This window comes from Asterias rubens, chromosome 18, assembly GCF_902459465.1.
Source record: "Asterias rubens chromosome 18, eAstRub1.3, whole genome shotgun sequence".
In the NCBI taxonomy this organism is placed as follows: Eukaryota; Metazoa; Echinodermata; class Asteroidea; order Forcipulatida; family Asteriidae; genus Asterias; species Asterias rubens.
The window spans coordinates 5,301,444-5,539,160 of record NC_047079.1 but is presented as its reverse complement, the minus strand read 5'-3'; the positions used below and the strand labels follow the sequence as shown (position 1 = coordinate 5,539,160).

General features: G+C 39.2%; 16 protein-coding genes and 1 long non-coding RNA gene across 22 annotated transcripts; 6 read left to right on the top strand and 11 right to left on the bottom strand.

The window, feature by feature from the left end:
* Positions 1-9,540: 9,540 nt before the first annotated feature.
* On the bottom strand, positions 9,541-22,170 carry LOC117302152 (retinal rod rhodopsin-sensitive cGMP 3',5'-cyclic phosphodiesterase subunit delta-like). The gene is made up of 5 exons (XM_033785956.1): positions 21,971-22,170; positions 15,561-15,623; positions 13,103-13,254; positions 12,299-12,404; positions 9,541-10,392 (listed from the first exon to the last, which is right to left on the bottom strand). Exons 1-5 carry the CDS (start codon positions 22,009-22,011, stop codon positions 10,311-10,313), a joined length of 444 nt encoding a protein of 147 aa, XP_033641847.1. The 5' UTR covers positions 22,012-22,170; the 3' UTR covers positions 9,541-10,310.
* A 1,883-nt stretch (positions 22,171-24,053) lies between these two features.
* LOC117302149 (peroxisomal targeting signal 1 receptor-like) lies at positions 24,054-39,233 on the top strand. 2 transcript variants are annotated; one of them, XM_033785953.1, is made up of 15 exons: positions 24,054-24,211; positions 25,042-25,347; positions 26,015-26,141; positions 26,920-27,060; positions 27,393-27,471; positions 27,881-27,916; positions 28,160-28,256; positions 29,269-29,397; positions 30,170-30,331; positions 30,885-31,028; positions 32,044-32,114; positions 32,395-32,595; positions 34,820-34,985; positions 37,828-37,985; positions 38,534-39,233. In XM_033785953.1, the coding sequence occupies exons 2-15, from the start codon at positions 25,171-25,173 to the stop codon at positions 38,742-38,744; spliced, it is 1,899 nt and encodes a 632-aa protein (XP_033641844.1). In that variant the 5' UTR covers positions 24,054-24,211; positions 25,042-25,170; the 3' UTR covers positions 38,745-39,233. The 2 variants fall into 2 exon arrangements, with proteins under 2 accessions (XP_033641844.1, XP_033641845.1); XM_033785954.1 differs by lacking the exon at positions 29,269-29,397.
* Positions 38,782-44,693, bottom strand: LOC117302150 (39S ribosomal protein L47, mitochondrial-like). Its single transcript, XM_033785955.1, has 6 exons — positions 44,519-44,693; positions 43,733-43,902; positions 42,854-42,914; positions 42,310-42,406; positions 41,483-41,659; positions 38,782-40,838 (listed from the first exon to the last, which is right to left on the bottom strand). The coding sequence occupies exons 1-6, from the start codon at positions 44,686-44,688 to the stop codon at positions 40,674-40,676; spliced, it is 840 nt and encodes a 279-aa protein (XP_033641846.1). The 5' UTR covers positions 44,689-44,693; the 3' UTR covers positions 38,782-40,673.
* Positions 44,694-45,385: 692 nt separating this feature from the next.
* On the bottom strand, positions 45,386-46,462 carry LOC117302612 (cannabinoid receptor 1-like). The gene has a single exon (XM_033786589.1). The coding sequence runs from the start codon at positions 46,460-46,462 to the stop codon at positions 45,386-45,388; it is 1,077 nt and encodes a 358-aa protein (XP_033642480.1).
* Positions 46,463-49,134: 2,672 nt separating this feature from the next.
* LOC117302092 (polyhomeotic-like protein 2) lies at positions 49,135-58,836 on the bottom strand. 2 transcript variants are annotated; one of them, XM_033785887.1, is made up of 8 exons: positions 58,772-58,836; positions 57,688-57,862; positions 56,455-56,590; positions 54,613-55,949; positions 53,525-53,569; positions 51,860-51,986; positions 51,000-51,280; positions 49,135-50,318 (listed from the first exon to the last, which is right to left on the bottom strand). In XM_033785887.1, exons 2-8 carry the CDS (start codon positions 57,811-57,813, stop codon positions 49,821-49,823), a joined length of 2,550 nt encoding a protein of 849 aa, XP_033641778.1. In that variant the 5' UTR covers positions 57,814-57,862; positions 58,772-58,836; the 3' UTR covers positions 49,135-49,820. The 2 variants fall into 2 exon arrangements, with proteins under 2 accessions (XP_033641778.1, XP_033641779.1); XM_033785888.1 differs by lacking the exon at positions 53,525-53,569.
* Positions 58,837-58,914: 78 nt separating this feature from the next.
* LOC117302091 (ribosome biogenesis protein BMS1 homolog) lies at positions 58,915-76,539 on the top strand. Of its 2 annotated transcripts, none has more exons than XM_033785886.1 (25): positions 58,915-59,040; positions 59,854-60,038; positions 60,355-60,545; positions 61,060-61,139; positions 61,304-61,492; positions 62,029-62,171; positions 62,603-62,724; positions 63,359-63,558; positions 63,847-64,098; positions 64,781-64,906; positions 65,341-65,926; positions 66,327-66,428; positions 66,747-66,919; positions 67,521-67,602; positions 68,266-68,558; positions 69,278-69,364; positions 69,843-69,944; positions 70,393-70,573; positions 71,079-71,137; positions 71,863-71,985; positions 73,112-73,259; positions 73,868-74,043; positions 74,429-74,596; positions 74,974-75,072; positions 76,319-76,539. In XM_033785886.1, the coding sequence occupies exons 2-25, from the start codon at positions 59,869-59,871 to the stop codon at positions 76,430-76,432; spliced, it is 3,966 nt and encodes a 1,321-aa protein (XP_033641777.1). In that variant the 5' UTR covers positions 58,915-59,040; positions 59,854-59,868; the 3' UTR covers positions 76,433-76,539. The 2 variants fall into 2 exon arrangements, with proteins under 2 accessions (XP_033641777.1, XP_033641776.1); XM_033785885.1 differs by having other exon boundaries at positions 59,851-60,038.
* A 10,827-nt stretch (positions 76,540-87,366) lies between these two features.
* Positions 87,367-89,584, bottom strand: LOC117302090. The gene is made up of 3 exons (XR_004520379.1): positions 89,139-89,584; positions 88,498-88,655; positions 87,367-88,083 (listed from the first exon to the last, which is right to left on the bottom strand). It is a non-coding gene; the product is annotated as an uncharacterized LOC117302090 (long non-coding RNA).
* Positions 89,585-99,912: 10,328 nt separating this feature from the next.
* On the bottom strand, positions 99,913-108,141 carry LOC117302563 (zinc finger protein 665-like). The gene is made up of 4 exons (XM_033786539.1): positions 108,045-108,141; positions 106,571-106,884; positions 104,348-104,585; positions 99,913-103,488 (listed from the first exon to the last, which is right to left on the bottom strand). The coding sequence occupies exons 2-4, from the start codon at positions 106,844-106,846 to the stop codon at positions 100,673-100,675; spliced, it is 3,330 nt and encodes a 1,109-aa protein (XP_033642430.1). The 5' UTR covers positions 106,847-106,884; positions 108,045-108,141; the 3' UTR covers positions 99,913-100,672.
* Positions 108,142-112,360: 4,219 nt separating this feature from the next.
* On the bottom strand, positions 112,361-118,243 carry LOC117302357 (cation-dependent mannose-6-phosphate receptor-like). The gene is made up of 6 exons (XM_033786277.1): positions 118,045-118,243; positions 117,063-117,235; positions 116,198-116,307; positions 114,861-115,003; positions 113,942-114,068; positions 112,361-113,336 (listed from the first exon to the last, which is right to left on the bottom strand). Exons 1-6 carry the CDS (start codon positions 118,161-118,163, stop codon positions 113,211-113,213), a joined length of 798 nt encoding a protein of 265 aa, XP_033642168.1. The 5' UTR covers positions 118,164-118,243; the 3' UTR covers positions 112,361-113,210.
* Positions 118,244-118,433: 190 nt separating this feature from the next.
* LOC117302344 (tRNA pseudouridine(38/39) synthase-like) lies at positions 118,434-126,712 on the top strand. Its single transcript, XM_033786259.1, has 13 exons — positions 118,434-118,783; positions 119,332-119,489; positions 120,317-120,410; positions 120,955-121,147; positions 121,861-121,966; positions 122,256-122,316; positions 122,638-122,697; positions 122,899-122,972; positions 123,615-123,732; positions 124,300-124,423; positions 125,009-125,066; positions 125,743-125,945; positions 126,633-126,712. The coding sequence occupies exons 1-13, from the start codon at positions 118,721-118,723 to the stop codon at positions 126,701-126,703; spliced, it is 1,383 nt and encodes a 460-aa protein (XP_033642150.1). The 5' UTR covers positions 118,434-118,720; the 3' UTR covers positions 126,704-126,712.
* An 876-nt stretch (positions 126,713-127,588) lies between these two features.
* On the top strand, positions 127,589-131,366 carry LOC117302556 (caltractin-like). The gene is made up of 5 exons (XM_033786531.1): positions 127,589-127,805; positions 128,614-128,762; positions 129,764-129,871; positions 130,455-130,558; positions 130,917-131,366. Exons 1-5 carry the CDS (start codon positions 127,692-127,694, stop codon positions 131,087-131,089), a joined length of 648 nt encoding a protein of 215 aa, XP_033642422.1. The 5' UTR covers positions 127,589-127,691; the 3' UTR covers positions 131,090-131,366.
* Positions 131,367-133,460: 2,094 nt separating this feature from the next.
* Positions 133,461-138,500, bottom strand: LOC117302134 (zinc finger protein 761-like). The gene is made up of 2 exons (XM_033785939.1): positions 138,331-138,500; positions 133,461-135,794 (listed from the first exon to the last, which is right to left on the bottom strand). The coding sequence occupies exon 2, from the start codon at positions 135,719-135,721 to the stop codon at positions 133,685-133,687; it is 2,037 nt and encodes a 678-aa protein (XP_033641830.1). The 5' UTR covers positions 135,722-135,794; positions 138,331-138,500; the 3' UTR covers positions 133,461-133,684.
* Positions 138,501-141,298: 2,798 nt separating this feature from the next.
* LOC117302713 (zinc finger protein 184-like) lies at positions 141,299-145,883 on the bottom strand. Its single transcript, XM_033786714.1, has 2 exons — positions 145,715-145,883; positions 141,299-143,725 (listed from the first exon to the last, which is right to left on the bottom strand). The coding sequence occupies exon 2, from the start codon at positions 143,646-143,648 to the stop codon at positions 141,834-141,836; it is 1,815 nt and encodes a 604-aa protein (XP_033642605.1). The 5' UTR covers positions 143,649-143,725; positions 145,715-145,883; the 3' UTR covers positions 141,299-141,833.
* Positions 145,884-149,913: 4,030 nt separating this feature from the next.
* Positions 149,914-176,474, bottom strand: LOC117302611 (deleted in malignant brain tumors 1 protein-like). The gene is made up of 31 exons (XM_033786588.1): positions 176,166-176,474; positions 170,263-170,598; positions 169,001-169,357; positions 168,292-168,648; positions 167,505-167,861; positions 166,809-167,165; positions 166,096-166,452; positions 165,309-165,665; positions 164,596-164,952; positions 163,883-164,239; positions 163,096-163,452; positions 162,383-162,739; positions 161,749-162,105; positions 161,124-161,495; positions 160,497-160,868; positions 159,873-160,229; positions 159,325-159,675; positions 158,748-159,098; positions 158,171-158,521; positions 157,464-157,814; positions 156,899-157,249; positions 156,331-156,681; positions 155,738-156,088; positions 155,172-155,522; positions 154,657-154,998; positions 154,050-154,382; positions 153,594-153,808; positions 152,661-152,784; positions 151,908-152,087; positions 151,407-151,574; positions 149,914-150,834 (listed from the first exon to the last, which is right to left on the bottom strand). Exons 1-31 carry the CDS (start codon positions 176,248-176,250, stop codon positions 150,500-150,502), a joined length of 9,954 nt encoding a protein of 3,317 aa, XP_033642479.1. The 5' UTR covers positions 176,251-176,474; the 3' UTR covers positions 149,914-150,499.
* A 4,107-nt stretch (positions 176,475-180,581) lies between these two features.
* On the top strand, positions 180,582-186,490 carry LOC117302487. Of its 2 annotated transcripts, XM_033786444.1 has the most exons (5): positions 180,583-180,851; positions 181,834-181,962; positions 182,795-182,923; positions 184,815-184,907; positions 185,778-186,490. In XM_033786444.1, the coding sequence occupies exons 1-5, from the start codon at positions 180,777-180,779 to the stop codon at positions 186,474-186,476; spliced, it is 1,125 nt and encodes a 374-aa protein (XP_033642335.1). In that variant the 5' UTR covers positions 180,583-180,776; the 3' UTR covers positions 186,477-186,490. The 2 variants fall into 2 exon arrangements, with proteins under 2 accessions (XP_033642336.1, XP_033642335.1); XM_033786445.1 differs by lacking the exon at positions 181,834-181,962 and having other exon boundaries at positions 180,582-180,851.
* A 918-nt stretch (positions 186,491-187,408) lies between these two features.
* Positions 187,409-201,178, bottom strand: LOC117302415 (TAF5-like RNA polymerase II p300/CBP-associated factor-associated factor 65 kDa subunit 5L). Its single transcript, XM_033786353.1, has 15 exons — positions 200,958-201,178; positions 200,105-200,229; positions 199,709-199,787; positions 198,788-198,866; positions 197,322-197,469; positions 195,689-195,807; positions 194,446-194,662; positions 193,887-194,063; positions 193,056-193,162; positions 192,031-192,224; positions 191,449-191,562; positions 190,776-190,830; positions 190,398-190,520; positions 188,739-188,796; positions 187,409-187,906 (listed from the first exon to the last, which is right to left on the bottom strand). Exons 1-15 carry the CDS (start codon positions 201,024-201,026, stop codon positions 187,783-187,785), a joined length of 1,788 nt encoding a protein of 595 aa, XP_033642244.1. The 5' UTR covers positions 201,027-201,178; the 3' UTR covers positions 187,409-187,782.
* A 158-nt stretch (positions 201,179-201,336) lies between these two features.
* On the top strand, positions 201,337-214,976 carry LOC117302408 (ATP-binding cassette sub-family F member 3-like). Of its 2 annotated transcripts, XR_004520421.1 has the most exons (20): positions 201,337-201,415; positions 202,604-202,745; positions 203,162-203,241; positions 204,017-204,075; positions 204,256-204,353; positions 205,038-205,160; positions 205,374-205,478; positions 205,985-206,146; positions 206,245-206,334; positions 206,855-206,914; positions 207,217-207,352; positions 208,230-208,430; positions 209,662-209,738; positions 210,682-210,726; positions 210,920-211,052; positions 211,387-211,567; positions 211,920-212,052; positions 212,461-212,548; positions 212,851-213,447; positions 213,511-214,976. XR_004520421.1 is itself a non-coding variant. In XM_033786344.1 (19 exons), the coding sequence occupies exons 1-19, from the start codon at positions 201,343-201,345 to the stop codon at positions 213,001-213,003; spliced, it is 2,139 nt and encodes a 712-aa protein (XP_033642235.1). In that variant the 5' UTR covers positions 201,337-201,342; the 3' UTR covers positions 213,004-214,976. The 2 variants fall into 2 exon arrangements, 1 of the variants encoding a protein (XP_033642235.1); XM_033786344.1 differs by having other exon boundaries at positions 212,851-214,976.
* Positions 214,977-237,717: the final 22,741 nt, after the last annotated feature.

The following is a 237,717-nucleotide window of genomic DNA, read 5'->3' as shown; positions in this document are numbered from 1 at the left end:
AAAATTTGCTTAGCATGAAATGTTTTCCTTGATAAAAACAGGATAACCAGCCAAATTTCCACGTGATTTTCAGGATAAGCAACCAACATCTGAGTACATGTACCAGTAACAAGCAATGGAAATTTGGTTGGTAATCCTGTTTTTTATCAAGGAAGAAATTTCATGCTTAGCAAATTATTTTGCTTAGCAGCTCTATAAAATTGGGCCCTGCTGGTTGTTAACATTTTATTTGCGATTGTGTTGGATTTTCACCATTTGAATCTGTGAGAATTCATTTGCATTTTTGTGTTGTCACTTTGAACTCTGTCCGCTCAATAAGTCAATATTTATCTAATAATATTCACAGATGTGCCTCGTTAAGAGAAATATTTAGTTTGACGGCGTTCGAGACTTGAGGCACTGTGAAGTACAATGCAATGTGTTTGCATTCCCCTGTCTGTCTGTCTGGTTCATATATGCATAATTCATGATTTATAAACACAAAACGGTTGCTATGCAACACGGTTTTGTGTGTACACAGGTGAAGTCTGTGTGTGGGATGTTCGGCAAGCGACAGGATTTGACAGTTATTTTTGCACTGTTGACTGGTTTTGAGACGAAGATTGATGACTAATCGGATATGACATAATGTTGGAAATATAATAGAAATTTTAATATCTATTTTGGAAATGAATAAATAAACCCTCGATTTCAACATCCTGTCGAACTCGCACTATACCCGTGAAGGGCGTGCATATCACAGGATTTCTTTAATGGTGGAATTCTTTTAACTTAGCACGGTTGACTGGATTTGAGATGAAGATTGATGTCCCATCGGATATAAAATAATGTCTGGAGCGAGATTCGAACCAACGGCCTCCCGAATAATCTACCGGCACTCTACCTCCTGAGCTATTTTGGCAGTCTCCCTTTTAGCCAATTCAGATTCTGCTTTTGTTTTAAGTTTGTTTAATGTACAGGCATTTCTCAAGAAGACGATCAGAGCATAATGATGGAAACGTCTAGTTGAAACCAATGGTTCTTTTCAGAACCACCCCAACTCATTAGAGATAGTCATTACATGGTGTTACTGCAAACCTTTCAAAATCGTACAGGCATTTGGCTGGAATACAGCTTGTTAACCTTCCCAAGAACTATACACTGTTAGTGTTTTGCATGTATTTTTCTGTTGAATGTTTTTTATATTGTTGCCACATTCTAGGATGTAAACAAACCAATACCAAATACCAGTTCTGAAAAACCATTGATTTATCACATCCAAACAGATTTACACCAGCATTTTTCTGAACTAGGGTAACGCCGCCGTTGCATTACTGGGTGCATTTGCGTGTTAGATTTTAATATTGGTACAATGACGGGCTTGGTCACAAGTCACCACTTAAGTTTGAGTCCCTCGGACTAGTGACCGTTTCGGCTCTCCACTAAGCCCCGCCCACCGCACACGTGAGCAAGAAACGTGTACGAACACTCCCAATGAAATTCTGCACGATTCCGCCGCGCATGCCAAATATACGCGCACGCATGACCGAGTTTGTCCGACCACAATCATTGCTGTGATTGGTCAAATGGGTGAACGCGCACAGTTTGATTGATAGGCCAGATCGGTCCATTATAGAGACAGTTGCTGTCACATGATTTGGGGCAAGCTTTTGCGTAGTTACATAAGAGAAGGTGAACACCCATACACAATTCTGAATGGATGTGTATGACACAATGGTACCAGGGTCTGCTCATCTAGAGGCTGCTATACAAAAGCTTGCCCCAAATCATGTGCAGTCATTGTACCAGACATTATCTATAGGATAATGCAAAATAATGGAGCGATTTAACAATAGCATGACGTCACAGTTAATCAAATCTAACTCGCAAATGGCTTGGGTGAAAATTTAGGAGAGTGAATAAGGTGTGGGGGTATAGCCCACCTTGTTGGACCAGTATGGCTGTCTTATAACAATAGTATGGTCATTGTCGCCATTACTATGATAAGACCGATGATAAAAGAGAGCCGTCCGCTCAAAAGGTTGGCTAGGGGGATGGGGAAAATAGTGTGACAGGTCATTTACATATAGCCCTTGCGCAGCGCCCTCGCTTGATCTCAAGACTCTCTCACTTATCATTGTCTATTGTTTAGCTTATCTGTTCCAAGAAGTAGTGAGTCATTCATACCACAGCACATGTACAGCCAACATTGTTATCTGTTCTGTGGCAAAAGATCCATTTATTTCACACATTTTTAATGGATTTTCATGGTACAAATTAGAAAGGAGAAGTTTGGAGGATCACCTTATGATGATCTATAGTGACTAGGCTGGGGTAAGTCTATTTTACATTGTATTTTAAAGTTGATTTGTTACTGCTTTTCTAGTCTCTAAATGTTGGGAAAGTTACTTTGATTTGGAACTTGGTTTAACTTCTTTAGATATTTCTTAGTGTTTCCTCTATTAAGTTTACTTTATTATTACTTCTATTAGTTGTATTGTTCATTTATAGCTTTAGTTTCATTTGTATTTGATTTAGTTTGAAAGCACTCTTCTGGGTGTTGTGATCAAACTTTTCCTTATTTTGTCATTGACTTAGACTAGAAGTATTCATACAGAGGTGTGTGGTTTTCCTTACTGTACCACCATTGGCATTGTGCAATGTCAGTTGCCTCTTTGTGTGAGAGTAGAAATGCACTGGGGCGTATGCTGGGTGATGTTTGTGGTTAGGAAGTGAGCATATCGATAGTCAGTATTGCTGCGCAGCATAGCTTATCGATATAGCATCCTTTAGTGTACACTGCCACATAAGGTTCAGTCAAGCAATTGATATGTGATCACTGGTGTGTTGCCTGCATGTTCTAGTCTTACACTTGGTTCTTTGTTTATTGTTAACCTTGATAAGAGTACACTGGGGAGAAGTAGGCTACTATTCTCTACTGTAAACTCATTATGTATTCGGTCTAAAACAAGTGCTGCCAGAGCTTATGTTCGTTATACAAGTCTTTGGAATGCCTAGCTGCAATGTTATTGTGCTGCTATTGGGTTTATTAATTCTAAGGTTTATTGTAGAACAAGTCTATGCACTTTGACTAAGTTTTGTGATTTAATTAATTAAGAGTCTCAAGTCAAAGCAATCACTTGCCTTGTACATTCTTGATTATTCTTTGATCAGTATTAACTTAAGGGTTGTGGTTCAAGTTCTTTATTAGTTCTTTATTCATAAGGATGTGATTGGACTAAGTTGAGTTCAAGGTTTATTGAGCAGAAATAGAGAAAGAGGTTATTTCCACATTTGCTTTAGTTATTTCCTATTTTGTCTCTGCAAGTTAAAGCATTTACATGCCTTGTATTAATTCATTTTGGAATTTAACTTGACTTTACTGTTAGAGGCAAACTGTGTTATTGAGTTCGATTTATCTCTTTTGATTGCATTGGATTATCTGAGGATTATCATTGTTCTTTTCATAATTTACTTTGCCAGATTGGTATTTCCTAAAGCATTGTATTTATATGGAAATTCTATTTTGTATCATTTCAGGGTTTATGCTAACGCCATAATAAAAGAACAAGACAGAGTTAATGTACATCGTCCGCATCTGGTCACATTTTCTCGGTGTCACAATAGCAAGAATAGAAAGTGATAGGAGGGGGGTTACCCCATGCCTCCATCCCAACCCCACCGTTTTACAGTATCACTGCTGTCATGAATCCATTACCTCAAACCTCTTTTTTTTAAAGTTTTTGTTATAGTTTTTTTTCAAAAACTAAATTTTAGGACATCACCTCCAGCTTTATTATAATCGGGTGTTACATAATAACTGAAACAGTGATGTAGAAATTGTTTGGGTGGCTGAGTTGGACATAGTCAACACTAGGCGACATTAATAGCACATACCCAGTTAATGTGACATTTTAACAAACAAGAAAACTATTTTGTAATAATTGAAAAGACAAAGAATGACAACAGGGAAAACACAACGAAAATTTCACTACGTATATATTTCGAATACTTTCTGTATACAGAAATTCATCCTTGACAATTTTTTTTCCTAAGATTTGTAGGAAAACGCAATGATTGGTAAAATAGGAAAATAATGCATACAGTTATTCAACAACTAATAATATTAAATCCAAAACATGTATACACAAATGAATGAACCACTTGCATTGAACACCATTGCCAAACAATTAGCCTTTTTGAGGTATGGAGGACGCTATAGGATTGCACGGTTTGGTTTGAGTGTCTACAGACTATTTTTACCCAAACCTACTAGTGTCATATGGCTGTGGCACCTCAAAATGGCTTATGGAAATGTGTACGTTCCGCGCACAGCACTCGGCCAATGATGGGTCTTCATTGACCTCAGTGAGGGCGCTGTTCTGGCATCATACGCAAAGGGTCTGGTTCCAAAGCTGCAATTGCCTGTGTGACAACCTGGGCCCGTTTTACAGACAGTTTATTCTTCAGACATGCAATTTTCTAGGCAAATGGCTAATCATACTTGTACATTTTTGTAAAAAGTTTGCTATGGCACTGTTTTGAAAATGAAAAGAGGAAATCAGCGTAAAAGCTCCATGCCTGATTCTTCTAACTTAAAAATAGACAACTTAATTAGCTGGGCACCATTCATAAACCATGCATACATAATACACACCGTGACATTTTTGTGGTTCGTAAAAATGTGCAGTGTTTCAAGGATCTCTGAAATTGGCCCTTGGCCGCTTCAATGCTAAAATGTATTTCTAGAACTCTAATTAGTATTGGGTGAACAGATGACAAATTATCCATATTTTTGTTGACTAAATTGTTTCCATTTGTTTATATGACTGTGCTACACTGCTAAAAAATGTGTATTGTTGAAATAAGAAAACAAATTGTTTCAAGAAAGTATGTCTTGTGTCAATCCCCAAAAATCTTGATAGAAACATTTTTCCTCGACAGAAGATGTTTTCAAATTTTCAAGAATACCATTTTTAGCAGTTCTAAACATAACATTGGCCTACATACTGAATACAGATATAAAGTACATGGTATTCTTATTTAAAATGTTGCACAAAAAAACTAAAAGTTAAGGTTTCACAAAAAAAATTCTCTTCATATTCAAACGATCGGAACAATTAAGAACCAACCAAGTGTTGGTGCCTTCATTTGTTGTGGATTGTTAAATTTTACAGAAGGAATTTTCCCTGATATTTTGCTGGCACGGTTATAGCTACACACACTGAACATTGTGTCAAAGCACCTTGTAATCTAAGCCGGAGCCAAAGCCGCCAAGCCTGGAATTACATGGAAGCCATTGCCTCTGTTGCCCCTGGTTTTGGCCTTGGTGCCCCATCAAAAGTTTCCCATAGACAAAAAGTTTCCCATAGACATTAACATTTTCCAATGTGCCCTTTGAAAAATGGAAATGGCCTTACCCTCAAAATCAAGCTGTGATTTTGAAAAGGCCGCCCATCATGAAAGTAAAATGGCCTTTGAGATGCCCGTTAGGCATAGACAAAGTGCTGTTTAAGAACTGCATAATACTATATATATTTGTTTGTGGGGGGGTTAAAGCTCCTTATATCCGACTTAACAGTCTATATCTAAATGGATCACAATTGTTCGGCTTTTTTCAACAGGCACTTATATACTTATAACAAGTGAACCAATTTCTTGAATTGGTATAGTTTCACTTTAGTGCGTATACAGTATACACAATTTAGTTTAATGTAATAAATATACAAATCAAGCACATCACACAAGTACAAATAATTAGCTGTTACATTCAACTCTACACCTTCCTATATTCATAATGTAAAAGTTGCTTTCTACGGTTACAAAATGTTTGTAAAAAAAAAAAAAAAAAAAAAAAAACATTGTGAAGCCCCTTCAAAACAAATGGTTCTCAAAGAAAAAAAATGGTGTATCATTGTTACCATGGAAACTCATTTCACAGACCCATTCTTTAGCAGTATTTATGAGTATTTCTCAAGACTAAATAAATCATGTTCCTATATCAAACAGGGACAAGCAAGTCGGAAGAGGGGGGTCTCAAGCCTTTCCAAGGGCACTGACATGAACCGAAATGGGGAATTTTGAGCTCACAAATTCGAAATCAATAAACGTCAAGTCGCCTTTTCTGGGCTTTCAGTCCATAGAAATATGTGCTTTGCAGTTACCGTAAGCAAAGAATTTCACGGTAAGCAAAGCCATGAAATCGGACCCAGCTATGGCTGTGACAACAGTCCCCCTTTATTTCCTTCTTTGAAGATGACACTAATTGTCCCTCAAGATTGTGAATAATATCCAAGACTAAGGTTTCTACTAATACCTAAAATAACCCCAAGACTTAAATATCTTTAGTCAAGGGGGCACCGTCCTCTAATCTTTCTCCCCACCCCACCTTCCTGTATGCCACGCACCCCAGCTACGTCGTTTCATCTGCATGTCCCAGGAGATTTTACTCATAAACCCCTGGGCTGGATTTCACAAAACACCAAGATTCATCTTAAGATGCGTTGACGAGTGTCACCATAGTGATTTGTATTGCGACCTCACAATTTAGATTGATTGATCGCACTTAAGATCAATCTTAGCTCTTTGTGAAATACAGCCCTGGACATCTAAACCTCTGGACTATTTGTACAGCATGATTACATGTAGGTATCGCTTTTGGCTTGGGAAATAAATTTACTAAGCAGTGTTTTCTACTAAACACCTTTATGAAATTTTACCCAGGGCCCAATTTCATAAAGCCGGTAAAAAGCATAAGAATTTGCTAAGCACAGAAAAATCTTGCTTAACAGAAATTTGGTTACCAGCCAAAATTCCTTAAGTTGGTACCCTACTCAATTTTTTGCTTAGCAAAGAAATTTACGAAGCAACATTTTCTGCTTAACAGCTTTGTGAAATTGGGCCCACACAGATCCAAGCCTGCAGTGGAAGCTGTCGTCATCATGCATCTTTAAAAATTAACACAATGATAAAAATACCCCCATCTACGCGTCTTCCATCAGGCCAACCTATTCCTTCCACTTTCCTCATCCAAAAATGGAGCCATTCCGTAATTCACAAAGATCTTCACACTAGATCTCACCAACCATCAGGAGCTATTGTGAACCATGATCCAGAATAGATGTGTTAAATCAAATTAGTGGTTTTCGCCATGGACGTGCCTCTTTTCCCGTAGCACTACAGCTCTGAGTCTATTTGTGTAGAGATGATCTAAGACCTTGATTTTGTACACACTGGTCATTGACATAAAGAATGCCAGTAATGAATAGAGAGATAATCACAGCAATGCTTCTTCGATTTTAAGGGAAGCGAATGATTCAGGTTCTAAATCGATGGAATTTGGCCGACCAGTGATGCACATCTCGACATCAGAATATCGATTCAAATTTGTCTAAAATTTGCAAAAGTTGAGAATTGTTTAATGCTACTCACTGACCATTCACTACCATCCACTAGTTTTGAATGATCAATGCACTATGCAAGTCCGCCATATGATATTATGTGGTGAATGTATCTACAAGTACACAGTCAACCCTCCTACTGTCTGACCATTCAATATCATGCACTGTTGTTTTGAATGATCAGTGCACTTATGCAAGCCTGCAATATTGCATACACTTGTTTTGAACGCAATATACTAGGCTGCATTACAGTATCAACCTTCATATAGTTTGACCATACTGTGGTTTTAAATTATATATAAACTACATAGCCTACAATATCATAGTAAATGCATCTGTACAATTTGCCACTGCAATTGGCACATCATGCAAACCTATGCAGTCATATGGTTTCAAATGATTGGTCAACTCACTTAAAATGGAACCAATAGTGAGAGGGTTTACTATGCATCTCAAGAGTTTAACATTATTTTTAGTGGAGTAAATCTTCAGTCATGTCAAAACTCACTCAAATTTTACTGTGACTTTATAAACCTGAAATTATCTTTAGGGGGCATGTGTCTCATTGTGAAAATGCATTGGGTTGTTTTAAAATCTGCCATCTTGAAAAACAGAGCTGGTCACATGGGCAAAATATACAAATACATAGCTATTTATAAATATATCAGACGGCGGGGACTTCAGTGTTTTGCATCTGTCAGTGGCATGAGTTTCCAGGAATGGTCAGTGGAGGGGGGTGGGGGGCTACTAATTGGATGAATACATTTGTGAGATCTGATTGTCTTCAAATAGAAAAATCAGGCGAAGTAAATTACCACCAAGTGATTACCACAAAGTGATTAACACAAAGTGATTACCACAAATCGATTACCACAAAGTGATTACCACAAAGTGATTGATTAGCATAAAGTGACTACCACAGGCCTCCTGAGCACTTTTTATAAATGAGGAATTTTCATGTGGATTGGTATTTGGAACAGTCTGGCATTGTAACCACTAACGCCCCCCCCCCCCAAAAAAAAACAAAAAAAAATGTTGCCATGCAGCATACATGTAGCAAGTAAAACATGGTTTAAAGGTAAGGTCATACTTTGGGTTTTGTCAATGTAATGCTGAACTATATAGGGCAAATGATCAAGAAAGAAACAATGAAAGTCACCTGTGAGAGTCAACAAACTGAGCTATCCTAGCCCTATGTTGGCGATATCTTTGTTTGGGAGGTGTGATCCCTGGCAACACGGCAGTTTATGGTTACATAGCTTCAAACTAGCATCCCAGATATTAAAAAAATTGCTTCAAAATTAAAAAAGGTGATCATCCAATCAAGAAGAAAAAACCTGTTTGATGGACTTTGAGTAGTTTTTTTTGTCTGTTTTCAAATAAGACAGCCTATACATGTAATAGAACTGCTTGTCTCGGACCCACACACTAAGACAGATACAATCTTCGTTCTTTCGACAAATTTAATCACCATTTCTTTTCCACTATGCACACAGCCTCAGGACATTTTTATCAGAATCATAATTTATTTTACAACATCTTTTTCTTCCTCTCACTACGTTTTCAAATGTACAACGTCTCCAACGCACAAGCCTGGAACATTGATATGCGTCCGCATAGTTTACCATTAGCATCTTAGAAGTTTCACACTAAAAAGAAATTTACAGAGTTTAACACAAAGATAACAAACAAAAGAAAAGCTTTTTCTTTGAATACTGGTTTCTGACAATGCATTAGACTTTAGGACTAATATGTTAATAGGATAAAATTACAAAAAAGGAATAGAATACAGTTAACTGGGTGATGATTCCATTTGTTTTTTCTCGCCTTCTTCAAATGATTAATTATTTACAAATACATGCTCATTTCTAGTTTATCAGGACGGTATTTTATCATGCATCTAAAAAGTGGGCTTCCCTTTTCGTATTACACATTTTGGCTTGGAGTAATGGAATGTAAAAAGTACATTTCTGACAATATTTCTTTTTAGTCTTACACAGTAGCACTAAAATGGTTTATTTCATACTTCAGTGCGTCCTACACAGTCTGTCCAGAAAAGGCTATTTTAGGCAGGTTTCGTTTTCGACGATGGATGGTTCTGCGACGGTTAATAGTTTTCAGCCAAATGTTGTCGTTTTCAGCACAACGCAGATACACCCCCAGTACTGTCGTAGAAATTGAGGGACTACCTTCCTCAAAGCCGACGCATGCGCAGATGACGCCAAATGTCATCATTACCTTCGCGGAATCATCTGTCGTCCAAAACTAAAACTCCCTATTTTTACCTAAATGCGGTCAAATCAAAATATCACACCCGTAACTCAACTCTGCATTGGAAGCTGGAAGTTCAGGACCTTGGCAATGACTGCCATGAGCCAGTGTGAAAAAATATTCACTGGACAACCTTATGCTATAAACCTGTACTGCAGAGAAATATGCCCTAGCTGAGTTATCTCCATGCAAACCACTGCGACAAATGAACTTAAGCTTAACCGGCTTATTCCTGGTTGAACTGTGGGGGACGCACTGTGTTATATTCAAACGCCCATATTGTAACCACCAAATATTTACCCCATGCCTCAAAGATCGAACCAATTTTTTTAAATGTAAATGACACCAATTAACTGTACTTGTAAAACTTAAAATTAGCTTTCTAAAGAGCGCAAGTTTTTTTTTCTACCTCTGCCACCCCGCTCACGAGGTCAAAGGTCACATTAGGGTCATTTACTCTACAAGGTCAAGATTGCATTCTATTGATAACGTCAGATATATATAAAAAAAAGTTTTCCACAAACACGAAGGCCTGGCCAAAAGGTTTCACCAGTGTGGAGGTTTTTTTGTTTTCGTTTTATAAGAAAAATACTAATAAAAACCTGATGATGGTGTGTCTCGGTGCTCCATTAGTTTAAGTCTAATTGAACCCGACAGCTCTCAGACGTAGTAGAGGCGGGCTTTGGATGTACTTACAAGAAGGTCGTCATCGAAGAATTTGGTTTCTATGACAACACTCCCACTGTTAGTTAGACAAAAAAACCATGAGAGAATTACATTAGGCTTCGCGATCTCAACTGAAACAAATCCTGAGTGTTCAACTCACTCGTCTGCAGTCAGCAAACTGAGTGTTCAACTCACTCGTCTGCAGTCAGCAAACTTAACAAGTTTTAAAGACACAAATTATTTCATTCCACAAAATAAGCAGCGATCTCATTTGTTACACGAGTGCCAGCTTTTCCTGTACTGTTTAAAAACAAGCCAACACACATTAAAAACGAATGCACAGTTTCCCCTTTATTCGTTCGCCACAGATCCGAAGGTCTCCCTGGCAAACAAAGGGCTTAATTCACTGTATGTACACAAAAAATGCTGATGAAAAGGAAGATTTACCAGCGCACCCACTAAATGACGACTTTGGGTGCGCAAATGAACAGTTCACATTTACACTTAAATGGATCCCTCACTACGGTGATCCGTGGCTTTTTTCATTTCATACAAATAGAAGCCTTTTATGTTTGTATTTTGTCTACGGCCTCTGATCTGTACAGATGTGGTCCCAGTGTCAACTGTCGTCATAGAGCCGCTTAAGAAGAAACATTGCCTAACATGTTTCTGTTCAGCAGAAATAAACAGGATACAGTCACACATGGCACTTGTGACTTGGTATTTTAGCTGGTAAACTTAATATGTATACAGGATTTGAGGCATTGCATGGTGAGGTATCAATATATATTTGGTTTGCGGTAGCACCATGTTTGTGTCTACTTGCCTGGTAGGTTTTGTTCTGTCTTGCTATATATTCTATACAGCTGAGTAGATTTAACTTAATATTGTGAGCATAATTTTGTTGTGCTTAGCTACTTTCTGGGCCCAATTTCATAGAGCTGCTTAAGCACAAAATTGTGCTTAAGCAAAAAAAACTTTGCTTGGTAAAATCAGATGGTGTGGACCGACCTTAGTAAAATCAGATTACCAGCTAAGACTCCACTCAATTGTTATGCTAAGTAAACAACAGCTAAATACAAGTCACAAGCCATGTTTGTGGCATGACATTTTTGCCAGTAACATGTGTAAAATAAGCAAGCTATTTTCGTGCTTTAAAAGCGATTTTTTTGCTTAAGCAAATTGAAATTGGCCCATGTACTTGAAGCGCACTGATCACGGTAGGCCTGCAGCTGTACAATATATATGTAATTATGTCTAACCATGTGATGCCTAGCCTAGAATGCTCAATACACAGTAATAAATGAATGATGACTTCCCAACACAGCACCAAGAACTATGGTGTGGACCGACCTCTGGTGATTTGGGTTAATAAATGGACACGTGTTTTTATGTATTTTGTCTATTATTAGCCTCTTTGCTTTAGAATATGTGAGCCTAGGTGTCGCCCTTTCTGAATGGTGAAATCCTTTACACTATGGATGTCTTTGTCTGGAGTAGGGATGGGGGTGGGGGGTGTGAGGAGGGAGTTTAAAGGCACTGGACACTATTGGTAATTACTAAAAAATAATTGCTAGCATAAAAACTTACTTGCTTGTTAAGCAATAGAGAGATGTTGATAGTATTAAACATTGTGAGAAACTGCTCCCTCTGAAGTAACGTAGTTTTTGAGAAAGAAGTAATTTCTCACTCAAATATTTGAGGTCTCAAATTCAAGGCATCTGAAAGCACACAACTTGTGCGACAAGGGTGTTTTTTCTTCCATTATTCTCTCTCGCAACTTCGACAACCAATTGAGCTCAAATTTTCACAGGTTGGTTATTTTATGCATTATGTTGGGATACACCAAGTGAGAAGACTGGTCTTTGACAATTACCAAAGGTGTCCAGTGCCTTGAAGGGTGTCTTTGTAGGAGTGGGTAGAAAGGAGGAGTAGGTAGAAAGGAGGAGGAGTGGGTAGAAAGGAGGAGGAGGAGACCTTACCTGAGTACATTTGCAGGCATCATTTGGTTTTCAGGAGCTGCTTCTATCAGAGACTGCCATGTGTTGGTTGAGTTGGGTATTACAAAGCCAAAGTCAAAGTACCATTCTATTGAAGCAATCAGTAACATATTTTAATATTTTATGTGTTAGATACAGCACACACAGATTCTGGGCGAATTTCATAAAGCCTGTGAGCATAAAAACTTGCTAACTACAGAAAGATATTGCTTAACGGAAACTGGTTACATGCCAACATTTATTAAGGTTAATATAGTTGCAACTGATGCCCCACTCATTTTTCGCTAAGCAAATAAATTTGCTTAGCAGTATTTTCTGCTTAACAGCTTTACAAAAGCAGGGAATTCCCATTGAACATTTATAATCTCAATACTTTGACCCATGTTGTGCTTACACTTTAATCTCATATTATTCCCAACCGAATATACCCTAAAATACATCAGTAGACCCCTAACAATCATTTGCAACCCCCCCACCTCCTCGTAAAAGGTTGGTATCATTTTGTGCCTCATAATTGAGCATGGATGCAAGCTGCAAAACAGCTGACATTTGTGATGTAGCTAACTGAGCATAGACTACGCCTCGTTTCATATGCCGCATAAATTACCGATAACAGCCAAATTTGTTACTATCTGTATAGCACTTCTCGCTCAAGCATGGCAGACACTGCCAGTTCCCACCAATACCGAGAAAGGTGTCCAATATAGTGCTGGGAACCAAGATTCATTTGAAAGGGAGGGAGAGTGACAGGTTGATTGATTAGTCTACACCGAGAGGCTGTCGTACCTTCCAGACATTTTCCTTTGAAGAGGACTCGCTGTTCTAGCCTAAACTTCTCCATCTTTTCCAGCGAGGAGAAATTGATTTCCCGCGACACGGCTTTGCATTTGAGTATTTTCTTTGGTACCCGGGCTTCGTGTTCCGTCTCGGGTTGTGATCTGTAAAGGAATGAGAGAGAGAGAGAGACAAAGTTGACGGACGAGACTTGAGAATAATTAGAGTTCATGTAAGCTGAGTAACATCTCTCCAGTCTTTAGAAAACGAGTTTGTATTTATAAGTCGGAGGGCAAATGAATCAACATGTTTTAAATCAATTGAAAATTTATCAATCGGTCGACAAATCATTCAACTAACTGGTTATCAATCAATAAAAAAAAATGCAGTAGTATTTTAAGTGGTAAGAGGTGACTGTTAAAGGGTTGATTTTGTGCTTACTCTTTGATTGTCACTTCAAAGAGTTGCTAACTGTAAACACAGAAAGGCATGCTAACCTTCCCTCACTTACTGCTAGCCCTTCATGTAATATGCTTGCCCTTTAGCAAAGTTCTCTGCTACAGTTAGCAAATTTGGTTGCTTACAGTTGAAATTGGCCACTGGGTCCAATTTGATGGAGCTGCTTTAGCAAAAGAAAAACGAGCAGGGTACATGTCACAAATGGGTGGCATGGTATTTTTGCAGGAAGTCTTATTCTGATAGTGCACTTTAATAGCTACTTTTTGCGCTTAAATAAACATTTCTTTGATATTGGCGCCTGGTCTAGCGCATACAATGAACAAGAGCGATCGAATACTCAGAATTATTACAGTGTTGCCCTGAAACCAAAATCGTATGAACAGTGTAAGTCACTCTGCCACAATACATGTACATGTATTACTAACTGAATATTGTGATCCTATTCTTCAACACAGACAGTCAAAGTCCAATAAGGCCAACATTAAGGGGTCAATTAGTCGTCAAATCGTTTAGCAATCTACAATGATCTAGCACAATTGACTTGAGCTCTGGTGTTTACTGATCAACAGAGTGTGTGTTGGTTTGAGTCCTGGGCCCAATTTCATTGAGCTGCTAAGCACAAACATTTGCTTAGCATGAAATTTCTTCCTGGTTAAAAACAAGGATTACCAATCAAATTTCCACGTGATTTTCAGGATTTAAGCAAACAATAGCTGAATACCAGGCCAGTAACAAGAAGTATGCAACAAGTGGAAATTGTGTTGGTAATCCTGTTTTTATCAAGGAAGAAATTTCATGCTAAGCAAATTTTTGTTCTTAGCAGCTCTATGAAATTGGGCCCTGGTCTTGACACTTGTGTCCTTCAGCAAGACACTCGACCATTATCAGATAGGAATAAACTACATGTATAGAACCCCTGCGTTGTGTATAAATGCATGTAAAAGAGCCCAGGGCAAAATTTCATAAAGCCTGTAAGCACAGAAAAGTATTGCAAGAAATTACTGGGGTACCAGTCGCAGCAATGGTAACTATATGGTATTCTGGCTGGTAAGCTTGATTTGCTAAGCAAGATTATTTTGTGCTTAGCAAATTTCTGTGCTTACAGACTTCAACTACTGGAGGGATAGCATTTGAGCAGCATGGACACGAGCATGGAAGAGCCTTGTAAACCCTCTTATAAAATTCAAGTACTTAGCACACCCATCTTAATAAGCGCTTTGTGCTCAGCACCCTAGACTGATTATTATTCTTAATATAAAACATGTGAAGCATTGCCATCACAAACTGGTTTAAATAGCTGAATTAGTAATTGCACTCATGTTGCCTGCATCGTCAACAGCAGTCATGGTTACGACATTATAAAAGCAATTTTTAAAGGGACCTAGGGTGGATTTCACAAAGTGTTAAAGACTCTGGACACTATTGGTAATTGTCAAAGACCAGTCTTCTCACTTGGTGTATCGCCTTATAAAAAAATGCATATTAAAATAACAAACCTGTGAAAATTTGAGCTTGATTGGTCGTCAAAGTTGCGAGATAATAATGAAAGAAAAAAACACCCTTGTCACACAAAGTTGTGTGCTTTTAGATGGTTGATTTCGAGACCTCAAATTCGAAATCTGAGGTCTTGAAATCAAATTCGTTGAAAATTACTTATTTCTCGAAAACAATGTCACTTCACTATGTTTTATACTACCAAACACTTTAAAGGCAGTGGACACTATTGGTAATTACTCAGATAATTATCAGCATAAAACCTCACTTGGTAACAAGTAATGGGGAGAGGTTGATAGTATAAAACATTGTGAGAAACGGCTCCCTCTGAAGTGATTTCGAGACCTCAGATTTAGAATTTGAGGTCTGGAAATCAAGCATCTGAAAGCACACAACTTCGTGTGACAAGGGTGTTTTTTTCTTTTATAGTTATCTCGCAACTTCGACGACCAATGGAGCTCAAATTTTCACAAGTTTGTTATTGCATATACACCAAGTGTTTTAGGTGAATACTTACAAATCTTCGCTTCCCTGCCACAGTATCTTCCCTGACTCTGCATCTCGTAAATTCATCCAATTTCTGAAAGTTTTGCTTTGGGTCAAGGAAATTAACTACCTGATTCCTCAAAATGGAGAAAGAGATGTTAAATTTGCATCCGGGATAAAGAATATTAACTTTGGTTTTTACCCATATACACCGATGTGTGTTAACACAGTATACTCAGTACTTTCCAGAGTCCTGCGAAAAAAATATCACAGGCATGTTACTCGGGTGGGATTCGAGCCCATGACCCTTGCAATTCTAGAGCAGTGTCTTACCAACTAGACTACCGAGGTTGCCCGGTAGCTACATGTAGAGGCAGTTCGAATCCTATGTTTTGGCAGCGGGGAATTAAATATCATCACATGAATTTACTCATTGAAAGCACTGGTCAGATTTCCAGAGTTTTGTTAAAAAAAAAAAAAAAAAATCCACGGGTACATGTGAATCACTCGGGTGCGATTCATTCAGGTGGTTTATAGGCATGAATTTGTTCTTCAACGTAAAGATAATGAAGCCGTTCAATGTTTTGAAAACGGAAATTCAGGTTGATTGAATGGGTGGGTGAGTGGAAGCAATTTTGAGAGAATTAGAAAAACACAAAACATTGCCTATTCTGAATGGCCCATCGTGTACATTCTGATCTTGGTGATAAATTTGCAATATGTGTTGTCATGTATGACCCGATAGGCTTAAATAAATATATAGATCTACCCTGTACCTGTTATGACATTTCATGCTTGTCAACTGTAAATAAAGTCTCCTTTGACATCAAAGCGTATTGTGGACTCAATACAAGCAACAAATTACATTATGTATTGATTTTACAACAGATGTCTCTGTGTGACCTCATAATCAATGGACAAGGGTAGTAACATGAGTAATATAATACGACTGTAATCATGAAAACCCATGCCTTTTAAATATTTCACGCAGCCACTGTAAATTTCATAAAGGACAGTATGTTTTGGGAAAAACTAGATCTTAATATTATTTTTAATTTTTGATTACTGACTGAGCAAAAGATAATCGATGACAGCAAAAAGTGTACAAGAAGGGAACAATTTAAACGGTAAACATTACAAACATGTAGGCCAGTGTCGGATTAGGTGGCTAGAGCTGTCTGTGGCTGCAGCTATGTCTGTGGCAGCGGCTGTTACTAAGTGTGTTGCTATAGACCAGGAAAGTTTTGTGGGTATTGGAACATTTCGGGGACCACTTTAGTCCCACATACATCATTGCTTTAGAAAGCGCATTACAGGCATAAAAAATTAGTCCTGTGGCTTGAGCCAGAATGCCCAGAGCGGCCGTAATATTTGTCCAACTTTTGCTCAGACAAAGGTAGCCAACAGGATTGACCTTTTTCAATGATTCCGGTGTAAACATAGAATCGACAACTCCAAAACGAAACTGTGTATTTCTGTTTCTTATTTATTTTCCTGACATTTTTCTGACAAGATTGTCTGGGCTTATGTTGATGATAACATACAGAAATGAGTTACGTGTACAAGCAATGGAGAGCTGTTGATAGTATAAAACATTGTGAGAAATGGCCCCCTCTGAAGTTACAGAGTTTTTAAAATATTAGAATTGAAACTGAGGTCTCAAATTCAAGGCATCTGGAAGCACACAACTTGTGCGACAACAAGGTTTTTTTTTTCTCTCGCAACTTCGACCACCAGTTTGGTTCAATTGTTCACAGGTTTGTTAAGTTATGCATATTGAGATACACCAGTGTCTTTTAGCAGCTCTATGAAATTGGGCTCAGCAGACCTCGAAGCTGTACAATTAATGTTTCCCCATTGATCCTAACCTTGATGACAAAATCATTCAAATGTCGTGACAGTTTCACCCCTGTGATCAAATTAAGTAATCCCCTTCAATCGTGACATTTCGCAAAGTGACAAAACAGACAGTGCAAGATAGAACAGACTGATAATAAATGTATGTAATTGCAATGCGTGACTTTGTACAAGCATTCAGACAACCCCCCCTCCAAATGATTCCACCAGGGAATCAAATGTCACCGCAGCAAATTGGTAATGTGTTAAAAATGCCAGGAAATTGTTTCATCATCTGCTAATACAATGCAGACCTTTATCACATGGCTTGGGATTTAAATCACAGAGCATTCCAAACTATATGACCGTTATTTATGCTTCATTTGATCCCTTTAATGTTTGTATTTCACAGTTGTTTAAAAAAAAAAAAGGGGGGGGGGGATACTTTTTCAACTTTCCGGGGCTAATTTGATATGACATACATGTATGGACGCTAGTGAAAAGAATCTGTTAGACTTATAAAACGAAAAGCTAACTGGGTCTCAATGCCACTAAGGGCAATTTTCTAACGTAGTCATCAGAACATGGCTAAAACTACCTTATTTTCAAGACATTTTCAGCAGGATCATGGCAATTAAGCAGCTCTGGCAGGATTTCTATTACATCAGAAGAAAACAACATCTATTTATTCATCGACCAGATTATATATAAAAAAGGCTGAACCTGGATGAAAATCTGAAATTTCTCATCCCTGCTTATACAACCCAAGAACAGCCGATATTTAATCAGGCCTGAAAGCGACAGAGATTTAGCGCTTTTAAGTACTCAACGAAGAACAAATCCCTTGCGGAGGTCAAAAGAATTGATACACATTGTGGCCATGTCAAATGGAGCACTTAAGACGAACAAGTGCAATTTCTCTGGAACAAAATCCGTTGTCAAGTGAGATATAATGAAAGGCCTTTAGCAACACATTATCATTATCATCAATGACAGCTATAGATGTATTATGCGCTGAGTTTTAATGGCATTTTCATAAATTTATACAAACAAATTCTTATAAAAGAGCGTGAGCTCAGCCTGCCTGTCTGTGACATCATCATCCATCCGTGGCAGTGTGTAGATTCATGTAACAATAATAGTGAGATGAGTACACAGGGATGTGATAGGCTGTTGAGAAAAAAAATGAACTCAAAGGGTGAAAGCATGCGAGCTCGAAAGCTTTGCGCGCGTCATGCCCAATAGCGATATTATATGGTTATAGATTTTTTTTTATTTTTTTTTTTTTGGGGGGGGTCCCCGGAGACTAGAAACTGGTGTATGTATCCCGACTCTAAATGTGGAGTCCAAATGAGGCAAGGTTAATGTGAACAGGTGAAAATGCTGAGCCTTAGACCTATTAAAACATTCATGCCGCAACCCACCCGCCTTTGTATTGATCCATCCATCAAGGTAAAATAACAAGGCGGTCAATTTCTCAAATCTGCTAAAGTATAAGACAGAAAATTGGTTGCAATATTAACTGCTTTAAAAGCAGCTCTATGAAATTCGGTCCTGGGCCCAAAGAACTGGGCCCAATTTCAAAAAGCTGTTTTAAAGCAGAAAGTACTGCTTGAAAATTGTCTATTGCTAAGCAAAAATTTATTGGGGCACCAGTAACAACAATGTAAATGTAATGTATTTTGGGTTGGTAACCTATTTCTGTGAAGCAAAACTTTTCTGTGCTTAACAAGTTTTTTGTGCTTACAGGCTATATGAAATTTGACCCTGGTTGGTCGAGATGGAGCCTTTTGGCGACTAGGGGAAGTCTCTAGCACCTGCTCCTAGCCAAATTGGAATTTCCTTCTTCACCCAACCAGACTAGACGGCCATTGTTTGGAAATTACGATCAAAGTTTGTCAGGAAAGCGTTATGATTTGACTCCATTCAGGTGCATGGAATTTTCAGAACCTCGTTCCATTATTCCACAAGCCTCGACAGTGGAAAGGGGGAGGGGGGGGGGTGTAAGGGTAGAGTGGGAGGGAGTATTTCCAGAAATTAGATTGAAGGAACTATGAGGATTGGTAGGATGGGATCCTTTATAGTCCACACTCAATGGGAAAGGGCACCAAGGCGCTTTCTTCATCGTAAAAAGGCACCTCTATGATGAGGAAAACGTGACCTTCTATTGGGGCATTTGAAGGGACACCAAGGTAATCAGCATGGGCAACGGAGTGAAAAATGATCCTACTAAATTACTCATACATGGCCTGAGGTTAATGTTTTCAAGGTTTGACACTTAAAAGTGTCGGGCCGTTAACTCTTGTGGATTGCCTTTTAAGCTTAATTGTAAATAAATAAGTTGTTGCAAAACCAAACAGGCAAGGTTCCGACCATTGCTCAACCGGTCAAGTTATAATCTCAAAAAAAAAAAAAATACTGCCACAAGTGCCACCATGGTTAAAGAATCTGTTTAAAATTATATCTAGAGACACATAAATTCTGGAAAAAATGTGAAGTCGATTTGGAAAACGCGGCCTTTAAGTGGTACATGAAATGTACAGTTAAATTCCAAATGCAAATTAAAAATAACAACCCAAAACAAGATCACTTTCCATGATACTTGTTAAGTCCCAGATTTCAAATTAGTTTTCATGACAACCAACAGAGCAAAGCAGTAGTAATGCCCATTTGCTTCAATTGACGTTCAATGAGACTTCACTGACATGTGAACATTTTGTTCGATTATGCAAATGAAACCAGCAAGATGAGTTTTGTATAAAAAGATTTAAATGCAGCGGTCAAAACGGATTTGTTTTGGCCACTTTCAGGAATTCTACACGTGTAGATATATGAATTCCCAGCTGATTCTGTATACATTTTCTATCTGTTTTTATGAATACTTTTATAACAATTCCCAATCCTGCGTCGGGGCTTTGTTGAATTGGAAATCAAATTACAGTTTCAGAGTGTTCTGAATCAAAATCGCCGATGAACAACACTTGAAGCTGGCTTTATAACTTGATTAGCCATTCTTGCGATCTTGGTCAAGGCTTAAAACAATGATGAGCAGTTTCTCTCACTTGTTTTGTCTTGGTCAGTTCAAGGGTACTTGAAACACGGCTTGGGGGAAAATTTAATACTACAACAGAATGAAACTAAACCATAACTGTACATTTTTTAACGATTTCAATTTTTTTTTACAATAATTTTATGTCATAATTTGAATGTATTTTTTTAGAAGTTTTTAAATCTGATAAACAATTAATTGATAAACAATTATGATGTTCATTTGAATTCAACACCTATAGAACAACCGCTGAATAATAAACAGGTGAAGTTACTGATACTGATGATTTAAAGGCAGTGGACACTATTGGTAATTGTCAAAGAGTAGTCTTCTCACTTGCTGTATCTCAACATATGCATAAAATAACAAACCTGTGAAAATTTGAGCTCAATTGGTCATCGAACTTGCGATATAATAATGAAAGAAGAAAACACCCTACGCACACGAAGTTGTGTGCTTTCGTTCAGATGCTTGATTTCGAGACCTCAAGTTCCAAATCTGAGGTCTTGAAATCAAATTCGTGGAAAATTACTTCAGAGGGAGCTGTTTCTCACAATGTTTTATACTATCAACCTCTCCCCATTACTCGTAATCAAGAAAGGTTTTATGCTTATAATTATTTTGAGTAATTACCAATAGTGTCCACTGCCTTTAAACAATGTGTTCCTGGTTTGATTGGCTACATATTGCACCATGCAGCACCTTGTCAAACCAAGACCTTGTGCTCTACAGAAATAGGTCTCATACTTCAAAAAGTAGCTCTGCATAGCTTGCAGGAAGAATGCTGAAGTGCATGAGCGTCACTTTTTAGTGACGGATAAAAGGAGCCACAGTTATTAATAATAATATTGTTAAACAACTGCCATGTATGATCAGTACTATGAATGACAGGCAAACACTTTTTGCCCCCGAGCTGGGTCAGTGGGTTTTAATGAAATCACTAAAAGAGTATGATTTATTGATTATGATTTATTGATTATGATTAAGCATTATTTTACAATACAAGTCAGGCACAATTGGAAAGATTGTCATAATCCTGACAGTCACTTTTTCACTACATTTTACCAAAAGGAATATCTCATTTGCGTAAATTAAATACTATTTCATAAAAAAAAATAAAAAAAGTGGTTGCATGATATGGACATGATTTCTTCTGCACAATCTGAATCTGTTTTATTAAAATAATAACACCAGCACCAGGCATCGTGACCCAGGTCCAGGCATCATCATAGCTTCTTCTTCCTTTAAATTAAGTGCTGCTTGAGAAAATTTGAAGATTACCGCACTGATGCTCAAACTTAAAACTAGGCTTTACATTGGACGATATATGTATGTTTACATTGGACGATATCTACAGCCTCAACCCCAAAACACTAACCATAGAACAAGGACTTGCTCTATGCACCAACTCCTAACTAACAGTTAATACAGTTATATAAGACCTAAAATACACTCCCATTTTTAATTCAATTTTAACACATGATGAGTTACAATGTATTTACAGTATTGTAAACACGCGCACAGCGCGGGATGATCTTGCAGAAAAAAAAGGATACAATTTGAACCCCTTCATGATGTCGTCTGCTCTGTTCGGCATGTTGCCTCTTCTACCCTAACGGTCCCTCGACACAACTCCAGAGCAGAACGTCTACGATCCAAGTATGAAATGTCAGCTTTTTGGTGGGAAAAAGGTCATCAAAATCCAAGAAACGGCCCGGTAGTTATACACAGATACATTATACGATGGCGACTGCGGGAATGGCCCTGCAACTAGGGAAGCTTGTCAAGGCGAATTATTTTTCCAACGTGTAGTTGGTGCAAATGTCTCACTTTAATTTCTCGAATGTTTTCCCTCTGTATTTTCGACCAAATTTTTCTGAATTTAAGCTAAATGTAATGTGAAGTTAGGTTTTTGCAGCGGTAGTACAATTTTTTACTTAAAACAATTCCATTCACAAAAGCACTAAATGCTCGTTAGAAAGTTTGATGGAGCGATAAGGAATTTAGTCTGGTACCACAAGATCTTGTTAATTTTATCCTTCAATTTGACATGTGTAAATCTGGATGAGCGACCAAAACGGAACTTGGTATTCCTCCGCAGGAGAACCGTCCAAACAGTTTGAAGGTTGCAGACGACACACTAAGTACTTTTCGAAAAAGTGAAAAAGCAACATTATCATAAAATATTATATTATTTACTTACCATAACATAATGTATGTATTTATTGCTGATATGTTGTCTTTTTTTGCAATAATATGCCATTACTTTGTACATATAAAGGGTGAATTTAACCAGGCCTTGTACCGTTTATTGCTGAGTTGGCCGGTGTCAGATGCAATCGTGTCCGCCATGCAATACTGTCCGCTCCAGACACTTTTGCATATGCAATCGTGTCCGGGGCTAAGCAAAATCCATCCGCTGGAAGTACACGACTGATGTATGCGCGCACGTACACGAGCGTGCATGCACTGAACCTACCTATATATGCAGCATGAATATTCACGTATTTTATGATTGCAGCGAATACCCAACGGCCGAACATTTCCCATGTCATTCATGACATGCACTTATAGCTTGCTAAGTAAAAAAAATGGCGAACATTTTCCGTAAAGGTCGGGCAATGACGTTTAATTTACTGCAAGGACGGTTTTGCACAGGGGCGGACACAACTGCATATGCAAATGTGTCCGAGCGGACAAAATTGCATTATTAATAATGATTTTAAACAAAAAAATAAATCCGGGCGGACACGATTGCATATGCAAAACTGTCCGGCGGACATTATTGCATATGCAATACTGTCCTCCGGATAGTATTGCATACAGGACATAATTGCATGCGACACCGGACCTGGCTAGATGTTATGGCTACTGTCAAATATGACATATAATTGTCTTTGGTCTGAGGGTTGATGAGTTTCGTGCAAAAAGTAATTTAAAGAGAAATATTTACGGAGTTTAATGATCCGTACCACTTTCAGGCTTTTGTGCTCTCCCTTCCGCCGTCAAATCTGCACTGTTGTCCGTCACTGATCACTGCGTCATAAGTTGTGTGTGTCATGTGTGCGGGCTTTACCTCCAGATGCGGGTGGAGGTCTAAAAATGTGTGCGTGCGTTACAGGCAGAGATTTTCTTTTTTAGTTGGGACAATCAATCAATCAACCAATCAATCAACCAAACAGTCAATCAATCATCAATTCAATCTATATCACGATTTTTTGTTTTAAAACAAACAATTCAAATAGACTGAAATTCTTTGTCCAGCCGAACTCCATGGTCCAGCGCAGTGAAGACCCTTGACTTCATTATAAACCTATATAAGCATCAAACGATTGGATTCGTACAGTTTTTGTCATGACACCGGATGGGGCCGTTCCCATTTTGAACCACTAGTCGCATTGAGCGCTGTGACAAAAGACAAACAGAAAAGACAAACAGAATAGCTGGGCCATCCATAACTTTTATAATGTAGCATGACCTTTGATCGTCGAATGCTCAAACATTTTATAACACATGTCCATCCCCTTCAGGACTATGTTATTGTGCGTATTAAATATGGGTTATAAAACATGATATAGGGCCGTTGGGGGCGTGAGTTAAAAAAGGGCCACCCAGAGGATCGTGAGGACACGACGAGAGAGTTAGAGTTGAGTGTGTGAGAGACAGCTGCATTACTTCGTGACAAGTGTTGTCGTCTAAACATCTTATTTTTTATGAACATGAATTCCATTGGTTAGAATGCAACATCTAACAGATAAATGACGGGTTACAGTACATGTAGGTGATACACAATTTAGGTAGGTACAAATGAGAGGAATAATAGTGGAGTTCGTTGTCTAGATACCTAGACTAGATAGTTAGGTTGTTGCTGGTCTGGTGTAAAAAAAAGGTGAGACAACAACACCATGAATGATCATTCATTGTCTTTTTTTGCATAATCCATTTTCTACTTCATCCACCATGCCATAGATAGAATAGGAGTTGGTATCGTTGAAATGGAATATAATCGTTATACTTGTGTTCTTTCGCAGAGAAACAGGAAAGAGTGAAGAATCCAGTTTGTAAATAAAAAAATTGTTTTTATAGGCCTACTCTATTTTTTATATTTTTAATAAAGAAAATATTTAATCCTGCCTTTACTTTTTATCGCTGCTGAACCATGCGAAGACAGAGAGAGTGGTGTCACAAAAATACAAGTCGCAGAAGGCAGTCGGACACATGCACATGAACCCAAATGACTTACTCCTAGCTAGAACTATGACATTCCTTCCGATATCATCTCCATGAACAGAGACGATAGCGGAACGAACGTCATAGTTCTAGTGGGGAGCACAGCAAGAGAGGGTGTTTGATTTATTCAGAGGGAGAAAAACCCTTTTGTTGCAGGAGAGAACCAACTCAAAACTCTATTTGACACCTGTTCACAACACTAGAGTCACTTAGCTGGGAATCGAACCAGGGCCTGAGCGGTGAGAGGCGAGTGCTTAACACACCACTAGCCAACATGCCACTTAGCGATTGGGGTTTTCTTATTTATAACGAAATCAAAACTTATAATAATCATCTTCTCTTCACAGGTTTCGTGACCCAGAAAGATTCAAAAGATTTCCACTTGTCTCTTTTTCAGATTTTTCTCCAGGATCTTCAAATACTACAAAAGAAATGGTTTCAAAGTCATCAAGACCATAATCCAGTCCAGATTCCAGACCAGGATTCCAAGTGAGCAGAATCTGAGACCACGACCCAGCGATACAAGATGGCGATGCGAGATTTGGTCGATGGGGAGTGTGGGACAGCCAACCCCTTGATGAGGCTGACCCAACATTACGCCCAGGATAAGTCCTTGAGACAAGAGGGACTGCGAGGGGCAGGAAGTCGACCCTTTGATCATGCCGTAGCAACAAGAGGCTTTCTTGAAACACCTCAACCTGATGTAAGGAATTAAGGAGGAGGAGTGGGGCTCGCAGAATGGGACCACTGGTAGGCCTGGGCGACTAATGCGACTAATGTCTATTGGTTGCTTAGTTGAGTTGAGGCTAGCATTTTTCGACTACTCAATTAATCATGCCGCCAGGACTATAGTCGGGACTACTTAAAAACTATTCATGACAACATAATTTACTTACAAAACAGAATCAGACATATTGCGCTTGTGGCACACATGCCACATTGCATCTTGAGAAGTAAAAATTAGGAGCGACTAGTGTCGTATAGTCGAGTAGTAATTTTCGGTAGTCGCCTAGACCTAACCACTGGTCAGAACTGATATACCATTCCTGCACAGTATTCCCATACTTGAACACACTATTTTCATCTTTTACAGAAATACTGCGCCTTATTTTATCCCCCCTAAAATCATCTAGAAAGAAGTCCAAGTCCTTGGATCATCGCAAGACAAATTTTCAGTATATTGATTTGTGTTGTGACATCACACTTTACTTAGCAACTATGTTGATTTGCAGTTAAGATCAACCTTAGCCCTTAGTGAAATCGGCTCCAGGGCACTAATATGAAGCGCATTGATCCTGAATGACCCATTATTGTAAAATGCGCTGTATACAAACTAGGTATTATTATTATTGATTGTTTCTTTTGATCAGCTCGTGAATGAGTTCCTAGTGGATCAACAGCGTCATGTGGGACCTCCGCAAACGTTTCACATGGATGCTCTCTTGCAAGAAATGAGAGCTATTGAAGAATCCAAGCTCGGACATCCACCGATTCAAGGTTGGTATGGACAAGATGATGCTCAAGATTTCCTTTTCTTTTTTCATTTAATTTATTTTCAATTCTTTCATTTCATTTTATATTATTAGCATCACATTTTGTGGGCCACAGGCCAAACATAAGACATAAGACATAAGAATAAATTGCATTGCTTACACAAGTTTAAAAAAACACCCCAAATATAAAAACAGGCAGATACAAAAATAGCACAAGATGCAACGCACAATCAGTAATTAGCAATAAATAGTAAAAATATTAAGAATATATGGTTGCGAAGCCAAGGACTCTCAGAAAAGCAAACTTAATCACTGCACTAGCTACAAACCCAATGGAGAGAAGACAATGAAGAAAGTTTCAGTTTAAGATGTAGGAGGAAAAAACCCTTAGAGAATGATTCCAGGTGAAACCCATACCATCAGGTAGGGACTGAAAACCCAATCCACATAGTGCCCCCGGTGGGATTTTAACCAAAGTCAAAGAGTAGAGGTGGAAGGCGAGTGAAGATAGCCACTACGCAACCTATTATTTCATTGAGTTTTTAACTTATCATTATTAGAAATTTTTTTTAATTGAGGATTCCTTATAAAGCAGTTTTTGTTTCTTTGGCACTGACCACCCCACTTTTAAGAATTGCCCATACACTTCATCAACTAAAAATAAAATAAAAAAAAAGTAAAACAAATCTGAATAAACAATTGATGTCTCGATATAATCAATTTATCACTAAAATATATGGTGCACGAAAGGGTTACAGGAAATGATCTTGTTTTCCTAAAAGCTCCAGCCGTTGCTGATCTAGCATCCCATGCTGAATGGGCCAACGAATTCTTAGTGTCCGAGCAGCGAAGGGCGGAGGAGATCGTCGATGATAGAGACGCTGATTGGACGAGAGACTTCCTGGGGGGTCAACCTGGTACAGGTAACTTTTAGAAACACGCAAATGTCACCAATTCATTGTATTTTGTTATTATTTTTTTCCCGTGGTTGTCTGTTCTAAAGGGAAAGTACAAAAGCAGTTCTTATCTGCTTCACTTTTTTCCTACCATGCTGGCTTCATTTTCATCTGCTCTGTTACTAAGTTTGTATAATTCCAATTTATTGTTCAACTAGTTACATGTAATCATCGACATGTATCATTACCCTGAGTTAGTGTGAAATAAATGTTGTTGTATAACACATCTTAATAATATAAACCCACAAAGATTGTAACATTGTCTGGGGCACGATTGACATTATTTTGTTGTCTTCTAGTTGGTGCCGATGTTATTCCGTCTTCCTCTGAGGCCAAGTGGGCTGAGGAGTATCTCGAGCAATCTGAAGATAAATTGTGGTAAGAAGAACGAAAACGTGATTATTGATTAAAATTACAAACTGTAAATGATATCCAAAATGAGTTATCTTGACAGAGTTTTGATGCAGTTCATTAATAAATCAATCAATCAATTGATTTGTTTCCAATCTGAAAATTATATATTACATAATACAAGCAATAGGTATGGAGGCAGTATCTCAATAAACAAAGCGTCTTCGTGCAGTGCCTTGAAAAATGACCAAAAAAGAAACAAAGTTAAACGAATAATAAATGACAAATAATAGAAAAATAAAAGAACACAACAACATTTCAAAGAAAGGAATGGCTGCAATTTTTTTTTAGCTGCAATATTTTTGTTTGTCTATCCCGAAAAGTATCAATTGAACAATCCAATTTAACTATTTTCTTTTATTTTTGTTCTATTTAGGACGGAAGAGTTCACAAAACCAGAGGATGAGAAATGGTAAGATTGTAAAAAAAAAAAAAAAAAACTTGAAATGCTCAACTTTGGAAAACATTTATCTAGCGTTGCATAAGTATTAGCAATTTGATGTTCCACATCTCTGGCCTCTCTAGTTATTAATTTTCCTTGTGATTCAGGAGTGCTTCCCGTAGATTTTGAGGGTCGTTTCGCTGTTCCAAAAAGTAATGTGTACTTGTTATTATTTCATTGGGAGCAATTGTTTATTTATTTATTTTTTTGTAGGGCCGCTGAGTTCCAGCAAGATGCTGGCTCTGATCTTGCCAAGACAGCCAGTCAACTCTTGGGTACCTTTGACGATCCAAAGTTCGCAAACACAGAGGTGAGGCAATGTTCATGATAAGATATTAAAAGTCAACTCTTCTTTACATTCATCCGAGCTTCTTCCGACGGGTATTTTCAAAACCACTACCAGTACCGTCATTGCAGACCAAAGCTTTTAATCAGGTCAATCTGAGTGAAACCAACACGCCTCCAAGGCAAGCCTGGAATTTCATCGTAGAGAGGGCAAGGCTATTTTCATTTTGCAAAGGCCACTTCCTTCCTTTGGAAAGTCATTAAAAAGAGTTGAAAACACTAGAAGGGCACCAAGGCTAGACCAGGGCAACAGAGGGCATGTCCTCCGTGGCTGCTGTGTAACTCCTGGCCTGTATTGTTATAAATAGTAGAACGGTTATGAATGAATGGTCTGGAAAGGTGGTTTTGAAATGACCCTTTGCGTTTTCGTGTAGCAAACCATCCTACCCATTAAGCCAATTAACATTCATGCCATTGAATTCGCCGTTCTTTCTTCCGTCTTTTTTTTATTTAATTTTTTAATTGCACGCTTTACAATAACATATCTGGGTGTCCAAGTCTGAGTCATCATGACTCGAGTCCGAGACATAACAAAAGTGACTTGATTGACAATCGAGTTCAAAGCCCCCTTGCATTGACTGTCTGGGCAAATCTCTTAGCCAATGATAGGTTAGACTGGGCCCCTGTCTTTATCTGCAAGGATAAAGACAGGTCGCTGCCGCTAGATTCAGTGATTCCCATTGGATACAATGCTACGTGCAGTGAAATAATCACTGCTCTCAAGTCCGCAATGGAATTTGACTGCGTATCTATTATGTGAAACGACAGAGGTCAGAGGTCAAACTACACGCCGGTTTTTGGCCGTTCAGGCTAATGATAGGCCTTCATTGATATCAATGGGGGCGCTGTTTGGGGCATGTGACTTCATAATGCAAGGGGTCCATTGGGACTTGAGTCCAAGTCAATGCAGCGCTTGTTAAAAAACACAATACTGTTGAAGACGATCATAAACCCTTGGCTCCTTTTTTCACCCGCAGTTTGTGAAATTTGTGAAGAAACTTGGGGAGGGGGAGGTGACAATTGATGGTAATGAGGTGAAGACAAAAGAGGGCGCTCCGTTTGACCCGCTGGCCCAAGAATGGACGTCAGATTTCCTTAAAGAGCAGGTAGTTGCAAACCCATACAGTGCTGTCTTGTTGCTATGTGTATCTGCTTGGTCCTTGCTTCTTAATTTTCAACTCATTCTCGACTTCATTTTTTTTTTTTTTTTATCCTAAGGGATAAAGACATCATTTTTGCTTGCCCTCTGGCTTGTTATTATGTGATGCTTATCATAGAACTTTTCCAGTTTTATTTTTGATATTTTCCATGTAGTTTTGTTAACGGTACTTAATTTTTTGTAAAGCGCCTTAGAGCTTGTTTTTCACTAATGTTGTCACTATATACTCTGTCTGTCATCAGGGCCCAATTTCATAGAGCTGCTTTAGTAGAAAATATTGCTTAACATATTACTGCTTAGCAAAAATGAGCTGGATACCAGCCACAAATTATTCATGTGACATGGTATTTTGGCTGGTAACATGGTATTTTGGCTGGTAACCTTATTTTGGTAGGCATAACTTGGATGTGCAAAGCTACTTTTTGTGCTTAAGCGGCTCTATGAAATTTGGCCCAGGAGTTTACTGGAGTATACAGTCCGAAACGTTAAACCCTCCCAGTCTTATCAGAACCACCATCACTCAAAACAGGTTTATCTACATGGTGTCACTGCAAATTTTCTGGTTTCTATTATCCTTCCACTATGCAAACCTTCAAGTCTTCAAGACACTAGGGTTCAGTTCAGTGTTTGCAAAACTTCAAAAGAAGGTTGCGTCGAGACTTTTAGCTTTGATCCGAGCCAACATTTGATGTCCGTCATCTCTTTTTTTTTGCTTTCAGGAACTTCTGACCGATAACTGGGCCAAAGAGTTCACGTCCGAGAACACGATGCCGTCGGATGCAGACTTCTGGAATAAATTACAGAAGGAGTGGGAGGACATGGGTCCAACGGAGGACCACCCTTGGCTAACGGAGTTCAACGGGGGCCAGGTCAAAGACCCGGTAAGAGGTTCATTTGAAATTGCAAGAATTTTATAATTTTTTGTCTTATGTGTTTAAGAAAAGACACCTTGTGTTGGGTGCCATCGGTGAGGTAAAAACAATGGAAACAGGCGCGCCACACAAAACTCTTAGCCCAAATAGGTCTTCACTGACCTCAGTGAGTGGGCTGTCCTAAGTAACACTTCTGGGGAATAGTTTCACAGGGAAAATATTGAGTGTACAATGTTTTACACACATCTATGTATTGGTAGAACCAAATAATATTCTTTATCCTTGATGCAAATTTCACATCAAAGAAGAGAAAATCCAAAATAATTTACCATAATAATAATAATAATAATTTGGGAGGCTAATCATCGCAGCTAAGAGCTGAATTGTGAAGGACGTGTCTACAATGTGTTCGAGAAGCAGGCATGCAAGGCCAGCCAGCCACATCAACCCATTATTACCATGGAGCACAGCCAGAGATTGAAAGTGTTTAATTTTTCCCTTTTGACTATTTTGTTACAGTCGATGAATTGAATTTTCTTTATGTCTTTTCTTTCATTGGCAGGTTTATGAATTTGAAGAAGAAAATCCTCTTGCAGATCATCCTAATCCATTTGAGGAAGGCCTTAATCGGCTTAAGGATGGGGATTTAGCAAATGCAATATTGCTGTTTGAAGCTGAGGTGAAGAAGAACCCAGAACATATGGAGGTGAGAGAAAGTCAGAATCTTCTACATTTTAAACGGTTTGATAGTTAGTTGACTGAGAATGTCAGAATCTCCTACATTTTAAACGGTTTGATAGTTAGTTGACTGAGAATGTCCAAATCTTCTACACTTTAAACGGTTTGATAGTTAGTTGACTAAGAATGTCAGAATCTTCTACATTTTAAACGGTTTGATAGTTAGTTGACTGAGAATGTCAGAATCTTCTACATTTTAAACGGTTCGATAGTTAGCCAACAAAGAATGTCAGAATCTTCTACATTTTAAACGGTTTGATAGTTACATGTAGTTGACTGAGAATGTCAAAATCTCCTACATTTAAAACAGTTTGATAGTTAGTTTACTTGACTGATCCTAGGTGTGGCTTGCCGTGGCTGGGCGTTTCAGAACATCGGACTTAAGCTCTGGTGTTTATGAATAGCAGAGTGTGGATTCAAATCCAAGTCGTGACACCTGTTTAAAAAAAAACGGTTCGATAGTTAGTTGACTGATCTTATGCTTGGTGGTCGTGGTTGAGCGTTGAAGAGCATCTCAGAGTGTGAGTTCGAATCCCCAGTCTTGACACCTGTGTCCTTAGGCAAGACACTTAACCATGATGTTTCATCCTTCAGATGGGATCTAAAGCCAATGGTCCCTGTGTGTTGTGTAATGCCTTGTACACCATTACATGGTAAATGGAGTAGATCTCTTAATTCAAACGTAGTCCCACATACCTTGCAGGAAAATACTTAATGTGTGTTAGAAACAACACTATTAAGCGTGTAAACATTTTTATTTTTTAAAAACATTAATAGTTTGGTGAACAAACCACCCAAAATGTTGTGTATTATTATTAAAAGCACTTATAGTTTACTGCAGTGAATGAACCACCCCTTCTTTTCAGAGCCACTAAACTGACGAAGGAACTTGTTTTCATACTGCACACTCCCTGCTCATTTCACTTTCACCTTGCGAATCTACAAGTCGTTCCTAAGACTAATTCTTGTTCTTTTCTTTGCAGGCTTGGCAGTACCTCGGAACAACTCAAGCTGAAAACGAACAAGAACAAGCAGCGATAGCAGCTCTCAGAAAGTAAGTAATATTGTTGATTGACCCTCCATTATTCTGCAAGATGTTTCAATCTCGCTTTGTTCTATTTGTGGGCAGTTTAATTTCATAGAGAGAAAACAAAATTGGCTGCGATAAAAACAAATTCTTCAAAATATTTTGCACTTGTATCCTTGTTTTGCACTTGTATCCTAGCAGTTCTGTCCTGCTTTTTAACTTCTACCTGGGCGGAAGGTAGAAAATCGGCTGGGACTACTACTTTAGCTTACAGAGGATCATTATTAATGATCTCTGTTTCTTCTAGGTGTCTTGAATTGAAGTCTGATAACCTCACAGCGCTCATGAGTCTTGCTGTGAGTTACACAAATGAGTCGCTTCAGAACCAAGCGCTTGAGACGCTGTTGGATTGGCTAGCGGCAAACCCAAAGTACAAACATCTCGTCAAGGATGACGCTCAAGGAGCTGAGAGTCGGATCGACTCTAGGACTTCTTCGTTTCTATCCAGGTAAGATTTTGAAGATTAGCATTAAGATTTTGATTTAGATTTTGATTAAGGCTAAGACTAAGATTTTGATTAGGATTAAGATTTTGATTACAATTAAGATTAAGATTAAGATTAAGATTATGATTTAAAGATTAAGATTTTCAAGATTAAGTTTTGAAGATTAGCTGTTTGGTTGCGGTACAAGGGTCTTACAATTTTACATTTGGAATCAGAATTTTAATTAATCCATTGTTTGTGGCTGATTTCTTTCTTTTTTTCATTAGTCCAGTCATCTTGGATCCATCACCTCTGCATCAATTTGCAATTCATTAAATTAATTTTTTAGTTTTGCCAAGCTATGATTTGGGCCCAATTTTATGGCTCTGCTTACCGTAAGCAAAGAATTGCTGATTACAGAAGCAGGGAAGACTGCTTACTGTGCGTCATACGTATATGTTGGGTTAGCAGGCAATTTTTGCTTGTTAGCATGCAAACAGGCCTAGGCATACTCCGCTTACACAGCTAGCGCGAAAATTCAGTGCTTGCACAGTCAGTAGAGAAGGCTGACTATATGCGCAGAATTTGGCAGTAAGCAGAACCATGAAATCTGGAAAGTAATGAAGGTCTTTATTGACTTGATTTTGGTAATATATTTTTGGATTGAACAAAGAAAACTTGAGTAGAGCAGGTTTTGAACCTTCAAGCTGCAACAGGAGAGGGATTCCTAGGGGATGTGACTTTTTATTTCAAATATCAAGTAATAAACCACAGGGAAGGGAAACTGACAATAAAATTTAATTAATTTTGGGTTGAACTTTGAAAAAATTACTACAGTGGCAATAATTGCATCCCCTTAGGGTGATCCCTCTCCTGCCGCTTTCCAGGTTGTATTGTAAACTTAGCTGTGATCCCTGGCTACACCGCAGTTACAGGCTGAATGGCTTCTGACAGGCACTGAAAATGATAATTGGCAAAATAGGGAGATTGCAAACATCAGGACCCAATTTCATAGAGCTGCTAAGCACAAAAATTTGCTTAGCATGAAATTTCTTCCTTGATAAAAACAAGTTTACCAACCAACTTTCCATGTGATTTTCAGGATAAGCAAACAATTAAGCTGAATACCAGTAACAAGCACTATGCAACAAATGGAAATTTGGCTGGTAATCCTGTTTTTACCTGGGTAGAAATTTCATGCTTAGCAAAATTTTGTGCTTAGCAGCTCTATGAAATTGGGCCCAGGGCTAAATAGCTCAGTTGGTAGAATGCTGGCCTGTTAATTCGGAGCCCACAGGTTCAAATCCCGCTCTTGTCAATCTGCTTTGTTCTCAAATTGAACTTTACCCTGTCAGTTTCCCATGTGGTTTTATTACTTGATTTATTGATTTATGTTTCAGATCGATGTCTGAATTTGTTCGAAACAAAAGAAGGTGAATGAAGGGTGGTTGAGATTTGTTTTTTTGTCATTGCCCCGAAGTGATTGACATTATTTGTATCATGTCCAAAATATCCACATCAGTAGTAGTCACATTTCTTGTTGTCCTGTTGTGAAGCATCTTCATCATTGTCATCAAGTTCTCAAGACGTGAAAGTCTGAAAATGAGACCAGGGCTCAATTTCATAGAGCTGCTTGAACACAAAAAGGAGCTAAATACAATAAAACAATGCTTACCGGATAATTGTCACCAGCCAAACTACCATGTCACATCTACAAGGCGCTCGGTCACGACACGCCACATGACGTCATCGTCATTGTCACCACCTTCAGGACCATCCTCATCATCTTCTCAAGTGTCAATCATCATTTAGCTCCCCCCAACCCTCGTCATCTCCTAAGACTAATATGTAAGCCTAGGCGACTTGTGAAATTTACTACTCGACTATTTGCGACCTCGACACTAGTCGCGACTAATTTTTAATTCCAAAGATGCATTGGGGCATAATGTTTGCCGCAAGCACAACATATTAAAATTCACGCTGAAAGGGTTGAAGGATCGTGTCACCGATGTCTGATTGTGTTTGGGAAGTAAATTACGTTGTCGTGAATAGTGGTGAGCGAAACAATTGGTTCACCAAGCAGGAAGTCGTGACTATTTTTGAAATAGTCGTGATGGAATGATTAACCGAGTAGTTAAACAATTTTAGTCGAGACTTCGACACTAGTGGCACTAGTCTCCCAGGTTACTAGCATGTGTGATCACTGAATGCACTGATAAATATTTTTGTATTCATAATTCTTCCGCAGTGCTCTACACAGTCACGCTAAAGACTTATTCATCCAAACAGCTCAGACCTCCCCGACTGACGTCGACGCCGACGTGCAGTGCGGTCTCGGAGTTCTCTTTAATTTATCTCAAGAGTACGACAAGGCCGTAGATTGCTTCAAGACAGCTCTGTCTGTTCGACCACAGGTGAGTTGAGTACATCGTTTGTTTGCTTTTTGTTTTTTTAAATTTTATTTATGAAAGTTCGCCCCAAACAATGCTAGAAGCCACTCTTTGTATTGGTCTACAAGAAAAAGAACTCGGGGGGGGGGGGGGGAAGCTGAATAGAAAACAGTCTAGATTGTAGGATGGAGGGAAACCTGTACAAGGCAAGGAGTTCCAAAGAGATGCAGTATGGGGAATAAAGCTGTTGGAATGGCTCCTTGTTCTACATCTAATAAGCATGTTTGGCGTGTTTGACTGTCTTGCACTACTGTGGACCATGGTTCGAATCCCACTGGACCCTTACAAAAAAGTTCTATAGAACTCTATACACTGCCCTATAGAACTCTATACATATCTATATACATTTCTATTAAACATTCTATAGAGGTTGCTATAGATGTCTATAGAAATTGTATAGAAAAGTGGCCAAATTTTCTAATGAAACTCTATAGGTTGTATAGAATTTCTTTAGAAATTGTATAGAAATTGTATAGATTTTGTATAGATATGTGTATAGATATTGTATATATTCTGTATAGAAATTTTATAGAAATTATTTACAAGGGTTCTATACCCTTTTCTATAGAAATTTGTATAGAATTTCTATAGTTTTTTTTTTATAGAATTCTATAGAGTTTTTTTGTAAGGGGAGCCTCCGTATGTGGGTTGGGTTTTTAGTCTCCCTGATTACTTTGAGTCATCAGAGTGTGGGTTTGAATCCTGTTCACGACATGTGTGTCCTTGAGCAAGATACCTTACTACAATTGCTTCTCTTCACCTAGTGGTATAAATGGGTACCTGCGTGGGTAGAGTTTGATATTGTGTTTGAAAAAGCCTTGCGGCTCAGGGTTGTATACTCCGAAGGGAGCAGAGAAAGATTTAAGGAATGTTACTGGCCCAATGACCAGGGCACTAATATACAAATATTGACTGCTTCGAGTGCTATGGTTAAAACTATGACTCCCGAGGTGATCCCCGGAGCGTTCTATTTTCCCGAGGCGAAGACTCCCGAGGTGATCCCCGGAGCGTTCTATTTTCCCGAGGCGAAGCTACGGGGATCACCAAGGGAGTCATAGTTTTAACCATTGCACGAGTCAAAGCAGTCAATATTTGTTTTATAACACCCCAAACATTTCTAAATATTGTACTACTATTATTAAGTTACAGACCTGAATGCTACAATCCACGGACGACGCGAATACAAAAACTTTTACTGTGCTGCATGTAGTGTCGTGCAATCCGAAATGGTTACAGACTATTAATTTATCATCCTCGTACACGCAACGGACGTCTGGGTACTGCACGCTGTGTGCTAGTCTTCGGACTAGCGCACGGCAAACCGACGCACTATCACACGGCCGACGTCTAGCGAAACTAAGACATGTCATGTGACGCGGTCTAAACCAATGCGCAGGCAGAATACTTGCAAGGGGTGTTTTAATAACGTAAAGCGCATTGAGACAATATCGTGAAATGTGCTATAAAAGAACTAGTCATTCATATATTATAGTTATTTTTACTTGTGATTCTCATATTTGGGGTTTTCCTCTCATGCGCAATGCTAAGGACCTTGAATTTTATCTTCATGCGGGCAAGGCCATTTTCATTTTGTGTAAGGGCGTTGCCTTTGGAAATAGTAAATATCACCATTTTATGAAGTAATGTATTCTTTGTTTCAATTGTTTTTGATGTTAATTTTACTGCCTTATTGTTGTTTCGCCTTGATCCAGTTACCCCTGCCTGATAAACAAATTTATATAACTGTTGTTGTTTAATTACTGTTGTCATGCATTTTTTACAGTTTCATGTAGACTTTGTACACACAATTTCGTTGTTGAGCACCCCAGTTTTCCCTTTTTTTCCCTCTTTTTTTTTTTTTTTTTCATTTTCATTTTCTCAAATGTTTTAAATGATAATTTTATTGTGTTATTTTTTTTGGTCTTTGATCCGGTAGCTCCTGCCTGATAAACAAATTTACCTCACATATTTGTTGTTTAAATAGATGTTAAATTTGCATCGGGATAAAGAATATTAATTTTTTGGTTTTTACCCATATACACCGATGTGTGTAGCACTGTATACTCAGTACTTTCCCCGAGTCCTGTGAAAAAAATCACAGGCATTTTACTCGGGTGGGATTCGAACCCACGACCCTTGCAATTTTTTGTTGTTGAATTACTGTTGCCATCCATATTTATACAGTATACACTTAACAGTTTCCAATAGACTTTGTACACACATTTCCTTGTTGGGCAACCCAGTCTTTAGAATTTCCCAAAGAAGACCCTTGGTGTTCCCTTTTTTGTTTTGTCATTGGTCTCCATAAATGACAGCATGCAGGGTCAAAGTTATACCTGGCAGATAATTGCCAGAATCTATAAAGGCCGATATCTGGCGTTAGTCGCGAGCCTCTTAGTGTGATGTCAAATGTACAGGTAACCATAGGCGTAGTCCTATTTTTAAATTTCATTTTGTTTGATTTTAATGTTAGTTAAGTGTTGAGTTGGAAAGGAAGACATAAACAAAAAATTTATACAAATTTTTTTAAGTAGCCTATCATGTACTGTAAGATTTAAAATATAGTGAATTTTTCTTGTTATGGAAAAAAACAACAACTAGCATTTAAATTAGTTATTTAGTTATCGGCCTGTATTTTTAGGTCTAAGAATTAATTATACAACTGCTTTTAAAATTTCTTCTGACGCTTATAGCTAATGGCCTGTATTTTTAGTTCTAAGAATTATACGACTGCTTTTAAAATTTCTTCATTTTAAAAAATATTTTGTTGGTTCAATTTCTCCCCTCTTCTTACTCGACATTGTAGGACGCCCTCCTGTGGAACAAGCTCGGAGCAACATTGGCCAACGGCAGCCGTAGCGAGGAGGCTGTAGACGCTTACCATCATGCATTGCAAATCTCCCCGGGGTTCATCCGATCTCGCTATAACCTAGGAATAAGCTGCATCAATCTTGGAGCACACAAGTAAGCATCTTGATAATGTGAAGTTGGCAGGGCCGTAAATTCAGGGACCTTGTCAAAATTAGTTCAGGGCCCCGATTTCATTGAGCCGCTTAACAGATGATGTTGTGCTTAAGCGAAAGTTATTAGAGCAGTTTTGTGCATACATTTTATTAACAAAAAGAACAAGTTTAACATTTTGACTGCAAATAATCCATTTTACTTTGTAATGATACGGGCCATAATTTGAATATTAATGTTTACTTTTTCTAACCTCAGCTACATTTTTATTCAATTAAGTTAATTATTGGTTTGGTTTTATAGTTTTTTAATTCTTTTATGTGATGTTTTTTTGTCATTTTTTGATGTAGTTCAGTTTAAGCCCCCTATAGCGAATCCAACTCGTTTACCTAAAATGATTCAGTTTATACCGAATCCAACCCATTTATGGTTGCTAATAAAATGATCTTTACCTTACATAAAGAGAAGCTGTTCTCTAATCGGAAGCCAATGAAGTTCAAGGAATTGGTTTCTTGTGCGGAGACTAAACTTCTATTTTGTACTCGGTACAGGGAGGCAGTTGAACACTTCCTAGCGGCACTGAATATGCAACAGAGAGGGATCGGTCCACAAGGTGAGAGGTCGACCATGTCGCAGAACATCTGGAGTACGCTCCGAATGACCATCTCGCTTCTTGGAAGAATGGACCTCTACAAAGCCACCGACGACCACGATCTCAGTAAACTCAACGATGAGTTCGGGGTGACCCCAGTCGTAACGTGACTGCGGCAGCATTCCGCTTCACAGGGGAGGTTTTGCGTGAAGTGCCGAAAGGCGATCTGCGTTAAAATCCCTGGAATGCCGCTATGGTGGTAGGACTAATCGACAAGATTCATCAACAGGGCCCAATTTCATGGCTCTGCCCTTAACCCCGAATTCTGCGCTTACGACCACCATTCGCTGCAAGCGCAAAATTCTGGAATCAATACGTAGAGAGCTCAGCCTCAGCACAAAAAGGAGCTAAGCACAGTAAAAATATGGTCACCAGCCAAACTACCATGTCGCATGTACAATTTGTGAATGGTGTTCGGCTCATTTCTGCTTACATGTAGCAGAAAATTGTTAAGCAATATTGTCTCCTTAAGCAGCTCTATGAAATTGGGCCCAGGGCTGGCTGTGTAAGTGAAGACTGCCTTGTATGGTGGAGTAAGCAAAATTTTTTAATTGGGATCAGAATGAAAAGAATTGTTTTTTTTTTGGTTTTTTTTTTAAATCATGAAGAAAGTAAAAATTCTCTACTTCTAATGGCAATAAATGAATTCTGATAGTGCGGCCTGTTTAGTGAGACTAAATAAATTATTTAATTTTGCCTGAATTTTTTCAACAAATTGTTATTTTGCTAACCATTCATTTTTTTAAAGCACACAAGCCAAAATTTGGAGTGTAGGGTTTGTATACAAATAATTCCGACTACACATGAAACTTTTTAATTAAGTTGAAAAATTCATCAGACTTAATTTGAAAGCTAAATTTATATGAGGTGTTTTTAATTAATTTTAAGACTAACTTTCCCACCATAGGTCTGTGGCCAGCATAGAAATAGAACCCGGCGAACGCTGAGCTCGACTGCCCTCTGTGTTGTCTGTGGATGCGGCGCATCAATACCGCGCGATACACGTGTATGGCAAAATGGGCATCACGCGTGTCTGGGAAAATGGCACGATGGCATCACACATCATAGACCGTTTCCATCGGTCAATGTGACGTTTACCGTACGGCAAAATGTTTTGCCATACACAGCATATGGCGTATATGTGTCCATAAAAATGGTCTCACAACGAAAACGCATGCACAATAACACACTCGGCTATCTCTGGGTTCTATTAGACTTGCTATGGAAGTGCCCATTGGAAATGGCCTTGCCCTTTTACAGAAAAAAATCCATGCCAGGCTTTCAAATTCCACTTACTGCATCTCTTTGGAACTCCTTGCCTGGTGCATGTTTCCCTCCATCCTACAATCTAGACTGTTTTAAGGGGAATATCAATTTATATCTTCATCTCCCCTGAGTTATATGGATCTTAACTGTTTTCTTTTTGTAGCTCTTTACAAATAGTGGCTTTTAACCTTGATTTGGGCGACCTTGCATTCAAAGAATCTATTAATTGTAAAATTATAAATATAATAATATAAACGATCAAACAGATTTTGTTTAATATGAGGATGTTTTATTTACCACAAAAATTATGAGAACAAATGTAAGGATTGTAAATAAATATATACATGTGATAATTTTCGTAATTTAAAGATGCTGTGTGACACTTGTCATTTTTAAACTTGTCTCTTCTACCTGGTTATTTTGGTGCTGTGTCTAAAACTTTACGACGTAAAATATGAGCAAGCAAAAATTCAAGATTTTTAGTAACCGCATTTCGGTCATATAAATGTCTTGGTGCAACCGACGTAAACCTGATTTTCAACTTTGTTCATCAGAACATGGAAAGATTGGTCTATTTTCAGGGAACTTTGCTGCAGAAATGGTGAGAGTAAGCAGCTCTGTAAATCCGTTGCTTTTCACTCTTTACAAACTAAAAGAGAGAAGCGCTAAAAGAGACCGTAAATATCAGCTGGCAACAATGCATGACAAAGGGTAACCACATAGAATTAGCAAAACAAAAAGGGGTAAGAAACTATCAATCAGCGATACCGACATCAATCGTTTTGCCACACATCCGCGTTCGGGAATCTCTTCTTGAGTTTCCTTTCTGTATTATGACGTCGCCTATTCTCCTTCTTCCTGTTATCTTGCTCCTGTTCCATCCATTTTCCCATGATTTTCCGCACGTACGGCGCGTAGACGTAACGCTTCCGCTGGTACTGGGTAAAAGAAAATTACATAGACACACTTAAAGACCTACTTGAACGAAAACAACAAAAACGTAATCCTTGCTGAAATTCACTTAAACAAGGAAATTGAATTCATTTTGAAGAGAAGATTTTCAGAAAGATTTGCGAAAAGCCCTATTATGTCGTCACTCAGATTATGTTGTCAATTTGTAAAGCGGCTTTGTTGCAATATAACTACATCTACGGGGGCTTTCATCAAAGCCTGCTTAACAAAGCAATACTGTAACATATTATTTTCCTCTCGCAAAGAACTTGCCCCCCCCCCCCTGAGATTCCCAGAACAGAATGAGACGCAAAAGAAGAGGGGGGTGGGGCAGCCATTCCCAGAACACGATGAATACGTATTTTTGTATTTGTATTTTTTTTTGGGGGGGGGGGGGTTACACCATGCCACATATCGAGCACCCAAAACGTAAAGTTTTAAATGAATGTGCAATGTTTTTCTGCGTAAATTTTTATATATTTTATCTTAAGTTCACTTCTGTAGATTGTTATTAGCTGGGATCCATGGGAGATCAGTGAGTTTTTCTTACTGAATGGATTTCCCAGGATAAACAAGAAATAAATAAATAAATAAATAAATAAATAAATAAAGTGGGGGTAAAATTACTCACATGTTTGTTGAAATACGACGGAACGTAGTGCTCCCTTGGTTTCAGGTAACGCCTATATCCGAACGGTGTGTACACCATCTTGCCGGGGTGTTCGTCTTTGTGTCCCGTCTTCAGCTCAGTCAGTGCCTCGTTCCTTTCTCTGATCACCTGCTGTATGTTACTCATGGACTTTTCCACCTTTGCCAAAAAACATAAACAAAAGTAAAAAATGTCCGTCAAATTGAATTGAATGAATTTGTTGGTTTCAACCATACACCAATGTGTGATAAGTTCTGTATAAGTGTTGTTTGAAGCTTTGCATGGTGTAGATAAATAGGAAGAAACCATAAATAAATGGGCGTGTTCAACCATGTGTAAATCTCTTTTGTGGGAGTGAAGGCCCTGAAAAGAGTCCGAGCCAACACTCCCACAGAAGAGATTAACACATGGTTGTACCCGCAAGTTTACTATCTATTTAAAATTTCTTCCTAAGTACTGTATACTCAGAGTCCAAAGAGCCATGCAGAAACAAATTCCACAGGCACACTACTTGGGTGGGATTCGAACCCATGACCTCTGCAATCTAGAGCAGATATCTTAAAAGAAGAGTCTTAGATTAGTTTTTGTCATCGTAATGCTGATATTTAAGTAAAACCATCAAGAAAGATACAGTAAACGTCACTTGTTTAAGTTGAATAGTGTCCTCACTGTATTTTCATTAAGAACATGGAATATCAACAACAACAACAACAGTGGCCTAACCTTTTCTAATCTTTCTTCCCCTGGCATGAACCAGTGGCTTAACCTTTTCTAATCTTTTTTCCCCTGGCATGAACCAGTGGCCTAACCTTTTCTAATCTTTCTTCCCCTGGCATGAACCGGTCTTGCCTCAAAGCCTCAGCCTCCAGCGTCAGTAACATATTTTTTTCCTTTAACAGCACGTACCTGTAAAAGAAATAACACAAAAATCAAATAATGAACTAACAGACGTATAAAAAAAGGCACACTAATAAACACCTCAGAGGAGGGCTGGTCAAAGTGAAGGGGGGGGGGACCAACAAGTGATATAAAATCAACTCGGTGAACTAGTGAAACAAGCACAATGTAAAAAATGTTTTAATAGGTGCTTTCTTTCAAATTTACTGTTTCCTTTGTGTGTATTATTATTTTTTGTTGTGGCAAGGACAAATGGCGAGGCGTGTATGCGCATACCGCGCAGAGGCCTGAAGACATTGTATCAATATAAGGTACATGTAGCTGGGACTTGCATGAAACCATGTGCATAAGAGGCCTGATTTTGATCTTTAAAATCTCACTAAAGTTAAGTTTAGGGCTAAAACACAAATGATATTGTTTATCCCCTATGCAAATTCAACATCTTTAAAACCTTACCAAAGCTTATGCAGCGTTGCGTTGTCTTTAAGTCGGATGTCATCAACTTCCCAATGTCTCCCTGAAAAACACAATTCACGCAAAAAACTCTGTGATTTCTTATCAACACCCATGCCATAAACAAATTGGTTAACAAAAAATGTAAAGTGCAGTTCTCCTAGTCAACCTTGTCTGGCCGTTATTGCTCTCTTTTATCATTGGTCTTATTATAAGACTATGGTAAGATGTTAGACCAATGATAATACAGAGTCATAACAGGCCAACAATGTGGGCCAACCCTTTAAGGTGCTTCATAATTGGTTCTCAGAATTCATAACTTTCAATAACCTCTCTTTCTGTACACTAAGCGCCTTGAGTACCTTGTTGGTAGATTGTGCACTATATAAGACTTCAATATTATTATTATGGGTCGACTTGGGGAAGCAAATGAAATGCACTCTAGAAATTTGTTGTTGAAAGTGCCCTCATGTCTTTAAAAAGTACATAAAAAGTACAGTCAATCTTATGGGCTTAGACTTTTGCTTTTGGGAGGCAGTGGGGGCTGTAGTAGGTCCACACAGGGTGCGTTCGATTAGCTTCCCCGGGTCGACCCCAGTCTGCCCCCGGTACATTCGAATAGCATTGACGTCATTCCAGGGGCTCACTCGGGTCAGCCCCAAGTGCCCTGCTTGTGGAACGGGTCACTTGGGGCTGGCCCAAGGTGCATGACGTCACCACCAGAGGGTGAGTGATCGTTCGATTAGCTCTTGTCAGGGGCTCACTCGAATGAGCACCGTGGGGTCGACACAGGAAAGCTAATCGAACGCACCCACTATTAGGTCTAGGATTAGTCTGTGTCCCTGACACCCATAATGACGTTTTTTTCTTCTGTTGGCTCACCTGCTTTCACGTCAGGCTCTCCATAATTTTTTGGATCGTCAAAGAATTCCTCAAGGCCTTGGTATAATGGGCTCCTATGAAATTGTCTCTGTTGGCTGCTGGCGACTGGTAGAGTGTTTAAGAGCTGCTGATGATGTGATGTGAGCCCTCGATGCCTTACATGTGCCGCACTGCAAAAACAAAAAAAACTAGTTTAATCATAATAATGTGGCTTGTATGGTGATCAAATATGTAATGTACTGCAATGGCCGTGGCACTGACCTCCGACCATTCCAGGGCTAGTTGTGTCTAATAAACAAATCCGATAGTGTGATAAAAGTGCTGGCAGACCCTCAACTCGACCTACCAAGTGACATGAGGATAAATATGTTTCTAAGAACCATCCTCCAGTGTTTCAAAAAGTTTGTCATGATCATGCTTATTATCATAATCAAGTCAAGCATCTTCAGTGATGATCGTGAGGCTATAAAAGGTTACGCTACGAATAACATTAAACAATCAATGTATTACAATTTGTAAATGTAATTATGCCCCCCCCCCCCCCCCCAAAAAAAAAAGTCTCAAGAGTTTATTCAATGAATTATTAGAGTTAGTTAGACTGAGCTTGGATGAAGGAACTCATGATTTTATAGCCATTGCATTACAATGAGTTACACATTGAATAAAAACATAAAAAAACACTTGTTAGTTAGTAGTGACCTAGTAACCCTAGTTAGTAGAATTAAAAATGTAGAACTTAGAATTAGATTTTTCTTATTTAATACTTAGAATACCGTAATACGTTACCATTTTGTAAGCGAACATCTGATTTTTGGACCACTGTTGACAGCATCTGTTGAGATTGAGGTAACTGTTCCCGGCAGATGGCATTTTGTTGAGATTGCACGAAAATAAGAAAACTTGTCCATTACCTTTGCCAGAGAGAACATCGTGCGACCTGCCATGGGGGCAGACATCTTGAAACTAGCGAACATTGTCAACAGAGGGCGCTGTAGCTCTTTTGCGGCGTTCTTTGCTCTGCGGTTCCACTGTCCGCGTGCGAACCAATAAAACTCATTGTCTCTTGGCACACAGGCGGTTCAATTTCTTTAATGATGAATTTGACTGGTTGGTTGTCCATCATGCCTGTTGCATAAATCGATTTTAACGACCTCGTGTGAATGATGATCTTATTTTAACTGTCCCTAGCTACCGGGCAATCTCGGTAGAAGTCTAGTTGGCGAGACACTGCTCTCCGGAATTGCAACGGTCGTGGGTTCGAACCTCGTGATTTTTTTCACAGAACACGAATGGCGTACCGAGTATACAGTGCTAACACACAGGGTAAGGGTTCAATCAAATGACCTTATTTTGACCAGTGCTATAGCTAAAAACTGCCCTCCGCTTCTGACGTAGATAGGCTGCAAAAAGGCAGCATTCAATTCACTTTCAAACGAAATTTAATAAAAAGCCAGGTGCTAAATTTAATGCGTTTTTTGTTGAAATTGAGCGGGAAAAGTTGAAAAGTAAATAATAGGCAAGCTTTTTCATATCAAAACAGGTTGACTGAGCTACAACCCGAAAGCACAAAATGCAATACTAATTACTATAGTGATACAGACCTCAGCAGGGATTACAACTATATTTATGCTTCAAACGGGAATACAACTGATCCTAAAAGCATTTGAATTTCGCCCGAAAAGAGCGCAGAATCTCACCAAGAACTTTTCTGTGTTCAGACTGCGAGTATGTCAAAAACATCGTCCCAAAAAATACTTGAGTTAGTGGAGCCAAAGACTGGCCACTAATCTGAGTAAAGAATGTTTCAACAGAGACGTCAGTGCGGCCAAATGCACCGATGTTGTTCAGTGCAATAAACGAGAACCAACACAATACGAAGAGAGTCACATACGTCACGAAATAGTTTGTCTCTTTGTTTGCGTTTTGACATGGCTTAAGTTTCGGACCCGCGGTATCTTTCTGCTGCGTTTTGGGTGACGAGTTGCTGGTCGAGGGTTCACATTCTCTGATGCGACTGCAGACGACTGCCAGGGCCAGTTGTTCATCCCGGATTCTCCTCTTATGGGCTCTGGCGATTCGCACCAAGCCAACGCATAAACACGTCTTTATAACCAAGCAAGGGATAGCCACGACGTCAATGAAAATCATCAAGGACCTGTAATTCAGGGCCACCTCGGTTTTCAATTCATCATCTGAGGGAAACTGGAATCCCACCGTGGCAAATGCCCCGACTTGCCACACGAGAAGAAGAATGATGAGAACACTCCACAACCCGATAATGATGTACACACTAAGTTTATTTGTGACAAATTGCATATAACGCATTGGTCTGGAGATTTTATAAAACCTGTCGGCACCAACGACTACGGAGCTGAAGCAAAAGCCACCAATCGTCAGCTGAAACACACCAGTCAGCCCGGTGATTGTCAGGGGTGCAATGTCCTCCGAAGAGGAGCGAGAAAACAAGCAGAAGATGAGGACAGCAATATTGAAGAGGAGCCCAGCAACTTGAAGGTTTGCAAGAAAAAAGTTTGATGCGTCGTGGAGGCAACGGTGCTTCAAAATGAGGATCAACGCCGAGATGTATGCTATACATATAGGCAAATTACAGGACAGGCCGATGTAGTAAAATACGTAGCTCACATCGTCCCTTAATAAGCTTGTTGTGTTGGTGCAGTTCGTGCAGTTTCTCAAAGGTGAGTTGGCCCCGAAAGCTGGTAGCAGATCCATGTTCGTTAAAGAACTGGGGGGGAAGGGTGCTCTATGTCCGCTTTGTTTCAAAATAATTTTGTAAAGAATTTGAAAATGTTGGTGTGTTGTCAACACGATATCGCCATTTTGTGAGTTACCAAACTAGCTGGGCTCGGCACTTGGCGTACGTCTCTGCATCATTCTATGGCAGTGCCTTTTTATCGGCACTCGGCCGGCTTTCTGATTGGTTCCATTGCGTCTCATTGACAAGGTTCTCTAAAGTAATCGAAATTGCTGACAATTTTAATTGTGTTTGCCTTGCGTTTGGCCCCGCTCTTCAGTTCTATCCCATCACTTTGTAAGGCACTGGAACCCTATTGATAAGCAACGGAGAGCTGTATAGCTGTCACTGTTCTTTACCGCACACCTCAATTTGCAATCTCGTCAATTAGGGGAAAGTCCATTAATATTAATTTTATGTAAAACAAAAAAATAAAAAAAATCTTTCAGAGCTAAGATAATTTACTAAAAATGTAAAAAAAATCTTTCAGAGCTAAGATAATTTACTTGTTTTTAATAACTGCCTCCGCAGTGTTTACGTGTCTCATTAAGTTATATGCTTTATCAATAAAATGAGCTCACATCAATCAGAGAGGATGATCACAGAATGCATAAATTAACCTGAATTTATATCAGCTCAATTCACTGTGTGTGGCATACGCTTTTTGTTTTGAGTATAGGCCATAACAAATCGCATGCTTTTATTCTTGGTGGCCAATAAAGAAAATAATAACTACTATCGCCATTTTCAAAACAACGGTTTCGGTCAAGTAAATACAATTTAAAACCATGTATTTTCCGTTACGCGTGGCTTGTTGAAACGAGAAGAAGGAGCCCAAGCCTAGGGCCAAATAGCCTTGGTTTCGAAAAGGGCGTGGAGTAAAATAAACAAGGGGGGGTTCAGAATTGAGTGAACGACTCTCCCTGGTACATTGGGCGCGGGTTGTGGCAGTTGGGGGGGGGGGGGTATTATTGAGCATGGTATGGTAATCATAGTAACGAGAAACCATTGTAGTTCACATGGTGGCACAGACAGTAATAATACTAAGTTCCATAATTTTTGTTTGATTACAGCCACATGCATGATAATGATGCATTTTTTTTTATTAACAACAAAAGTCTAAATTCTTCAAAGAATTAGTGAACTTGGCAAGCTTTGCGTGTTAAAAACAAACCTCAAACAAACGAACAGACAAACAAACAAACAACACATTATTAGATACCCTTTTCATGCTGCTAATCAACAAACTACCGAGCCAGGCACCAGACTAATGTGACCATCAAGCCTCCCTTTGATTGTACTGATTCCAATGGGGGAAAATATCTGCACTAGAAGGGTCTGGCACCAACACCTATTTACTAGTCTGCTTTTGCATTTACAATCCATGATGAAATTATAAGTTAACTTTCTACAAAACAAACATCGTTGTTCAGCTAAAGATAAAGTACAAGTTATATAATATTGAAAAATAATATATGACTTTGAATTATAGAACTCACTGATAACAAAACTAATACCAGAACGAATGAATTAGAGAACTTGCCGATAATAAAGCTTATACCGGAACCAATGTATTGGAGAACTCACTGCGCTGGTAATAAAGCTTATACCGGAACCAATGTATTGGAGAACTCGCTGATAATAAAGCTTATACCGGAACCAATGTATTGGAGAACTCACTGCGCTGGTAATAAAGCTTATACCAGAACCAATGTATTGGAGAACTCGCTGACAATAAAGCTTATACCAGAACCAATGTATTGGAGAACTCGCTGACAATAAAGCTTATACCGGAACCAATGTATTGGAGAACTCGCTGATAATAAAGCTTATACCGGAACCAATGTATTGGAGAACTCACTGCGCTGGTAATAAAGCTTATACCAGAACCAATGTATTGGAGAACTCGCTGACAATAAAGCTTATACCAGAACCAATGTATTGGAGAACTCACTGCGCTGGTAATAAAGCTTATACCAGAACCAATGTATTGGAGAACTCACTGCGCTGGTAATAAAGCTTATACCAGAACCAATGTATTGGAGAACTCACTGCGCTGGTAATAAAGCTTATACCAGAACCAAAGAACCCAATGATAATAAAGCTCTCAAACATGCCGACATAAAAAGAAGTAACTAAAAGAGATTATACCAGTACTGGGTAAACACAAAATCACAACTAAAAAAAAAAACATACTAAAACAAACATAAATGCAATTATAGCATAGTATAACCAGGTACAAACACGTATTCAAAAAGATGATTACAATAATGTACATTTCTTGAATGTAAACAGACTGTCAATGATTATAATCTCAAAAGTTCAACTCTACAGTACAAATCATTTCACCAATTGCTAAATCTAAATAAAAAATTCCTTAAAGACATTAGACACTATTGGTAATTGTTAAAGACCAGTCTTCTCACTTGGTGTATCTCAACATACATGTATGCATAAAATAACAAACCTGTGAACACGAAGTTGTGTGCTTTCAGATGCTTGATTTCGAGACCTCAAGTTCTAAATCTGAGGTCTCGAAATCAAATTCGTGGAAAATTACTTCTTTCTTGAAAACTACGTTACTTCAGAGGGAGCCGTTTCTCAAAATGTTTTATACTACCAACCTCTCCCCATTGCTTGTTACCAAGTAAGTTTTGATGCTAATTATTAGTTTTAGTAATTACCAATAGTGTCCACTGCCTTTAAGTTTTGTTAAATGTTTTAACTCCATAAACACAAAATAGACAATCCGTCCCACACAGTTCACATGCAGAACATCACTACTATACCAAAACACGATTTCAAATTCTTTTTTTGAACATGCTAAACCTCATGAAAATTGTTTCCGTAGACTTTTTCATTTTTCAATGGAAGTGCCTCTTTTTAGAAAAGATCTAATTTTTTTTACCAACAAGAACAACACTATTCCATGCTAGATACACATCGTAAACAATTCTCACAAGTTCACAAGACATTTAACATGACCTATTTTATATTAATATTTAAATACTTAAATAAATGTATTAAAAAGGTACTAATTACAGTTGACACTGCTTCTCTGGTCCTACGGCTGGAATAACACAGAGAACACCTGGCTTGAAATTTCATAAGAGTCACATCGCCCAGGATCTTGGCTTCCACGTCTTTTTAAAAAATGGTCCCACTCAGAAATCACTTTCTGCAGTACTGCAAAGATATTAGGTTCTACAGTCGGAATAAAACAGACCACCAGGCCTGAAATTACATGGGGGCCACAGAGGTCATGACCTCAACCACCTTGGACCTTAGCTTCTAAGATCACTTTCCGCAGTACTGCAAAGAAAAATTGGTTCTCGGTTATATTTTCTCTTTCAGCGAGTAAATTCGGCTGATAATTTTTAGAGCTGGACCGAGTTTCATGTTCATTGCTGTCATCAAGTGGTCCTCCTTGAGAAGCATCAAGGCCTGACCATCGATCTCCTGCCTCAAGAACTCGTCGGCGTAATCCGAGCAGCCTGGTAGTGTGTGGATGAAATCGTAGACGTCTTGGACCGACCACTTGGCCGGATCTCCTTCAGGACCGGCCGGATCATCGAAGGCATCGTCCGAAACCGGTGGAGTCTCGTCCACTTCGCTGTTGGGAGACGGGGAGAAAGTCATGGACGACTCCAGGGATGAGGATTCCTCTGACGGTCCAGCGCTGCTGCTGTTGCTTTCCCTATCTTGGTTGGTGGCAGCGGTGGGATTGGACATGGCAGCAGATGTAGTGGACATCGAGGAGCTTCCCTGCTGCTGCTGGTCTTGACTGTACATCCTTTCCCCTTGTGGAAAGTGGCCGAATGACTGACCAGTACACTGCAAGAAAAATAATCGTTGTCAAACAATACATCTGAACTAGATATGCTCCAAAAATAGTTAATTGCCCGACGTATCGCCCCCAGCAGAGGCTTTCACTATTGCATTTATACCAATGTCTGTTTGGTTGGTAGGCAGTAGCAACAGCTAATTCTATTTTCTTATTAGATATGCTCCAACGGTTCATATCGGTTTATACTGGTTTGTATCTGTTAGTACCAACTGATACTGGTTCATACCGGTTCTTACCGGTTCATACTGCTTCTTACTGGTTTGTATCTGTTAGTACCAATTGATACTGGCGCATACTAGTTTTCACTTGAAGCTTTGTCACAAAATTATGGGTTTGAGTTTCACACTTTCATGTTTATAAATTTCTTTGCTAAGCAAACATTGAATAGGGCACCAGTCACAACAATGTAAACCTAATGTTATTTTGGCTGGTAACCTGTTTCTGGCAAGCAATACTTTTCTGTGCTTAGCACGTTTTTGTGCTAGCAGGCTTTGTGAAACGGGGTCCTGAGGCAGATTTCACAAAGAGCTAAGATTGTTCGATACTGCAAATCAATCGTAGTTGCTTAGTAAAGCAAATCACTATGGTGATACTGACAATTTGTCTTACGATGATTTTTTATTTCTTTGTGAAATCAAGCTCTGGTCTACTGTCTCTAGAAGTCTTACCCACGGTCTGTCGACATTGAAGCTGAGACGTCCGTGCTTCCCTCTGGAGCCTTTGAGTGGTTTTGCCTTCACTTGTAGTTTCATCTTATGCTTAATCCTCTCGTGGTTCTCCCGTTGCGGTGCGAACAGCCCGAGTCTCTTGCTGCAGCCCACGTTGTAGCGCTTGCTGCAAGCCAGCGAGCAGAACCTCTTGGAGCGTTTGAACTTGTGAGGGCGGTCTACTTTGCCACAGAACTCGCAGCGGAGCGGCATGCCATCGGACATCTCTTGGTTATCAGGCGCTATGATGACAAAAATCATTATCGGGGGAAAATTATTAGCATGTGAGGCTTTGAACAATGGAGGTAAACATATTTTTGTCAGTTATCGAGTATCGTCGACAAGTGGTCGAGTACTGGACTCAAGCTCTGATGTTCAGTGTCAGAGAGTTGGTTCGTGTCCAGGCCATAACGCTTGCCTCCTCTTTAATAATCATTATTGCTTTGTCCTCCGGATGGGTCACAAAGCTGTTATATTTTAGTGACAACTTGAACTTTTACCAAGGCCATTTGAAGGGTCATGTGGTGTGCTCGGCAAATAATCAAGTTTTTGACTCCCATAAATGGTCGACCGTGTTATTTTGCAAGTAAAAGGAAAACCACGCAATTTCGAGGCAAACTTGTGTGGATCATTGTATTCTACTTTTAAAACATCTTTCTAACCATATGCATTTTATAACAAACGGTTACAAACGCATTTTGATAGACCAACTCGTCCGATCCAAGGCAACGTGTTCCTTTAACCAATCCAACAAGAAAATCCCCACTTTTTTTTAATTTTGAGATGCCCCTTCGAGTTATGGGTACTTTGTGTTTGAGTACCTGAACGTTTAAGCGACTGCATTCCATCTTGTTGTCGTCCATCGTCTCTCCTTGCGCTCATCTGAGACTGCTGTAACCTTGGGTCTAGTTGAGGGTACTCATCGGACCACAGAGAGGACGGGCCGATCTGTAATTAAACACACATCATTCTTTTAGGCTTAAGATGAGCAGAGTATACTGTTTGAAACGTCGAGACCACACCGGCTCTTTTCAGAGCCAACGCTCCCTCAAATAAGAGATCTTATTCATGGTTGTACCCCACAAAGTTTACTGTTTAGTATTTATAGGTACTTCTTTTAGGATTAGTTAAAAAAAATCAGATTCTCATCCAATTTTGGTAAAAGAAGAAGCCCCCCTCCCTGTTTTCTTTTTTAGAAATCCAAGAAGAGGGATTTTGTTTTCACTAAAGATAAGAGCCATGGATTGGAACAGGTTGACTTACTACAAGTTGTAACTATGTCATTCATTAACGACTGCATACAATGACTATGATTACGATGGAAATGATCAAACAAGAGAGGCTCTGAAAATATCTTCCAGGATACTAATTTTTGATACCAGGAAAAGAATTATCTTCTTGCTGTGCCAATATTTTCCCCCCACTGTTTAGCCCTATTGGGAGCCCCCCCCCCCCCCGGGTTACGCGGCTATTATGTACCGACTTACTCGTAATAGTTACTTCTAGTTCTTATCATCCACAACAGGCAAAGCTTAAAATATCACCGACTTCATAATCAGTGAGCTTTTCATTTGAGACTGAAAATGTCTGTTCTGAATGTAACCAATGTTGTGCTTTATGAAGTGAAGATTTGCTATATAAAGAAACTACTTTTCTCTCCGGGCTTTCTCTGTTCAGATTTAAAAACAAACATGATCAAAAGTCTTAGCGAATTCCTTATCAAACAATTAAGACAACCTCACGACGAGCTTCAAACTACGTTTTGAAAGTACACGTAAATAAATAAGCGATACTTCTTCAATCATACAGGCATGCGAGACCAAAAGAAAATGCAGTGTGCAAAAAGAAGAAGAAAAACATACAGAAATAAAATGCAACCACAAATAAAGAAAACACATACTAGGCATTCCAAGATAGTTCAAAACTCCAAGCTCAGAGAGACACTCTAGAGGTGCCAAAGAGAACACTTTTGGTTTAAACTGTTGGATATACCGACTAGTGTCTCTGCCATGCAAAGGTTTACCCGATTGGGGATCATTACTACCTCCATTGGGATAATCAGGTTCCAAATGAGTATGTACCCCAATTGGGCTAGTTGCCACCTCAAGATCTTGAACTTCAAACAAATCTCCACTGGACGGACCAAAAATAATTTTGCAAAACCTTTAAAACATTTTTTTGTTATATTTTGTTTAAATGTATGTCTTGAATTGAAACTCTAGAAAACTCTAGTATGTGTTTGGAAAACTTTAGACGGCAGGATTCGTTTAGTTTGTTTTGTGTTACTAGCCCAGTGCTTAAATGACTGGACTCTGGCCAGCGTCCTAGCAGGTACTTTTGAGTTCTAATCTCAAAAGTCTACTAACTGACATTCATAAATTGGAACCATAGAGCAAGGCAGGCAGGGATGGAAGCAAAATTAAAACATACATCATTCTACGAAAAAATAAAAAGTTTAAAAACGAATGATTGAAAGATCGTCTCACTCTTGAAGCAGGCAGGTTGGCGCAAGCTCCTGTCTGTTTCCAGTTCTGATTGTAAATTAATAAACAGATCGACTATTCAATTAGACACAAAATGGTTTCATAGCAAAATTGCCGTATCCGACTGACACTCAACTCCCTCAATGAAGGTTTAAAGGCAAAGCATACCTTTGGTTTTTTGGAATCTTTCGATTGTTGTTGTCCACATAAATGTAGAAAAATGGGAATGAGGTCCAACATTCATGTACATTTTTAAAAGAAAATTGTCAACCATTGGAAGTGTAGATCGGATACAGCATTTCATGAAGAGCTGCGGAGCGGGATAAAAACGCAGGACAAAATTTATCTGCTTTTATAATAGCGATGCAGTGGAGGGGATCATGGTTTGTTGAACATGTACTTGCTCTTAATTTGTTTGTTACCAATGAAGACAAATTGTGAGTGTTGCTGCAAGTTACTTTGAAGAGTTTTTGTTTTCAGCAAATGAAAGATACGAGGTGATGGCGGCGACTCAAGGAGTGCGCCCCAATTATAATTTCAGGATGAGGCGGCCACGGACACAAGTCTATGCCAAATGCTGATGTGATATATTTCTAGGGCCATATAAACAAGACCCTGTAAAGACACTTTTTATGCGATTCGTCGTTTAGACATTTACAAACTCGCGTGAAACGTAAATGCTATTGAAAAGATACAATGTTTTTGCACTGACATGATGATATTCTGTGTTGAAATGGGGTTAGTTTTAGTTGTTTGCAAATTCAATTTACATGAAAACGTTGTAGGTTTTCTGAGGGCAGTATCTCTTGTAAAAGAAAAGGAGAAAATCTGAGCAATAAAAATGTACTTTTATCAAGAAACTCACCGAGAACGGTTTACAAACTCGCGTGAAACAGAGATACAATGTTTTTGCACTGACTTCATGATATTGTGTGTTGAAATGAGGTTAGTTTTATATTATATAGGTTGTAATTGAACGCCTACTCAACATAATTGTAAATGGTATAGGTGTTCTGAGGGCAGGATCTCTAAAAAAAAAAAAAAGGGGAAAAATCTCAGCAATTTTGTTTTACTTTTATCAAGAAACTCACCGAGAACGGTTCTTTAGACTCTTCAATGATGAAACCGTCAATGACATGGGTCAGCACCTGAGGTTTGACCACAGCCTTAGGGATTTGTCTCTCCACTCTGGCCACCCCCTCGGTCACCCCGACGACCTCTGCCCTCGGCTGAAGAGTGACCAGCTCCGACTGGCCAGCTGGTGCTTTCGTCTGTTGTTGTGGTTCTACCGTAGACGTCACGTCAGGTCTAACGGGTGCGGTGGGAACCACAAGGGGTGGGACAGCTACCGGGATCAAGGGTGATTTCTTCTCCCGTTGCACGGGTTTCACCATCTTGACCTCTGACCGTTGACCTTGCTGCTGGACTGGCTTGATCGGTTTAACTTGTGAGCCTGGTTTGGTGGCAGGCGAGGGATTCTTCATTTTGGAAATGTTGTGTTTCATGGCGTATGAGGCACCGGGCGACAGTGGATGATGGGATATGGGACTCCCGGCCCCGGTTGGGTAAGGTGGGGGTCGTTTAGGTTGCAACGGGACGTGGGATATTGGGGCTTTAGCAGGGGCGATGTGTCTCATTTGAGGATGGAGCGTAACATTGGCGTGGGGGATTGACTTGGATGGATGCATGGTGAAGGATGTGCATTTTCCTTGGGGTTGGACCTGTGCCACCAAGCTAAGAGGCCCGTGTGGGGAGGGAGGGAGATGGATTCTAGGTGGTGATCCATCACTGAAACCAGTCAGGGCAGAGTGAAGCTTTGACTGGGGGACGTTGTATGGGTTAATCAGGGTGGGGTTGTTCACCATTGTTGAGGTGACGCCGCGTATCAGGGGTACATCGGCGGTGGTGATTAACCCCAAACCGCCCATCATACGGGGTTGGATGATGAGAGGGCGTGGCTGGGCGTTGTGAATAGCCTGCTGCATTGACGGGGTCACGCGCACCAGGGTGGACATCGGGGATGTGCCCGGGAGGTTCACCATGGTTGTGGTGGTCTGTGAGTGGTGAGATCGGTTAAATATCGGGGTCTGAGTGGTGATGATGACCGCCTGGTCTGATTTGCCTCCCACTGAGGTCTTGAGCACTGGACGGAGGTGTCTTATGCCGACTGGTACCCCACTGACCATAGCTGTTGATGGAGGGCTCTTTGGGGAATGCTGGACGAGGTAGTGGCCGGAGGTGCTGGCGGGGCGCTGTAGGGCGTTCACAGAGGCGGTTAGAGCACTGAGACACCCACCATGCTTGCCTATCGGACTGGTTACAGTCATGGGTATTGGAGACGCTGATACAGGGGAGGATCCGCTGGGAAACACGGCCGAGGGAGAGTGGTGAGGATGATGGGACGGGCTTAGGGTTGGTGGTCCCAAACCTAAAGAGAATAATTTGCTCATTAAATACTGTGTACAATGGCAATTTTTTAATACAAATTGTCATCATACTTGAAGGTCCTTGGTAAAAAAGTAGGGCCAATGCTTAGAGTGCAAGGGCTGATGTACATGTACACGTGCTGTGGTTGACAGGTCTTTTTCTTCAGCTGCGCCTCGCACCTGAAAGGACTTATTTTGTTGTGTCTGTTTTCTTTTGTTTTGTTTTTGGCTTGACTGCGGCCTGAACAGCCAGCAGGATGGATATGTGCGCATTACAAGCCTGTATGCTTTGTTTTTGAAAGGGCCAAGGGCACCAAGGTATTTTCTCCTTGGTAAAGGGCACCCTATGAGGAAATTGTAAACTTCTACCGGATAATTTTAAAGGGCACCAAGGCAATGAGCGAGAGGCATGGAGGAAATTGCCTTTTATTGCATGGGTGAAGTATCAGGCCTGGCATTACTTTTTAAAATAATTATTATTGTTATTATTATTATTATTTGTCTCACCACTGTTTGGAGACAGATTCGCTGATGTGAGTGCACTAGTCAGCTGTGGTAAGGAGAGACGTTGATGAGCTGGAGGCGGGACAACAGGAGGGAGGATGACTGGAGACGACGCTGAAGGAGACGGTGACATCATCAGCTGTAAAAACAAAAAATGTTACATTATCTGATAACGTCGTTAATAGACAGATACATGTAGTTCATGTATTATTTATGCCTACAGAAGAATGTCCTCAAATCTATCTAAATCCTTTAGCATTGTATTCAAATCGTAACATTGTCAGTAAAGTGACAGACAAGTAGGATTTGCATGGTTAAAGTATTCATAAGAGAGGTTTGCGGTAGTACCATGTGAATATCTCTTTATGAGTAGTAGTGATTCTGAAAAAGCCTGGGTGGCTAACGACTCAATGTTACGATAATAATAATAATAATAATAGCCAGTTTTTATATAGCGCTTTTCACACCCGGAGGGTGGCCCAAAGCGCTTCACATTATTACCTCTGGTCACTGGGCCTTAATTCACTACTTAAACCATCTCAGCTCCCTGGTGGGGAGTATGCAGCCTGTGCAACATTAATATGTGCTACTCGGCTAAATCAATCACAAGAACCATCTCTGCCCTAACAGGTACCCATTTACCCCTGGGTGGAGAGAAGCAATTATAGTTAAGTGTCTTGCTCAGGGACACAAGTGTCACGACCGGAATTCGAACCCACACTCTGCTGAACAGAAGCACCAGAGCTTGAGTTCAGTGTTCTTATCCACTCGGCCACGACACCCTACTGTCAAGATGCTCTGATTGTCTTCAGAAGAATGCTGGACGCTGTATGCTGCTTATATAGCCTTGTACGAGATAAGCTATCAATATATAATATTCTGTCCAAATCCTATTATATTGTATTTGTATACTTCAGACTGCTTGTCTATTTCCAGCATCTTGTTAGACATTGCATGATTTTGATGGACCCAGTTCAGTACCGCTTCAGGCTCGGTATTCCAAAATATTTGACGTGCCTTTGTGAGGTAGTAATTTTCAGATTTCTTTTTAAGATTTTGAATAAAGAGTTTTCCTTGTAAAATATTGTTTTCACAATAAAACCCTGACTTGACAAAGGAAAAACAACAAAGGTTCTCAAAAATTGAGTATGCGTTCATCATGTATCGCAGAACATTGATTGTAAGCCACAAACGACCATCTGCCGATAACTTTCATCTTGATTTTTTTAAGTTTACATTTTTAGGCTGCTCTACTAGTATTGGTGGGTTCAAGTTAGCCGGGGACAGCGTTGCTGTTGAAGGTGAAGTGGTCGCCATGGAAACAGCCTGAGGTCTCGGACTGGACTGCTGACTGTTCATCATGACAAGCGCTCTGTATGGTCACAGGATGGACAAGTGTCACGGTTCTACCCTGTAAACAAGAATGGATTTTTTTAAATATTGTTATTAACTTTAATAATAATAATAATAAGACTTGTAATGCGCACATATCCACCCTGCTGGGTGTTTCAAGGCGTAGTAAAAAACAAAAAACAAAACAAAAACAAAACAAATAAAAGCAGTCACAACAAAATTATTCCTGTGACATAAGATACGTTTTGAGAAGAGATTTGAATTTTGTGGTACAAAGACAAGATCTAAGATTAAGTGGTAGAGAGTTCCAGATGCGTGGCGCAGCTGAAGAAACAGGGACTTGGAATGTGTAGGGGTGATGAATAACGAGGAATCTAAAAAGGCATTGTATTGTACACTATTGGTAATTACTCCAAATAATAGTTAGCATACAAACTTACTTGGTAACAAGCAATGGAGAGCTTTGTGAGAAACTGCTCCCTCTGAAGTAATGCAGTTTTTGAGCAAGAAGTATTAATTTCTCAGTAAAATAAACGATGGCGGTAATTTACATGTCCATCAACATCATGAGATGAGCAAAAATAAACAAACCAACTGAACAAAACATAAACAAAACACTTCTGTTCAGTTACTGCAAAATTATACGACACTACTTTCTGAGGCTTCCAATTCCCCTTAGAAAAAGCTAAAGAGCTTATTACGAATGCCACCCCCCCCCCTCCCAATTTGTTTTTCCTTTTGTTTAAAGACACAAATCGACAGTTACCAAACAGCCTAATTTATTTTTGATAATCTCTTGTTCTTCCTGATGATCCTTCCTTGCCGACGGTCGGAAAAACTGGTTACAGATTGTGTCACGAAAATGACATTTCCATCAAAATCATAAAGTAATTTCTATATGCAACTGTTTAATAATAACCACAAAATCAATAAGTCACTGAAATCACATTTTTAAACAATGTTTTACCTCAGAAAAGGTAGATTTCTGATGATTTATGTTGATGATCGTCAAACACTTTCTATCTTTTGCTTGTCAGGTCAATTAACAATAGTGTCAAGAGCGCCCTCAACGACATTTGGAAAATGACCAGAATGCACCATTTAAAAATGGCGGCGCCCATGAGGCCGAATGTGTGCTACGGAGCACGTGTATTTTAGAAGCAAAGTACCGTACAATCTGTTGTTGTGCTTTTCTTGTGAACTGAATCTTGAACACAACTTTCGATATAAAGTTAGGTAAGTACTGGAAAAGATGCCGATATCAATCGTTAAAAAACTGTTAATAAATTAGTTTTGATTTTACTTATATTTATATTAATATTTTATACATAAGTTTAAAAATTTAATTTAACTTTATTTTTTAAACTTAATTAAAAGTCAAATCAAAACTCACGAACTTATTTGATATGAAATAATACATTATCTAATTTACCTCAATGAGATATCCCTTATTGTAAAAATGAGTGAAAAAGTGGTGGCGCCATACGGAAAGTTATCCAAAATAGGCCTAATTATTGTGATTCCCGCCTCGCCTGTGTGGTTTGCGGAATTGCCAAAAAGCCCAATTAAAGGGCACTGTGGGACTGAAAGGAGAAGGCTTAAACGAAGTCCCTTTTTTCCCCTACAAATGCCTTTTGTTAGGCCATTCAGCAAAGTCAGCCAGGGCCAGGTGGATTGGCGATAAGGTCTTTTGCGTCAACACGGTTTTTACATCAGTGCTGTTTCTAAACTCATCAAAAGTGTAGTTAAGGTGGGGACACCGGACGGAATTTCAGCTTAAAAATGTGCAAAAAACTGTTGTCTAAATTAAATTGTTTGCATTGAGAGAAGCTTTGTACCTCAGGACGTCAGTGCGATGGCAGTGCTAAGTTGCAATAAAGTAACCCTCCTCTCGAGGGTGTTGCATGTATCTGGAGGAGGTTTACGTGATCCCAACTAGGCTAACATAATGCATTCTATGTACCCTCAAATGTGTCTCATCAACCATGGAGGAAGAAATAGCATGCATCAACCATATCAACATATCACTGCCTTTTTTTTTTCTAGAAGTGCTATAAACCGACCATGGATTCGGAACAGTCAGATCACAAAACTCACCGTAAGACACAAGCTGGGCCTAAGGCAAAGAAGAAGAAAGACAAGACGCCGCATGAACAAGAGCAGACTGCTAGAGAGAGAAACCCTAAAGCATTTGCCATCAACTCGTTCAACAAGAGGGCAAGAAGTGTGCGCAGGTACCAACAATTTGTTTTTTAAGACACTTCTGAATTAAGTTGATTTTGGGGTTGAACAAAGAAAAGTTTACTAGAGTGGGACTCGAACCAACGACCTCCAGATTAACGTGCTGGCGCTTCACCAACTGAGCTAAAAAAAAGAACGAATACAAATCTCACTGAGCGATAAACTCCATACGGGAAATAAGTTTTGTTTATTTCTCTTAAGTTTTATGTAAATCTGTGATCTTAGACGATTTTTTTTCTTCTTACCAACTCTGTAATGTTCCTTTAAAACAAAGTACTTAATATCTTTTATTTTTTGTTTCCGTTTCAGGACGTTAGATATAAAGACAAAGAAGCACCATATTCCTGTGGTTGATCGAACACCTCTTGAGCCCCCGCCCATTGTCATCGCTGTTGTGGGTCCCCCGAAGGTCGGCAAAAGCACTCTCATCCGTTGCCTGGTGAGGAACTTCACCAAACACAAGCTCACAACTATCCAGGGACCGATCACTGTCGTGTCAGGTGCGTACAAATAAAGATGCAGTTGTTAAATCTTAACCCACTGAAATGGGCAAGAGTAGGTTTAGAATGTTAACCAAAGTCCAAGTCCCACTTAAGTCAATTCTTTTTTTGTTCAACTCGAAATTAAATATTATGGCTTATTACTTGATACTTAGTTAAAAAGTTGCAACCAGTAAAGGTGATCCCTCTGCTGCCACTTCCCATGTTGTACCGTAAACTTGGGTGTGATCCCTGGTTATAAATGGCAGCTAAAGGTTGTATGGATTCTGACTGCCACCATCGAACAAAGATACTGACAAAATATGGAGATTGCAACATAGTGGCTAGAAATCTCAGTTGGGTAGAGCGCCAGCTCGTTAATCGCAAGGTCGCATGTTCAAGTCCTACTCTAGTCCATGTTTCTTTGTTCAACTCAAAATATTAACCAACCAGCCAGGAACTTGGCATACAAATTGTAACTGCTGAATGACTTTGGACCCCAGATTGTAAAACAATTTTGTTTGTTCTGGTGCAGGAAAGAAGAGGAGGTTGACCTTCATCGAGTGTAACAATGACATCAACTGCATGATTGACCTGGCAAAGGTCGCTGACCTGGTGAGTAATGACCTTGAGGCCCTCAGGTCATTGACATTGATCTCTAGCCTATTGAACCCTTGCAGAATGCACCGTCACAAATCCTACAAGACATTTCTATAAAAAAACTGCTGCCAACATTCTCAGATTATATTCTCCACACAATCCGGTTTTTCTTTGTACAGGTTCTGCTCCTCGTCGATGCCAGTTTCGGTTTCGAGATGGAGACCTTCGAGTTCCTGAACATTGTTCAGGTGCACGGGTTCCCCAAGATCATGGGTGTCTTAACCCATCTGGATCTGATGAAGAACAACAAGGCCCTGCAGAAGACCAAGAAACGTCTCAAGAACAGATTCTGGACTGAGATTTACCAGGTAAGGTGTCTCCCATTCTTCTTCTACCTTTCTAGTGCAGCCTTCATAATTGAAGATAGTCGCACTGCCAGACACACCGGGGCGAACCCCTTCTCTTTGCGATAAGGGTGTGCTGGGATCTTTTACAAAATTACGCAAACTAATTTGTTTATTAGTCCCTGTGTATTTTGTGTAAAGTTATTACTTTGACATGAATGTGAAGTGCTCTTCACTGTTATTTGAAATTTTTAATGAAGAAAATAGCTCCCACCCACCATCCTTCAATTTTTGAAATAGTGTTTTTTTCCTGCTGTTGGCGGCGCCCAGCATAGTCCCAAGCGAAGACCAATTAAAATGAAAAGTGAAAAACCAGTGCCTCAGAAAACCAGTGTAAAACCAATCCATGTGGTTGCATAAAATACGAATACACAGTCAGCTGGTCAGAAACACCAGAGCTTGAGTCAAGTACGCTTGACCATGCTCTGCCACGACACGCCACAGCATTTTGCCTCTGCACAATTAAACTTCATCAATAAGTGTCACTGTTTTTTTTTTAGGGAGCCAAACTGTTCTACCTTTCCGGTATGGTTTACGGCGACTACCAGAACAGAGAGATACTCAACCTGGGCCGGTTCATATCCGTCATGAAGTTCCGTCCGTTAGTCTGGCGTACAACTCATCCATACGTCCTTGCAGACAGGTCTGGTGCCCTGTCTTTTTTTTTGTAATAACTTTCACACTGCGTTTGAGACAGCAAACTTTATTGTAATCTTTGGCCATTTCCAAATTAGCGGCGGTGGCAGGATAACTATGTTTACATGTGTTGAAGAAGTCTTTGTTCCAATACACTTCAGTACAACGACATCGTAAAAATTTCACAAAGTCATAGACAATGTAATTAAAAGCAATGTCATCAGAAGTGAACAGCCCCCCCAATCATATGATGGGGACAGATCACTATGTAAGGCCATCTCCCCTACAAGTTTTATGTACAATGTATATATGTGTAATAGTTTGACATTTTTATTTTCCCTTTTGTGTTAACAGTGTGGGCAAGGGGAATTAAACAAGAAGGTTGTCTGAATGATTTGTTTTAAACGTTGCTTGTTTTTCTTTACTCATTTTGTCTAGAATGGAAGATCTGACGGACCCAGAGCTATGTCGACAGAATTCAAAATGTGACCGTACTGTGAGTCTGTATGGTTACATGCGAGGGACTCCCATGAAGAGAGGCTGTAACATTCATATCCCTGGTGAGTTACAAAAATAGTTGGAGAGGCTGTTTACAAACCGGAATGGAACTTACGAGGCAAGGGTCTAAAAAAGGGTGTTTCTTCTTTCATAATTATGTCGCAACTTTGATGACCGATTGAGCTCAAATTTTCACAGGTTTGTTATTTTGTGCATATGTTGAGATACACCGAGAAGAAAACTGGTCTTTGACAATTACCAATAGTGTCCAGTGTCTTTAAGCATTAAAGTATTGAAATATTCCTGCGTGTGCACAAAGTCTGTTTTCAAGAAAATTAATGATTTTAGCAGGCCTGGAATTTCATCTTTGTAAGGGCACTTTTGTGGAAAATCTTAAAGTCAATTTGGGAGACTTTTGAAGGGGCACCAAGGCCAAGACCAGGGGCAACGGAGGCCGTGGTCTCCTCTGTGGGCTGTGTGTGATTACAGGCCTGATGTAGGTGGTACTGGACAAATTTCAGAAACCCTGGCCTGGACCGGACAAGTCCACACATTTGGATGTTGTTTTTGAGCCATAGAGTGGAGTATGTTTTATTTTTTTGGAGGGTCTGTAGCTGACATACTCTATTAGAATAGTAGACCAATTTCAGTAGTCGTCTATATTCAAATTAAATTTTTTGTTCCGCTACTTTCCAGGCTGTGGTGACTTTCCAACCAAAGACATCTCCTTCCTCCCTGACCCTTGCCCCCTCCCCAACAAGGAGAAGAAGAGGGCGCTAAACGAGAAGGAACGTCTGATTTACGCACCGTTGTCTGGAGTCGGCGGAATCATCTACGATAAAGACGTCGTGTACATTGATCTGGGAACCAATCAACCCCACAGCGAAACCACACAGGTATAATTCATTTTATCAAGTTAACGATGACATTCGGTAAAGGGGGTAACCCTGTAAAGGGGGTTACCCTGTTTCAGCCCTAGGAGTAGGTAGCAACGGCCTCTGGAAAAAATTAAGTGTAGCACACACCTTGAAATGGCCTTCAGGCCTTGTGTGTCTGGCGACTTGCAAAGAAAATAAATACACAAAAAATACTCGGCATATGCTCCTTTTTCCCCTATGGCTTTACACAGTTGCGTGTAATTGCATAATAATTTTAGTTGTCCTGTTGAATATTGATATCACCAGGAAGAGGAACAGCCAGCCAATGAGCTCGTCTCTAGTCTCATTACCACCCAGCATACCTTGGATACCAAGATGGCCGCCAGTAAGCTCTCTCTCTTCCATGATTCCATACCCATGACGTCCGAGGAGGTGTCCAGTAATAGCGTCCGACTTGGGTCCATGCTGACGGAGGAAGCTGTGGAAGATGCGGATGGCCGCGTCAGGAGGCGGGCTGTTTTTGGGGAGGAGGATGAAGAAGAAGAAAGCGACGAAGAGGTAACTTTTGCATTTTGAAAAGTTGTCAAAAGTGGTTGTTTGAAGGCACTGGACACTATTAGTAATAACTGGAAATAATTGTTAGCATATAAAAAAATACTTGGTGATTCTGTACTTACAATCACATTTCACCGCTTATGTGCAGCGCCAAATTTCTACATTAGCTGTGTAAGGGTAGTGTGCCTATACGCTTGGAGTATGTACGCACACAAGCAAAAACCTGTAACCTCTAAATATCTGACGGAATGGCAGATTCCCTGCTTCCGTAAGAACTGATTATTTGGTAGCAGTAAGCAGAGCCTACTTCGTGGCCCAGGCCAGTGCAGAAACCAGAGTCCAGTTGTTCGGTGATGTTTGGCCATGTACTCAAACTAATTTTGTCTTTGTTTGACCCCAAAATCATTAAAAATTTACCCAGTCAATCTCCCTTGTGGTTTATTATTTGATATTTTAAATAAAATGTTCCATCCCCTTGAAGTGAACCCCTGGCTGCCGCTTCCCAGCAAGTATCATAAACTTGGGTGTGATTCTTGGCACCTCTGAACAAAGAAATTGACAAAATAGGGAAGACTGCCACCATAGGGCTGGCTAGCTGAGTTGGTAGAGTGCTGGAATTTTTCAAATCCCGCTCTAGTGAATTTGTTTTTGTTCAACCCCAAAATCAAACTAATTTTCTTCACAGGACGAGGATGATTCGGAGGAAGAAGATGAAGAAGAAGATGATGAAGAAGAAGAAGAAGAAGAAGTCCGACTGCCGATTAAGTCTAAGATGTCTGATGAGGCACCGCTCAGGAAAAAAATCAAACAAGTATGTCTTAATAGATGTTAAATTTGCATCGGGGATAACGAATATTCATTTTGTTTTTTTTACCCTTATACATCAATGTGTGTTAGCACTGTATACTCAGTACTTACCCTACACAGGATTTGGGAAAGTACTAAGTATACAGTGCTGTGTGTATGGGTAAAAACCAAATTGAATATTAAGTTTGTCTTACAAAGGATGTTTATTAATTTTTAATGTTGACTTACCACATAAAAAAAAGGTATTTGTGACTACGTTTGAATTATGAGACCTATTCCTTTTACATAGCACCATGTAATGGTTCACAAGGCACTGTGGTGCAATATGCTGCCAATCAAACCAAATATCGAATGATCAGACAGTAGGGGGGTTAAGTCAGAAATAATGTCAACGTTTTGTTACGGTGTAGTGTTATTTTTTGCAATCCGTCCTTGTAGGACTTGGATGTTGTTGCCTTCGCCGACAGCGACGACGAGTTAGAATTTGCTCAATCATCCCCGAGGAAGAAATCGTCATCCAGCAGCAAAACAGACAAGAGCATCTCATCACAAAAGAAGATGACAAGCAAGCAGAAGATACGAAGCATGAGTGAGGAGGAAAGTGAAGAGGACGAGGATGAGGATAGTGATGTATCCATGGAGGATGGAGACAGCGATGCCATTCAAGACGATGAAGGTGAAACAGACAACGACAAAGATTTAGACTCGGACCTCGAAGTAACTTTTAGAACTAGCGGCGTGAGCAATGTTAAAAATGGTATTGAATCCAGCAAGAAGGGAGAGAGGACTAAAAAGAAACGGAATGAGAATCTTCTCGGAGATCAAGATGCTGAGACATTCGATCAGCCGAAGCTGAAGGAAGACGATTTTGGAGGGGAGTTCAGTGAGCAAGAAGAGGAGGAAGATGATAGTGATGCAGGAGACGAAGAAGATGAAGATGAAGATGAAGATGAAGAGGAGGAGGCAGATTTAGATGATGATGAAGATGGTGAAAACTTTGGTGACGACTCAACCTTTGGTTCAGGTAAATTTATGTACCTTTTGTGGATCCAATGTTGTAGAGCTGCTTTTAAAGGCTTAATAATTTTTCTGCTAAGCAGAGCTGCTTAAGCATGGACAGTTTAAATTTTTCACAATTTTCACTTTCTTGAGTAATGTGACTTGATTTTTATAAGGCAAATTATCTTCCTATTTTAACATGATTTCAGAATCCTTTTGGCTGTATAAATGTTACTAAATGGTCTTTAAAAAGGGCTGTCAAATTCTCTTCATGTACCATGTGCGTGTACGGAGGTTAGCACTTGTACTTAATATAATAAATATTTTCCAACTTATACAGAAGTCATCCCTTATACTTAATAAAAAATTGTTGTAATTTTCACCATGGGCTGAATATCATGTATATTTTTATTGACTTTGTGTAGGTCACTTAAAGTGGAAGGACAACCTGTTACAGAAAGCGTCCCTATCCTTTCTGAAGCAGCAGAACAGCACACCCAACCTCCGGAAACTCGTCTACGGCAGTGGTAGGTTTGCCAACCTTTAACCATTTAACAACCTTTTATAACCTCGTCTCTGTTTAATGTGATTCTCTCAACTACTGAAACTAGCACTGGGTAATGGGTACTGGGTACTGGGTAATGGGTGATGGGTAATGGGTAATGGGTAATGGGTTATGGGTTATGGTTAGCAGCACTATGAAATGGAAATTGCACAGTAAGCACAAAATCGGCCACTAAGCAGCTCTATAAAAATGCAGCTCAATACAGCTCAATACAGAAGCAGCTCAATACAGACAGAATTAACTCCACTTAATTTTGTCCCCTTTTTTTTTCTTCCTTAAGGAGCAAGCCAATATGACGCTGAGGAGGAAGAAGATGAAAATGAAGACGTAGGAGGTCTCTTTAAGATCACCAAACCTGAGAAGGAATCAAAGAGCACGAGGAGACGAGAGATGAACAGCCGAGATTGTACCAGCTTCCCAGTGGAGCAAGTCCGAGACTGGACCTTAGACGAGGTTTGAATCTTGAGGAATACGTCTTCTTTTCTTAAACTTTTTTTTTAAATTTACAAATTTTCTTAAACAGAGTGTACTGTCCCCTGATGATAACTAGAGGGATCTAGTCGAAATGTTGAGACCAATTAAGAACTCACTCTGCGATAGTGGAGTTAATAACAAGAAGTCTCTTCGATCCACTAAAGCAAAAGTCTGGCTGATTTTTTACCTTTCGCCCAGGTAGTAGTTCAAAAGCAGGATAGTTCTTTTCGGAACTGAGAAGTTTTCCAAAGTTCTGAAAATCTACTCTGCGGTAGGAGAATATGAAGCAAGCCAGTTCTAAATAGAACATTATCTACCCAGCAAGTAGATACACACATGGTGTTCCGCAAACCAAATATATAGGGGGTGCACACCTTTGGTAATTTACACCCAAAATTAATTTCCATAAAGGCTTACTTGGTAAAGAGCACTGGAAGCGACACCCCCTTTGAAGGAATCTAGTTTTAGAGAAAGAGTCAACTTTCCACCAAAAGATTTGTTGAATCTAATAAAGGTTTCAGGCATTTGCATATTGGATGAATCAATTAATATTTCTATCCCTGTTTGGTATTATTATCAGGTCAAACAATTGATTAGTGACTGCTTTGTGACCGGCAATTGGGAGCGCAAAGACGACGCTAAGATGTTACTGGATCAGGATGGTAAGAGACGAAGAGTCTTTCTATTTTAGAACAAAAAAGCGGGATCATATCAGGTTCAAGATCCTGCAATTTTAAACCACCATTTGAGGAGGGTTGAACCCTGCAATGATGGATCAGATCCAGCAAACACGATTCCAGTAGCAAGGTGGTTCAGACACGGCAATCCAATGTGGTCATTTCCGGTTTGTTAGGATCAAATGACGGGTTTTTGCTTCTGTTTTTGTGTGACTGCTGTGATCAAGCACAGGGCCCAATTTCATAGAGCTGCTAAGCACAAAAGTTTGCTTAGCATGAAATTTCTTCCTTGATAAAAACAGAACTACCAACCAAATTTCCATGTGATTTTAAGGATAAGCAAACAACAGCTGAATACAAGTAACAAGCAAAATGCAACAAATGGAAATTTGGTTGGTGGTCCTGTTTTTATCAGCGAAGAAATTTCATGCTAAGCAAATTTTTGTGCTAAGCAGCTCTATGGAATTGGACCCTTGTGTAACTGCGACACAAGACCTTGATCTGTGGCCGTGATTAAAATGCCGGATCTCAATTCACCTTTCTGGATTTATAATTACTATTCTGATAAAAACTGATAGGAGTCAGAGTGCAACCGGGGAGTACAAGTCAGAGTTTTTGGTTCATGGGAATTTGATTTTATTGCATTAGATGATCTGTACGGCGACTTTGAAGACCTTGAGACGGGGGAAGTTCACCATGGCAACAAACCCAAAACAGAAGATGACTCAGAAGATAGCAACGATGACAAAGACAACGATGACGAAGAAAACGACCAAGATGAAGATCAGTCCCAACCCAAGGAGGAGCGGGAGAAGACGGACAAACAGAAACGTCTCGAGCAGAAGAGGAAACTGAAGCAAGCGTTCGACTTGGATTACGACGGGAAAGGAGACGGTGATTACTTCGACGATATGAAGACGCAGATGGCTGAACAAGCACAGGTTAGAAGTGATGTTTGAAGCTTTGCGCGGTGTGAATAATAAGGATTAAATGATTATCATAGAATTGGTCTTTGCTAACAAAACATTTGTTGGCAGTGTAAGCACTTTATGTAATCCACCATATACGTACATAAAATGACAAACCTGTAGAAGTTTGAGATCGACGGCCACCTGGGTTCACAGTTTGTATGACATCGATTCAAACAAAACCTAATGAAACGCTCACTGAGCGATAAACTCGAAACGGGAAAATTAGTTTGAGTTATTTTTCATCAAATATGACATTTCAGGCAGAAATATTTTAAGGGATATTTTCTACTATCATCAACATTAGACCGTGTAATAATCTTTGATCGTCACGATATTTTCCTACCAATTCTGTAATGTACCTTTAACTATAAATAAATAGTAAACTTGTGGGTACAACCACGTATTAATTCTCTGTTGAAGAAGTGAAAAGAGCAGGTCTGGTCTCAATGTTTCGAACAGTTTACTCTACTTGGCTTCAGGAGAAAGCACAGGTCTAAGATCAAGCAAGACAAGTTCTCAAAGAATAAAATCACACAGCAAAGTAGATATCAGCTAATTTATTTTCACTATGCTCTCAAAAATGTTAAAACATTTTACTCAATTTTATACTAAATCTAGTCAATTGGTGTTTTTTTTTTTCAACCCAGAATTATACAAAAGCCTAATTTAATTATCTTTTTTCTTGGCAGCTGAATCGTGCTGAATTTGAAGATCTAGATGATGAGTTGAGAACACAGTATGAAGGCTTCCGGCCTGGACTGTACGTCAGAGTAGAGGTGAGTATAAATCAGGGATGAGAATTTTTGGACCTTCATCGAAATTGATTTTTTATTTCTTTTCTGGGTGGTGGAAGAAGTAGTAGCTGTTATTTTGTTCCTGCTTGTTGATCTTCCTTTCCTGAGTGCTTTGTTATGGCAGGGATGTGATTCCTCAGTTTTAAAACGGAATTCCGTTTTTGTTCCCCCCCCCCACCCCCCAGAAAAAAAATTATAAATTAAGATCAACTCTTTAAAGAAATGGAGATATAACGATATAATAACGCCCCAGATTGCAGAGTAGTGGTTTTAAAACCAAAGATAAATGTTAATATTGGGCTTCATGCTCGAAAGTTTTCGAGCTCGCATGCTTTCGCGCTTTGCGCTCAGACTTCATTTTCTTTCTCAACAGCCTATGACATCCCTGTTATGGTCATTAATTTTGTTAGAGTTTTTAACAATCTATGACCCAACCTTTTATGTCTTATTCATGTTGTAGGTGGCCGGCGTACCGTGTGAGTTTGTCAACAATTTTAATCCCACATATCCTGTCATACTTGGTGGATTGTTGAGCAGCGAAGACAATATCGGCTACGTACAGGTAAGAAGTATAGGATAATGCCATAGGTGCGCGCCATTCGAGGGTAGGAATGGCCCAAGGGTGAAGTCGACGGCCAATCGTATCCGCTAATAGCGTACACCGAGAGCAATATATCTGTTGTTAACCTCAAACCCCCAACAGCAAATGTCTGATCATTAGATTGCTGAGATTTGTTGAGCAGAGTGAGGATTCGAGTCCTGGTTGTGACACTTGTTTCCCTGAGCAAGACACTTAACTATAATTGCTTCTCTCCACCCAGGGGTAAATTGGTACCTGTGATGGCAGAGATTGTTCTTGTGATTGATTTAGCTATACTCCCCAGGAAGCTGAGATGGTTTAAGGAATGAATTAAATGGCCCAGTGACCAGGAAGCGCTTTGAGACGCAAAGCGCTGTATAAAAACTTATAATCATTTATATTGGTCATCCAACTTGTTCTCTCTCCCTAGATGAGACTTAAGAAGCACAGATGGCACAGCCGCATCCTCAAGACGAGGGATCCTCTCATCTTCTCCGTGGGGTGGCGCCGTTTCCAGACCATCCCTCTGTATTGTATGCAAGATCATAACATGAGGACCAGACTACTCAAGTACACCCCTGAGCATCTGCATTGCACGGCCTGCATTTGGGGTAAAGCGTCTTTTACATTACTAATTTATTTACAGATTGTCAAAACTTTAGAAACAATTTTTTGTGTATGTTAAAGACCCTGGACAATATTGGTAATTGTCAAAGACCAGTCTTCTCACTTAGTGTATCTCAGCATATTAAATTACAAACCTGTGAAAATTTGAGCTCAATTGGTCGTCGAAGTTGCGAGATAATAATGAAAGAAAAAAACACCTTGTCACTTGAAGTTGTGTGCTTTCAGATGCTTGATTTCGAGACCTCAAATTCTAAATCTGAGGTCTCAAAACCAAATTCGCGGAAAATTACTTCTTTCTTGAAAACTACGTCCCTTCAGAGGTAGCCGTTTCTCATAATGTTTTATACTATTAACCTATCCCTATTACTCAATACCAAGTAAGGTTTTATGCGAATAATTATTTTGAGTAATTACCAATAGTGTCCACTGCCTTTAAGGTAAAAGAATACAAATAATCTAACTCTCTTTTTTATTTGTTTACACCCTCAGGGCCGATTACACCACAAGGCACAGGAGTGTTGGCTGTGCAGTCAGTGGCCGGGAGAAATGTAAGGATTTTGATTCCTGTTTAAAACTACTTTTGGAGAGACTTTACCGTAAAAGTTTTAAGATTTTGATGCCTGAAATTTCTGCATCAATCAGTATTAGAAACAAAAACTAAAACACTTAAAAGAAATCTTTATTATATATATTTACTCTTGGCAATAATTTCTAGTTAAAGTTTAAACCCTTCAACTGCACAGTTTGAGCCGTTTGCACAATTGATGAAATTGTACCCATGATCATGCCATTCGATTTAACAAAAGCAAGGGCACCAAGGCATTTCCCTCGGTAAATGGCACCCTTTGAGGAAATTATAAATATACATGTATACTGTAGCATTTCAAGGGCACCAAGGCAATGACCAGTGCCCAATTTCATAGAGTTGCTTAGCACAAAAATTTGCTAAGCATGAATTTTCTTCCTTGATAAAAACAGGATTACCAACCAAATTTCCATTTGTTGCATATTGCTTGTTACAGGTACATTGTATTCAGCTGATGTTTGCTTATCCTAAAAATCATGTGGAGATTTGGTTGGTAATCCTGTTTTTATCTAGGCAAAGATTTCATGCTCAGCAAATTTTTTTGCTTAGCAGCTCTATGAAATTGGGCCCAGGGGGCATGGAGCCAATCGCCTTCAATGCCTCTGTGGAGTATCACGCCTGACCCAGATAGTTTGACTCTTTGTATATCACTTTTCTGTATTTGATTATTTATTATTATTTGTCTAGCCGGGATTTCGAATCGCGGCGACGGGAGTCATTCTGGATCTGGACAAATCACTGAACGTCGTCAAGAAGTTGAAACTCACAGGGACTCCACTAAAGATCCATAAAAACACAGCTTTCATAAGTGTTAGTATTCATTAATACCTCTCTAGTCAATTTTTGTTCAACCCCAAATAATTTAAAGGCAGTGGACACTATTGGTAATTACTCAAAATAATTATTAGCATAAAACCTTACTTGGTAACGAGTAAAGTGGAGAGGTTGACGGTATAAAACATTGTGAGAAATGGCTCCCTCTGTAGTGCCATAGTTTTCGAGAAAGAAGTAATTTTCCACGAATTTGATTTCGAGACCTCAAGTTTAGAACTTGAGGTCTTGAATACAACTATCTAAATGCACACAACTTCGTGTGACAAGGGTATTTTTTCTTTCATTATTATCTCGCAAGTTCGATGACCGATTGAGCTCAAATTTTCACAGGTTTGTTATTTTATGCATATGTTGAGATACACAAACTGTGAAGGCTAGTCTTTGACAATTACCAATAGTGTCCAGTGTCTTTAAAGGGATACGTTGCCTTTGATCGGGTGAGTTGGTCGTTGAAAAGTGTTTGAAACCATTTGTTATGATATCGATATGGTTAGAAAGATGTTTTAAAAGTAGAAAATAATGATCCACACAAACATGCCTCGAAATTGCACGGTTTTCCATTTTGTGGAGTCAAGTTTTTGACTCAATAAAATGGCCGACCGTGAATAGGAAACGGAAAATGGAAACCGTGCACTTACGAGGCATGTTTTAACTCTGAAGAAGAACAAAATAAGTAAAACATTCAGCACTGTGTATTAAAGGAACACGTTGCCTTGGACCGGTCGAGTTGGTCTTTGAAAATATAACTATTTGTTATAAAATGCATATGGTTGGAAAGATGTTTTAAAAGTAGAATACAATGATCCACACAAATATGCTTTGAAATTGCATGGTTTTCCTTTTACCTCGTCGACTAACACGGTCGGCCATTTATGGGAGTCAAATTTGACTGTGTTAGTTCGCAAAGCAAAAGGAAAACCACGCATTTTCGAGGCAAATTTGTGTGGATCATTGTATTCTACTCTTAAAACATCTTTCCAACCATATGCATTTTATAACAAACGGTTACAAGTGCTTTTTATAGACCAACTCGTCCTATCCAAGGCAGCGTGTTTCTTTAAAGGGAATTAAGTCACGCTTGTTTTTTCTTGTGTAACTGCAGGGTATGTTCAACACACCGTTGGAAGTAGCAAGGTTTGAGGGTGCTTCGGTACGCAGTGTCAGCGGCATACGAGGCCAGATCAAGAAAGCGTTACGGAAACCAGAGGGTGCTTTCAGAGCGTCCTTTGAGGACAAATTGCTGATGAGTGGTAAGACAGTGGTGAATTTTAAATAATTGTTTATTTATTTTTAATTTTTTTAATTTTATTTGTTTAGTTTGCTTGTTCTGGAGATCCACTCCATTGTGGTTCAGTTTACATTAATTGTGATAAGATTAAGCAAATGAGTAATTTCTCGGAATTATCAGTATGAAGAAACAAGCCAAAACAGACTGAAGCCTGATTCATATGTACTTCCTGCCAATGCGAATGCGAATTTGACATGAATTTGACGTCACAACTCTGCTTTTGCAGCGAAAGTTGAGCACAGTTCAACTGCTGCGAATAATTCATTGCGACTATGTGATGTCAACATTCGTATCGCATTCGCAGGAAGTATGAACTGGGCTTGTCAGGGGTTAAATTTTCAACGTTATTTTTTTTTTCTGTACAATTAAATGCCCCCAAATTTATTTCATTTTATATTGGCAACTTCCTGTCTGATAAATAACCTAAATGATGGTTTAAAATTGTTTTTGAAATAAAATGTACTGATGTATTTACAACTAGCAACTTAAGCAACTTGACTGTAAACCTCCCTTTCTCATTTTTGTTCTCTTGCATTTCTTGGTGTTTTTGACGTCATCGTTTCTTTGTAGATATCATCTTTATGAGAACATGGGTACCCGTGGAGATTCCAAAGTTCTACAATCCGGTGACGACGTTACTTCTGCCGAAAGACGAGAAGGACACTTGGACGGGGATGAGGACTGTCGGCCAGATCAGGAAAGATAAGAACATCAAGCTGGTGGCCAATCAGGATTCACTCTACAAGGTGCAAAAGACCTCCATCTTGGCCATGTTCCTAGTATCGAATAAAATTAATGAATGCTAATAATCATTTTGCAAATAGGAACCAGACTATTTTGTTCTTCCAGCCTCGGTTTTGTACTGTTGATACCTACGGGAGAAATTCAAGATGGCTGCACCATGATAAAGGTCTTCAATAATTTAAATAGGGAAACATCTAGACGAAATAGCGATGAATGTGAGGATGTATCTGTTGCAGACGGCAGGGCTTTTGGGAATAGGGAGGATTTTGAGAAAAACCCTCAAGGACAAAGCTCAACTCGAGGATTTTGTTTTAAAGGATAGGTCTTTAATTTTTAAATTGGTATGTTTTATCAGAATATTTTGAATTTTTTTTTTTTTTTTCGTAGCCTACAGAGAGAAAGATTCATCACTTCAGTGCGTTGCGTATTCCTCGAGCCCTACAAAGGGCACTACCCTTTAAAGATAAACCCAAGAAAGTGGGAAAGAAAGCAAAACAGAGAGGTGGTGGAGGCAAGAATTACAGAGGTGTCGTGCTGGAGCCGGAAGAGAAGAAGGTACGAGAATTGAAGAGTCTTTTATATACAGGGATGTTTTTTCTTCTTTTTTAACTGGAAATCCTTTTTTTTTTTACATTTATTTTATAATTTAGATCAAACTCAGAAGAAAATTAAGATAAAGCCACATGGAACACTCATAGTTAATTTTTTTTTTCAACAACCTATCACATCCCTGTATATGAGGCTTGCCCAAAGTATGAGATTTGGGTTCGAAAGGATAAAACATTTTTTGGCTGACAATCATATTGTTTTTTTGTAACAGGAAAGGAAATAAAATAATAAAATGTATAGATTTATTGAGGACCTGACTTTACAATAAACTCAGTGTAAAACCCCAGTGGTGAAATGATCTTGAACTCTGATACTGTTCCCAGGTTGCATCCCTAATGAGTCAACTCAGTACACTGTACAAGGAAAGACAGCGGAACGAAAAGCAGGCCATGGTGAAAAGAGTCAAGATCCACAGAAAGAAGGTAAGCAGCCGAATTCACGAAACTTTACGCAACTGCGCAAGTCCACTTGCGCAACGTTTATGGCTCAACTCTATGCAATAAACATTGTACAAGTGGACTCTTAACTGCTCGGCCACGACACCCAAAAATGTTTAGAGTCCTGCAGACAATTTCACAAAACTTTACGCAACTGCGTATCCGGGCCAAATCTCATGGCTCTGCTTATTGCTGTATTCTGCGCTTACGATCACAATTCCCCGCTTACCTGCAAGAACCAGATTTCTGCGCTAGCCTTATAACGTCGAATGCCCAGTAGCATGGAGTACGTACGCGCTTGTCGTAAGTACAGAATTCCCTGCTTCCGTAAGCGCCTATTCTGTTCTTCGGTAAGCAGAGCCATGAAATTGGGCCCTTAGCAGCAGCGTGTGGGTTTTAGTGTGGGTCGTGACACTGGGACCTTCAAGACACTGAACACAATTGGTAATTGTCAAAGACCAGTGTTCTCACTTTGTGTACCTCAACAAATGCATAAAATAACAAACCTGTGAAAATTTCAGCTCAACCGGTCGTCGAAGATGGGAGATAATCATGAAAGAAAAAACACCCTTGTCACACAAAGTTGTGTGCTTTCAGATGCTTTATTTCAAAACCTCAAATTCTAAATCTGAGGTCTCGAAACCAAATTCGTGGAAAAATACTTCTTTCTCAAAAACTACTTCACTTCAGAGGGAGCCATTTCTCACAATGTTTTATCAACCTCTCCCCATTACTCAGTACCAAGTAAGTTTTTATGCTAATAATTATTTTGACCCCAGTACACACATATCGCAAAGAGAAGGGGTTTGCCCCGGTGTGTCTGCAGTGCGTTTATCTTTGATCATGAAGGCTGCGTTCAAAACGGAAAAAGAAGAAGGTACCCGTGACTAGGCCCGTGACACTTGTGTCCTTGAGCAAGACACTTTCTACCCAGGGGTAAAAAGGGTACCTGTGAGGGCAGAGATGGTTTATTTTAATGATTAACTTGGAGTGCAGTAACTCGCAGCACCGGCTGTTTACTCCGCAGGGAGCTGAGATGGTTTAAGGAATGATTGAAGGCCCAGTGACCTTGGGGAATAATGTTGGAAGCGCTTTGAGCACCCTTCGGGCTGTGATAAAGCATATTGTTATTATTATTATTATTATTATTATTATTATTATTATTATTATGGCCTTACAAAATCTTCATGTGTCCTGATCGGTCTGTTTTGGGGTTTTCTTTTTTTCACAGGTCAATGAAATCGAACAGCAAAGGGACACACGACAGAAGCAGGCAAAGCAAGAATTATACCGAGCCCTCGGCAAAATGCAAAAGAGGAAAGAGAGAGGGAAAAATCGAGACTAAGGAGCTCCTGAAACAAAATCTTGGGTTTGATACCTTAAAGACACTGGACACTATTGTTAATTGTCAAAAACCAGTCTTCTCACTTGGTGTATCTCAACATAAATGCATAAAAAAAAACGTGAAAATTTGAACACCCTTGTCACACGAAGTTGTGTAACTTCAGATGCTTGATTTCGGGACATCAATATCTAATTCTGAGGTCTCGAGGTTACTTCAGAGGGAGCCATTTCTCATAATTTGTGTTACTATCAACAACTCTCAGTTGCTTGTTACCAAGTAAATCCTGATAATTTTAGTTTAAGGGTGTTCCTGTGAGTGTTGGTAAACATAAACATGAATTGTGTAAGGAAAATAACTATCTATGGTACTATTAATTTTGGGCCATGTCAAACGAGGCTATTTTCAGTCAACCAGTTTCATAGAAGAAAATGGATTCACATTTAAAGACAGTAGACACTATTGGTAGTTGTCAAAGACCAGTCTTCTCACTTGGTGTATCTCCACATATGCATAACATAACAAACCTGTGGAAATTTGAGCTCGATTGGTCGTCGGAGTTGCGAGATAACTATGAAAGAAAAAACACCCTTGTCACACAAAGTTGTGTGCTTTTAGATGCTTGATTTCGAGACATCAAGTTCTAAACTTGAGGTCTCAAAATCAAATTCGTGGAAAATTACTTCTTTCTCAAAAACTACGTCACTTCAGAGGGAGCTGTTTCTCACAATGTTTTATACTGTCAACCTCTCCCCATTACTGGTAATCAAGAAAGGTTTTATGATGATAATTATTTTGAGTAATTACCAATAGTGTCCACTGCCTTTAAAGAGCAACTATAAACATAAATATTAATAGCAAACTTGCAGGTACAACCATGGGTAAAAACACATTTGATTGTTCACACATTTTTTTGTTGGGAATCGTAAATGATTGTCTTAAAGATTACTTTTGTGCTACCGAAGACTTTCGATAGCATGCACTGCAGTTGGTTGCCTCCAAATTGCCTGCAAAAGTTGCCACGCTGATGTCAGGGACCCCCGTCTCAGCTAGGAATGTTCATATTGAATTACAATGGACGTTTATGAAAAGCTTGTAGACCATGTGAACTTTGTTTACAATAAGTGTAACCTTGTACATTCTTTGGGTATTCTGGCAGGCAAGATACTACACTGGTCATATAGGAAAATTGACATTTTGTGTAAAGATTTCCACATAAACCCAAGAGATATGAAAGTAAAAAAAATTGAAAGGTTTGAGATGTGCCCCCTATCATCATATCAAAGTTGACAAAAATTGGATAGTGCAATCTCCATAAAATATAAGATTTGATGTTTTCTTCCATTGGGGCTGTGTACAAATCGTGCATGCAGGGTGTCCATGCTCTGTGGCCCTTTTGTAAACATTTGATGTCACAGGTCACATCGTACATAACTTAATATTTTGCAAAAACTTAATCAAAACAATTTGGTTTTGTTGTTCTAAAGAGGGTCTAATAATAACAATACATGTAATAATAATAAACGAGACTTATAAAGCGCATTTTACAAAATTCAATGCGCTGGAAGAGTGATACCATTAAATTCAATGTAAACTAAAATTTTTATGGATCTACTTTGAGAAATAAAAATCGTGAGGGAAAGCCTTGCATTCCTATCAAATTTGCCTACTGACTCACATTTTTGATCGCCAAAAATCAAAAATAAACTACAAGGGGAAAGTTTAGCAGTTTTATAAATTTTAGGCCGATATTTTAAAAACTCACAAGGGGTTAGTCCAGCAGTTTTACCAATTTTAGTCCAAAAATAAAAAAAAATCACGAGGGGTAAGTCTAGCAATTTATCAATTTAAGACCAAAAGTTGAAAAAATCACAAGGGTAAGTCCAGCAGTTTTATCAAATTTAGACAAAAGTCACTAGGGGTAAGTCCCGCAGTGTTATTAATTTAAGGCCCCAAAATGGGAAAAGTCACAAGGGTGACCTTGCAGTCCAGCAGTTTTATTAATTTAAGGCCCAAAAATTGAAAAGTCACAAGGGGTAAGTCCAGCAGTTTGATCAAATTTAGGCCAAATGTTGAAAAAATCACAAATCACGCAGTTTTATCAAATTTAGGTGGAAATTAAAAAATAACAAGGGTCAAGCTGAGTTTTATCAATTTTAGGCTGAGAATTGAAAATATCACAAGGCCAAAATGTTGTACTTCAAATATTGTATTGCTACTTCCGGGGACACCTGTGCTCAATTTGGAACTGTCGGCGGTCTGGCCAGGGCATTTGTTTTATAGCCTCGTCATAGCCTTAGGCCTACAGTTGACAACGATTTATCAGTAATACATTTTTCTAAATGTGTTTTAATTCTAATAAACAATTGTATTTAATAACCCCATCTTTATAGCGGCGTGTTAAACTATGTCTGTTTTAAACGTATTTCACTATAAATGTTCCTCTTATAATAGCAGGTAGTGTTGTAGCTAGACTCAATACGCATTGGACCGGGAGCTGGTAGACCCGGGTTCGAATCCCATGTGTGTTTTTTTCCTATTTTGCTTGGACGCATGGAATGAATTATTTAAGTAGTATTAAAATCATCACCAAACACCAACGGGCACTGTGGCGACACGGTGCACTGGATAGTTCCAATGCGTGCAATCCAGAGCTGGGACACCGGTTCGAATCCTACCCGTACCAAGAGGGACATGACTTTTACTGCTTGCACCAGTAATGGATTGGGGTCCGTCATGTCTATCCCCAAATTAGGTGTGGATGAATTTACCGTGTGGGAGAGTAAAGGAGGGACCGGGACGGCAAGTCCTATAAGGGTTCTAATGGGTGATCACCACGCTGGTTTCGGCCAGACTTTGAGTCCCCTGAACGCCTGGTCGTCACTCTGACTAACTCTTTGCACATATTTACTCTAATTTTAGTTCATTTGAACCATCTATATACACACCAAAGTATTTGGTATTTTATCTGGTTTTATTTGTTTATACAAACAAACAGTTTTATAAATTTTAGCCTTGTAACTTTTTTGAGAAAAATTCACAAGGCATTGCAAATTTATTTTGAGAAAAATTCACAAGGCTTGTAACTTTTTTTGAGAAAAATTCACAAGGCTATTATAGCCTTGTAACTTTTTTTGAGATAGCCTTGTAACTTTTTTAAAGACAAATTCACAAGGCATATAGCCTTGTGACTTTTTTGAGAAAAATTTACAAAGCTAAAGCCTTGTGACTTTTTTTGAGAAATATTCACAAAGCTAAAGGCTTGTGACTTTTTTTGAGAAATATTCACAAGGCTATAGCCTTGTAACTTTTTTGGAGAAAAATTCACAAGGCTATAGCCTTGTGAGGCTATAGACTTTTTTGGAGAAATATTCACAAGGCTATAGCCTTGTGACTTTTTTGGAGAAATATTCACAAGGAAAAAGAAAAGTTCACAAGGTTATAGCCTTGTAACTTTTTTTGAGAAAAATTCACAAGGCCTTGTAACTTTTTTGAGAAAAATTCACAAGGCTGTTATAGCCTTGTAACCTTTTTTGAGAAAAATTCACAAGGCTATAGCCTTGTAACTTTTTTTGAGAAAAATTCACAAAGCTAAAGCCTTGTAACTTTTTTTGAGAAATATTCACAAAGCTAAAGCCTTGTGACTTTTTTTGAGAAATATTCACAAGGCTATAGCCTTGTGACTTTTTTTGAGAAATATTCACAATGCTATAGCCTTGTGACTTTTTTTGAGAAATATTCACAAGGCTATAGCCTTGTAACTTTTTTTGAGAAAAATTTACAAAGCTATAGCCTTGTAACTTTTTTTGAGAAATATTCACAAAGCTGAAGGCTTGTGACTTGTTTTGAGAAATATTCACAAGGCTATAGCCTTGTAACTTTTTTAAAGAAAAGTTCACAAGGCTATAGCCTTGTAACTTTTTTTGAGAAAAATTCACAAGGCCTTGTAACTTTTTTGAGAAAAATTCACAAGGCTGTTATAGCCTTGTAACTTTTTTGAGAAAAATTCACAAGGCTATAGCCTTGTAAGTTTTTTTGAGAAAAATTCACAAAGCCTTGTGACTTTTTTTGAGAAATATTCACAAGGCTATATATAGCCTTGTAACTTTTTTAAAGAAAAATTCACAAGGCCTTGTAACTTTTTTGAGAAAAATTCACAAGGCTGTTATAGCCTTGTAACTTTTTTTGAGAAAAATTCACAAAGCTAAAGCCTTGTGACTTTTTTTGAGAAATATTCACAAGGCTATAGCCTTGTGATTTTTTTGAGAAATATTCACAAGGCTATAGCCTTGTGACTTTTTTTGAGAAATATTCACAAGGCCTTGTGACTTTTTTGGAGAAATATTCACAAGGCTATAACCTTGTAACTTTTTTTGAGAAAAATTTACAAAGCTAAAGCCTTGTGACTTTTTTTGAGAAATATTCACAAGGCCTTGTGACTTTTTTTGAGAAATATTCACAAGGCTATAGCCTTGTAACTTTTTTTGAGAAAAATTTACAAAGCTAAAGCCTTGTGACTTTTTTTGAGAAATATTCACAAAGCTAAAGGCTTGTGACTTTTTTTGAGAAATATTCACAAGGCTATAACTTTTTTTAAGAAAAATTCACAAAGCTAAAGCCTTGTGACTTTTTTGAGAAATATTCACAAGGCTATGGCCTTGTAACTTTTTTTGAGAAAAATTCACAAGGCTAAAGCCTTGTGACTTTTTTTGAGAAATATTCACAAAGCTAAAGGCTTGTGACTTTTTTGAGAAATATTCACAAGGCTATAGCCTTGTGACTTTTTTGAGAAAAATTCACAAAGCTAAAGCCTTGTGACTTTTTTTGAGAAATATTCACAAGGCCTTGTAACTTTTTTGAGAAAAATTCACAAGGCTGTTATAGCCTTGTAACTTTTTTTAGAAAAATTCACAAGGCTATAGCCTTGTAACTTTTTTTGAGAAAAATTCACAAAGCTATAGCCTTGTGACTTTTTTTGAGAAATATTCACAAGGCTATATATAGCCTTGTAACTTTTTTAAAGAAAAATTCACAAGGCTATAGCCTTGTGACTTTTTTTGAGAAATATTCACAAGGCTATAGCCTTGTAACTTTTTTTGAGAAAAATTCACAAGGCCTTGTGACTTTTTTGGAGAAATATTCACAAGGCTATAGCCTTGTGACTTTTTTGGAGAAATATTCACAAGGCTATAGCCTTGTAACTTTTTTAAAGAAAAGTTCACAAGGCTATAGCCTTGTAACTTTTTTTGAGAAAAATTCACAAGGCCTTGTAACTTTTTTGAGAAAAATTCACAAGGCTGTTATAGCCTTGTAACTTTTTTTGAGAAAAATTCACAAAGCTAAAGCCTTGTGACTGTTTTTGAGAAATATTCACTTGTAACTTTTTTTGAGAAAAATTTACAAAGCTATAGCCTTGTTACTTTTTTAAAGAAAAGTTCACAAGGCTATAGCCTTGTAACTTTTTTAACGAAAAGTTCACAAGGCTATAGCCTTGTACCTTTTTTTGAGAAAAATTCACAAAGCTAAAGCCTTGTAACTTTTTTTGAGAAATATTCACAAAGCTAAAGCCTTGTGACTTTTTTTGAGAAATATTCACTTGTAACTTTTTTTGAGAAAAATTTACAAAGCTATAGCCTTGTAACTTTTTTTGAGAAATATTCACAAAGCTAAAGGCTTGTGACTTGTTTTGAGAAATATTCACAAGGCTATAGCCTTGTAACTTTTTTAAAGAAAAATTCACAAGGCTATAGCCTTGTGACTTTTTTTGAGAAATATTCACAAGGCTATAGCCTTGTAACTTTTTTTGAGAAAAATTCACAAGGCCTTGTGACTTTTTTGGAGAAATATTCACAAGGCTATAGCCTTGTGACTTTTTCTGAGAAATATTCACAAGGCTATAGCCTTGTAACTTTTTTTGAGAAAAATTCACAAGGCTATAGCCTTGTGACTTTTTTGGAGAAATATTCACAAGGCTATAGCCTTGTTACTTTTTTTGAGAAAAATTCACAAGGCTATAGCCTTATTACTTTTTTTTAGCCTTGTAACTTTTTTGGAGAATTATTTACAAGGCCTTATAACTTTTTTTGAGAAAAATTCACAAGGCCTTGTAACTTTTTTGAGGAAAATTCACAAAGCTATAGCCTTGTAACTTTTGTTGAGAAAAATTCACAAGGCTTGTAACTTTTGTTGAGAAAAATTCACAAGGCTTGTAACTTTTTTTGAGGAAAATTCACAAGGCCTTGTGACTTTTTTGGAGAAATATTCACAAGGCTATAGCCTTGTGACTTTTTTGGAGAAATATTCACAAGGCTATAGCCTTGTAACTTTTTTAAAGAAAAGTTCACAAGGCTATAGCCTTGTAACTTTTTTTGAGAAAAATTCACAAGGCCTTGTAACTTTTTTGAGAAAAATTCACAAGGCTGTTATAGCCTTGTAACTTTTTTTGAGAAAAATTCACAAAGCTAAAGCCTTGTGACTTTTTTTGAGAAATATTCACAAGGCTATAGCCTTGTGACTTTTTTTGAGAAATATTCACTTGTAACTTTTTTTGAGAAAAATTTACAAAGCTATAGCCTTGTTACTTTTTTAAAGAAAAGTTCACAAGGCTATAGCCTTGTAACTTTTTTAACGAAAAGTTCACAAGGCTATAGCCTTGTACCTTTTTTTGAGAAAAATTCACAAAGCTAAAGCCTTGTAACTTTTTTCGAGAAATATTCACAAAGCTAAAGCCTTGTGACTTTTTTTGAGAAATATTCACTTGTAACTTTGTTTGAGAAAAATTTACAAAGCTATAGCCTTGTAACTTTTTTTGAGAAATATTCACAAAGCTAAAGGCTTGTGACTTGTTTTGAGAAATATTCACAAGGCTATAGCCTTGTAACTTTTTTGAAAAAAATTCACAAGGCTGTTATAGCCTTGTTACTTTTTTGAGAAAAATTCACAAGGCTATAGCCTTGTAAGTTTTTTTGAGAAAAATTCACAAAGCTATAGCCTTGTGACTTTTTTTGGGAAATATTCACAAGGCTATATATAGCCTTGTAACTTTTTTAAAGAAAAATTCACAAATTCACAATAGCCTTGTGACTTTTTCTGAGAAATATTCACAAGGCTATAGCCTTGTAACTTTTTTTGAGAAAAATTCACAAGGCTATAGCCTTGTGACTTTTTTGGAGAAATATTCACAAGGCTATAGCCTTGTTACTTTTTTTGAGAAAAATTCACAAGGCTATAGCCTTATTACTTTTTTTTAGCCTTGTAACTTTTTTGGAGAATTATTCACAAGGCCTTATAACTTTTTTTGAGAAAAATTCACAAGTCCTTGTAACTTTTTTGAGGAAAATTCACAAAGCTATAGCCTTGTACCTTTTGTTGAGAAAAATTCACAAGGCTTGTAACTTTTGTTGAGAAAAATTCACAAGGCTTGTAACTTTTTTTGAGGAAAATTCACAAGGCTTGTAACTTTTTTTGAGGAAAATTGTAACTTTATTTTAGCCTTGTAACTTTTTTTGAGAATAATATACAAGGCTATAATTTTTTTGAGAAAAATTCACAAGGCCTTGTAACTTTTTTTGAGAAAAATTCACAAGGCTTGTAACGTTTTAACTTTTTTTAACAAGGCCTTGTAACTTTTTTGGAGAAAAATTCACACGGCTTGTAACTTTTTTTGAAAAAAATTCACAAGGCCTTGTTGGTTCAAATGAACTTAAATGAACTAAAATTAGAGTAAATATGTGCAAAGAGTTAGTCAGAGTGACGACCAGGCGTTCAGGGGACTCAAAGTCTGGCCGAAACCAGCGTGGTGATCACCCATTAGAACCCTTATAGGACTTGCCGTCCCGGTCCCTCCTTTACTCTCTCACACGGTAAATTCATCCACACCTAATTTGGGGATAGACATGACGGACCCCAATCCATTACTGGTGCAAGCAGTAAAAGTTATGTCCCTCTTGGTACGGGTAGGATTCGAACCGGTGTCCCAGCTCTGGATTGCACGCACAATGGAACTATCCAGTACACTGTGTCGCCACAGTGCCCGCTGGTGTTTGGAGATGATTTTAATACTACTTAAATAATACATTCCATGCGTCCAAGCAAAATAGAAAAAGACACTCATGGGTTTCGAACCCGGGTCTCGTAGCTCCCAGTCCATTGCGTATCGGTGTGGCTACGGAGCTACTTGCTATTAATCAATAACAATATAGTGAAATACAAGTAAAACAAACAAAGTTTAACACGCCGCTATAAAGATGGAATTGTTGAACATCTCCTGGACTTGGGGCAACCCGTTGGATTGTTTTCAATTTTTGGCCTAAAATTGATAAAATTACAAGGGGGCAAGTCCAGCTGAGTTTTATCACTTCTAGCCTAAAAAGATGAAAATATCACAATGGGCAAGGCCAGCAGTTTTATCAATTTTAGGCCAACAATTTTGAAAAAAATCACAAGGGGGTAAGTCCAGCAGTTCACTCCACCACGGCCCGAATGAAAAATCTTATGAGACTTTTGCATCATTATCTGTTGTGATGTGTCCAGTTTTTGTTGACCTATTTTTAACTAATCAATGCTGGGCCAACAGTAATCTACTTGCAAGGGCATGTCACTTAATACAGAAAACATGCCCGTAGTATGTAAGTGATATCAGAACACGTTGCCTGGGATCGGTCGAGTTGGTTTTTAGAAAAACGTTTGTAACCGTTTGTTATAAAATGCATATGGTTAGATGGATAATTTAAAAGTAAAATATAATGATCTACACAAAAATGCCGAAAATTAAAAACTGCGTGGTTTTCCTTTTACGTCGCGAAAAAACCCGGTCGGCCTTTTTGTGGAGTCAAAATTTTGACCCCAAAAATGGCCGACCGTGTTAGTTAGCGATAAGAGAAAAACAGTGCAATTTTAAGGCATTGTGTGGATCATTATTATTCTACTTTTAAACAATCTATCAAACCATAAACATTTCATAACAAACGGTTTCAAACACTTGTCAAAGACCAACTCGCCCGATCCAAGGCAAAGTGTTCCTTTAACTAAAACAAATTGTCCAAATAAGTTGGGGAAAATAAATGGGGGTAAAACTCTACACATTAATGGTTTTCTATTTTTATTTTTGAATTCTTCATTTTATTTCATTTCTGCACACAAATTACAAGACTTTCAACTGTAGCAACTACCATTTAGGCCTTACTAATCTTGAACATTCATTCAAAAAGTCATATACTGTGTAAAATTAAGTTCAGTTAGTTATTAATGCAGATTCATACAATAAATCTAACGTGTGAAAAATTCATTTCAAACTGCAATTTATTTTTTAATATCGTCGAAAAACGGGAGCGAATAATCTCAATGCAGGAATAGGAACAGGAATATTCAGTCTGAGAAGCGTTACTGCAGTACACTTCTCAGATTCAAATTTGGGAATACGAAAACTAATTTATTTGTAGTTTACTTACACTAGGGGGGGGCCTACACATCACTTCGAAATGAAATGTTTCTTTAACGAATGCCTTGTAATCGAAAGATGATGTTTAGGCTATAGGCTTCTAACCATTTTTTTGTTTGGAGGAGTGTGAGGGTGAAATTATAAATCAGTGGTATCACAATAACTACAGCAATAATAAGGTTAAGCTTGTTTCATTTAATAATAATAACAGACCTACATGTATCAAATCAATTTTTACAAAGCGCACCATACGAGAACACAATATCATAAGCCTACAGAGTTAAAATTATTAAGCCCAGTAAAGCTGCTTTGCACCTTGTAACGAAAGAGATTTTCTACAACAATATATTTAGGAGTATTTTTAAGGTTTACACTCAATATAAGAGTGAAGAAATCTCAATTTTTTAAAAAGCAACATTAATATTCGCTGTACAATGTGAAAATGTCCAATATCCAATATCAAACAAGCTTTAGTGACATATTGCATCAATAGGCAGTGGACACAGTTGGTAATTACTCAAAATAATTATTAGCATAAAACCTCACTTGGTAACGAGTATTATGGGGAGAGGTTGATAGTATAAAACAAGACTAGTCCTTACTCTTTGTGAATTCCACCCCAGGCAGGGTTGCCAATTTTATCAAACCAACTACTTGTACAATATACCTTTATCACGCTGTGCCCATCTTGATTTTACTCCATTCCAACTCATTGTAACCAAACTGAGGCTGGATGGTGCCATGTTGGCGCAATGAATGTTAGCATGCATTACTGATATGGACATGACCAAGATGATGACGGCGTGATAAAGGTCTATACTGCATTGGAGTTTGATGGATTCAAGAAAAAAATATAATTTTTGTTTGAAGTATGGCAGACACAATAATGGCAGTGTGCTGTGGTTTGGTTTGTATACAGACAGATTTACCCAAGCCACGTATAGTGCAATTTAATTGTGTCCACCATATCTCAAAATGGTCTATTGAGTAACCAACTATCTATAAAAAAAGAAGGCTGTATCTGAATTAGTGGCTGTGGATACGGCTTAATCGTCACATGAGCATTTGTTAAAGTATGATACGAGGCCCAAAGCAGCAACTGCAGCCATAGCCACAGCCAGAAATTCAGATATGGTCCTCCCCTTGAGTGTCGTAGAGTAGGGCGCCATCAGTTGATGGGGAATCATCATCTGGGCCCAATTTCATAGAGCTGCTTCAGCAGAAAAAAAGTAGCTAAGCAGAACAAAAATATGCTTACCAGAATGGTTTGACTGGAATCCTGCTCATTTCTGCTTAGCAGACAATTGTTTATCAATATTTGTTGCTTAATAAAGCAGCTCTATGAAGTTGGGCCCAGATTTTGACAAAGTCTTTCTTCATTTTATGACAGTCCAAAAAAGCGTTAGTGTAAAATATCACTGCGTCATTTGTGACAGTTAAAACTTGTAGTGGAGAGTCATAGCTGGACTTGACAAGTCCTCAGTCCTCTGGTGGCTCACAAGTCCAAAAAGCAGCGGTGATCAAAATCACGTCACCTGAAATGGCGCAGTTCTTTAGGTGTTAGTCCATACAAACACGGTGGTTATTCTCAACAACAACCACGTCACTTTGTAAAAGTTAAAACTTGTAGTGAAGAGTCAACTACCTAGACTTGACAAGTCCTTCTACTGGTGGCTCACAAGTCCAAAACACAGCGGTGATCAAATTCATAATGTCACCCGAACGATGACGCAGTTCTCCAGGTGTTAGTCCATAAAATGGTGGTTATTCTCAAAAACAACCACGTCACTTTGTAAAAGTTAAAACTTATAGTGAAGAGTCATCTAGCTAGACTTGACAAGTGCTTCTTCTGGTGGTTCTTGAAGTCCAAAAAGCAGCGGTGATCAAAATCATTATGTTACCCGAACGATGACGCAGTTCTCCAGGTGTTAGTCCATAAAATGGTTGGTATCCTCAACAACCATGTCACTTTGTAAAAATGTTAAAACTTGTAGTGTGAAGAGTAATCTAGCTAGACTTGGCCCAGTTCTTTCTTTGGATGATCATCACAGTCCAAGATCGTTGGTAACCTCCACATCCTATCAGTCACTTGAACGGTTGAACTTGAAGCGGAGAGTTGTCTGGCTAGACTTGCCACAGTTCTCCTTCAGCTTGGGTGGGACTCGGTCCAAAAAGTGTTGATGAGCCTCAAGAGGTCAAAGGTCGTTGTCTCACTCTGAGGTAGAAATTAAACAAATGTCAAAGATGAGTTTTGAGAAATTATTTTCATTACAAGTAGCAGTTGTTTTGGGGGATCAATCTACATGCTAGAATGTGTGCAAGAAATTCTTCTCCATCTCAAGACTCAACATTCCAGGTTTAGTTGAACTTGTTGTGCTTTTTAAATTCTTCACTGACTATTAATTTGACTTTTTGTTTTAATAAAGTTTTCCACCAGCTGTTGTTCGGTGTGTTTATGCATGGAGGTAGCTACATCCATGGTTTATGCAAGCTAAAGGATGGGTGGGATGAATGTATTCTTTCAAATCGATGACTTGAAACCTCCAAATGTGCTAATTTGAAACGAGAACTCCTTTGCCAAATTTGTAGGATGAACCTTCTCTTCAGAGAGAAGTTGTCTAAAACTTACCAAGTGGTCTGCGGTTGACTCTTTGCACCAAGTCCAAAAGTGGTAGTTATAGCCTCAACATCACGGCATTTGAACGGTTGGACTTGTAGTGGAGAGAGTCATCTGACCAACGTCTTGCCAAAGTTCTTCTTCAGCTGGAGGCGCCCGCTCGTCTCAACCTATGATAGAAATTAAACAATGTTTTCAAAGATGAGTTTTGATGAGTTATTTGCATTACAAGTATCACTTGCCGACATGTGTGCAAGAAAATCCTCCGCCAGCTCCAATCAGTTCGAACCCCACCGAGTATTATGTACGACAGTGTCTGTGATTTGTTCACATTTCAGGAAAATACTGATGTATACGGTGCTGTTCACACATCGGTGAATATGGGTAAAGCCAAAATTAATATTCAAAGTTTTGTAAAAATCATCTGCCAAACTTGACCTCGTATTTACTGAAGTTTTCCACCATGTTATTTGGTTAATATAGAGTACTTATTGCAGACTCAATGATTGAAACTCAATGATTGAAATGTCTTTCAAATCACAGTCTGAAACCTGCAAAGGTGCTCATTCTGAATCATTATCCCCCTTTGGTTTTTTTTGATGATCGACCTTATCTTCAAGGAAAAGTTGTGGAATTAGTTTTTTCAAGCTTACCAATGAAGCAGTCCGTGATTGACCTGCTGCATCTGCAGCGATGGTCATCCAAATAGGTCCCAGTTGTAGGCAATCCTCCGGCGATGCTCAGGTCCAGTTGTAGTCGAAGAGACATCGCACTACTGAGAGAAATTAAGAAGGGACAGACGAATTTATCATGTTTTTTTAAATTTGCATCAAGATTGATTTTGGTTTTACCTTTACACCGATATGTGCTATAAAACTGACAGTGCACATATCGGTGAAAGGGTAAAATCTAAATTAGTATTTAAAAAATCATTATGATAAATCACAAGAGCTTATCTTAGTGTTTCAAATGAGGGTTTAAGTTTGGGTCTGCAGTAACTGTTGTTTGGCCTTGTTCATTGGCGCTGGTCAGTTATGCTTGTTGTATTTTATTCTCAAATGATATTTCGACTGCTGATTATGAGACATTAAAAAGTTAAATTTGTCCTTCAAAGATTATCATCGAATCATTGTAGATTAGTGTTCATGATCCTCCACATTTCTCGAGCGATTTGTTGTATAGTACAAACACAAGGTCAAAGTTGTTTCCCGTGGTTATATGGCTAATCATTCAGACACTCTTCTGTTATTAGAATCTCAACTTGGTAACAACCACTGAGAGATTCACAATCTGTTTTTGTTTTTTGCAAAACAAAATTCATCTGAAAATATATCAATTAAATGTTGTAGGTTTGTTTGTGATCCTCCACATTTCTTGAGCGAGTTGTCACATGTAGTAGTTTCTCAACCAGTACTCTCTAATAAATGCAAAAGAGTGGAAGAACACTCTTTGAAGAGCCATATGAGGGACAACTCTTTTTCGGGTGGTCTTCCATTCTTTTACATTGAAGTTTGCATCTTTTTGAGTGATTTTTGTTCACTCTGTCCTGGAGTCAGTGAATTGAAACCTCTCTAAAAGAGTGAAATAACCACCACTCTTTTTAAGGAGCCATTTGAGGGACAACTCGAAATGTATAAAGATTGTTTTTTTTTCACTCTCTTACATTAGAGAGTAACTTGTAACTTTATAACCTGATACAATACCAATCTTTGCATGACTTCGGTCCCTGCTGGTTTAGGCAGAATCTCAGCGAAGACTTCAGCACAAAAGCTAATCATCATCTTGAAGAAGTCTTGAAGAAGAAAACCTGATCTGCTTTTTGGAAAAAAAAGTTGTCCAGAAGTTTAGCATTTTTGGAGTCACATTTATATTAGCCAAGGTCAGTTTGGTTTATTTGAGATAACCACAATACTTTACCAAGTCGATGTCATCATACAGCTGCCAACTGTGCAAATTGGCTCGCCACAACATCCTCTTTAGCAACAGACTGCGGGAAAACAAAAACAATGTAATTAGCCTTTGAAAACAATAAACGTTAACTGCCAAATCTGTGGAGATAAAAGGGTTAGGCTGTGGAGTAAACTTTGGTTATTTTTTATTTCCCACTTAAACCCCTGAGCAAGACACTTAATTATAATTAAGGGCAGAGATGGTTCTTGTGATTGGTTTAGCCGAGTAGCGCATAATAATTATTGTTGCACAGGCTGTATATACGACCCAGGGAGCTGAGATGGTTTAAGGAATGATTGAAGGCCCAGTGACCAGGGGTAATAATATTGGAAGCCTTTGAGAAACCCTCGGGTGTGAAAAGCGCTATATTATATAAAAACTGGTTATTATTATTATTACACAATACTTTTACCAGATACTTTGCCTCAACCTTTGCTCCAAACTGCTGACATCCAGCTGACCTCCAGTCACTCAGGGACTCACTCGAGTCTTCATCTTCTAGTCAAGTTCTTTGCTTCTACTGTTGACAGCGTGGTGCTTAGTTTTGGTTCAAGACGGTATAATGTCATTTTATATATATTTATAGGGACTTGTTTTGGTACTGTCTGTAGGTGAAACTGCATGTTTCGAGTCACCGCATAGGAAATGAGAACGAGCATCTTGAATCAAGACTAAGTACTACGCCAGTCACAGGTTATATACTTTACCTCCTGCTGAGAAAGTATGGAGTTAGTCTTATCTCTAGGCCTTTCTGTTTTACCATCATATTTACCTAACGGCATCCATGATGTCTTCCCCCATTCATGGACGATCTCGTCTAGTCCTCATCATTTTTTTCCTTTCACCAACTTTTTTTCATCATTTCTTTCCTGGCACCAACTTTTTTTTTCCTTATTTTTTGTTTGTTTTTTTTCCTTCACATTTTGCCCGGCTTTGTTCGCAGCATTTTTTTTGCATTTCGGTGGGACTAGCTAAGAGCTTGTGTTTTCTATAAGTTAGTATCCTTATTCGTTTGTTTGAACTTTGATCTAATTGAGCAAGTTTTACAGCAAATTGTTGTCTTTTTATTTGTTTAGTTGTACTAGAATATAAGGAGTGATATAATGCTGATATTAGGAATATGTAAATAAGCCATTTACCTGATGTAAATAACATTTTTTACTCTACTCCCAAATCAAACATTAATCATCCATTGACTTGTTAAAAAAAATATTATAATTTTTGTTTTCAAAAACATTACTATTTCTTTCCTCCAAACCTTTCTTCTCTCTCATCGTCCATCGTCCTCGGGTTTCTTATTATTGCGTTCACTTTTTTTTAAATTTTTTTTTTACGGAATTTACTTCTTTCTTTCAATATTTTTCGCACCTCTCCAGGAGTAAATAGTTTAGAATGGGTATCTGCAATTAGCCCTGTGGGCTTATAAACTGAGAGATTTGCAATTCGGGACTTAAGCTTTTAAAAAGCTCGTTTTCTCTTAAATACCCCCCCCCAACACCCACCCACCTCTTGAAATAACACTTTTATCTTTTTGGGCATGTGGTAAAGCGTAGTTGCTTATACATTATGTTATTTTATGTTCAAACACCTAATTCCTAGTTGACAAATTCTTCATTCAGATTTGATGCAATGCTGATATTAGGAATTTTTTATGTAAATATTTATTTTAGCTTGTCTAAAATTATCTATTTACATTAATATTCCTAAATCGAACATTAACCATCAAATCAGCTTAGGCCCTATGTTGTTTAAAAAATTATTGTATTATTTTGTAATTTTGTTAAGGGCTAAATTAGTTGACAAATTTCTACATATTAGGAATATTTAAATATTAATTTAAATATGTAAATTATAATTTACATAAAATAAATTATTTATTTAATACTCCTAAGTCAAGCATAGGCTAAATAATCAAAATGAATGACGAGTGGACACAGGAAAATTTAACAGCATAATTACTCAAAGTACAGATAAAAGTGCAGAATCTATTTTTGTTTTGTATATTTTTGTATTGTTTTTAGTTTTTACTTCAATTAAGAAAGAAATACTCATCATTTAAACAAAATATATTATTGGTTGGATTTTGTACGCCTTTGTAAACATTACTCTTAATTGAAATAAAAAATGTTAATAACATAATTTAATAAACATGACAACTGACGAATTGAAGTAAACAACCACGACAGAAATTTTCCAGTAAGACTAGTCTCCTAATTAAAAAGCATCATTGGCTTCGACCAATATGCCAATCAAGAAATACCAAGACAGTATGAAGTCACCATGAAAGCTCTACAAGTAAGGACAACATCAACAAGATCGAAGAGCATCTTGGGGGGAAGGGGCGGTACGAGGGGTGGGACTCTGCAAGAGAACGGGTTAGATCTTCTCTTACACTTCGAAGTCTTCGTCTTGATCTTGATCTTGAAAGGTCAACTTGCGTTATCCGACCTCCACAGTATTGGGTCTATATCAATAATCTAAGTGTTGCTTCATCTTATCTTTTTTGTGTGAAAGGTCAACAATTTTGAAAGGTCAACAATTAAGGTCAACGGTCTCTCAAAATCATCACCATTTTTGTGTGAAAGGTCGACAATTTTGAAAGGTTAACAATTAAGGTCAACTGTCTTTCAAAATCATCACCATAATGCCTAATTCCGAGAGTTTTATGTGTCAATGAATTCAAGAGAGAACATTTGTTTGTCAAAACGAATGTCCCATCAGGGATTGAGTTGAACTAAAAAGGCCTACCGTTTGTTTCCGTATTGTGCATCCATAAAAGAATTGTTTAAAATAGTTTTTGAAAAAGAACTTGCGTTTCCATAAACCTTACTCAGATTCCATTTACTTCCATTTCCAAATTTGTATTTTATTTTACAATCAATTCGAAAAAGTCCAGTGTCTTTTTTTCAAAAGGGGTGAATCGCAAAAAAGCGAAATTTAAAAGTGGAGGTCGGATACACGACAAAGTTCTCCTTACCTTGTCCTTTGGTGAACCTCCAATTAGTACGTCCACAAACCACAAATCCATAGATCTTCAACACCCATCTGATGGTCAGTGTCTAAAATAAATAAATCAATAAATAAATATTAAAGGAAATTACAGAATTGGTAAGAACAAAATCATAAAGAGCACAGATTTACATAAAACTCACACGGTCTAATGATGATGATAGTAGACAAATATCCCTTGAAATATTTCTGTCTGAAATGTCATATTTGATGAGAAATAAATTAAACTTATTTTCCAATATTTAGGTACTTTTTGTAAAGGGTGGGCTGGGCTGGAAGATACTTGCTTGAGAAGTTTATTACTTTAGGGTCAAGAAAATGCAGATGATTAAATTGAATGGTAGGTAACATTAACAGCAAAGAAATGTACATGAAAGAAACGTTCTGTATCCTGCCTGCCACTACTTGTTCATTGGATATAAAAAAAAAAAAAAAGTATTTACTGGAATGGGATACTCTTTTTTTTATATAAAATTAAGCAAAAAAGCGGTGGCAAGATACGGAAAGTTTCAAAGAAGGGGGACTTAGATACAATACTTGCGTTTAAACTACTCTTACTTAAAGTTTATTGAGTTATACCCAGTGTGTGGTGGACCGTAGAGAAACCTACGCTGTTTTTAGTGGAGGGCCAAAATCCCGGGAAAAGCCTTACCTCGACCGTCAACAAGAAGCCATTGGCTCATCGATGTGTTCGGCCTTCCTTGGTCGTGGAGTTTTCACCGCAGCAGCAATTCACCGGATCGGAGCTTCCCCCAACCCCCTAGCCCCTCTCCACTCGAAGCCACTTTCAGCTCAACACCGATGTTGAAATTTATACTAAAAGTCGAACCTATAGAACTTTGTGGCCTTGAAAAGTACGGAATGGCTCAACATTGAATTTTGTGTCGAGTAGGCCTATATGCCTACTGCAGTTTTTTAGTGAAAACTGTCCCCAGTGGCCAGTGACAAAATGCACACGGTTCTTATATTGTTTAGTTGTAGGCCTACTTCAAAACTTGGCCAAGCTTTTAGTAGAATATCACAACATAAACGTGCTATATATACAGCTATTGCAGAAATATTTCTGAATGCTCTACTGTCCTTGGTTGCGAATATCGTAAAATTTACAAAGAAAGTTCTTCAGAACACGCGACGTCCAAAATGAATGCCGAGAGATACGGCAATGGCTGTCCTGCCTCCAGCGCGACCCGTCCAGCAATGCCCAGCTAGCAGCCAGCGCGCCCAGCAGCCAATGCCATGTGGTATGTATTGACAACAAAGGCTGCTTCGTTCGAAAACGGTGCGCAGATCTTCTTATTTGCATGTAAACAGAACATTCATGAGGGCGACATTCCACAGTCACCACCTGTTTTCAGTTTCTTTCTCTTTTCTGTTTCATTTTGAGGGTTCCTATACAGATATCTTGGCCACAACGGCTGCTTCGTAAACGGTGCGCAGATCTCCTTATTTGCATTTTAACAATGAAGACTTTTAATGACATTCCAAAGTCGCCCCATGTTTTCATTTTCTTTCTCTTTTCTTGTTGTACCGTGGGTCACTTTGGAAGCTTTAGAGAGTCCATTTTACCCGAGGGTGGTTTGATGGTTTAAATTAAAAAGCACTACTCTGCAATTTTTGGTATTCTTTCTAGGGCCTATATGGTTTTAATCACCTTAGGATTTGATCTTTAAAAAAAAGAAGTTTTGTTTGGGTGTTTTTCAGGGTGGGATAAAACAAATCGGTTAAAAACGAAGAAATCTCATCAAAATGTTGTAAATTCACCAAATCTCTAAAAGGCACTGGACAGTTTTGGTAATTGTCAAAGACCAGTATTCTCATATGGTATATCCCACCATATGCCTAATCTGTGAAACAAATCTGTGAAAATTACGACTCAATTGGTAATCGAATAATTAAAGAGAAAAACGCCCCTGCACAATTAATTTGTGTGCTTTTAGCAGGTGCTATATGAAAAAAGGCGTCAGGCCTGAAGCCTTTTAATATTCGAGTGAGAAAGTATCTCTTTCTCAAAAAAACTGTGTTACTTCAGAGGGAGCCGTTTCTCATCATTTTGTACTATCAACAGCTCTCCATTGCTCATTACCAAGTAACGAGCTTAAGTTTGAATAATTACCAATAGTGTCCAATGCCTTTGGTTACACAAGGTGGTTTGATGTTTCTTTGAGGATGCTTTGAAGACTATATAGTTCAGATACCTGGCCATAATGTAGACTTGATGACAAGTCGTTAGGCGCTGCCTAGTTACAAACACCCCCTGTAGCCACACTGCGCTTAACAGTTACCGACTTGATTACAAGACTAGGCCTTATGTGGATTAGGGCGGTTTATCTTGTCAATGAAATCACGGTCTCTAAAAACATAACCACAATTGATTAACTGGATATAATTTGGTTTATTTGGCATTAATACTCACATAATTCTAGATTATTGTGGTCTAAAAATGTTTGCCATTATTTGCAAGAGATTCAAGTGAGATGACTGTATTATACTTAACATCTACAAAACATTGACGGAAGAATGTTCCACTCTAACAACACGATTATTTATAAGGATATAGACATTGAACATGCTGCCACTACCTTCAGCTAGTACCCAATATACAACAGCAGTCATGAATACTGTTTCTCCTTGTACCGAATGGTGTCCTGACTACAGTCAACCCTTGAGCACCGCTATAGACCTTTCTTTTGCAACGTCACAGCCCGAGTTTTTGCCAACCCAGATGGGAAAACTATGGAAAGCCGTAAGTGCAAATTAAGAAAAGATCGCTATTTTTTGTAACAATGTAACAAAATTTGTTGATTTTGTTAAAAACAAAACAAATAATTATGAGAGGTATTTTATTTAATTGAAAGTTTGCAGAAAATGCTGAATTTGGTTAAAACATCTGTTTTTAAGATTTAGTGTTTTGCTAACATTCGGCCGACCATGCCAACCAAGGCGGTTTGTTTATCAACAAAAGAAAGGTCTATAAAGAGGTTGAGCTTAGTCTTGTATTTCTGATTTGTGTTTCTTTCTTTTGTTGTCCTCTTATAACAACATTCCTGATATAAAGTAGACACTCGTTATAAAATTACGTTTCTGCTTATCAAGCATTCATTCTGGAAGTCCCAAATCTCATTTCTGCTTTGTGTTTCTTTGTTTTGCTGTCCTCTTTTAAAGACACTGGACACTATATTGGTAATTGTCAGAGATCAGTCTTCTCACTTGGTGTATCTCAACATATGCATAAAATAACAAACTTGTGAAAATTTGGTTGGTTGTCGAAGTTGCGAGACAATAATGAAAGAAACAACACCATTGTCACACGAAGTTGTGTGCTCTCAGATGCTTGATTTCGAGACCTCAAATTCTAAATCTGAGGTCTCAAAATCAAATTCGTAAAAAATTACTTCTCTCTCGAAAACTAGGTTAACTCAGAGGTAGCCATTTCTCACAATGTTTTAAACTATCAACAGCTCCCATTACTCGTCACCAAGAAAGGTTTTATGCTAATAATTATTTTGAGCAATTACCAATAGTGTCCACTGCCTTTAACATGAACTGAATCCCAAATTTAACAACGCTCCCGTAATGTAGACCCGGCCCTTGTTTAAAGCGAAAATTTAAATACAAAATGTCCATTGATTTGATTAAAAACCTGACAATCCCATACCCTTAAAGGAACACGTTGCCCTGGATCAGACGAGTTGGTCTATAAAAAGCGATTGTAACAATTTTTTTAATAAAATGCATATGGTTGGAAAGATGTTTTAAAGGTATACAATGATCCACACACATTTGCCTCGAAATTGCGTGGTTTTCCTTTTACTGTGCGAACTAACACGGTCGGCCATTTATGGGAGTCCAAAAATTTGACTCCCGTAAAATAATGGCCGAACGTGTTAGTCGACGAGGACAAAGGAAAACCGTGCAATTTCGATGCCTGTTTGTGTGGACCAATGTATTCTACTTTTACAATATCTTTCTAATCATATGCATTTTATAACAAACGGTTATAAACGCTTTTTAAAGACCAACTCGACCGATCCAAGGCAACAACGGGTGCCTTTAAAAAGTGTTTTGAAAATTATCACATTTTTAGATGATCCCTCAGAAGAGTTTGAAAAAATGTATATCTTTTCATTTTACAAGCTTATGTTTCCAGTTATCTCAAATTATTATTAATATATAGGATTTAAAGGCAGTGGACACTATTGGTAATTACTCCAAATAATTATTAGCATAAAACCTTACTTGGCGATGATTAATGGGGAGAGGTTGGTGGTATAAAACATTGTGAGAATTGGCTCCCTCTGAAGTGACGCAGTTTTCGAGAAAGAAGTAATTTTCCACGAATTTGATTTCGAGACCTCAGATTTAGAATTTGAGGTCTCGAAATCAACCATCTAAACGCACACAACTTTGTGTGACAAGGGTGTTTTTTCTTTCATTATTATCTCACAACTTCGACGACCATTGAGCTCAAATTTTCACAGATTTGTTATTTTATGCATATGTTGAGATACACCAAGTGAGAACACTGGCCTTTGACAATTACCAATAGTGTCCACTGCCTTTAAGGCATTATTATTATTACCAGGTTAAGTTAATAAAACCATTTCTACAAAAGAAAAAACCCCAAGACATTATCCTTTTATTTTAACTCAATTTGAGTCGATAGTTAATACAAGCAGCTTGAAAACCACACTGGACCACTGGTCCGTTTCATACTTGTATGACATTGTTTTACTGATTACTCAAAAACTACAGCACCTCAGAAAGTAATATTTAAAAGGTCAGATTTTTACCATCATTTTCTTCAAACCGTGTAAGTTTAATGTAAATCTATGGACATTGTGTTTTGTGTTACAAAAAGTACTTGAGTTACATGAGCTGTGATCTAGCAGACAATTTTCTTGAGTTTCTAGCCCCTTGGACTCACAGTTACATAGTCATTGTTAAAAAATGTTAATTAATAGCTATTTATTTGAAACTTAATAACAGATACAGGCCCTAAATCTAAAACGTTATACCTGAATTATATTAAACTCTACATCTACTTACATCTGTACAGTTATGCTTTGCATCAGTTTACCATAAAAAGTCCATACAAGTTCAACATTAACACGACAAAAACATAATAACTTCTTCTAAAAGTGCCTTATAAAAATTAGTTATAAATTGTTACATATGATTAAGTAGTTTCACATGTCGTTTTGACCCAAGGATAACAGCAAAAAGCACTCTATAAATTCCGTGTCAAAGGTGGTTTAAATATGGTTTATGTTAATATTAGTATCAGTAAATTAAAGGCAGTGGACACTATTGGTAATTACTCAAAATAATTATGACCAAAAAACCTTTCTTGGTAACGAGTAATGGGGAGCGGTTAATAGTATAAAGCATTGTGAGAAACGGCTCCCTCTGAAGTGACATAGTTTTTCGAGAAAGTAATTTTTCACGAATCGAGCTCAAATTTTCACTGGTTTGTTATTTTATGCATAAGTTGAGATACAGCAAGTGAGAAGACTGGTCTTTGACAATTACCAACAGTGTCCAGTGTCTTTAAACACAAAGTCCACAGATTGACATTAAACTTACACGGTTTGAAGATAATGTCGGTAGAAAGCTTTCCTTAAAATAATACTTGCTGAGGTGCTGTTGTTTTTGTCAAATGAGTAAAACCATGTCACGATATTATAACTGGTAAACACGTTTTACATGCTAAGATAATTTTCGTCCGACCGAGACAAAAACTAGTTTTGTGACTTGTTTTAATCAATTGTTACAAACTATAGCACGTCAGCAAGTCACATTTTAAGGGAAGCTTTCTACCACCATTATCACCAAACACTGAAGTTTGATGTAAATCTGTGTACACTATTTTTTTTTTACAAAAGTACCCAATCCCTTTAAAGCCAAAGAAGAATCTTGTTTTTAGAACCGTTCAATCGTTTTAATCCCATAAACAAATGTAGACATGTACAGTACAATCAAACCTGTTTAAGGTTATTTGAAAAGCTGGTAGCATATATGTAGATATCACTGAATATCTGGAGCAGTTATGTCCACGAAAGAAGAACAATACAAAATTGAAAAAAAAAACATTCTGCGAAAATGTTTCATACTGAAATGTTTCTCAGATTGAAACGTTTTGGAATCCCTCTCTCTTAAACCACATTCCTTATAGACAGTGGATACTATTTGTAATTTTCAAAGATCAGTCTTCTCACTTGGTGTATCCCAACATCAACAAAAAATAACAAACCTGTGAAAATTTGAGCTAAATTAGTCATCGAAGTTGCGAGAAAATTGTGAGAGAAAAAAAACCCTTGTCACACGAAGTTGTGTGTTTTCAGATAGGAATAAAAGACTTCTGGCTAGAAGTCTTTTTTTATTTTAGTGAGAAATTACCTCTCTCAAAATCTATGCTACTTCAGAGTGAGCCGTTTGTCACAATGTTTTATATTATCAACAGCTCTCCAATGCTTGTTACCAAGTCAGTTTTTAAGTTAATATTTGTTTTGAGTAATTACCAAACGTATACCTTCCCTTTAAAATGGAATAATTTCTCAGCATGTTATACCTTATCAACAGCTACAATGCTTCTTATATCAAGTAAGTTTTGATGGATAATAGTTGTTATAAGTAATTACCAAAAGTATAACCTCCCTTTGTACATGTATACGTATATTAATTTACTGTTAATCTACTATTTTACATTATTCAACTTGAAAAATTTTTAATAAATAAACAAAAAAAATGGCAATCTTGAGTTATAAACGTGATCCACTCATTTCCGAGTGAAGAAAACCAAGTGAAACTCTGAATCTCATTTTTTACTTTAAGTTTCTATGTTTTGCTGCCTCCAATGTTAATACCTTTCAGCTATAAAGACTGCGCATAAGCCAGAAGCGTAGCCAAACATATGATTATACTTTATCATTCAAAATTACAAGTAGGTACCAATGAATGGTCAGCCAGTAGGAGGGTTAAATGTGTACCATTTCATATAACCGGTAGGTACATGAACATGTATAGTGTTTCTATCATTTAAGACTGCAGCGAATGATATTGAATGGTCAGACAGTAGGAGGGTCGACTGTTTGCTACAATGTACTGTACATGCATTCACCATACGATTGCAAACTGGCATTATAGTTTGTCTACCATTCCAAACAGAGGATGACATTTCAATGATAATTATGTAGGTCTGGAAATGTATTACTGTCCACCAACAGATGATCTATTCATCCTCTGTGCAGATTTCTATTTTGATTTTTTTTAGGGGATCAAACGAGACATCATCTTGACTACTTTGGGCAGTATCCACATCTGCGTCTTTGTCTTCGTTCTCATCAACTATCGTGCTCTGATCCGACTCAGTTATATTTGGCTCGTCGGGGTACATCCCAAGACTTGTTGGGTACATCTTCATACCCGAATTTGAAAAGTCCATTGGCTGGTGGGTGAAATGGTTGCCGTACATAATCGGGTTCTCTCCTCCGACACCGCCAAGGAGAGCCTGAGATGTAGCGAGTGGGTTCTCGAAACCTGTACTTGATTCCGTTTCGGAGGGTAATGCGCCGCAGATGTCAGCGATGGTTGAAGACACTTCCAGTGGAAGCACGTCTTTCTCCAAATGAACCATCACATGTTTCTTCAAGGAGCGTAGAAACTTGAAGGTCTTACCGCAGGCAGGACACGGGTAGGCGGGGTCATCAGAATGGACGCGTTGATGTCTGCGGAGGGCGCTTCGATTCTTGAAACACTTCTGGCAGCGCGGGCATGCAAACGGCCTCTCCTGGCTGTGTGTTTTCATATGAGTCTCCAGCTGATCTTTGAAGTTAAACTTCTTGCTGCAGACTTCGCACTCAAAATCCCTCAGGTTCTCATGGTCCTTCATGTGGCGCTTCAACCGGCACGCTTCAGTGTAACTCTTATCGCACTGGTTGCATTTGTGAGGGCGCTCTGCCAGATGAATACTTTGATGGATCCTCAAGCGGTAGCGATCGACGAAATCCCGACCGCAGATATCGCAGATGTGAGGTCGTAGTCCCAAATGCCAGCGCTCGTGTTTCCGCAGTGCCGACAATTGCTTGAAGGCTTTCTCACACTGCAGACATTTGTATGCGCGTTCGTCACTGTGTGAGCGGCGGTGCTTTTTCAGGGCGTCGCTCACCCTGAAAGTTTTGTCACACTGCTCACATTTGAAAGGTCGCACTCCTGTATGGATTCGCATGTGACACTTCAGTGTGTTCCTTTCCTTAAAGCTCTTCCCGCACACCGTACAAGGGTAAGGTCGCTCGTCAGAGTGTGTTCTCATATGACTTTCTAATCCTTTCTTGCTGGAGTACGCCTTGTCGCACTCGTCACATTTGAAGGGAAGCTCTCCAGTATGCACCCGCTCGTGAATTTTCCGCTTGACATTCCGCGGGAACACCCTGTCACAATATCGGCAAGGAAATGGCTTCTCAACCCTCTTGAAGACAGGTTTGATCCCCGTGTGTTCAGTTTCGTGTCTCCCGAGTGCCTGCGTTGTCCTGAATTTCAGAGGGCAATACTGGCAGCCGAAGTTACCGACAAAATGCTTCTGAACGTGGGTCGTCAGAGTGGACTTCTGTTTGTAGCTCTTCTTGCAGTATTGACACTGGAAGGGTCGCTCGTCTGTATGGGTCTTCATATGTCTGAGTAAATCGCGACGCAGAGAATACATTTTGTCGCAACCTGGACAGGGAAGATTCTTTTCGGTGGTATGTTTCTTCATGTGGGTGGTCATAGCATTGCGAACTTTGAACCTCTTGTTACAGTGCTCACATTTGAACGGGCGCTCCGTGTTATGACACTGCTGCTTATGCCGGGTTCGCATGTAGCTCGTCGTGAAGCCTTTGGAGCACACGTCGCACTGGAAGGGACGCTCACCGGTGTGGCCACGCTCGTGGACGACACGTGCAGAGCTGGAGCCTAATACCTTACCGCAGTAGTGGCAAGTATGATTTAAATGAGATCGTTCGTGCGTTCTCATCGTGTGGATTTCCTTGAAGGTCCTGCTGCATACGGAGCAGGCGTGCCCTTTGGTCGACCTCTGGTCTGCTGGGAAGCCGCCCTCTTTGTAATCTTCGACTTTAATCACCGCAGTGTTCCTCTTTGGCTGATGATATCGCTTAGCGTGAACTCTCTTATGTCTGATGAAGTGATGTAGCTCCTTCAGTCTCCATCCACAATAAATGCAGAAAAACCGCCGGTGCGGAAAGCGCTTCTGCAGCCTCCGTTTTAACACTTTACACTTCTTCTTCTTGGCAGTTGATTCTAGGAATTTCCTACCGCGTGAAGGTTTTCCATTTAGATCTTGAACGCCGGAAATGTCAGACACGTCTGAGGTAAAGGCAGCTTGATGTCTATTTAGCTCTGAGCCTTCACTAGTTTCTGTCTTCAAAGAAGTAAAATAAAGACTTGACGAGGCATCTGAAAGCGAGGATGGCTGTTTGTCGTAATGATTACCTGGCTGGTAAAAACTTTGACCTCTTCCAGAAGTTTGAGCTGACTCAATTGTATTACGAGCTGCCATCAACAACCCGCGCGCTATGCCTGAGTGCAGATTAAAGTTGCTGACTGCAGTCATGGCAGTGTCGTCGGGCTTCCGTGGGAACATCTGTAAATGTCCGGAGCTGTGTCCAGAAAAGTTTGGGTCACTGTCGGACTGAGTTTGAAGGTCTGTGTAGAAATCATCCTTATGCTGCTGGACTTTTCCACTTTTCCTTCGTTTGGACTGGTTATTGTCCTTTCTGGAATCACTGGATGATGTTTGGTCTTGTGTCGCACCAAAATTCAACATGTTGGCAATGTTGGAGATCTGGCTGGACTCTCCTTTAACCCTCTTCCTCAGCAGTTCGATCTTGCTGTTGAGGGCCTGTCGCTTTGTGGCGGCAGTGTTGGGAGAGATGGCTGTCTTCTGGCGAGGAGCTGGTTTCTGTAGAGTTGTTGGTTTGTGGATGTGGCTCACAGCTGGAAGGGTGTGGCTGAGCTGTTGGAGTCCGCAAACACCGCAGCTACTGGGTTGACCTGAAAGGATATGAAAGATAATGAGTTCCAGAGCACCAAGGGGTGTTGAGCCAGAGTGGTTTAGTGTACCGGGTTCACACTCTGGTGTTGTCAGACTGTGGGTTCTGGTCCACGTCTTGGCACTTGTGTCTTTTGAACCAATAATATAAATGAGATCATCTTTTCTTAGTAACTTGGAGCATGTTTACCTTTGATTTGGTTTTACATTCTGAAATAATGGTCTAATAAAAACATTTTTGGGGCAGTGACATTTTGAGCTACAAGTGCTGCAAACCTGCAGTTTTTTGCTAAAAATCTTAGCCCTTCCGTTACGGTCTTTAATCAGTGACTGTATTTTCTTAAGCATGTTCGCCTAAAACAAGGCTACAAGCCACCATGGACCTTTATCACGGTGTGGTCATCTCGACTTTACTCCATTCCAACTCATAGTAACCAAACTGAGGCTGGATGAAATATTAGTCTGGCGCCATGCGCAATGAATGTTACCATTCATTACTGTTATTGGAAACAGGGAACATGACCAAGATGGTGACAGCGTGATAAAGGTCTATTGGTAAGGGGCTAAAAGAAGATTGTGAAGATAAGAACAAGCAGTAGGTCTGGGCCCAATTTCATGTAAGCAAAGAAGTAAGGGCTTGTGGAAGCAGGGAATTCAGCGCTCACCTCTATTGCGTATTTCATGGGTTAGCGGGGAATTTTGACTTGTGCGCGTGCATATTCCACATTTCTATGCATTCTGTGCTTACACAGCTAGCGCAGAAACTCAACGCTTGCCGTGCAAGCGGAGAACGGTGATCGTAAGCGCAGAATTTGGCGGTAAGCAGAGCCATAAACTTAGGCCCTGGTTTCATGTACTTACTCTGTAGTCCGTCCACGTCCAGGCTGTGCTCGAGCTTGACATGTTTCAGGCAGACTGTGAGCTGTTGGCCAGGATCGATCGGAAGGAAGCTCTGGTAAAAGATACAGCCGTGACGTTCATAGGCCAGAAGATTCACGCCGGGTCCAGGGTCCTGAGAGGTCTTGACGTGAGTCATCCAGTTTGAGACGTCGCTGTCGCTACCGTCAATGTAATGGCAAGGTTTACCATAACAGTGGATCTGTGGGAAAGTAAAGATATTGAAATGATTAAGTTTATTTACCTAAAACCCTTAACACTCTATGACACTCGGAGGTAAGTTTACCAAACACATCAACTTAATGTCGCTACCATCAATGTAAATGGCAAGGTTAACCCCATAACAGTGGATCTGTGGGAAAGTAAAGATACTGAAATTATCAATATTATTTCCCTTTACCCAACACTTTTCCCTTAAACCTTAAAGGTTTACATTGATACCCTTAACTTCCCATAACATTTAGATGCAAGTTTACCAGACAATTCAACTAATTGGGATGAATCTTTGAACAATTTTGTTCAGAACTTTCCAAGTAACAAACTATGTATGCATTTATCACATAACCTCCAATAGCAGGCTAGCATAGTTTGTCTTTAAGACACATCCAAAATCACAGTGGAAGGTATTGAATGGTCAAACAGTAGGAGGGTTGACTGTGAACTGTTTAGATGCATCCACTTCAATATGTCATACAAAGGTTAGTTATAAAGAGTTCTTATATGCCTCTCTTAATATTTATGCATGAGGTACGTCACAATGCTAACTCAAGATGAGGCGATGGGCGCAGCCACTGCAAGTGATGGGGGAAGTGCGCCCATAGCCTCATTTTGGGTAAGAATTATGTCGACATGCATAAGTATTAAGAGAGGCGTATAAAGCGCACATATCCTAGACATCAGACAACACATGATGAAAACGCTAAAAGAAGAATTACAAACAAAAAAATGAGCCCTGAACAGTTCAGTCTTCAACATTGAGACTTTTGTTGGATGCGCTGCAGTGTTATTATGATTACTATTCAACAGTTTCTTGACTTTCATGAGTGAGTCAATCTGACAGACTTCTGGAGGCAGTTTGTTCTAGTGCTGGGCGAATAGTGAAATTTTGATATTCGGATACCGCTGGCCAACTATCCGAAATTAACCGGATATTCAAATAGTTTTTTTTGCCCCTAAAGGGCGCTATTAAAAAAACAAAAAAAACAGTGCCACTCGGTTCATTCATAAAACTAACCGGATCTAATTTAAAGATGGCGATTTGCCTTTTCTTTTGATCGTGATTGACTCTACGTGAAGGAAAACTTTCGTAATCTTTGAACAAATTACCTCAGAAATGTCATTGTTTTAACTCTTCACGGAGGTGAGCATAGTTAAATACTTAATTTATGCTGTTTTATGCTGTCTTAATAGAAGTTTCATAAGGATTCAGAAAAAACATTCCTATCAGTTGTCGCCCGACGACCGCGGATATTCGGATATTAAAAGAATATCCGGTTACTTAGTTGTAATTACAGAACTATCCGGTTTATAAATAGGTATTCGCGCCCTATGCAGATATCCGGTTAAGAAAAAAAAGTCATTCGCGGTTACGGATAGAAAAACCTATTCGCCATTAACCGTATATTCGAATAATTCGCCCAGGCCTAGTTTGTTCCAGGTTGGCATAGTTTATGTATGATTCAGAACCACAGTGGATGATATTGAACAGTAAGACAGTAGGAGGGTTAAATGTGTATTGTGTACCGTATCGATGCATTCACCACATGCCGTGTTAAGTGTAGTTTTATCTATGATTCAAAACCACTGGATGATTTTGCGTGGTCAAACAGTAGGAGGGTTGACTTAATTTGCCAGGCCCCGGAAAAAGTTGAGTGATCAATGTGGTACACTAAAATGGACACAAAATATCCTTTAAAATCTTTCAAAAGTCAACAAATCATCCACTATGCAGTAGCCTGTACATTTTTTTTTCACAAGACGCAAAAAAAGCACCAAGTAGAAAGTGCTTCTCACACATTGTCACAGATCAGTGTATAAAAAGTGTTAAAAAAAATAAAATAGTAGACTTTATCCCAAATGCAACACATCAATTAAATCACCCACTTGTCATTAGCGCAATGAGCGTCAAAACTTGACAGATATACCGGTATGTTACAAAAGTTCTTATTATTGTTAGGAATTCATTACCTCCCACATCTCGCTACTCTTAACTCCGCCCTCAGACGGGAGAACAACAGTCCCCTCGTAGGGACCAAACCACACCCCCGACTGGAACCTCTTGGTAGCAAAGACGCCTTTCTTCATTGCAGCCTTTGGCTGCCCCGCCTCACTCTCCATCCACACCGAGAACCTCAGACCGCCTGGAAGTGTCTGAAGGGTGCGGTCCTTCATCGGTTTTGGGGTGGGGTTGTCTGGGATGAGTAGACCACACCCGTCTTGAGGATGAGCTGGGGTAGAGTCCATTTTGGATGCAGGGTCTCAACACAGACGTGATCTAGAAACTGTTCAAAATCAAAAGAAGGAAAACAACACTGACTAAACTAACACTGATTTGTACTTGTAGGCACAGAAATTTAATGTAGCACAGAAACCATTTTGCAGAAACCTTTGGAGAGAGTAATAGCTGTCTCACTGGACCACAAGATTTGAGTCTGTTTGACCTTAGTTTGACCATCTTCCACTCAACCCATCAAATACATACATCATTATACTGTTCTGCAACAGAGCAATTATAAATTGCCTTTTCTTTTTGACAAGATCAAAGCGCTGTATTGACCCATTTCACCTGACGTCATCAGCAAAAAAACCTTGAATGCGCCATACATGTACATGTACTTGTGGACATTTCACTGTGCGTTTTTATATTAACCCTATGCTGCACGCTATACAGTGGAAGTGTGCATTTGAGGCGACGCGGCGTTACTACACGTAAACCTAACTGCCCACCAACATGGTGAGCGTGGCATTGGTCGCCACGTGTGATACGCATGCAAGGGGTCAATACAGTAATTTGAGTAAACCAGATGGCAGATGGGGCAGTTTGCTATGCGGTGTATGTTGTCATGCACGACTCGTGCACGCATCGCCTATATCTTCGTGTGGGCTCAACAGCGCCCTCTCTTGATATTTTGCTATTCGCGATGATAAATCTTATGGAACAATGGTCATGTTCCCCATTGGTTTAATACCTTTTTCGTTTAAATTATCTTTCTTGTAGAAATAGAACACACTCTAGTCTCTAGTCGGTCACAACTCGGTCACTTTGTTGTGACCGCTGTGAGTGTGACAATACAATTGTGAGATGATGAGGTTGGCCCTCCAAAAAATAAAAATCATCCCCCTTATTTGCCAGTTGCCTATTCAAGTTGTAAAAAGGGTCACCAGCCGGCAGCCCGGACACCAACCCCGGTACATTCATTCAGACAGACCGGTCTCCGATGAGGGGTCAGTGCTGAGCATGCTGAATGCTTTCCTGATCCTCCGCTAGGCGTAGTGTGTGTGAAAAGAAATGGAAGAATACTGACCGAAGACTAACCCGAAGACCTGGCCCTGGGGGCATGACGCTACGAGTAGTTTTATCGGGCCAATTTCCAGCCTAAACCTTGATTTTTACGATGCCAACAAACTATACAATAATGCATTATTACTCTAAACAACTTACCTACAAGTAGTCTTACGATTTTGACGGCGTTTAATATGTCAAATCTTCGTGTCTAGTCGACCGCCAGCGTCCAGCCACACCGGGTCATTAGACAAAATACATGGGACAACGTCAACAAAAGACGCACTTTACGCCTTTATGATGATACAGAAACAGAGGGTCACATTTAGTCGGTTGCACTGCCGACTCAAGAGTGTGGCAGGTTTAGTTCGTATAAGTCTAGGTACCATTGGGAAAGGCTACAAAAAAAACATATACTTTTTTTCTTATGATGGCTAAGGGTAATTTGTTAACATGTATTTTAATGTTCAAACGCCCTCTGTTGTTGCAAGTGTGTAGTTAGTTATCTCTCGACCGGATAGATTTATTTGCGCCTGATAAGAAGGCCCGGTATTTAGAGAGTCAATTGTAATCAGTTCAATTCTGATTTTAACCAATAATTGCTAAGTTGGGTTTCAAACTTTTTAACCTCTGCTGACCAATCAGTGTCCACAGTAGAGAACTGTGTTTATTCAGTGCTCAGTTGTGTTTGGCCAATCACTGTTCACTTTTTTTTTTACATTGTCCACATTTTAGTTCTGTTAGACCAATCTAAAATATAGTTTTCTTTGACCAATCGGTGTCCAGAGTGTACTTCTGTTTGACCAATCAGTGTTCAGTTGGGTTGTTTGACCAAATAAAGAGTCCTCATTATAAATTTTTGGGTTTGCTTTTGACCACTAAGTGTTCAGTAGGATTCTATATGGCCAATCAGTGTTCAGTTGGGATGGTTAAAATCAGCAGAACACGCTAAAAAGCTTTTAAGAAAAAAACACACACTGGGTGCAGAACTCTGTAAAATTCATGCTTTAAAGCATGATTTAATGAACAATACAAATTTGAAAAGACAATTAAACTAGATTTAATGTACAAGTACTACAAACATGCACATCTCCCAAGATGTAAACATATCAACAATTAACAAAACTAAATGAAAGGGCTTTTTAAACCAAGTGTAAAATAGACCATGTAACCTCCTTGCTCGAAATACAAATAAGAGTGAGCGCTGGTACATTGCACTCGGGTCAATGGAAAAATTTCACGCTCTGCAATAATTTCCACATAAATTACATTGAGTTCTTAAAGTAATAGCTGTACGAACAAGTTTAGAGATGTCAGGTGCCTCCCTTCTTCATATCAAAAGTAAACAAAAACCAGACAGTGCAACATCCATGAAAAATAATGAGTTTGTTTGCATCCATTGAGGTGTGTACACAAGCAGTGCCAGCAAGAATTCCAAGCCCGTGGCTCTGTTTTAAACATCTGAAGTCGAATGTTACATGGTCTCTTTTTGGTCCAATTATTCTTGTATACTTAAAGAGTACTGTATTAACTTCATGTACAGTATATTTTGTGGACTAAAGGCACTGGACACTTTCGGCAAGCAATGGAGAGCTGTTGATAGTATAAAACATTGTGAGAAACGGCTCCCTCTGAAGTAAGTAGTTCTTGAGAAAGAAGTAATTTCTCACTAAAATATTTGAATTGAATTCGAGATCTCAGCTGAGGTCTCGAATTCAAGCATCTGAAGCACACACTTTGTGCGACAAAAGTGTTCCCCCTCCCCCATTATTATCTCGCAACTTTGATGACCAATTGAGTTCAAATTTTCACAGGTTTCTTATTTTATGCATATGTTGAGATACACCAAATGAGAAGACTGGTCTTTGACAATTACCAAAGGTGTTCAGTGCCTTTAAGAAACAAGTAAATTTTGTCTTATCGTATCTATATAGTTAAATAAATGATTAAAGCATCCAACACCAATCAATATCCAATTCAAAAATCTGATTTTGAAGAAGGGCCTAAGTATTAATTGTTCTCTAAAGCCATTGGACACTTTCGGAACAGAAAACAAATTAAAAGTTCCAAATTTACAAATAGTTTACAGAAGGTTTTACAGAAAACTTTAACTTTCACAAATCTAAATATCTCTAAAAATGTATTTAAAGCATCCATCATTATACTGCTTTGATAGAGCAGTTTCACTCCAATCTGTTTCTGTACAGAAAAAAACCCTCAAAATATAACCGAACAATCATTTGAAATTTAAATTAGAATCTTAAACAATATGAGTACTTGCAAATGTATGTACAATAGAAGGCAATATCTCTTTATACAAACACATGTGCGGGTAACATTTCATTTTTAAAATCTGAACAATCTCGTCAAATTTTAATCCTAAAAACACCCCCCAAAAAACAACAATTTCCAATCACCCTAAGGACGGTTTCTGCTTAGTGCAAAAGCGATTAGCAAATGAAACTCAACATCAACCTTCGCCTAATTTCAAAATGATGCTTACCGTACAACTATAAGCGTTTCAGCCCTACAGAGCACATGCTTTTATAGAGCGCCATCGTAACTACCCAAATTCAGAGATAAGCATTAGCATGAAATTGGGCTATGGAATTTCATCTTTAAGCCTAAGGAACATTTTTAAAAGGGCACCAAGGCTAAGATCAGGGTCCAATTTCATAGAGTCAAACTTAAGCAGAAAATATTGCTAAAAATTTTCTGCTAAGCAGAAATGAGCAGGATGCCAGTCACAAATTTTACATGTGACATGGTAGTTTGGCTGGTAACCCAACTCTGGTAGGCATGATTTTGTTGTGCTTAGCTTTTTGTTTTGTTTAAGCAGCTCTATGAAATTGGGCCGTGGGGCAAACAGAGTCCACGGTCTGTGTATACTTCCAGGTCTGTTTTCAATGAGGCACGAGTGCCCTCATGGCTAAAAAATTGACCCCACCAAAATGTGGCCAAGCTCATGAATTCCGCACTTCCCGAAGGTGTTTTTCTTCATGCCGGGGCCAAATTTCATAGAGCTGCTTACAGTAAGCAATTTTGCGTGTTTACTGTAGGAGAAAAATTTGCTAAAGCCTTCGCGTATTTCACAGGTTAGCAGACAAATTGGGTGGCCATATTGCTAGTTAACCGTGGATTTGCATTGTGACGTCATTCATGCTGTAAGCACCGGAAGGTTAGCACGCCTTTTTGTGTGCTTAATTAGCAGCTCGCTATGAATTAGAAATTGCACAGTAAGCACAAAATCGGCCGCTAAGCAGCGCTATGAGATTTGGCCCAGATGTTCGGAGTGCGTCTAGTGAAGGTTTTCCCTTGTATAACATCAAAATACTACACAAAATAAATCAGCTGCTACTCAAAAATTACCATTTGCCCTTCAATACTAGCATTCAGAGTCTTTAAATGTTTTAGTCTAAAACGTTCAGTCAAAATAATTTTGCTATCAAAATTCCCTGATGAAATTGTTCTCTGGCCTGGCATTTCTGGGCCAGGTTTCATAGAGCCACTTTAAGCTAACAAACACCAGTACAAGGCTTCCATAAAAAAAACGTTGTGTAAAACGTACAATCTGTGAACCAGTTCCTGTTTAAATTTGCTCAGTGGAAATTGTTTAAGCAATATTTTTCGCTTAAAGGGAAGGTACACATTTGGTAATTGTCAAAGACCAGTGTCCTCACTTGGTGTATCCCATCATAAGCGTAAAATAACAAGCCTGTGAAAATTTGAGCTCAATTGGTCATCGGAGTTGCGAGAAAATGATGAAAGAAAAACCACCATTGTTGGACGAATTTGTGTGCTTTCAGAGAGGAATAAAAGACTTCTAGCTAGAAGTCTTTTATTTTTTGAGTGAGAAATTTCCTCTTTCTCAAAATTTACGTTACTTCAGAGGGAGTCGTTTCCCACAGTCGTTTCCCACAATGTTTTATACTATCATTATCAACAGCTCTCCAATGCTAGTTACCAAGTCAGTTTTTAAGTTAATATTTTTTAAGTTAATAGTCGTTTCCCACAATGTTTTGTACTATCATTATCAACAGCTCTCCAATGCTAGTTACCAAGTCAGTTTTTAAGTTAATATTTGTTTTGAGTAATTACCAAACGTGTACCTTCCCTTTAAGTTAATATTTGTTATGAGTAATTACCAAACGTGTACCTTCCCTTTAAGTTAATATTTGTTTTGAGTAATTACCAAACGTGTACCTTCCCTTTAAGTTAATATTTGTTTTGAGTAATTACCAAACGTGTACCTTCCCTTTAAGTTAATATTTGTTTTGAGTAATTACCAAACGTGTACCTTCCCTTTAAGTTAATATTTGTTTTGAGTAATTACCAAACGTGTACCTTCCCTTTAAGTTAATATTTGTTTTGAGTAATTACCAAACGTGTACCTTCCCTTTAAGTTGATATTTGTTTTGAGTAATTACCAAACGTGTACCTTCCCTTTAAGTTGATATTTGTTATGAGTAATTACCAAACGTGTACCTTCCCTTTAAGTTAATATTTGTTTTGAGTAATTACCAAACGTGTACCTTCCCTTTAAAGGAGCTCTATGGAATTAGGCCAAGGACTAGAGTCTAAGCTGTATGCATTCACAAAATAAGAATGTATACAAGCAATCTTTTACAGTGTGTAACTAATTCTTGTGGAATTTTGTGAACTAATTACTTTGTGAATTTATATAACAATTTCTTTTTTATTGTTCATCTATCATCCTTGCTTATCGACACCTTTTTTGATATTTAATATCTATTTTAAATCCACAAAACACCCCAAATTATAACCTAAAAGATTGCACAAGAAACTGACATTCAAATAATAGGATCAATTATGAACGCTGGAATATTACTGCAAAACATGTGGGAGCCTCATTTTAAAATTAGAGGAACAATCACCAGGACTTGAACTAACTCCTGAGCGCCGATCTCACATTTGAAGAGTTATATCTCAACTGTGTTTCACAATTAACTTCTAAGCAAAGGTTAGGCGAAAGCCACGGTGGATGATTATTCAATGGTAGAACTGTAGGAAGTCTTATAAATATAAGAGTATACGAGTAGAATTTAGATTAAAAATACAGCTTGGGCCAAAACCATCATGTATATTCCTTTCGTATAATAAACCACTAAAATAAAAATAAAAATAGCTACATAATTAACGTAAATAAAAAAATCCTTGAAAAGTACTTTTTTTGTTAGCTCAAACCAACTAGATAAAAAAAAAAAAAGTTCATACCCCTCATGACAAGATCCATACGGACAACAAAAAGTGAACAGCTCTCTTACCAGATTTAAAGAAAAAACACACAACAAACCAATCAGCTTGCTACATCGGTAACATGTGATCATCCCTCTCTTCATCTTCATCGAATCCTAGTTGGTCGTCGCCGAGGCCTTTGTAACTCCGTGATTCCCGGGGAGGACTTGTCCGAAACACCAAGTTACATCCATCCTGAGGTTTAATTAAAAATAATAATAACATCAACCAGTTTTTATAAAGTGCTTTTCACACCCGAAGGGCGTCGCAAAGCGCTTCTGACATTATTACCCCTGGTCACTGCAGTGACCTGGGCCATTTAATTAACTCCTTAAACCTTAAACCATTTCAGCACAATCTGTCAAAAAAGGTGTTTTTTGATTTGGTGAAATTTTTTTGTCTTGTTTTTATGTGCAATGAGCATCATGTTTAGTGTATATTTACTAATGACAAATTGATAGTTTTTGCGCATACACCGATGTGCATAAGGCACTGAATACTTAGAACTGTAACTTTCCAGATTCCTGTAAAAATCTCCACACGCATAATAACCATGTGGGATTTGAACCCATCACCCTTGCCTTTTATAAAAAGCAGGTGTTTTCGCTAGTCCACTGAGATAGCCCTGTAGCTATGTAGAGCACAGATCAAAGCACCGAGTACCTCAACTATCAATTTATTATTACTATTAAAGATGCTATGTCAGATTTTTGGCCCCAATTGAATTTTAAATCAAAATTTTTGGGTCAAATCGGCCGAAAATCTGACATAGCATCTTTAACATTTTTGACAATACTCACGGCTACAAGGTTTCCGAAATCCCTCCAGAAAGATATATTTGGGAATTGCTCGATACCCTTCGCACCTATAAGAAAGCGTTGATACAAGAAACCTAGGAGGAGGTAGGCTACGATAACACTCAAAGTTCTGCGGATGAAAAAAACAAAATAGAATCGTAAAAAGTGTGAAGAATTTGGACCAAGTAAAAGGAAAGCTTCAGGCTTAGAATTATATCTTAGAGAGGGCAAGGCCATTTCCTTTTTTTTTCAAAAGGCACTTCCATTGTGGAATCTTTAAGTCTACGGGAAACCTTGAAGGGGCACAAAGGCGAAGACCTAGCCAGTCAGACCACTTGGAGAGGATTGATTTTGACTCGGGCCTTGAACTTTGCTCTTGAAGGGGTGCAGCAATTTTCCTCTGGTGAGGGGCAAATCTATGAGGAAAATGCAAGTTTGTATTGGAACCTTGCAGAGGGCACCACATCAATGGGAGACTTTGGAACGCTAGGTGGCAGCAGACTTACCAGGTAAATTTCCATTGTATACGTAATTCTGAGCATGCGCAAGAACAATGGATTTTACCTGGTAAGTCTGCTGCCACCTTGCATCCCACTGTAGGTGCTAAGGAACCATTCGAAGCCTGTTGGCTTGTCCACACGTGTTTTAAGTGGAAATTCGCCAGTGGACCACTATTGGTAAAAAAATCAGAATTATTGTTAGCATAAAAACTTATTGGTATCGAGCAATGGAGAGCCATCGATAGTATAAAACATTGTAGAAAAATGGCTCCCTCTGAAGTCACGTAGTTTTTAAGTGTTTTTCGTGCATGTTTGTATACGAATTTGACACCCAAAATGACACCCAGGATCGGCACACAAGAGTAGGCCTACGCTGCGCGTATTGCAAGGGGTCTATTAAAACAAATAACCCTCCCACTTACATAATGACTAGTACAGATCCGACACTCAGACCTTCTATGGGTGAAACAGTGGATACCGTACATGCCGCTGAAGTACTGATCTCAAATATATAGGAGCAATCCTTTTGCTTGTCTCTGTTCTCCTCAATAACAGCTGAATTACCCTGTAAAGACAAACAGGGCTTGAATTTTTGGGGACAAAAATCCACAATTTTCACCTGACCAGACTTTGTCTTAAAGGAACGTTACAGAAATGGTAAGAAAACAAAATCGTGAAGGTCACAAATTTACATCAAACTTACACACACGGTCTAATGATGATGATAGTAGAAAACATCCCTTGAAATATTTCTGAGATATAAATAATCAAATTTCACGTTCAGTGAGCGTTTTATTCATTTTTTTGTTTGCATCAATGTCATGCAAAATGTGTAATCGTTTTTTTCACTATTTTCTCGTGACCCAGATAGCCGATCGATCTCAAACTTCTACAGGTTTGTCAGTTTATGTATATGGCTGATTACATAAAGTGGTTACACTGACAGCAACTGTTTTGTTAGCAAAACCAATTCTGTAATGTTCTTTTAAAGGGTCTGAGTACTTTTTCCTAACACAAAACACAATGTCCACAGATTTACATAAAACTTACACAGTTTGGAGATAATGATAGTAGAAAGCTTCCCTTGAAATTTTACTTACTGAGGTGCTGTACTTTTTGAGAAATGAGTAAAACAAATAATTTTCGTCTCAGTTGTAGCATGAAACCCGTTTTAAACCAGTTATGCTATGGCTTTTGGTATAATATCATAACTGGTTAATGGGATTTTACATGCTAAAATAATTTTGGTCTTCCTGCGACAAAAATGATTATGTGACTACGTAACCTCAGTTAGTAATATTTTGAAGGGAAGCTTTCCACTATCAATATCTTCTAAACCATGTATGTGTTATGTAAATCTGTGGACATTTTGAAAAAGTACTTGCATCCTTTAAGACCAGAATCAAAATGAGTTGAAAAAGCACTCTCAGAAAAGATTTATTTTATTTGTGTTTATAATATTAATGATAAGAATAAATAATATTTATATTGCTGAACAGAATTTCAATCTAAATACATAAACTCATACTCATGAAAGAGGGTTTTTCACATTCGCAATCAACATTTTTCCACAAAGATATTACACAAATGAGGTATACTGTTTTATTAAATAATTCTTCTTCAGTCACAGGCCTCGGGCATGTGGTCCAGAGTTGATTTAAAGCCCTGACAAACCCAGAAGGCTTTAAAAGACACCGCGCAGCATTCCCATAAGATACATTTGTAAGTCTCAAAACACAAGATACATTATCAAACTCACCACAAGAGTCTTAGTGTTGCAGAGGAGCATAATGTGAGCTTGCCTTGCCTCACCCCCACAGTGCCCTCCGTAAGTGTCACCATTTTTATAGGTAAGTAGGATCCAATCATCTGCAAAATTCAACGATAACACCATTTCATTTACACACATTATTTTTATAATATTGCTGCCCTACATGCCTAGGGAAATTGACTACTCAACTAGTAGTAGCCGCACCTCAAATAGTCGCGACTATAACACCCTTTACAAAAATTATGCTTTTTCATTGGTATAGAGCGCATCACATGACACTAGTCGCCTGGGCCTAGAAGCAAAGTTACCAGTAGTGTTGTAGCTAGATTTTAGTGGTGGGCTCTAAATCCAATTTAGTCCACCGAGGGTGGGCAGTTGTTCAAAAACTCATTCATTGGGCCATCACTACTGAAGTGCAATCCGGGGGAAATCTGTGCTTGGCAGCACATTTCAGTGTATTTTGCTCAGAGGGTTGGGCTAAATTTGTTAGTCCTGGGCAGGTCTGCCCGGTACCACCCACTGTGGATACAACATTGGTTACCACCAGTGCAGGTTTTTCACAGGTTTGTTATTTTATGTACATGTTGAGATACACCAAGTGAGAAGACTGGTCTTTGAACAATTACCAACAGTGTCCACTGTCTTTAAGCAGCTCTATGAAATTGGCCCCTTGGGGAAAGGCAGGTCGTTATTCCCCAGGGGCAGTCCCAGGGAATAGAGTAGTGTGAAAAAGGCTTAAAGTTATCTTGGCATAAATGTACATGTAGGGCCAGTAGAACTATGAGGTTCGTTCCGCTATCGTCTGGAGACGATAGCGGAACGAACCTCATAGCTCTAGTTCTTTGTCACTTACTTCCTTTTTTAATATCCACGAAAGATATTTTTCCAACCACATGTGTTTCATTGCTTTTGCTTTTGTTTAGAGAAGTTTGAAGAACGCCAACATCTTGAGTCTTTTGACCTTCCACCCCTTCACAGAACTTGATGGTGTACTGCCAGTCTTTAGGTTGGTCTTTAACGGTTACTCTGGAATAATAAAAATTTGATAAAAAATAGTTCGAATAAAATTATTCACAAAAAATAAATACTTATAATCAGACCCAGTAACTTGGGCGCTGTACTCCTTTCTTTCGAAATTTGTCATAATACCGGTCATCTGACAAAGTTCGAAAAAAGGAGTAGGCGCCCAAATTACTGACTGGGTCTTACCATAGAGTCCCTCTATGGTCTTACTATATAGTAAATTATACTTACTATAAATAGTATTTTAGTGTAACTCAAACAAATTATGGATAACTTTCCGTATGGCGCCATCCACCACCTTTTCACTCATTTTTAAAAGAGGGATATCTCATTGAGGTAATTAGATCTACTATATTATTTCATATCGAATTAAAAAGTGGTGGAGCCATTCGGAAGCTTTTCCCAAATTATCATATTATAATCTCAGTTAAATATTATTTTGGGGGCGAGCAGGCCCCCCCCCCTAATAAAAATATAATTTAATTTTTAAATAAATTAATGAAAAACACAGTGAATGAACTTCAATACAATACAACTAAGTGCAGTTGCCTTAATCCCCGCCCCCCCCCCCCATTACTCCAGCATCTTTCCCACTGATTCTTACATAAAAAACAATTTCAAATTGATTAACAAAAGTACAACAAATTACAAAAACAAAATGATATTTGTTGATCTGTCCATCAAAGGCCACGCCCCCCGCCCCTCCCCCTATACAAAAACACGATTTGTGTTTCTATAAAAAATGTTTACAAATTTTTTTTTTTTAATAATACCTGAATAGGCCTACTGTCTGTTTAAAATTGTGTACTTACGTTTGTCCTATCAACGGGTCCAACAGTACCTTGTATTTTTCCTCTGATTTACTGTCTACTGTGCAACTCGCTTGGACAACCGACAATATGCAACACAAGATCACCCAAAACAGCTCCATATTTTCTTAAAAGAAGGAAGCGAAACACAAAGTATGCTTTCTTGTTTGCCGGTCTAGTCCTAATGCACTGCTGCTGCTCTACGTTGCATTACACGTGTAGTCTGGTCATAGACCGTTCTCAATCATCATATATTTTGTGCGAGGAGGCGTTTGCTAGACTTTACTCTGCCACCGAGTCACGTGCTAATGATCGCCAGCTTACGTTTGGGGTCATACCATTTTCAAAGTACAGGGGTTTTCAAGCCAGATCAAAACTTTTTTATATTTTGTATTTGAAAAGTGTAGTAATAACGTTTAGTAAATCAATTAAACATTTTGGGATACTGAATAACTTTCAAATAGTATGGGTTTTTGTTCTGTAAAAAGGAACTTCATTCATCTTTTTAACATTGCGCTAAGTTAAGTCCCCCGTGTTCAAGTACTGTGTGCTCTTGAGAAGTAATCCAAGATGGCAGCCCCCCTGGCATGATGACCGAACTTGTTTACCAAATGGGCACACACTCACACAGCACTGTGGAATCGTCTGCATAAATATTATTTATTATACAACATTGAACATGGCATCACATGAAAGCATAAGTCAGGAAGACAGAGAAACATTCAGTGGAAAGTCAAGAGAGGTATTCTATACTATTTCTTTATCAATAATTGAATGAAAAACTGAAATTGATTTTTTTTTTTGATAACGACAGTTTGTTTGATTTTGAAATTGATCTTCTTCAACAATGAAGTGAACTCGATCGTCCCGACATGCCCGACGTCTGTGTTGACTGTAATATTCCTCTCTCTAGTTACCATGAGAATGATTTGAATGTTTGTATTGATTGTTACTAATATACTAATTTAGACCCATTAACTGGGGCGCTGTATTCCTTTTTCGAAATTTTGACATTATCCCTGTTTTTCAAAATTTCGAAAATGATTAGCGGCCCAGTTACTGGGTCTACTTTTAATTAAAGTTTTTTATAAAACTTAGTTTTGTGACCAGGGAGAGCCCAATGTCATAACATGATGATGAAGCTGGATGAAGCTGTTTACCATAGCAGAACTACTGCTTAACAAGTTTATCTGGCCCCCAGAAGGATATTTGGCCGTACGATCAATGGCAATTCAAATGTTAAATCATTCAGTGAATTATTATCAAGACATCTTTTCCAACCCTTTGCAGGAGCTACTCGTTATGATTCAGCAATTAAAGACGGAAGTTTCATCATTGCGGCAATCTCAGCAGCTTGAGGAGGAGAAAAATGCAGATGGTGGAAGCACCAAGGAGTCTCTCGGAAAATACAAAAAGAAAAGAACACAGAGGCCTTTCGACTTCTCCAAGTAAATTGGCCTTTATCAATCTGATCCCTCTTAATCCATCTCAATCCGAATGTAGGATTTGAAACTTGCAGTAAAACCATGTAGTTTTGTAAATGAACATTGTAGTTAGACCCAGTAACTGGGGCGTTGTTCTCTTTTTTTTCAAAATTTTGACATTATCGGGTCGCCCGATAGTACAAAAAAGGAGTACAGCGCCCCAGTTACTGGGTCTACAGTTTAGTAAGGTTTGCAATGTTTGAGTTGACCCAGTATCTGGGATGCTGTCCTCCTCTTTTGTTGTTTAAATTTTGACATCTGCAGTCGTCATAGGTAAAAAAAACAGAGTTACTGGGTCTAGTACATGAGTACGATTTGATACTTTGTATGGTGGAGATACATGTACACTCTTGCTCTGATCAACCAGGGGCAGTTACCTCCATGTCCCTGGTTAGTGCCTTGGTGCCCCTCATATCCTTAAGCAATTTACAATTGCTTTGTCCATGGAATGATAGTAAATGTACTTATACTGTCTTATTAACTCAGCTTTGAAGTTGCCATATAATCAAAACCCTTGATCCTCACAACAGTTTATAGAAGAACAAGGTTTACAATTATGGCAACTATGGCTTACACGTGTGCAACTGTTCCACTGGGCAGCTGATTTCCTCTTCTCTTTTTTCAAAACAGTGCCATAGAGAACTGAAAACACGATACAAAAGTAAAGTATGATCGGCCATTTCCTCTCTTTTTTTTCAATTAGAAAGTTGCATGTCTGAGCGTTAAGGAGAACTTCTATAGTATCACGACTTAATGTTACAATTAAGCTTATCTTTATGGATCATTTTCAGGTACAACAAACGTCACGTTGCTTTGAGAATTGCCTACCTTGGGTGGGACTATCAAGGATTTGCAAGCCAAGAAAACACGGAGAACACAGTTGAGGTAATAAGTTGTAAGGCATGCCTTGTATTTTTCAAGTTGATAATCAAGCTGATAACAATCAGAGGAAAGAACCCCCCCCCCCCCTCCCCCCTGGAGCGCAGGCCTGAATAGGAGACTTTCCAACGCTAGGTGGCAGCAGACATACCGGGTAAATTTCCATTGTTTACGTAGTTCTGAACATGCGCATAATTCTGAGAACAATGGATTTACCCGGTAAGTCTGCTGCCCTCTATCGTCCCAGAAAGTCTCCCATTACACTGAAGCCACAGCCTATGGTGCCCCTTCAAAAGTTTCCAAATGTCCATGGAAATGTCCAATGGAAGTGCCCTTTTCAAAATGAAAATAGCATTGCTACTCTTAAAAGAGCTGGCCTTATCCTCAGGAACAAAAATGTTGTCTTTGAAAGTTGTCTTTTAAAGAATTCTTTTATAAAGTTTTCTTTTTACAAGTTTCACCTGACATCACAGTAATCGTGGAAAGTAGGAAGGTTGACAAAAATGATTCCTTAAATTGATAAATTAAAATGTTTGCTTTCCCTAATCAGGCAGAAATATTTCAAGCCCTGACGAAGACTCGCCTGATTAAGAACCGGGAGACAGCAAACTATTCTCGCTGTGGACGCACAGACAAAGGTGTGAGTGCCTTCGGTCAGGTCATTTCTATTGACCTCAGGTCAAATCTACTGGAGGGGTCAGGGGTCATTCAGACCATCGATGGCACAGCACAAGAGAGATCAGGTGAGGTGGTTGTATGTGAAGTTATTATTATTTTATTTTTTTCCAGTTTCTAAAGTCTTAGACTTCCTTCCCTGTGTCGTCGGGATCAAAGCAGGCCTGAGGCTAGACCCAGTGACTGGGGCGCTAGGTTTTTTTTAACGAAATTTTGACATCGGTCCCCTAGATGACCGATAATGTCAAAATTTGCGCCCCAGTCACTGGGTCTAGCCTGAGGCTGTACATGAAATTATGAACTCTTTCCAGATATTTTGTGCACATACCTTCTCCCATACTCATCCGCAGTTTGCCGTGTTTCATAAAATAGAAATTCGCAGTTACGGAAAAACACCTGTGGAAAGAATCACGCTGAATGAAAAACAAAAATCCATGTTGGATGGACAAACAAATCCTGTTGCACGAAGCATTGCTTATAAATTGAAAAGAATTAAAATTCTCCTTGTACAGAATAGTATACTCTTTATTGCACATTCTGGATCCATAGTGTTTTTATTGCTTTTTGTACATGTTGATTCACTCCATCGTGAAGTAGTGTAAGTTTTTGTTTATTTCAAGTTACATTTGAGAGATTTACAAACAAAGTCATCCATTTCTGGCCACTGAGAATTTTAGAGTTAAAAATAAAATCATGAGCTGTAACATTTTTATCAAGACAATTTTAAGGTTTTTTTTTCTTTTGAAATAATAACGACTGACCCTCGCTGATATATTTTCAGGGAACAAGGAAGTTGAGATTGAATACACACACATTCTAAACAGGGTTCTACCAGAGACCATCAGATGCATAGCCTGGACGCCAGTCGACCCAAAATTTGATGCTAGGTACGGAGAAAAAAAATTAGGCATTAGTATACATAAACACGTACAGGCCTGATATTTCATGGAGGCATCGAAGGCAATTGCTTGCATGCCCCCTGGTCATTGCCTTGGTGTCCTTGAAATGCTCTTACAACTTCCTTATGAGGTGCCCTTTACAAAGGAAGAAATGCCTTGATGCCCTTACCGATTCAAAAAGGAAGCATGCAGACGTGTGCATAAATGTTCCAGTATAATGTTTTGAGTGTTTAATTCCGCCTTTTACTGAATTCTTGAATGTATTTTTTTGATTCAGGTTTAGTGCACTATACAGAACCTACAAGTATTTCATTCCAAGAGGGGATTCAGACATTGAAGTAAGTACACCAATAAAATAAAGTATATTAACTAGAAAAAAAGATGTGACAATTGCATTTTGGATAAAGAAGAATTTTTTAAGCAGCGATGGTATAAGTTTGGTAATCACTTTTAAAATGTATGGCAATTAAAACAAGATTAGGTTTTTTAAGCCCCTAAATTTGAATCTGAGAAATGTTACTGTCAGATACGTGTCTTGAGTGTTTTCCAATTACAGATTATTCTTCCTGCGTGGACATAACCGTTCAATCTTTATCCACAGGACTGGCTCGTCCATCTCATAAACTCAATTGGGTTTTCATCTGTTCATTTCTTTGCAGCTGATGAGAAATTCCGCACAAAAGTATGTCGGCGATCATGACTTTCGTAATTTCTGCAAGGTAAGAACCCCCCCAAAAATGGCCTTTGCTAAAACTCCCCTTTTCAAACTTAAAAATGTGAAATATTTATGAAAGTTAAATTGATGTGCATGTGTCTTATTTGCTGAGCTATTGAAACAGATCGAGTGAAATGAGAGGATTTGCAATAATGCCCATAATACTAAAACAGAATCAGAAGTTTTGCATTTTTTGGGGTTTCAGATGGATGTTGGAAATGGTGTTGTTAACTTTTGGCGTACGATCCTCTCTATCGACATTCAAGAATTAGATAGCCGGTAAGTCTGCAGCAATCTTCTCCTATTATTGTGACGTTTCATGGCCGAGCGGTCTAGTTCACCGGACCCAAGCTCTGGTGCTATCAGCAGCAGAGTCCGGGTACGAATCCCAGTCAGGACACTTGTGCTCTTGAGCAAGGCACTTAACCATAATTGGTTCAAAAAAGTGTGGATGCTAAAGCGTACTGCTCTACCAGACAGGCTTTTGGTGGATGATACCCTTGCCTAAATCCTGAAGGATTTCAGCCCCTGGAGTAGGTGGCAATGTTCCTGTGGTGGCAGTTGGTCTGGGTCGGTAGCCCAAGTCAGTCAAATGTATGGGCTCAATTTCGTAGAGCTGCTTAAGCAGAAACAAATTTGCAGATAAAGAATTTTCCACTTAGCAGAAATGAGCATGTGATATGGTAGTTTGCCTGATAACCTTATTCTGGTAAGCATAATTTTGCTGTGCTAAGCTACTCTTTGTGCTTGAGCAGCTCTTTGAAATCCGGCCCAGAACTTGAATCTGGAAAACTCGCTTGGCTGCAACACTATGTCATTTGAGATACAAAAGAAACCAGATATTCTTAGCAGGCTGTTGTACTTTATCTGTCTGTTTGTCTGTTTTATTTTATCTTCCTGTCTATCTGTTTACTCATTCAGTGATGATGGGTATCAGATGTACGAGCTAACAGTGACCGGCCAAGCCTTCCTGTACCACCAAGTCAGATGTATGGTTGCCATCTTGCTCCTGATTGGACAACACAAGGAGCAACCCGAGGTAGGGTACCTGACTTTATCTTCACAGCAGATTGTGAAAAAAAGTAAAAACCAGATTTAAGAAGAAAACTTATTTTACCATTTTAAAAATGTTGTCCCTTTTTTAAAATTGGTATTGAATCCCTTCAGACGGTTATTTTCTTTTTTTCCTGATTTTATTTAATTTGTCTAGTACACTTGTATTGTGGGGGCTAATGAATATCAACATAAGGAAATCCCCCACCTTTTCATAATTAGTTTTGTAAGACCCCAAATAATATTATGGTTCATAATGTTGTTTTGCATATTTTGAAGGAGAAAATAACAGGAAAACCCACCCTTGTTTCTCCACGTTTCGCCGTGTCATGACATGTGTTGAAATAAATCCGTAATTCTCGATATCGAGAATTGATATTGTTTTAATGTTTTCTCAAAAAGTAAAGCATTTTATGGAATAATATTTCAAGAGAAGTCTTTCACCATTACCTTCTGTAAACCCTGTAAGTTATTTGTAAATCTGTGAACTTTGTTTTTTGTCCGTACCGAAAGTGTCCAATGGCTTTAAACCACCTGTTGTTTCTTTATTTAGATAATTGATAGACTGCTAGACGTGAAGACCCAGCCCTGTAAACCTCAATATTCAATGGCGTCCGAGTATCCGCTCGTCCTTTATGATTGCGCCTACCGGGGAATTCACTGGATTTACGAGCAAGGTATTATCATTCGGATTGGGTGTAACCAGTGAATTATTATTATGTGGGATTTCCTTTAATGACACTGCAGCCGGTTTCCTGAAACGCTAGGATTATTCCTATCCGAGTTGGGATGGGTTCAATGCGACCTAACGTCTATGGATACGGAACTTAACTCGTCCTAAGTCATAAGATTGATCCTAAGCTAGGAAGAGTTTGGTGAAATCGATGGCTGGACACCTTTGGTAATTGTCAAAGACCAGTATTCTCACTTGGTGTATCCCAAAATAATATGTATAAAATAATACAAACCTGTGAACAATTTTGGCTCAATTGGTCTTAAGTGGCAAGAAAATAATGAAAGGAAAAAAAAACTTGTGGCACACAGTTGTGTGCTTTTAGATGTTTAAAAAATGCTTCTGGCTCGAAGTCTTTTAATATTTGAGTGAGAAATTACCTTTTTCTCAAAAACTACTACTTTTTCGATTTTGTCTCACAAATACCTCCCAGTTGAGTCATGGCATCAAAGATTTCTTTAATCGATTCTCGCTTCGGTCATCAAGTGAGTGCTTTGTTAATTTAGTAATTATTATATAACTTTTTCAGGGGACCAGAAGCACAATATTTCTCGACTTCAAAGCATGTGGGCTCATAATGTTGTAAGGTAATACTTGTCTCTTAAAATTTGTTTGTTTTTTTGCAAATTTTTGGCTAAAACATAGGCCAGTGTTGCAAGTGTCAAGACAGGGACTCAAACCCACAAATCGCTGATCAGAACATCTTAACTTGAGTCCGATGCTCAAGACTCTTTGTCTCACGATACACCACATAAGGAATCGAACTGGCCTTAGCTACTTGTCGAGAAGGCTCTGTAGTCAACTGGTTCAGACACCCAGGCCAAATTTCATAAAGCTGTTAAGCAAAAAACACTGCTTAAATAATGTCTTTGCTAAGCAACAATGCGTCGGGCAGCAGCAACAACAATGCAAATTTCGCGTAACTTAAGGTAGTAACTTGTTTCTGCTAAGCAATACTCTTCTGTGCTTAGCAAGTTTTTGTGCTTACAGGCTTCATGAAACTGGCCCAGCCTAATTTCACAAAACTGCTTAAGTATAAAAAGTAGCAAAGACCACAGAACCTCAGGAGGTTCACACACTGTGTACAACACAAGGACATAATGCGGACTGCTTCTTACTTCCTTTCAAAGGGAGAAGAAAAAAGTGACCTGTTGGGTTTTGACGATTTCTTTACACTCTTTCAAGGAAATTTGAAGGATCGAGGAGATTTTTGAGAAAATCCTGAAAAATCACAAGCCTAATCACTGTGAATTTCTTACCCAGGACGGCTACTCTTAAGAGAATGCTGGATGGACTCCAGAGTGCCCCTGTTCAAACACTGAAGACAGAGAGCTCCGGACAGGACCAAACCAATCAGAGAGAGGAGGATGCATCGCTGAGACCAATAATAACAAATCAAACTGCTTTCCTTCTGCTTGGTACTAAGTCTAAATCGTACAAACCACTCCTGCAGAGGCCAGTGTGTGGTGAGTGAATGAAACAGTGGTGTATAGTTGATCACACAATAACAGAATCATAATAATAAGCAGGATTTATAGAGCGCCCAACATCAAATAGTGTTTGAGTGCATTCTCCTTTTTATATTATATAATTTCCTTTTTTGCTGGCAGAGTGGCAGGGGTCTTGATTAACACATCTCAAGATGACAGTTTTGATACTTTTGTATAACCTTGACAGCCCCTGTCCAACTTGTTATTATTGTGTATGTCTAAAGATTTAAAATAAATAACATAAATTAGTAACTGAGCGCTTTACAATACTAAAAAGCAAATGTACTAATCCCAAAATACAGCAAACAGGGAGCTCAACCATCAGTGTTTAAAAAGAACCCACAAATTTTGAAAAAAAACCGCCTGTTATTATTGTGTCAATAATAAAAAGTCGCAGAAACGTGGTAAAGTTTCATTCAAGAAAATTTGTACATAATATCATTGCTAAAAAGATAGGTCCTTAGGCGATGCTTGAAGACATTGACAGCAGAGACAGTTCTAATATCTAAAGGCAGATTGTTCCCAATGAGCGGTAGTTTATTGTACACCACAAAACATGAACACTGTCAACGACCATCTTGTCAGCTAAACCAATACTGTTTAGTATCTTTAAAAGTTATCTGTTGTAATTATTTGTGTTTCATTTTTGGTTTCCTTTGACAGAGAGCCTTGAGGACCGCATCCGACACTTCACCAAAAAGAGACGGATAGAGACCATAGATACTAGTGAATAAGGCCCCCCCCCAAAAAAAAATGTTTAGCGTTCTGACTTTTTGAAAAAAGGGAAAGAGGAGGGCTTTTTTTTTATTTTTTTTTATTTTATATAAATGACCGGCCAAAACATTTAGACTTTTTAAACCTTTTCTCAAAAATAGGTCAGAATATTTGAGGCAAAAAATACCTCTTTCTCAAAAACTACGTTACGTAAGCCAGTTCTCACAATGTTTTATAATATCAACAGCTTTCCATTGCTCGTTTATGCTAACAATTATTTTGAGTAATTACCAATAGGGTCCATGTGCCTTTTATAAAAAAAAATATTAGGTAAGGTTTTCAAAACCACCACTTTGGCTTGGGATCTGTCTGCCTGTTTGAAGCCCCATATAGCAAGCACACTGTTCAAAATTTGATTGAGCCTAGCTAAGCTGTAGCCTTAGCTTAGCCTAGCGCAAGCCGGAGCCAAAGCTAAACTTGACCAGGCGCCCCTGGGACTAAGTGTCTGGAACAGACTAGAAAGTTTTATCTCAAGAATTTGCAGCATTTTTTTTTTTACAGAAGTTTGCATTCTACCTTTTCGCCAACTTCTAAAACCTTTTTATATTAGTTCTAGTGGTAAAAACATAATTTAAATAAAACATTGATACCATAAAATAACTGTGTCATCTCTTTTATTTATGCTCTGTTTTACTCTTTTAACCGTGTAAAAATCGAACTGAGAATTTCAGCCAGGGAAGGTTGGATGGGTGTACCACACTAAAACGGTCAAAATCTCTTACTTTGAATAAGACCTTTTTGGGGGTCATGCAACTAATAGGCCGATAAGTTTGTGAAAGATAGAGAACGCCCTCCACGGCCGGTCGGTCAAATGTATATTTACTGGAGGTAGTAAACTGCAACAAACGCCTTATCTCTGGTCACCGTGGTTTTGTATACACAACGTTCACGCGATTGATTGATTTTGCAGAAAGTTTAAAAGTTTGTATCAAAAATCAAGTTGTTATCATGTCGTCAGATTCGAATAAAGTTAAGAAGAAACGCAGCAAATCTAAGACAGCTGTAGGGGATAATTCGAAAGCTGGACAGAGTACTTCAACAGGCGCCTCGTACCAGGAGAAGGTAAAATTTACCGTAAATTATGATGTTTTGTTGTTGTTCATATCTATTGTAATTTGTATTGACTGTCAGTGTCGGTGAACAAAAAACTATTTTGCGTGCTTTTAATAAAGAACGGTAATTTGTTTGTGCATTGTTATGATTGTTGTTGTACCTGGCACCACGATTCGGGAGTGTTTGTCATGTTTTTTTTTGCTTGGAACCAGCTCATCGTGTGTCAATAACAAAAAATAGAAAAAAAACACAATTGCGTCATGCAACTTTCATACATACTGTTTTTATATAGGCCTAGAACTTATTTACTAAAAATAGAGGGGTCCTACTACTTGCCGTCAACTCGCTGTTAACTCCTCCAATACATTTAAAATCCAAAAGATGCACAGAACTGTAAAGTATCAGCTCAAAGAGAATTCACGTAAGTTTTAGGTCATATTTCGGAATAAAATTTTAGTTTTTTTCTCGTGAAAAAATTATCTCGAAGCAGCAAAACTGTCGGCCGCCATCTTGCTTTTTCACATTGATTAGTCTTGGCCCAAGATGTCAATGATTGGAACCTTTTTTTTATCAACACAAAGTCGTTTTTGTGAATGAATTCGTTAACGAGAATTTATATTGTTTTGCTGTTTTCTCAAAAAGTAAAGCATTTCATGGAATAATATTTCAAGAGAAGTCTTTCACCATTGCCTTCTGTAAACCCTGTAAGTTATTTGTAAATCTGTGATTTTTTTTTTTTTTTCTGAACCGAAAGGGTCCAATGGCTTTCATACATTAACAAATTAATTGCCATTGTTTACACTTTCTTGTTTTGCAGTTAAAATCTGTTTTGACTGGAGAAAAGGTGGACCTGAACACCAAAGAGTTCCTTGGGGCAAAGATTTCAGCCAAAGCGTTCCAGCAGTTAACACCTCACGAGATCCGAGATTTAAAAACAGTGTTTGATGCTTTTGCAGATAGCGATGGGTAAATTTTGCAAGTTCCTCCAATCCTTTCCATGTGTTGAAATGGTTTATTTCAAAACAAATTCGATGAAAAAACGTGTGATAAAAATTGTAACAAGTTCATAAAATAAGCCACTTTTGATCAAAAAAATACATTTTAGCGAGAATATAGAAAAACGAGTTGATAATAAGCATTAACCAGCACAACATTAACAACGAAAACACTAGGAACTCATTTTAAAAAGTGACAAGGCCAATTTTTGGTGGGAGAACATATGGAAGCTAATTTTCTTTCAGTGGGGCGGAGGTCGAAAAAAAATAGTTAGCTGGCTTGCTTGCAAAGACAAAATTGGTTATGTGTCGTGACTATGAGCAGTATGTTTCACCATACCCAAGCTCTGGTGCTGTCAGCAGCAGAGTGTGGGTTTGAATTCCAGTGAGGACTCGGAGCAAGACACTAAAACCATAATTGTTTTGAAATGTTGTTGAAGGTAGTGGATTATTCTATACCAGCCAGGCTCCTAGTGAATGATGCCCTTGCCTACATCCTTGTTGGTTGTGAAGGGAGGGGGCGTAGCCCTGTTTGAGCCCCAGCAGTAGGTGGCAATTGACGACAGTTGAACTGGTTCAATAGCCTAAATCAGTTAAGTTTAGCCATGGAGATAGAAATGAGAGTTTGGCAGTATCTCATAACATCGATATATTTTCCACTTTTTTATTTACTTCCAAGTGTCCTGGTACACATCAATACAAGGCAAAAACCCTTTGTTTGAAGTATTTTTGGTTGAAGAAACTACTAAAAAGTTAGTCTGAATGCCCTTCTTATCACTTGATTTGGTGCTTTTGGCCAACCGAGGCTCAAATGCCAACTTAGAAAAATAGGGGGGGGGGGGTAGTTTTATTGTATAACAAGAATAAAGGATTAAAACAAACATGGAGGTAGAATCAAACAGCTTAAAAACAAAACAAATAAAAGGTATTCTTTGCCTCTAAGATGTCAAAAACTTAATTTTGTTGTCACAGTATGATCAAAGCTGACGCGGTTAGGAACACTATGAGAGCTCTTGGGTTCAAGCTGACGAAGCAACAGGCACGTGCAATGGTAGCAGATATGGACCTGGATAGATCAGGGTAAGACTATACATGTGCATATACTTAGTTGAAATTTGTTGTCTAAAATTCTCTTTTTTTTATGTATAGACCCAATGAACACTGCGCATACACGCGCGTCTCCTGTCCGCCATGTTGGGGGTCAAAATGTACACAAAAGGATGGTACACGTGTTTACGCACCAATGCGCGTGTAAGCACATGTTTACCCCCAACATGGCGGACGGTTGTGTTTCGTTGTACTGTCCTCTAATAGGACAATAGCAACATTTGCATTACAATAAAGGTAGTTTGGCCAGTCCCAGCGATCTTGTTGTAACCAGTCGACTGTAGTTGGAGTTGTGGGAGTAAACAGTTGTAAACGTTGATTTTGTTTGGAATCGTGAAGTGAAAATTCTGAGATAAGTTTAAAAAAAAGTATCTGCCTTGATGGTGCACAGAAGCCTCAAAGGAAGTACTTTCTACATAATTTGGGAAATACTGGCATTTTTGAACGGCTAAACACATTATACAGGAATCAATGGGGCTCAGAAATTGGGTGCATATCAGAAAGGGCAAACGGTAGATTGAGTCTTCTATTCTTTAATTTTTTTAATAATTTGCAGGACCATCGACTTCAGTGAATTCCTAGAGTTTATTATTGATAGACAGGGAACGGCGAGAGACGTATTTGCCGAAATACAGCAAGGCTTTCGAATGTTTGATTATGGTGAGTATGGTAACAATAGAATATACCACTAGGCATCGGTTTGAATTGTGCAAGTTCAAAGAAAAATGCGCTTGTTGCACAAATGTTTGTTCTTTCAGATGCCAAAAAAAAAAAAAGAGACTTCAGGCCTGATATTTAGGTGAAGAAATACCCCTTTCTCAAAAACTTTGTTACTTCAGAGGGAGCCGTTTCTCACAATGTTTTATACTATCAACAGCTCTCCACTGCTCGTTACCAAATAAGTTTTTATGCTTACAGCTATTTTGAGTAATAACCAAGTGTCCAGTGCCTTAAAAAAACAACACTTAAGTTTTACTGATGTACCCTCTCTCTTTTCTCTTGGCTTGGTATAATCCAGAAGGAACAGGGAGGATCACCTTGGATAACTTAAAGAAAGCTTGCAAGGAGGCGGGGGTCAAATTCACCGAGCAGGAATTACGAGACATGATCGAAGAAGCAGATCGGAACGGGGACAACGAGGTAGACCTCCAGGAGTTTACAAACGTCATGCTGAAAACCAATCTGTTTTAACTCGGTCTGGTGTATAAGGATGATGGTAATGTCATGGTGGCCGAGCAGTCAGGTCCACTGGACTCAATTCTGGTTCAAAGAGAGCTGCTCAAGCACAAAAAAATACCAGAATAAGGTTACCAGCCATACTAGCTTGTTTACATGTGCAATTCTTGACTGATATCCTGCTAATATCTGCTATTAAGCAGAAAACTGTCTGGGTCCACTTTCAAAGAGCTGCTGAAGCACAAAAAGTAGCTAAGCACAACAAATCTATGCTTACCAGGATAAGTTTACCAGCCATGCTAGCTTGTCACATGTACAATTTTCGACTGGTGACCTGCTAATTTCTGCTAAACAGAAAACTGTTAAGCATTATTTTACACTTAAGCAGCTTTATGAAACTGGGCCCTGGGACTCAAGTTCTGAGTCCACTCTCAAAGAGCTGCTGAAGCACAAGGTAGCTAAGCACAACAAAATTATGCTTACCAGAAAAAGGTTACCAACCAAACTACCACATCACATGTACAATATGTGCCTGGTATCCTGCTAATTTCTGCTTAGCTGACAATTGTTAAGCAATATTTTCTGCTTAAGCAGTTCTATAAAATTGGGCACTGGTATTTTTTTGAGAGTTTGGGTTCAACTTGTTTTTAGCTGATTACCAATCCTGCAGCTGATTTCACGAAACGGATAGGATTAATCCTATCTCGAGTTAGGACAAGTAACCCCCTGCCTAACTTAGGATGGGTTCAATGCGTCCTACGTCTTTGAATACGGAACTTAACTCCTCGCAAGTCCTTAGATTAATCCTAAGTTAGGAAGAGTTTGGTGAGATCGACAGCTGAATCCTTTGCCTTCAAACTTTAGGGCAGTTAATTTAAATACTAAAACTTGCCAATAATGCTCTTAAACCAAGGTAGAGGTGCAATGAGAAAAAAATAGGAAATGAAAGTGACTGCTTGTTAGAGTACACATTTTCAAATAAACTTTACTTAAATTGAAGATACAGACACTTTGCTCAAGTATGTATAAAAAAAATTAAAAATGCAAACCATGACAAATAATAAATAAATGATGTACATACATACATACATGTAGTACAAATTCTACATCAGTAGAAATATTGATTAACAGGGTTTCTTTGACCATAGAGAAAGGAAACTGTTTGACGTATCCAAGCTGGAATTACAGTGTAAAAGAATGTTCACATGAATTTGTATGTTGTCCGTTCATTTACTTTGTTCTGCCAACTCCAATACATCCTCACTTATCAACAAGATCAAGTTAGTGGGGCTCAAAATTGTTGAACCTGGACCACCGGCCGGAGGCCAGTGATTCTAGTAAACAGGACAAATCCGGTGGTATAACTTTCTGTTTTTCAATTCAGCCGTCTAATGTCGAGTTGGAATCAGGTATCACCCATAAAACAAAACAAGAAATATAAATCTACTCTTTAGTGTGTGTTGATACAAAAACAAAATTGAGATGACAAAACTTTGTTCTCAATTTGATTTTGGTCTTGCAAAAAAACCCAATGAAGATTCTTAGCTTCAAGTACAAGTCCTCCTGTCTTGTAGATACCCCCCCCCCCAATTTGAGCCTAGGTTTACATGTAGTGTTCACTTGAACTGTGACGATATGTACACACAAAGTGAAATTGTCTTTGTTAAAAGTTACTAGTCAGCATTACCACAGCTTAACAGTTTGTTTGTATAAAGAAGGTTGATGTCAACAGTCACTTTCTGCCAAATTGATCAAAATACTTTTACATTTAAATTTGTGTTTTTTTTTTAAATATCATCTATGCACAGGCGATTTTGACGATATGAAGGCAATTTAATCCTCATTTCAATACAAAACTAATTTTCAAGTATACTGAACATAATTTAACTTATATTTTGGTATTTTAAGCTTAACTTTTTACAGCATTTGTTTTTACATGTTTATGTTTTTAAGTGTAAACTACTATTTTTTTAAGTATGAATAATGATATTAAAATGTACAGGTTATTAAACCGAGTTGTTTTTTGTTAAATTCATCCGCATTACTTTTACCCCAAACGTTTGGAAGATATTATTTGCCCTGGTATACTCACGGCTTCATGTGTCGCTAATTGGAGGGTGGGGGGAGACAGGCACTGGACACTATTGGTTATTACTCAAAATAATTGTTAGCATAAACATACTTGGTAACGAACAATGGAGAGCTGTTGATAGTACAAAACATTGTGAGAAACGGCTCCCTCTGAAGTCTTTGAGAAAGAAGTAATTTTCAACGAATTTGATTTTGAGAACTCAGAAACTCTTGAAATCAAGCTTAGAAAGCACACAACTTCGTGTGACAAGGGTCTGACGACCAATTGGGCTCAAATTTACACAAGTTTGTTATTTTATGCATATGTTGAGATACACCAAGTGGGAAGTGACTGGTCTTTGATTATTACCAATAGTGTCCAGTGCTTGACCAGTGTCTTTGAAGCAGAAACAACTGCTTACTTGAAAGTTGCATTTGCTTTGTAACAATTAAGTGGGGGACTAGTCACAACAATGTATAATTTAAAAGGCTTTATAAAATTGGGCCAAGCTAGCCTCTCCCAAAAATGTTCCCGTTAGTTCAAAACACACGTTCCAGCTTTACTGGAATGGGCACAGGTAGATTTAAACCCTCTGGTAGTATTCTAATCGCTGCTCTTGACGTGTTTTCGTCTGGAAGGGAAAACGTTAGTGGCCCATTGGTCACTTGTTCAGACGAGTACTCAATCAGGTAAACCTGATCCGTGGGTTTGGCGAAGGCACCTGAACATGGAGGCTCTGCAGAGTTGCTGTTTGTGAACTGATGGTGAACTTCTGTGCTTCCTGGTCTCCTCACGGACACGGGTTTTGTAAAATTTAATCTCTGTATCTGAACAGACTGCATCTCAAGACTTGCTGGTGGGAATGGGGGTGGGGATGGGGAGGGACATGAAGATGTTGACGAGTTATGTATAACATCTTCATCATATTCTTCAGTTGCTCGGACTGTTTCGTTAGTTTCTCCATGTATCGCCTTGCTGGTGGCAACAGTGGATAGACAATTTTTGGAGTGCCGCTTAAGGGCCGCTCTCAACATAAACTGGCGCTCACATCCATTGCACTTGAATGGTGCCTGTGAACTGTGATTTTTCTCGTGCTCGGTTAAGCTTATTTTCTGATCGAAAGTTTTACAGCACTGGTTACATTCCCATTTGTTCTCCTCATTTTGCAAATTGCTGCCGAGACCATCCAAATCGGTGGAGCTAGCTATTTCGGACCAGTGTTCAGATTGCACATGGTCAATTAGCTTTGATCTAATTTTGATTTTTATGGAACAAAAAGTGCACTGATAAAAGACGCCATTGGAGGAGGGGTTCGTATTCTGATGCATATTAAAGTGGTGCCAGTTCAGTTCAGGCCGTGTAGGAAAATTTTGAAAGCAATGCCCACACAAGTATGAAGCTTCTGTCTCCTTGGTTATATGTACAAATTTTTCATGATAGGCGAGTTTATCCTTGGTTCCAAAGAACTTACCGCAATATGAGCAAGCAATTGTCTTGATTTGCCGAATACAAGCCTTGATGTGTACTTTGTGTTTAAATCCCGTCTCGAGAAGTAAATCACAAAGGTCACACATAAAGGGTTTGCTGCCAAGATGGTCCACCTCATGATTCTTTAAGCCGTCTTTGTTTGAGAATGCTCGATTGCAAGCTTCGTATCTGCACAAGTATAAAACCTGATTCCCTGATGTCGACTCATTCAGATATTTGGCGTTTAGAGTGTCAACATTGTGCAGCCTGTAGTGGTAAGCGAAGCTTCTCTGTGCTAGGAGCTTACCACATATGGAGCAAGCCCCAACCTCGGTCCTCGAACCTTCCTGGAAATCGGCTGGAGTCCTGCTGTGTTTCTCTTTTTTTTTAAAGGCAAGCTTGACCGCTGCTCTTGTAGCCATAGGACCCCTAGAAGCAGTGGCTTCACTGGCTTTGTTGACGACTCTTCTAACCGAGTATTGTATATTTCTCTTCATTTCAGCTCTGGATGGCTTGGCCTTCTTTTTGTAGTGTACAAGTCTTCTGTGCTCTTCGAGTGATTGCATCAACCTGAATGTACTCGGACACCTGTTACAACGAAATGAAGTATTACTCTTGCTTTTCTTGAGCTGTTTTTCCTGTTTTTCCCGTTGACTTTTAGTGTTCTTACACTTTCTTGCCTTAACTCTGTTGATGAAAATTTGGCAGTACATCTGGTGTTGTATAAAACGCCCTCTGCGTCTGAACCCCAAGCTGCAATCACAGAGAAATTTGTGGTAAGCAGCAGCATCAATTCCGCCAGCTGATTTGGATTTGAATCGATGTTTGGCTTTGTCATATCTGGCTATCTTCCCCGAATCTGGCCCATCATCTACATGGACTAACACCTTGAAATACTGTTGTAGGCCGATTTGATCACTTTTCATTTCATGCTTATGGAAATCCAGGACATGTTTGTTCGCCATATGGCTTTCTTCAAAACTCTCATCACAGAATAGACATATGTATGGTCTATCCTTGTGGTATTCCACATGGCGAGTACGTTTCCAACGTTGGTCAAAAGTTTTATCGCAGAACTTGCATTTATGTTTCCTTTGCTTAGTCTCCATTTCACTGAACTTGTGAAGCAAGTCACAGACTCATTGAATGGCGTTCCTATCTTTGGCAGAGTTCCTCTTAGAACTGTTGAAAGAAAAAAAAAGGGACAAACGCACGTTTAATTATTGTGAAAGTTCTCACAAAAAGGTATAGGTCCTACTTGAACTTGGAGCTCTTAAAACAAGAACCATGTTTTCTTAGCCATATCCTTTTGATGATAATTTCATGAGAAAGCCTCTGCTGATGTCAACATGTCAGGCCACTTTCACAAAAAATTATGTTATTTTCTAAACTGAACTCAGCACAAGTAGGCCTAGGCTCTATAAACACAAATAGGGGATGTAAGACATTTTGTACCTTTGCCACCTCGTACCCTGGACACTTCTAAAATGTACCTTCGGGACACTTTGTACCGTTAACCAAATTTTATAAGTTATATGCAATTGCGATGTTTTTTATCTTTAATTCTAATAGTCACAACAGGTCATTAATTAATTATAAGTTATGGCAGTGTGACCCACTAGAATCGATGCGGAAATCAAGAAGTGGCAATAATCAAAGAAGGTGCATTAGTGTTTTGTAAGAAGGTACGAAGTATCTTGAAGATGTGGCAACGGTCTGAAGTGTCCTGTCAACGGACAAAAATAGTGTGCAATTTTGTTTCTTGTAGTAAGCTTTAAAGCTACATGCACTATTTTTATTTTTATTTTTTATATTTTGTTAATTTGAATTTTCTTGCCCGATTGATGGCAATAGACTGTGCAAGTCTCGCGCGCACCGGAGCGAGAAAACATTACAAACGAAAAACTTGTTTTTTTATCAAATCAAATCTTTGCTTCAAATTATTCTAAATACCGAATTTAAACAAAAATACTCATTAGAGCTTATTTAAATCAGTTTTATCTTTTTAAACATTTATGCAATTAAATCGGTTATAGTTTACACATGTATGTATAGACAAAAGGAAAATTCTGGGACAAGGATGATTATTTGATCTTACATTTTTTGAAACCCCTGTTGCAAATCTACGCCCGATTGTGAAATTATCAAAACCTGGGTTTTACGCGGACGCACAATGTTCGCGAGGGCGTTAGATTAATGCTCGACGCAGTTTAAACAGGAAGCCGACGCTTAAATGACCAATGAAAAGGCTGTTCACCCCGCGCGAACAAAACAAGCGTCTGCATAAGTTCCGTGATCGGAGATGGGCAAAAAATCTTAATTTTTTTTTCAAGTAACTTGAAGTTTTTATATTCTAAATTATTACTATTTTAGTTTGGCAACTACAGAGCAACTTGGTTTAATTTATTTATGTCAAAACCTAAACCAAAACATGTATACATGTATGTAATAAGGCAAACAAAACATGCAAACATTAAGCCTTCAGTTTTTGTTAGGGTGCACAAAAAAAGAAGTGAAACCCATCAATCATGGAGTAAAACCCGGTGAAATTAAAAATTAAATGGGAATCATGGTTACACCGATCTAGTCTCGAGTCTGCACGTTTAAAGACCATTGGCGACGGTTTGTTTGCGTGTGTTTAGACAACTCCTCTATTGGACATCTAAACCGTTCGGACAACTAGCTCGACGGTTCAGACAGTTCGATCATTTTGACAACTCGACGGATGTTTTTTCCAACTGTCAGACAACTCGATGGATGGGGCCGTGACAGAGGGGCCTAAGCACAGGGCCAAGAAAGGGGGGGGGGGGTTATGGCTTAGAGTAATACATGTATTAGGGTTAGGGTTGGGGTTAGGATTTACAGGAAATTTGTGTAAACATGTCAGTATCACTCACAGTGTTCAACTGCGTCTTGGCCAACCTTCGAGGTGTCTCAGTTGTCCCAACCTTTGAGTCGTCCGAATGGTCAAATTATCTTAGCCGTCGAGTTGTCTGAACCGTGGAGTTGTCCGACAGACGAGTTGTCTAACATTTTCATCGGGACAAGAAATACAGTGAGGATATAGAGACAACTCGGTCAGTTGGTTTCCTTGCAAACTTTCTATCAATTCCTAATCCTAAAAAAAACCTGTCAGGTAGTCACTGTCGTCAGTGACGACACCACAAACCACATTTTCATTCGTTGTGAAAATGGTCTGAACGCTCGGCCATAAAATCTATTTTTTTCTGTTTAAGTTTCAGACTTTTCGTGAGGTTTTGCCATAACATTTCTGTTTTTATAAAGCAAACGTATTTCTAATAATAAGCCTTCGTTTTTTAGGGGTACATTAAAATTGTTTTCGGCATGTTGTCCGCATCGCAGTCTGGACTTGTTGTCGGACCCCTTCTTCATAACTTATATTATAAGGTTTATTGCGAATAGCAAAATATCAAGAGATGGCGCTGTTGAACCCACACAAAGGTATAGGCATTGCGTGCGCAAGTCGTAGAAACTGCATAAAAACCGTCCCATATTCCTTCCCACAATGCGTTATTGCATTTCTGAATCGCGATAAACCTTATTGACACATGATTGACTGAAATTTGTATAATTATTATAAACATTTTATGAACAAATTAAATGTAAATAAAGAACAACTTGACTCCAATCCAACCCAAGCAAGAGACACAGACTACAGAGAGAACCGCTTTTTCAGGTTGCCTACTCACTCACTCACCTGCTCACAACATCAGCACAGCAAAATGCAGTTGACTTTCTGCCCTAAATGTGTGTTCCGATAGTAGGAGACCATAGGAGACGGATCAGTGTAATTCTTCAAGAACAGAACATCATGGCGATCTTGCTCCAGATTGCAATGTGTTGTGCGTGAGTGTCACGTCAAGACATCATACCCTTTTCGAAACGACGACTTCAGGTTTTGGATTTGGCTTCAGGCTCCGTTCTATACGTGTGTGTGTGCACCCAGCGATTCGTAGACTTGATTCAAGTCGGGTCTTGTGCTAAAATCAAGTCAAGAGTATGTGTGTGAGGGCGCACAACTAAGAGCTTGCTGAGAGCGAGGAGCTCGCCTGCAAGAACTCGACGAAAGTCCGACTTGAGTCAAACCTGGGCGATTAACAGTGCGCACGCGCGCGCGGCCCGCCGGCCGGCGGCTGCACACACACTTAATAGATTGGCCTAAACTATGGAGCGCAAAATGTATCAAAGTTACCGTGCGACGTTGATTTATGACGTTTACATTTGTGTACAGCTGCTTTTGTTAATGCATTTTGAGGTTGTGTGTACTGGGGATTGAGAAAAAAAAGGTAATTGTTACCCCTCAAGTTTGAATTCTCGGATATTACGGATTAATCTTATTGCGTGTTCATTATAATTATTTACTCTGGATTTCCGTCGATATCTCAAAAATGTGATCACCACTTTTGAAAATAAACACCAGAAACAACATTTTTACATCTGATGTTGAAATAATGTCATTTCCTACTGTTTAGAAATATCTTTTTAGGGAACTTCTTTGTCAAAAGTCTCAAATTTAACAAAAAGAAGCAGATCAAAGGACATGATTTCTTTTGTTATCATCTCATCAAACTACTTTTTTTGCCAGGGAAACATGACGATATTTGCGTCTGATTTAAGATAATGGTCTGAAATGTCTCAACCCTGTGGAACAAAGGGGGGTGTCCAACCATCAACACACCTCGGGTACCCATTGGCGAGGAACCAGCTTGAATCCTGCAAATATGGCGATGCGGCACCAGACTCAAGCTATGGTGTTTCTGATCAGCGGATTCGGGTTTGAATGATAGAGTTATATATAAAAACAAAAGGGTGCTCTGGCCTATATACGCGGACCAGAATGCACGCATGCGGCCATTTTCTAAGTGGGCAACACAGCATGGCACAGCGTGTGTTTACGCAGCCCGGTGTCAGTCATTTTGTAAGTTGACAAAACAGCATCGCTTAGCGTTCAATAAACACAAACTCCAACGTGTACTTCATATTCCGCGCGCGCGTCTCCTTGCGGTCCCCCCTGTCGTGTTTGTACAAGCTCCAGCACTAGTGCGCCCTCAAATTCTTATGTACATGTATACCTCTATGGTTTAAATCCCGGTACATGTGTCAGTGGGCAATATACTTTACCAAAAATGGTATGCGACAGCACGCGCAGCCTTAGAAGATTCGGTGTACTTTTGACTGCTGGTGAACACATTCAAGAATACCAATGTGTAGGTGCCAGTCCTGGTTTAGCACTTGTGTCCTTGAGCAGGATGCTTTACCGTATTATGTTTTGTCCTTCCGATTGGACATGAAAAGAACCTTGAACACTTATCGACGATAACTTCCTTGTTTCTGGTTCACTCGCGACAATGCTGGGAGAAGTGAAATGACAGGCCAGCAGGTCCTGCTGACTATAGTCCCTGAAAACGTTTAGGTCGAACCATGTGACACACGCTACAACTACAATGTATACTGTATACTTTAGTACTGCGCAAACCATATCTCCCAAGCCCGCGCCCTTGCTATCTGAGTGAACTACATGTGGTATTGAACAGCTTCGCCTTAAAGGCAGGGGACACTATTGGTAATTACTCAAAATAATTATTAGCATAAAACCTTTCTTGGTGACAAGTAATGGGGAGAGGTTGGTGGTATAAAACATTGTGAGAAACAGCTCCCTCTACTGAAGTGCCATAGTTTTGGAGAAAGAAGTAATTTTCCACGAATTTGATTTCAAAACCTCAAGTTTAGAACCTGAGGTCTCGAAATCAACCATCTAAACGCACACAACTTCATGTGACAAGGGTGTTTTCTTCTTTCATTATTATCTCGCAACTTTAATGACCGATTGGGCTCAAATTTTCACAGGTTTATTATTTTATGCATATGTTGAGATACACCAACTGTGAAGGCTAGCCTTTGACAATTACCAATAGTGTCCACTGCCTTTAACCCGTCTTTCAGAAGCAACGACAACTACATACAGAGTAGATCAAGAAGTTAAATCGAACTTAACACATTCTTTATTTGTATCTTTAAATAACTTAATTATTGCCTATAGCTACATCTTAAACTTTCCCATGATTCCAGGTATAATCCCCTGGGCAAGTTTTACAGGAAAGGTCAGCAAATTCTTTTCAAACAAAACATTTGAGTTATATACATGCCAAACAAAGTTTCATTATCTGCGTAATATTATTGTGATGATTCTATATTAAAATTGGGACCCTGCCATGAAATATAATGGAAGACATTGGCACACTACAGTGGCAGCAGATACAGACCTAGTAGGTATCGTTTCAAACTTTGTTTTTTTTTGCTTGGTCCTAGCCTTATGTCGAGGCCTTGGTGGCGTAAACGGCAGAGCGACTGGAACGAGAGAACACGCTTACAAGTCGAGTGGCAATCGAACTGCCGAAAGCCACTTGCGTATGTGGTATGCCGTTCAAGTCACTTGGGATTCCAGTTCTCCATGCCACGAAGGCCTTGAAAAAAGGCTAGCTTGGTCCCGGCAGCTCATCCCATTGTGCTGGGATGGGTTGATACCAAATAGACCCTTCTTTGATCCAATATTTCTATCTTCTAGGACTAGTCCTAACTTATGACTAGTCCTAGGAGATATATAAAATGTATGGAAGTCCTAAGTTAGGATGAGTAACTCGTCCTAACTCGAGATAACACTAGTCTTAACTCTTTGTGAAATCCACCCATTTGCCTTTAAAAAGAGAAGAGTGATAATTACATGTATTTGTTTACATAAGAACATGAAGCCTTCATGTCGTATTTATCAGAACTTGTGTGTACATAACGTGATTGTGTGGCATTGCCCTTTGTACAACTGGTCCAATTATTCATCACTACGCCTTAAACAAGAACATGTACCGGAGCTGTGAATTGAACGAGTTGCAACAACTTGCGATCAGAAGCCATTTTGATCTACCATTATAGGCTTGTGTGCATATAGACTGAGCATTGGGCTGTGCTTCATTTGGACCCAAAATGGCATCCACATCCCGCAGCCACCTAACTGAATAAAACCAGTCCCTCAAAGTCACATTCATAAACTCTCTCAAAACACAGCTCTGGCTCATCCCATAGGTCTTTGAAGAGACGATCCAGAGATTGATTGCTTCTGAGTATATGTACATGTACATATTTCAAGAATCAAGTGATTCTGCCACCACCTAGCGAGTAACATCTTCCAAATTTTCTTCTGTTAGTTCACAAAACACGTTCCAGCTTTACTGGAATGGGCACAGGTAGATTTCCACCATCTGGTGGTAGTATTCTGATTACTGATGCTGACGTGTTACCATCCGGAAGGCTTAAAGTTAGCGGCCCTTGAGACATGTAATCAGACGAGTACTGAATCAGGTAAATCTGATCCCTGGGCTGAGGAAAGGAACAGTCGCTGTTCGTAGGGACTGTGAAGTGATGGCGAACTTCTGTGTTTCCTGTTCTTCTCGGAGGCACTGCCTTTAATCTCTGTATCTGGACAGACTGCATCTCAGGACCTGCTGGTGGGGATGGGGGTGGGGATGGGGATGGGGAGGGGGATGGAGATGATGACGAGATACTTATAATGTCTTCATCATGTTCTTCCATTTCTTTGACTGTTGCAGTCGTTGCTCCATGTATCGTCGTGCTGCAGGTGGCAACAGGAGATCGACAGTTAGTTATGGAGTGCCGCTGAAGAGCCATTCTTAACCTAAATGAACGCTTACATTTACTGCACTTGAAAGGTTCCTGCGTAATTTTCTTATGCTCAGTCAAGGCTTTTTCCTTATCAAATGTTTCACTGCTCTGAGAACTTTCTTGCGGCTTCTCATCACCTACCAACTTAACGGTACCATACGTGAAGCTGGTGCCAGCTATTTCGGACCAGTGTTCAGATTGAGCATGCTTGAGTAGCTTGGATTTACTCACCAATTGTATGGAACAGAACTTACACTTATAAAACATATTGGGCCCGGGCTTCAAATTCCGATGTACATTGATGTGGTGCTTGTTGAGCTCTGGCCTTGTAGAAGTAGTTTTAGAGCAATGCCCGCAGAAGTATGGATCCATGTTCTTAAGATGTATTTCTTCATGGCGGGTGCGGTTACTGCCTTTTCCAAAGAATTTACAGCAATACCAGCACGAATTTACTCTAAGTCCAAGCATACAAGTCGAGACATGATTTTGATGTGCTGATTCTGTCTCAAAAAGATCATCGCATAGGTCACACATGAAGGGTGTGCTGCTAACATGGAAAGGTTCATGATGCGATAACTGTTGTTCATTCAAAAATGCCCGATTGCAAGTTTCGTATCGGCACATGTACAGCACCTGCTTTTTTGATGTCCACTCATTCAGATAGTTGGCATTTAAAATGCCAAGTTGGTGTTGCTTGCGGTGAAAAGGCAGATTCTGTCTTTTTAAGAACTTGCCACATATGGAGCAAGCCCCTTCCCTGTTCCTCAGAGATTGCAGGAACTTGCCCTCGGTCTTGTGATTGCTCTTGTTGGATGAGACATGCTTGATTGGTGAAGGTCTTGCAGACATTGTGCTGCTGTGTTTAGGAACAGTGGTTTTGTCGACCGCTCTACTTCCACGTTTTTTCTTTGAACGAGCTAAGGATGGCTGTGGCTGGACCCTTTTCCAATTGTGTAGGCGTTTCTTGTGCTCTTGGAGACGTTCCATGGACCTAAATGTACTTGAACACCTGTCACAACGAAACTCATGTGTAGTTTTACTCTTGCTTTTCTTGGGCCGCTTTTCCTGCTGACTTTCATATTTCTCACTCTCTCTTGCCTTAACTCTGTTTGTGTGAATCTGGCAGTACATTTGGTGTTGTATGATACTCCTTTTGCGTTTGAACCCCAAGCCGCAGTCACAGAGGTAGTTGCGACAAGGATCTGCATCATTTTTATCGCCTAATTGGGGTTGGACTGATTTATCTGTGTGCAACGCCTCATGACGAGTAAGTTTGGAAGGTCGATCAAAAGTTTTAGTGCAAAACCGGCAACGATGTTTCTTCCGCCGCGGGTTCCCCATTTTGCTGTACTTGTGCAGCAAGTCAAAGACTTGTTGACTGTTGATGAAAGTTTCAACGGCAACGGTTCACTAAAAAACTGTCGAGAGAACAAAGGACAAATGCAAAAAAAATCAATTGTTATTTCAAAGAAATAAATAAACGAAAAAAGATAAAAAATTATATAAAAATAAAAATAAAATGAAATCAGCAACAAGGAAAAACCGACTTGTACATCACAATTTTGAGGCACTCATTTTTTTTCCACCCAAATAAAGCATCTGCCTACCAAGTCCCTACAATTTGTGTCATGCAAAGGAATTTATTCCAAGATTGTACTTTTGTCATTTTCACCCACCCTAAAGCAGTAAGAGACAATGAAAAAAACATGCACATAAAACCAAGGTACCTTTGTGCTGTTAGTAAGTACATGTACAAGTTGTGCATAATATTGTTTCTTTGATCGCTTGATGGCGGATCACTTCTTAGGGTTCAGTGAAGAAAACAATGAATAAGTATGCAGGCCCGATACTTCACGGAGGCAACGAAGGCGATTGCCTCCGTGTCCCCTGGTCATTGCCTTGGTGCCCTTGAAATGCTCCAGTACAATTTTGCAATTTCATCATAGGGTGCCCTTCACCAAGAAGAAAATGCCTTGGTGCCCTTGCCCTTTCAAAAACAAAGCATACAGCCCTGAGTATGGAGATTCAATTTAAATTTGATTTTGAATTTTTGACCAATCAGTAAATTGTACACACCAGCACCCATATTTATGTGATTTGTTGACGCATTTGTTTGCCATACATCATTAAATTTGACCCACTGCTCCTCGTCATACACCAAGTCTCCTGGTTTTTGCCGTATTTAATACTCTTTTATTTTCAAAATAATATCATGATAAAACCAATGTCAAAACGAGGCTATGTACATTAGTCAGTTCTCATTTTGTATTTAATAGGCATACACGTCCCTACAGCACAGGTCTACTGGTTACTCAATGTTTCTCGACATATGTTACCGTACTAACCGTCATGGAGGAAAATACAAACAATTGCATAGTCTAGCATGGAAAGCATGGATGAAAAAAGAGACAATCTCTCCTCCAGTCAGTCATTGGGAAAGTATTGATTCGATCTTGGAGGTCGAAAAGTCCCAAGAGTAGGTTTGTTTGTTTGAATGATCTTCCCTTCAACTTTAAGGGAACTCGGCAAACTCCCACAAGGGATATACTATTAACACCAAGCTGGCAACAGCCAGTCCCTCTGTCTCATGGTATTATCATGAGGCCGAGTAAAAATAAAAACATGTTTCACGTCCGGGTTTTTCAAAAAAAGGAGGAAGAGGGGCTTTTTATTTTTTATTTCAAGATGGTCGCCATTCTTTGTTAAAACTTCAAATATCCATTGTTTTTTCTACTGCTGAAATACACAAAACATAAATGAAACAGTTTAGTCGAGGCATTCAGACAAGACATTCAGATTGTTTTTGCTGAGATCATTTAAAATAACCCTAAATAAAATAAAAAAGGAGGCGGCCTGTCATGTCATTGTGAAATCAGCGATTAGCCGTTGGTTGGATCATGGTTGGATCCTTCCTCTCCTCTCGGACATATTTTTAGGCTATACTCGATGCTCAGGAGACAGGAGTCCGATGCTACACGCACGGTGGACAGCTAGCCAGTAGCTGTTGTAGCAATGCAATGGCCCCTGTGCTAAGCTCAGAGTCAGAGCCCCCACGTTTACCGACGATTTTGCCCTTGTTTGTTGCAACTTGTACGTACAAGCATGGAGGAATAATTTATTTCTCCATGGTACAAGTATACAATTGTGTTACACACTACGTACGGTAAATCATGCTACCTCCATGCATGGTTGGGTCGTCAACCATTGAGAAAGGACCTTGCTCCATGCGTAATCCATGGGTAAACAAACGGAGCCAAACCATGATCATGCCACGAACAGCAAGTAGCATGACGGACAATTCCATAGTAATAGTTTGTACATGCCCTCAAATCAAATTGGTGTTTTACCAGTGAAATCAATGTAAGTTTATAGAAGACAAGGAGACACACAGTCTCAAGTATACTCACACAGCAAGCTCCATACATAAAATAGAACTAAGATAGCAGTAGCTTAGCTCTGCACACTGCTCCGCGATGGAGCTGCGACGACGAATCCCAGTGTGTGTATGGGTTGGTTTATAAAATGGCGATCTTGCGTGTAGAGAGCGCTAGTACGTAAACGAACTATGGTACATTGTGACACGCCGGTCCACCGCAGCTAGTTAACGCTGTGCATTATGCATATGATATGATGTACATGTACAATGTCTACGTCGTCCGTGGTACCTATGGTGGCTTTAAAGGGACATCGCAAATATATATTGACGCCAATATTGACGCCAATATTTGCGACTTTTACCCCAAGTTGCAAATATTGACGCCAATATTGACGCCAATATTCACGACATGGGTCAAATGTCGCAAATATTGACGCCAATATTGACGCCAATATTCACGACATGGGCCCTATGTCGCAAATATTGACGCCAATATTGACGGCAATATTCACGACATGGGCCCTATGTCGCAAATATTGACGCCAATATTGACGCCAATATTCACGACATGGGCTACACGTCGCAAATATTGACGCCAATATTCACGACATAGCCCAAGTCGCAAACCCACTCAGGCGTGAATTTTTTTTAAAGCAACTTGGGGAGTCTGTTTCCCACACAGTCTGGCTCCCAGACCCACCGATCTCTGGCTGTACTTTCCTACGCATGGCGCGGCGCAGCACGAGTAGTCCTTGTTGTATGTGTACATTGTTTATGTTGCATGCACAGCGCTCTGTTTTGCTGGCGGTGCACAACGTGTTCGAAGATCTTTTGCTGAATTTAACCCGAGTTTTTATATTATTGTCAGAGCGCGCGAGCGAGATCGGGACCAGTGCGCCAGACTATTTTCTTGCCCACCCAGCTACCTAGGTTGCTAAAAAAACAATGAATATTCACGCCTGAGCGGGTTTGCGACTTGGGGCCCATGTCGTGAATATTGGCGTAAATATTTGCGACTTGGGGCCCATGTCGTGAATATTGGCGTAAATATTTGCGACGTGTAGCCCATGTCGTGAATATTGGCGTCAATATTGGCGTCAATATTTGCGACTTGGAGGCAATGTCGTAAATATTGGCGCCAATATTGGCGTCAATATTCGCGACTTAGGTCATGTCGTGAATATTGGCGTCAATATTGGCGTCAATATTTGCAACTTTGAGGCTATGTCGTAAATATTGGCGTCAATATTTGCGACATAGGGCCCATGTCGTGAATACTGGCGTCAATATTGGCATCAATATTTGCGACTTTGGGCCAAGTCGTGAATATTGGCGTCAATATTGGCGTAAATATTTGCGACGTGTAGCCCATGTCGTGAATATTAGCGTCAATATTGTCGTCAATATTTGCGACATAGGGCCCATGTCGTGAATATTGGCGTCAATATTGGCATCAATATTTGCGACTTTGGGCCAAGTCGTGAATATTGGCGTCAATATTGGCGTCAATATTTGCAACTTGGGGTAAAAGTCACGAATATTGGCGTCAATATTGGCGTCAATATATATTTGCGATGTCCCTTTAAAGCCACCATAGGTACCGGTGTGCGCTGCTCATCGATCACCATTAAAACCGGGGCTTCCACCGTGTGCTGTCTGCATGAATCTTGTTCAGGGATCCAATTAGTGATTGTGGGTGGGGGTAGAATTAATGTCAGAGCAAGTAAGCGTTGATGTATCCGGCAGGATGTTTTGCTGACTGAACCAACGGAGATGGAGATGGAGAGGGAGATGGAGAGATGGATGAAGATGAGCTGCTTGGCCCACAAGTTCCTTGATAAAAACAGAATTACCAACCAAATTTCCATTTGTTGCATTGCCTGTTGCTGGTATTCGGATGTTGTTTACTTATCCTGAAAATCACGTGGAAATTTGGTTGGTAATCCTGTTTTTATCAAAGGAAGAAATTTCAAGCTAAGCATTTATAAGTTGCCCTGCTGACGAGTTGTCAGCTAGAGCTGGTCACGTGATCACGTGTTTGGACCACGCACGCAATGGATGTTTCTCTATCAAAATGTTTCAACATACAATCATTTGTAGTGACCCACCCCTATAGGCCCTATATAGCGTAATGTTTGAAGAACATTATGACCCGAAATGTTTGTGTGGTAGTCTGACTTTGTGGTTTCTGTCGTTCTACTTGTATCACACGCACCTTCATTTACTCCCAAAATGGTGAGACCATGCTGGATAAATAGGCCCAACAATTATCAGTTTAAGCTTTTTAATCCTGGTTCAACAGTCCGCTTAGAAAATGTGAATTTTAGATTCACTAAGAAATTCCAGTAAAGTAAAAAGAATGTTCATTTTACCAATTCCTATTTATGGATGAAACATGGAAAACAAACTCAATTTGTAGTTTGCCTCAAAATTTTTACCACGAAATGTTTTCTGGGCTATTATTTGTTTATATAGGTCATTGGAGAGTATAAATTCATTACTAATTTTTGTCTGTAAAACCCTTTGGATAAGTGTTCTAAAAAAAAACACTGATTACAATGACATATTGATGAATTTGATGAATTTGATCTGGTGAACCCTTTTCAAGTATAAAAATAGTATAATTAAATGAATAAATAATTATTATAAGATCAAATACTTTATAATACCTCAGATTACATATTTTGACTCATGGTGTGATTTGGCTTCCAGTCAAGTTTTAATTTCCCATAAACTGCGTGGTAGTCGAGTTGCTATAAGAACAAAAAACTTGTTTTATTATTATTGGTTTATTAAAAACATCCAAACTTGGCAGCCAGAGGCTGAATTGCGTTTAAAATTACAGAGCATAAGAACATATATATATACTATTACATATATAAAATTACAGAAAAACATTAGGATATAAACATATTTATTTAAGTACAAATACAAACTACAAGATATTTAAAGACTAAAATACACAAATACTTATTACTAGGGAGGCATTTATAACACACCTTCTGCTATAGACTCTGTTAAGTGCTACTATGAAGTGTTAAGTGTTTACCAGATGGTTACCAGCCAAACTACCATGCCACATTAAATGTGACTGGCTATTGGTAATTGTCAAAGACCAGTCTTCTCACTTGGTGCATAGAGCATCTTGCTCTATGCTTGGTGTATCTCACATATGCACAAAATAAAAAACATGTGAAAATTTGAGCTCGATTGGTCGTCTGCAAGATAACTATAAAAGAAAAAAACGCCCTTGTCACACGAAGTTGTGTGCTTCGTTCAGATGCTTGATTGTGAGACCTCAAATTCTAAATTTGAGGTCTCGAAATCAAATAGGATAATTACTTCTTTCTCCAAAACTACATCACTTAAGAGGGAGCCGTTTCTAACAATGTTTTATACTATCAACCTCTCCCCATTACTCGTTACCAAGTGAGGTTTCATGCAGATATATATATACATATATATTGAGTAAAAACCACCAATAGTGTCCACTTCCTTTAAACTGAAAAAGTGTTGAGCAAGTTTGTTTCTGCCCAAGCAGCTCTTTGACATTAGGTACTGGTTATGAAGCTGTTGTACACAGGTTTATGAGGGATACAAGCAGCAAGGCAAAATACATGTTTGTTACACGGGACTTGAATCAACAGATTTCAAGTCGGCAATGGGGGACAGGAAGGCTTGGGGAACCATCGTGATTCGAGGACACCACTCGACTTAAGCAAGCAAGTAAGTGTTGGTGCATGGTATAACTAAACCGGCCAATAAGTTTTTTGTTTCATTCCTCCATCTTCCAACCAACGGGAGGTGCTTTATGAAGTGGCGCATTGTTTGGCGGGAACCTTCAAAGTAAATATCACAAGCTCAATACAATAATTATAGGCAATCTTCGACGGTATGTGTTAATCATCCAAGCTTGATAACAGGCCCTTTGGCTCCTATAGGAACACATGATTGAGCACCTGGGGCTGAACAATATGTACATTAAAGGTTAATAACAAACTTTTCAGACTATTTAGTAACAAACTTTTGTTGAATTATTGTCCGAGGTAAAAACACATTAGGAAAACACTGGATTCAGTGTAAACAGCCATATAAATCTACAGGAGGCAGACATGATATAATTATAGCCCTTGGAGAAAACTACAAAGTTTTTATTGAGCTCAAACATGGAGGAAAAGTTATTCAACTTGCAAGAAGGGCACATGGTTTCGGCTTTACTTCAAGTCTATGTAGACAAATCTAGACCTCCATGCCAGGAGGTCAATGTGCGCTATAAAGAAGTCATTACTATTATTATAGTTTATTAAAAATACATTTTTTTCACTAGAACTCTTCTGATGAAGGCAAACAAATCTGAAATCGGATTAAAGTAGGAAGAATCCTGCCAGTAAAAGGGTACTTTATCCAGTACTTTTTTAATTATTCAAATTTTATTAATAATATTTTTAAATGAAATGGTCAACCTTACATCACCAACGGCACCTTGTCACTTACTCCTAGGGCTCAAAAGGGGATTTGCCCCCTTCAGCATGGGTATCGCCCACATAGGAGCCTTGCCGAAGTAGAGCAGAATGCACATATACCTTCCCAACTTTTCAAAAGAAGCAATTTGCTCAAGGTCACAAGAATCAAATCGGGATTCGAACCCTCACTCAACTGTGGTAGTGTACTGTTGTATTGTTAATCAATTACTCATAATAAGATATAAATTTAACCCATTTTTAGAATAAAAAAGACCAAGACTACAAACAACACAAACAATCAACCACCCCATCAAGCACCCAAACAAACAGGGGTGGCCTGGGGTAGCCAGCGTCTAAAGTTTTGACACTTCCTCGGGTGGTGGAAACTGAAATGACACGGGTTTTAATGGAGGGCTCCAACTAAGGGTCGACTCATAGACTGGATTACTCCAACCTTCCGCTGAGGCGCCGACAGCTGAGTACCTGGGCTCTTCTTCCCCATTCCCACTCGAAGCTGCTTGGCCATTGGGGGGTGGGGACGGTGGGGACAATGGCATATCCATGTTATAAATGTCCCTTCTGGTCTGCCTTTTTTTCTTGATTAGGACGAAGATGATGATGATAATGAAGACGAGAAAGGCAACTGCACTGAAGACCACAACAACAATTAGGGATGTCGAGGACAATCCTGCAGAAGATGTTAAAATGGAATTGTAATTATTTCAAATGTCATTTTGAATTTGACATTGTCAAAAGGGTATGCAGTAATGTCTGACCGGCTCAAGCAGGGGCGGGGGCAGCAGAGTTGTTGATAGGTCTTCTTATGTTGGGGTGAAAATGTGAAAAGCCTATAATTATAGTATGGCCCTTTTCCAAACCATAGCTTCGGCTTTGGATTTGGCTTGAGGCTCCCTTCTCTAGTCTGAACTTCACGCTGAATCCCGGAGCGCGTATAGGCAAAGCACGCGCAATTGTCAAATCAACTGGCGGGCCAAGCTAGCCTGAGCCGAATCCTAAGCCGAAGCCGTCATTTTGAAAAGGGCCTATGACTGATGTTAATCAGTATTGCGTAAGTAGGATACTCCTGTAGTTTTTAGTTGACGGGGAGCTAAAAGTGTTTATTTTTCCCAACACCAGCCTGAAGTTTTCGAATGGACGTATCCCCCTACTAAATACGGAACTGGAATACCCAACAATCAAAATTTTATAGGAGAGTTTTCTTTGCAAAATTCTACTATAGTCTTACATACATTTACATACCTGACTTTTGGGATATTTCACCGATGTGACCAAGTTGACTGCACTCCACCCCAACTCTTCGCTTCGGACATTTGTCAGTGTGACTCCATCCACTGTTCTTGCAGGACGTAATATTGACCTCCTTCCCAGAACAGATTGGATCCATTAGAATGGGTAAATTGTCAATTTCTGTAACACAATGAGTTCATGTGTGCATAAAAACAGTATTACTCCTTTCTCATTACACAAGGGTAAACTTGGAAAATGGAAATTACTCAATATGATTACTTTAAAAACTGACTTGGTAACGAGCATTTGGAGAGCTGTTGATAGTATAACGGCTCCCTCTGAAGTACGTAGTTTTTCAGGTAATTTCTCACTAAAATATTAAAAGACTTCTAGCTGGAAGTCTTTTATTCCTATCTGAAAGCACACAAATTCATCTGCCCCACAAAACTCAGGTTTGCTCACAACCAAGGGACCCTGTACCCTGTATTTATAGAAAAATCTGGTCTTTGATACCTTGATAGTTCTCGCTTCGAAAGACAGATATGGCACTCTTGTAGCCGAGTTGTCCGCAAACAACATTTCCATCTTTTATGCTCCAGTTGTCATCACAAATGGCACCCCATACTCCGTCAATTTGAACTTGAACCTCTCCCTTGAATGCAGGTTCAGATCCAGAGAGTCTTACTCGTCCATCTAGAAAAAGTAGGGAAGAGTTAGAGTAGCGTATTAATAAATATAAATGAACAGATAATACTTGGAGAATAATTGTTCGTTGCTTATATTTCTCTTTCTGCCTTCTGACTGGCACCCCAAAGATATGACAACATAATGAGACCGCCAGCAAAGGGCTAGATTGCTCAGTTTGTTGGTAGAGCGCCGGCACAGTATTCTGGAGGTCGTTAGTTCGAGTCCCACTTAAGTCAATTTGTCTTTGTTCAACCCTAAATCATTTCCCTTTCCGTTCAGGTCAGTCAAGCTTACATCAGTTACGTCAGCTGCTACAACTACATGGCCAACTAACTCACACTCAGTCAGAAACACTTTTAGCAAATTCATTCAAGGAATCAAGTTTTGCAGTTGGAATGTCACTCAAAAAAGACACACATTATTTTGTGCAGGTGGTTATAACCAAAACTCGATCATTATTTGCAAAAGCCACTACTCATATTTTTATTTTTCATAGTATTTTTCTCCAAAGTCATTTGGAGAAAATTTCTCTAAAATAATTTTTCAGAACTTGTTTGTTTCTTATTAAACTCTTGTTACCCGATTCAAATCTCAGGCATTCGATGATGACAAGCTCTGAGCTACCGTCTTGACACCCTTCTTTGCTCTCCACGATGTTCATCTTACAATCAGCTGTTGACTCCTTTGTGCCAATACAGGATATCTGACAAAGAAACAAAAACAGGACGAGACATAATGGTAAGTGCAGTTCTTTTGAAATATTTTCAAAATCTATTTCAGTGCATAGATCGCTTGCATTGTCTGAATCAAGACCAGAACAGGTGATCCCCAACTGAAGTTAAAGACTCTGATGGACACTATTGATATTTGTCAAAGACCAGTCTTCTCACTCGGTGCTCAACGTATGTATAATAAAAGAAAAAGCACCCTTGTAACACAACGTTTTGTGCTTTCAGATGCTTGATTTTGAGACCTCAAAATCTAATACTGAGGTCTCAAAATCAAATTTGTTGAAAACTACTTCTTGTTGAAAACTGCATTACTTCAGAGGGTGCCGGTTCTCACAATATTTTATACTATCAACAGCTCGCCATCTCTCGTTACCAAGTAAGGTATTATGCTAATAATTATTTGTTGTAATTAACCAATAGTGTCCACTGCCTGTAATGAAGACCTACCATTGGCTGAAAGTTTGTCTATCTCAGCGTTTGCGGCCAATGCAATCGGTCTGTAAATTGTCACAGTCGTTGTAAGATAGGCAAGTTAACCGTTTGTCACAAAGTTATTTATAGATATCAATAAACAAACCACAAGGGAAACTGACTGAAATCTTTAAATGATGTTGGGGTTGAACAAAAAAAAATGACTAGAATCGGACTCAAACCAACGTCCTCCGGCGCATTAATTTGGAAGGTGGTTCGAGTCCCACTCTTGTCAGTTTTTCCTTTGTTCAACCCCCAAATCAAAGTTATCAGATGAGACAGGATTAAAATGAATAATCTCATTACAAACCTCTGCAACAACTCTGTTACCCTGTCCAAGTGTAGCAGCTTCATCTCTGTCCTGGGTGTTGATTGCCGAACTGAAGCCAAGCTGCTCACAAACCCTATGTGACAGCGATAGATCCCAGTTGTTGCGACACACTTGCAACCATTCTCCGTCCTGGTACACCTCAAGCCTACCTTGAGTGTGCTTGGATGTTGGACTTCCGTTCAACCTCACTGAGCCTAAACACATAGTTAAATATCTCTGGTCATCTTTTACTTTCTCAACGACTGTTGAAAACTCTTTGACACATTTTTGTTGTTACCCATGCATGCTTTGGGTGGACCTAGGTCATAAAGATATTGATAAATGTCTTAAACTAAAGCTATAAATTAAGCTTAACTGAAGTTCTATATATTTGTCATGTTTGCGAAATTTCCTTTCAAAAACAAAACAATATTAGGCGTTATATTTTCAACTTACCAGCCATCTGGCATATAACACCGACGTCTGTATCATGACGACACTCATTCTGTCTTGGGCTCTTTGAGCAAGACATGAAGGTTGCCTCTGTACCTTTACACAGCACATCGTCCATTAAAACGGGGCCACTGCCTTCTCCGTAGAAAGCTTGAAACAGGGTGGGGTCTGCTGAGCCAAATCCAAGTTGACGACAGATAACCTGGGCGTTGGTAAAAACCCACTCCTCATCACAGACTGTGCTCCACTGGCCTTCAGAGAACACCTCAACCCGTCCATTTGATTGGTCAGTACCACCAGCAAGACGCAAACTACTATAGTCTCCAGGTAGTTCCTCTACAACCAAACACATATTTTGGGAGATGTTTACATTAATAAATTTGTATTTAAGTCCAACACATTTCCTTTAAATGCAACACATTAAGTTGTTTTTGAGAGAAGTGGATTCTCTGAAATCATTCTAGATGTCAAAATTTCATTCACAATCCTACTCTCGGAAGATTAACAAATTTGAAGAAAAACATAAAGGCCAAGTTGAAAGACATAGTTTTTGTTTTCGGGGGCGGGGGTCTTAAAGTGAGGCCCAAGATATAACATTGAATATATTCACCTGTAGGTTTATTAGGCGAGGCAGTCGTGACAACATTGCAGCGAACACCAACATCTTCTGTATGTGAGCAATCATGCACACCAAAACCATTATGAGGACAGGCCAGCAAACTGCTCTCATTGCCTAAACATTCAACGTTATCGAGAATAATTGCTCCTGTACCCATTAAAAATCTACCATCCAAAAATTCGCTTGACTCTGTAAACCCAAGTTGCCGGCAGACAACATTAGCGTCCTGGTTCTCCCACAAGTCATCGCAGATGGTTCCCCATTGGCCTTGGTAAAAGATTTCCACACGACCTTCATAGGGGAAGTTTCCATCCACTAGGCGAAGACTTCCATCTGAAAAGAGGTATCACGCAATCATGAATCTTACTTCTGACATTGGTTCCAATTATAAACATTGAACATTATGAGGTTGTATATCCAAAACAACTTACAGAATTAACACATCTTTCAAATATTTATCATGAAAACTAAAAACTGCAATAAAGAAAAGAAAGATGATATCCTACCTGCAAACTGAGTTACATCTGGTGCTAAGGTTGGTGTTGAGCATACAACACCAGCATCCTCTGAATGACCACAATTATTTGTTCTCCATCCTGAATGACGACAATCTATCAATCTGCTCTCTCCACCACTGCATTCCAAATCATCCAAGAAAATCTCTCCAACACCGATTGGGAATCTGTTAGTGGCAGAAAAAGCAGATTCAGCAACTGAGAAGCCAAGTTGTCGACAGACGACAGTAGCATCTTGAATATCCCACAAGTCATCACAGATGGTTCCCCATTGCCCTTGGTAGAAGACCTCCACACGACCTTCAGAGAGGTAGTTTCCATCCATGAGCCGAAGACTTCCATCTGTGAAAAAATCAAACAATATAGTATCATCGGATCATGAGTCTTAGTCAGTGAAATGCATTTTTGGAGTGCGGTTTCCTGGTCTGAAGAAACAGATTAAAGCCTAATGTTGGACTATATCCCTTCACAGTTTTTAAATTTTACACAACTTTCAGTAAGGTATGTTATAGAAACTAAAAGGTAGAATCGAATCAGAATGTAGGATGATTTCCTACCTGCAAACTGAGGTTCACCTGGTGCTAAGGTTGATGTTGAGCAAACAACACCAGCATCCTCTGAATGGCCACAATTGTTTGTTCTCCATCCTGGATGACGACAATCCATCAACCTACTCTCTCCACCAGTGCATTCCAAATCATCCAAGAAAATCTCTCCACTTCCAGTTAGGAATCTGTCGGTAGCAGAAAGAGCAGATTCTGCAGCTGGGAAGCCAAGTTGTCGACAGACGACAGTAGCATCTTGGATATCCCACAAGTCATCACAGATGGTTCCCCACTGTCCTTGGTAGAAGATTTCCACTCGACCTTCGTAGAGGTAGTTCCCATCCATTAGACGAAGACTTCCATCTATTAGGTGAAAAGTATAAGTGGTACATCATTTGTTTATTTAAAATTTGTCAGAACATTGAGGGTTTGGTCTGTGTCTTGGTTACTAAGAAAATCATATAGTGCATAAAGTACCAGGCCTAGCATAATAACAGATTTTAACTCATCATCTACTCTACAAGCAACCGTCAGAATAAACGTAATATAACATAATGGATACATTGCATTGATTTTGATCTTATTACAACAATTATATTTCGTACCTGGAAATGCAGTTACATTAGGTGGTAGAGTTGTTGTAGAGCAAATGACCGCAGCATCTTCTGAATGGCCGCAATTATCTGTTCCCCATCCTGCATGAGGACATTCTGTTAAACTGCTCTCATCACCACTACATTCAAGATCATCCAACAATATCTCCCCCACGCCAACAGGGAATCTGTCACCAGCCGATAGAGCGCTTACAGCAGCTGTGAAGCCAAGTTGTCGACAGACGACATTAGCATCTTTAATATCCCACAAGTCATCACAGATTGTTCCCCATCGGCCTTGGTAAAAGATTTCTACACGTCCCTCATAGGAGTAACTTCCATCCATTAGACGAAGACTTCCATCTGTGAGGAGAATCAAAACAATATAGCATCACCAGATCATGAGTGTTAGTCAGTGAAGTGCATTTTTGGAGCCTGGTTTCCTGGTCTGAAGAAACAGATTAAAGCCTAATGTTGGACTATATCCCTTCACAGTTTTTAAATTTAACACAACTTTCAGAAAGGTATGTTATAGAAACTAAAAGGTAGAATCAAATCAGAATGTAGGATGATTTCCTACCTGCAAACTGAGGTACACCTGGTGCTAAGGTTGATGTTGAGCAAACAACACCAGCATCTTCTGAATGGCCACAATTGTTTGTTCTCCATCCTGGATGACGACAATCTATCAATCTACTCTCTCCACCACTGCATTCTAAATCATCCAAGAAAATCTCTCCAACTCCAATTGGGAAGCTGTCAGTGGCAGAAATAGCAGATTCGGCAGCTGTGAAGCCAAGTTGTCGACAGACGACATTAGCATCTACAATATCCCACAAGTCGTCACAGATAGTCCCCCATTGGCCTTGGTAGAAGATTTCCACACGACCTTCATAGGGGTAGCGTCCATCCATTAGACGAAGACTTCCATCTGTGAAAAAATCAAACAATATAGTATCATCGGATCATGAGTCTTAGTCAGTGAAATGCATTTTTTGAGCCTGATTTCCTGGTCTCAAGAAACAGATTAAAGCCCAATGTTTGACTAGATCCCTTACAGGTTTTAAATTTAACACAACTTTCAGTAAAGTATGTTATAGAAACTAAAAGGTAGAATCGAATCAGAATGTAGGATGGTTTCCTACCTGCAAACTGAGGTACACCTGGTGCTAAGGTTGATGTTGAGCAAACAACACCAGCATCTTCTGAATGACCACAATTGTTTGTTCGCAATCCTGGATGACGACAATCTATCAACCTACTCTCTCCACCACTGCATTCCAAATCATCCAAGAAAATCTCTCCAACTCCAGGTGGGAATCTGTCGGTTGCAGAAAAAGCAGATTCAGCAGCTGGGAAGCCAAGTTGTCGACAGACGACAGTAGCATCTTGGATATCCCACAAGTCATCACAGACGGTTCCCCACTGTCCTTGGTAGAAGATTTCCACACGACCTTCAAACAGGTAGTTCCCATCCATAAGACGAAGACTTCCATCTGTTACATGAAAATTATCAGCGGCACATCATTTGTTTATTTTAAATTTGTCAGAACTTGGACAGTTTGGTCTGTTTTGGTTACTAAGAAAATCGTCCAGTGCATAAAGTACCAGGCCTAGCATATTAACATGTTTTAACTCATCATTCTACAAGCAATCGTCTTAGTACATCATTTAACATAATGGATATATTGATTTAGATCTCATTACAACAATACTGTTTTTTGTTAATTGTGTGTACAGCGCTGTGGTACTTTCCCCTGTTAGTTAGAGGGCTTTGTAAATACCTAGTATTATTGTTATTATTATTATTATTATTATTATTATTATTATTATTATTATTATAACTTTGTACCTGGAAAGGCAGTTACATTAGGTGGTAGAGTTGTTGTAGAGCAAATGACCGCAGCATCTTCTGAATGGCCGCAATTATCTGTTCCCCATCCTGCATGAGTACAGTCTGTTAAACTGCTCTCGTCACCACTACATTCAAGATCATCCAATAATATCTCCCCCACGCCAACAGGGAATCTGTCAGCAGCCGACAGAGCGCTTACAGCAGCTGTGAAGCCAAGTTGTCGACAGACGACAGTAGCATCTTGGATATCCCACAAGTCATCACAGATGGTTCCCCACTGTCCTTGGTAGAAGATTTCCACTCGACCTTCGTACAGGTAGTTCCCATCCATTAGACGAAGACTTCCATCTATTAGGTGAAAAGTATAAGTGGTACATCATTTGTTTATTTAAAATTTGTCAGAACTTGGAGGGTTTGGTCTGTGTCTTGGTTACTAAGAAAGTCATATAGTGCATAAAGTACCAGGCCTAGCATATTAACAGATTTTAAATCATCATCTAGTCTACAAGCATCTAAACGTAATATAACATAATGGATATCGTGATTTTGATCTTATTACAACAATACTTCCTACCTGGAAATGCAGTTACATTTGGTGGTAGAGTTGTTGTAGAGCAAATGACCGCAGCATCTTCTGAATGGCCGCAATTATCTGTTCCCCATCCTGCATGAGTACAGTCTGTTAAACTGCTCTCGTCACCACTACATTCAAGATCATCCAATAATATCTCCCCCACGCCAACAGGGAATCTGTCAGCAGCCGACAGAGCGCTTACAGCAGCTGTGAAGCCAAGTTGTCGACAGACGACAGTAGCATCTTGGATATCCCACAAGTCATCACAGATGGTTCCCCACTGTCCTTGGTAGAAGATTTCCACTCGACCTTCGTACAGGTAGTTCCCATCCATTAGACGAAGACTTCCATCTATTAGGTGAAAAGTATAAGTGGTACATCATTTGTTTATTTAAAATTTGTCAGAACTTGGAGGGTTTGGTCTGTGTCTTGGTTACTAAGAAAATCATATAGTGCATAAAGTACCAGGCCTAGCATATTAACAGATTTTAAATCATCATCTAGTCTACAAGCATCTAAACGTAATATAACATAATGGATATCTTGATTTTGATCTTATTACAACAATACTTCCTACCTGGAAATGCAGTTACATTTGGTGGTAGAGTTGTTGTAGAGCAAATGACTGCAGCATCTTCTGAATGGCCGCAATTATCTGTTCCCCATCCTGCATGAGTACAGTCTGTTAAACTGCTCTCGTCACCACTACATTCAAGATCATCCAATAATATCTCCCCCACGCCAACAGGGAATCTGTCAGCAGCCGACAGAGCGCTTACAGCAGCTGTGAAGCCAAGTTGTCGACAGACGACGTTAGCATCTTGTATATCCCACAAGTCATCACAGATGGTCCCCCATTGGCCTTGGTAGAAGATTTCCACACGACCTTGATATGGGGAGTTTCCATCCATAAGACGAAGACTTCCATCTGTTGTGGAATTTAGAAAATATTGCAATACTTACTGGTCAAAAGTCTCATTTACCTTGCTGGTGTTTCATGACCTTCAAATAGCTAGGTTTACAGCGTCTGTAAAGTTATTTGCTTTATTTGTTGTTGTTAACCACAAAATTGTGTACCAAAACATCTACCCAGTCTGCACAATTAAGTATAAAAACGTAAAGAACCTGGTATGGAGTTCACTCCTGGAGAAGCAGTTGTTACAGAGGTTGCACAAATGACTCCAGCATCTTCTGAATGACCGCAATTATTATCTCCCCATCCTCGGTGAGTACATTCTCCTAAGGTTCTTTCGTCTCCAATACACTCCAGATCATCCAGAACTATTGGCCCATCTCCAATGGTGAATTCAGCCGCTGCAGTAGTAGCTCTGACTGCACCTGGGAATCCAAGCTGGCGACAGGCTACTGCAGCATCCTGAAAGCCCCACAGGTCATCACAAACTGTTCCCCACTGACCTTCATAAAAGACTTCTACACGCCCCTCATGTGGACCAGATCCATCCATCAAACGAACACTACCATCTAGTGGAACATCAACAATGACAGAAACAATAAGGCAAACATTGTTGAGTGTGGGGTTTTAAAACAATTCAGAAAGTGTCATATTTGTTGATTAAGGCTGAATGGCTCACTTCATAATGCCTCCAAAAAATGTTAAACATCATGCAGAAGTATGTCGATCTCCAGAGGAGAATTTGGCAAACTTAAGATAACCTAAAACTTAATGAAACATCTATGAAAAGATGGGATCTTCGAAACTTAACGACAAATCACCATTAAGAAAAGTACCTGGTATGGCGGACACTTCAGGGAGAATGGTTGTTACAGAGGCTGCACAGACGACCCCAGCATCTTCTGAGTGACCACAATTATTATCCCCCCATCCTCGGTGAGAACATTCTCCTAAGGTTCTTTCGTCTCCAATACACTGAAGGTCATCTAGAACTATTGGCCCATCTCCAATGGTGAATTCGGCAGCTGCAGTAGTAGCTCTGACTGCACCAGGGAATCCAAGCTGGCGACAGGCTACTGCAGCATCCTGAAAGCCCCAAAGGTCATCACAAACTGTTCCCCACTGACCTTCGTAGAAGACTTCTACACGCCCCTCATAGGGACCAGATCCATCCATCAAACGAACACTACCATCATCTGGAATATCAACTATGAAAGAAATATTTAGGCAAACATTGTTGAGTGTGGGGTTTTAATTTTTTTTAAAGAATCTTTCATATTTGTTGTTTAGGGCTGAATGGCTCACTCGATAATGCCTCCAAGAAATGTTAAACATCATGCAGAAGTATTTGTCGATATCCAGAGGAGATTTTGGCAAATTTAAAATAACCTAAAAGTCAATGAAACATCTATGAAAAGACGGGATCTTCAAATTTAATGACAAATCACCATAAAGTAAAGTACCTGGTATGGAGGACACTTCAGGGAGAATGGTTGTTACAGAGGTTGCACAGACAATTCCAGCATCTTCTGAGTGACCACAATTATTATCTCCCCATCCTCGGTGAGTACATTCTCCTAAGGTTCTTTCGTCTCCAATACACTGAAGGTCATCTAGAACTATTGGCCCATCTCCAATGGTGAATTCGGCAGCTGCAGTAGTAGCTCTGACTGCACCTGGGAATCCAAGCTGGCGACAGGCTACTGCAGCATCCTGAAAGCCCCAAAGGTCATCACAAACTGTTCCCCACTGACCTTCATAGAAGACTTCTACACGCCCCTCATAGGGACCAGATCCATCCATCAAACGAACACTACCATCATCTGGAGTTTCAACTATGAAAGAAATATTTAGGCAAACATTAATGAGTGTGGAGTTTTAATTTTTTTTAGAAAGTGTCATATTTGTTGATTAGGGCTAAAAGGCTCACTTGATAATGCCTCCAAGAAATGTTAAACATCATAGAGAAGTATTTGTCGATATCCAGAGGAGAATTTGGCAAATTTAAAATAACCTAAAAGTCAATGAAACATCTATGAAAAGACGGGATCTTCAAATTTAATGACAAATCACCATAAAGTAAAGTACCTGGTATGGAGGACACTTCAGGGAGAATGGTTGTTACAGAGGTTGCACAGACAACTCCAGCATCTTCTGAGTGACCACAATTATTATCTCCCCATCCTCGGTGAGTACATTCTCCTAAGGTTCTTTCGTCTCCAGTACATTCCAGATCATCCAGAACTATTGGCCCATCTCCAATGGTGAATTCAGCCGCTGCAGTGGTAGCTCTGACTGCACCTGGGAATCCAAGCTGGCGACAGGCTACTGCAGCATCCTGAAAGTCCCACAGGTCATCACAAACTGTTCCCCACTGACCTTCATAGAAGACTTCTACACGCCCCTCATGTGGACCAGACCCATCCATCAAACGAACACTACCATCTAATGGAATGTCAACATTGAAAGGAACATTATTGTGTGGGGTTTGAAACCAATTAAGAAAAAGTTCTATTTATTGATACTTACATGTCGGTTTCATGGCTCACTTGATAAAGAAAGGCTCCAAGAAATGTTAACATATTTGTATAATTTTAATCAAACGCCCAAGAAAAGATTAAATCTGTGAGAGCTGTGTAGGAAATATGATATATTCAAACTCATAAGTGTCATATTTGTTGAGTATTAACACAGCAGGATTTCAGTATTGAGAAGTAAATACCTGGTATTGAGGTAACTCCTGGAAGAGCAGTTGTTTCAGATGTTGCACAAACGACCCCAGCATCTTCTGAGTGATCACAATTACTATCTCCCCATCCAAAGTGAGTACATTCTCCTAAAGTTCTTTCGTCTCCATTACATTCCAGGTCATCAAGATTTATTGGCCCAACTCCAATGGCGAAATCAGGGGCTGCAGTGGTAGCTCTGATTGCACCTAGGAATCCAAGCTGGCGACAGGCTACAGCAGCATCTTCTAATTCCCACAAATCATCACAAACTGTTCCCCACTGGCCATTATAAAAGACTTCTACACGCCCCTCATGTGGACCAGATCCATCCATCAAACGAACACTACCATCTAATGGAATATCAACATTGAAAGAAACATTAAGGCAAACATTGTTGATTGTGGGGTTTGAAACCAAATTAGAAACTATCATGTTTTTCTGAAATTTTGGCTTAATGGTCACTTGATAATGTCTCAAAGAAATGATAAACGTCATGCAAAAATATCAGCCCATCTCCAGAGGCGAATTAAATTAGTCAAGAACCCAAGGGTATCTGTAAAATTACAACTAAATATCTATAAAGAAAGAGATTCTTTGCAAGTTCATAACAAATCACTAGACTTTCAGGATTTTGCCATGTTGGACATCTAATATATTAAAATATCTGCTAAGTCTGCTACGTTAAAGTAACAATGAAGTAAAGTACCTGGTACGGAGGTCACTCCTGGAACAGAAGTTGTTACAGAGGCTGTACAAACGACCCCAGCATCTTCCGAGTGGCCACAATTACTATCTCCCCATCCTCGGTGAGTGCATTCTCCTAAGGTTCTTTCGTCTCCAGTACACTCAAGATCATCAAGAACTATTGGCCCATCTCCAATGGTGAATTCAGCAGCTGCAGTGGTAGCTCTGACTGCACCTGGGAATCCAAGCTGGCGACAGGCTACTGCAGCATCCTGAAAGTCCCACAGGTCATCACAAACTGTTCCCCACTGACCTTCATAGAAGATTTCTACACGCCCCTCAAAGGGACCAGATCCATCCATCAAACGAACACTACCATCTAGTAACATATCAACATTGAAATAAACATTGCGAAGTGTGGGGTTGAAACCAAATAAGAAAAAGTCCTATTTATTGATACTTGCATGTTTGCTTCATGGCTCACTTGATAAAGAAAGGCTCCAAGAAATGTTATCCAAATTTATAAATTACCAAATTTGTTTGTATAATTATAATCAAACGCCCCAGAAAAGATTGAATCTGTGAGAGCTGTGTAGGAAATATGGTATATTCAAACTCATAATTGTGTTGTATTGAGAAAGTAAAGTACCTGGTATTGAGGTAATTAACTCCTGGAAGAGCAGTTGAAAGAGATTCTTTGCAAGTTCATAACAAATCACTAGACTTTCAAGATTTTGCCATGTTTGACATCTGATATATTAAACTATCTGCTCAGTCTGCAACGTTAAAGTAACCATAAAGTAAAGTACCTGGTACGGAGGTCACTCCTGGAACAGCAGTTGTTACAGAGGCTGTACAAACGACCCCAGCATCTTCCGAGTGGCCACAATTACTATCTCCCCATCCTCGGTGAGTGCATTCTCCTAAGGTTCTTTCGTCTCCAGTACACTCAAGATCATCCAGAACTATTGGCCCATCTCCAATGGTGAATTCAGCCGCTGCAGTGGTAGCTCTGACTGCACCTGGGAATCCAAGCTGGCGACAGGCTACTGCAGCATCCTGAAAGCCCCACAGGTCATCACAAACTGTTCCCCACTGACCTTCATAAAAGACTTCTACACGCCCCTCATGTGGACCAGATCCATCCATCAAACGAACACTACCATCTAATGGAATATCAACATTGAAAGAAACATTAAGGCAAACATTGTTGATTGTGGGGTTTGAAACCAAATTAGAAACTATCATATTTTTCTGAAATTTTGGCTTAATGGTCACTTGATAATGTCTCAAAGAAATGATAAACGTCATGCAAAAATATTAGCCCATCTCTAGAGGCGAATTAAATTAGTCAAGAACCCAAGGGTATCTGTAAAATTACAACTAAATATCTATAAAGAAAGAGATTCTTTGCAAGTTCATAACAAATCACTAGACTTTCAGGATTTTGCCATGTTGGACATCTAATATATTAAAATATCTGCTAAGTCTGCTACGTTAAAGTATCAATGAAGTAAAGTACCTGGTACGGAGGTCACTCCTGGAACAGCAGTTGTTACAGAGGCTGCACAAACGACCCCAGCATCTTCCGAGTGGCCACAATTACTATCTCCCCATCCTCGGTGAGTGCATTCTCCTAAGGTTCTTTCGTCTCCAGTACACTCCAGATCATCAAGAACTATTGGCCCATCTCCAATGGTGAATTCAGCCGCTGCAGTGGTAGCTCTGACTGCACCTGGGAATCCAAGCTGGCGACAGGCTACTGCAGCATCCTGAAAGCCCCACAGGTCATCACAAACTGTTCCCCACTGACCTTCATAAAAGACTTCTACACGCCCCTCATGTGGACCAGATCCATCCATCAAACGAACACTACCATCTAATGGAATATCAACATTGAAAGAAACATTAAGGCAAACATTGTTGATTGTGGGGTTTGAAACCAAATTAGAAACTATCATGTTTTTCTGAAATTTTGGCTTAATGGTCACTTGATAATGTCTCAAAGAAATGATAAACGTCATGCAAAAATATTAGCCCATCTCTAGAGGCGAATTAAATTAGTCAAGAACCCAAGGGTATCTGTAAAATTACAACTAAATATCTATAAAGAAAGAGATTCTTTGCAAGTTCATAACAAATCACTAGACTTTCAGGATTTTGCCATGTTGGACATCTAATATATTAAAATATCTGCTAAGTCTGCTACGTTAAAGTAACAATGAAGTAAAGTACCTGGTACGGAGGTCACTCCTGGAACAGCAGTTGTTACAGAGGCTGTACAAACGACCCCAGCATCTTCCGAGTGGCCACAATTACTATCTCCCCATCCTCGGTGAGTGCATTCTCCTAAGGTTCTTTCGTCTCCAGTACACTCAAGATCATCAAGAACTATTGGCCCATCTCCAATGGTGAATTCAGCAGCTGCAGTGGTAGCTCTGACTGCACCTGGGAATCCAAGCTGGCGACAGGCTACTGCAGCATCCTGAAAGTCCCACAGGTCATCACAAACTGTTCCCCACTGACCTTCATAGAAGATTTCTACACGCCCCTCAAAGGGACCAGATCCATCCATCAAACGAACACTACCATCTAGTAACATATCAACATTGAAATAAACATTGCGAAGTGTGGGGTTGAAACCAATTAAGAAAAAGTCCTATTTATTGATACTTGCATGTTTGCTTCATGGCTCACTTGATAAAGAAAGGCTCCAAGAAATGTTATCCAAATTTATAAATTACCAAATATGTTTGTATAATTATAATCAAACGCCCCAGAAAAGATTGAATCTGTGAGAGCTGTGTAGGAAATATGGTATATTCAAACTCATAATTGTGTTGTATTGAGAAAGTAAAGTACCTGGTATTGAGGTAATTAACTCCTGGAAGAGCAGTTGAAAGAGATTCTTTGCAAGTTCATAACAAATCACTAGACTTTCAAGATTTTGCCATGTTTGACATGTGATATATTATACTATCTGCTCAGTCTGCAACGTTAAAGTAACCATAAAGTAAAGTACCTGGTACGGAGTTCACTCCTGGAACAGCAGTTGTTACAGAGGTTGCACAAACGACCCCAGCATCTTCCGAGTGGCCACAATTACTATCTCCCCATCCTCGGTGAGTGCATTCTCCTAAGGTTCTTTCGTCTCCAGTACACTCCAGATCATCCAGAACTATTGGCCCATCTCCAATGGTGAATTCAGCCGCTGCAGTGGTAGCTCTGACTGCACCTGGGAATCCAAGCTGGCGACAGGCTACTGCAGCATCCTGAAAGTCCCACAGGTCATCACAAACTGTTCCCCACTGACCTTCATAAAAGACTTCTACACGCCCCTCATGTGGACCAGATCCATCCATCAAACGAACACTACCATCTAATGGAATATCAACATTGAAAGAAACATTAAGGCAAACATTGTTGATTGTGGGGTTTGAAACCAAATTAGAAACTATCATATTTTTCTGAAATTTTGGCTTAATGGTCACTTGATAATGTCTCAAAGAAATGATAAACGTCATGCAAAAATATTAGCCCATCTCTAGAGGCGAATTAAATTATTCAAGAACCCAAGGGTATCTGTAAAATTACAACTAAATATCTATAAAGAAAGAGATTCTTTGCAAGTTCATAACAAATCACTAGACTTTCAGGATTTTGCCATGTTGGACATCTAATATATTAAAATATCTGCTAAGTCTGCTACGTTAAAGTAACAATGAAGTAAAGTACCTGGTACGGAGGTCACTCCTGGAACAGCAGTTGTTACAGAGGCTGCACAAACGACCCCAGCATCTTCTGAGTGGCCACAATTACTATCTCCCCATCCTCGGTGAGTGCATTCTCCTAAGGTTCTTTCGTCTCCAGTACACTCCAGATCATCAAGAACTATTGGTCCATCTCCAATGGTGAATTCAGCCGCTGCAGTGGTAGCTCTGACTGCACCTGGGAATCCAAGCTGGCGACAGGCTACTGCAGCATCCTGAAAGCCCCACAGGTCATCACAAACTGTTCCCCAATGACCTTCATAAAAGACTTCTACACGCCCCTCATGTGGACCAGATCCATCCATCAAACGAACACTACCATCTAATGGAATATCAAAGGCAAACATTGTTGATTGTGGGGTTTGAAACCAAATTAGAAACTATCATGTTTTTCTGAAATTTTGGCTTAATGGTCACTTGATAATGTCTCAAAGAAATGATAAACGTCATGCAAAAATATTAGCCCATCTCTAGAGGAGAATTAAATTAGTCAAGAACCCAAGGGTATCTGTAAAATTACAACTAAATATCTATAAAGAAAGAGGTTCTTTGCAAGTTCATAACAAATCACTAGACTTTCAGGATTTTGCCATGTTGGACATCTAATATATTAAAATATCTGCTAAGTCTGCTACGTTAAAGTAACAATGAAGTAAAGTACCTGGTACGGAGGTCACTCCTGGAACAGAAGTTGTTACAGAGGCTGTACAAACGACCCCAGCATCTTCCGAGTGGCCACAATTACTATCTCCCCATCCTCGGTGAGTGCATTCTCCTAAGGTTCTTTCGTCTCCAGTACACTCAAGATCATCAAGAACTATTGGCCCATCTCCAATGGTGAATTCAGCAGCTGCAGTGGTAGCTCTGACTGCACCTGGGAATCCAAGCTGGCGACAGGCTACTGCAGCATCCTGAAAGTCCCACAGGTCATCACAAACTGTTCCCCACTGACCTTCATAGAAGATTTCTACACGCCCCTCAAAGGGACCAGATCCATCCATCAAACGAACACTACCATCTAGTAACATATCAACATTGAAATAAACATTGCGAAGTGTGGGGTTGAAACCAAATAAGAAAAAGTCCTATTTATTGATACTTGCATGTTTGCTTCATGGCTCACTTGATAAAGAAAGGCTCCAAGAAATGTTATCCAAATTTATAAATTACCAAATTTGTTTGTATAATTATAATCAAACGCCCCAGAAAAGATTGAATCTGTGAGAGCTGTGTAGGAAATATGGTATATTCAAACTCATAATTGTGTTGTATTGAGAAAGTAAAGTACCTGGTATTGAGGTAATTAACTCCTGGAAGAGCAGTTGAAAGAGATTCTTTGCAAGTTCATAACAAATCACTAGACTTTCAAGATTTTGCCATGTTTGACATGTGATATATTATACTATCTGCTCAGTCTGCAACGTTAAAGTAACCATAAAGTAAAGTACCTGGTACGGAGTTCACTCCTGGAACAGCAGTTGTTACAGAGGTTGCACAAACGACCCCAGCATCTTCCGAGTGGCCACAATTGTTATCTCCCCATCCTCGGTGAGTGCATTCTCCTAAGGTTCTTTCGTCTCCAGTACACTCCAGATCATCAAGAACTATTGGCCCATCTCCAATGGTGAATTCAGCCGCTGCAGTGGTAGCTCTGACTGCACCTGGGAATCCAAGCTGGCGACAGGCTACTGCAGCATCCTGAAAATCCCACAGGTCATCACAAACTGTTCCCCACTGACCTTCATAGAAGACTTCTACACGCCCCTCATGTGGACCAGACCCATCCATCAAACGAACATTACTATCTAGTGGAATATCAATTATGAAAGAAATAATAAGACAAACATGGTCGAGTGTTGGGTGTGAAACCTAATAAGGTGTCATATTGTTGCAACTAAGAGTTGGCTCACTTGATAATGCCTCATATAAAGAAATACATATACAAAAACATCACGCAGAAGTATTCATCCATCTCTAGAGGAGAATTTACTAATTCAAGATTAACCAAGAGTATCTGTAAAGTTAAAAATAAACATCTATGAAGAAAGTGAATCTTTGCAAGTGCATGCCAGAACTTTCGTGATTATGCCGTATATGACATCTTATATATTAAAACATCAGCTCAGTATAAAAGGTTAAGTATTATAAAGTAGAAACCTGGTATGGAGGACACTTCAGGGAGAATGGTTGTTACAGATGTTGCACAGACGACCCCAGCATCTTCTGAGTGACCACAATTATTATCTCCCCATCCTCGGTGAGTGCATTCTCCTAAGGTTCTTTCGTCTCCAATACACTCCAGGTCATCTAGAACTATTGGCCCATCTCCAATGGTGAACTCAGCCGCTGCAGTGGTAGCTCTGACTGCACCTGGGAATCCAAGCTGGCGACAGACTACAGCAGCATCTGGAGAGTCCCACAGGTCATCACAAACTGTTCCCCACTGGCCATCATAGAAGATTTCAACGCGCCCTTCTGCTCCTGAACTTCCACCCATCAAACGAACAGCGCCCTCTGTAGGAAACAAGAAGTTGATTTTGATAATATTATTACTGGAACATTAGCCTGAACATGTGACATCACACTTTGGGTCACATTATTTGCGCAAGAGAGTAGTTCAAGCCTAGGTCAAACCCATCCCGTAATCACCTTTCAACTACATTAATGCAGACGACCGAAAGTGCACCTGCTGTGCGTCACCTCGAACCAATCAAACACAAATATAGAAAGCCTATGTTATGGCACATTTATCAAATGAAATAATCCTATTTAGTGAAATCACTGGTTCTGAAAAAGCAAATACCTGTCTGCGTATAAAACATGGTACACTTGGCAGTAAGACCAAAACAATAGTATTAAGCCAACGGGTATATGTGCAAATTAGCCTACAGCAATTTTAATTATCTTGAAAAGTATCCTGATCAGTTTGCATTTCATAATCGGGAAAGAATAGTTAACATTTTTAGAAAGTCGTGGGTGATTAAAAACCCAACCCTTAAAGGCAGTGGACACTATTGGTAATTCTCAAAATAATTATCATCATAAAACCAAGTAATGGGGAGAGGTTGATGGTATAAAACATTATGAGAAACAGCTTCCTCTGAAGTGACATAGTTTTCGAGAAAGAAGTAATTTTCCACTAATTTGATTTTGAGACCTCAAGTTTAGAATTTGATGTATCGAAATCAAGAATCAGAAAGCACACAACTTCCTGTGACGAGGGTGTTTTTCTTTCATTATTATCTCGCAACTTCGATGACCGATTGAGTTCAAATTTTCACAGGTTTGTTATTTGATACGTATGTTGAGATACACCAACTGTGAAGACGAACCTTTGACAATTACCAAGTGTCCACTGTCTTTAATTAAAAAAAAAAAAAAAAAAATACAAAAAGTTGTTAAGAGTTTGTTTAGGTCACCTATGTATGTAGATACAGCTTCAGTACAAACAACAGCAGCATCTTCTGAGTGACCACAATTATTATCTCCCCATCCTCGGTGAGTGCATTCTCCTAAGGTTCTTTCGTCTCCATTACACTCCAGATCATCCAGAACTATTGGCCCATCTCCAATAGTGAATTCAGCCGCTGCAGTGGTAGCTCTGACTGCACCTGGGAATCCAAGCTGGCGACAGACTACAGCAGCATCTTGCAAGTCCCACAAATCATCACAAACCGTTCCCCATTCGCCCTCATAGAAGACTTCAACGCGACCTTCAACTTCTGAAGAGCCATCAACCAAACGAACACTTCCATCTGAAGAGAACAAAACATCAAATAACAAAAAAAAAAAAATTACGCATGCACTCACCCCACACACTCTCATTTATATTAATAAAATAAAATAAAAACGTTACTTATTATAGTATTGGTTGTGTCGTAGGAATAAGAATTTGTCCGGCAAGAACTGCAACTTTCACCGACAGTTCTAATATCGAAAGTTCACACAGAGTCTTATTTTGTTTCATTTTGTGAGCCGTTTCCAATTGTGCCTGGAGTTTATACTCGTACGTGCACTGGCTGCACCTGTTTCTCTTTTCTTCTTTCACTATTCTCTTGCAACTTCGATGAAAAAAAATTGAGCCAATAACGCTCAAGTGAGAAACTGGTCTCTGACAACAATATTACTACCAAACGTGACTAGTGCGTTTAGGTTCTTGAATAGGGCCTGTAGTGGGGCTTCGAGCTAGGCGCTATAGTTCTCCCTTGATGAGGAGCTTTGTAAACTTGCATTCTGAGTTCATAATATTAATTAGTTCTTATTAAAAAGCGCATTTCACAATAACGTCAGAATGCGCGGATTTCACAAAGAATTAAGCCTACAGTTTTATCTCGAGTTAGCACGAGTTACTCATTCTAACTTAGGACTAGACTAGCCATGTCGTTAATATCTCCGAACCTAGGACTAGTATAGTTAACTCTTTGTGAAATCGACCCCAGCAAGGTCACTTTAATGCACGTGACCCTTGAAGGAAATGCCAGTTGTTTATAACTCCTATACAAAAAGGAAATACCTGATAGTGTAACAACAAAAAATGTCACCTTGTGCTGTGCACCGGCCACAGTTTAAAAATTCGTTTAAAGGCAGTGGACACTATTGGTAATTATTCAAAATAATTTTTAGCATAAAACCTCACTTGGTAACAAGTAATGGGGAGAGGTTTATAGTATAAAACACTGGGGGAAACGGCTCCCTCTGAAGTGACGTAGTTTACGAGAAAGAAGTAATTTAACATTGCTACACTTGACGGCTGCATCGTCCAAATTGGCGGCTATAACAGCTACCGAATTGGCTTACAGCTACGGCTGCGGCTGTCGCTTAGAGTATTGCTAAGGACGGACTATACTTCATTGCATGATAATGCGGAAAGCTAGCCATAGCATTAGCTGTAGCCGCCAAATCGGACTTGAAAGTTCACCATCACTCCAGGCGCCATGGTCTTATAGTATTCTTCCTGCGATAAAGCTCGCTTCAATCTTTATCAATTGGTTCTCATTATACCGCATATAAACGATACAGACTATAGATCATAGGTTTTTTTACAACATATCCTGTTTACTTTGGCATACTTTTTTCACAACACCCTTTGGAGCATTTGATATACCAGCCCCAAGATAAATTAGCGCTAAGGAGATGAACTACAAAAAAGTCTATAATCAGCACTCTCAGGTTCCCATAAACCTTATCGTAAATACCAATGCGCAAGCGCAGACTGTTGAATGAGGTGCATTGTGGGATAGATATGGACCTAATTTGGATACCAGCAAGACCACAATGCACCTAATTCCAAGCTTTACGCGCGCGCCCCGGTATTTGCGAAAAGGTCTATGTTTTATAAACCTGGGTTTGGACAAATGCCTTGGTACGTCATGAATGGGATTCGAACAAATTCTTCGAAGATGAATTCAGGCGCCCAAAGTAACTACTTTTTTGAGTATTCTCAATAAGAAGCCTTGTTCCAAACACTTAGCTTGTATTTTGTTTTCTTAATGCACTTTGGGGCTGTGGTTTACTTTTAGGCGCGATATAATATATGCCTTGTGGTTTTTTTTGTGTGGTTTTTTTCTAATGGAAGTTTTCCACTTCGTTGGCAAGAGGATTCAGATTATCAGTTGTGTTTTGTTTTTTGCTTGTTTTTGTTTTACCTGATACCGACTTGCACCATCGAAAAAGGGCCTTGATTATTGTGGAATGTAAGAAGAACCAGGACGAGGAAGGAAATTGCACGCCCGTTGGTCCAATCTGTTTATCATCCGGTTGACAAGATCAAAGTCACATGGGTCTTGTTTGTTATGCCCCATAACTGCATGGTATCATGGAGCTAGATATAATATTTCGACCTCCATGATGTTATTAACCTTTGTCATGGTGCAGCCAACTTCATTTTCCCCCATTAATAACAAAGTAACCAAACCGAGGCTGGAAGAACAAAATAGTCTGGTTCCTATTTGAATAAAGATTTAATCTTTGGGCATTCATTATTGTCATTCGAAGAACATGACCAAGATTAAGGCAGCGGGATAAGGTCTATAACGAGCCAAACCAAAATACAAGGGAACACTCCGTAATTTAAGCGAAAATATAGTAACAACTCTGCAGTGGACACTATTGGTAATTGTCAAAGAATGTAGCGTTCACAGTTCGTGTATCTCAACATGCATAAAATAACTAACCTGTGAAAATTTGAGCTCAATCGGTCATCGAAGTTGCGAGATAATAATGAAAGAAAAAAAACACCCTTGTCACACGAAGTTGTGTGCGTTCGTTTAGATAGTTGATTTCGAGACCTCAAGTTCTAAATCAGAGGTCTCGAAACCAAATTCGTGGAAAATTACTTCTTTCTCGAAAATTATGGCACTTCAGAGGGAGCCGTTTCTCACAATGTTTTATACCATCAACCTCTCCCCATTACTCGTTACCAAGTGAGGTTTTATGCTAATAATTATTTTGAGTAATTACCAATAGTGCCCACTGCCTTTAATAGGATACAAATTAAAACCGGGGACCTTAACAAAAGAGAAAATAGGGTTTCCGGTTCGGGAAAGGCCCACAGTTGGAACACGTGTACAATACCAATAGGAGCTTAGTGTATATAGGATGGCCACACAGTGGCAGATTCACACTCGCGTGCATTGGCAGTGTGTGTGTAAACGGCCATTGCTTGTATATTTTAGGGTAATACACGAGGCATTTTACAGGAAACCAGTTCCATCAGGCAATATCAACGAAGAGATTACATTCACATTTGAATTTGCACTTATTATTTTTCTTGGGGATCGTGTATAAGACATTGTTTCGAAAGTTATTCATGTGCATTATCGGAGTACTCCTGCTGCATGCACTGCAGTTGGTTGCCTCCATTGCCTGCAATGCCTCGTGCTATCTTTAAAGTTAAAGAGTCAAGAAGAAGAAGAAAACACTCGAAAAGAGTGAAATTTGCACTGTTTCTAAGAACCATAATATGAAGGACAGCTTTGTTTAGAGTGGGATTAAGGAGTGATCATAATTCACTCCGAAAATAGCGATATTTCACCTTTCTAAAGAGTGACAAAAATGCCCCTTTAAAGACTGACAAACACATCACTCTTTTTAAAGGACACCTTTGGTGATATTGGAAAATAAAACACTGGAAAATTCCAACATTTAGAGCACAGTGTCGTACTTAAAGGAACACGTTGCCTTGGATCGGACGAGTTGGTATATAAAAAGCGTTTGTAACCCTTTTTTATAAAATGCATATGGTTTGAAAGATGTTTTAAAAGTAGAATCATTGAACCACACAAGTTTTCCTCGAAATTGCGTGGTTTCCTTTTACTGTGCGAACTAACACGGTCGGCCATTTATGGAAGTCAACAATTTGACTCCCATAAATGGCCGACCGTGTTAGTCGACGAGGTAAAAGGAAAACCGTGCAATTTCGAGGCATGTTTGTGTGGATCATTGTATTCTACTTTTACAACATCTTTCTACCCATATGCATTTAATGAAAAACGGTTACAAACGCTTTTCAAAGACCAACTCGACCGATCCAAGGCAACGTGTTCCTTTAAATAAATATTTTTTTATTTGTTAATGTTTTTATGTAATTTTTAAAAACAAATTTATATTTTCTTATGGTCTGTATTTTAAACGCAATTCAGCCTCTGGCTGCCAAGTTTGAGTTTTTTGTTTTTAAATATAACAATAATAATAATCAGTGTTTGGTGGGGATATACTTTTATTTCCTCTTTCGATATCTATCTGACTTATACCACTCATGGTGTCAATTTTATCACCCCAGTTTTTGCAGTGAAAGCTCAAATGGAAAAAAGAGGGACAGGAAAGAGCAAGGTCATCAAAACAGCTGCTAATTTTCCGACAATTTATAATGTTTTTATTTGTTTAAAAAGCAATGGACACTTTTGGTAGTATGTATTGTTGTATACCATTATTTCACTTGGTGTATCCCAAGAAACGCAAACAAAAAATAAAAAACCTGTGTGAAAATTTGGGCTCAATATTGGTCAATTAATTTGCAAGTGAATAACGAAAGGAAAAAACGCCCTTGTTACAATACTTTTAGATAAAAGGCTGGTTTATGAAGTCTCTTTATATTCGAGTGGGAAATAACCTCTTGTTGTAAAACTACCACTCAGAGGAAGCCGTTTCTCACAATGTATCATACTAACAACATCTCTCCGTTGTTCGTTACCAAGTAAGATTACCAATGTCCAGTGCCTTTAAATTCTGGGCCGTTTTGTCAAAGTACCACTAACTACGAATTAAAGCTAAACTTGCTCAGTTTGAACAGTTTGTTTTTCAATGTTAGAAAATCTTCTTCCATATCCACATTGTTGCTTCTATAAACTTGCATATACATGTACCATAAAAGGTGCACTACGTTCGAGTATTAAAGGCACTAGACGCCTTTAGTAATAGTCGAAGACCAGTCTTGGTGTATCTCAACACATGCATAACAAACAAACCTGTGAAAATTTGAACTTAATTAGATGGTCGTCGAAGTTGCTAGAGAAAAACGGAAGACAAAAACACCCTTGTCCTTCAAGTTTTGTGCTTTCAGATGCTTGATTTCAAGACCGTAGCTGAGGCGTCGAATTCAACTCACCATTTTAGTGAAAAATTACTTCTTCCTCAAAAACTACATTACATCATGAGGGAGCCAATTTTTCACAATGTTTGATATTATCAACAGCTCTCCATTGCTCATTACAGAGTAAATTGTTATGCTAAGAATTATTTTGAGTAATATTAACAATAGTGTCCGGTACCTATTAGAATAATCGTAGTTTGGTCCTTGATGTTATTTTTCATTAAAGCGGCCGATGTGAGAGGCGGCTTTATCGGGACATGGATTTAAAGGCACTGGACACTATTGGTAATTACTCAACATGTTTGTTAGCAAAAAAAATTACTCGGTAACGAGCAATGGGGAGCCGTTGATTTAGAGTTAAAACAACTTGTGAAAAACGGCTCCCTCTGAAGAACCTAGTTATTTCTCAATCAACGATATTAAAAGACTTCAAGCTTGAATTCCCTTTTAGGCACCGGGAAGCAGACAAGTTTGTGCTACAGGGGTGTTTTTTGTCTTCATTATTCTCTTACAACTTCGTTAACCGATTGAGTTCAAATTTTCACAGGTTTGTTATTTTATGCATATGTTGAGATACACCAAGTGAGAAGACTGGTCTTTGACAATTACCAATAGTGTCCAGTGCCTATTGTCACACATGGAATAAGTTTGACTCAACAGTATTTTAACCAGTGGTACGTTGATGCTTTCACCCCGGCCAAAACATTATTTCCGCGTAAGTTTTTAACTTACCCGTTTGTGCGTTCGTTGGAGTACACAAGAGCATAAACACCAGCGCAAAACTCTTCAGCCACGTTTTACATGTTGAATCTGACATGCTTGAACGGGTGAAGCAGAAGAATTATAATGAAGCTGTCCTGAGTTGGACTCCTGAAATGGTTGGCCAACCTTTATGTCCAGGTTTTTTTTTTTTAAGACAACTTTATCAGTGTTGATGAATTTGGTGCTTAGCACACAGTGGCGCGACCAACACTCTTATGAGGTCTTACAACCTATTTCGGACATGTTCGTAATTTGGAATGGAGGGAGTTTTCATAATGGACTGTTCCATTGATAAGAAGTTGAAGTGAGAATGGAACAGTCGGTTCAACAGGAAAGAGTGGGCTAAATGAAGTGCTCTGTGTTTGACACACTCCCTAGCACGGAACACCCCCCCCCCCCCCCCAATATTTCCCAGCATTAACCTGTTTGTGTTTCGACCGTGGAAGCGCTGCCTGCAACCGTTTAAAGGCACAATACACTATTGGAAATTACTCTAAATAATTGCTAGCATAAAAACTTAGTTGGTAACAAGCAAGAGCTGTTGTAAGTATACAACATTTTAAGAAACGTGTCCCTCTGAACTAACCAAGTTGTTGGGGAAAAAAGGTTATTTCTTACTCAAAATATAAAAGCATTTTATTATGCGTCTGAAAGCACACAGAGTGATGTTGGAGTAACCAAGTATAAGAATACTGGTCTTTGACAATTACCAAACGTGTCCACATTGCCTTCCTTGTGGCCGTGAGACGACATGTGCCTGTGTAACTTTTGCGCATATATAGGTTCATAACTACAGAAGTATTAAACTTATCATTTCGAACAAACAGTTGTCCGGAAGCAGGCCACTGCTGGCACAGTTAGTCGAAGTTCAACCAACCCACCAGAAATAGTTCCGTCTAAAACGCTTTCGTTTTCAATAAAGTTGTGTTTGAATCACTTGAGTTTTGGTTTTGTATAGATCACACTTTTCTTTCTGTTTTTTTGATTTATTTTGTACTTTATTGGGGTGTTTTGAGCTTGACATTTTAAAATAGTTCATTTATTTTGTTCTGGTAATTTGCAAGGGCATAATTGTTTTTGCACGGATCTCTTATAAAACGTAAGCAGAAAAGGACACTAAAAGGGTAAACACAATGTTTTTCGTTCAATCGGCAAAACAGTTTGATTTTTTTTCTCAAAATGAAAATGCCATCAACATCACATTTCATTTCCTCGAAAGAACGTTTCGTGCCCTCGAAATAATATATTTCGTTACCTGATTGGAACATGATAATTATGTCATTAAAGGGGCACACAATAATATTTTTTTACCTCAAGGGAACGAAATAATATTTGAGGGAATTAAATATATTACTGTGGGGGAACAAAACAGTGCTTCGATTGAACATAAATAATACGCGAAATAATGTAATTAATGGTTACTGTTTCCCGGAAACGAAATTTGGCGCTGTGGTACCCCGTGTAAGAGCGCTTTATAAATGCCTTATTTTATATTATTATTAGTAGTAGTATTACTCCTTGCTATGGCCGCCATCTTAAATGTCAAATAATGGAAACGCGCATGCGTGTACGCATGCTGCACGCTATAGTATACTCTCTGCCAATGATAGCGCTTCATTGACTTCAGAGAGGGAACTCCTTTTTATGTCTGGATGGTGTCATGCGCGTGGAGTCTATGCACCATAACCTGCATGCGCGTAACGTAATTGCAATTGAGAGCCCAAGTAAACTTTTGTGTAAAAAAAAAAATTAAAAAAATAAATAGTTACGTAATATTATAATCAAGGATAAACAGCAAGTGTTTCAATTCAAATCTTCAGCCATCAGGCAATAATAAATCGGGTCACCAGACTAAAACGAAAACAACTCAGCAGTTTCAGCTTACATTATAAACTTCAACTGAAGCTTGTTTTATGTTATAGAGGAGCATCAAAGTGCCGGATGTTTGCAGTCACTCATTCGCTGCCGAGGTACAATTTCCTTCCTATACGGATACCATTGTCATAGGTCATTTTTATCAGTTCATGCTATAGTTAGTTTCCCACAAAGGGTTATTATAGAGTTCGTCTGTTCAGAGACTTAGAAACAAAAGACGTCAGAGTGCCCGATATTTTGGGTGGTTTTAGTCAAAAAAACTACTCCCAGTGCAACATTTTCTGGTGTAAAAAATGTGGTTCCTTAAAATGGCGGATCGTGAGAAAAGTAAGAGGGAAATCACCCAATTTAGATGGATGTTTGTGTAAATCACTTCTACCTTTAAAACATTATTTGCAACCATGCTTGTTTTATAATAAAAGCAAAACAAACCACTTTTATAGTCCAAAGAGTCGCCCAATCCGAAGGCAATGTGTGACTTTAACTCTTAGTTATGATCCACACAGAGGGTGAAACTTTTAATTGACAGTGACACATTGTTTGAATAGGGCATGGAGAAAGGACGGGAATCCCATACGAATGTAGACTTGATTCAAGTCCCATTCTCGTGTGAGAGGTCCCTAAGCATAGTCTACCCAAACTTAATAGCCTATTATAAAACAACACGTATAGCATACAGTGCGCGCTCGCCGTCAAAATGTGGTCCCGGGAATGGATGCGGAACAGGTTTTGGAATGCAGAGCATCACAAAACAGTAGTTTCCTGGGGATGGCACGGGATTGGGACTTGAGTCAAGTCTAATACGAATGCGGTCACACAATATACAAAGATTGAAACGATCGAAGTGGGCTTAAAGGCACTGGACACTATTGGTAATTACTCAAAATAAATGTTGGTCTACAAACTAACTTGGTAACGAGCAATGGAAAGATATTGATAGAAAAAAAAAAGTAAGAAACTATTCCCTCTGATCTCCAAAAGCACCAAAGTATACTCGCTAAAGTAACGTAGTTTTCTGAAAGCAGGAATTTGTGCCACAAGGGTGTTTTTCTTTCGATATTCTCTTATTGCAACTTCAACGACCAATATTGAGCCCAAATTTTCGCTGATTAGTTATACTTATTGGATACATCAACGAGGGAGAATACTGGCCTTTGACAGTTAATAAAGGTGTCCAGTGCCTTTCGTTGTGGTAAAGGTTGGTGGATCACTCAGCAGGGCTAAGGTTAGCCTTTAGTCAAGGCGCACGCGGCACCTCCTTCTGAAACACGACCCCCAGATATCACGCACTGGCGTGCCGCCGCCGCGTGCGACTTGATTAAAGGCTATGCTGAGGTTAACCTGAAGCTAGAAAAAATAAAACATTTTTAAGGTCACAAAATAATGTAATACATTAATCCTATACCTTAACCGGAAGCCAACGATAGTGGGTCAAGGATTATGGGTTCATATGAACGCACTTAATACGACTGTAACAAACAGGTTGAGATAACCACTCTGCATGCTCCAACACAAAGGTAAAATGTAAGGGGTGTGGCACAAGGGAGGCCTATACGCCATGTGTTTCTACTACGGGCACGTTGTCACAATACTGCAACGTTGAATTGTTTTACAATCCCATGCAACAAAAGTGTACCTGTAAATACGAAACTAATTATGCTCACAAAGTCGCTGCAATATTTTAAGGTGGATGACAGTCTATCGCTGAATTTCAAACATAATAGTAACCAATAAGAGAGTGTTTCGTCGTGACGTCATGCACCTGTATCAGCAGGAACCTGCTCCACAAGGAGGTTAGGCCGTGTCCGAAACGGCGACTTCGGCTACGGCTACGGCTAGATCGCGCGCGTCTGCCTATTCTTTAACACTGGTAGACGCGCTGATCTAGACGTAGCTGTAGCCGAAGTCGTCGTTTCGGACACGGCCTTACTTGGGTCTGACCCGGGTGAATGCACTGAGGTCATACCTGGGTCGTCGACCCGGGGAAGCTAGGAACAGACAAATACATTAGTTGACTAGTCTGTGCAATCAGCCGTAGGTCTATACAATCCCCTCCGTTTGTACCGTTGAAGTCGCGCAGTTCAAGAACTTTGACATGATCTCTTTTTAGTCTAGGCTTAGTCTTGGTTCCGATCTATGCACGGCAAAAACTGTACACGCTTGTAATGAACGAACGCTAGCGGGCGCTCTGTTTCTCGGATTGTGAAAACACTGGAATATGCATCGTATTTGATGAGTTCTTTGTTTTATTCAACATGATAAAATGTGTACATTGCTGAAGCCACACGATTTTCTAGGCACCTTTACTGATTTGTGGCTTTTTGGAAATAATAATGGTGTTTTAGGGCATGCATATTGTACGCCCCTATTTGTGTTTGTGTAGTGTTGAAACCGTGGTAAACTCGCCAGTACATAATGTTATGGTATTTCGCAATAACGGTTACGCACACACGGGGAAAACCCTCCGTCTCGTATTTCTCACTCAGTGACGCCATGAGGTTTTCCCCGTGTGTGTAACCTTTATTGCGAAACTCATAATAATAACAACCGTCTTTGTTAAACCAAATTGTTTTTCATACTTATGAGCGCAGCAAAGTAGGAAGACAACAATACCACTTTGCGTCAATTACTTTTTTAGCAAGTGTGGTCTAACCCACAAGTAGCCCTAATACTAGTATTTCTGACGAATTTTATAGCAGGGTCAAAATGTCGTCGTCGGACTCATCAGATGGCAGTGTCAACCGAAATGCGAGGAAACTGGTGAAAAGACATACCATGCGGGTTCGTATCATGTGGTGTTTTATTTTATTTTGTTGCAACAGAAGTTTTTAGTGAGCACTTAAGTACTTTCCGAATAAAGGCAGTGGACACTATTGGTAATTACTCAAAATAATTATTGGCATAAAACCCTTATTGGTGATGGAGTACTGGGGAGAGGTTGATGGTATACAACATTGTGAGAAACGACTCTCTCTGAAGTAATGCGGTTTTTGAGAAAGAAGTAATTTTCCACGAATTTTATTTCAAGACCTCAGGTTTAGAACTTGAGGTCTCGAAATCAACCATCTAAATGCACACAACTCCGTGTGACACGGGTGTTTTTTCTTTCGTTAGTATCTCGCAACTTCGACGACTGATTGAGCTCAATTTTTCACAGGTTTGTTATTTTATATGTTGAGATACACCGAACTGTGAAGGCTAGTCTTTGACAATACCAATAGTGTTCACTGCCTTAAAGGCAGTGGACACTATTGGTAAATACTCAAAATAATTATTAGCCCAAAACTCTACTTGGTAACGAGTAATGGGGAGCTGTTGACAGTATAAAACATTGTGAGAAACGTAGTAATTTTCATCTTATTTGATTTCAAGACCTTAGATTCAGAGGTCTCGAAATCAAGCACCTGAAAGCGCACAACTTCGTGTAATGACAAGGGTGTTTTTTCTTTCACTATTATCTCCCAACTTTGAAGATTTTTTCAAATTTTCACAGGTTTGTGCATACGTTGAGATACAGCAAGTGAGAAGACTGGTCTTTGACATAATAACCAATAGTGTCCAGTGTCTTTAAAAAGAAATGTCAATGTTTTTTTTAACTCCACGTCCCCCTCTCTTCATGTATTTTCACTTCATTGCCCAATGTTACATCTAGATTATGTTCTTGTATGTAACTGTGTTGTCGTTTAATAGTAGCCGTGGAGAAAGGCTCTGCGAGGCCCGGAGCGTAATTTGTTACAATATTATAATATACACATTTTTACAGTTAGAGGACGATGGTACTACGGGAGAAAATCCAGAATCTTTACCGGGGACTTCGAGCAGAAAAGAGCCTGCCGTCGCAAGCGAAGTAGACACCCCACATCAGAAGCCTCTGAAAAGGGTGCGAACGTTGGTAGGTCAAAATGATACACAATCTTAGCACCAACCATGTCATCATCATCAAGAAAATTAAATGTCGTGTTGTGAATAACGTGGGTTTGTCAACTTACCAAGAACGTCACACTCCAGGTGAAGTGTTCTGCTGCGCAATATACTAAGCATTTTAGTTAAAATAGGGATGGGCTGTTTGGTATACAGTTCGGTCGGCCAAAGGGGATGGTATAAAATCTTACACTGGCGGAAGTTTTGATCAAAGACGTGGGCTATATCATCGTAGGAAAGGAACTCTTGTTTATTGAACGACGTCCTAGGTGAAAATGCACATACAGCGCATGCTATTGTGGGTGCTATCTTGTCCAACTAAGGTGATCCCAGTTCGCCATATCACTCTCATGTCGCACAGGGGTTAGTTTTTTTTTTTAACTTGGCAGTGTGAAAGCTCACAAAATCAGTCACGCACGGTGATAACAAATAAACAATCCATGCCAGTTAATTTTGTAGCAAGGGACTGTGGCTACATTTTGGCGAGTGAAAAGGGTTTTCGGAAGCGATTCGCTGTACACTGTGAGGCAAGAAGTTCCACGAATTTACAGGAGAGCTGGGCTCACCTTACTTGAGGTCAAAATTTTAACTTATTTACAAATTGGTAAGAAGTATGAGTGCTAAAAAAAATATCAATAGGTCAACCTTTTATAAATAAAAAAAATAATAATAATGAATTACATTTATATAGCGCATAATATGAATTAACATCTCTATGCGCTTTACAAAACAACAAACTACAATTACAACAGAAATATAAACATATATGTAAACATAAATATTGTTTTGTGATTTTGTTTTAGTCGAGTTCCAGTGACGAGAACATCGAACAGACCGAATCGCCAAACGAAAATGATGTCCTCAAGAAAAAGAGGATTAGGCACAATGCCTCGTCCCCATTGACGCCATCTAACCAGAAAACTAGTTCACAGGTGAATAACGTGTACATTTTGTTTGCTTACTGTTAATCAGGTCAGAATAGAAGTCAAAATTAATGAGGTAACGTTCTGTGTCACTGAGTAGCGTTTCTTTAAAGACACTGGCCATCTTTGGTAATAGGAGACTTTCCAACGCTAGGCGGCAGCAGACATACCGGGTAAATTTCCATTGTTTACGTAGTTCTGAACATGCGCATAGTTCTGAGAACAATGGTTTTACCCGGTAAGTCTGCTGCCCCCTATTGTCCCAGAAAGTCTCCCATTGTCCAAGACCAGTCTTCTCACTTGGTGCAGCTCAACAGTATGCACAGAATAACAAACCCTCTGAAAATTTGATGGGCTCAATTGGTCGTCAAAGTTGCGAGATGATAATAATGGAAGAAAACACAATCTTGTCACAGGAAGTTGTGTGCTTTCAGATGCTTGATATCGGCACCTCAAAATCCAATTCTGCGGTCTCGAATTGAAATTCAAATATTTTAGTGGAATAATTTACTTCTTTCTCGAGAACTATGTTACTTTAGAGGGAGCCGTTTCTCACAATGTTTATTACTATCAACAGCTCTCATTTGCTTGTAACTGGTAAGTTTTTATGCCAACAATTATTTTGAGCAATTACCATTAGTGTCAAGTGCTTTTAATTTTCAAGACCTTTCCGATGATTGCAAATGTTCATATTCAACCCGAAGGCAACGTGTTCCTTTAACTCTCTTAACGTCCGTAAACTCTACAGTTCTTGAAACATCTGTGAAGAGCCACAATGACGAAGCGCTGAAAATATGTGTGGGGCGGGTGCAAACAAAAACTGACGATATTACTTTGGAGGAGGGAGGCCTCGTCCATTCAAAACATCTTGAACAGAAAACCTAAACTTCTGGTGGTTAATTAATTAAAATGGCCTCGCAGTTACATTTAAACTTCGGGATGATGATAATAAAAGCTGCAACGAAATCGAGTCAATTGTACAGTTCAAGCTGCGTTCAAGTCCAGAATGAAATGTAACTCCAGTCAAAGCAACTTATAAAGAGGACTAAGAAATTGACAAAAAGATGTTGGTTTTCTCTCCTTAGGTTTCTGCAAACTGTCACAATATTGTGCCCACACTCAAAGTTGACTAAAAAGGTGTCGGCCATACAGTTTTTGTCTGCAGTATTACTTAGTCGGTTCCAATGGGAGACTTTCTGAGACGATAGAGGGCAGCAGACTTACCGGGTAAATCCATTGTTCTCAGAATTATGCGCATGTTCAGAACTACGTAAACAATTGAAATTTACCCGGTATGTCTGCTGCCGCCTAGCGTTGGAAAGTCTCCAATTCATATTACCGGGGCTCGATTTCTATTAAGATAACTTGTCGATATCACCATTATGATTTGTATTGTGACATCTCACTTTGTTTAGGAATATGATTGATTATCAAACAGTCGTATAGCTCTTTTGTAAAATCGGCACTTCATGCAAGCTGAAATGTATATATCTTCACGTTACTTTTTTGTTCCAGTGTGGCGATAGTAGCGATGGAAGTCTTCATGAAGAACTCGAAAACTTCCAGCGGATGCCTCACCGTCGGAAACCAAAGATGTCCTCACCACTGGCACGTGTCAAATAGCCAAATGTTTTGCTCCCGCATGTTACGCAAAAAAAAAAAAAAAAAAAAAAAAAAAAATGTCTCGCGCGTGTGTTATTCGAACGACGGGACTCACATTACCGGGGCTCGATGATAACTTGTCGATATCACTATTATGATTTGTATTGTGACATCTTACTTTGTTTAGGAATACGATCGATTATCAAACAGTCGTATATACCTCTTTTGTGAAATCGGCACTTCATGCAATTTTGCAAATGTATATTGTCTTCACTTTGTATACTTTTTTGTTTTACAGTGTGGTGATAGTAGCGATGGAAGTCTTGATGAAAAACTCAAAAACTTCCAGCGGATGCCTCACCGCCGGAAACCAAAGATGTCCTCACCACTGGTACGTGTCAAATAGCTAAAAGTTTTGCTCCCATATTACGCAATAAACAAAACGAAAAAAATTAAAATGTCTCGCGCGTATGTTATTCGAACGTCGGGACTCATGCGCGAGTTTGTTCCCTTTAATTCACGAGTTGGAGGGACCAAAGTAGTCCACACAATTTTTAAAAAACAAGCGAGATTTTGCCCGATCTACTCGTGATCACGAGTATATAGGCTACATGCTAATAATCTCACCATCACAATTCCTACTCTGTCGATAAAAAAAATCACCAGATTATACACGACATTCATGGCCTATATACTACAACTTCTTGTTTGATAATCAATCAATCATACAATCAGTCAATCAAACGTAATTAATTATTTGTATAGCGCCTAAATCAAAAGTTTGCTCAAAGGCGCTGAGGCACAGAAGAAATAAAAAGTCATTGATGGTAGGCCTCCTGAAACAAGTGGGCTTTCACAAGTGCCTTGAATGTGATGAGTGATGTTGTGATAACCGTATACACCCTTGTTTCAGGGGTGACTATCACTCAAAAATGGAAATCACATGACGTCACTGACCGACATCTTTGATGATAAATAATGGAAAGCGCACCCTCTCAGCGTGGCGTAAACAGCAGAGTGATTTGAACGGTAGAACACGTGCGCGAGTCGAGTACAAGTAGCGATCGCCACTCCATATACACTGTAGTAGTAGGTGTCCCGTTCCAGTCGCTTGGGATCGCGTTCCCACAAGCCCCAAATGCCATGTAAAAGGCTTAAACCAACCTTGTGCACGTTTCATCAATGATGGTGGTCAATGCAGCGGGTCTATCAATAATAACAGTTTAAAAGTGAATGGTTGTATCTCTTCTTTCTCTGGCAGAAACCCGTCATGCCAAATGGCTATAGTTTGGAAGACGAATCTGAAGATGCCCATTCCACCGAAGAGAAGTCAACTAAGACCAAGGGGTATCCAAAATACATGCACGATGAGCTCATACCACACCTCAAGGAGCGTAGCAAAGAAAAAATAAATAATCGAGAAGTTTTTAGTGAGTGGAAGCTCATCGGTGTAGAAGATATTGGTTGGCCTTCTGAATCTTGCCCTTGTGGGAAACAGGGAATTCGATATCTTTTTCATATTTTGAACATACGTACAAATTATAGGACATTTGTCGGATCGAGATGTATCACGCAATTTGGCGAAAGTGTGAAGACGCTTGCAAAAATTGCTAAGAAATTGCTTCGGGAAGGCACAAAAGCTCGTCTCCTCGGTAAGAACCCAGACGGCACAGCAAGGTTTAAACTCACCCCCACCTTGTCACTCGTTCAGGAGCGACGCAAATTTGTCAAAGATTTCAACTCGATCCCAGTTCAGATGGAAGGAACGGATGAAAACCCAGTATATGTTTTGACAGCAGACCTAACTGATCCCAACATGACAGAAGGTCAAGACTACCACATATGGGTTGAATTAAATACAAATGAGACCAACGACTTGAAGGCAAAAGTTGTTAAAGATAATGAAACAAAACAAAAGGACCGCACCCCAAAGGATGTGAAAAATTTATTTAGAATATGAACGTACAGAAAAAAGAAACGCATACAGATTGAAACCCCTCCATCAAAATGTTGAGAAGTTTATTTATGAAAGTCTCTTCATGGTGCCCTCTAAATGATCACATTTGATTTTCATCTCAAATAGAAAACAGTGCCTTTGTGTTCCGCAGGGTTCCATTATAAGACCTCTCATGTTCACTTTAATTGTGAAGTCTCTCTCTAAAATATGTTTGAACTGTGTATGTTTTTATGTTAGTGTCTTTTGATGTACCGATTTCTTTTCTGGTTTTTGTTTTTAGTTGCCTGTTCATTTATCTTTCCTAGTTTCAAATTTTAACATTGATGTACTGATTTCTTTTGTGGTTTTTTAATTTTTTTTCAATTGCCTAATAATTTATCTTTCCTAGTTTCAAATTTTAACATTTAAAGGTTTTATTTATAATTGATAGCTTTAGGTATTTAAATTTTTCTCTTTCTTGGAACTGGCGGTTCGAACAATAAATAAAGAATCCGAAGAAAGAATCAAGCGACACTGACAAAAAATGACGATTATGACACTAATGGAGTGGACTGTTCGGTGTACAGACAAATTTACCCAAACCTAAAAGTAGCATAGTATTGCATCCACCATATCTCAAAATGGCGTATTAAAGACACTGGACAGCTTTGGTAATTGTCAAAGACCAGTCTTCTCACTTGGTGTATCTCAACATATGCAAAAAATAATACACCTGTGAAAATTTTAGCTCAATTGGTCGTCGAAGTTGCGAGATAATAATGGAAGAAAAAACACACCCTTTTCGCACGAAGTTGTGTGCTTAAAGATGCTTGATTTCGGTTCGGGACCTTAAATTCACACATTTTAATGGAAAAAATACTTCTTCCTCGAAAACTACATTGCTTCAGAGGGAGCCATTTCTCACAATGTTTTATACTATCAACAGCTCTCCATTGCTAGTCACCAAGTAAGTTTTTATTCTTACAATTTTTTGAGTAATTACCAATAGTGTCCACTGCCTTTAAACTGAATTCTTTTCAATTTGCTGTATATTGCTGGCCCTTGAGTTTGTTGAATTTTTGTAAGACTGTAAGTGTGTAATATTTTAGTGAAATTTTATTTCTTTTAACTTTGTATTTTGTATATTGATTCGCTTGGGGCATTTGCACCACCTGTTTCAACTTCAATTTCAATATGTTGATAATAAATATATCAGAAAAATACAAATTAAATGAAGGAAAAAGGAAACGGGCAAGACAATGGTTCAGGTTTGGAACTGGGGGTCCACAGAGATGTCTGGACATGGCTCAAGTTGAAAGACTTTAGGTCTTCAAGACTGTGAGGTTACTCCCGCAGTTGTCAAAAGATTACATTTTGTGAACTGAGAATAGTGAAGGACCGTTGACTTGATGGAGAAAGATCCTAGGAGTTCAGTTGCAGAACCACTTTCAGATCTGACAAAAAGAGAAAAAAAAAACACACAAAAAACAAAGTTTACTTCAGATTAAAGCCATCGGTACAGAAAAAAAAAAGTTCACAGAATTACAAATAACTTACAGGGTTTGAAAGACTTCTCTTGAGAAAACAGTAAAACAATATCAATTCTCGATAGCAAGAATTACGGATTTATTTTAAACACGTGTCATGATACGGCGAAACGTGCGGATAAAGGGTGGGTTTTCCCCGTTATTTTCTCCCGACTCCGATGACCGATTGAGTTTGTTATTTTATATAGAAGTTGTGATACACAAAGTGTGGGCCTTGGACAATACTGTTTACCAAAAGGGTTCAATGGCTTTAAAATGTCAATTTTCTCATCCCTAGATCTAAACAAGTTTATATGCTACTTTTAGACCTACACCTTGATCTTAGTTGCGATAGAAATTGAACAGCTCCTTTCTCGGAACAACATTAAATGAGGTCAGGTCAGGTGAGACTTCTACACTGTAGTTAAAATTATGCGCGCACTTAACTGTCGCCGATAGAGAAAAAAACTATAGCAACAAATATTTAAAAGTAGGATTTGAAACTTTGCATGGTGGAAATAGGATATAGTAAGATTTGCAGTAATACTATGTACATAATGGTAATCTCTAAATGAGTTGGGGTGGCTCTCAACAGAACCAATGGTATCAACTCGACGTTTTTGATCAGTATGCTCTGATTGTCTTCTGGAGAAAAAAACAAACTTAGTCAAACAATATTTTGAGCAATACGTCGCTCGCATTCAACGATCTCAATCATTAAGACAAAACTTAAGAAAATATTTAAGGCATAAATACTCACTGTGTAGCAGAGTAATTGTGTCTTACATCCCATATTCTCAGTGTGTTGTCAATGCCACCTGCAGGAATAGCAAAATTAGACTTGAACAGATTGATTTACTCAAAACGAAAACATGTATGGTATAGCAGATTTGGATAGTACATTTAATGCATTTTGAGAAACATTTCTATCTTGGAATTACTACGGTCATAGAAAAATATTTCACTGTTTACCGCCCCCCCAATTTTTGTTTTAATATAAGCATTAATTTGAAGGTCACTTTTGATTTGTTTAATTGTTTTTCAACTTGATTGATTTTTAGCATTCTTTATTGTAATCAGCCTCTTTTTACTCAGTGTACAAGTTACTGTATAACTTTAATTTCGTAGTTCTAGTCATTAGTTTTAGTTTTAGTTTTAGTTGTATCGCCAAGGTTTTCGCTGAAAGACTGAAATATTTAGAACTTTCTTTCAGAACAAATTTTGACAATTGAAGCTGTATCAACATGAAAAGAGAAGTAGTTGTTCCGGAAACACACTGAGCGAAACGTTTATAACACAACAAATGTGCATACAAAGCTAATTGTCAGATCCCAACAATAACTCATCTCTTGTTTGTTACTAGTTGGAGACTTTTGAACACTAGGTGGCAGCAGGCATACCAGGTAAATGTGCATAGGTTCTAAACACTGATCTCTGACTTGGTAGTGTGTGGGCCTATGTGTTGGCCTGTGAAGTCACAACAAACACACATTGGCGGCCATTTTAAAACTGTCAATTCAGCAAAAAAATGTGGCGATGCAGCTTTCTGATGTTTAATTGAATATTATTCTTGGGAAATTTCTGTCAGGTTTGGGTTTTCAAATATATAGTAATATTTTTAACGATTAGTTGGTGAGATGACATTTTTAAACAAATAAATAAACCATAAATATTGTAGCTTTAATTAATTACTACAATTTCCTTTGGTGTTTAAAGGCAGGGTTTACTTGACTTACTTTAGACCATATTTGTGTAGATCATTATATTCACTATCAAAACATCTTTCTAACCTTATCAATTTCATAACAAATGGTTTCAAATGCTTTTCATGGACCAACTCGACCGTTCCATGGCAACGTGTCCCTTTATTTTCAAACCCCCTGCAACTCACCAGTAGAGAGCATGGAGCTATCTGGGCCCAATTTCATAGAGCTGCTAAGCACAACAATTTGCTTAGCATGGAATTTCTTCCTTGATAAAAACAGGATTACCAACCAAATATCCATTTGTTGCATATTGCTTGTTACAGGTATTCAGCTGTGGAAATTTGCTTGGTAATCCATGCTTGGTTTTTATCAAAGCAAAAATTTCATGCTAAGAAAATGTTTGTGCTTAGCAGCTCTATGAAATTGGGCCCAGGACTGAATGCAAACGGTTTCAAACCGGTTTCATGGACCAAATCGCCCGTTCCATGTGTCCCTTTAATTTCAAACCCCCTTCAACTCACCAGTAGAGAGCATGGAGCTATCAGGACTGAATGCAAGGCTGCAGACAGAGTCTGTGTGTCCCCTTAGTACCTTGACCAGGCTGCTGGTCCATAGTTTCACCCACGTATCATAACAAACGGTTTCAAACCGGTCTCATGGACCAAATCGCCCGTTCCATGTGTCCCTTTAATTTTAAACCCCCTTCAACTCACCAGTAGAGAGCATGGAGCTATCAGGACTGAATGCAAGACTGTAGACAGAGTCTGTGTGTCCCCTTAATTCCTTGACCAGGCTGCCTGAGCCAATGTCCCATAGTTTCACTCGCCGATCTTCACCTTCAGGCATTCAAAAAAAAAGTCACAAACAAAAATCGTCAACCACAACAAAATGATGCTTATCAGAATCAGGTTACCAGCCTAAATATCGAGTCACATGTACAATTTTTAACTGGTATCCTGCTCATTTCTGCTTAGCATGAGGCAAATACCTGGAAAATCTCACGCCTGTTCAACATTTACCAAAATTCGCCGCCACCCCCCCCCCCCCCCAGAAAATAATTTATAAAAAATTTTTAAAAAATCTCAGCTCACCTGCAGATGCCACATATCTTCCATCTGGCGATATGGCAAGAGCCAAAACTGTCCCCTACAAATAAAACAACATCACACATATTAAATGAGTTATGAGACCCATTTATATTAAACAAAATATAGTACAAAATATTGACTCTCAATGCAAGAATACTCAGCAAAAACTTAGAAATACAAACGGAAACCATAAACTTACACAGACAGTGCACTAGGGCTTACTTTAAAAAAAAGTAACAAAAAAAGCAGTTCAGCAAAAACAGCACTGATTCCCAAACCAACAAAAAAATTATTAAAGACTTGTAACGCGCACATGTATCCACCCTGCTGGGTGTCAAAGGCGCAGTAAACCAAAAACAAACAAAGAAAAACAGACACAACAAAATGAGCCTTGGAAAACCTGTGACGTAAGAGAAGTTTAGAGAAGTTTGTGGTTCAAAGACACGATCTAGGATCAAGCGGTAAAGATTTCCAGATGCGAGGCGCTGCTTCAGAAAAAGACCTGTCACCCAAGCAGCCGATTCCACAACAAGCTAGGATTAATCCATTTCTAGTCAGGACGAGCGTCCTATTGTCTTCAGATGGGGAACTTAACTCGTCCGAAGTCCTAAGATTAATCCTAAGTTAGGAAGAGTTTGGTGAAATCGACGACAGGAGTGTCAAGACTTAAACCTACCCTGTGACCATTAAATAATCGAACCGTCTTGCCATCGTGTATATTCCAGAGTCTGATGGTCTTGTCGCTTGATCCGGTGGCTAGGTACTTACAGTTCGGATGAAACTTCACACACTGAAAATGGAAACACACGTCAACATCATTAATAGTTTTAAAGGGTTTGCGTACTTTTTGTAACACAAAACATTCAATGTCCACAGATTTACATTAAACTTACAAACTTGGTTTGAAGATAATGATGGTAGAAAGCTTCACTTACAATACTTGCTGAGGTGCTGTATTTTTTGAGAAATAGGTTAAAACAATGTCCAAAAAGTATTTTTTGTGTCCGTTTTAGCATGAAAAGCGTGTTACAGTTGCAAGCCAATATATGGAAGAAAAAGCACCCTTGTTGCAGATGCTTGAGTTCTTTCCAATATTTTAGTTAGAAATTACTTCTTTCTCGAAAGCTACATAACTTCAGAGGGAGCTGTTTCTCACAATGTTTTATACTATCAACAGCTCTCCGTTTCTCGTTACCAAGTAAGTTTTTGTGCTAACAATGATAAAGCCTTACAAAAAACTGTACAAAAGTTTATTTACATCTACGTCCATCAAATGGCCGACAAATATCCTGAGTGGAAACGTTCTCTCTGCCGTCCACAGTCTCGCTGTGTTGTCTTTGGACGCCGTAGCAAAGTATAGTCCCATTGGGCTGCTTTCTATCCCCCAAATGGGGTAGTTATGCCCTCTGTAGACGGCGACATTGGACAGTGTGTCAAGATTCCAGGCCCTCACTGAAAAAAACAACGACAAATCGGAAATTAAGTAGGATTTCAAACTTGCATGGTGGAAATACGTCGTCAGGTGAAAGTCGATATAGAAAACCTTGTGGTAACACCATGTAATGATAATCTCTAAATGAGTTGGGGTGGTTCTGAAAAGAACCGTTGGTTTCAACTCGATGTTTCGATGAGTACGCTCTGATCGAAAATTGGAAAACGGAAATTATAAATTCTCAAGCACTGCTCATTGGCAGAGTTGGGACTCTAGGTGGCAGCAGACTCCCCGCGTAAAAATCCATGAGCAAGACAGGAACCAACCAAGCCTGATTATAGGCATAAAAATGCGTCAGGTCAGTTTTAATTAATTTTTTTTTTTTTAGAAGAATAGGTGCCACAAGCCATTTTGAGATATGGCAGTCTCACTCATATGACACTATTTGGTTTAGGTAAATCCGTCTGTATACACCCTAAAACAAACGGTGCACTCCTATAGTATCCACGATATCTCAAAAAGGCCAATGGAGAACCCCCAAATTACATTTCTCAGATGAACAATGAGAATCAGTTGACCTCAAGATGACCCCATCAGGGCCCAATTTCATAGAGCTGCTAAGCACCAAAATTTGCATGAAATTGTTGCTTTCATAAAAACAAGATTACCAACTCAATTTCCACATGATTTTCAGAATAAGCAAACAACAGCTAAATACCAGTAACAAGCAATATGCAACAAATGAAACTTTGGTTGGTAATCCTGTTTTTATCGAGGAAGAAGTTTCATTCTAAGCAACTTTTTGGTGCTTAGCAGCTCTATGAAATTGGGGCTTGACCTCTGTGTCCTACCTGTGGTATCTTCAGAGCATGACAACAGCACCTTGTTATCCGGCATCAGACACGTACCGTACACAGGTCCCGAGTGCCCCCTTAGGATTCTGCTCTCACTGCCGACACTGCAAGTAATCATCGTTATGTCATTTATGAGAAAGTATTTTTTTTTAAAGGAACACGTTGCCTTGGATCGGTTGAGTTGGTCGATGAAAAGCGTTTGAAAACCATTTGTTATAAAATGCTTATGGTTAGAAAGACAGTTTCGCTATTCCTATCGGTGGAGAGTGCGTCATGTGGGGGTGTTTAAACGGTTGATAATGACCAGCTGGAGCTCTGTTTATAACCGGTTGTTTTTTGGATACTACGCGCTAGTCTTGGTGCAAGACATTTCTCATTACGGGCGATGCAACAAAAAAACATTGAACAAAAACCAAACGATGACACTACCTTTCAAAGCCATTGGACCCTTTCGGTACAGAACAAACAAAAAAAATCACAGATTTACAAATAACTTACAGGGTTTACAGAAGGTAGTGGTGAAAGACTTCTCTTGAAATATTATTCCATGAAATGCTTTCCTTTTTGAGAAAACAGTAAAACAATATCAATTCTCGATAGCGAGAATTACGGATTTATTTTAAACACATGTCATGACACGGCGAAACGCGCGGATACAAGGGGGGGTTTTCCCGTTATTTTCTCCCGACTCCGATGACCGATTGAGCCTCAATTTTCACAGGTTTGTTATTTGATATAGAAGTTGTGATACACGAAGTGTGGGCCTTGGACAATACTGTTTACCGAAAGGGTCCAATGGCTTTAAGCCAAATTACAAGAACCATTTACCTGTCTTCATACGCCTGCCCCTCCATATAATCCCCAGCTATGTGGACCTTAGAGATGTCGACATCATGAGGTGACTCTCGCAGCTTCTTCGAGGTCAAACTCCACAACTGGATGGAGGAGTCTTCAAAACCGCCACAGAGAAGGGAATTATCTGCCGACAATGTGGCACAACTGAGTCTGTTTGGAATTATAGATAGAGAGATAAAATGCTTTTTTCTTTAAAAAAATTTGTCCTTTTTTGAATATTAGGCCGTGTCTGAAACGCAACTTTGGCTACAGCTACAGCTAGATCGCGCGCGTCTGCCTATTCTTTAACACTGACAGACGCACTGATCTAGCCGAAGCTGTAAGCGTAGCTGTAGCCAAAGTCGCCATTTCGGATACGGCCATATACTGTCACAAATTTGTTGCGTGAGTTTATGTTTCAACGAACTACAATGTGATACATGTATTTCATTCTTTTTATGTAAAATATGTAACATTTTTACTGACTGTTTTTTATAAACTGTACAGTGTACCATCATTGATGGCGGGCAATGCAAGGGGGTCTAAACAATACCTTTGGTATGCATTTGCGAATGTGTACAGCAGGATCGACGGTAGAGTCGGCGGACCCTTGTTAACTTTCTCAATATTCTCTGCCAGAGCAGCTCGTTCCTTGGCTTTATCTTCTTCTGAGGAGGTGGAGTGGTTGTCCGAGGGAGGGAGGGTGGGATTGACAGCTTGGGATCCGTTATCACTGTTGGGATTGGATGACACGGTCGTTGCTCCTCGCACTGGGGATGACAAATGTTTAAAGGCACTGGACACTTACTGGTAATTAATCAAAACAATTATTAGCATAAAAACTTTCTTGGTAGCAAGCAACAGAGAGCTGTTGATTAGATAGTAAACAAAATTGTAAGAAACGGCTTCCTCTGAAGTAACGTAATTTATGAGAAAGAGGTATTTTCTCACTCAAATATTTGAATCAAATAAAAAACCTGAAGCCTTTTTTAGACATCTGAAAGCACACACATGTGCAACAAGAGTGTTTTTTCTTTCATTATTCTCTCAAATATTTGTTATTTTATGCATATGTTGGGATACTGCATGTGAGAATACTTGTCTGTGACAATTACCAAATGTGTCTAGTACCTTTATAACACTAACTTTTGTGAAAAAATTAAAAATTAGCCGTCTGCAAACTGTTCACCAAACAAAAGGACCCATGGTATAAATGCGAACCAATAAGTAGTGACCTTACATTTCAACCCTAGCAGAGTCTTTCTTGAAGGCTAAACCCTTAACTGCCAAGTACCCAGGGGATCACACCCAAGTTTGTGATACAACCTGGGAAGCGGCAGCCAGGGGATCACACCCAAGTTTGTGATACAACCTGGGAAGCGGCAGCCAGGGGATCACACCCAAGTTTGTGATACAACCTGGGAAGCGGCAGCCAGGGGATCACCTAATAAAGGGGATGCAACTTTATTAATTTCAGAATTTTACCCAGTCAGTTCTCCTCGTAACATAGTTAATCACGATCCTATAAGCTAAAGTAGTAGTCCCAGCCTATTTCCTATACCATCGGCCCGGGTAATAGTTAAAAATGCAGGACAGTTCTTTTCAGAACTGAGAAGTCTCCCGAACCCCCAAACATCTACTCTGCGGTAGTAGAATAAAGCAAGACAGTTCTCTAAGAACAAACTCTACCTGGCAAGTAGATACACACATGGTGTTACCGCAAACCAAATATATATTGATACCTCACCATGCAATGCCTCAAATCCTATGAAACATATTTATGGTTCAGACATTACCTTCAATTTGGATGTGGAGATTGAAGACTTTAAGAAGCATGGAGTTGTCTTGACTCTGTAAGTAGCGGAGGAGAAATTGCACTGCTTCCTGGCTCATTGGAATGACATATTTGCTGTCTCTGTGGTCGGTAAGACAAACATATAATGAACACAGGTTCCAATCCAGTCATAGGCTGTGTCCGAATTGGCGAGTTTGGCTACAGCTACGGCTAGATCAGCGTGTCTGTCAGTGTTGAAGGATAGCAGACGCGCGCGCCTTAGCCGTAGCAGTAGCCGAAGTCGCCAATTCGGACACGACCATATACACCTTTCCATTGCATTGTCATGCAAAGCAACAACTGACATTTTTTCATCAATTTTTTTAAAATTTTTGTATGCAAGTTGCCAGACACACAAGGCCGGAAGGGCACTTCAAGGTGTGGGCTACAATTATTTTTTTCCAGAGGCCGTTGCCACCTACTTCTAGGGCTGAAACAGGGTTATCCCTATACAGTCCATATGGATGTAGGCTTGGGTATCATCTGTCCGACGTCTGGCCGGTAGAGCAGAAAGCACTACCACCCCAATTTATCTCCCCAGGTATCTTCAGGCCTATGGATTACAATGCTAATTGCTTTAAGGGTTGCTTTTTTTAAATAACATACAAGTAATCTGACTTTTAAAATGGCAAACCAAGATTTCTATTTTTGTAGATGACGTCAGGTGAATATCCCATGTTCATATCCCAAATAGTACAGTAAGCATAAAAATAGGGGGCTGTGTCGTCATGATTACAGCAGGGCCCAGTTTCATAGAGCTGCTAAGCACAAAAATTTGCTTAGCATGAAATTTCTTCCTTGAGAAAAACCAGGATTTCCAACCCAATTTCCATTTGTTGCATATTGCTTTCTACTGGTATTCAACTGCTGTTTGCTTATCCTGAAAATCATGGAAATTTGGTTGATAATCCTGTTTTTATCAAGGCAACAATGTCACGCTAAGCAATTTTTTTGTGCTTAGCAACTGTATGAAATTGGGCCCTGGGGCCGATTTCACAAAGGTCTCAAATTGATCGTAACTTCAAATCAATTGTAGTTGCTAAGTAAAGTGTGATGTCACAATACAAATCTCTATGGTGATACTGAAAATTTGTCTTGCGATGAATTTTATCGCTTTGTGAAATCGGCCCCTGGTCTGTGTCTGTACATGGAATCATGAATGCTCACCCAGTTACAGCAAGAGCTCTCCATATATATTATTCGACGGCAGAGCGCAGTAACTGTGTGAGAGTTCATTATTCCTTGTACACACACAAGCCTGGGCCCAATTTCATATAACCGCTTAGCGACTAATTTTGTGCTAACTGCGCAATTTTCATCTCATAGCGATGCTAACTGTAAGCACATGAAAAGGCGTTCTAACCTACTGGTGCTTACTGCACGAAAATAAATGACGTCACAATGTAGATCTATGGTGAACGTGCGAGGTGGCTGCCGAATTTTCTTGCTAGCCTGTGAAATACGCTTGCACCTAAGAGAAATTTTCTGATACAGTAAGCACAAAAGTTTGCTCACCGTTAGGCAGCGCTATGAAATTGGGCACTGCTTCGTACAAGAGGACACAGCCCCCTCTAAGTTTGGAGAGTGTAACAAACCTAAATGCCGTCAGGTGGTCATTGGTCAAGAGATCCATGCTGTTCATTACGCCGGTCAAACTTTGCACTAACTCTCGCTGTCCACTGGTATCTCGCTGTCCACTGGTATCCAAGAAGGACTCGCAGTGTTTGCTGTGAAGGCTATGAGCTGTTGGAAACAGGACACGACATTTTCTTCTTGAATGACAACAATCTTTAAATTGTCACAAAGCTGTTTATCGGACAGCTAAGTAAATCCTTTTATAGGCGCTGGACACTATTGGTAATTACTCAAAATAAGTGTTAGCATAAAAACTTACTTGGTAACAAGCAATGGAGAGCTGTTGAGAGTGTACAGTACTGAAAGTATAAAACATTGTGAGAAACCTCTCCCTCTGAAGTGACATAGTTTTTGAGAAAGAGGTAATTTCTCCCTCAAATTATAAACAAGGCTTCAGCTATTACGCATCTGAAAGCGCACACATTTGTGCAACAAGGGTGTTTTTATTTTCATTCATTACTCTCTTGTAACTTTGATGACCAATTGAAGGGCTCGTAGTGGTTGCTGTCAAGGCTATGAGCTGTTGGAATCAGGACACAACATTTTCTTTTTGAGAGACGATAATCTTTGAATTGTCACAAAGCTGTTTATCGGACAGCTAAGTAATTCCTTTTATAGGCACTGGACACTATTGGCAATTACTCAAAACAAGTGTCACCATAAAAACTTACTTGGTAACAAGCAATGGAGAGCTGTTGATAGTGTAAAATATTGTGAGAAACCGCTCCCTCTGAAGTGACATGGTTTTTGAGAAAGAATTAGTTTCTGCCTCAAATTATAAACAAGGCTTCAGCTATTATGCATCTGATAGCACACAAATTTGTGCAACACACTGTCTTTTTCTTTCACTATTCTCTTGCAACTTTGATGACCAATTGAGCCCAAATTTCCAGAGGTTTGTTATTTAATGCATATGTTGGGATACACCAAGTGAAAATATTGGTCTTTGACAATTACCAAACGTGTCCAGTGCTTTACTTAGTTATGGTGTGTTGTGATGTCATTATTAGTCATGTCCGAACTTTCACCCAGAGCCTAGTGGTAAGAAGGTCATTGTGGTAGTAGTGGGTATTCCTAGAATACTGAGGAGGGTGTGGGGTCTGTGGTTAGGGACCTACCTGGACTCAAGGATGTGTTTTTTGCATCATTCCCGGAATGATGACTTCTTAATGGTTTGAGGGGAAATAAAAGTTGTATGGGGAAAGTAAATGGAATACTCTTGTCTTGGGCACCCAAGGGTGTTCTTCTATATGCAAAGCCTTATGTAGAAATGAATAGACTGCATGCAGAAGATGTCAACAACAAATCGTCTGTGGGATGCCAGTTTTGTCCACTTAGAAAATGGCTGCTTGCGCGCATGCCGGAGCGCATATATATGCCAGTGCGCCCTCTAGTTCTTATATATAACTCTATGGTATGAACCCACCTGCTGACTTGTGGCCATTTGTTATCATGTCCAGAAAGAGATGGATAAACAACGGGTAGAGAAGCAAACTCAGCTCATCCTGTACAGAAAGAAAAAAATAGCTTAAAGACACTGGACACTATTGGTAATTGTCAAAGACTAGTCTTCACAGTTAGTGAATCTCAATATATGCATAAAATAACAAACCTGTGAAAATTTGAGCTCAATCGGTCGTCAAAGTTGCGAGATATTAATAAAAGAAAAAAACACCCTTGTCATACATAGTTGTGTGCTTTTAGATGCTTGATTTCAAGACCTCAAATTCTACATCCGAGGTCTTGAAATCAAATTCGTGGAAAACTACTTCTTTCTCGAAAACTACATAACTACCGATGGAGCCGTTTCTCACAATGTTTTATGCTATCATCCTCTCCACATTACTTTTACCAAGTAAGGTTTTATGCTAATAAATATTTTGAGTAATGACAAATAGTGTCCACTGCCTTTAAGTTATAGGCTGTTGATAGGCTGTTGAGAACAAAAACTGAACTCTGAGCTCAAAGTGGGAAAGCATGCGAGCTCGAAACTTGCGAACATGAAGCCCAAATTATAAAAATTTATCTTTAGTTTTAAAAGCCCCACTCTGCAATCTGGGGCGTTATTCTATGTTATATCGCCATTTCTTTTAGAATTTTTTTTTTAGGGCAACCCCCCCCCTGGAATGTCGTTTTAAAATGGAGGAATCCATCCCTGAGAGATATTTTAAAATGGAGGAATCTCATCCCTGAGAGATATTTGTGTCATAAGAAAAAAAACACCCAAAAAACAATACAAATGAAAATCTTTTATTCAATAAATATTTTTGTAACAGCCTTTTTTTATATTTAGGTCTTAAGAGTGACTCATTTTGCTTGAATCGCATATTACACATCAATTATATACCTTGAAAGGTGCCACCGTATTTTCAATGAACGTCTTGATCTGGGAATACTGCTGCTCATAGTTCTCTGGATCCGACTCGCTGAAAACAAAATTATAAGAAAAAAGAGAATATAAGAAAAAAGTCCGGTGGAGATCGTCTTGAAAATCTGAGACTTTTTGAAACCCAGCTTTGGCTCCGGCTTGGACTCTGCCACCATTTTTTGAGCAGTGTGAACATTTTACACGGTTTTACCAAAACCCAAAACCAAGCGGTACTTTGTTTGGGTAAAACCGTGTAAAATTCAGGGGACTTTTTCTAAAACTCTGCTTAAGGTTCCATCTCTGGCTCAGCAGAGCCGGGAGCCAGAGATGGAACCTAAAGCAGAGTTTTAGAAAATAATCCCCTGACTTTTTTACCATGTTGTGCACGAGATGACGTTCAGGACTCCAGTCTCTCTCTTAATGGCCGCCTCGGTAGCCATTACAGACAAAGGTTCTGTAAGACGTAGCGACTTCTTACTAAATGTCTCACTGCTGGAATCCTGAAAAACAAACAAGGACATCCATTGGCATCAATAAGGAGATATTATTTATAAAGTATTGTTAATCTAATGTTTTTGTACTGTTTTCATGATGTATGGAAATAAATGCGAATTTGTTTTAATTTGAAATTTGAATTGCGAATAATAAAGTGGTTGCAGGATGTAGAAACTTTTCACTCCTCCCACTTAGCGCCACCTACTTAGCAACCCCCTAACACCCCCCCCACCCCTGTGTCGCGAATAGCAAAATGTCAACAGAGGGCGCTGTTGAACCCATACAAAGATATTATCATAGGCGATGCATGCGCATGTGTCGTGCACGACAACATACACCGCGATAGAAAATGCCCCATCTGCCTATCCAAAACGCATTGTGGTTCTGAATCGCGATAAACCTTTAAGCTTAATTCATCAATAATGACTAGGGCCTACAATAAATGTTCATGATCCATTCATGATTCATCATTCTGATTGTCATTCAACTTCCAAAAGTTCCATATGATCATTTTTAGTAACTGCTAGTAATTGTGTAAATACCATTAATGTTATAGAAATACAACAATAAAATGCAATGGTCTATTGTATCCAATATTTTGCTGAATTATTATGTTGTGTGTTTTTACCCTTTTTGTGGTTAATTAATGACAAGTGACGTTTCAAGAAATCAAGGGTTAACTAAAAATGTGTTAATAAAAAACAATTGGGCCAAACATAAATATCTTTCTTACAATAAACTGCCGTCGCTTGAGATAACTTAAAACAGCCGTTTGTATCTGCTCACTGTTGACCCTTTTCATCTTGAAAACTAAACACCCATGCAAAATAAGAACATAGAGTGTTTTAAAAAAGGAACTCTCACTTCAGTTGACTCTCTCCCACTCTACTCATTCCTGAGTTTTCAACACTGTTTTCGCGGCAGTCAGTAATTGCATGGTTCCCTTCTCAAACATACAACAATTTATATGTGGGGCGTCAGGATATATTACCTCCCAACCTCGAACTCGTTCTCAGGTGAGTAGTTGTATATCCCGTTGCGATCAAGGCTTCCGGTTGCACTCAGCTATTATTTGAAAACGAGGTTAAATTCTTGCTCTGATATTGTGCAATTTCAACATGGCGGCGTGCGGTGTTATTTTGACGTCGACACTACCTGCGATTGATGGGGATTTGTTGAATTATGTGACTGGTAAGGTTTACCAAAACGATGAAATATTATAAATGACATGAGTGTGTAAATATTCCGTACTTTTTTCCCGCCATCAAATCCTGAGAATGTAAGTTAACTTCATTTTTAGCTGGCAGTGACAGGACAGAAATATTTTTTTTTTTAATGTGCAGGGCGCAAAACTTCATTATTGAAGTTTTCTCCGATGTCATAAGCGCGCAAAATTGATTTTTGTTCGCATCTGCAAGTTTGAAGATGGCCGCGCAATCTTGAATTGCAGATTGCGCGTGCAAGCTTCGAGCTTGCGCGGGCGGCTAGTTTGCGCTCCTCAACTCAACATCATCATCATGCCACCAATTAATATTATAACTTTAGTACTTCCTCTCCATGGATTCCATGGAGAGGTGGATGCTCTATCAATTAATAATGGCTGCTCAATCACATGGCTGCTTTTTAGGCCTGTCAAACTGAACTTCTACAAGAGCTATAATATGATATTTCTTTTTCCAATATTAATCATTTTAATGAATGAAAAAGTGTTGGCTGGATTGAGTTGAGGATACCGAAACTTTTTTGTTTCCCTTTTTGTAACTACAAAATCATGAAAGTTATTACATTAAATAAATAAAACACTCTCACCATGCAAAAACATTTACTTAAAAAATGAAATTTCCTACTCAAGCACTCTTGCCTTGGTTGTTCTGTCGTCTACGACTACACTCACTCAAGGCATATGAAATACAAATGGTCATCACGACATCGGACCAACGATCCAGTGAAAAGGGGTGTTTTTGTATGCTCTGTCTTTAAAAGAATGCACACTATGAATGAACAGCGCCTGTGCATCGCGGTTAAGCGCAAGGGTGCACAGGTGGTGTTCACGCATAGCATCTACTACAATATTAAAGACAACTTGGTGTGCACGAACACCCCTTTTCACAGAATGGTTGATCCCAAACCATTTTTGTTTCATGCGTTGCGAGCGCTTACACAATATCAACCTCTGCCATCTATTCTCAGGTACCCAATTATACCCCTGGGTGAAGGGAAGCAATTAAAGTAAAGTATCTTGCTCAAAGGATACAAGTGTCGTGGCAGGGACTCGAACCCACACTGATGACTCAACCACCAGAACTTGAATTTGGTGCTCTGAACCACTCGGCCATGACGACACCTAACACCCTGTTCTGTTTCTTTTGATACATGTAGGTGTTCTAGAGGATGCCGATGAGTTTAATAATGCCAACGATGTCTACGAAGCAGTGGGCGGAGTCCTACACGAAGTTGCCCAAGACAAGGAGACAGATGAAATCTTGAAGCTTTGTGAAAAACTTCTTAAAGCCGTGAAAGTGTAAGTTTGCCACCCTGCAATAGTACTGGTGTGCACGAGATAGAAACCCACGCAAGTTTTTGAATGTGTTCGAGTAAAAGCCTGGCGGTTCATAGTGTACTTGAATCCGAATACAAAGCAAGTTTTGACGTCACTTGGCCTTTTTTTCGGACCAAATGTTTCACATGAGGAGGGCTGCATCCTACTCTGGACGAACACGATGAAGATGATGATGATGATGATGATGAAAATTGATTTTTGTACCTGTTTGTGCCGCTAATATACATCATATTAACGCAGTGCTTTTCAAGCAAGATACAAAGCAAGTTGACACACAGCGTGTTTTACTGACGCAACAAAATAAAGGTGGTCAGAGAAGATGTTTCCTAAATTTGCAGGTAAGCCATAATCTCTTTTCCTTTTTTTTCTTCTTCCAGCGGAACTGATCAGGGGTCCAATGCGTCTACCAGCATGATCCTCCTTGATGCTCCAGTGCACATCGGTGCGAGACTTGAAGGTTGGTGGAACTCACCAAGGGCGTGCAGTAACAGGGTCTGCAGCCAATTTCACAAAACGCTAGGAATAATCCTATCTCGAGTTAGGACGAGTAACTTGTCCTAACTATGGGTTCAATGTACCTTACTGTATAAAAATACAGAACTTAACAAATTGATTAAGTCCTATTGATTAATCCTGAGTTACGTAGAGTTTGGTGAAATCAAGGGCTGGGTACTTTTTGTTGGACGCAAAACACAATGTCCACAGATTTACATTAAACTTACACAGTGTGAAGATAATGATGGTAGAAAGATGCCCTTAAAGTATTACTTGCTGAGGTGCTGTAGTTCTTGAGAAAAAGCGTAAAACAAGTCGCAAAACACAACGTTCACATATTTACATGTACATTAAACTTACACGGTTTGAAGATAATGATGGTAGAAAGATTCCCTTAAAGTATTACTGAGGTGCTGTAGTTTTTGAGAAAAAGAGTAAACGAGTCGCGAAAATTCTTTTCGCCTCAGTGAGGCAGAATTTTTTTGTAGCATTTACAACTTTTTTTGTGACATTGTTTTAGTCATTTCTCACAAAACTACAGCACCTCAGCAACTAATATTTTAAGGGAAGCATTCTATGGTCAATATCTTCAAACTGTGTGTAAATCTGTGGACAATGTGTTTTGTCTTACAAAAAGTACCCGAATCCTTTTTAAAAAAATATTAATTTTTAATGATCAAATGTTTACAAAACCAAGATTTTTTTTTTAATTTTGCAGAATTTTTCTTTCTTTTTAGCTGAAGAACATGGAGAAGGTGACGCTTCAATATGGATGGTGAAAAAGGACAACTCAATGGTGAGTGTGTTCGATGGGTGTCACAATGTAGATTAAATTGTGCCTTTATTTGGTTACTTACCTGTAGATAAAATGAATCAATCCTTATTTTAACTTACCACCATGCACAACCCATGCAGTGGAACTGTTTTCTTTTCTTTGTAAACGTGATTTCATTTGTGTGTGATTTTTTCTCTTCAGCTGGTTAACAAAAAGAAACTGGAAAAAGCAGAAGCGAAGATAAAAGCGAAGCAGGAACGACGAGCACAAAAAGAAGTAACGACAACAAAACAAACAGGGTAGGGAGATTTCTTCCTATTTTTAACTTGCACCAAGGGCTTTTACTAAACCTTAGCTCAGTGGTTTTTGTCCCTTCCCGTCACCTGGACCCCAGTGGTTTTAATAATATCGAAGTCTTATATGGCGCACGTATCTACCAAACAAGGTACTCAAGGCGCTGGGTATATACAAACTTTCAGAAAGATAGGTTATTGCAGTCATGGATTCTGAGACCCATTTATTTAGCACCTTATAAGGGTTTACAAGGTGCTACGGCGCATACAGCACCCACAGCCAGGAACACCGGGACGAACCCCTGCCTTTTACCTCTGTGTCCGAGCCGGGTCGGAGCCCTACATTTGGATGGGGTTATTCAGCCCCTAACTGGCTGTGTGGGTTTTCCCTGGGGTGGGGGGGGGGGGGGTTTCCCTCCCACTCAAAAACTGCAATGTCTTCATCGTCTTCTCTACAAAAAGTTGGCGTGATGTTTCAATGGGAGACTTTGAGGCGCTAGGCGGCAGCAGACTTACCAGGTAAATTTCCATTAATTACGTAGTTCTGAGCCTGCGCACATTACCGAGAACAATGGATTTTACCTGGTAAGTCTGCTGCCACCAAGCGTCCCAAAAGTCCCCCATTAGGATGCTTAGCCGACTAAATAATTCTGATTCAGGTCTAAATTTTGATTATTTTTATGTCTACAGGTCTACCATTACAGCATCAGCTAGCCAGGCTGTCAACAGAAAGGAACAAAAAATGGACGAATCTGGAAACAGTCGGGCAACGGACATCAGAATCGAGAACTTTGATGTGGCATTTGGTGACAAGTAAGTGACATTTCTTGGTAATTGTATGGTATTCTGGCTGGTAACATATTTCTGCTAAGCGAAGGTTTGTTGTGCTTACGGGCTTTATGAAATTGGGCCTAGGTGATAACAAATATCGAGTGTCGCCGAGTGAGGGATGTGAGGGTCATATAAGAAGCCACTTTTATTATTTTTTGGTATAATTAATCTGTAATATTTTCTCCTCTTCGTCAGAGTGTTGTTAAAAGAAGCCAATTTGACCTTGACCTTTGGAAGAAGGTATGGTTTTTGCGGAAGGAACGGCGCAGGAAAGAGCACATTACTAAAAATGATCTCAAGGTATTTATTGTTTAAAATGATCCCAAGTTTGTTTCTTTATTACCCTATAACTGGTTGATTTATGTTTTACAGTGAAGCATGCGTTATATAAATGTTTGTTATAGTTATTCAATCTTAACTACAATTATTGTTGGAGTGCTTGGGGAAAATTTTGCAGGTCGGAAAATCAACTGAAGATGTCAGTTTGCGAGGTTGTCCCTGAATGGTTTTGCGAAGGTGGCTTAAAGAACCCCGGACAAGGCTAGCCCAACATCCAATCTGGCCTAAACCAACCAAAATCAAACGAAAAAATGGGGTTGGATTTTGATGCACTCGGGATGGATAAGACTAAAGGAAAAGGAAATCTTTTTGTGTCAAGAGTGTTTTATCTCCTGAAAATAGCACTCACGTATAATTTTCATGAATTTGATTATTGCTAGGGTGATAAACAACGTTTTTTCCACTGAAACAACAGGATAAAGGATTGTGTTCTGGTTTTTAATTTCGGTTATTTGATTTGTCGACAGTGGCGAGCTTCGCATCCAGTCTCATATCAGTATTCTTCACGTTGAACAAGAAGTTATTGGAGACGAGACGATAGCATTGGACAGTGTGCTAGAGAGCGACGTGCTGAGAGAAAAACTTCTGAAGGAGGAGCGACAACTCATCGAGAAGCTCAACGCCACAAGGTGAGACTATAGACCTTTATCACGGTGTGGCCGTCTTGATTTTACTCCATCTTGGTTGTCTAATGTGATGAATGTTTTTCTCTGCTTGTCTCGTTTAGTCCGGGTGGTGCAGATCCCACTGTCAGCAGCAGACTGTCGCAGGTGTACGCAAGTCTTGAAGAGATAGAGGCTGATAAAGCTCCGGCAAAGTAAGTAACCGTTATACATGCAAATCAATGTAACCGGGGTGAGGCTGGAAGGAACTTTAGTCTGGTCCCTTTGTATGAAACAGCCCTGGTACAGAGTGAGATTAAGATGCCGGGAAAGATGTAAGTCCATGTGCCAAACTTGAACGTAGTGCCCTCTCTTGACTTAAACAAGGTCAGGTCATATTATCATAAAAGAAGTTCATCAGGATTGTAATATATCAAATGAATTTTCTATGAAACACAGCCAATACTTGCAAAAAATTTGTAGCAGGAAACAGCGCCACCAATCAATTGGTGGTGCCTCGTTCTTAGAATGACTGGTGATAATTTTATGCAAGTACATTTTTGTTTTGTTCATTTAATTATTTGGGGGGCTAATCATCCTTACTCACAGCTAAGAGCTGAATTGCGAAGGACGAGGCTACAACGTGTTCGAGAAACACTCTTGGATCTTGGAAAAACAGACAGATCTTCTGTCCTCAGTTGGAAATTATGCAAGTTTACTTATTTTCATCAACAGGGCAGGGATGATTCTAGCCGGATTGGGATTCTCACAAGATATGCAGAAAATGAAAACACGGTAAGCTGCTCGTTCAAAATGTCTTTGTTTTATTTTTCTCTGTATAACCTTTTCCTTACCACAGGAGCCTTTGGCGACTGCACTCATACCCCCTCTTCCTTACCATTGGTGACATAAGTTGATTGCACTCATACCCCCTCTTCCTTACCATTGGTGACATAAGTTGACTGCACTCATACCCTCTCTTCTGTACCATAGGTGACTTTAGTCGACTGCACTCGCAACGTTCTTCGTTACCATTGGCAACTTATTTTTTTGATTTGTGAAGTTTCTATCTCTATCCCATTTCGTTTTCGTCACAGGGAGTTCTCCGGAGGTTGGAGGATGCGCTTGGCACTAGCGAGGGCGCTCTTCTCTAAGCCAGACCTACTGTTACTTGACGAGCCTACAAACATGTTAGATATAAAAGCCATCCTGTGGCTTGAGAGTTACCTACAGGTTCGTTGAATGTAGTGAAACGCGAAGAAAAAAACCCAGACAGTTATTAAAAATGACTAGTAAGGATGAGAAACACAAGTGAAATACTTGCCTCTGAAATGAAGTCGTAATCTGAAAAGCTGCATCTGAAAACCTCAAAAAACACTGCAATTGATTTGATTGTTACAGGACTGCATTGTTTTGTTTCTTAAAGGAACGTTACAGAATTGGTAAGAAACAAAAATCGCGAAGATCACAGATTTACATAAAACTTACACGGTCTCATAATGATGGTAGTAGAAAACATCCCTTGAAATATTTCTGTCTGAAATGTCATATTTGATGAGAAATAAATAATCTAATTTGGCGTTTGAAGTTTATCGCTCAGTGAGCAATTTATTCATTTTCGTTTTGGCATGGATGCAATGCAAAATTTGTAATTGTTTTTTTCGCTATTCTCTCGTGACCCAGATGGCTGATCGATCTCAAACCTCTATAGGTTTGTCAGTTGATGTGTATGGTGGATTACATCAAGTGTTTACACTGCCATCAACCTTTTTGCTAGCAAAACCAATTCTGTAATGTTCCTTTAACTTTTTTAAAACTATATTCTAGGCTGACCTGTGGAATACGCACACCTTTTTCGTATTTGGAATAAACTACCGACTACTACACTCAAAAAACATTTGTGGAGTCAACGACAAATTTGCATGCCGTGTTAGTTCACAACGTGTAAGGAAAACCATGCAATTTTGAGGCATGTTTGTTTGGATCGTTACAGTCAACTTTTAAAACACTTTTCTAACCATATGCACAGTTTCAAGCGCTTTTCACAGACCAATTCACCTGATCCAATGCAACGTGTCCCTTAAAGATTTTTTAATTGTCACCCTCACAGAATTGGCCGAGCACTCTTCTAGTCGTCTCCCACGACAAAAACTTCCTGGATGTCGTCTCCACCGATATTCTTTACCTCCACTCAAAAACATTGGATGCGTTCAAAGGCGATTACGAGACGTTCTTCAAGACGAAAACCGAACGTCTGTCCAACCAGCAGAAGGAGTTTGAAGCACAGAAACAGTTCAGGGAGCACGTTCAGGTAGAGTGACCGGGTCCGTTTCTTACTGTCGGACTATTCTTATAATTCGAGTGGTGTGTCGGTCAATGATGTTACGACTGAGTTGCCCCCAGATCTCCCTGTCCCTCATGCATGTAGACATTTCTCCAACTGTTTCCTACTGTCGGACCATTCTTATAATTCGAGTGGTGTCCTCGGTCTATGATGTTATGGCCGAATTGCCCCCAGATCTCCCTGTCCCTCATGCATGTAGATATTTCTCCAACCGTTTCTTACTGTCTGACTATTCTTATAATTCGAGTGGTGTCCTCGGTCAATGATGTTACGACTGAGTTGCCCCCAGATCTCCCTGTCCCTCATGCATGTAGACATTTCTCCAACTGTTTCCTACTGTCGGACCATTCTTATAATTCGAGTGGTGTCCTCGGTCTATGATGTTATGGCCGAATTGCCCCCAGATCTCCCTGTCCCTCATGCATGTAGATATTTCTCCAACCGTTTCTTACTGTCTGACTATTCTTATAATTCGAGTGGTGTCCTCGGTCAATGATGTTACGACTGAGTTGCCCCCAGATCTCCCTGTCCCTCATGCATGTAGACATTTCTCCAACTGTTTCCTACTGTCGGACCATTCTTATAATTCGAGTGGTGTCCTCGGTCTATGATGTTATGGCCGAATTGCCCCCAGATCTCCCTGTCCCTCATGCATGTAGATATTTCTCCAACCGTTTCTTACTGTCTGACTATTCTTATAATTCGAGTGGTGTCCTCGGTCAATGATGTTACGACTGAGTTGCCCCCAGATCTCCCTGTCCCTCATGCATGTAGACATTTCTCCAACTGTTTCCTACTGTCGGAACATTCTTATATTTTTGAGTGGTGTCCTCGGTCAATGATGCTACGTCTGAATTGTTCCCAGATTGTAGATATTTCTCCCAACTGTCACAAAGGTAGAAAATCGGAGGGGACTACTGCTTTAGCTTTTAGTGGACCGTTTATAACTTCACTATCGCGGAGTGAGTTCTTAATTGGTCTCAACGTTTTGACTAGCTTGCTCTAGTCATCGTCAGGAGACGATGGTATCTTCAGCATTCACATGTTAAAGTTCAGTTCTATGCATAGTTGTTCCAACATACAAGATCCTACAGTTGAATAATTTTTCCGAAAGTCCGGTGAAACTAAATTTCAATTATGGCAAAGTTGAACTCTCTCCACTTATGATTTTTTTTTTTTTCTCTTTTCTCATTTCTAGGGATTTATCAATAGGTTCAGATACAATGCCAATAGAGCAGCACTGGTACAGAGTAAGATTAAGATGCTGGATAAGCTGTAAGTATTAGTAATAATAATAGCAATAATTTTTGGGGGTTGAACAAGAATTGACTAGAGTGGGATTCGAACCAACGACCTCCGGATTAATGTGCCGGATCCCACTCTAGTCAATTCTTTGTTCAACCCAAAAAATCATTTACAAATTTACCCAGTCAGTTTCCCTTGTGGTTTATATTGATATCTGAAACAAAAAGTCGCATCCCCTTAAGGTGATCCCCTAGCTGCCGCTTCCCAGGTTGTATCGTAATTTGGGTGTGATCCCTGGCTACACGGCAGTTAACGGTTGTATGGCTTCTGACTGGCACCCCCGAACAAAGATATTGACAAAATAGGGACACCGCCAATATAGGCCTAGATAGCTCAGTTGGTAGAGCGCCGGCACGTTAATCCGGAGGTCGTTGGTTCGAATCCCACTCTAGTCAATTCTTTGTTCAACCCCAAAAATCATTAACAAATTTACCCAGTCAGTTTCCCTTGTGGTTTATATTAATGTTAATAATAATAACAGTAATAACTAGGCATGTAGTGTTTGTGAAAACAAACGCTAGGTGTTTGGCTGTCGTTTGGCCAGTGTTCGAATCGATGTAAAGAGTGTTGTTAATGGTTCTTTAAATTGCTAAAGAATTCAAAGTGATAATGTATTCTAGATGTGTATTATGGTAAAGCATCATTTCAACCTTAAAGTCATTAAATAGGGCCTTTTCAAAGTATTTTGAAAAACCGTCTATTTATATGGCATGTTTAAACAGGAATGAAATGTAAATTTATTTTGTAATAACGTCTTTCTTTCTCAATTTATTGATACTTGGTTATTTCTACACTTCTGAATTTTTTCATAATTATCGATTAAAAGATAAGGCCAAAAGCGCCCAATTCAAGGCAATGTGTCCCGTTAAGCAGGTGAACTTTGTAAACGTTTATGACTACCATTTATTTACAGGCCAGTTTTGAAACCAGTGGAGCGTGATCCAGATGTCATTCTAAAGTAAGTCAAGCTTTGTTACTTTTACTTGTCACGTATTTCCCTGGTCAATAGACCGTATTAAACATGACGTCATCATTCAAAAACGTGCCAAGTTATTTGTAAATCTGTGAACTTTTCTTTACTTTACTTTTATGTACTGAAAGTGTATAATGGCTTTAATATAGTTTTTTTCTTCAATTCATCCCCTTTATAGATTCCCCGCAGAGTTTGAAAAGTTATCTCCGCCAATCCTACAGCTGGATGAAGTCGAATTCTACTATACGAAGGAGAAACCAATATTCAAAAAGATTGATATTTCGGCGAATATGGAATCACGGACATGTATAGTGAGTGGTAGTCCTTAAACATTTTCCCAGAATGAATAGTACCGATTTTTTGTGCATACCAAAAAAAATGTATGTTCTATCAACAGCATAGATTTGGGGTTGTTTTAAAGATGATGCGTCGTCGTGATCAAAGCAGTTCAAATTTTGAGCTCTCACCCACTTATTGAATGTGAGCTCCATCCATTCATATCTATTGTCTATGGCGAGTGCATGCGCGTTTGCAGGAACTGTGTTGCACTTTTGGCTCTTGGTTAAAATTGATTGGCCCTAGGCTCCCCCACCCAAGTTTACTCTTGGACGGCAGCGATTGATTCATGCTTCTCTCGCATCACAGGTCGGTGAGAACGGCTCCGGTAAGACGACGTTACTCAAGATCCTGATCGGCGAGCACCATCCAGTGGCGGGTGTCCTCCACAAACACAGAAATCTACGAGTGGGGTACTTCAGTCAGCATCATGTCGACCAACTGGACATGGACCAGACACCAATCGAAGTTGTAGCATCACGTTTCCCAGGTGAGTCAGGCCCATAGAGTTTTATTTATAAGAACTAGAGGGCGCACTGGTGATGCTGCGTGCACAAACGCGACGGGACCGCAAGGAGACATGCTCTCCATTTTGTATAACCGTTGTACGTGGGTTAAACACGAAGTACATGTTGGTCTAATGTTTAATAACGTTTAGCGATGCTGTTTTGTCCGTAAATATTTTCTCTCCTGAAACAAATTTTTGTGTCTCAATTTTGTAATTTTGCGAAAAAAAAAAAAAATTACTTCTTTTTTAATTGTGTATTTATTTTCCTGTATATTATTTGATCCTTGGTCGACATGAGAAATTTGTTTTAAAAGAATTAACCATTAATTTGTAGGTCATACAGTGGAGAGATATAGACACCAACTGGGAAGCTTTGGAGTGACCGGAGAGCTGGCCACAAGATCTGTGGCCAGCTTATCAGGGGGACAGAAGAGTCGAGTCGCCTTCGCACTCATGTGTATGGGGAAGTAAGTAAACAACTAAACAAGCTTTACTTGAACAACAACAAACGTTGATTGAATTGAATTGAATTGAATTGAACAAAGACAAGGGACACCATTGTAAATTGCATTTAGTCATTTTTTTTTTTTTTTTCATTTTTTTTTTGTCAATGAGACATCGCCCAACACTTTTAAAAACATTACTTTAAAAAATACCATCTGTTTTGTCAATCTGCTAGCCACGTGTAAGGCAGCAATTTTAAAAAAGAAAAAAGAAAAGAAAAACCTTCCCTCTTTTTTTATTTTTTTTAAGGGAGGTCGCTAAATATGTTTTTTGAGGCCCCTACTCTCTTTGAATGAATAAAAGGTACAGAGAAGGAACAACTTCTAAAATCGGAATGGTCACACCCTTTTTTACTTTGTTCTCCTTGACAGTCCGAACTTTTTGATTCTTGACGAGCCGACCAATCATCTGGACATAGAAACCGTAGAGGCTTTGGGTAAAGCTATTAATGCATTCAAGGTAAGTTTAACAATAATAGAAACTATTCATTCTGGTTTTGTTTTCATTTATTTTAGTTTATTTATTTATTTTGATTCTTCGGACAATGCAGTTAAAACAAGCACAGGTCCAGGGAAGGGCAAAAGTAAAAAAAAAATAAAAAATAAAAAAACGTCATCAAAAAAGATCTAGCACCCAAATGTTGTAGCACTGTATATTCGGTACATTGTTGCGTTTTATTTTGGTGTAGTGTTTATCACCACAAACCTGATTTCAAAAATATGCTACATTTATTGTTACTAACTGATGTATTTGTTATCCAGGGAGGCGTAATGCTAGTATCTCACGACGAGAGTCTTATACGTATGACCTGCAAGGAATTATGGGTGTGTGCAAATGGTGAGGTGACGTCAATGGAGGGGGGACTGGACGAATACAAGCGAATCGTCGAGGCAGAGTTTGCTGCTCAGAAGTAACTTTGAAATCACTGGAAATTGACTCTTAACGACTGCTGGTGAAAGTAATTGACTCCTGCGGAGTATAATTTGTGAAACAAAAACGAAAAGACAATCTGAATTTTGTAAGGATCATGGAGGATCCTTTTTCTCTCTCTTATAAATTTCAACAACCCTCTCACCCTCAAGTTGGGAAGGTTGTGCATTCTGCTCCACCAGCCAGGCTGCTTGTGGATGAGACCAATGCGTACATCCTTACGGACTGTGAAGGGGATAACCCTGTTTCAGCCCCATGAGTTGTAGGTAGCAGCGGCCCCTGATGGTGGCAGTTGATTTGGGACATGCTTGCTTAAGTCGAGTGGTGTCCTCGAATCACGATGGTTCCCCCAAGCCTTCCTGTCCCCCATTGCCGACTTGAAATCTGCTGATTCAAGTCCCGTGTCCTTTTTGAGAATGTCAGTGTAGGTTATTGCTGGTCTACCAGGTTTCCTCCTCCCATGCTTAGGGGTCCACAGAATGTCAGTGTAGGTTATTGCTGGTCTACCAGGTTTCCTCCTCCCATGCTTAGGGGTCCACAGAACAATATTGGAGACTGGTTCGTCTTTGCTCCTGTAGCAGTGGCCAGCAAATCGCATCCTTCTCTGTCTGATTTTTGTTGATAGCTTGGGTAGGTTCCCATATAGGATATTGTTAGTCATATGTTGACTCCAGTGGATGTTGAGAGCTGTTCGTAATAGCCTTGTGTATCACCCATTTATCTGCTTTTCCAGTTTACCCCAAATCATTGAAGTGTAGCCCTTGCCTTGAAATGGCCCTCCATGGCGTTGTGATGCAATCAAGATAAATTAAAAGAAAATTTGTGGTAGATTGTGGAGCCCTCTGTGTCACTATCCAACATCACATAGACAAATCCAATGAAACACAAATGGTAGCGCCCTCTATAGAAAATTACCAACTGCGGTGTCTTTTTGTGCACATTCTATTAGGCATTGAAGACCCGCAGCAAATGGCCCGTGGTGTTCAACACTTGTGCGCCCGTTGCGCGTCGGATTGGTCTATACATGCTTCACTGACTGTTCATTGACTGCAATGCTGCATCACTTTTCAGTCAAGTTTCAAGTACGGCTGAGTTCGAGGGTGGCCGAGTATGGAGTATAGTACTCGAGTATCAAGTACTGGTCATGTTCCTCGTATCAACTAACAATAATGTATGCTTATAATCATTTTGCAAATAGGAACCAGACTATTTTGTTCTTCCAGCCTCGGTTTGGTAACATTGAAATCAATAGGAGAAACTCAAGATGGCTCTTTACAAAGAGTGGTCGTCATATCACTCTTTTAGAGGGGTTTCACTCCAGGACAGTGAAAAATCACTCAAAACACATGCAAACTTCAATCTAAAAGAGTGGAAGGACAACTCGAACAAGAGTTGTCCCATCGTATGGCTTATCAAAACGTGATTTTTCACTCTTTTGCATTAAGATAGACAGCAGCATTTGACAGTGTAAACGATTTTGAGAAAACATTTCACTTTAAAGTAATGCGTTTTTGTGCCCCCAAATTTGAATCTGAGAAGCGTTTGCGTATGCCTATTTGGAAATTATTTTTCCTGCATGGATAACTTCGCTGTGGATTTTCGGCAATATCTCAAAACCGCAGCCAACTTTTGAAATGAAATTTTCAGATGGTAGTTTTATGTTGTGTACGTCTCCATTCATATAGGATAAAAGCAGTAGAATGGTCACGAAAAACCAAAGGTATGCCTTAAGGTCCCTGCCATACTTTTTCTCTACCCATTTTAAAAAAAAGTAAAACAAAATATCTTTTTCCAGTATTTATTTATACAGCAGTTGCATATATAAATTTATCATTGTCACCAAATGACTAAAACCTCATTGACGGATGTGTAGGCATTCATTATAAAGGCAGTGGACACTATTGGTAACTACTAAAAAATAACTTAGAGCATATAACCTTACTTAGTAACGAGTAAAGGGAAGTTGTGTGCCTTCATCGGATGCTTGATTTCGGGACCTCGAAATCTAATTCTGAGGTCTCACAATAAAATTCCTAGAAAATAACTTCTTTCTCGAAAAACTATGTTACTTCAGAGGGAGCTGTTTGTCACAATGTTTTATACTGTCAACAGCTCTCCATTGCTCGTTCCCAAGTATGCTAACAATTATTTCGAGTAACTACCAATAGTGTCTTGTGCCTTTAAGAAAATAATGACCGTTAAAATTTAAATGTGAAGACAAGGTTCCACACTATGTTAAATAAACGATTCTAAAAGCCTATAAGCAACCAGAACTTTTGCAAAACTTGTTCTTGATGGTTCATTTAGTTTTGTGGAGCCTCCCTTTGGCACTGTACCTCCCTTATGCTTACTTTGGGCACTGTACCTCCACCCAACCCACCCCAACCACCCCCTCCACCCCCTCCACCCCACCCACCCCCTCCCTGTTACACTACCCCTGTACCGACTTTGGGCCACTGTTTCATGCAGTTACACAACGGGTGGGGGGGGGGGCAGGGGAAGGTATAATAATAGCCACCAGGCTTCTTGGCCCCTCTTGAGAATTGGGGGGGGGGGGGGCAGGGGAAGGTATAATAATAGCCACCAGGCTTCTTGGGCCCCTCTTGAGGATTGAGATAAAAACAAAAGTCCACAATGAATTTATTATAAGTCAATTACCCCCTCATTCCCACAGCCCCAAATGTATGTATTTGCCCCTCGACCCCCCCCCCCCCTTGCCAGCCCCCAATTTAAACGTGTGGTTGTGCCACTGATAGCACAATGGCAAAACAGCTCATCAGTTTCGTGACCTGTTGTATTTGTATGGGATCCAGGGTCTCGTGTAATCATGTTTTTAAATCTGAAAAAAAAAACAAAAAAACATGAAACTTAATTTCTGTTAATAACAAACCTTTGTATGTAAATTTGAAGTGGTTGAACTTGGTACTAGCGTCATGTGGACCGAGTATTCCAGGTGTACTTGGGCCAGTTAACATTTAATGTGTACACAATCTGTGTTAGGGTAAAACCAACATTAATTCCCAATGCAAATTTAACAAGGAGTCTCTACTAGCAACTTAAGAAAACAGGTCGAGAAGGTATCTTAAACACCAAGACTATCCAAACGGGAGAGTCCTCACTCCGTAGAAAGTCACCCAGACGTGTTTTGGGCAGTTATATCACTCGAAAATGGAGTGATATACCCAACAAAAATGGTTATTCGTATGATTATTTGGGTTTTTCTAACAGTGTTGATTGTTTGTTTGTTTGCAACAGCTAATCTCTCACGTATGGATATTGGTTTGACGTCTATACATATGCATGGCACAAATCAACAAACTATAATTGTGATTCGGTAATTCTAGATGACACTGTAGTAGTCATTGTGAAACCAGCAATTAGTCGGATTCGAACCCATACCCTTTTCCCCCAGAGTCATATATTTTTTTTATTCGGCAGCCATTTCAAAAGTGTATAGTTATTTTTGAGACACAAACAGGTCTATCATGACTGAATTAACTCAACAACATTCGAGCGGGGTGTGCGTGCGCAAGTCTTTGGGGTTTAGATACGCCCATTTATGTTAATTTGCCAACATTCGTCCCTGGTAAAAAGTTCATCTTTGGACGGACCGCACACACCTTGGCACAGAGTGAAGTTACGGAACGACAAGAAAAAAGCCCACGGTAACATATCCCAAAGGGAAGCTGAACAGTGACGACGTAACTGTAAAGAGGGTACATTTTCGATAATCAATTTATGTCAGAATTATTTCAAAGAACGATTTGAGAATGCAGAAGGGTAAATGAGTGATTATCTTCTAAGTTAGCTATAGTTTGCTTTACGATGTCGAGTTTGCTTTGATTGTCATTGACTCGCAGATACAGCAGTCTTGATTGGGAGAAGAACTTACTATGAATCCACCGACGCCATCACACAACAGGGGAGGAGAAGGTGGTTCTGGTTACTGGGGCAGACAGCTGAGATAAGCTTATGTAGAGCCCCCGACGTTCTTTAGGAATTTGTCCACATACATGTCCCTTGAAAGTGTTCACACTTGAAGCTTCAATTGCCTCTCTAGGGAGAATATTCCAGTAATTTACCACTCGCTGGCTAAACCAGAACTTCCTGAGGTTGAGGTTTGATCTTGATTTGAACAAGTCAGCGAGTCCAGTCTGAACCGTGTTCTTACCAGCTGCGCTGAAGGACAGTCGATTTCAACAAGGCAGATTTTAGTTCTTACAGGTAAGTAATTCATTCTCAAGACCAACCTTTTGAAAACACCCGAAAAAATTATGGTATATTCCACATTATTTTCATAATGATTGTGTGGTGTCGGTTTGTACGTTTAGGATAGACACGCAAATACGAATCTATTAAATCTGTATTATTTCAAAGTTGTTTATTGCGGAGTTACTTCTCCGCCCAGATTCTACAGTTTGGTCCTCCACCCACCGAACCCTAGCCTTGGACAAGGCTAACAAAACCCTAGTTTCCTTGCCAAGTATTAAGCAAGGTGTTGTTATACACACCAGCTTTATTACTGATTTTATTCAGTCGGTCTTTAGTTGATGAGTTGGAAACAACGTATCACACATTCAATGTGAATAGTTTACATTACGCAGTGAGGACGATATCTTTATCGTAAGTGAAAGCGGTGTGGGTTTTAAATTCTAAAAGTTCGAAGTTTGTGAATTAGACTACACTACACTATAGGTATGTATTATTATACATGTTTTATATTACACATTATTTTATATGGCAGTTTCCCACACTCCATTAAATGCATTTGTCTTTACTTTATGTGAATTCACTGCCTGTTTTATCTCTTTCTATCAATCCAAACAAATACAGACGTAGTTCCTATTAGCGTAAGCCAATGGACAAAATACCTTTAAATGGTAAATTAAGAAAGGGTGACGTCAATATGACGTCATTGTAGTCAAATTGCAAGGTTCTAAACATTTTTTTGTGTTTTTTTCCTTCATGGTTTATTGAAATTTGAAGTCTGTTGTACATTTTTTTAAATTGCTTTCAACGATGTGGACCGTTTTAGCAAATGTAAGTTGTTTATAAAGGTTAAGTATGACGTCATTAAATACTCGAACGCCCTCTAGCGTCGCTAAAAAACCCCAGTTCAAACTGTATTTTTAAGTTGATGTCTGTTGCTAAAGTAAACAGACACCCATGCGTTACAAGTTTGGATTTCATGATGCCACTACGTGTCACATGACATCACGATCTATGAATTTCCAGTAAATCGCTATTAAAAGTATGGGTTTGCCTTTGGTGTTCCTGTAGTGTGCAGTGGGTGCTGATTGCGCCATACCTTGTATTAATTTGTGAACCCTTACTGGTCTCATGAATCAAATACTTCTTTTCAAAAAAGTTATAAAATGTTGTTATTTGTTAAAGCACCTTATTTGTTTATCTACGTGCACAATAAAGACAATTAATTAATTATTAATCCCACCACCCGGGCTTTTTAAGGGACATTCCTGTCGGCATTGTGCAATCACAGTTACTTCAAGTGTTTTAAGGTACTTATGTGCGTTTTTAGCCAGTTGATAATATAACCTTTGTGATGTAAATCTGAAGAAAAACATGATGAGCGTGGCGTACGTGCGTAAATCGTTTTGGTTTATAATACGCCCAGGGACTTTCTCGTCCCTGGTAAAAATAATCATCTTTGGACTGCCACACCTTGGCATAAATTTGCTTATTATTGTCATGTGCCCAAGGAAATGGACATGGACTTGTAATCCTGAACTAGTGGGCCTATGTGACTTTTTCAGGAGAGGATACACAAAACAAGTTTTACAACAATCTTCTGTGATTCTATTCAGTCGGTCTTGAGTTGGATACGACCGTATCACACTTTATCTTTGAGCAACGGTTTTATAAAGCTTTCGTTAGTGGATGCGGTGTAGGCTTTAAAATTCCTGCACCAAAGGTTGGGATGTACTAATTCTATGTTTTGCTTTTCGAAGAGTGAGAGGAGAGGGTTTGTATATATACACACTTTATTATACATTATTATACAACTACATTATTACATATATTTATAGAATAGACAGTTGCCCACACTCCATTTATGGCTAATGCATTTGTCTTCACTTAGAGACACTGGACACTATTGGTAATCGTCAAAGACTAGCCTTCACTGTTGGTGTATCTTAACATATGCATTAAATAACAAACCTGTGAAAATTTGAGCTCGATTGGTCGTCCAAGTTGCGAGATAACTATGAAAGAAAAAAACACCCTTTTCACACGAAGTAGTGTGCTTTCAGATGCTTGATTTCGATGCCTCTTTCTATCTCTTTCTATCAATCCAAACAAATACAGACGTAGTTCCTATTAGCGTAAGCCAATGGACAAAATACCTTTCAAATGTAAATTTAGAAAGGGTGACGTCAATATGACGTCATTGTAGTCAAATTGCAAGGTTCTAAACATTTTGTTGTGGTTTTTCCTTCGTGGTTTATTGAAATTTGAAGTCTGTTGTACATTTTTTTAAATTGCTTTCAACGATGTGGACCGTTTTAGCAAATGTAAGTTGTTTATAAAGGTTAAGTATGACGTCATTAAATACTCGAACGCCCTCTAGCGTCGCTAAAAAAAACCAGTTCAAACTGTATTTTTAAGTTGATGTCTGTTGCTAAAGTAAACAGACACCCATGCGTTATAAGTTTGGATTTCATGATGCCACTACGTGTCACATGACATCACGATCTATGAATTTCCAGTAAATCGCTATTAAAAGTATGTGTTTGCCTTTGGTGTTCCTGTAGTGTGCAATGGGTGCTGATTGCGCCATACCTTGTATTAATTTGTGAACCCTTACTGGTCTCATGAATCAAATACTTCTTTTCAAAAAAGTTATAAAATGTTGTTGTTTGTTAAAGCACCGTATTTGTTTATCTACGTGCACAATAAAGACAATTAATTAATTATTAATCCCACCACCCGGGCTTTTTAAGGGACATTCCCGTTGGCATTGTGAAATCACAGTTACTTCAAGTGTTTTTTTTAGGTACTTATGTGCGTTAGCCAGTTGATAATATAACCTTTGTGATGTAAATTTGAAGAAAAACATGAGCGTGGCGTACGTGCATAAATCGTTTTGGTTTATAATACGCCCAGGGACTTTCTCGTCCCTGGTAAAAAAAAAATCATCTTTGGACCGCCACACCTTGGCATAAAGCTGCTTATTGTTATGTGCCCAAGCAAATGGACATGGACTTGTAATCCTGAACTAGTAGTAGGTATCTTATTCAGGAGATGATAAGTTTTAAAACAATCTTTTATGATTCTATTCGGTTTTGAGTTGGAAACAATCGTGTCACACTTTGGATGATACTAATTCTATATTTTGCTTTTCGAAGAGTGAGGGAGAGGGTGTGTATATAATATACACACTTATTATTATACATGTGTATTATTATTATACAATTATTACATTACATATTTATAGAATAGACAATTACCCACACTCCATTTATGGCTAATGCATTGTCTTCACTTAAAGAGCCTGGACACTATTTGTAATTGTCAAAGACTAGCCTTCACAGTTGGTGTATCTCATCATATGCATGACAATTTGAGCTCGATTGGTCGTCGGAGTTGCGAGATAACTATAAAAGAAAAAAAACACCCTTGTCACCACATGCTTGTCACAAGTTGTATGCTTTCAGATGCTTGATTTCGAGACCTCAAATTCTGAATCTGAGGTCTCGAAAATTACTTCTCTCTCGAAAACTACGTCACTTCAAAGGGGGCCGTTTCTCACAATGTTTTATATCAACCTCTCCCCATTATACTCGTTACCAAGTAAAGTTTTATGCTAATAATTATTTTGAGTAATTACCAATAGTGTCCAGGATCTTCAACGTGAAATCACTGCCTGCTTTATCTCTTTCTATCATTCCAGACAAATAAAGCGGATGTGTTAAGTTTGCATCGGGGATAAAGAATATTCATTCTATTTTTTATCCATATACACCGATGTGTGGTTAGTACTGTATACTCTGTACTTTTCCGAGTCATGCGAATAACAACAAATCTCAGGCATTACTCGGGTTGGATTCGAACCCACGACCATTGCAATTCTAGAATAGTGTCTTACCAACTAAACTAAATTTTACATATTACTATAATGTTTGCGAGCCATGCCAAAATATAGGATTCGAACTGTCTCTATAGCTACCGGGCAATCTCGCTGAATGCGCCGCACCTTTTAAACCATAATTAGTCTCGTAAATAATACTAAAAAAATGTTAAACAATTGTATAAAATGTTGTTGTTTGTTCTAGCACCTTCAGACCGTTGATGCGCTATTCAGACTAGGTCAATTAGTGAACTATTAATCCCACCACATGGGCTTTTTAAGGGACTTTCCCATTGGCATTGTGCAATCTCACAGTGACTTCGAGTGTTTTTGAGGTAGTTATTTGCGTAAGACAATTGACAAAGCCTTTGTAACGTTATCCTGAGGTAAAAGGTAGCTACTCAGGGATCACACCACGCACCCTGGTTTTTAAGGGACTTTTCCCCTTTAATGATATAAATCTACAATGAGCGTGGTGTGCGTGCGCAAGTCTTTGGGGATTAGATACGCCCATTTATGTCAATTAGCCACCTTTTCGTCCCTTGTAAAAGGCTCATCTTTGGACTGCCACAACTTGGCATACACAGAGTTCTTAATATTATTATTTGTGCAAGCTAATGGACATAACCCTTGCAATATAAATCTGAACTAGAATGCAGCTTTTTTTCAGAAGGGGATTAACAAACAAAAAGTCTACAACAATATTTTAAAGCGTGGTGTGCGTGCGCAAGTCTTTTGGGTTTAGATACGCCCATTTATGCTAATAATCCCACATTCTTCCCTGGTAAAAAGTTCATCTTTGGACTGCCACACCTGGGCATAGAGTTCCTAATATTGTTATGTGCGCAAGCAAATAGACAATATTAACCGTTGTAATCCTGGGAGATGATAAGCAAAACAAGTCTACCAACAACAAGATTTTAAAGCATGGTGTGCGTGCGCAAGTCTTTTGTGTTTAGATATGCCCATTTATGCTAATAAGCCATCTTCGTCCCCGGTTTAAATAATAATTTTTAAACCAACCTTCTAGACATAAGAGTTCTGAATACTTTTATGTGCGAAAGAAAATGGATATACTCCTTGTAATGTTATCCTGAACTAGTTTATAGGTCTTTTTTCAGGAGAGGATCGATAAACAACACAAGTTTACAACAATCTTCTATAAACTTGTTTTGTTACTCATTTATGAGTTTGATGTAAGTGTGCAAGTCCTTTGGGTTTAGATGGGCCATGTATGTTAAAGGAACACGTTGCCTTGGATCGGTCGAGTTGGTCCATGACAAACGTTTGTTGTGAAAGCATTTGATTCGTTTGTTATGAAATCGATGTGATTAGAAAAATGTGTAAAAGTAGAATATAATGATACACACAATATGCCTCTAAGTGTATGGTTTTCCCTTTACTTGGTGAACTAACACTGTCGGCCATTTTATGGAGTCAAAAACTTGACTCCAAAAAGGGGGAAATAAAATAAAGTAAAATAAAATACACTTTAAAAAATAAATAAATGAATAAGTAGGAAATGTGAATTGCAATCTTGTCAGCATAAACCGTTTTAAGAAATTTAATTACAAAATTATATTGAATTTTACTAAAATTACTTAAATTTTCAGAATATTGAGTATTGATCTCTCTTCAGTGATTACTACCCAAAGCATCACCAACATGTCTCAGCCATCTCTAAAACAGTGGTATGAAGACCGGAAGAGGTTAAGGGTCGTCTATGACCATTCCAGGGCAAAACCGGTAGAGAGGAAGAACAAAATCAAGAAGAGTAGACAGGCAGCTTTCAAGTCTGCATTAGCAGAGAGGACAAAGACATCGGGACAGCATCAAGACACCAAGACGAACACGTCAGATTCATCATTGGGCAAAGAACAATGCGGAGCACAAGCAAAAAGGTACCGTAGCTTTGGTGCATTCACCCGAACAGAATATCGAGAGTAGAGGGAAGGCGTACTATATGAAGTTTCAAGGAGTTCCAAGCTTTTGCCGCCACAGCAAACCGAGGTTTAAAAGCAGTCACTCTGTGCATGGCGTAAGACTTTTCCAACCTTTGTAACCATCTAGGGAACTGAGACGATGCTTATTTTTTATGCAAGAACTCGAGTCAATGAGACAAAAACATCCGTTAGCAAATGTTAATGCTTTTCAGCTCATTGCTATACGAAAGATTTTTTTTCTAAACGTGTACTTATTTATGATGCAATCTTTGTTATCAGCAATAATTGAGGTACTGAGGTATTTTCATTAAAATATCAAAATTCTTATTCTTATCTCTACAGAGACGAAGCCTCATCCAATAGAAGCAAAGACACTACTCACATGATACAGATCTTTATCAAGACGCCCATCAACCCCAAAACCCTCTGTTTACGACTCGATCATAAAACAACCGTCTCCGACCTGAAACACATCATTCACAGGAAGTTGGCAATTCGTCCTGCATTGCAAAATCTGTACACAAACAACAAAAGGTTCAAGGTATTGGTCTACGTAATACTAATTTTGATTTATGAACCATTCACCTTTGAATTTATAAATTTGTCTAAATGAATCACAGTGGTGCGTTTTATCTCACTTGCAGGGAAGGGACAAGATGAGACCAAGAGTTGTTTTCACAAAGGTTACAAAATGGAATAACAAATACTGGATGGTTACAACGACGGCTCGTGTTATATCTTGAAATAAATTATGAAAAGAAAAAGTTGATCTGCGAAGATATAGAACAAGAATGAAACCCGCACTGAAAACAACGGAAGTAATCCAAGCAGAAACAAAAGAATTCAAGGACCATCGTTCATAGTACTTTTACAAAAGTTCCTTCCCCCCTTTATTTTCCCAGTTGTGTGACGCTTTGACTCTTCTTGATCTTGGCATTAAACCGGAGACAAACATTGATCTAACACTAGCAGAAGGTTTGCTTGGTGGCGCCCCAACACGTGAGTAGTGCATTTTCATGACGTGTCAGTCTTTGTCTTGTTTTTCTCCACACAGTCAATTGAAATTCGTCCTTTTTTAGATCTTTTAATTGATTGATCTACAATAAAATGAAACCAAGGAACATTTAATCTAACGAAATCTCAAATTCAGTGACATTGTTTTGTTCAAGCTTGATTATTGTCGTCACTTAGATTCTTTTCAAATGTAATTTACGTGACCATTTTAGTTCTTAGGGTTAATCTGTTACTGCCAATCTTCCACAGCTGCTATATAGTGTTTTTGTTCTTATAATGTCGCTCTATTTTAACATTCGTCCCATATTTGTTGTACATGTGTATTTGTTGTACATGTGTACTTGCTTGGTTTGTTTCTTAATAATTTTATGGGTGATATTTTGGTTTGTCTACCAGCGTTCAGCTTTGATCTATTGTCATTATCTTGCCATAATGTTTGTGCCAGCTCGGTGTTTAATGATTTTAATTTAATGTGGCGTTTTGTACTTTTATATATTATTATCTACATTTTTAAAATTCATGCTTTTATTTTCTGTATTTTTGTAACATGTATGTTTTTTGATGGAGGGGTATGGGAGGGCGCATCGCTTTGATGACAGCTTTTAAAACTTTTGCCTTACCCTGGACGGCCCCTGCCAACAAAGAATTATGTCCAAAGATTTAAAATAAATAAATAAATAAATAAATTTGATTTTCCATAATAATTTTTGTTGTCTTTTGTATGAAACAATGATGCAAAATGGCCAGGATCTTTGCATGGTTTTTATGGTGTTATGCTCAATATTCTTGGTTATTGTGTCATTTTGTAAGCTATAATTATTAGAAGTTCTTACACTTTGGATAATGGGGACAACTTCCGGTTGAAAATACGTTCAGCTGAAACTTCCTTGAACGACTATAGGCAGGTTCATTTTGTGCAAGGAAGATGGTGGGATTGAGCAGATGACATTCTATAGAGCCAACGTTCATAAGATTGGAAAACGAATTTTTACATTAGAGGTTTACCGATCCCTATTGACTAATTTGTGTAAAAAAATGACATTAATCTCATTAAGAAGGACTGAAGAGGAAGCTTCCAATATAAGATTGTTCATTAGTGTTTTATTCTCTAAAATGTTTTGGCCTTAAGCAGTAGACGAGACACTCCTACGGATTTTAGCGGCAAAGCTCTGCAAGGACTGGCAGCAACTCGCAGACAAGCTTAAGTTCAGACCAGCAGAGATTGGCAAGTTTGAACGTCTCGCTGAGAGCAACCCAGAAGAACAGGCTCATCAGATGTTAGTTTCTTGGTTGAGTGAGCAGCAAGCTGATGATGGAGAAGCGGTAGAATGGTTGAGAAGTGCATTGGCTCAAATAGGTCGTCGAGATTTGGCTGCAATGATCCCAGGTTAGAATTATGGTTGGATTTTTTTTGTTTTTAAATATGATATATTATAATCGTCTCTCTGTAGAGAAAAAGAAATCCGTTCATAATGTTATTTTTTATTCTTACCTGAATACAATATTATTGATGACAAAAGCAGTCAGCGCATCGTGAAAGTTGCGTTTGGTTTTTGTTTTTTTGTCAGGCTTTCTTTTATTACCAAATATGAACATTTTCACGATAACAAATGTCAATTGACAACATAATAATTTATGAGGGACAGACTGATGTGGGTAGGTAGGCCTATTGGTAAGGCGGTCTTGAAGTGGAGTATTTATTAGGCACGAACTGAGCGCTGCTCTAATTGACCCTGATCTGCATTGGTGTTGTATAAAGATATGAGAATAAGAGATTTAAATCTTGAACCCAATTTTTCATTTTATTGAATATTTATATCCCCAGTTAACTGGGGATATAAATATTCAATAAAACGACAAATCAAAACAACTGCAGTTGTTTTGATTTGTCGTATCACAATGAGCAGATAGTGACTGGCATAACATTCTTATCAAAACAAAGTCCATCATTAAGTTTCTTGTTTTTAAGTGAACACTACCATGGATTTAATAAATGCTACAGAGAGGACTGATTTTGCATAATATTTACAGGTAATCCTTCTAAAAAGGTATTATGCATTATGCCAGAATCACCTCGTGCCAAAATAAATTGCAGCAGTAAATTATTAACACAGTTTTAAGATACCTTTATATGTGGTTGTCATTCTTCTTGAAGGTTATGTAACCCCATCCCCACGAGCAGGTAGCAAAAGGAAGTCATCGGAACATCGGTCTGATGCATCAGATCTTGATGAAAAGAAACTACGAGCCCCTGGGGCAGACAGGACTGATTTGGCACAAACCTCAGGTAAACATTCCAATCTTGAATTATGTCAGCAAGACGTTGAAACAAGTAAAACATTGCGGCAGGCAGGTTATTTTACTTGTAAAACCTTTTGTGTGTTTTTCATTCTTCTTGTAGGTTATGTACCCACATCCCCAAGACAGTCAACATCCGATGCATCAGGTTTTGATGAGAAGAAGTTACAAGTCTCCGACGCAGACAGGACTGATTTAGCACAAACCTCAAGTAAACCTTCAAGTTGTGAACTAGGTCAGCAATACGTTGGAACAAGAACAGTTGCGGCAGGCATTACTATTGATAATATTTGACAATAAACCTTTTGTTTTGTTTCATTCTTCTTGTAGGTTGTGCACCCATATCCAAGAGAGAAAGTAGCAAGAGGCAGTCATCGGAACATCAGTCAACATCCGATGCACTATATATTGATGAGAAGAAGTTACTAAACTTAGCTGAGCGTATTGGAAAAGACTGGAAAAAACTCGCCATTTATTTAGATGTTGGAACTTCACAGATTAATAACTTTGAACACGGCACAAGTGACCTTGAACAACAAGCATTCTCGATGCTTCTGGGTTGGTCGAGAAAGTCCGACCCGATGAAAGCTGAACACGTATTGAGGGAGGCGTTAAAACACAGCGGCCGTCATGACTTGGTCCCAATGCTGCAGGGTAATGACTTTGTCCCAAGGCTGCCGGGTAAGTAAATCACTGCTTTTTGTTGCATCTGTTTGTTTCCAGGGAATACACGTTGGCGTGTATTGGCATATTATTTGCTGGGATACCACAGGATTTTTTGTGTGTGATGTTTTTAAAAACTTCAATACACCCACTACAGGTATTGTTCAGTTCACTTCCAGAAGAGTTAAGCGGTGTAACAAAGATTCGGGGAGGGGAGGAAAAATAAAAAAGAAAAAGAAAAATACCTCTCAAATCATTTGATCTACCCTCGTTTGGGAGGTACAACGAGCTTCCATCTTACACAGTATTTTCTTATAGGTGTACCTTTCATCGAGGCATGCAGTCAGACTTTGGTGAGTCATTACAAGGAGACAATTAAAGTGGACACACACCCTACATATAAGCATCGGGCTTGTGAAATGGATCAACTTTACGTTAGTTTTGAACTTTTGCCAGACACAAATCAACATGTTCCTCCAAACGCCGAAACAGGGTACAAGAAAGTTTCCTTCAAGTCATACGAAGACATGTTGTTAAGCTGTGATACGAGCAGAATCTTAATTATTGCTGAAAGTGGGTATGGTAAATCAACGCTTCTAAAGAAGATAGCTTATGACTGGGCTGTTTTACAGAGTGATACTCACGTGACTCAACAGAAACAAGAGTCGCCTCTGTCAAAGTATAAGCTTGTCTTTTTGTTGGAAATATACAAAATGGGGAATAATTTTAACATTATGGATAAAATGGTATCTCAAATATTGCCTATAAATGAAGAATTTGGGAAACAGAATTTCCAAAATTATATGGCGCAACAACCAAAGGAAGTTTTAATTCTTCTTGATGGTGCAGATGAAATTTCATTCGCGAAACTGCAGAAGGCAAACGAAAACTACAGTGTAAACAAAGTCCTCTCATTCGAGTCGCTTGAATGCTGTAAGGCGATTGTAACAAGTCGTCAGTCTACGGCCCTTAAATTCCAGACTTTGAATCCAAATTTCACAAGAATATATATAGAGGGATTCGATGACCAAAAAAAGAAAGAGTATATCGACAAATACTTCAGCAATTATAATTCGCAATACCGTGATCATGTTCTTTCTGAAATAAATAAGTCAGAAATACTACGCAGTTTAGGGGAGATTCCTCAGTTGCTTTGGCTGATGTGTTTTTTATTAACACAGGCCGGAAGTCTCAGGATTACAGAACTGCTTTGGAGTGCACTTAGGATAATCCATAAGCAAAAAATGAGCAAGGGTTACACATCCGACCTCCCTAAGGAAATAACCAAAGATGAGTTTAATAAGCAGGTCAACAAACTTGGGCAGGTCGCATTTGAACGTTTGATGTTAAAAACCCATGTAAATAACTCATTTGCGGTGTCAGAGTTTGGTTCAGATCAGGAACTTGTCAATTTTGGATGTGAAGTCGGCTTGCTGACCCGAGTTCAATTCATGCACGGTATAGAACAGGTTGAACGAGTCCGTTTCTACCACATGATATTCATGCAGTTTTGTTGTTCCGTTTACTTTTCTGGTATGACCGAGTCAAATCCTGATAAGTTCAATGAGTACATGTCGCAATTGATAGACGGCGACGTAGAAAGAATTGGATACTTACTCCGTTTTTACAGCGGGAGAAACCCAACAGCTGCAGAACGTGTGATCGACCTGACCAGAGAGCACCTTTCAGCTTACAATAAAAACACTCCTGTTGAATGTGAGAGGTATGTCTGTTTACATAAGATAATGATGCTGGTTTTGTTTGAAGCTAAACTTGGTTCGACTGTAAAAACCCTCGCGATGGATGAGTGGGTAAGATTCCCATATGAGCTGAAAAGAGAAGACCTCTTGGCTGCACATTATTTCATTCAAAACCTACCAGAACGATCCAGTCTTCATCATGTTTCACATTTAACGATAGCGTGTCAAGGATCAACCGATTTAGATCTCCTAGATGAAATGGCTAGAACAGGGTGTGATTTATCATTAGAGATAGTTGAAGTCAACATGAACGACAAGGTACATAAACTTCAAAGGATTTCTGATTTTTTGACATCGCTAACATTTAGAGGTTGTCAGCTAAGCTGTTACTCTTTCTCTCAACTTTTCAAGTTATTTCACTCAGATCGCAAACTGAAGATACTTGATATTGAGTGAGTGAAAACAGTTTGCACGATTTGAAATCAGAAACTCGACTGCATGACAGGAATTGAATCTCTATGCGTGTGGTATACAAAGCGGGGACGTCTGGCCACTTTTCTCCATCGTTTAACGAAACTTGTTCCAAGAAACATGATTTCCATAGTGTTGAGGGGGAGAATAACTACTGTTCCTTCCTTGGAGAAATTGCATCTACCAGAGTGTACATGATGATGACCTCAAATCACTTTCAATATCCCTGAAAATGAAAAAGAGTGGTTTCCGCATAATTGAGAAAGCACTTCCGTACTGTTCAATGAGCAGACAAACCTGATCCCTTCGTTGCATCTCATGTTTTGGTCTTTCTTAGTAGCCCTGTTTTTCATAAAAGGCTTCTATCCTTCCTTTTCAATGATAAGGGCTGCCTGCTGGCCGGCCTGGCCACTCCTCAAACTCTGTCCCCAGTCGTCGCTCTTCCAGCGGCTGTTATAATTGGGTCAGATATGGCTTGGCAACACACACAGAGACAATCTACAGCAAATTAAACGACAGCATCAATAATTCTCTTCCAGAAACAGCAACCACCCACTGGCGTAACAACGGATACATCGACGAAGACACAAACTTCAATTGGAAAAAGACACAGAAGAAGACAATCAGTTTAAACTGTTCCATAATAATATAGTGTTTATATTACCTGAATTTCACCACATCAATGCCAACCACTCCCCGCTTTCCGGTTGGTGTGTGTGGAAAGGACAATTCCGCAATTCTTCATTTTAACATGTCCTCAAACACATCTGCTTCCACAGTCTCCTTCCGTCGTCTTCTTCCACAGGCTACATTGTTATACCTCGGATTATGAAAGAGCCGCGGGATCGAGGGAACGGTGACGAACTGTTTCGTGTTTGAACTGTTAGTCTGCTTATTAAACTATGCTTACTCCGTCGTAATAATGTTTGAAAATGACAACAGAACTTCGAGAAGAGGAATAATAATCTTACCAAGGTATAACAAAACAACTGTTGCACGCTGTGACGGGGTCCAATAGCCTTTTTGAAAAATGGTGGACACTATGGCATTGCACTGTTTGGTTTGGGTGGATATGATCAGATTTACCCAAACCTAATAGTGTTACAGTATTGTGTCCGCCATACCTCAAAATAGCTTATGGCGTTTTGTACACCCGAGGGGAGAAATGGCACTCGACCCCGTCACAGCGTGCAACAATAATTTGTATACTGAACTTCGACAACTAATGGGCACGTATCCCATAGGCCAGGGGCAGCGGGAAGGAGGTCGTCCACCGTTTATCCCTTCCCATGAAATATGTAAATTGCACATAGCGCGTGCGCACTAACGTTTTGGTTGGCAAAATGAGGGAACATCGCGCTGTTTTGTACACGGCTAATGGGTGCGTGACGCAGACGCGATTGTGCGTCTGCTTAGTGCACAACTCTATGGCGTTTGCCAACCAACAGGGTATGTACGCATGCGTGAATGTAATTAGCATATTTCATGGGAAGGGTCCATTATCTAAGGCCCGTGTCCAAACTGCGGCTACAGCTACTGGCTACGACTGTTGCCAAGACTGTTTCTAAGGGTATTGCTAAGGGAGTCATATACTACAGTCAAAAAGCGGATATCTAGCCGTAGCCGTAGCTCGGACACAGCCTTCATCATAGTTTGAAATCCGTTATCTACTGGTTCTATTCAAGGTCCGCTTTGCTGATCATTTGGTTGTATGTCGGAACCGTATTTAGCACAAAGTTCTTGCCGACTGGTAATACTACGACTTCTAATAACGCCATTTTTACTTTAACGGAACAAAAACTCACTATATGGGTTCATTTAAAGGATTTTTTGTCTCCTGCTCAACCCTTATTTGTTACTTTAAGTTGTATGTATTGATTTAATTTGTTCACACAATGAAGATTCAATTGAAAAATCAAAAAGTCTATTCCTCCACATTAAGATCTTTTCATGGAATTGTTGCCCAAACAATTTCGTTGTATTATACTGGCCCTTTATTTCTCAGTGATCACCGCCATTTTTTAGCAGTATCTTCTGTAAAAAGAGTTCAATAAACGTGGACGCATTCTTACGGTTCGATGGTTAAAACAGTTCATGGTTTACTTAATACTTTATAACATAACGATTTCGAACCTACCGGGTTAACACAACAGAGAGATCATTCATTGGGCCGCATTATGTGACTCATATGTTGTGCCCTGCGTTGAGAATGCGGTGTCAAATTTACTGACATCAATTCGCGCAAGATTGTCCACAAAGATGGAGTAAATAGTTACGCCTTTTTCATAACAATGTAACAGGGTTGTATACTCCTTCCTTGGCGCTTTCTCTGCAATTTTACAAGGTTAGCCGGTGAAGTAATTCCCGGTGTGTTTTACTTCGCGAGAAGAAGACGAGGTTAAATAGCACTATCCATGTATTTAGGCTGTGCTTCCTGTATTATTGATCAAGTAATCAATTTTTGTTCACTATATCGATGCTGAGCACATGCGCCAATAATAACAGTGCTTATCGTAAAGTGTTGTAAGCCAATCACAATACACGACCGTGTTTTATGTTTTTTTAAATAAAAATCAAGAACCCGCATGGCCAGGGAACAGTTCCTTATTGTACACGAATACAATCGTCCTGTTAAAACAGGCAGACCCCCCCCCCCTTATAGTAACGCCAATGACTACCTGTTTCGTCAGACTTTGTGTTTCAATACAACCCCATATTTCTGTGTCACTTCCACGAATCTCTGCACTGGATAACTTGCGTAACCAGTGGGAGGAGGGAGTTTGCGGTCTTCCCGCTTAGAACCATATCCTCTTCCCTAAAAATCAGGTAATACCAGTAATCTCATGTAACCATTTCGTTATAGGTGTACCATTCAACACTGAGGCGTGCGGTAAAACTTTGGTGAGTCATTACAAGGAGACAATGAAAGTGAACACACATCCTACACGTAAGGATCTGGCTGTTGATACGGATACACTTTTTGTTAATTTTGAACTTTTGCAAATAACGAACCAACCCGATCAGCATACCATATTGCAGTCAAGTTTAATTAAGGAAAAACATAAACCAGACCACACAATGCACCCTTATATTAAGGGCCAATTCGAGATCGATGAAACACAAACAAAGAGAATTCCCCTCAAGTCATACGAAGACATTTTAAGCTTGGATAAGAACAGAATATTAATCACTGCTGAAAGCGGATATGGTAAATCAACGCTTCTAAAGAAGATAGCTTATGACTGGGCTGTTTTAAAGAGTGATACTCACTCGAATCGCCAAAAACAAGAGTCGCCTCTGTCAAGGTATGAGCTCGTTTTTTTGTTGGACATAATCAAAATGGAATTAAATCTCAACATTTTGGATGAGATATCTACTCAAATAATGCCTCAAAACGAATTTGGGAAGAAGAATCTTGAATACTTTATGACACAACATCCGGAGAAAGTTCTCATCCTTCTTGATGGAGCAGACGAAATCTCATTTAAGAAACTTGAAAAGGCAAGAACATACCTCAGTGTTTACAACGTTCTCTCATTCGAGTCACTTAAACGCTGTAAGGTAATTGTAACAAGTCGTCAATCTACGGCCCTTAAGTTACTGACTTGCAATCCATATTTCACAATAGTAAAAATAAATGGATTCGATGACAACATTAAGAACGAATATATCCGCAAATTCTTCAGCAACCATGATCCCCAACATCATGCTCATGTACTTTCTGAAATAAATAAGTCAGAAACACTACGCAGTTTAGGGGAGATTCCTCTGTTTCTTTCGCTGATGTGTTCGTCATTAACACATGCCGAAAGTCGACTACCTGACAGGATTACAGAACGTCTTAATGACGCAATCAGCATAATCTATAAGCAAAAGATGAGCAAAGATTGGACATCCAACCTCCCCGAGAAAATAACCGAAAAGAGGTTTGAAGAGCTGATGTCTGAAATTGGGCAGGTTGTACTTGAACGTTTGATGTTAAAAGGCCATGCACAAAATTCCTTCGCGGTTTCAGAGTTTGGTTCGGAGGACCTTGTCAATAAGGGATGTGAAGTCGGCTTGCTGACCCGAGTTAAATTCATGCACGGTATAGAAGAGGTTGAACGAGTCCACTTCTACCACATGATACTTAAGGAGTTTAGTTGTTCCGTTTACCTTTCTTCCAATTCTGACAAGTTTGTTGAGTACATCTCAAAATTATTAGAAGGTGACGTAAACAGAATTGGATACTTACTCCGTTTTTGCAGCGGGAGAAACCCAAAAGCTGCAGAATGTGTGATCGAGCTGACCAGAAAGCACCTTTCAGCGTACAATAAAAACACTCCTGTTGAATGTGAGAGGTATGTCTGTTTACATAAGATAATCATGCTGGCTTTGTTTGAAGCCAAGCTTGGTTCGACTGTAAAAACCCTCGCGCTGGATGAATGGGTAAGATTCCCATATGAGCTGAAAAGAGAAGACCTCTTGGCTGCACATTACTTCATTCAAAACCTACCAGTACGATCCAGTCTTCATCATGTTTCTGACATAACGATAATGTGTCAAGGAAAAACCGATTTAGATCTCCTAGAACAAATAATGGCTAGAACAAGGTGTGATTTATCATTAGAAGTATTTGGAGTCAACATGAACGACAAGATTCAACAACTCAAAAACATTTCTGCATTTGTAACAATACTCACGTTAAGAGATTGTCAGTTAAGCTGTGTCTCTGTCCCTCAACTTTTTAAGTTATTTCAATCAGCTGCCAAATTGAAGAATGTGTATTTGGTGGGTAACAACCTGCACGGATTGAAATCAGTCCAAATACCTCATATTTCTTCCTTAGAGGTCTTGATGTTGGATAGATGTAAGCTGACAAAGGATGATATTGGGTCAGTTTTCTCCATCGTGGCTACTGCAGGTAGTGTAACGACACTTGTTCTGAAGGATAACGTTCTCCATGGTATTAAGGGGGACCAGATAACCCCTGTTTCTTTCTTGACGGAATTGCATCTATACGCGTGTGGTATACAGAGTGATGATATTGGGTCAGTTTTCTCCATCGTGGCTGCTGCAGGTAGTGTAACGAAACTTGTTCTGAAGGATAACGATCTCCATGGTATTAAGGGGGACCAGATAACCCCTGTTTCTTCCTTGAAGGAATTGTACCTAGACGCGTGTGGTATACAGAGTGATGATATTGGGTCAGTTTTCTCCATCGTGGCTGCTGCAGGTAGTGTAACGAGACTTGTTCTGAAGGATAACGATCTCCATGGTATTAAGGGGGACCAGATAACCCCTGTTTCTTCCTTAAAGGAATTGAATCTAGACGCGTGTGGTATACAGAGTGATGATATTGGGCCAGTATTCTCAATCGTGGCTGCTGCAGGTAGTGTAACGAAACTTGTTCTGAAGGATAACGATCTCCATGGTATTAAGGGGGACCAGATAACCCCTGTTTCTTCCTTGAAGGAATTGCATCTAGACGCGTGTGGTATACAGAGTGATGATATTGGGTCAGTTTTCTCCATCGTGGCTGCTGCAGGTAGTGTAACGAGACTTGTTCTGAAGGATAACGATCTCCATGGTATTAAGGGGGACCAGATAACCCCTGTTTCTTCCTTGAAGGAATTGTATCTAGACGCGTGTGGTATACAGAGTGATGATATTGGGCCAGTATTCTCAATCGTGGCTGCTGCAGGTAGTGTAACGAAACTTGTTCTGAAGGATAACGATCTCCATGGTATTAAGGGGGACCAGATAACCCCTGTTTCTTCCTTGAAGGAATTGTACCTAGACGCGTGTGGTATACAGAGTGATGATATTGGGTCAGTTTTCTCCATCGTGGCTGCTGCAGGTAGTGTAACGACACTTGTTCTGAAGGATAACGTTCTCCATGGTATTAAGGGGGACCAGATAACCCCTGTTTCTTTCTTGACGGAATTGCATCTATACGCGTGTGGTATACAGAGTGATGATATTGGGTCAGTTTTCTCCATCGTGGCTGCTGCAGGTAGTGTAACGAAACTTGTTCTGAAGGATAACGATCTCCATGGTATTAAGGGGGACCAGATAACCCCTGTTTCTTCCTTGAAGGAATTGTACCTAGACGCGTGTGGTATACAGAGTGATGATATTGGGTCAGTTTTCTCCATCGTGGCTGCTGCAGGTAGTGTAACGAGACTTGTTCTGAAGGATAACGATCTCCATGGTATTAAGGGGGACCAGATAACCCCTGTTTCTTCCTTAAAGGAATTGAATCTAGACGCGTGTGGTATACAGAGTGATGATATTGGGCCAGTATTCTCAATCGTGGCTGCTGCAGGTAGTGTAAGGAGACTTGTTCTGAAGGATAACGATCTCCATGGTATTAAGGGGGACCAGATAACCCCTGTTTCTTCCTTAAAGGAATTGAATCTAGACGCGTGTGGTATACAGAGTGATGATATTGGGCCAGTATTCTCAATCGTGGCTGCTGCAGGTAGTGTAAGGAGACTTGCTCTAAAGGATAACGATCTTCACGGTATTAAGGGTGAACAGATAACCCCTGTTTCTTCCTTGAAGGAATTGAATCTAGACGCGTGTGGTATAAAGAGGGATGATATTGGGTCAGTTTTCTCCATCGTGGCTGCTGCAGGTAGTGTAACGACACTTTTTCTAAAGGATAACAATCTCCATGGTATTAAGGGGGACCAGATAACCCCTGTTTCTTCCTGGAAGGAATTGTGTCTAGACGCGTGTGGTATACAGAGTGATGATATTGGGCCAGTATTCTCAATCGTGGCTGCTGCAGGTAGTGTAAGGAGACTTGTTCTAAAGGATAACGATCTTCACGGTATTAAGGGTGAACAGATAACTCCTGTTTCTTCCTTGAATGAATTGTATCTTTTCGCGTGCGGTATACAGAGTGATGATATTGGGCCAGTATTCTCAATCGTGGCCGCTGCAGGTAGTGTAAGGAGACTTGTTCTAAAGGATAACGATCTTCACGGTATTAAGGGGGACCAGATAACCCCTGTTTCTTCCTTGAAGGAATTGTGTCTAGACGCGTGTGGTATACAGAGTGATGATATTGGGCCAGTATTCTCAATCGTGGCTGCTGCAGGTAGTGTAAGGAGACTTGCTCTAAAGGATAACGATCTTCACGGTATTAAGGGTGAACAGATAACTCCTGTTTCTTCCTTGAATGAATTGTATCTTTTCGCGTGCGGTATACAGAGTGATGATATTGGGTCAGTTTTCTCCATCGTGGCTGCTGCAGGTAGTGTAAGGAGACTTGTTCTAAAGGATAACGATCTTCACGGTATTAAGGGTGAACAGATAACTCCTGTTTCTTCCTTGAATGAATTGTATCTTTTCGCGTGTGATATACAGAGTGATGATATTGGGTCAGTTTTCTCCATTGTGGCTGCTGCAGGAAGTGTAACGACACTTGTTCTAAAGGATAACGATCTCCATGGTATTAAGGGGGACCAGATCACCCCTGTTCTTTCCTTGAAGGATTTGAATCTCTACGCGTGTGGTATACAGAGTGATGATATTGAGTCAGTTTTCTCCATCGTGGCTGCTGTAGGTAGTGTAACGAAACTTGTTCTAAAGGATAACGATCTCTATGGTATTAAGGGGGACCAGATAACTCCTGTTTCTTCCTTGAAGGAATTGCATCTTTACGCGTGTGGTATACAGAGTGATGATTATGGGTCAGTTTTCTCCATCGTGGCTGCTGCAGGTAGTGTAACGAGACTTGTTCTGAAGGATAACGATCTCCGTGGTATTAAGGGGGACCAGATAACTCCAGTTTCTTCCTTGACGGAATTGTGTCTAGACGCGTGTGGTATACAGAGTGATGATATTGGGCCAGTATTCTCCATCGTGGCTGCTGCAGGTAGTGTAACGAAACTTGTTCTAAAGGATAACGATCTCTATGGTATTAAGGAGGATCAGATAACTCCAGTTTCTTCCTTGACGGAATTGTGTCTAGACGCGTGTGGTATACAGAGTGATGATATTGGGCCAGTATTCTCCATCGTGGCTGCTGCAGGTAGTGTAACGAAACTTGTTCTAAAGGATAACGATCTCTATGGTATTAAGGAGGATCAGATAACTCCTGTTTCTTCCTTGATGGAATTGCATATAGACGCGTGTGGTATACAGAGTGATGATATTGGGCCAGTATTCTCAATCGTGGCCGCTGCAGGTAGTGTAACGAAACTTGTTCTAAAGGATAACGATCTCTATGGTATTAAGGAGGATCAGATAACTCCTGTTTCTTCCTTGATGGAATTGCATATAGACGCGTGTCGTATACAGAGTGATGATATTGGGCCAGTATTCTCAATCGTGGCCGCTGCAGGTAGTGTAAGGAGACTTGCTCTAAAGGATAACGATCTTCACGGTATTAAGGGGGACCAGATAACCCCTGTTTCTTCCTTGAAGGAATTGTATCTAGACGCGTGTGGTATAAAGAGGGATGATATTGGGTCAGTATTCTCAATCGTGGCTGCTGCAGGTAGTGTAAGGAGACTTGTTCTAAAGGAT

Excerpts from the sequence above, each read along its gene's own strand:
- LOC117302152 (XM_033785956.1), bottom strand. The coding sequence starts at position 22,011 with ATGCCGAACAGAGCAGACGACATCATGAAGGGGTTCAAATT. Across the intron at positions 15,624-21,970 it reads ATCATGAAGGGGTTCAAATT|AAATTGGATGAATTTACGAG; the intron begins GTATCCTTTTTT and ends CAAAACTTTCAG. Across the intron at positions 12,405-13,102 it reads CAAAGGAAAATGTCTGGAAG|AATGGTACTTTGACTTTGGC; the intron begins GTACGACAGCCT and ends TTGCTTCAATAG.
- LOC117302149 (XM_033785953.1), top strand. The coding sequence starts at position 25,171 with ATGGCGATGCGAGATTTGGTCGATGGGGAGTGTGGGACAGCCAACCCC. Across the intron at positions 31,029-32,043 it reads AGAACCCAGAACATATGGAG|GCTTGGCAGTACCTCGGAAC; the intron begins GTGAGAGAAAGT and ends TTTTCTTTGCAG. Across the intron at positions 34,986-37,827 it reads CTCTGTCTGTTCGACCACAG|GACGCCCTCCTGTGGAACAA; the intron begins GTGAGTTGAGTA and ends TCGACATTGTAG.
- LOC117302150 (XM_033785955.1), bottom strand. The coding sequence starts at position 44,688 with ATGTCTGCCCCCATGGCAGGTCGCACGATGTTCTCTCTGGCAAAGGTA. Across the intron at positions 42,915-43,732 it reads AGAGCCTGACGTGAAAGCAG|GGAGACATTGGGAAGTTGAT; the intron begins GTGAGCCAACAG and ends TGTGTTTTTCAG. Across the intron at positions 42,407-42,853 it reads GCAACGCTGCATAAGCTTTG|GTACGTGCTGTTAAAGGAAA; the intron begins GTAAGGTTTTAA and ends TTTCTTTTACAG.
- LOC117302612 (XM_033786589.1), bottom strand. The coding sequence starts at position 46,462 with ATGGATCTGCTACCAGCTTTCGGGGCCAACTCACCTTTGAGAAACTGC.
- LOC117302092 (XM_033785887.1), bottom strand. The coding sequence starts at position 57,813 with ATGATGAACAGTCAGCAGTCCAGTCCGAGACCTCAGGCTGTTTCCATG. Across the intron at positions 53,570-54,612 it reads AGTCTAAAGAACCGTTCTCG|AACTGGAAACAGACAGGAGC; the intron begins GTGAGTTTCTTG and ends ATTTACAATCAG. Across the intron at positions 51,281-51,859 it reads GCAGTCGCTTAAACGTTCAG|CGCCTGATAACCAAGAGATG; the intron begins GTACTCAAACAC and ends TTGTCATCATAG.
- LOC117302091 (XM_033785886.1), top strand. The coding sequence starts at position 59,869 with ATGGATTCGGAACAGTCAGATCACAAAACTCACCGTAAGACACAAGCT. Across the intron at positions 62,172-62,602 it reads CCATACGTCCTTGCAGACAG|AATGGAAGATCTGACGGACC; the intron begins GTCTGGTGCCCT and ends CATTTTGTCTAG. Across the intron at positions 70,574-71,078 it reads TTGCACGGCCTGCATTTGGG|GGCCGATTACACCACAAGGC; the intron begins GTAAAGCGTCTT and ends TTACACCCTCAG.
- LOC117302563 (XM_033786539.1), bottom strand. The coding sequence starts at position 106,846 with ATGGACTCTACCCCAGCTCATCCTCAAGACGGGTGTGGTCTACTCATC. Across the intron at positions 104,586-106,570 it reads AGAGTAGCGAGATGTGGGAG|ATCCACTGTTATGGTAAACC; the intron begins GTAATGAATTCC and ends ACTTTCCCACAG. Across the intron at positions 103,489-104,347 it reads GGACGTGGACGGACTACAGA|GTCAACCCAGTAGCTGCGGT; the intron begins GTAAGTACATGA and ends ATATCCTTTCAG.
- LOC117302357 (XM_033786277.1), bottom strand. The coding sequence starts at position 118,163 with ATGGAGCTGTTTTGGGTGATCTTGTGTTGCATATTGTCGGTTGTCCAA. Across the intron at positions 117,236-118,044 it reads GACCCGTTGATAGGACAAAC|AGTAACCGTTAAAGACCAAC; the intron begins GTAAGTACACAA and ends TTATTATTCCAG. Across the intron at positions 113,337-113,941 it reads ATTTCGGAAACCTTGTAGCC|GATGGATGTAACTTGGTGTT; the intron begins GTGAGTATTGTC and ends ATTAAACCTCAG.
- LOC117302344 (XM_033786259.1), top strand. The coding sequence starts at position 118,721 with ATGGCATCACATGAAAGCATAAGTCAGGAAGACAGAGAAACATTCAGT. Across the intron at positions 120,411-120,954 it reads ACACGGAGAACACAGTTGAG|GCAGAAATATTTCAAGCCCT; the intron begins GTAATAAGTTGT and ends TTCCCTAATCAG. Across the intron at positions 124,424-125,008 it reads TCACTGGATTTACGAGCAAG|GGGACCAGAAGCACAATATT; the intron begins GTATTATCATTC and ends TAACTTTTTCAG.
- LOC117302556 (XM_033786531.1), top strand. The coding sequence starts at position 127,692 with ATGTCGTCAGATTCGAATAAAGTTAAGAAGAAACGCAGCAAATCTAAG. Across the intron at positions 128,763-129,763 it reads GCTTTTGCAGATAGCGATGG|TATGATCAAAGCTGACGCGG; the intron begins GTAAATTTTGCA and ends TTGTTGTCACAG. Across the intron at positions 130,559-130,916 it reads CTTTCGAATGTTTGATTATG|AAGGAACAGGGAGGATCACC; the intron begins GTGAGTATGGTA and ends GGTATAATCCAG.
- LOC117302134 (XM_033785939.1), bottom strand. The coding sequence starts at position 135,721 with ATGGAGACTAAGCAAAGGAAACATAAATGCAAGTTCTGCGATAAAACT.
- LOC117302713 (XM_033786714.1), bottom strand. The coding sequence starts at position 143,648 with ATGGGGAACCCGCGGCGGAAGAAACATCGTTGCCGGTTTTGCACTAAA.
- LOC117302611 (XM_033786588.1), bottom strand. The coding sequence starts at position 176,250 with ATGTCAGATTCAACATGTAAAACGTGGCTGAAGAGTTTTGCGCTGGTG. Across the intron at positions 160,230-160,496 it reads TGAAGTGTCCGCCATACCAG|ATGGTAGTGTTCGTTTGATG; the intron begins GTACTTTTCTTA and ends ATGTTCCACTAG. Across the intron at positions 156,089-156,330 it reads TAATGTAACTGCATTTCCAG|ATGGAAGTCTTCGTCTAATG; the intron begins GTACGAAATATA and ends TTCACCTAATAG.
- LOC117302487 (XM_033786444.1), top strand. The coding sequence starts at position 180,777 with ATGTCGTCGTCGGACTCATCAGATGGCAGTGTCAACCGAAATGCGAGG. Across the intron at positions 181,963-182,794 it reads TGAAAAGGGTGCGAACGTTG|TCGAGTTCCAGTGACGAGAA; the intron begins GTAGGTCAAAAT and ends ATTTTGTTTTAG. Across the intron at positions 184,908-185,777 it reads CAAAGATGTCCTCACCACTG|AAACCCGTCATGCCAAATGG; the intron begins GTACGTGTCAAA and ends TTTCTCTGGCAG.
- LOC117302415 (XM_033786353.1), bottom strand. The coding sequence starts at position 201,026 with ATGAAAAGGGTCAACAGTGAGCAGATACAAACGGCTGTTTTAAGTTAT. Across the intron at positions 192,225-193,055 it reads ATGCTCTGAAGATACCACAG|TGAGGGCCTGGAATCTTGAC; the intron begins GTAGGACACAGA and ends TGTTTTTTTCAG. Across the intron at positions 190,521-190,775 it reads AAGATATGTGGCATCTGCAG|GTGAAGATCGGCGAGTGAAA; the intron begins GTGAGCTGAGAT and ends GAATGCCTGAAG.
- LOC117302408 (XM_033786344.1), top strand. The coding sequence starts at position 201,343 with ATGGCGGCGTGCGGTGTTATTTTGACGTCGACACTACCTGCGATTGAT. Across the intron at positions 206,147-206,244 it reads GAGAAGCTCAACGCCACAAG|TCCGGGTGGTGCAGATCCCA; the intron begins GTGAGACTATAG and ends TGTCTCGTTTAG. Across the intron at positions 207,353-208,229 it reads GGCTTGAGAGTTACCTACAG|AATTGGCCGAGCACTCTTCT; the intron begins GTTCGTTGAATG and ends TCACCCTCACAG.